This window comes from Sminthopsis crassicaudata, chromosome 5 (genome assembly GCF_048593235.1).
Source record: "Sminthopsis crassicaudata isolate SCR6 chromosome 5, ASM4859323v1, whole genome shotgun sequence".
Taxonomy (NCBI): Eukaryota; Metazoa; Chordata; class Mammalia; order Dasyuromorphia; family Dasyuridae; genus Sminthopsis; species Sminthopsis crassicaudata.
The window spans coordinates 266,598,571-266,886,928 of record NC_133621.1 but is presented as its reverse complement, the minus strand read 5'-3'; the positions used below and the strand labels follow the sequence as shown (position 1 = coordinate 266,886,928).

The 288,358-nt window shown below is 34.4% G+C and overlaps 1 protein-coding gene and 3 long non-coding RNA genes across 9 annotated transcripts; 1 reads left to right on the top strand and 3 right to left on the bottom strand.

Annotated features, from left to right (window-relative positions):
• Window positions 1–68,136: 68,136 nt before the first annotated feature.
• On the bottom strand, window positions 68,137–68,886 carry LOC141544582 (uncharacterized). Its single transcript, XR_012482661.1, has 2 exons — window positions 68,586–68,886; window positions 68,137–68,378 (listed from the first exon to the last, which is right to left on the bottom strand). It is a non-coding gene; the product is annotated as an uncharacterized LOC141544582 (long non-coding RNA).
• Window positions 68,887–68,907: 21 nt separating this feature from the next.
• Window positions 68,908–151,182, top strand: LOC141544583 (uncharacterized). The gene is made up of 6 exons (XR_012482662.1): window positions 68,908–69,006; window positions 75,177–75,271; window positions 137,610–137,843; window positions 142,760–142,850; window positions 147,203–147,304; window positions 151,009–151,182. It is a non-coding gene; the product is annotated as an uncharacterized LOC141544583 (long non-coding RNA).
• Window positions 74,752–207,654, bottom strand: LOC141544580 (ankyrin repeat domain-containing protein 26-like). 6 transcript variants are annotated; one of them, XM_074270951.1, is made up of 31 exons: window positions 207,343–207,653; window positions 201,962–202,076; window positions 201,629–201,799; window positions 200,019–200,125; window positions 174,776–174,913; window positions 173,733–173,848; window positions 173,398–173,437; window positions 167,541–167,610; window positions 163,220–163,280; window positions 162,928–163,127; window positions 161,988–162,135; window positions 150,970–151,125; window positions 149,383–149,459; window positions 141,521–141,732; window positions 135,938–135,971; window positions 134,720–134,819; window positions 132,053–132,266; window positions 120,145–120,760; window positions 117,796–117,912; window positions 115,250–115,366; window positions 112,659–112,799; window positions 110,391–110,473; window positions 108,634–108,727; window positions 96,280–96,522; window positions 94,961–95,031; window positions 94,336–94,474; window positions 85,725–85,982; window positions 84,670–84,770; window positions 82,770–82,908; window positions 75,833–75,875; window positions 74,752–75,107 (listed from the first exon to the last, which is right to left on the bottom strand). In XM_074270951.1, exons 1-31 carry the CDS (start codon window positions 207,567–207,569, stop codon window positions 74,980–74,982), a joined length of 4,476 nt encoding a protein of 1,491 aa, XP_074127052.1. In that variant the 5' UTR covers window positions 207,570–207,653; the 3' UTR covers window positions 74,752–74,979. The 6 variants fall into 6 exon arrangements, with proteins under 6 accessions (XP_074127052.1, XP_074127054.1, XP_074127055.1 ...); XM_074270953.1 differs by lacking the exon at window positions 96,280–96,522 and having other exon boundaries at window positions 207,343–207,654; XM_074270954.1 differs by lacking the exon at window positions 85,725–85,982.
• Window positions 207,655–261,019: 53,365 nt separating this feature from the next.
• LOC141543030 (uncharacterized) lies at window positions 261,020–263,483 on the bottom strand. The gene is made up of 2 exons (XR_012482304.1): window positions 262,783–263,483; window positions 261,020–261,990 (listed from the first exon to the last, which is right to left on the bottom strand). It is a non-coding gene; the product is annotated as an uncharacterized LOC141543030 (long non-coding RNA).
• Window positions 263,484–288,358: the final 24,875 nt, after the last annotated feature.

The following is a 288,358-nucleotide window of genomic DNA, read 5'->3' as shown; positions in this document are numbered from 1 at the left end:
TAAAGAGGGAGATAATAAATAGATTAGAGGAACAGAGGATAATCTACCTCTCAGACTTGTGGAGGAGGAAGGAATTTATGACCAGAGGAGAACTAGAGATCATTATTGATCACAAAATAGAAGATTTTGATTACATCAAACTAAAAAGTTTCTGTACAAATAATACTAATGCAAACAAGATTAGAAGGGAAGTAACAAATTGGGAAAATATTTTTAAAAACAAAGGTTCTGACAAAGGTCTCATTTCCAAAATATATAGAGAACTGACCATAATTTATAAGAAACCGAACCATTCTCCAATTGATAAATGGTCAAAGGATATGAACAGACAATTCTCAGAGGAAGAAATTGAAACTATATCGACTCACATGAAAGAGTGTTCCAAATCACTACTGATCAGAGAAATGCAAATTAAGACCACTCTGAGATACCACTACACACCTGTCAGATTGGCTAAGATGACAGGAACAAATAATGACAAATGTTGGAGGGGATGTGGGGAAAATGGGACACTAATACATTGCTGGTGGAGTTGTGAAAGAATCCAGCCATTCTGGAGAGCAATCTGGAATTATGCCCAAAAAGTTATCAAACTGTGCATACCCTTTGACCCAGCAGCGCTACTACTGGGATTATATCCCAAAGAAATACTAAAGAGCGGAAAGAGACATATATGTGCCAAAATGTTTGTGGCAGCTCTTTTTGTTGTAGCTAGAAACTGGAAGATGAATGGATGTCCATCAGTTGGAGAATGGTTGGGTAAATAGTGGTATATGAAGGTTATGGAATATTATTGCTCGGTAAGAAATGACCAGCAGGAGGAATATAGAGAGGCCTGGAGAGACTTAAATCAACTGATGCTGCGTGAAATGAGCAGAACCAGAAGATCACTGTACACTTCAACAACAATACTGTATGGGGATGTATTCTGATGGAAGTGGAAATCTTCAATATAAAGAAGATCCAACTCACTTCCAGTTGATCAATGATGGACAGGGGTAGCTGCACCCAGAGAAGAAACACTGGGAGGGGAATGAAAATTGTTAGCACTAATATCTGTCTTCCCAGGTTGCATGTACCTTCGGATTCTAATGTTTATTGTGCAACAAGAAAATGATATTCGCACACATGTATTGTACCTAGACTATATTGTAACACATGTAAAATGTATGGTATTGCCTGTCGTCGGGGGGAGGGAATAGAGGGAGGGGGGTTAATTTGGAAAAATGAATACAAGGGATAATATTATAATATATATATATATATATATATATATATATATATAATAAAAAAAAAAAAAAAAAAAAAAAAAAAGAATTGGATTCCGAAGGTATAAGTAACCTGGGTAGAAAGACAGTAGTGCTAACACGTTACATTCAATTCCCTGTGTTCCTTCTCTGGGTGTAGTTGTTTCTGTCCATCATTGATCAACTGGAAGTGAGTTGGATCTTTTTTATGTTAAAGATATCCACTTCCATCAGAATATATCTTCATACAGTATTGTTGGTGAAGTGTATAGTGATCTTCTGGTTCTCCTCATTTCATTCAGCATCAGTTCATGTAAGTCTCTCCAAACCTCTCTGTATTCATCCTGCTGGTCATTTCTTACAGAGCAATAATATTCTATAACCTTCATATGCCATAATTTACCCAACCATTCTCAATTCATGGACATCCATTCATTTTCTAGTTTCTAGCCACTACAAAAAGAGCTGCCACAAACATTTTGGCACATACAGGTCCCTTTCCCCTCTTTAGTATTTCTTTGGGATATAAGCCCAGTAGTAGCACTGCTGGATCAAAGGGTATGCACAGTTCAGTAAAGAAGTTGTAAAACATCCAACACAAATGTGGAAGACGAAGAGTAAACCCCCAGTGGCCGGAGTCTCACAGGACCTGGCCGCACACACACACAGTACTGGGCATGATCCCAGAGCAGTGGTTACCACTTCCGGGTGTCTGTAGAGGAAGCTCACTATCTCCTTACCCTAAAAGCAGATCCCACTTTAAAAAAAATGAGTAAAAAGGCAAAGGGAGCTCTAACTATAGACAGCTTTTATAGTGAAAGAGAACAGATTTCATACCCCAAGGATACCAAAAGCAGATTGTCTCCAGATGAAGTAGCAAAGGGGGATATATGCTAGTCCCCACCACACAAGGCTCTCCTAGAAGAAATTAAGATTGATCTTAAAAGAGAGCTAGAAGAAGAATGAGGAAAGAAAAGCAAGACTCTGCAAGAGAGATTAGAAAAGGCATACAACTCCATAAAAGATAGATTTGATAAAGTGGAAAAAAGGGAAAAAGCAACTCTGAAATGTGAAATGAAAAAGGTAAAGAACTCACCCCCCCCCCAAAAAAAAAAAAGAAAACCAGAATTTGTGAATTGAAAAAAATTGTGAAATGGAAAAATATATATATATTCTGTACAACATGACAACTCATTTAGAAACTCAATTGGACAAATACAAAAAAGAAATTAAAAAAATGAAGAAAAATAATTCATTAAAAATCAAATCTGAACAAATGGAAGTGAATGACTTCATAAGTCATCAAGAATCAGTCAAGCAAAATTAAAAAAAAAATAGAAAAATAGAAAAAAATGCAAAATACCTACTTGAGAAAACAACAGACCTGGAAAATAGATCTAGGAGAGATAAGCTAAGGATTATGACTCTCTGAAAATTATGTTTAAAAAAAGAGTCTAGATACTATGTATAAGGAAGTCATCAAATAGAACTGCTTGGATGTCATAGTATCAGAAGGTAAAACAACCATTGAAAGAATATATCCAACACCTCTTGAAAAAGACCCCAAGGAATATTGTTTCTAAATTTCAGAATTATGAGACCAAGGAAAAAATTTTACAAGCAGCCATAAAAATAAATAAATAAATACATACATACATACATACATATATACATACATACAAAAATAAATAATTCAAATACTGAGGAACCACAATAAGAATTAACTCAGGATCTAACAGCATCCACATTAAAGGATCAAAGGGCCTGGAGATATTCCAAAAGGCAAAGGAACTTGGAATGCAGCCAAGAATAAACTACCCAACTAAACTAGCATTTTCTTCCAGGGAAGAAGATGGGGTATTTAATGAAACAGGTGAATTCTTTTTATTCATAATGAAAAAAACAGCTAAACAAAACAAAACAAAACAAAAAATTGACCTCCAAACATAGGACTCAAGAGAAATGTAAAAAGGAAAAAAAGAACTCTTGAGAATTATATTTTTGTTATGAGTATACATAGAGAGTGCATGTATAATTTGAGTTTACTGTTATAATATAAAAAAGGAACTAGAGGTGGCAAGGGGATTGTACCAGAAAAAGGTTAAATTAGAGGTAAAAATAGGGATATTAAATCTCACAAAGAAGCAAAGGAAACATTGTATTTGTGGGAAAAAGAGAGGGTGATTCACACATTTTGTGAATCTTAACTTTCATCAGATTTGGCTTAAAGAGAAAATATTAGGCATATTTGGTATACAGAGAACCTTCTCTCACTTCATGGAAACCTGGGAAGGGAAAAGTGAAAAGGAAAGGGGATAGGTTAAATAAAAGGGAATACAGAAATAGTAGGAGGAAGGTATATGAAAGGGGGAAAGCTGCCTGAGGCAAGTAGTGCTCATAAGTTAAATACTGAGGAAGGGGGTAAGGAGGAAGGAAAGAGAAAATTATAATTTGGAAATAAGATAGCAGGAAATACGGAATTAGGGTTTTTGTTTGTTTGTTTGTTTGTTTTTAATAATAGTTTTTATTTACCAGATATATGCATGGGTAAATTTTACAACATTGACAATTGCCAAACCTCTTGTTCCAATTTTTCCCCTCCTTCCTCCCTACCCAGATGGCAGGTTGACCAATACATGTTAAATATGATAGAGTATAAATTAAATACAATACATGTATACATGACCAAACAGTTGTTTTGCTGCACAAAAAGAATCGGACTTTGAAATAGTGTACAATTAACCTGTAAAGGAAATCCAAACTGCAGGCAGACAAAATTAGAGGGATTGGAAATTCTATGTACTGCTTCATAATCATCTCCCAGAGTTCCTTTGCTGGGTGCAGCTGGTTCAGTACATTACTTCTCTATTGGAACTGATTTGCTTCATCTCATTGTTGAAAATGGCCACATCCATCAGAATTGATCATCATATAGTATTGTTGTTGAAGCATACGCCGATTTCCCGGTTCTGCTCATTTCACTCAGCATCAGTCCATGTAAGTCTCTCCAGGCCTCTCTGAAATCATCCTGTTGGTCATTTCTTACAGAACAATAATATTCCATAACATTTATATACCACAATTTATTCAGCCAATCACCAATTGATGGGCATCCACGTAGTTTCCAGTTTCTGGCTACACAAAGAGGGCTGCCACAAACATTCTTGCACATACAGGTCCCTTTCACTTCTTTGGGATACACACCCAGTAGCAACACTGCTGGGTCAAAGGGTATGCACAGTTTGATAATTTTTTGAGCATAGTTCCAAATTGCACTCCAGAAAGACTGGATCCACCAACAATGTATCAGTGTCCCTGTTTTCCCACATCCCTTCCAACATTCTGCATTACCTTGACCTGTCATTCTAGCCAATCTGACAGGTGTGTAATGATTTCTCAGAGTTGTCTTAATTAAAGATTAAAAATGATTTGGAGCATCTTTTCATATGACTAGAAATAGTTTCAATGTCTTTATCCGAGAATTGTTTGTTCATATCCTTTAACCATTTATCAATTGAAGATTGGCTTGATTTCTTATATATTAGAGTCAATTCTCTATATTTTAGAAATGAGGACTTTATCTGAACCTTTGACTGTAAAAATGTTTTTTGCAGTTTATTGTTTCCCTTCTAATCTTATCTGCATTAGTTTTGTTTGTACAACACTTTTTCAATTTGATATAATCAACGTTTTCTATTTTGTGATCAATAATGATTTCTAGTTCTTCTTTGGACATAAATTCATTCCTTTTCCACAGCTCTGAGAGGTAAACTATCCTATGTTCCTCTAATTTATTTATAATCTCATTCTTTAGAATTAGTAGTTTTAACCATAATTGTGAATGGGGTGAACTCTCCCATAAAGCAAAAGCAGATAGTAGACTGGATTAAAAGTCAGAATCCTACAATATGTTGTTGACAGGAAACACATTTAAAACAGGGCCATACATATTGAGTAAAGGTAAAAGACTGGAGAATAATCTGTTATGTTTCAGGTGAAATCAAAAAAGCAGGGATAACCATCCAGATCTCAGATCAAGAAAAATCAATAATTGATCTAATTAAAAGAGATAAGGAAGGGCACTATATCTTGCTAAAGGGCAGCATAGATAATGAAGCAATATCAATACTAAACAAATATGCACTAAGTAGAATAGCATCTAAATTCCTAAAAGAGAAGTTACAGCTGTAAGAAGAAATAGACAGCAAAACTATAACAATGAGAGATCTCAACCTTGCACTATCAGAAATAGATATAACAAAGCACAAAATAAATAAGAAGTTAAAGAGGTAAATACAATACTAGTAAAGTTAGGTATTTTAGATCTTTGGAGAAAACTAAATGGAGACAGAAAAGAGAACACTTTCTTTCCAGCAGTTCATGGAACCCATACAAAAATTGACCATACATTAGGACATAAAGACCTCAAAATCAAATGCAGAAAGGCAGAAATGTTAAAGGTTCTCAAAACTTTTTGGTATTGGCTAAGAAATAGACTAGTTGATCAGTGGAATAGGTTAGATTGAAAGGACAAAATAGTCCATAACTTTAATAATTTAGTGTTTGACAAACCCAAAGACCTCTGCTTTTGGGATAAGAACTCACTGTTTGACAAAAACTGCTGGGAAAATTGGAAATTAGTATGGCAGAAACTAGGCATTGCTCCATATTTAATAACATACAGCTAGATAAGGTCAAAATGGATTCATGACCTAAGCATAAAGAATGAGATTATAAATAAATTAGAAGAATATAGTATAGTTTACCTCTCAGATCTGTGGAAGAGGAAGACATTTATGACCAAATAAGAGCTAGAGATCATTATTGATCACAAAATAGAAAATTTTGATTATATCAAATTGAAATATTTTGTACAAGCAAAATAATGCAGACAAGATTAGAAGGGAAGCAATAAACTGGGAAAACATTATTCCAGTCACAAATTCTGATAAAGGCCTCATTTCCAAAATATATAGAGAATGATTCTAATTTATAAGAATTCAAGCCCTTCTCCAGTTCATAAATGGTCAAAGGATATAAATAGACAAAGAAATTGAAACTAATTGTAGCCATATGAAAAGATGCTCCAAGTCATTATCAGAGAAATGCAAATTAAAACAATGTAGAGATACCACTACATACCTGTCAGATTGGCTAAGATGACAGGGAAAGGTGATGGTGAATGTTGGAGAGGATGAGGGAAAACTGGGACACTGATACATTGTTAGTGGAATTGTGAATACATCTAGCCATCCTGGAGAGCAATTTAGAACTATGCTCAAAAAGTTATCAACTGTGCATACCCTTTGATCCAGCAGTGTTACTACTGAGATTATATCCCAAAAAGATCTTAAAAAGGGGAAGGGGACTTGTATCTGCAAGAATATTTGTAACAGCCCTTTTTGTAGTGGCTAGAAACTGAAAATTGAGTGGATGCCCATCAATTGGAGAATGGCTGAATAAATTATGGTATATGAATTTTAAAAAATATCATTATTCTGTTAGAAATGACCAGCAGGATGATTTCAGAAAGGCCTGGAGAGACTTATATGAACTAAAGCTGAGCGAAATGAGAAGTACCAAGAGATCATTATATACTTCAACAACAATATTATATGATAGTCATTTTTTGTTAATCTATTTTATTTCTTTTTTTTTAATAGTTTTTATTTACCAGATGTATGCATAGGTAATTTTACAACACTGACAATTGCCAAAACTTTTGTTCTAATTTTTCCCCTCCCCCCCAACACAGATGGCAGGTTGACCAATACATGTTAAATATGTTAAAGCATAAATTAAATACAATATATGTATACATGTCCAAACAGTTGTTTTGCTTACAAAAAGAATTGGACTTTGAAATAGTGTACAATTAGCCTGTGAAGGAAATCAAAATGCAGGCAGACAAAAATATCAGAATTGGGAATTCTATGTAGTGGTTCATAGTCATCTCCCAGAGTTCTTTCACTGGGTGTAGCTGGTTCAGTTCATTACTGCTCTATTGGATTTGTTCATCTCATTTTTGAAGATGGCCACATCCATCAGAATTGATTATCATATAGTATTGTTGTTGAAGTATATAATGATCTCTTGGTTCTGCTCATTTCACTCAGCATTAGTTCATGTAAGTCTCTCTAGGCCTTTCTGAAATATGATGATCAATTTTGATGGATGTGGCTCTCTTCAACAATGAGATAAACCAAATCAGTTCCAATTATTCAGTAATGAATAGAACCAGTTACTTCCAGTGAAAAGAACTCTGGGAAATGAGAGTGAATCACTACATAGTATTCTTAATTCTTCTATTTTTGTCCACCTCCATTTTTTATTTCTTTCACAAGTTAATTGAACATTATTTCCAAGTCTGATTCTTCTTGTGCAGCAAAATAACTGTATGGATATGTGTATATACAACATATATATTTAACATATTAACATATACTTTAATATATATTCCATGTATTGGTTCACCTGCCATCTGGGCGAGGGGGTTGGGGAAGGAGGGGAAAATTTGGAATAAAAGGTTTTGCAAATATCACTGCTGAAAAATTACCCATGTATTTATCTATAAATAAATAGCTATAATAAAAGAGGAAAAATAGTTGAGATAAAAAGTAAAAAAGGAAAATTATTAGCATAATTTTCTATATCAATAAAAAAATTAACAAAAACCATAACATTTCAATAGATACAGAAAAACATTTGATAAAATGCAACATCCATTCCTATTAAAAGCACTAGCGAGTATAGAAATAAATAGACTTTTCCTCAAAATAGTCAGTAGCAACTATTTAAAACTATCAATAAGCATCATGTGTATAATAGGGATAAACTGGAACCATTCCCAGTAAGATCAGGACTGGAATGAGGTTGCCCACTATCATCATTACTATTCAATATTGCATTAGAAATGCTAGCTTCGGCAATAAGAGATGAAAAAGAGAGTAATGGAATTAGAGTAGGTAATGAGGAAACACAATCATCACTCTTTGCAGATGATATGGTGGTATATTTAGAGAACCCCAAAGAATCTACTAAAAGGTGATAATAAATAAAGGAGATAATCCAAAACTTTAGCAAAGTTGCAGGATACAAAATAAATACACAGAAATCCTCAGAATTTTTATGCATCGCTAACAAAATTCAATAGCAAGAGATACAAAAAGAAATTCTATTTAAAATAACTGTTGATACTATAAAATATTTGGGAATCTATCTGCCAAGTGAAAGTCAGGAACTGTATAAGCAAAATTACAAAACTCTTTCCACACAAATAAAGTCAGATCTAAACAATTGGAAAAATGTTAAGTACTCTTGGATGGTCCGAGCAAATATAATAAAGATGACAATACTACCTAAATGAATCTGTTTATTTAGTGCTTTATCAATCAAAGTCCCAAAAACTATTTTACTGAGCAAGAAAAAATAAGAAAATTCATCTGGAAAGACAAAAGGTCAAGAATTTCAAGGGAACTAATGGAAAAAAAAATAAATGAAATTGTACCAGATTTACAACTACTTATAAAGCAGCTTCATCAAAACTATTTGGTATTGGCTAAGAAATAGAATAGTTGATCAGTGGAATAGTGTTAAGAAACAAGTCAATTGTTCAACAGCCTCCACAGCTGTGACTCATAAAGTCGGAAAGAGTTGCAGGGCAGCCTTTGTTGACACAGGTGTGGTGGATTGGGATTGAGAAAAATTGGAGGCAGAGGGAAGAGGAGAGAGGTGAGACAATGCATTGGCCTCTTAATCAGAGATTTTCCAACCATTCTGGATAGCAGTTTGGAACTATGCTCAAAAAGTAACCAAACTGAAAAAATAGGACCAGGAGATTATTATACATGCTAACAAGAAGATCTTATGATGATCAACTATGATGGATGTGATTCTCTTCAGCAATGATATGATTCAAACCAGTTCCAATTGTTGAGTAATGCAGAGAATCAGCTACACTCAGAGAGAGGAACTGAGTGTACACCACAATATAGCATATTCACTCTTTCTGTTATTGTTTGCTTGCAGTTTTGTTTTCCTTCTCAGGTTTTTTCTTTCTTTCTAGATTCGATTTTTCTTTTGCAACAAGATAACTATATACATATGTATACATATAATGGATTTAACATATATTTTAACATGTTTAACATATATTGGACTACCTGCCATCTAGAGGAGAGGTTGGGGGGAGGGAGAAGAAAAGTTGGAAAAGAAAGTTTTGCAAGGGTCAATGGTGAAAAAATTACCCCTCCATATGTTTTGTAAATAAAAAAGCTATTTATTTATTTAGTTAGTTAGTTTTTATTCATTTTTCCAAATTATCCCCTCCCGTCTTCTACTCCCTCCCCCCGATGGCAGGTAATCCCATACATTTTACATGTGTTACAATATAACCTAGATACAATATATGTGTGTAAATAACATTCTCTTGTTGCACATTAATTATTAGCTTCTGAAGGTATAAGTAACCTGGGTAGATAGAAAGTAGTGCTAACAATTTACATTTGCTTCCCAGTGTTCCTTCTCTGGGTATAGTTATTTCTGTCCATCATTGATCAACTGGAAGTGAGTTGGATCTTCTTCATGTTGAACATTTCCAATTCCATCAGAATACATCCTCATACAGTATTGTTGTTGAAGTGTATAGTAATCTTCTGGTTCTGCTCATTTCACTCAGCAACAGTTGATTTAAGTCTCTCCAAGCCTCTCTGTATTCCTCCTGCTGGTCATTTCTTACAGAGCAATAATATTCCATAACCTTCATATACCACAATTTACCCAACCATTCTCCAATTGATGGACATCCATTCAACTTCCAGTTTCTAGCTACAACAAAAAGAGCTGCCACAAACATTTTGGCACATACAGGTCCCTTTCCACTCTTTAGTATTTCTTTGGGATATAATCCCAATAACAGCAATGCTGGGTCAAAGGGTATGCACAGTTTGACAACTTTTTGAGCATAGTTCCAAATTGCTCTCCAGAATGGCTGGATTCTTTCACAACTCCACCAACAATGTATCAGTGTCCCAGTTTTCCCACATCCCCTCCAACATTCATCATTATTTGTTCCTGTCATTTTAGCCAATCTGACAGGTGTGTAGTGGTATCTCAGAGTTGTCTTAATTTGCATTTCTCTGATCAATAGTGATTTGGAACACTCTTTCATATGAGTGGAAATAGTTTCAATTTCATCATCTGAGAATTGTCTGTTCATATCCCTTGACCATTTATCAATTGGAGAATGGTTTGGTTTCCTATAAATCAGGGTCAGTTCTCTATTTTGGAAATGAGACCTTTGTCAGAACCTTTCCTTTTAAAAATATTTTCCCAATTTGTTACTTCCCTTCTAATCTTGTTTGCATTAGTATTGTTTGTACAGAAACTTTTTAGTTTGATGTAAACAAAATCTTCTATTTTGTGATCAATAATGATCTCTAGTTCTCCTCTAGTCATAAATTCCTTCCTCCTCCACAGGTCTGATAGGTAGACTATTCTCTGTTCCTCTAATCTATTTATGATCTCATTCTTTATGCCTAAATCATGGACCCATTTTGATCTTATCTTGGTATATGGTGTTAAGTGTGGGTCCATATCTAATTTCTGCCATACTAATTTCCAGTTTTCCCAACAGTTTCTTCCGAATAATGAATTTTTGTCCCTAATGTTGGTATCTTTGGGTTTGTCAAAGATTAGATTGCTATAGATGTACCCTTTTTTGTCCTTTGTATCTAATCTATTCCACTGATCTACCGGTCTATTTCTTAGCCGGTACCAAATGGTTTTGGTGACTGCTGCTATATAATATAGCTTTAGATCAGGTACACTTAGACCACCTTCCTCTGACTTTTTTTTTTCATTAGTTCCCTTGCAATTCTTGACCTTTTATTCTTCCATATGAATTTTGTTGTTATTTTTTCTAGGTCAATAAAATAGTTTCTTGGGAGTCTGATTGGTATAGCACTAAATAAATAGATTAGTTTGGGGAGTACTGTCATCTTTATTATATTTGCTCGGCCTTTCCAAGAGCACTGAATGTCTTTCCAATTATTTAAATCCGACTTTATTTTTGTGGCAAGTGTTTTGTAATTTTTCTCATATAATTCCTGACTATTCTTTGGTAGATGGATTCCCAAATACTTAATTTCTCTTTGTATCTCTTGCTGTTGCATTTTGTTGGTGATGTATAAGAATGCTGAGGATTTATGTGGATTTATTTTGTATCCTGCTACTTTGGTAAAATTCTGAATTATTTCTAATAGCTTTTTAGCAGAGTCTTTGGGGTTCTCTAAGTATACCATCATGTCATCTGCAAAGAGTGATAGTTTGATTTCCTCATTTCCTACTCTAATTCCTTGAATCTCTTTCTCGGCTCTTATTGGCGAGGCTAGCGTTTCTAGTACTATATTGAATAGTAATGGTGATAGTGGGCAATCTTGTTTCACTCCTGATCTTACTGGGAAAGGTTGCAGTTTATTTCTATTGCATATTATGCTTACTGACGGTCTTAAATATATGCTCCTGATTATTCTAAGGAATAATCAATTTATTCCTATACTCTCAAGAGTTTTTAGTAGGAATGGATGTTGGATTTTGTCAAATGCTTTTTCTGCATCTATTGAGATGATCATACGGTTCTTATTAATTTGATTATTAATATGGTCAATTATACTAATAATTTTCCTAATATTAAACCAGCCCTGCATTCCTGGAATAAATCCTACTTGATCATAGTGTATTATCCTGGAGATGATTTTCTGAAGTTTTTTTGCTAATATCTTATTTAAGATTTTAGCATCAATATTCATTAAGGAAATTGGTGTATAATTTTCTTTCTCAGTTTTCAATTTACATGGTTTAGGTATCAGTACCATGTCTGTGTCATAAAAGGAGTTTGGTAGGATTCCTTCATTCCCTATTTTTTCAAATAGTTTATATAGCATTGGGACTAATTGTTCTTTAAATGTTTGGTAGAATTCACATGTAAATCCATCTGGTCCTGGGGATTTTTTCCTGGGGAGTTGATTAATAGCTTGTTCTATTTCTTTTTCTGAAATGGGACTATTTAAGCAATTTATATCCTCCTCTGTTAATCTAGGAAGCCTATATTTTTGGAGGAAGTCATCCATTTCACTTAAGTTATCAAATTTATTGGCATAAAGTTGGGCAAAGTAACTCCTTATTATTTCTCTAATTTCCTCTTTATTGGTGGAAAGATCGCCCTTTTCATTTGTAAGACTAACAATTTGATTTTCCTCTTTCTTTTTGCTGATCAGATTTACCAAAGGTTTATCTATTTTATTGGCTTTTTCATAAAACCAACTCTTGGTTTTATTTATTAATTCAATAGTTTTTTTTTTTACTTTCAATATTATTGATTTCTCCTTTTAATTTTTGTATTTCAAGTTTAATTTTTGGTTGGGGGTTTATAATTTGGTCTTTTTCTAGCCTTTTAAGTTGTAAGCCCAATTCGTTAATCTTCTCTTTCTCTATTTTCTTCAAATAAGCCTCTAAAGATATAAAATTTCTGTTTATTACTGCTTTAGCTGCATCCCAAAGATTTTGGTATGATGTCTCATCATTGTCATTATCTTGGGTGAAATTATTATTTGTTTCTATAATTTGCTCTTTCACCCAGTCATTCTTTAAGATGAGATTATTCAGTTTCCAATTACTTTTTGGTCTATTTACCCCTAACTTTTTTCTGAATGTAGCTTTTATTGCATTGTGGTCTGAGAAGAAGGCATTTATTATTTCTGCCTTCCTACATTTAATTTTGAGATCTTTATTTAATATATGGTCAATTTTTGTATAGTATCCATGAACTGCTGAGCAGAAAGTATATTCCTTTCTATTACCATTCAGTTTTCTCCAAAGGTGTATCATACCGAGTTTTTCTAATGTTCTATTTACTTTTTTAATTTCTTTCTTGTTTGTTTTGTGGTTTGATTTGTCTAAATCTGAGAGTGCAAGGTTGAGATCTCCCATTATTATAGTTTTACTGTCTATTTCTTCTTGCAACTCTCTTAACTTTTCCTTTAGAAAGTTAGATGCTATACCACTTGGTGCATATATGTTTAGTATTGATATGGCTTCATTATTTAGGCTACCTTTCAGCAGGATATAGTTTCCTTCCTTATCTTTTTTTAACGAGATCTACTTCTGCTTTTGCTTGATCTGAGATAAGGATAGCTACCCCTGCTTTTTTGACTTTACCTGAAGCATAATAGATTCTGCTCCAACCTTTTCCTTAACTCTATATGTATCTCCCTGCTTTAACTTTGTTTCCTGTAAACAACATATTGTAGGGTTCTGATTTTTGATCCAGTCTGCTATCCGTCTCCGTTTGATGGGAGCGTTCATCCCATTTACATTTACAGTTAAAATTACTAATTCTGTATTTCCTGCCATCATATTATCCCCAGATTATGCTTTTTCCCTTGACCCCCCTTAACCCCTTCCCCAATATTTAATTTATAGACCCCCCTTGTGACACACAGCCTTCACCTTTTTTTTAGTATCCCTCCCCCCTCCCTCCATATCCCTTCCCTTATTCTCTTTTTCCTTTTCCCTTTTCCTCTCCCCCCTTTTAATGAGGTGAGAGAAAATTTTCTGAAAAACAAATATGACAATTATTTACTCTTTGAGCCTCTTCTGATGAGAGTAAGATTTACACAGTGATTCTCCCCCTCACTAAGTTCCCTCAGATATGGTGTATTTTCTATGCCTCTTCCTGGGATGTAGTTTCTCTCTTTTTATCACACCCTCCCTTTTTTTCTGATACTACCCCCTTCCCTTTACTACACCCCCTCCTTTTTTTTTTCTTTTATATCAGTAAAATCGAATTATCCATGCGTACTTTCTATATACCCACAACAGAGATATAGTTCTCAAGGGTTCTGTGTACCTTTTTCTGTTTCTCTTCAGTCTTGTGGATGTAGATCAAATTTTTTTGTTTAAGTCTGGTTTTTTTCTTAGAAACATATGGAATTCCTCTCTTTCATTGAATGACCATTTTCTTCCATGGAAAAAGATGCTAAACTTAGCTGGGTAGTTTATTCTTGGTTGCAATTCTTGATCTTTTGCCTTTCTGAATATCAGGTTCCAGGCCCTTCTGTCTTTTAATGTGGAGGCAGCCAGATCTTGTGTGACCCTTATTGTGGCACCTTAGTATTTAAATTGTTTTTTTCTAGCTGCTTGCAGGATTTTCTCCTTTGTGTGGTAATTCTGCAGCTTAGCCACAATATTCCGTGGTGTTCTTTTTTTAGGGTCTATTTCAGAAGGAGTTTGATGAATTCTTTCAACATCTACTTTCCCCTCTGTTTCTATTATCTCTTGACAGTTCTCTTTGATAATTTCCTGTAAAATAGAATCTAGGCTCTTTTTTTGGTCGTAGTTTTCGGGAAGTCCAATGATCCGCAGATTATCTCTCCTAGATCTATTTTCCAGGTCTATAGATTTTCCCAGTAAGTATTTGACGTGGTTCTCCAACTTCTCATTTTTTTGTTTTGTTTCACTGATTCTTGGGTTCTCTGTGAATCATTCATTTCTATTTGTTCCATCCTGACTTTTAAGGAGTTATTTTCTTCTTTCACAGTTTTTAGTTCTTTTTGTAAATGCCCAATTTCGTTTTTAAATGAATTATTTTGCTCTATTGAATTTTTTTCCATTTCCCTAATTTTTTTTTTGAGAATTATTTTCTTTTTCCAATTCAGAAATCCTAATTTCTTGGGACATTTTTATCTTCTCCAATTCAGAAATCCTACTTTCCTGTGATTTTTTAACCTTTTCTAATTCACTAATTTTGTTTCCCTGCATCTCCTGTGAATTCTTTATTTTTTCCAACTCCAATTTCAGAACGTTGTTATTCTCTATCATAGCTTCCCTTTCCTTTCCCCATTTTTCTTCAAATTCTCTTACCTTTTTAATAGTCTCTTCCAGGAGAGAGTTATGTGATGGGGGGCAGGAATCGTTCCCCTTTAGGTTGTTATCTGCTGACTCTCTGCTGTTAACTTCCTCGGGGTTGGATACCCGTTCTTTCTCTGTGTAGAAAGAATCTATGGTTTTTTTGGGGCTTCTTGCTCGCACTTAAAAAATCTTTTGGGGTCTGTCCATGGGGTAGGAAATTATTTATTTATTTCTTTACCAGCTTCCTTCTAGACTTGATGGATGCAGGGGCCCCTGCACCTGAGCTAAGAGAGAGCTCTGGGAGAGAGTTTCCCACCCCCTCCCTGGAAGTGCCCCAGAGGTGATCAGCACTGCTGTGCCCTGAGAGCGCTGTGTTTTAGTGGCTTCCCTGAGGTTGAGACTGAACAGTAAAGGCGACTCAAAGCCTAGCCTATGCATCCCGGTGGGGCGTGGATGTCTGCAGCAGGTGACGGGAAAAGCCCCTGCACTCAAACTGGGAAGTGTCTGCCAGGAACCGCAGTCCCTAGTTCAAGGGTTCCCCTTCTCTGGGACTTCCATTCCACAGCCTCCAGCCAGCCGAGCCAGGCACTATGAGTTACCGCCCCGCCCACTCTTCAATCTCTTAACTACCCAGAGGTGAAAGCCTGGATTGCCTATGTCGGCCACACCTCCGGTGCCGAGATCTGCTGAGTCGCCCCTGGGATCCAGGAAGATCCAATCTAGTTTTAAATTTTAAAGTGGCTTATATTTCTCCTCTGAACTGCTGTTTTATAAGCAGAGAAGATCTAACAGCCTGTGCCAGATTCTTTTATTTCAGTGGATTCTCTGATCCCAGAGCCCTCCCCAGAGCGACCGGCGCAGTGTGCCACTTCCCCACAGTCTGAGCTGGCCTCTCTTCTTCCTCCCCTGGGAGCTGACCTTTCCTGCTGAAACTCCAGATTCTCTTCAGCTGGTAATTCGTTCTTACAATCCTTGTGCGCATTCTATCAGTCCAACGCTATTTCTGAAGCTGATTAAATCTAGTTGGTTGTGAGGGAAGAAAGGAGGTTACACAGTGGCGTGTATCTTCTCCGCCATCTTGGCTCCGCCCCCAATAAAAAGCTATTTAAAAAAAACAGAAACAACTCTTTAAAAAATAGCATTCAAGAAATGAAAAAAAAAACATATTGAAGAAAACAATTTCCTAAAAAATAAAATGGACACAAAGTGGAAAAAGAAAACAATTCTTTAAAAAATAGTCAGTTAAAATGAAAAACAAAACAAAACAAAACAAAACAAACAACAAAAAAGAAAAAAAGAAAAGAAAAAAAAACCTTCACTAAACTCACAGAAATATTTTAGTCAAAATCTGCAACTTCCAGGTCAAGGAGAAATTATTGCAAACATAGAGGAAGAAACAATTCAGTTATAGTACAGCCATAGTCAGGATAGCCCAAGATTTAGCAGCTTCTACATTAAAGGACCAGAAGGCATGACATAATATTACTGAAAACAATGGAGCCACATAGCTTTGAAACCAAGAACACCTGCCCAGCAAAACTAAGTATAATCTTTCATAAAATGAAATAAAAGATTATCAGACATTTGCTTATGAAAAGACCAAAGCTGAGTGGAAAATCTGATTTTCAAATATGGCACTCTGTAGAAGCATAAAGAGGAAATCAGGAAAGTGATATCAGGAAAGTGATATCATAAGGTCTGTTTGCCTTCCTAGAATTTTCTCATTATTATGACTGTTACCTGAAGTATATATAAACAAAGGACACAAATGTGAGTTGAATATAAAGGAATAATATTTTTTTAAATAATGAAATTAAAAGGTAAGAGAAATGTACTGGGGGAAAGTATAAAGAAGTGGAATGGTGCAAATTATCTGTCATTAAAAAAGGGTTATAATGTTTACAATGAAGGGGCAGAAAGGACGGGGGAACAGTATAAGCTCTCTTCAGAATTGGCCCAAAGAAAGAAAAAAAAAAAAAAACATACTCAATAAGAGTATGTAAAAGAGTGATACTCAATAAGAGTATTAGCAATATATTATCCTGCAGGATATGTCTCATTCTGTTTTTTAATTTAATTTTTCTTGAGGGTTTACTTTCATTGGGTTAGGATATCGATGTTTATTTTTCCAGAACTTGACTGTTATGGAAATAATTTGCTTAACTTCACAAATGGTTTCTTAATTGTGGGAGGAAATAAGGGAAAGAATCTCAAACTCAAAAATTGTAAAAACAAATGTAAGAATTTTTTTAATGTATCTGGGGAAAATAAAACAAAGCAGAAAAAATGATTGATTTATGGAATAAGGAATGTTCTGGGAGAAAAGGAAAGCGAAAAGTGGAATAGTATAGATTATTGGCCATAAAAAGGAGACAAAAATGTTTGAAGGAGAAGTAAATGAACCTTACTCTCATTAAAACTGGTTCAAAAATGGAAATAATGTGCACATTATATAAGGGTATAGAAATAATATATTACTCTGCAGGAAAATAGGAGGGAAATGAGATATGGGAAGAGGAAAGAGTGATAAATGAAGGGAGCATATTGGGGGAAGTTTGATCAATAGCAAAACATTTTTGTGGAGTATTTGGATGAAAGGAGAGAGAATAAAATAAGGGAGAGAATATGGTTAGTGCAGTAATTGTAAACAGAGGTTTGTAACAAATTTCAATGATAATGCCTCAATTCTCTCTCTCTCTCTCTCTCTCTCTCTCTCTCTCTCTCTCTCTCTCTCTCTCTCTCTCTCTCTCTCTTTTTCTTTTTTAGGCTGGGGTTAAGTGACTTGCCCAGGGTCACACAGCTAGGAAGTGTTAAGTGTCTGACACCAGATTTGAACTCGGGTCCTCCTAAATTCAAGGTTGGTGCTCTATCCACTGCACTACCCAACTGCCCCAATATTGCCTCAATTCTCAAACATAGAGGGAACTGAGTCAATTTTTAAACAATAAGAGTTATGCCCCAAATGATAAATGATCAAAAGAGATGATCTATGCCCAAAGAGCTATAAATTCATGCACATCCTTTGACCTAACAATACCGCTACTAGCTTTAAATACCAAAATAAATTTTTTTTAAAGCAAAAGGACCTATAACTACAAAAAATATTTGCAGGAGCTCTCTTGTCAGAGAATAATTGGAAATCAAAAAGAAGCTCACCAATTGGAGAATGGCTGAATAAATTATGGTATGTGATTGTCATGAAATATTATTCTTTGTAAAATGTTGGATTGTAAAGGGCTGAAACTCTGAGCAGATGCACCTGGACAACAGAGCACTTAAAGCTAATTAACATTTGGAGAATACTCTACTAGTATATGCTTGGATAATGGTCCTGCCCACTATACTGTGCTGGCTTGATCTGTTGGTGTATACAGAGAATTGTAAGAGGCATTGGAGGGTAGAGTAAGACAAGTGGGAGTTACTTTTTGGTGGTGGAAAGAGAGAAAGGAGTTGCAGAGATTCCTGTGTCCATTCCTCTCATTTAGACCAAAAATAAAAACTAAGGATTTTTGCTTATCCTGACTCCAAGCTGATTCTAAAGTATCCAGGGTGCTAACTCCGTCCTCACATTGGACTAAGAAAAAACTGAAAAAAGCTTTCCATGAATTCAAGCAAAGTGACGTGAAGTGCATACAAATGAATAGCAACAGGTTGATATGACCAAATGATCCAAATCATTATTGGTCTGAGAAATGCAAATTAAGACAACTCTGAGATACCACTACATACCTCTCAAATTGGCTAAGATGACAGGAAAAAGTAATGACAAATGTTGGAGGGAATGTGGGAAAACTGGGACACCGATACATTGTTGGTGGAATTGTGAACGAATTGAATCATTCTGGAAAGCAGTTTGGAAGTATGCTGAAAAAGTTATCTAACTGAAATAAGTAGAACCAGGAGAGCATTATCCTTGGCAACAAGAAGATTATATGATGATCAACTATGATGGTTGTGGTTCTCTTTAGCAATGAGATGATTCAAACCAGTTCTAATTATTGAGTAATGAAGGGAATCAGCTACACCCAGAGAGAGGAACTGAATGTGCACTACAATATAGCATATTCACTCTTTCTGTTATTGTTTGCTTGCATTTTTGTTTACCTCTTTTTTTCCCTCTTCCTCTCCATCTCTCTGTCTCCCTCCCTCCCTGCCTGCTCTCTTCTTCCCCCTCTCTCTCCCTGTTTTTTCCTTTCACCTTCCCTCTCTGTCCTTCCCTGTCTTTCTCTTTCACCTTCTCTTTTTTAATTTTATTTTTCTTGAAGGCTTTTTGTATGATGGAAGATATATGCTTTGTTTCTCAACGTGACTTTTATAAAAACATATTGCATAACTTCACATGTGATTTCGTAAAGGGAGCTGTAGATAGAAACAAGGGAGAGAATCTGGAACTCAAAACTTTAAAAAACAAAAATTAAAAAATGTTTTAAATGTAACTGGGGAGTAATTATAAATAAATGAAATTTTAAAAAGAGAGATTATAGGAGCTTATCACCAGGATAATACAAAATAGCCAAGTGGTATTTTACCAAAATTACAAAACTGACTCAATATCAGAGAAACTATCAGCATAATTGGCTATATCAACAGCCAAACTAACAGAAATTATGATTATCTCAATAGACACAGAAAAATGCATTTGACAAAATACAACATCCATTCCTATTAAAAACAAAAACAACAATAGAGCATAGAAATAAATCAGGTTTTCCTTAAAATGATAAATACCATCTATCTAAAACCATTGTCAAGTATTATGTACAATGGGAATAAGGTAGAAGCATTCCCAATAAGATTAGAGGTGAAATGAAGTTGCCCCTTTTCACTACTACTATTTAATCTTGTACTAGAAATGTTAGCTTTAGCAATAAGAGAAAAAAAAAGTTGAAGGAATTAAAGTAGGTAATGAGAAAAGAAAACTAGCACTTTTTGCAGATGAAATGGCATATTTAGAGAATCAACTAAAAATACTAGGAAGAATCAACAGCTTTAGCAAAATTGTAGCATATAAAATAAATCCACATAAAAGAGAATGATATGAATGAGATAACATGCCAAAATGTATGAGATGCAGCCAAAATAATATTAAGGGTAAAATTAGCTTGCCTAAATTCTTATATAAGTAAAATATAAGAAGAACAGATCAATGAGTGAGGCATGAAACTAAAAACAAATACGAAATATACAAAAAACAAAACAAAAAATACCTAGTAAGATAATGAATTTGAAAATCCCCAACTGGGTAACAAATTGGAAATCCTCACAATCAAATGTGAATTTCAACATATTTAAAGTAAACAAAAACATATAAGGAGAGTATTCGACTAACAAATAAGTCTAATAGCTGCTTTAATAAAAAATCAATGAAATAAGCCATTAGTTAATTTGATTTTAAATATGGTGAAAACTAAATGTCCACTATCAAAAAACAAGAGTGAAATTACCACCAATGAAGAAATTAAAACAATCATCAGGAAATATTTTGCCTAATCTCTGCCAGTAAATCTCACCATATAAGGAAAATCAATGAATATTTAGGAAAATATAAATTACCCACATTAATAAATCAGGGAATAGGATGCCTAATTAAATAACTGCATCTTAGAAGAAGAAATTTAACAAGCCATTATTGAACTCCTTAAAAAAATAATCCACAATGCCAGGGTTCACTCTGGAATTCTAATAAACATTCAAAGAAAACTTAATTCTAATACTATATAAATTAATTGGGAAAATAGGCAAAGAAACAGTTCTACTATTCGTTTTATGGAACAAGTATGGTACTATTCCTAAATACTAGGAAGACCTAGAGAGAGAAAGAAAATGACTATTTTCCCAAAGGAATATTGATGCAAAAATTTCAACTCAAATGAGAACAAGGAGATTGCAGCAATGTATCACAAGTATCACTGTGGCCAGGTTTAGTTTATACCAGGAATGCAAGATTGGATCAATATTATGGAAAATATCAATAGAATTGTCTATATCAAAAACAAAAGCAACAGAAATCATATGGTTATATCAAAAGATGCTTTAAAAAGTTTTTGATAAAAAACAGCACCCATTCCTATTAAAAGCATTAGAGAGAATAAAAAAGACGACATTCTTTAAAATTATAATCAGTATCTATCTAAAAACACCAACAAACAATACCTGTATTCCCTTCCCCTTAGCTTACTCCTTCACTTTTCCCTTTTTCCCTCCCACTTTTCAATGAAGTGGAAGATGTTTCATCATAAATAGAATATGTCTATTGATACACACTATGTTCATCTCCCTCCTTTCTTTCTCTCAGATATAATAGGTTACCTTTGCCTCTTCATGAGATGTAGTACCACCACTTTATCCTTTTTTATGATATAATTTCCTTTCCACCTCTAGTTTCTAGGACCAATTATACATATGTTCTTTATATATCTTTATGGCAGAAATATAGTTTTCAAGATTTCTTTTTACCTTTTTAGAAATCTCTTAAGTTCTGTAATTGAAGATCAATCTTTTTGTGTAGATATGGTTTTTTCATCAAGAATAGATGGAATTCATTTATTTCGTTAAATGTCCATCTTCTTCCCTGGAAAACGATGCTCATTTTTGCAGGGTAAGTTATTCTTGGCTGCATACCAAGTTCCTTAGCCTTTCAGAATGTCATATTCCAGGCCCTTCGCTCCTTTAATGTGGATGATGCTAGATCCTGGGTTATCCTTATTGTGGCTTCTCCATGTCTGAAATGATTTTTTCTAGCACTTCCAATATTTTATTTTTTTCCTTTGTCTGCTGGGTTCTTGAACTTGGCCACTATATTTCTTGGTGTTTTGATTTTAGGGTCTCTTTCAGTAGGTGATTGGTGAATTTTTTTAATGTCTATTTTACCCTCTGTTTCTAAAACATCTGGGCAAGTTCTCTTTGATAATTTCCTGGAAAATGGTGTCCAGGCTCTTTTTTTCCTCGTATTTTTCAGGGAGTTCAATTATTCTCAAATTGTCTCTCCTAGATCTACTTTCCAGGTCTGTTGTCTTCCCAGTAAAGTACTTTACATTATTTTCCATTGTTTCATTTTTCTGGATTTGCTTGACTGCTTCTTGGTTTCTCCTTGACTCATTCAATTCTACTTGTTCGATTCTGATTTTCAATGATTTTCTTCATTCACTTTCTTTATATCTTTTTGTAATTGTCCAATTGAGGTTTTAAATGAGTTTTTTTCTTCTATGGAATTTTTTTTCCATTTGATCAATTTTATTTTTTAGAGATTTATTTTCTTTTTTCCAACCCATTAATCCTGTTTTCCTTGGAGTTGTTTACCTTTTCCAATTCACTAATTTTGTTTCTCAATGATTTGATTTCTGTATCCACTCTGTCTTTAAATGTGTGGGATGACTTCTCTAGACTCTCTTGCCAAGCTTCCCTTTCCTTTTCCCATTTCTCTTCTAGCTCTCTTGTGAGAGCCTTTTTGATTTCCTCTATGAGAGTTTTGTGTATTGAAGAGCAGATCATATCCCCCTTTTGGGGATTCTTCTGGAGACAGTCTGCTTTTAGTCTCCTCAGGGTTTGAAGTCTGCTTTCTATCCATACCGAAGCTGTCAAGTATCAGAGCCCTTTTAAAATTTTTGTTCATTTTGTCAGAGCAGAATCAAAGAAAACAAATTAATAAGGAAAACAACTGATCTGCTTTTTTTGGGGAGGATGGGGCTGGATGGTGTTACTGGGCTTTCGCTACAGACTGCAGGAGACAGCATCGAAGCACTAACAGGACAGCAATGGCTGTGCTGCATCTGGGCTCTGAGACTCTGAGGCTCTAAGAACAAGTTGAGCCACTCAAGGTGGGGGTGGAGGTGGCCAGGTCCCAAGAGATGCTAGGGGTTTTATTCTTTACCTCCTGTGTTCACACCTTCCCTGTGTATCCTGGCTTGCTGCCAAGACAGAATATCCACACTGGGGTAAAGGTCATTCCACTGAAACAGCAGAGATCGCATCCATCCCCCCTCTGGTCTGAGCAGTGTGAGCTGCCTGCCTCACTCTCACTACTTGCCCTCAGCCTTCGCCCAGTCTGTTTGTCCCCTCCCCTAAGCAAACACAGACCTTTTCTGGTAAATTTCAAGGATGTCTTCTGTTGGCAATTATTTGTGTGTGTTTTTTTTTCCCCATTAAATATTAATTCTGAGGCTTGTCATGCAATAAATTTTGTGAGAAAACATGGAGCTCAAGCATCTGTGTGCCTCCTTTCCACCATCTTGGCCAGAAGTCCAACAAACAATATCTGTAATGGAGATAATCTCAAAGACTTCCCAGTAAAATCAGAGGTGAAGCCAGGATGTCCATTGTCACCACTATTTTTTGACATAGTACTAAAAATGTTATAACAATAAAAGAAAAATAGAAGACATTAGAACAGGCAATAAGGAAACAAAATGATCACTCTTTGAAGATTATGCATAATTGGATACTTAGAGAAACCTAAATCAACTAAAACTATATTGTAGTAGAGGGCTGAAACTCTAAAAAGGTATGCTTGAATCAGAAAACAGAGCACTTAATTACCTATTCGATGTGAGACAATGACTCTATTAGCATATGTTTCCATAAATGGCTTTTCTCACTATTGAGTACTTGCGGTTTGGTATTGAGATAATCATAAGCAAGGATTGGAGGTTTGAGGGACAGAGGTCAGTGTCACTTTGCAGCAGGAGAGGAAGAGAGAGGCTGGTCCAGGAACCTCATGGCAGGTTGTCTGTCTCCTTCACTTCTCCCCCTGAAAGCCAAGGACTTTAATTTATCCTGACTCTGGTTGGCCCCAAGGCCCTCCAAGGAACTAGCCTGTACTTCACACTATATGAAATAACAACTTTAGTAAAGTTGAAGATAAATCCACATTTGCATTTCTTTATATGATCAACAAAGTTCAAAAGCAAGAGGTAGAAAGAAAAATTCGGGAAGTCTCCTGCCAAAACAAATTCATGAACTGTCTGAATACAATTACAAAACACTTTTGACAAAAAAAAAAAATTGGCAGTTTTTATCCATGATCGATTGATATTATTGCTTGCATGGATATTGCACAACAATAATGAACTGGTCTCAGCATTATTGGGAAAAGAAGATCCAATAGGATCTCATTTGAGAAACTACACAGCACTTTTCTAATAATTACACTGCCACAAAAGCTTATAAACACCAATATTTTTCAGGAGTGATATTTGGCCACAGTAGATTTTTAAAAATCCAAAACAGAAACACATGATCTCTTACAAATCAAAATTGTAGAGAAACCCCAAAATCCATGGACATATATATGGTGAATATACATAGGTGATTTTGATGACTTTGATGCAGTAAAGTATGGCAAAGACAAAAATGAATAGAAAAAGAGGAAGGCTAATCTCGTATTGCAAATGAAAGCTTGCACTGGTTCTCAAGTATTGAAAGAAGCAAGGGAACAATTCAATGTGTTTTCCTGGATCCTTTATGACAAAAGTCCTGTGGGCTGAGATTGGATGGAAGGATTAATATCTGAATCAGTGGCAAGAGTATTCATCATGATAAGCTCAAGGATCCATATAAGTATTTTATCATATCATTCCTTTATTTGCATTTATCAATGTGCATATTCTTAAGGGAAATTGAAACATGGAACAGAAAATACATGCTACAATCCTTATTAAGATTATTTCATAAAGAGAATCAACTGAATTATGAAAGTTCAAAACTTCTATGGGATAATCTTAACTAATTCAAAATCAATAAAAAAAAAAAACCTGCAAATCGTAATCACCAATACACAATGGTTAATATGCCCACATGAGCTCTTTTTTCTCTTGCAGAGTCATAAATAGGGATTTTTTTTTCTTTTCATACCTGATGTGTGTTGACATTTTTCACCCCTTTTCAATGATGTTCAGATTCAATTATTGTTGTTCACTAAGTGTTCCATGATTTAAATTGTTTTTATTGCTTTTTTTTCTTTTAAAGTTTTAATTACTGTACTTTTTATAGTCATCCAAGGCATTAACATTTGCTCCATTCTTTAGGAGAAATTGTGCCATTTCACAATTCTTTGCTCTAATTGCAAAAAAAAAAAAAAGTGGTGTAAGTCCTTCCTGCAAAGTCACAATAAAGATATTGTTATATTAAGTAAGCATTTTATATTTAATTTAATTCAACTTATGACATTTTATAAACATCTTGTGAATTTGCTAATGAAGTGGTAAGAAAGCATGGCACAATGAAACATTGGAGAAGACTAGAGCATAAATCTTATTTCTGTTAGTTAATTTCTATGTGATCAGAAAGCAAATTATTTCAGCTCTCTGGACCATAAGTTTCCTTACATGTAAAATGATAGAATGAAACTAGATATCTTTTGGATTCTTTCTAGTTATTAATATGTATTCATAATTTGTAAGAGACCAATTCCTATTATTTGATGAGTATATTTCCTTTCTTGCCATATTATTGTCCAGATGCAGACAAACTTATTTCCTCAAAACTCTATTAAGATAAAGGCTATATCCTGGCTGGCTTTGAAGTTGACTATTTTTACCCATTCTCCTCAGATGCAAACAAACTCAACAGCAACACCACCAACAGCAGCAGCAAATAAAACACTTTAAAAAAATATTGCCCTGGGAGCCAAGATGGCGGAGAAGAAACACACGACTCAGTGAACGTCCTCACTCCCTCACAACCAATTAGATAAATTAAGTCTCAAAATTAGCTCAGGACTGATAGATACCACAAGGACTGGAAGCACGACTTACCAGCTGAAGAGAATCTGGAGTTTCAACAGGAAAGGTCAGTTCTCAGGGGAGGAATAAGAAAGACCAGCACAGACGGTGGGGTAGGGGCACACTGCGCCCATTGCGCTGGGAAGGGCTCTGGGATCAGAGAAGCCACTGAGGTAAAGGAATCTGGCACAGGCTGTTAGCTCTTCTCTGCTAATTATTTAGCAGTTCAGAAGAGAAAGCCAAAATATTTTAAAACTCAGATTAAATTTTCCCCGGACCCTGGGGGTGACTCGGCACCAGGGGGTGTGGCCTCAGCTACCTCCTGAGAATAGTTAAGAGACTGACAAGTGGGTGGATACGGCCCAAGGCAACACACACTGCCTAGCTTAGCTGGAGGGAGTGGAACTCAGCTCCAGGAAGTCCCAGAGAAGCAGAACCTTTGAACTAGGGACTGCGGTTTCTGGCAGACACTTCCAGTTTGAGCGCAGGGGCTTCTTACGTCACCTGCTGCAGACACCCACTCCCCACCCGGACACATAGCCTGGGCTTCCTGCAGTCTTCACTATTCTACGCCCTCGAAGCACAGCAGTGCTAATCACCTCTGAGGCACTCCCAGGGAGAGGGTGGGGAACTCTCTCCCAGAGCTCTCTCTTAGCTCAGGCTCAGGAGCCGCTGCATCCACCCCGTCTGGGAGGAAGCTGGTAAAGAAGTAAATAATTTCCTACCCCAGAGACAGACCCCAAAAGATTTTTTTAAATATGAACAAAAAAGCTAGAAAAACCATAGATTCCTTCTATACAGAGAAAGAGCGGGTGTCCAACCCCGAGGAAGTTGACAGCAGAGAATCAGATAACAACCTAAAGGGGAACGATTCCTGCCCCCCATCACATAACTCTCTCCTAGAAGAAGCTCTTAAGAAATTGAGGGAGATCGAAGAAAAATGGGGAAAAGAAAGGGAAGTTATGATAGAGAATAATAATGTCCTGAAATTGGAGTTGGAAAAAATAAAGAATTCACAGGAGATGCAGGGAAACAAAATTAGTGAATTAGAAAAGGTTAAAAAAACACAGGAAAGTAGGATTTCTGAATTGGAAAAGATAAAAAAGTCTCAAGAAAATAGAATTTCTGAATTGGAAAAAGAAAATAATTCTCAAAAAAAAAAAATTAGGGAAATGGAAAAAAACTCAATAGAGCAAAATAATTCATTTAAAAATGAAATTGGGCATTTACAAAAAGAACTAAAAACTGTGAAAGAAGAAAATAACTCCTTAAAAGTCAGGATGGAACAAATAGAAATGAATGATTCACAGAGAACCCAAGAATCAGTCAAACAAAACAAAAAAAATGAGAAGCTGGAGAACAACGTCAAATACTTACTGGGAAAATCTATAGACCTGGAAAATAGATCTAGGAGAGATAATCTGCGGATTATTGGACTTCCAGAAAACTATGACCAAAAAAAGAGCCTAGATTCTATTTTACAGGAAATTATCAAAGAGAACTGTCCAGAGATAATAGAAACAGAAGGGAAAGTAGATGTGGAAAGAATTCATCGAACTCCTTCTGAAATAGACCCTAAAAAAAGAACACCACGGAATATTGTGGCTAAGCTGCAGAATTACCACACAAAGGAGAAAATCCTGCAAGCAGCTAGAAAAAAACAATTTAAATACCAAGGTGCCACAATAAGGGTCACCCAAGATCTGGCTGCCTCCACATTAAAAGATAGAAGGGCCTGGAACCTGATATTCCGTAAGGCAAAAGATCAAGGACTGCAACCAAGAATGAACTACCCAGCTAAGTTTAGCATCTTTTTCCATGGAAGAAGATGGTCATTCAATGAAACAGAGGAATTCTATATGTTTCTAAGAAAAAAACCAGACTTAAACAAAAAATTTGATCTACATCCACAAGACTGAAGAGAAACAGAAAAAGGTACACAGAACCCTTGAGAACTGTAACTTTGTTGTGGGTATATAAAAAATACTCAAGGATAATTTGATTTTACTGATATAAAAGAAAAAAAGGGGGGTGTGATAAAGGGAAGGAGGTCGGTTCAGAAAAAGGGGAAGGAGTGATAAAAAGAGGGAAACTACATCCCAGGAAGAGACATAGAAAATACACCATATCTGAGGGAACTTAGTGAGGGGGAGAATCATTGTGTGAATCTTACTCTCATCAGAAGAGGCTCAAAGAGTAAATAATTAACATATTTGTTTTTCAGAGAATTTTCTCTCACCTCATTAAAAGGGGGGAGAGGAAAAGGGGAAAGGAAAAGGAGAATAAGTGAAGGGACTTGGAGGGAGGGGGGAGGGATCCTAAAAAAAAAAAAAAAAAAAAAGAGGGAGGGTTGCGCGTCACAAGGGGGGTCTGTAAATTAAATATCGGGGAGGGGGATCAGGGGGGTCAAGGGAAAAAAGTATAATCTGGGGATAATACGATGGCAGGAAATACAGAATTAGTAATTTTAACTGTAAATGTAAATGGGATGAACGATCCCATCAAACGGAGACGGATAGCAGATTGGATCAAAAAGCAGAACCCTACAATATGTTGCCTACAGGAAACACACTTAAAGCAGGGAGATACATACAGAGTAAAGGTAAAAGGTTGGAACAGAGCCTATTATGCTTCAGGTAAAGCCAAAAAAGCAGGGGTAGCTATCCTTATCTCAGATCAAGCAAAAGCAGAAGTAGATCTCGTTAAAAAAGATAAGGAAGGAAACTATATCCTGCTGAAAGGTAGCATAAATAATGAAGCCATATCAATACTAAACATATATGCACCAAGTGGTATAGCATCTAACTTTCTAAAGGAAAAGTTAAGAGAACTGCAAGAAGAAATAGACAGTAAAACTATAATAGTGGGAGATCTCAACCTTGCACTCTCAGATTTAGACAAATCAAACCACAAAACAAACAAGAAAGAAATTAAAAAAGTAAATAGAACATTAGAAAAACTAGGTATGATAGACCTTTGGAGAAAACTGAATGGCAATAGGAAGGAATATACTTTCTTCTCAGCAGTTCATGGATCCTATACAAAAATTGACCATATATTAGGACATAAAGATCTCAAAATTAAATGTAGGAAGGCAGAAATAATAAATGCCTTCTTCTCAGATCACAATGCAATAAAAGCTACATTCAGTAAAAAGTTAGGGGTAAATAGACCAAAAAGTAATTGGAAACTGAATAATCTCATCTTAAAGAATGACTGGGTGAAAGAGCAAATTATAGAAACAATTAACAATTTCACCCAAGATAATGATAATGATGAGACATCATATCAAAATCTTTGGGATGCAGCTAAAGCGGTAATAAGGGGAAATTTTATATCTTTAGAGGCTTATTTGAAGAAAATTGAGAAAGAGAAGATTAACGAATTGGGCTTACAACTTAAAAGGCTAGAAAAAGACCAAATTATAAACCCCCAACCAAAAATTAAACTCGAAATACAAAAATTAAAAGGAGAAATCAATAAAATTGAAAGTAAAAAAACTATTGAATTAATAAATAAAACCAAGAGTTGGTTTTATGAAAAAGCCAATAAAATAGATAAACCTTTGGTAAATTTGATCAAAAAAAAGAAAGAGGAAAATCAAATTGATAGTCTTACAAATGAAAAGGGGGATCTTTCCACCAATGAAGAGGAAATTAGAGAAATAATAAGGAGTTACTTTGCCCAACTTTATGCCAATAAATTTGATAACTTAAGTGAAATGGATGACTTTCTCCAAAAATATAGGCTCCCTAGATTAACAGAGGAGGAGATAAATTGCTTAAATAGTCCCATTTCAGAAAAAGAAATAGAACAAGCTATTAATCAACTCCCCAGGAAAAAATCCCCAGGGCCAGATGGATTCACATGTGAATTCTACCAAACATTTAAAGAACAATTAGCCCCAATGTTATATAAATTATTTGAAAAAATAGGAGATGAAGGAGTCCTACCAAACTCCTTTTATGACACAGACATGGTACTGATACCTAAACCTGGTAGATCGAAAACTGAGAAAGAAAATTATAGACCAATCTCCTTAATGAATATTGATGCTAAAATCTTAAATAAGATATTAGCAAAAAGACTTCAGAAAATCATCTCCAAGATAATACACTATGATCAAGTAGGATTTATTCCAGGAATGCAGGGCTGGTTTAATATTAGGAAAACTATTAATATAATTGACCATATTAATAATCAAATTAATAAGAACCATATGATCATCTCAATAGATGCAGAAAAAGCATTTGACAAAATCCAACATCCATTCCTACTAAAAACTCTTGAGAGTATAGGAATAAATGGATTATTCCTTAGAATAATCAGGAGTATATATTTAAGACCGTCAGTAAGCATAATATGCAATAGAAATAAACTGCAACCTTTCCCTGTAAGATCAGGAGTGAAACAAGGTTGCCCACTATCACCATTACTATTCAATATAGTACTAGAAACGCTAGCCTCGGCAATAAGAGCCGAGAAAGAGATTCAAGGAATTAGAGTAGGAAATGAGGAAATCAAACTATCACTTTTTGCAGATGACATGATGGTATACTTAGAGAACCCCAAAGACTCTGCTAAAAAGCTACTAGAAATAATTCAAAATTTCAGCAAAGTGGCAGGATACAAAATAAATCCACATAAATCCTCGGCATTTTTATATATCACTAACAAAATGCAACAGCAAGAGATACAAAGAGAAATTCCATTCCAAACAAATGTTGAGAGTATAAAATATTTGGGAATCCATCTACCAAAGAAAAGTCAGGAATTATATGAGAAAAATTACAAAACACTTGCCACAAAAATAAAATCAGATTTAAATAATTGGAAAGACATTCAGTGCTCTTGGATAGGCCGAGCGAATATAATAAAGATGACAATACTCCCCAAACTAATCTATTTATTTAGTGCTATACCAATCAGACTCCCAAGAAACTATTTTAATGACCTAGAAAAAATAACAACAAAATTCATATGGAAGAATAAAAGGTCAAGAATTGCAAGGGAACTAATGAAAAAAAACTCAGAGGAAGGTGGTCTAAGTGTACCTGATCTAAAGCTATATTATATAGCAGCAGTCACCAAAACCATTTGGTATTGGCTACAAAATAGACCGGTAGATCAGTGGAACAGATTAGATACAAAGGACAAAAAAGGGTACATCTATAGCAATCTAATCTTTGACAAACCCAAAGATTCCAACATTAGGGATAAAAATTCATTATTCGGAAAAAACTGTTGGGAAAACTGGAAATTAGTATGGCAGAAATTAGATATGGATCCACACTTAACACCATATACCAAGATAAGATCAAAATGGGTCCATGATTTAGGCATAAAGAGGGAGATAATAAATAGATTGGAGGAACAGAGGATAATCTACCTCTCAGACTTGTGGAGGAGGAAGGAATTTATGACCAGAGGAGAACTAGAGATCATTATTGATCACAAAATAGAAGATTTTGATTACATCAAACTAAAAAGTTTCTGTACAAATAATACTAATGCAAACAAGATTAGAAGGGAAATAACAAATTGGGAAAATATTTTTAAAAACAAAGGTTCTGACAAAGGTCTCATTTCCAAAATATATAGAGAACTGACCCAAATTTATAAGAAACCGAACCATTCTCCAATTGATAAATGGTCAAAGGATATGAACAGACAATTCTCAGAGGAAGAAATTGAAACTATATCCACTCACATGAAAGAGTGTTCCAAATCACTACTGATCAGAGAAATGCAAATTAAGACCACTCTGAGATACCACTACACACCTGTCAGATTGGCTAAGATGACAGGAACAAATAATGACAAATGTTGGAGGGGATGTGGGGAAACTGGGACACTAATACATTGCTGGTGGAGTTGTGAAAGAATCCAGCCATTCTGGAGAGCAATCTGGAATTATGCCCAAAAAGTTATCAAACTGTGCATACCCTTTGACCCAGCAGCGCTACTACTGGGATTATATCCCAAAGAAATACTAAAGAGCGGAAAGAGACATATATGTGCCAAAATGTTTGTGGCAGCTCTTTTTGTTGTAGCTAGAAACTGGAGGATGAATGGATGTCCATCAGTTGGAGAATGGTTGGGTAAATTGTGGTATATGAAGGTTATGGAATATTATTGCTCGGTAAGAAATGACCAGCAGGAGGAATATAGAGAGGCCTGGAGAGACTTAAATCAACTGATGCTGAGTGAAATGAGCAGAACCAGAAGATCACTGTACACTTCAACAACAATGCTGTATGAGGATGTATTCTGATGGAAGTGGAAATCTTCAACATAAAGAAGATCCAACTCACTTCCAGTTGATCAATGATGGACAGAGGTAGCTGCACCCAGAGAAGAAACACTGGGAGGGGAATGAAAATTGTTAGCACTAATATCTGTCTGCCCAGGTTGCATGTACCTTCGGAATCTAATGTTTATTGTGCAACAAGAAAGTGATATTCGCACACATGTATTGTACCTAGACTATATTGTAACACATGTAAAATGTATGGGATTGCCTGTCGTCGGGGGGAGGGAATAGAGGGAGGGGGGGTAAATTGGAAAAATGAATACAAGGGATAATATTATAAAATATATATATATATATATAATTAAAAAAAAAAAAAAAAAAAAAAAAAAAATATTGCCCTGAGCAAGTTAAACTTGGAAAAAAATGATTTACCTAGCACTTTCCCTCTTTTACCAACCTTCCTAATATATTCTTTGTTTTTTTCTCTCCCAAGTGGCAATGACTAAGAATTAAGACTTTACTGAAAAAAATCAGGAATCATTCAGACTAGAAAAAGAAATTTTTAGTCATTAGGATAAAGAAAACATATATTTAATTTTTTCCTGTGAAAATTCTGTCTCTGTGTAGTTAAGACTCAGTAGGAACAAATTTCAAAAGGTTTTTCCTAAAAAATCATGACATTTCTTCATGACAAATTGACATTGCTAAGTTCTATATAGAAAAGCATTGTAGATAATATCTGCTAATACTAGTTTATCATTCTGGGGAGCAGACCTAATATATCAAGCAGAGAAGATTCTGGAGAGATGGATGTGATAGAATAGTCAGCTAACTAGTAACAAAGTCAGTGAGACCTAGATTCAGGGCCTTCAGCTGACACACACATGCTGACTGGGTGACCCAGCAGCACTCCAGGACTCTCCCTAACATTGGATTTCTTAACATTTTGTTTGTCATGCACTCCTTTTCAGAATAATATTTTTAAATACCTAAAATACATAGAAAACAAACAAAACCAATTACATTGAAATAAGCATAAACATAATGTAGTTTTTTTTTTTTTTAAGTTAATGAATCTCAGTTGAATCCACACTCTAAGATTAAAACATAGAGCAAGCCCTGAGCTAAATCAATAGAGGGAATTTCCTTCTTAGGAATTCCACTGTGAATGAAATCTCTTCCAGTGTCATGTGTACTCTCCCTGACTTCCTCACCCCTCCATCCTACATTAGAAAATTTCAAAGACTAATGAACTTTGATTACAGGATAATTTTAAATTATTTTCACTAAAGAAATGCTTCCAATTAAAAAATATGTACATTGGACACTATGATTTTTTTAGCTGATAATCGACTTTATTATACAAGATTGTTAGTTTCTACCTTGTTTTTTGCTTCAATATCAGCTTTATATTGAAGCAGTTTTGCTGCCATGTCTATGCCCTGAAAAAAAGGCAACATAGTGAAGAGCATTGTTACTGCCATCCCTAAGATTAGGATTTGCACCATGTTCAAGCAAGATAGTAGCACACTCCTCCTGCTCACACTGTATTGCCTGTCAGTATAATATATCCAAAGAAATAATAACATAATGTAAAGTTGAGTATATTCAAAAATTATTAGTGATATTTAAATAAGTTACTAATTTTTGATTTTCTTAAAGGCAGAAATCTAATTCCTTTTCAATGAACAGCATGGTTAACTAATGCATACCTTCATTAAAGGTGTTTGACTGTCTCTGTCCAACAAATCCAGTTCACATTTTCTCTCTACTAAGAGAGACACAACATCTGGATGTCCATTAGCACAGGCCAGATGAAGAGATGTTCTATAGAAATGAGAGAGCAATGTGATTGTTTGATAATATACTACAGCAATCAATATTGTGCCATTGTTAACTTAATTAAATTAATAATGTATTATTCTTATGCCTAAATTGTAAATCATTTCTAAAGTAAATGGCCACTAATGTCACCCAAATAAATACAAAATATGCATTAACTCTCATAGCTGGACAAAAAATCGCTAGAGCAGGAAAAATATATCTAGCAAATAGATGTAGATTTCACTACAGAATAGCAGGGGAACTTTGCTCAGGTTCTGACCTGGGCTGCTTCACCTCATGAGTTCAAGAGATCTGCTAGCCTCAGCCTCCCTGTAACTGGAATTATAGGTGGACTTCACCATGCCTGGTGGTTAAGTCTATATTTTTTTCCATTAAGATATCCATCCGCAACTACAAAATATTTAGTGAAGCAGCTGCCTCATCAAAATCCCTTACATATTTACACATTGGATCTTTATACTAGCACATGCACACATGTGTGCATTCTCTACCAATACTTACTGAAATGCACCATTGTACAGTTGAAATGGCTCTAGGTTGCCACAGGCTATTCCAGCAGGGTAAACATTTTGGCAGTTCTGCCATGGTGGGAAGGGTTTGTAGTAAGGGCCTGGTTTGTCTGTTGTCTGCAGACCAACCTAACTCAGGTCATAAAGATTGGTCAAAGGAGGATGGATTTTTTATGGATGATATATTTCAAAGTACATCTTTGTTGTTTAGTCATCTCAGTCCTGTTTGACTTTATGTCTCCTCATGTTGAGTTTTCTTGCTAAAGATACTGGAATAGTTTGCCATTTCCTTCTCCCAGCTCATTTTACATATGAGGAAACTGAGGCAAACGAGATTGAGAGTCTTGCCCAGAGCCACACAGCTAGTATCTGATACCAGACTTGAGCTCCACAAAGATAAGTCTTCCTGACTCCAAGCCCAGCATTCTATTCATTGAAAACCTCCTGCTCATAGCTGACCTTCTACACCAAGTTGTAAAGAGGTTGTGTTATGTGTTGGTGGAGGAAATATCCATAACAACAAAATCATGCATTACTGAAGTAATGAATGTTCATATAAATTTTCATATAGATATATTTTAATTTTTTCTTGTTTTTCAGAACTCCCTTTTTGCCTTTTCCTTCTGGCCTTCTCTCAGAGTGTCTAAGGTAATCAGAAGGGAAGAGATTTCTTCCTCCCCCATCCTCCCAGCTGCAATGGTGACATGCTTGGATGTATCTTGATAAGAAGGAAAACTAACATCTATTATGTGTCTACTATGTTCCAGAGACTATGTTCAGCATTTTTCAAATATTTTATCATTTGATCTTTGGGAAGTAGGTATTATTATCATCCTCATGCTTGAGGACACTGAAGAAGCTGATAAACAAATTTGCTCAGGGTCCCATAACTAGAAAGTATATATAAATCCAGGTCTTTCTAGTAATTAGTATTTAGCAATAGTACGAACTAGTTCTTAAATCAGTAATCAAACAAAACAGAAAAAATAACACATAAGACATTTGCATCTCTTAAAAAGTTAACTGCTAATGATTTTCAAGCTTATTTAGAAAAGGGAGAGATGAAGCCTTTTATTATTGAGAATATGAAGGGAACTTTTAAAAAAATTGAAATTTTTAAAAAAAATTATTAATTCAGTTTACACTACAAATTTTAACTTTCTTAATCCAGATGTACTCCTTGTTTTACTCAGAAAAGGGATAAGCAAAATTAAAGGAAGACAAGATAAAATGATATTCCAGGGAAGGAGTTGGCAGAAAGGATAATGGAATTATAAAAAGGTGTTTATATTTGTGAAATTGCTTAAGTAGGAAACTAAGTAATGAGTAGTGAAAGAAAGGAAGTAAAGCAGCAAAAAAATTCTCATAATAGAGGAAAAGAGGGTGAAAAAGAAAGATGCTTGGTAAACAGTCATGCTGAGTGGCACCGTGATGGGAGGGCAATTTGGTTGCTGTGCATTTTCAGGGGAGAATATAACCATGAAATACAGGGGAAAAGGGAAGACTCTGAGTCAGTTTTCAATGAATTCATAAGCAGCTGATGGTTAGAAATTCAATGTTCATCATTTTGAGGATGTCTCCAGATTAAGTATAGTCAAAACTTCAAACTGGTGGATAATTAAATAGTGACATTCTGTTTAGGCTCATTTGGCAGTGGTTCTCTGACCACTATTGAACAAATTTAAAAGTATCTCAACCTTGAAAAAGGGATTAACATTTTCTTTGAATTGTTATACTGTGTGGCTAAAGGATGTTCATTTTTCTTTAGTTTTAGAAAAAAAAAAAACATATTAAGCCAAGAGTTACTTATAATAATTTCCATGAACATTACTGTATTTAAATAAAATTTAATAACCACATCAAAAAAGTATGCATGATAATTATTTTATCTATCTATTAATATATTCTGAAAGTAATTCAACTACAAATCAGTATATCCATTAGAAGAAAATAAGTAAGGATAGTCAGCCAATTATTAAGTCAGTCATTTCAGGGAGCCAATACCTCTGTTGCTTTAGCCTATGGGGATATTCTCACTTATCCACACTTACTTGTGGCTTTGTAAATGTTAAGCCAGGCACACTGATGTACGGCTGTGCATGCACAAGTACCATGCCAGTACCTTTAGGATACTTGGCTTTTAGGATAAGGGAAAATATTAAGAAAAAAAATCAAAATATAGCCTGTCATTTTTAATTTTTCAAGCTAATGAATAAGTGATATTGGAAATGACATGAAAAAATAAGTTTAAATCAGGACAAGACTTTATTGTTTCTAAGAATGCATTTAATTACTTGCATATTTTCACCAATTAAGAAGCAATATAAAATACAATTTGGACAAGTGAATAATGTACTTTGAACCATCAAGTTTCTAGAAAGGACTCCACAAATTTTCAGTATTTAATAAACAACAAAGTCCTTTGAAAAATACATAAGAAATTTAATTTCCCTATGTATGATTTTTGTGATTCGTGGTTAAAGATTCTCTTGCATACATTGTTTCATAAAATCAAGAGTGGTAGCACAGTATGGTGGACAGAAAACTATCCTGGAAGTTTGCAAGACCTACTAGGTGTTATATTTTACATACACTTCCTATATAGGACCTGTGCAGATCAGTTAACCTCTCACTGACCAATACAATTTTCTAAATTCAAAGTTGCAGAAAAGATACTGTCAAGGGAATTCCCTTTTATCAGTAAAACTACTTAAACAGTCCTCATCCCATGAGACACTCTAACATACACTTTTCATTGGAAAGCTATATGAGGTATGCTGAGAGAGTAATAAAGCTGTTTCTATAAACTACACATGAAAAAAGTCTCCTTACATTAGTCATAACTTAAAGCCATTATATTTCTTCAGCATACAGGTTATCACTCCCTCAAACATACTCACTTCATAGTTGCTCAACTTCCACATTTCATATGATCTACTTCATCTTATCTCAGCCAGATAAAGACAGACCTTTGACCACCCACAAATGCAGCACTGCTGTCCTTTCAAATCCTGTTTCTTTTATCTGATCACAATCTATTGTCAGTCCATGTCTTCCTTTGCTTTGCAAACTTGAATTCTGTTTTTCAGCCAGACCATGATTTCTAATCCAAGGCCATCACCCCTGCATTAGCTATACTCTTCTCCTTTCTTTATCTTGACTCCTTGGTGAACCATTCAATGTGGCTGTTCAACTCTCCCTTGTCTTCCTTTAAATCTATTGCTCATGTATTATATTGCCAACAATGTTCTTCTAGGCCTCGATCTTTCTATGAAGATGTCAAATAAGGCTGGAAAAAAAATCATGCACCTGTGCTTACTAGGGCCACTGAAAATTTGTCCCATGAGCTCAATTGGGTTCTCCAAGGCAATCCTTTCATATTATACTTCCCTAAATAATTCATTATGCCATTTACCACAATAGCTCTTCCAAACCTTTTCATCTCAAACCTTTCATAGTACACACACACTCTGCTGCATCTTTTCAGCTAAAAATCTTGGCTTATATTTACTGGGGAAAAACAAAACAAAACAGGTCATTCCCCGAAATCTCCCCCTTTTGCCCTCCTCACCTAATTCATCTGGAAATGCCTCCTATGAATATTTTTCCTTCACCTATCTCATTTGAAGAGGTAGCCCTTTCCTTGCCAATGAATTATTCCTCTTCTCACTTATCTCACTCTTTCACTATATCCTATTTCCCTGCTTGCCTACAAACATGCCCTTGTCTTCTCCCCCAATCCTCAAAGAAATTGCCTTTGATCTATCCATCCCTACTATCATTCCACATCTCTCCTGTCTTTTGTAGCTAAATGCCATGAGAGAGGTGTCTCCATTTCCTCTCCTCTCATTTTCTTTTAACACTCACGCTTTCTTCTAAATTCTTCACATGTTAATGGATCTCTTAATTGCCAAATCTAATCGTCTTTTCTCAATTCTCTTTTTGCCTCTCTGAAGCCTTTCAAACTGTAGCCTTTTTCTCCTTGATATTCCCTTCTCCCTAGGTTTTGTGATATTCCCTCCTCTCTAGTTTTTTAATACTACTCTGTCTCCTGGTTCCCAAACATCCTTTCCTCTGCTTCAGAGGCTGCCTTTTTGATTAGCTCCCTTACCTGACTGACCTCCTAGAATGGAGGGGCAATCCATGCTCCCCCATTCCTTTGTATCTGTTGCTGTGAGCCTTGTGCCTGATATACAGAATAGATCTTAATAAAAGCAGCAGTTTTCTGCCTTGAAATTTTTACTCTTCACATATTGCATCCATCTTGGGGCATTTAAGTGGCACAATGAATAAGAGTTCTGGGTTTGGAGTCAGGAAGACATCTTCCTGAGTTCAAATCTGATGTCAAATACTTACAGTTGCGTGATCCTGGGCAGGTTGTTTAACCCTGATTGCCTCAATGTCCTCATCTGTCAAAATGAGCTGCAAGAAGGAAATGGCAAACCATTCCAGTAGCTTTGCCAAGAAAATCCCTCACATATCCTTATGGACAGTCACAGTCGTTTTGGACCTGTCAACATTTCAGCAGAAAAGATTAGTATTTTTTCCCATGTTACTATGATTAAAAATATGCCAGTTGGACCCTGGCTAAAGGCAAAGGAAGGAGTTTCCAATTCATTAAACATGGACAGGCCGGAGGGAGGAGGTGGCCCAGCTTCTGGGACTTGCTATCCAATCTCTAGAGAAGCAAAGTGCTGAGGAGGTTTGATTTCCAGGGGATTAATTGGGGGGGGGGGTGGCACGGACTCAAGTGGAGGGATGGGGGGCATATCTTAGCTTCCTCGGGTGGGATCTTCTCCTTCTCTCCCCTCCCCCAACCTTTGCTCTTACCGTTTCTCTCTATCCGGATCATTTACATTGTTTTTTTCCGAACAGCAACAGATGCTGCACTGTGGCCACATCCCCTAACAAGGCAGCTTTGTGGATCTTCCGAAGGTCCTTGCTCTGGATCACGTATCCTGGGACGTAGCTGGACGTTTGGACCCCAAAGAAAATCGGCAGCTTGATGGAGGGGCCAGGTGGGAATTGCTCTTTCTGGCCGAAATCAGACATCATCTTCATGCTGGAAGCAGGCTTCAGGGCGGGGAGGGAGAACCCACGGGGGAGTTCTCTCCCGGCCCCTCAGCCTGCTCCGAGGGGGGATTAAAGGGGAATTTGAAGGGGGAATTAAAATGGGAATTAAAGGGGAAAGAAAAGGGAGAAATAACCCGAGGACAGAAGTTTAGAGACCGCTGAGGCCGCAGCAGTTAGAACCGATTTGCCTCTAGAGAGCAACCCTGGCAACCACAAGAGGGGACCTGAACAGCCCGTGCCTTTGTCGGCTCCTGGCTCACGGGGATGCCATAGTCAAGTCACGCACTGGTGAGTGCTCGGGTGCTGGGTCCCTTAACTCTCAGCTCGAGGAATCCAGAGCTCGAGGCGCTCGAGGGTGGGTGAGCTCCTGGTCTCCCATTCGAATCTCGGCACCTGCTCTGTTGCTTACTTTTGTATTAGGCAAAACTCGTCCTCTCTGAGCGTCGGTTTCTTCTGTAAAATCAGATTCTACTCGGTAATCTGCCAAGTCTCTTGCAAGCCTTTAACAATTCTGTGAAGCTAAAGGCGGAGCCAGCCTGAAAAGGACCCTAGAGGCCCGGATGGACAAATGCAGTCTAGGTGTCTCTTCTGATTCTTCCTTCCCTTCTCCCTCCCCTTCCACCTTCCTTCCATTCTACTGCCTTCTAGTGTGTCGGGGAAGGATTTGTACGGGACGATGGACCCCTGGTCTCAACCAGGCAGCTCTGGGTTCAAGCCCATTCTCTACATAATTTTCCTTAATGCTGCTATAATTAATGGGGGGGGGTCAGAAGGGAGGAGAGGGATTTCAGCAGTTCAATAGAAAAAGATGTACCACTTTTACTTGAAAGATGTAAACATACCCAGAGACTTTAGAGGGCATCTAGAGGGTAATAGACCCATTCAACTCTGGGCTGAGATCCTGTCCAGAATATTGTGTTTTTCAAAATGTTACATTCTAGAAGGGGCACTGATGAATCCAAAGACAAGAGAGAGGGATACAGAAGACTAAGGGAAGGTATGACTATTTTAAAATATCCTACAGGAATTCTTTGATTCTCTGTATTAGTTTATATCATAATGTTGCACACTTCTGTTAGGAAAGATTATTAAAGTCAGCTTTGTTTTTAAGTCACATATAATGTGGAGTAGAAAATAACAGCATTTTGTTGCTACTTTCTACTGACTTGGTTCAACCCCCAATCGATAAGAACATTTCTGCAAAGGGAAATAATGCAGGTTATTATCTAACTACTAGTCTTGCCCTTTACCCCTCCTGCTTTTCCCTGCCGCCTCTCATGTTCCATTCAAGATGTGAAATGTATCCTCTGCACCACCAGCTCACCTTGAATTGTTCAGCTCCAGATTCACTGAACCTGAGAATACAGAAATAATGCATAGCCACCCTACTGACCCTCACTACCCCACTATCAACCCCGATGCTGTTGTTATTGCTGCTGCTGCTGCTGCTGCTGCTGCTGCTGCTGCTGCTGCTGCTGCTGCTGCTGCTGGTTGTGGTTCTTCTTGGCCTTTCTTGTCTTCCCCCTTCCTCCTTCCTTATCTCCATTCCTTTGTCCCCTTCTTATTTCCCCTACCCCTTACTTTTTCGTTTTCCTTTTTCTTCCTCTGAAATGGACAGACATGAGATAGACAGTTCTGACCAGATTATTCAATTTAAAGCATCATTTATTAGCCGGCCGGTGACTGGCCCCACTAGAGAGGCTAGTAGAGATCAGCCCCGAACCTTTACTGAGGTACACTTTTAAGCCCGTTTGCCACATCCGGGTACAGCCTTGGGGTTACACAGTTTCTCGTTTACATTACACTTCCCCAATGTAAACGAGAGTGGACGAAAGTGTCAGCATGTTTTGCAATGTTGTGACTTGTTACAGACACCTACTTCTCGGAAAGTCTAGGGTCTCATGAACAGGGGGATAGGTCCTAGTCTGAACATAGCACTTCCCTTAATTTAGTTTAAGCAACATTTTCCTATAACCTCGAGGCCCCTTTACCCAGGGATGAGAGGGCCAGTCTTTTGCCCATTTCACCTCCTTCCTTTCTTCCTTCCTTCCTTCCTTCCTTCCTTCCTTCCTTCCTTCCTTCCTTCCTTCCTTCCTTCCTTCCTTCCTTCCTTCCTATCTTCCTTCCTTCCTTCCTTCCTTCCTTCCTTCCTTCCTTCTTTCCTTCCTTCCTTCCTATCTTCCTTCCTTCCTTCCTTCCTTCCTTCCTTCCTTCCTTCCTTCCTTCCTTCCTATCTTCCTTCCTTCCTTCCTTCCTTCCTTCCTATCTTCCTTCCTTCCTATCTTCCTTCCTTCCTACCTTCCTTCCTTCCTTCCTATCTTCCTTCCTTCCTTCCTATCTTCCTTCCTTCCTTCCTTCCTATCTTCCTTCCTTCCTGTTTTCCTTCCTTCCTTCCTTCCTTCCTTCCTTCCTTCCTTCCTTCCTTCCTTCCTTCCTTCCTTCCTTCCTTTCCTTTGTTCTTTCTTCTACTTCTTCTAGTCCCCCTTTCCCTTCCCCTAATCCTTCTTTTCCTCCCCTGCATTGCTTTTCCCTCTCCTCCTTTCCAACAAATCAAAATGTCAGTTCATCTTGTAAGTCTTTTGGTCTTGATAAGAATTATTTGTGATCCAATTTGTAAATCCAGTGGTCAACATGTTGGTTATACTTGTGACATGTCTCATCAATATCTATTCAAGGGATAGATTCTCTCCATATTTTATGCCTTACTTGATGATATCCTGTAGAACTTCAATAATGTCTCTAAATTGCATATGATGTTCTATAATATTTTCTAACATTTAGCACTGATATGTTTTGAAAAGATCTGGACAATGGTTTGGCTAGTTCAAAGCCCCATTGAGCAAGTAACAGACTCCATCATCCTATATGTATTTTAGTGCGTATGGGTTATAAACAGAAAATTGCTCATGGATTAAAAATTATTTGAAAATATATATATACTTCTTATTGGGGAAAAGACCAATGTATATGAAGAATAAACAAGTAAATCTAATTTGTTAATACTCAAAGAGGCAAATCATTAACATTTAATGACTTACAGATACTTGGCTGTAATCTAATATGAAATTTGTGGAAGGTGAAAAGCATTTTCTTGAATTTTTTATAAATACAGATGAACATAAACTAGATGAAAATGGACAATAATTCCTCTTACACTTATTGGTAATCCTAATAACTCCCACATACCTAATATTTTATGATTCATACAGCACTTTATTTCTCTCTATTTTTGATGAACATTTATAAGAAATAGTTGTACTTAAAATAGTTTAAGTACTGTTATCATTCCTGGCTAGGGACACAGTTGATAAATGAAAAGGACAAGATTTGAACCCAGTTCTATTTATGACAGATTTAACAAAGCCATTCTTTTGAAGTTTCTCCTTGAATTTCCTACTTATGGCACACATTTGCATTGTGTGCCCTTCTCTCCAGCTGTTTCTGAGAAGATTATGAAAGATTATGTAGATTATGCCTTCATTTGATTGAGTCTATATATGTAAAGTCTTCCCATTGTTTCTCAGACAGAGCAAAGTTTGGTTCCAATTAATGCAAATACTGAATCTTGTGAATTGGTCACATACATCAGTTGAATTTGCACTAAGTGATTGGATTGGATTAATACCAATACCAATAAGTTTAACTTCAAATAGTGTGATTATGTGGGCCAATTTTAGAGAAGTCATTATTTGAACTAATTAAGAGTTATCTCTATATCCACAGTACTAGCTGAAGAACCAATAGAGAGGTTCAATACCCTGTCCCTCTAAACAAATGTTCTTTTTTCCATATGGTTTCTGAACATGAGGCCTCTTCAAAAAGATTCATGGGAAAGTAGAGTGAGGAAACTGTGGAAAATTTATCTTTTCCAAAGTCACTAGGTCACTGAGTCAAAACCTTAAGATGGATGAGCCCAGATCATCTTGTACATTTCAGAAGGTCATGAGGCCCTAGAAGGCCACTAAATCTGTGGCTGCTGTGTTTACTGATGGTCAATTGTAGTGGTAGCAGCAGGCTAGAACAAAAGGAAGAATTGACATTTGAGAAAGAGGAGCCACTGGAAAAAGAAACACACACACACACACACACACACAATATTTGATTGATCCTTGTTAATTTGAACAATTTTCAAACTGAATTATGGATGAAGACTTGCATGAAGCCACCTGGAAAATAACTCCACTTACAACTTGGTTACGAATGGAATTACAAGTCGTATTCAAAGTGTTCTTTAAATGCACACTTTAATTCCCCTATGCTCATCATTGTTTTCTATATGGAAAGAAAATACATTGTTCCTATTACCTAAGTCATGGGATAGCATTTTTAATTTCTTTCCATTAGAGAAGACCTAGATTCCCAAAACAAAACTGATGTAAATAGCCATTTTACCTCTGAAGCAGGGTGGCAGTGAGGAGAAGGGGTGGCCGGGAGGAAACAATGAATTTTCCAACCGTTTCCAATTTCATTGCTTTTTTCTGCTGTTTGAATGTCAGGCTTCTCCCAAAATTCAACCTTGGGTAAAGAATGAAGGTAGGTGAAAAACAAAAGTTAATGGAGGTTGAGGTAATTTGTGGCTTTTGCCAAGAGGCATGTAGCTAAACATTGCACTTGATGTGAGAACTTCAGCATACTTTTGAAGCCCTTTGTATTTATAGGACTCAGTGCATTGAGTGCAAGACAGGGAGTGAGAGCAACCTCCAATACTTACTACATATATGATCCTGGACAAGACATTTACCTTCTGCTTGCCTCAGTTTCCTTATCTGTAAAATGGGAAGAATAATAGCAACCACATCCCAAGCATTGCTATGAGGATCAAATCAGATATCATTCACAAAGTGCTTAGCACAAGACCTGACATGTAATAAGCACTATGTAAATGTTAATCATGATGATGATGATGGTGATGATGATGATAATTATTGGAGGGATGCTCCATAGAGAATTCTTGTGAATTTGATGGGAGGCTTACCGTATAGAGTCAAGCACAGGCTCCATTGGCTAGATTTCTGGTTGGTCCTCTAGATTTCCTTTGACTTTCTTTGGTATTTGTTTTCTCTAGCACTGACCTTGAGAATATTTTAAAGTGATAGAGATAATGGGTATTGTACTTCGTTTTCAAAGAGGACCAAAATGACATTACTGTCTTCATGTCAAGTTAGCATGTTCAACTGTAGCTCATCAGACCAATATGACCATGGAATCCTGTGACAAAGGGTTAGACCCAAATAGTCCTTATGAACATTTGGGGTGGTTTCTCTAACTGTGTTCATCTTCTGCTTCTTTTGAGCTAATGCAATCCTATTTTGCTCATAGAGCACACAGTGCTGGATGATGCTATGCAAATATCTCCTTTTTCATGCAATTAAATCTAAAGTTTTTAGGAGAAATCTTGAGTGTGTCTCTGTTTTGCTTTTTCTGACCACCTTGTGAGTGCTTACTCTGTATGAGTTTTCCATAAAATAGTCTTTTTGGCAAGTGTCTGTAAGGCATTCAAAATAATGTGATCTTGGCTCCACAGAGCTACACTCTCTGCAGAAGTTTGGGTGTTTGGTAGTTTACTTTGAGAAAGTAAATATCAGTGTCTGATATTTTGTCCTACTTAATGGGAGCTTCAGCATATTCCTAAGACAATTCACATGCAAGTGATTCCATTTCCTGGCATGGTGCTGGCATATTGTCCAAGTTTCACAGACATAGAGCAACGAGGCAAGTGTAACAGCTCTGTAGCCCTTCAGTTTGCTATTCAGTACTCATCATCACAGCTCATCTCCCAAGCTTTCCCAAACACTGAGCTAGCCCTGGCAAAGAGTGTGTCAACCTCATAATGGCAAGATAAGAGAATTTATCCATAGCATTCAAAGCTTCTCCATTTGCTGGAACGATGTTTCTCCATATGGATGGTGTGATGCTGGCTGATGGAGCAACTATGTTTTCTTCTTGTTAATTGTTAGGCCAGAAGTTATCAGACCCAGAAGAGAATTGATCCACACTTGGCTGCATTTCAGCTTCACAGACTATATTGAGTGCACAATTATCTGTGAACAAAATAAAAACAAATGCTTATGCCAAGGTGATTGCAAGTACAGCAGCAGTTGTGAGCTGGTACCAAGGGAATAGTTTTCATGGAGAGAAGAGGAGAGATGGAAACTATATGGGACAGTGACTCTTACCCAGATGAAAATCAGAGCCTTTCAAGGTCAAAAACTACAAGGATTTATTTAATCTCATGAGAAAAGGCAAGTCCTGCCAAGAACAAGCTGCAAATGCAGTAGTATATGGATCCTAATGCAGAAGCCTCCACCCCTTCTGACCTTTTCTCCCATTGGAAAAGTCTGGGGGAGCCCAGACTTGTATACTAATGTGGAAACCTACCCAGAGCCTAAAACATCTACTCCAGAAATAAAGAAGACTAGCCAGTGACACACTCTTAATGCTAATGAAAAAGAGAGGGTAGGAGGCAACAGTAAGAGAATGTAAATTCATTGAAGATAAGCAAACACCTGCAGTTTTTAGCTGTAGCTCAATTCGTTAATCTTCTTTCTCTATTTTCTTCAAATAAACCTCTAAAGACATAAAATTTCCCGTTATTACTGCTTTATCTGCATCCCACAGATTTTGGTATGATGTCTCATCATTGTCATTATATTGGGGGAAATTATTAATTGTTTCTATAATTTGCTGTTTCACCCAGTCATTCTTTAAGATGAGATTGTTCATTTTCCAATTACTTTTTGGTCTATTTACCCCTAACTTTTTACTGAATGTAGTTTTTATTGCATTGTGATCTGAGAAGAAGGCATTTATTATTTCTGCCTTCCTACATTTAATTTTGAGATTTTTATGTCCTAATATATGGTCTATTTTTGTATAGGATCCATGAACTGCTGAGAAGAAGGTATATTCCTTTCTATTGCCATTCAGTTTTCTCCAAAGGTCTATCGTACCCAGTTTTTCTAATGTTCTATTTACTTTTTTAATTTCTTTCTTGTTTGTTTTGTGGTTTGATTTGTCTAAATCTGAGAGTGCAAGGTTGAGATCTCCCACTATTATAGTTTTACTGTCTATTTCTTCTTGCAATTCTCTTAACTTTTCCTTTAGAAAGTTAGATGCTGGCATTTCTCAAGACTTGAACCAGGGGGGCTGGGCCAAGATGGTGGAGAAGAAACACACGACTCTGTGAACGTCCTCACTCCCTCACAACCAATTAGATAAATTAAGCCTCAGAATAAGCCCAGGACTGATAGATACCACAAGGACTGGAAGCATGACTTACCAGCTGAAGAGAATCTGGAGTTTCAACAGAAAAGGTCAGTTCCCAGGGGAGGAAGAAGAGAGGCCAGCACAGACGGCTGGGTGCTAGCATACTCTGCCGAGCACGCTGGGAAGGGCTCTGGGATCAGAGAAGCCACTGAGATAAAGGAATCTGGCACAGGCTATTAGCTCTTCTCTGCTAATTATTTAGCAGTTCAGAAGAGAAAGCTAAAATACCTTAAAAACTCAGATAGGATTCTGGAGGTGACTCAGCAGATCTCAGCACCAGGGGGTGTGGCCTCAGCTACCACCTGAGAATAGTTAAGAGATTGACAAGTGGGTGGATACGGCCCAAGGCAACACACACTGCCTAGCTTAGCTGGAGGGAGTGGAACTCAGCTCCAGGAAGTCCCAGAGAAGCGGAACCTTTGAACTAGGGACCGAGGTTTCTAGCAGACATTTCCAGTTTGAGCACATGGGCTTTTCATGTCACCTGCTGCAGACATCCACGCCCCACCGGGATGCATAGGCTGGGCTTTGTGCTGCCTTTACTATTCAGTCTCAACCTCAGGGAAGCCGCTAAAACACAGTGCCCTCGGGGCACAGCAGTGCTAATCACCTCTGAGGCACTTCCAATGACAGGGGTGGGGAACTCTCTCCCAGAGCTCTATCTTAGCTCAGGCGCAGGAGCCACTGCATCCATCCGGTCTGGGAGGAAGCTGGTAAAGAAGTAAATAAATAATTTCCTACCCCAGGGACAGACCCCAAAAGATTTTTTAAATATGAGCAAAAAAGCCAAAAAAACCATAGATTCCTTCTATACAGAGAAAGAGCGGGTATCCAACCCCGAGGAAGTTAACAGCAGAGAGACAGCAGATAACAACCTAAAGGGGAAAGATTCCTGCCCCCCATCACATAACTCACTCCTGGAAGACACTTTTAAAAAATTAAGGGAGTTTGAAGAAAAATGGGGAAAGGAAAGGGAAGCTATGATAGAGAATAACAACGTCCTGAAATTGGAGTTGGAAAAAATAAAGAATTCACAGGAGATGCAGGGAAACAAAATTTATGAATTAGAAAAGGTTAAAAAAACACAGGAAAGTAGGATTTCTGAATTGGAAAAGATAAAAAGTCTCAAGAAAATAGAATTTCTGAATTGGAAAAAGAAAATAATTCTCAAAAAAAATTAGGGAAATGGAAAAAATTCAATAGAGCAAAATAATTCATTTAAAAACGAAATTGGGCATTTACAAAAAGAACTAAAAACTGTGAAAGAAGAAAATAACTCCTTAAAAGTCAGGATGGAACAAATAGAAATGAATGATTCACAGAGAACCCAAAAATCAGTCAAACAAAACAAAAAAAATGAGAAGATGGAGAACAATGTCAAATACTTACTGGGAAAATCTATAGACCTGGAAAATAGATCTAGGAGAGATAATCTGCAGATCATTGGACTTCCAGAAAACTATGACCAAAAAAAGAGCCTAGATTCTATTTTACAGTAAATTATCAAAGAGAACTGTCCAGAGATAATAGAAACAGAGGGGAAAGTAGATGTGGAAAGAATTCATCGAACTCCTTCTGAAATAGACCCTAAAAAAAGAACACCACGGAATATTGTGGCTAAGCTGCAGAATTACCACACAAAGGAGAAAATCTTGCAAGGAGCTAGAAAAAAAAAAAAAACAATTTAAATACCAAGGTGCCACAATAAGGGTCACACAAGATCTGGCTGCCTCCACATTAAAAGATAGAAGGGCCTGGAACCTGATATTCCGTAAGGCAAAAGATCAAGGACTGCAACCAAGAATGAACTACCCAGCTAAGTTTAGCATCTTTTTCCATGGAATAAGATGGTCATTCAATGAAACAGAGGACGTCTATGTTTCTAAGAAAAAAACCAGACTTAAACAAAAAATTTGATCTACATCCACAAGACTGAAGAGAAACAGAAAAAGGTACACAGAACCCTTGAGAACTGTAACTCTGTTGTGGGTATATAAAAAGTACTCAAGGATAATTTGATTTTACTGATATAAAAGAAAAAAAAGGGGGGTGTAGTAAAGGGAAGGAGGTCAGTTCAGAAAAAGGGGAAGGAATGATAAAAAAGAGGGAAACTACATCCCAGGAAGAGGCATAGAAAATACACCATATCTGAGGGAACTTAGAAAGGGGGAGAATCATTGTGTGAATCTTACTCTCATCAGGAGAGGCTCAAAGAGTAAATAATTAACATATTTGTTTTTCAGAGAATTTTCTCTCACCTCATTAAAAGGGGGGAAGAGGAAAAGGGAAAAGGAAAAGGAGAATAAGTGAAGGGACTTGGAGGGAGGGGGGAGGGATACTAAAAAAAAAAATAGGAGGGTTGCCCGTCACAAGGGGGGTCTGTAAATTAAATATCAGGGAGGGGGATCAGGGGAGTCAAGGAAAAAGCATAATCTGGATATAATATGATGGCAGGAAATACAGAATTAGTAATTTTAACTGTAAATGTAAATGGGATGAACGATCCCATCAAATGGAGACGGATAGCAGATTGGATCAAAAAGCAGAACCCTACACATATGTTGTCTACAGGAAACACACTTAAAGCAGGGAGATACATACAGAGTAAAGGTAAAAGGTTGGAACAGAGCCTATTATGCTTCAGGTAAAGCCAAAAAAGCAGGGGTAGCTATCCTTATCTCAGATCAAGCAAAAGCAGAAGTAGATCTTATTAAAAAAGATAAGGAAGGAAACTATATCCTGCTGAAAGGTAGCATAAATAATGAAGCCATATCAATACTAAACATATATGCACCAAGTGGTATAGCATCTAACTTTCTAAAGGAAAAGTTAAGAGAGTTGCAAGAAGAAATAGACAGTAAAACTATAATAGTGGGAGATCTCAACCTTGCACTCTCAGATTTAGAGAAATCAAAAGACAAAACAAACAAGAAAGAAATTAAAAAAGTAAATAGAACATTAGAAAAACTAGGTATGATAGACCTTTGGAGAAAACTTAATGGCAATAGAAAGGAATATACTTTCTTCTCAGCAGTTCATGGATTCCTATACAAAAATAGACCATATATTAGGACATAAAAATCTCAAAATTAAATGTAGGAAGGCAGAAATAATAAATGCCTTCTTCTCAGATCACAATGCAATAAAAGCTACATTCAGTAAAAAGTTAGGGGTAAATAGACCAAAAAGTAATTGGAAACTGAATAATCTCATCTTAAAGAATGACTGGGTGAAAGAGCAAATTATAGAAACAATTAACAATTTCACCCAAGATAATGACAATGATGAGATATCATACCAAAATCTTTGGGATGCAGCTAAAGCAGTAATAAGGGGAAATTTTATATCTTTAGAGACTTATTTGAAGAAAATAGAGAAATAGAAGATTAATGAATTGGGCTTACAACTTAAAAGGCTAGAAAAAGACCAAATAATAAACCCCCAACCAAAAATTAAACTTGAAATACAAAAATTAAAAGGAGAAATCAATAATATTGAAAGTAAAAAAACTATCAAATTAATAAATAAAACCAAGAGTTGGTTTTATGAAAAAGCCAATAAAATAGATAAACCTTTGGTAAATTTGATCACAAAAGTGAAAGAGGAAAATCAAATTGTTAGTCTTACAAATGAAAAGGGGGATCTTTCCACCAATGAAGAGGAAATTAGAGAAATAATGAGTTACTTTGCCCACCTTTATGCCAATAAATTTGATAACTTAAGTGAAATGGATGGCTTCCTCCAAAAATATAGGCTCCCTAGATTAACAGAGGAGGAGATAAATTGCTTAAATAGTCCCATTTCATTAAAAGAAATAGAACAAGCTATTAATCAACTCCCCTGGAAAAAATCCACAGGACCAGATGGATTTACATGTGAATTCTACCAAACATTTAAAGAACAATTAGCCCCAATGCTATATAAACTATTTGAAAAAATAGGGAATGAAGGAGTCCTACCAAACTCCTTTTATGACACACACATGGTACTGATACCTAAACCAGGTAGATTGAAAACTGAGAAAGAAAATTATAGACCAATTTCTTTAATGAACATTGATGCTAAAATCTTAAATAAGATATTAGCAAAAAGACTTCAGAAAATCATCTCCAGGATAATACACTATGATCAAGTAGGATTTATTCCAGGAATGCAGGGCTGGTTTAATATTAGGAAAACTATTAATATAATTGACCATATTAATAATCAAATTAATAAGAACCATATGATCATCTCAATAGATGCAGAAAAAGCATTTGACAAAATCCAACATCCATTCCTACTAAAAACTCTTGAGAGTATAGGAATAAATGAACTATTCCTTAGAATAATCAGGAGCATATATTTAAGACCTTCAGTAAGCATAATATGCAATAGAAATAAACTGCAACCTTTCCCAGTAAGATCAGGAGTGAAACAAGGTTGCCCACTATCACCATTACTATTCAATATAGTACTAGAAACGCTAGCCTTGGCAATAAGAGCCGAGAAAGAGATTCAAGGAATTAGAGTAGGAAATGAGGAAATTAAACTATCACTTTTTGCAGATGACATGATGGTATACTTAGAGAACCCCAAAGACTCTGCTAAAAAGATAATAGAAATAATTCAAAATTTCAGCAAAGTGGCAGGATACAAAATAAATCCACATAAATCCTCGGCATTTTTATATATCACTAACAAAATGCAACAGCAAGAGATACAAAGAGAAATTCCATTCCAAACAAATGTTGAGAGTATAAAGTATTTGGGAATCCATCTACCAAAGAAAAGTCAGGAATTATATAAGAAAAATTACAAAACACTTGCCACAAAAATAAAATCAGATTTAAATAATTGGAAAGACTTCAGTGTTCTTGGATAGGCCAAGCGAATATAATAAAGATGACAATACTCCCCAAACTAATCTATTTATTTAGTGCTATACCAATCAGACTCCCAAGAAACTATTTCAATGACCTAGAAAAAAATAACAACAAAATTCATATGGAAGAATAAAAGGTCGAGAATTGCAAGGGAACTAATGAAAAAAAAGTCAGAGGAAGGTGGTCTAAGTGCACCTGATCTAAAGTTATATTATATAGCAGCAGTCACCAAAACCATTTGGTATTGGCTAAGAAATAGACCGGTAGATTAGTGGAACAGATTAGATACAAAGGACAAAAAAGGGTACATCTATAGCAATCTAATCTTTGACAAACCCAAAGATACCAGCATTAGGGATAAAAATTCATTATTTGGAAAAAAAAACTGTTGGGAAAACTGGAAATTAATATGGCAGAAATTAGATATGGATCCACACTTGACACCATATACCAAGATAAGTTCAAAAAGGGTCCATGCTTTAGGCATAAAGAGTGAGATAATAAATAGATTAGAGGAACAGAGGATAGTCTACCTTTCAGACTTGTGGAGGATGAAGAAATTTATGACCAGAGGAGAACTAGAGATCATTAATGATCACAATATAGAAGATTTTCATTACATCAAACTAAAAAGTTTTTGTACAAACAATACTAATGCAAACAAGATTAGAAGGGAAGTACCAAATTGGGAAAATATTTTTAAAAGCAAAGGTTCTGACAAAGGTCTCATTTCCAAAATATATAGAGAACTGACCCTAATTTATAAGAAACCGAACCATTCTCCAATTAATAAATGGTCAAAGGATATGAACAGACCATTCTCAGATGAAGAAATTGAAACTATATCCACTCATATGAAAGTGTTCCAAATCACTACTGATCAGAGAAATGCAAATTAATACAACTCTGAGATACCACTCACTACACACCTTTCAGATTGGCTAAGATGACAGGAACAAATAATGATGAATGTTGGAGGGGATGTGGGAAAACTGGGACACTGATATATTGCTGGTGGAGTTGTTAAAGAATCCAGCCATTCTGGAGAGCAATTTGGATCTATGCCCAAAAAGTTATCAAACTGTGCATACCCTTTGACCCAGCAGTGCTACTACTGGGCTTATATCCCAAAGAAATACTAAAGAGTGGAAAGAGACCTGTGTGCCAAAATGTTTGTCGCAGCTCTTTTTGTTGTAGCTAGAAACTGGAAGATGAATGGATGTCCATCAGTTGGAGAATGGTTGGGTAAATTATGGTATATGAAGGTTATGGAATATTATTGCTCTGTAAGAAATGACCAGCAGGAGGAATACAGAGAGGCCTGGAGAGATTTACATCAACTGATGCTGAGTGAAATGAGCAGAACTAGAAGATCACTGTACACTTCAACAACAACACTGTATGAGGATGTATTCTGATGGAAGTGGAAATCTTCAACATAAAGAAGAGCCAACTCACTTCCAGTTGATCAATGATGGACAGAGGTAGCTACACCTAGAGAAGAAACACTGGGAAGTGAATGAAAATTGTTAGCACTAATATCTGTCTGCCCAGGTTACATGTACCTTCGGAATCTAATGCTTATTGCGCAATGAGAAAATGGTATTTACATACATGTATTGTATCTACGTTATATTGTAACACATGTAAAATGTATGGGACTGCCTGTCATCAGGGGGAGGGAATAGAGGGAGGGGGGCATAATTTGGAAAAATGAATACAAGGGATAATATTATAAAAATATATAATAAATAAAAAATTATACTTTGATATATTTAACATGTTTTGGTCAACCTTCCATCTTTGGTGTGGGGAGGGAAAATATACAACAAAAGGTTTGGCAATTGAAAATGTTGTAAAATTACCCATGCATATATCTGGTAAATAAAAACCATTAAAAAAAAAAAGAAAAAGAAAGGTCTGCTAAAAAAGGAAACACTTGAGCTGAGATTTGAAGGGAGCTAGAATTTCTACAAGATAAAAGAGAGTAAGGAATATATTCTAAGATTCCAGAATGAAATAGAACCTTTGGAAAGGTATAATAATGGGAGATCGAATAATATGTACCATGAATAAAAAGAATGAAAATAAAAACAAAAACAAAAAACAAAACAAAACAAAACAAAACAAACAAAAAAAGAAATCCCTTTTTATGTCACCCAAGAGAAGATCCATTGCTATGCTGTGCAATGGTACAATTTGATGCTGGCTAACACATTTATATCAGGGATGTCATCTAGAACACCAAATACCATCTTTCAAGAGCCAACACATTCTGCCACAAATGTGTTTTAAATGGTTCTCTTACATTTGCTTCCTTCAAGACAGTCATTTCTACCCACACTTCAGTGGAATTCAAAAAAGTTTGAGATAATTTCTGAATCATCATATTTTTTGTTTATAATGCCAGCATTTAAATACAAGAATGGCCTTTCAATCATCCCTCTTAGAACAAATGACCATTCTCACAGAGGTGTGCTAATTTATATGCTCTTGGAAGAGTTGTTTCTGAGGACGGCAATCCACTCTGATTGCTTAACAACTGATGAGAAAATGATTATTACAATGAGAGGCTGGGCAATATCACAGTGAAGATGTTCAGTTACATGATGTGGGTCACTTGACTCCTTGGTCAAAAAGACTTATCAATTTCCCTATCACCTGAATGACAAAAAGGAGAATTAACACAATGTGTAGGAAAACATCCATTACCCTAAATATAGGACTTCTTTTACTGTCTGTCTAGATCTTAGCCTGGGTAACATCTTGGAAAGATTTCTTACAGTACTTGATTTCCGTAAAATGTAAAAGAAAAGGAAAAACAAAAACAAAAACAACCCCCCCAAAACTTTGTTCTGACTAAGTAGTTAATACATGAAATAATTGCTTACAATGTAGTCTAATAGATGATAAAGGTCTCCAGTTTTAATCTATTATGTGCAAATAGAGTCAAAAGAGCCTGCTGCCTTCATTAAGACTCTGGGCAGATGTTGGGTTTTCACACTTTGACTATTGTAACATTATGAGTTTGTGTGTTCTCCTTTGAATCTTTGCCTCAAGCAATAGTCCTACTTTAGAGTTTTGGGGACAATAAAGATCCTTGGTGGGGCCCAGGTTTATTTGTCAATCTTTATTTAGATTCTGTCCACGAGATGCAGGAGGGATTTCCGGAGAATTGTTCAAATTCATTAACTTTTGAGGGTGGCCAGTTCCATTGTAGCAAGCATCATGCCTTACTTATCTCTAAGATCAAGGAAGATCACCTGGAGATGAATCTGTTGTCTCTCCACTTAGTCGAGCTTTAAGTAAATTCATCTTCCAGATACAATGCAAGGGAAAAAAATGCATGATACCTTTGGGGATAATATGGTTTTAAACAATTTCTCCCTAGGCATGAATGCAATGAGTGGAAAGACCTGTAAATGTTATCATTTGAAAGAACAGTTGACATCAAATTATATTTGGTAGAGGTTCTCGAACATTTAAATTGGATAAAAATTAAATTGTACTAGTTAAATAGAGCTAGCCTCACTAATAACTATAACACATTGTGGAATATAACACATTCCTTCTCTAGGAATTCTTACTTTATTTAGAGATGGGTTTCAGTTGGTGAGATCTTACTAATCTGGGGCTAATATTTATAAGTATTTTATAAATTTTGCCTGATGGATTAAGGATAGAACATTTGAGTATAGATTAAAAGCTCTCTCTTAAATCCAGATACCTCCTTCAGAGGCCTCACTTTTTGTTGACAAGATAATATGGTGAGTAGACAAATAAATGGACTTGGACTCAGGAAGTCATAATTTCAAATCATATTTCAATGCTTACTACCTGTGTGATTCTGGACAGATCACTTAACCTTTCTGTGCCTTGGTTTCTTCATCTGTTCACCAAGGAGAGGTAAGACTCAATTAACACCACACTTTGAATTTTCATAAACATTTATTTCAATCTCACCATTGCAAGCACTTTAACATAATTAATTGAATGTATGAATTGGAAGGGACCTCTGTGGCCTTCTAATGGCTTCCTCCCATACCAAAAACGTAAACCCCATTATGATACATTTGATAATTGACTCTCCTGCCTTTGCCCAAACACCATTAATGAAAGAAAATTGACCACCAATTCAATCTAATTTTGCAAAAGTCTCAAGTTAGGAAGAATTTCTTGACATCAAAATTAATTGATTTCATTTCAGCTTAAACTCTTATTCTTGTTTCTGAACTCTTAGGAGTAAACAGATCAAGTTGAAATTCTTCTCCAAATACTTGAATGCAGCTATTCCCCACTGAAACTCATCTTTAGTCATCCTAAACAATTCAAACAATTCAATGAAATGGAATCAAGAAGTTTTTATCATTTTGTTGGATACTTTTTTGGTGGATACTTTCAAGCTTATCAAAATTAGAATAAACTAATACATCAAAAGCCAATAAACAGTCAAAAATGTCTATGATATGATGCACATTCTACTTAATTCTGGGCATCCAACAAATAAAAAGAAAGCCCCTTTCCTCAATGAGCTTACAATCTAAAAGAGGAGACAAGGCAAAAGTCTAGACATGAAAATTAGGAATAAGCAGGGAAAAAATGGGACATGAGGGATGCCACTTTGTGTTCCTGGGAACTGAAATCAGTTAGGCCATCAGATGCAAATATGAGTTATGTGAGAGCCCAGGGCTGCCTTCCCTAAAGAAACGAAGTAGGAAGTGTGGTATTGCATCCTCCGATGCTGCTTTCAGTGGAGAGAGGAGGCTGAAGGCAGAAGCTTGGTGGTGAATTTGGAAGTCATATACTTGTTCTTGTTCTATGGGGTTCAATCCAGGCAGGGCAGCCTATGTAACGATTTTAAAATGTCATCCAGTACTGATTACAAAATGTCAGGTATGAACTGAGTAGGGAAGCATAGAGATGAATGATGCTATTTTTATATTTGTGCTTCCTTACATGAACGTTTTGTTGTGGTGCCATTTTACACAGTTGGCTATTTTGAACCTACTTCAAGTAAATTCTTAGATATTTAAAAACAACGTGCTCTCTTATTATCCTTCTGATCTGACATTTATCACTGGTACATTTCAACTTATCTTTGGTCTAATGTTTTGACCTGTTAAGGATCCCGCCCTTATGAAGTGTGTTAGCTACTCCTCTCAGCTTTGTGTCATATGCAAATTTGATAAGGATGCCATTTCTGCCTTCTCAAGTAGCCAAACACTGATCCACATCCCAATCCAGAATGCAATGAAAATACCACACAACTAATCTGAATGCAGTAAAAATACCACACAACTAATCTCTATGCAGGGCTTTAAGTTTTCAAATACTTGACAGATTTTCTCTCATTTTCTAATCTCAACTTGAGAGGCAGGTCCAAGTGATAACCCTGTTTTACAGGTGAGGCAAAAGAGGAGTAACTGAGGAAGAAGGAGATTAAATGGGTTATCCCACAGCCACTAAGCTCTTGAAGCTAAATGTGAACTTGAGTTTTACTGATTGTAGGTTTATTCTTCTATTCATTATGCCCCCAATTATAAATATTCATTAAATCTTAATGGAAAATACTAACTATATCCCAATCCAACAGATCAATTAATTCAGATACTTGGTTTAATGTTCTTTTTTAAAAAGTAAGTACATTCTGGGATAAGACCTCACTAATTAGTATGGCAGAGACTGGGCACTGACCCACATGAAACACTCCATACCAAGAAAAGGTCTAAACGGGTTCATGATTTAGACATAGTGATATTATAAGCAAATCAGAACAACGAAGGATAGTCGACTCTCCAGACCTGTGGAGATGGAAAGAATTGGTGACCAAAGAAGAATTGTAGTCCATTATGAAATGAAAATAGTCAATTTTGACTACATTAAGTTGAAAAGATTTGTCACAAAGAATATAAGGGAAGCAAGAAAGTGGCAAAGGTGGGGGGATTATATTCAAAGATTCTGATAAAGGCTTCATTTCTAAAATATATGCAGAACTGCCTCACATTTATAAGAATTCAAATAATTCTGCAAATGATAAATGGTTAAAGGATATGAAAAGACAATTTTCTGATGATGATATTGAAACCATTTCTGTTCATATGAAATGGTACTCTATATCAGTATTGTTTAGAAAATTGCAAGTTAAGAGAACTCTGAGCTATCACTACCAATGTGTCAGATTGGTTAAGGGCAGAACAAGATAATAGTGAATGGTGGAAGGGATGTGAGAAAATAAAGACATTCATACATTTTTGGTGGAATTGTGAATTGATTCAGCCATTCTGGAGAAAAATTTGAATCTATGCCCAAAGGATTATCCCACTGTGCATACCATTTGACCCAGAAGTGTCTGTACTGGATCTGTATCTCAAAGAGATCATTAAAAAAGGAAATGGAACTACATGTGTAAAAATCTTTATGACAGCCCTTTTTGTAGTGGCAAGAAACGGGAAATGGAGTGGATGACTATGAGCTGAAGAATGGCTGAAAGGCTGAATAAGTTGTGGTTATATGAATGTTATAGAATATTGGTTTCTATAATAAGTGATCAGCAGAACTTGAACTAATGGTAAGTGAAATGAGTGTACACAGCAACAGCAAGATCTGATGCATGTGGCTTGTGGCTCTTCTCAACAATGAGATGATTCAAACCAGTCGACTGATAATGAAGAAAATCAAAAACACTCAGGGTGAAGACTGTGAGGACTGAGGGCAGACCAAAATTTAGTATTTTTACTCTTTTTCGTTGTTGTTTTCATGCATTTTCTTTTCTTTTTTTCTTTTTCATTTTGATTTTTCTTGTGTAACATGATAATTATGAAAACACACACACACAAACACATGGAAGAATTCTACATCTTTAACATTTATTGGATCGCTTGACATCTAAAGAGGAGTTTGGGTGAAGGGAAAGAGAAAAATGTGTAACACAAGGTTTTGGAAGGATGAATATTGGGAGGTGGAGCCAAGATGGTAGAGAGCAAATGCAACTTTCTGTGACCACCTCTGACTTTCAAACCAACAATAGATTGAACTTCTAAACAGGTCTTGGAATCAAAGAATCTACAAACAATTGGAGTACAACACATTCCCAGAAGAAGATACCTTGGAAGAACTTCAGAACAGGTCTGTTTCAAATGGGCAGGGGGACAGTCTGCCCACCCCAGACTACAGTAAAAGGAGATTGGAGAAAGGAACTGCAGTGGGAAGTCAGAGCTTTGAAGCTTCCACACAACTGGAAATTCTCCTACCAACCTCTTAAGCTACTCTGTCCCAGTTGCAAGCAAGTGGTTTGGTAGATTTGCCAAATTTGGCAAATTTTAAACCAAAGAGCCCTGGAAGAATGCTGGACCTAGCCATCATTACCTAACACTGGAAATCAGCAGAATGGCCCATGGCAAATTAAAGTACCTGCTGCTCTTTTGCATTGAACAGACTTCAAGCCTTAAAAAAAATGACTAAAAAATCACAAAGAACTCTCACCATAGACAGCAATTATGGAGAGAGAGAACAGGCTTCAAATCCTGAGGTTCCTAATGGCAAACCAACTCCAGATGAAACCCCAAATGGAGAAATGAGATGGTCTTCATTTCATAAAAGAGAAACTAGAGATGTAAAGGGGATAAAATTGGGAAACGAGGAAAAAGGCAGGTACAATAAAGAAAATTACATCTTCTGAAGAGGCAAAGAAAACCTATTATAATTGAGGGAAAGAAGGGAGGGGGATGAGCATTGTGTAAATGTTATTCTCATCAGGTTTAGCTCTAAGAGAACCAGGTTTAGCTCTAAGAGAACATATTCGACATATTTGATTTCACAGAGAAACTTGTCTCACCTTGCAGGGAAGTGGAAGGGAAAGGGGGGAAAGAAAGGAAAAGACTAATAGAATGGAAAACAGGAATATTAGGGGAAAAGTGTAAAAAAGAGGCACTCTAAAGGGGGAGGACTTTGAGGGAGGTAGCCATCAAAAGGAAAATACGGGGTATGAGGAAAGAAAAGAGAAAAGCATTATAGGGTAAATAAGGGGGCAGGAAATACAGAATGTTATTTTAACTGTGAATGGGAATGGGATTGAATGAGATGAGGTGAGATCATTCAAGACAGTTGTGAAAATCGAGTAACACTTCATCTACTTCAGAGTTTGAGTAGGCCTGAAGGATTTTGAGCATCGATTCAAGGGCATAATTGAGTCCCCTTCCTGCCATCCTCCCATGACACAATTTCCTCCCTATTTCAGTCAAATATGGGCAACTATATACTTATTGGTCAAGTTCAATTTCATGGGTAGATCTTGTGTTTAGAATGTAAGAGTCTCAGCCAATGAGGATGAGGGTCAGTGGTGGGAGGGGGTGTTTTGCATCAGGGATTAAAAGTGCCATCCTGCCCATAGGAGGCACTTCCTCTCTGCTATTGTCTGCTCCAAGGGTGGGACCTTTCCCGAGAATATACAATACACTTTGCTTTATTCTAGAGATCTCTCCAGCTTTTTTTTTTTTAATTAAATGGTGACCCCTCACCATTTCTGTACCACACAGGGTGAACTTCCCCATAAAATGGAAGTGGATAGCAGACTGGATTACAAGCCAGAATTTTACAATATGCTCACAAGAAACACATTTAAAGCAGAACAATTCATATAGAGTGAAGGTAATGGGCTGCACCAGAATCTATTGTGCTTAGGTGAAGTTAAACAAACAAACCAAAAACAAACAAACAAACAAACAAACAAACAAACAAACAAAAAAAACAGGGGTAGGAATCCTAATATCAGATCAAGCAAAAGCAAAGATAGATCTATTTAAAACAGATAAGGAAGGAAACTATATCTTACTAAAGGGTACCATAGATAATGAAGCTACATCAATACTAAATATATAAGCATCAAGAGGTATAGCATTCAAATTCTAGAGAAAAAGTTAAGGAAGATGCAAGAAGAAATAGATAACAAAACTATACTAGTGGGGGATATCGGGGGATTCTCAACCTTACTCTCTCAGAACTAGATAAACTAAATGACAAAATAAATAAGAAAGACATTAAGGAAGTAAACAAAATGTTAGCAATGTTAGGTATGACAGACCATTGATTGGAGACAATTGAATGGAGTCAGAGAGGAATTGACTTTTTCTTCAGTGATTCATGGATCTTTTGCAAAAACTGACCACGTGTTAGGGCATAAAAACCTCAAAATCAAATGCAGAAGGCAGAAATAGTAAATGCATTTTTTTCAGATCATGAGGCAGTAACAATCACATGCAACAAAAGGCCAAGGCAAAATAGGCCAAAAATTAATTTGAAACTAAATAATGTAAGCCTAAAGAATGAATGGGTGAAAAAACAAATCATAGGCACAATCACTAACTTCATCCAAGAGAATGACAATAATGTGACAACATACCAAAATTCGTGGGATGCAGCCAAAGCAGAAATTTTTTATCTCTAGAGGCTTACTTGCAAAAAATAGAAAAAGAGAAGATGAATAATTTGGGCTAAGAACTAAAAAAAAAACCTCAATTAAATACCAAGTTTGAAATTCAAAAGATACAAGGGTGATTAATAAAACTGAAAATTAGAAAACTATTGAATTAAGAAATAAAATGAGGACTTGGTTTTATGGGGAAAAAAACAAAATAAACCTTTAATTTGATTAGAAAAGGGAAAGAAGAAATCAAATTGTTAGTTTCAAAATGAAAAGCTAAAACTTTCCACGAATGAAGAGGAAATTAGAGCAATAATTAGGAGTTATTTTGCCCAACTATATGCAGATAAATTTGATAATGTAAGTAAAATGGAAAAATACCTGCAAAAGCAAAGATTGCCCAGGATAACAGAAGAGAGAATTATTCAAGTACTCCCATTTTAGAAAAAGAAATAGAACAAGTTATTAATCAACTCCCTTACAAAAAAATCTCCAGAGGCAGATGGATTTACATGTGAATAGTACCAAATCTTCAAAGGGCAATTGATTCCAATACTATATAAACTATTTGAAAAAATGGGGAAAGAAGAATGCCTAGTAAATTCCTTTTATGACACTGATATGGTGCTGATTGTTAAACCAGGCAAGAAAGAAATAAAATTGTAGACCAATTTTCCTAATGAATATTGATGCAAAAATCTTAAATCAAATATTAGCAATGAGATTATAGAAAATCATCCCCAGGATAATACACTAAGATGAAGTAGGATTTAAACTAGGAATATAAGACTGATTCAATATTAGGAAAACCATCAGCATAATCAAGTAAATCAATAACCAAACTAACAAAAATCGTATGATCATGTAGAAAAAGCATTTCATAAAATCCAACACCCATTGCTATTCAAAACACTGGAGAGTATAGGAATGAATGGACTTTTCCCTGAAATGATCAGTAGATATATTTAAAACCATCAGCAAGAATCCTATGTAATGGGGACAAACTAGAACCATTCCCAATAAGATCAGGAGTTAAACAAGGATGCCACTATCACCATTACTATTTAATATTGTATTAGAAATGTTAACTTTGGCAATAAGAGAAGAAAAAGGAATTACAGTAGGTAATGAGGAAACCAAAGTATCACTCTCTGCAGATGATATGATGGCATACTAGAACCCTAGAGAATCAACTAAAAATGACTAGAAATAATTCACAACTTTAGCAAAACTGCAGGATACAGAATAAACCTACATCAATCATCAGCATTTTTATATATTACCAACAAAGCCCAGAAGCAAGAAATTCCATTCAAAATAATTGCTGATAGTATGAAATAAAACTATACAAACACAACTACAAAACACTTTCCACACAAATGAAGTCATACCTAATCTGTTTGAAAAATATCCAGTGCTCATGGGTAGGTTGAGCAAATATAATAAAAATGACAATGCTACTTAAATTAATCTACTTATTAAGTGCCATAGCAATCAAACTCCCCCAAAATTATTTTACATAACTAGTAAAAATAGTAACACAGTTCATCTGGAAAAACAAAAGGTGAAGAATTTCAAGGGAATTAATGAAAACAATGCTAATGAAGGCCTAGCTATACCAGACCTAAAACTATATTACAAAGCAGTGGTTATCAAAACCGTTTGGTACTGGGTAAGAAATAGACTAGTTAGTTGCTCAGTGGAATAGGTTAGGATCACAGGATAAAATAGGTAGTAAGTATAGCAATCTAGTGTTTGACAAACACAAAGACCTCAGCTTTTTGGATAAAAACTCAATATTTCACAAAACTACTGGGAAAATTTAAAACTAGTATGGAAGAAATTAGGTCTTGACCCACACCTGATACTACATATCAAGATAACATCTAGACATAAAGAGTGATATAAGTCAATTGGAGGAACATAGGATAATTTGCTTCTCAGATCTGTGAAGAAGGAAAGAATTTGTGTCCAAAGGAGAACTAAAAGTCATAATTAAACACCAGATAGGCAATTTTGATTATATTACATTAACAAGTTTTCTATAAACAAAATTAATACAGACAAGATCAGAAGGGAGGCAGTAAATTGGGAAATCATTTTCACATTTATGTGTTCTGATTAAGGCCTCATTTTTAAATGAGGCCTTAAAAGTGAAACTGATTTTCAAATCATTTTGTCACAGTGGCAACCCTCGTCATAGTGGCAAGAAACCGGAAACTGAGTGGATACCCAATCAGTTGGTGAATGACTAATTAAGTTATGAATGTTATCAAATATTATTGTTATATAAGAAATGATCAAGAGCATGATTTTAGAAAGTACTGGAGGGACTTACATGAACCGATGCTAAATGAAATTAGCAGAACCAGGAGATTACTGTATACAACACATCAATATTATATCACAATCAATTCTAATAAACGTGACTCTTTCCAACAGTGAGATGATTGACACCAGTTCCAATGATTTTGTGATAAAGAGAACCATTTATACCCAGAGACAAGACCCTAGAACCTGAATGAGCATCACAACTTAACATTCTCACTCTTTTTGTTATTCACTTGCATTTTATTTTCCTACTCATTTGCTTTCTTTTTGATCTGATTTCTTTTGCACAGCAAGAAAGTTGTATCAATATGTTTATACATATTGAATTGAAAATGTTTAACATATTGAACATGTTTAACATATTTAATTGCTTGCCATCTTGGCGAGAAGATAGGGAAAGGAGAAGAAAATCTGAAACACAAGGTCATGCAAGGGTCAGTGTTGTCAAATTATCTGTGCATATGTTTTGAAAATAAAAAGCTTAAAAAAGATGAATATTAAAAACTATTTTGCATATATTTTAACATAAAAAGTATTATCAAAAACAATTGGTTTAGGACAAATTTCTTAAAAGTTTCTTGTTCTGCTCTCATTTTTTTCATCAGAAATAAATGAAACTAATCTGTTTCAATTAATGTCCATTTTCTTCCCTGAAAGATAAAGCTCAATTTAGCTGGATAATTGATTCTTAGCTACAATATAAATTATTATGTCATTTGGAATAGCAGGTTCCAGGCTCTTTGATCCTTTAAAGTGGAAGCTTCTTTCTGGCTGTTTGCAGTATTTTTTCCTTGGTCCAATAATTCCAAAATTTAGCTAAAATGTTCCTTGTAGTTTTCATTTTGGAGTTTCTTTCAGGTGATTGGTGAATTCTTTCAATGGCTATTTTACCTTCTGATACTAGGACATTAGGGCAGTTTTCCTTGATGATTTTCTACAATATGATGTTTAGGATTTTTTTTTTTCATCATAGTTTTTAGGAAATCCAATAATCTTAGATTATCTCTCCTAGATCTATTTTACAGGTAAGATGTTTTTTCAATTAGGAAATTTTCTTTTTTTTTTTTTTTCTTTTTCTATTTTTTGACTGATATTTGATATCTCATTCATTCCCATTTGTTCATTTGTCATTTTTAGTGAATTATTTTCTTCAGTTACTTTTTTAGCTCCTTCTGTATTTGGGTAATTGAATTTTAAAATTTTATTCTACATATTTTTTAAATTTCCATTTTCTCCATTTCCATTTCTCTTTTTTCAAGGAACTGTTTTCTTTTTCTATGCTATAAGATCTATTTTCTAAAGAATGATATGCTTTTTCCATTTCTTTAAATCTATTTTATAAGGAGTTTTCTTCAAATAATTTCTATTTCTTTTCCCAAACCCTCTTGGAAAGTTTTCATTTCCTTTCCTCATTTTTCTTGTTTGAAGATTCTTATTGAATTCTTCCAGGATATCCCTGGGAGATGGGGGCCAATTCACATAAGCCTTTGAGGCTTCATCTGGAGATGCTCTGCTTTTAGTGTCCTCAGGGTTTAAAAATGTATACTCTTTCTCCATAAACTATAGAGTTCTTTTTGCTTTTTTACTCATTTTTTAAAAGGTCAAAGTCTGCTTTTAGGGCAAAGGGGAGATTTTCCAAGCTTCTTCTATAGGCAACAGTCACTGCCTCAGTCAGTGCTGACTAACTTCTGGTGCTGGGTGGGTATGGCCAAGTCTTGATCTGCTGGGGTTTAGGGACTTGGTATTTGACTTTGGAATTTGTGTTGAATGTTTTACAGCTAATCTGCTGATCTACTAGCTTACAATCAGGACAGAGTAGCCAACACTGCCATAGATTCCTCCTGGTAGATTGCTGGAGCACAAAGCTCACACTACTCTAGGTTTTTTGCATTGCCCATATTCAGGTTTCTATGTGACTGCTTGTGCTTGGCCTGCCTTCCTTCATGCCCAATTGAAACAGACCTTCTCTGAAAATTTTCTAAATTATATTTGGCTGGAAATTTGCTTCACTCCAAATATTTGTGGGTTCTGTCACTCCAAAACATGTGCAAAGGCTTAATGTGCTGTTAACTTGAGGGATATGGGAAGATCTCAGAAAAATTCATGTCTTCTCCCACCTTCTTGGCTTAGGGAACATTATTGTTCTATAAGACACAATCAGCAGGATGATTTCAGAGACTTGTTGAGGCCTACAGGAACTGATACTAAGTCAAATGAGTAGAAACAGGAAATTATTGTACATGGCAACAACAATATTATAGGATGATCAATTCTGATGGCTATGACTCTTCTCAACAATGAGATAATTCAGGCCAGTTCCAATGATCTTGTGATAATGAGAGCCATCTGAACCCAGAGAGAGGACTGCTGGAACTGAATGTGGATCATAGCATGGCATTTTCCCTTTTGTTGTTGTTTGCTTGAATTTTATTTTCCTTCTGGTTTTTCTTCCTTTTTGATTGTGTGTGTGTGTGTGTGTGTGTGTGTGTGTGTGTGTGCATGTGTGTGGACAGCAAGATAATTGTATAAATATGTATGACTATATGTGATATACATATCTTGTTACCATGTTTAATATATACTGGATTACTTTCCATCTAAGGAAGAGGGACGGGGGGAAGGGGAGAAAAATTGGAATGCAAGGTTTTGCAAAAAGCAATGTTTAAAAACTATCCTTGCATATATTTTGAATATAAAAAGCTGATATATTTTAATATAAAAGAAAAAAATGTTTTTTATAAGAACACAACAAACAAAAATGTTTTATATATCCTTTCTTGCCTTACTTCCCAACAAAATGAGAACTACATATGAAATTTCTTACTGGACCACACATTAACTCTACCAAAGTTTGGTTCCATTAAGTCAAAAGTTAAAATCTGGTTTAAAATGTCTAAAGTTTTCTAAGATGAGACTGAAGAAAAGTCAGAGCTGATTGCTGGTAGAATAAAGGAAGACTGATAGAAAAGCAGTTGGGAAATATGGAATTAAATTGAGTATTTATGGAATGTGTACAAACAGGAAGAATTGAGGAAAAATGGAAGAACTTAGCAAAAAAGTACTTGCTTTTCTTAAATCCTCTTACAAATAATGGCTGAGATTAAATTTTAGAGCAGTGGAAATAATCAAAGTTGCATTAAAATCATAGGGCAGTCTGAGATAACTTTGGAGGACATTAGCAATGATATGACCTACTGGGATAATGATTTGATCTGATTGAAGTGCAGACAGCCAAGAATAGTGACTGCCTATTCAACAAGAACAAGACTTCAAGGAAATTAAATCTGTTGCAATTTTAGTTTAGAAAGGTTGATCCCACAGATAGTGTGGGGATTGGGTGGCTGATGTGGAGAAGATTTTGGAGGCCCTCAAATTCAAAGCCCAGAGTGCTGACAGTTTGAGCTCTCTGCAATGAAGGAACAATAGGATGAGGCCCTGCTATTTGTCATTTGCAAAAGAGTAAAGTTTTAGTTTGAAGGTAGGGGAATTGTAAGGGTTAAAAAGCCTCTAGAAGCAAAGAATGCAGTTCAAGTCATGTGGGAGGACCTGAGGGATGAGAGGTTCTGAGGCACAGGCCAGTCCTATGTGGAGGAGGGGCATAGCCCCAAGAGACATTGTCTGACTCCAGGTACCACGCCTCCCTCTTTAGTGCTCTCAAAGCCTAGCACGCCTCCTTCCTTCTTCTTGGGCCAATCCCATTATGCCAGGTTCCTAGAAGACCTCCTCCTTTCCCCCATATCATCAGTGGGGTATAAATATGTACTATCTCAGAATAAAATTCTCTTTTGCTTCACCCCTACCTTTTGGTGGTCTGTCTCTGTGGGATCCGGGTTGGGGCCCAAAGACGGGTAAGTGTGGCCTAGCCGTGCCGCCAATGGACGGGCATTAAGAGTAGCTCTACGGGAGCTACCAGGTTAGAGTAATCCATAGGGGTGTAACAGAAATAAATTGGCTCTTCCAGTTGCCTGAGACACTGCAGGGGTACCAGAGTGCTTGGGTATTAATGCTGGGTTATCCTCCTCAATGTCAGGAGTGGAGGGGAGTACCTCAGACCACTTATAGAACAAAGCATGAACTGGAAGAGCACTGACCACAGCTGGTCTCAGATTATAAAAAAAGTGGAAGGAATAGTAGGCCCCCTTAAATTCATAAAACAACAACACAGAAAAAAAGGAGTCTGAGATATACCTTACTCTGTGTGGCAAAACCCAAGTATAACATAGTCAACAGCCAGAATACAGATTATCAAAAATGAGTGAAACTAGAGAAATAATCTGGCCATGGAAAACTACTATGATGTTAGAAAAAAAATCAGGGTACAAACCAAAATAGTTTTCCAGAAAGCTACAAAGAAAAATTTTAAAAATTAAAAAAGTTCTTGGAAGAGGTTTAAAAAGACTTTAAAAATCAATTAAGCTTCAAATAGTGTGAATCCTGCTCTCTTCTCCCCTGCTACTACTTTGTCTTTTGTGTCTCTTCATGTGATTAAATTCATTTCACTTTACCCCCCTTTTATTCTTCTCCCAGAATCCCTTAATGGTGGAATTGTTTTATTTATCTATTTCTAAAAATATTATTGATTTAAACTAACTTATACCCACACACTGTTTCTAACTGCCCTAATAAAAGATACAATTCTCAAAAGTTAAAAAGTATCATTTTCCCATATAGGAATGTAAACCTTTTAATAAAATGAGATAATATTTTCCCCAATTTATCCTTTAATGCTTTTTTGAAAGTTATGTTTATAGGTCAAAATTGTTTAGTTGTGATCTTTTCAAGAGAAATGATTGAAAAGTCCCTTATTTCATTGGAGGTCCATCTTTGAGCTTGAGAGGTAATGCTGAGTCCCAGTGGGGAGTTGAATCTTTGTTGTACTTCAAGGTCCTTTTTTTACATTTTTTTACAATCCTTATTCTTTTCATTGAATGTTTTCTTTGCAGGTCTAAAAGGCAAGTGATTCTTTTTAGTATGAATAGTACTTTCAATTTTAAGTAAAATACATATAAAATCAGTTATTGGATCTGTTTAACACATATATGTATATACAGTTATATAACAATCATATACTTTTCATATTTCTAATCAATCAAAAAAGATACAGAATACAACAGCAATTAATTTCTTAACCATAATTTGAATAAATGATTACCTTTGCCTCTTGACAAGGTTTAAAAAAAATTATTAATCTTTATCTTTTTTTGGCCGCATCTTTTTTTTACACTTGCTGTGGTTATCTGCTTTCAGGGATTTTCAACTCCACATTTGTCAATTCACTAGGAATGAAGATGTCAGGTTTGATCTGAAATTCAAGAAGTGTGAGGTTTAAGACTTGTAAATGATTAGTGCAGGGAACTTATGTTAAAGATGTGTATCAGAGAGTTGCTAAGAGACACAAGAATTGGCTGACTGCTTGGGGTCATAAATCAATTATGTCATAAAGGGGAACTCAAACCCAGTGTATCTTTATTCTCAGACACACTCCCTGCACAGTAACGGTAAAGCCCTTCTCTTCTCACCTCTTTAGATTCTATTAGCATGGAGGCACCTTTTTAGTCCTAATTCTGTGATAAGTATGTCCAATTGAGTTACTTTAATTACCTATTCTTTTTTGTTTGTTTAAGTAAGTTTATTTTAAATACATATTGCTTTAAGGATTGTGTTGGGGGAGAGAAATCACAGTGAAAGGGGAAAAAAAACAAAACAAACAACCATGGGAGAGATAAAAAAAAAAAAAAGTGAACAAAGCATGGATTGGTTTTCTTTGGATCACTGAACTACTGAAAAGAACCTAGTCTTTCATAGTTAATCATCCCATATTCTTGCTGTTATTGTGTACAATGTATTCCTGGTTCTGCTTGTTTCACTCAGCATTAGTTCCTGTTAATCTTTCTAGGCCTTTCTATAATCAGGTTGTTCATCATTTTTATAGGACAATAATATTCATTACCTTCATGTACCACAACTTGTTCAGCCATTCACCAACTGATGAGCATCCAATTCTTTTCCAATTATTTGCTACCACAAGAAGAGCTGCTACAAATATTTGTGCTTCTGGCTCCTGCCCGCTCCTTTATGATTTCCTGGGGATATGATTTCCTTCTCAATAATGACATTTCTGGGTCAAAGAATATGTATTTTATAGCCCATTGTCCATAGTTCCAGATTGTTCTCCTGCATGGTTGAACCATTTCACAACTTCACCGATGATGCTTCAGTGTCCCAGTTTTCCCACATGCCCTCCAACATTTCTCATATATTCCTGTCATCTTAGCCAAACTGAGAGGTGTGAGGTGGTACCTCAGAGTTTTAATTTTCATTTCTCTAATCAATAGTGATTTAGAGCATTTTTTCATAGAACTATAAATGCTTTAATTTTGTCATCTGAAAATTTTCTGTTCATAATCTTTGACCACTTATCAATTGGGGAATGACTTGTATTTTTATAAATGTGACACAATTCTTTTTATAATTTGAGAAATGAGATCTTTATTAGAAATACTGTCTGAAAGATTTGTTTCTGTTTGTTTTGTTTGGGCAAAACATTTTTATTTAATGTAATCAATGTAATGTATCTCATGTTCTCCTAATTTGTATATGGTATCATCCTTTATGCCCAAACCATGTTTCCATTTTGACTTTATTTTGTTTTGAGGTGGGTGATGTTGGTTAAATACCTGTTCTTTTAACATGTCTTCTCCTCTTTCATTTGGATTCCATCTCTTCTTCCTCCTTATGTCTACTTTCAATTCTTCCAATACTACTCTTTGGGCTCACTTTCTTTTCCTACTAAAGATGGAATCTTTCTCCTCCAGCTCAAGTCAAATCAATTTCTTAAAGCTTCCTGAATTTCTTTATTATTACCTTTCAAACTTTTGGCCTCTTTCAAAATTCTTTAGAATTTAGACTTCCAAATTTTCTTCACATTTCATTAGCTTCTCCTCCTTGAGTTCATATCCTTCTCCTGCTCCCCTTTTCCCACAATCTTCTAGAGCAAACTTTAAAACAGCTCCAAAAGGGGAATAATAAAAGTAAAAAAAATTATCAGGAATACTGTAAATGCTGAAACAAGACCATCAAGTTCTCATTATTAAGCGTAACCTCATGCAAAAAAAGAGGTTCTTTTTTTATGACTGAATTTTTAGCATATCTAAGACAAGAAATCAAGGCATTATGCCTCATGCAACAACTCTTGTAGGCACACGTAAGTTTTTTTCCACCTAGGCATCTTCCTGATCCTTCCCTTCATCTTCCTTCGTTCCTCCCTTACTCCATCATTCCAATTTACAGCTAATGCTTTGCAATGTCTAGAAGCTCAAGAAACATTGTGCCCTTTTAATAGACTTGCCACCCCTTCCCAGAGACCTCTAAGACCTCTAATTGGGAACTAGAATACTTCTGTACAAGTCTCAAAGTGACAAGCAGTTTTCTACCACTCTTGTCCACAAGAATTCTAAGAAGAAATCACTCAGCAAAGGCTTTTGTATTTTTTTCTATTGCTGCTCTCCTTGCTGAGAAATTTCCAATACCATTTCCTAGCTATATTGAGGATCCTGGTTCCAGTAACTAATCCCTACCTCGTGTTGATAACTCCTTTGCCTAGTCACTTAGATGAATTTCCACAATTATGAGAGGATACATATTTGCACTGTAGATGTGCCTTAAAAGGCTTTGCAGGAATCTATCTCAGGGTAGCTAATACATGGTGTGGCCATATGGAAGGACATAGCTTGTTCATTCTTCATTCATCTAATAAACATTTCTTAATAATTATATTAAGGTATTATATAGAATAGGTTTTGTAGTAAAAATAAAACATTCAAATTTTACCATTTTCACATACTGGTTTTGTGAGCCCAAGCAAGATTCTTGATCTTTCATAGTTAATAGGCAACTCCCTAAAGCAGAAAAGTTGCTAATCTGCTAAAAACTTCATAAACACACACACATGCATACTTATACATGTGTGCATATATATATATATACATGTGCATTTATATATATATATACATGTGCGTTTATATATATATATATATATATACATGTGCATATATATATATATATATATATATATATATATATATATATAATTTGTATACAGTTATTTGCAGATTTATTTTGGATAGCATATATGCTCATAAAATTACATACCTACCTGTGTTTATGTTTCTATATATGTTTATTTATTTGTACAATTTTTACTTTGTATTTGTAATTTGCTTTGATTGTGTATTTCTACACATGTATGTATATAAGCATCATGTGTGTTTTAATACACACACATTACTTAAGCTAATTCTGTGCATTGAAGATATGTCTTTTGAGGGGCACAAGAATAGTGTTAGCCTTGGGCAGAAAAAAGTATGGACCATGAGGATTAATTACTTAAAATATTATCCTCCTATGAAGCCTACCTATTTATAGATTCTTTTGAGGAATTTTCTTCCACTATTTCATAAAAATGTAAAACACAATTAAAACACAAATATTAATACATGATGTGCATGTATTAATTATGAAAGTATTATTTATGAAATTTTGCTACACTGTTTTTTTTGAGACCTGACTCGCTTTACATGGAAGTATGCTATAGATAAATGTCTTAAGTATCACATTTCTGATGGTAGAAAAAAAGTTTTTTGTAAAGTCTTAGATATCTGTTAGTGATTCGGTTAAATTAACCTTTTCATTAGCAGGTTGCTTCACACTAACAGAGCACAATCTCTCTTGCAGTTATTATAAAAAGAAAGAACAACCTGACATAACATAATTACTCTGAGTTTTTTATGTAAGTAGATTGAGAAAAAACACATTTCTTTTACATTCCTCAACACACTCTTCCCAGTGCAAATGTTTGTAGGTATAATCCTGCCACATTCAGCATGACATGGTATGAGCTGTTTAGTCCATTTTGTAAATCAGGGCATATCTAAGACTGTTCTGTTTAGGATGAGATAGTTGTAGTTCTCCATGGGCAAGAGGTCCCAAAATAATGTCCCTTTTATACAGATTCTACCTTCCCTAGAAGAAAAAGGCTGATGCAAGCCAGTGTGTTTTCTCTTTTCAAGACTTCCTGGGGAGAAAAGCTGAAAACAAAAACAAAAACAAATTAAGAAGTACAATGCATATCTATTATTTCTTCTGACATTCTCCCCTAAAATATAGTCTAAAGACAATGAGATGAGCAGTGAATTTAGCACTTTTTTCTATCCCATTTCACTGAATACATTATTGTATTATTTGATTCATAACCATTCTCCAAAATTTATTTTCTCCAATCCGTCCAATAACATGTTGCTAGATTTCTTTTGAACTAGGTACATTCAAGTAAGTATGAGATTTCATTTGCCTGGAACTGATAATGCTACAAATCACCTCCCCTGATAGGAAATTTCTTTGCAAATTATATTCTTAGTGAGTTAGACTCTTGAAGCACTAAAGGTTAAGTACCCTCTATAAAACCTATTAGCCAATGTGTATCAGAAATTGGTTTTAAGTACATGATTTCTTATTATAACGTTCAATTCTGTATCCAGCTTTTTCAACTGTCTAGGACCAGAAAGACTATTCATTTTGATAAACAAACTAAGAATTTGGAGTTCCCTCTATCCCCTGATAAATTTTAAAATAAGACTTAGATATAGAGCACAATGTATACTGCATACCTATTAATAATTTTATGAGTGACAAATATGATTCTTAAAATTTTATCCCCATTAAAATGTAACTAAACTAAAAATGTCATGCCATATTGTGAAGGATAAAACGGTATTCTGTGACACATTTTCAAAAAGTGGAGGGTCAGAAAAAGTTAACTAAATTCTTACAGAATAAATTATCTACTCCTCCACCTAAGGTGGATAGAGAGAGTCAGGAACGATTTTGCTATGGGGCATTTAAAAAGGCAGAAAAACATTCAATCCCTCAATGCTGAAGAGGTGGCACATTGGCTCCAGTCTCATTTTATATCATAAACATAATTCAAAGAACTTGCCTTATATTATGTGGCAATGGGATCTGTATAGAATAAGACATTGTGGGCTTGTACATTACTACTTGTCCAGTCACTTCTGGGACAGGATCTCAAGCAACATTATATTTCAGGGTTTAGAATCTATTTCTTTTTCTTAAAAATATGAAAAACCATTTAAACTGCACTATGGAATCATTGTAGCAAAACTTCACTACAGTTTTCAATTACATGGCCACATTGAAAATTGAGTCAAGATCAGAGCAGGTTGATATTCCTTCCCTTTTTGTAGCACATAAGTAATTAAGTAGACAGAAAAGCAAAATAGGATAATAGGCAAAATTATCCGTTTAATTTATCTTTTTATAGTAACAAGAAGTGTATTTATAATAGGAATAGGAGGTATTTATTCTGATGAGAAGAATAATTACTTCTTGTCAAATAAATTTAAAGGTAAAAAAAATAATTTTAACCCTACCAACACAAAGTTTCAAAATTAGCTAGCTGGCTGAAAATGAAGAACTGGCAATTCCATTATTGAATATCTCCCCAGACGTAGGAAAATAAAGGGAAAAAAAAAGTAGAGTAAAATAACCAATAGTGCACATTTAAAAATTTAAAATGAGGGCCATATAATATTTATAAAAATAGAATGTGAGTGGTCCAAAGGTTATGAATTGAGACAAATAAGGAGCCTTATTAAAAGAAAATGAATTTAGGGTTATTCAAGGGAGACTCTATAATCTGGATGAGACTTACCTCAGGCGCAGAAAATATATGTGCAGATATCAAGGGGTCAGTGTCCATGGACGATCCTTGCATGAAAATGCCACTTTGTGAACATTTCCTTTTTGAGTCCTTGCAGGGATTGGTCAAAAAAGGCTGTGACCCATGCATCACTATCCCACCAGAGGAGCTATCACTGTGGAAATTGAGAATATCCCATCTCCACACAAGAACCTAAGATCGAGCTCTGAGCAAAGGAAGTGACTCTGAGCAAAGGAAGGATCCACAGTTCTCTGTGATGAAGAGGATCTCAGCTCTTTCCCACCATCTGAGATTCATCCTCTTTCTAGGGCCAGATTTTTATAAGGCTAGATGTCTAGACATTCAAGAACAGCTATAATAGATATTGAATAATTCCACTGATTGACATGTGATAGTTGAGTGACATCATATGTCAGCAGGGTCGCAAGGTGGGTGAAGTAAGAAATATTCTACAAATGGACAGGCTTCTCCTTAGTGTAGGTGTGAGGAAATGGTACAAGTCATGAATTGGATGATCTAAGTGGTCATAAGATGATTACCTGTTGCTATTAAACCAGTGATTAATTCAGAGGTACAAGAATTTTGGGGGGGACTTTGCATTTAATTATTAACTCTGTCACACTGAGCTTGATCACTATGAGAAGGAAAAAGAATGGCGGAAGGATGCTAAATTTCTATAATTAAGCTAGTTAGATTGTGCAGGTCAAAGCTCTTGTGTCTTACATACAGAGCTTTGATATCAAATTGATGAATAGTGATGTTAGTAGAGTTCTCGATGTACTTTATTTTTTCCTTTTTTTAAAGTTCATTAATATTTTTTAAAATTTCTTGAGTAATGCTGAGTTGGTCTGGAAACTGGATCCCAATTCAGATTTGGCCTTCTACTGTATACTACTGGTGAAGCCCAGCGAGATGTAGATGGAAGCTCAGAAATATCTGTGGAAAAAAAGAAGAAGAAAAAGCAATTTATACATGTGTGTGTATGTGCATTTTTTGTATTGGCAGTAATGGTTCATCATATCAAGGAATTTTGGGTGCGAGAATCATGGAAATGGTCATTGGTCCAAGTGAGTCTTAAGAGTTTGCTGAGCATTTTGAAGGTAAGTGACTTGTTCATGGTTTTAAGGACTATATTTCATAGAGAGAACTTCAAGATTTTCTGGAAGTCATCTACCATACAGGATTGTTTGGAATTTCAAATCAGCTAATATATTCAAAATGCAAAGTTTAAGATCCTGAATAAATGTCCATTTCTATTATTGGAGCAACTCATCAGATTGTTCACCTAATATTATCATTTTACCTTCTGAAGTAGCAATCGGTACAGGAACTGCAATTAAAATTATGTTCATAGTAGTCTATTTGCTTGTGTTGTCTATCTGCTCATGCTTATGTTCGAGCTCTATTTCCTATTTATAATATTATTGCCTTCGGGCTCAAAATGAAATGAACTGTGACAATTATTTTATTTGCCTATCAGAAGAAATACAAACCACACTTTGATTTCACTATTACAACAATATCCTCCTCCTCCTCCTCCTCCTCCTCCTCCTTCTTCTTCTTCCCATTGAAATAGCACTTTAGGGGGATTTTAAAGATATATTCACAAATCAGATAGAGCATAAACGGTGACATTTTACTTATGAATCATTTGAACATACCATCATCACTTTTAGCTACAGAGTTTTCCATCGCCTGCTGAATCTGAAATAACATTAAAATAATATTTCAAAAAAATGAAGTAAATGAAGAATAAGGAACTACAGATAATCCAAACAACTCACAAAATTTGTTTTTATAAATTGCAGGTATCCAAAGAAATTATTAATAAATGTACACATTAATTAAGTTTGACTATTGGTCATTCATCAGAAAATATATAGCTATAAAATAGGGCTTAAATTTTTTCCACTCACAAATCCCTTTTTAATAAAGACTCATTTTTTATCTTACTCCAGATATATAGATATGTGAAACATATACAAATCAGATATTTACCCTTAACAAATTATAACTTTGTGACCCCCCACACTCAGAAATGAGGGCCCATATAGAAGGTGGGATCTAATAAAAGATGATACTATTATTAAGAGCATCAAGAGTTTATCACTATTAATTATATACCAAAAAATATGAACTTTGTTAGCATAGTAGTTATGTCTCAGGTTTGATATATATATATATGCCTTCTACTCTAGGCAAATGTTACCCTTGTTATTATTACTATTATTTTTTTTTTTTTTTGCTGAATATAACATTTTTCTTTAAAAAGAAAATCAACAATGAGCCTATACTTTAAAACAATTGTAAATATTAATACTTCACTAAGCTACAGACAGTCCACATATAAAATGTATATCAATTTACATGGAGCAAAACAGAAAATTAAATACTTGGAAAAAATTAAATATAAATATACACATATGTACATCCATAACACATAGAAGGGGTGATGAAGAAAAGCCTAATTCACTTGACATGGCAGAAATATAAAGATTTTGTTTTGAATTTGAAGATATCTCCAATATATATGGAGTAAATTTGACCAAAGAGACTGGGTTGAGCATTTTGATCCTACCCTTTAGATAGGCTTGACTAGGTACTTGTTTTATGTGTCCTCTGACACCACAAGGGGGAATCCCAAAGTTTCTGTTTCCCTTTAAAGGCCGAATTCAAGAGAATGGCTCAGATATATACCAGCCACATCTGAAGCAATAATCAATGTGGCAACATCATAAATATCCAGGAAAAAGGAATTCATTACTTGTGAGATATGACTAATGTCCCAAATACGGTATCAGTGAGCACATTCATGCTCTCTGTAGAGGCCAAGTTTCAAAGTCAGAATAAGTATCTAACTCTAAATTTTCTTCTCTATAAGACCTTCTTTTTATACACACACACACACACACACACACACACACACACACACACACACACACACGGGTATCATATTTACATACATGTATATGAATGTCTACCTATGCAAATATGTTCAGAGTCATTTGTGTACAGAGAGTGAGATTTGAATCCAAGTTTTCCTGCTTTTAAATGTAGCAACGATATATTCTTTCAAGGTGGAGCTAAGATGGCAAAATAAAAGCCAGAATTCAGCCAACTCATTCCCCAAATGCTCCAAATTACTTTAAAGAAGGAATCTAAACAAAGTTTAGAGCATCAGAACATCCCCAAAGACAGAGTAGAATATTTTCCAGCTGAAGACAACTTAGAAGAGCAGCAGAAAACATCTGTGACACCAGAATGGAAATTCTGTGCAGCCCTAAACCCAGCCCCAGCATCCACAAGGTGGGCCTTCTCAATCCACAGCACTACTGGTAGCTTCCAGATATCCCAGGACAAAAACACCAAAGAGGACTTAGACGTTCAGCAGAAAAGGGCTGGGGCTCCAGGGTGTAGGAGGCTAGTCACTGGGCCTGCCCTAGCCCTAGTCCTGGCCCTGACAACATCATCACAAGGTGGAAACAGCAGCAGTGCTGGGAGCTCCTGGACATCTCTGCCTGGGTACAACAGGAAGGACATGTTAGTTCACAGAAGAGTGTCTGTGCTACCAGGGGTGGGAGTAGGGCAAGTCGTCCCAGCATAGGTAGTGCTACTGTGACCCCAGTCGCAAACATGGTAACCACAGCATCAGCAAAATAGGACTCTGTTGCTTGAACGCACTAAATCTTACAGCTACAGTGGAGCAAGGACAGTCCAAAAAGCTCCAAGGCAGAAAAGAGTGTTTGTGGTCAGGTTCCTTGAAGAATCTCTGAAAACAGATGCACCAAATCCCTGAAAGTTGGGTCAGAGCCCCCTCCACTCTGAAAACAGAACCCTACATTATCAAAGAGGTAAAAGCTGAGCAATAAGTAGCCTAGAGAAATGAGCAGAGAACATAAAAGCTTCTGACCACTGAAAGTTATAGTGGTGGTAAGGAAGATCAAAACACACTCAGAAAATAAAAACGTCAAAGCTCCTACATCCAAAGCCTCCGAGAAAAGTAAGAATTAGACTCAGGACATGGAAGAGCTGAAAAGCTTGAAAATTAAGTAAGAGACTTAGAGAAAAAATTAGGACATGAATTGAGAAAAATACCTAAAAAGGAAATACAAACGGCTAAGGAGGAAAAGAATGCCTTTAGCTTTTTAGCTCAATTGGCCAGTAGGGACAGAAGGTACAAAAACTCACAAAGGAAAAGAATTCCATATAAAAGAGAATTGCACAATGGAAGCTTATGACTTTATGATAAGTCAACATATAATAACGCTTAAACAAGAAAAATAAAAAAAAAATATGAAATATCTCATTGGAAAAACAACTAACCTGCAAACTAGATTCAGGAGAGATAATTTAAAAATTATTGGTCTACCTGAAAGTCATGACCAAAAATAGAGTCTGGATATCATCTTTCAAGAAAATTATTAAGGAAAACTGTCCTGATATTCTAGTACCCAAGAGTAAAACTGAAATTTAAAAATCCACTGATTACCTCCTGAAAGGAATTCCAAAATGAAAACTCTCTGGAATATTACAGCTAAATTACAGAATTCCAAAGCCAAGGTAAAAATACTTGCAAGCATCCAGAAAAAAACAATTCAAGGACAGGGGAATCACAGTTAGAATAACACACTATTTAGCAACTTCTACCTTTAAGGATTCTACCTTAAGAATATGATATTCTTGATAGCAATGGAGGGAGGATTATAACCAAAATTCACATTTCCAGAATAAGTAACTTATATTAATGTTTCAGAGCAAACAAACAAACAAAAACAAAATAATGGGGGAAAAAAGAAAATGAAAACAACTTGGAAAATAAATCTGGGTAAGGTGTTTTAAAAATTATTGGTGTACCTGAAAGTCATAATGGGAAAAAAAGAGCCTAGAAAAATTTCAAAAATACTACCAAGGAAAACTGTTAGGATATTCTAAAATGAGAAGGCAAAATAAAAATGGAAAGAAACCTCCTAAAACAGATCCCAAAATGAAAACTCCCAGGAATAATAAAAGAAATTTCAAAACTCCCAAATCAAGGAGAAAATATTGCAAGCATCCAGAAAGAAACAATTTATGTATAGTTGAGCCAAAGTCAGATTAATACAAGATTTAGCAGCATCTATATTAAAGGACTGGGGACTTGTAATATGATAATCTCCAGAGTAAAGCAGTTAGAAGAAAGAATTACCTATTCAGCAAAACTAATAATAAGAGGACTTTCAAGAATTCATGACAAAAAGGCTAGAGCTGAATAGAAGATTTGACTTTCAAATACAGGTTTCAGAAAAAGTCCAAGGGCATATTCAATCAAGTAAAATCATAAGAGACTTTGTAAGGTTATTATCTGGTTATTTTTCTACATGGGAAGTTGATTCAGACAGTTTGAAGGAGTTTCTATAGTTAAAGGGCAGAGATATGAGTTGAATATGAAGGGATAATATTTTGAAAACTAAAACTATAAGGAGAAGAGAGGAATACACTAGGGAAAAAGGGAAAGAGAGAGGTGAATGACATAAATTATCTGCCTGAAAAGAGGAAATTAAAAACCTGATTTTACAATGGAGAGGAAGAGAGGAAGAGAACTATCAGAATTGGTTCAAAGAAAAAATACCATACTCGCTCAGGTATAGAAATCTATATTACAGGAAAGGAGGTAGGGAACGGGGTATGAGAAGGATGGAGAGTGATAGAAAGGAGGACATACTAAGGGAGGGGAGGTTAAAAGGCACAACCTTTTAAGGAGGGACAGGGTGATAAGAGAGAGAACAGAATAAACCGAGTGGGGAATAAAATTAGCAATTGTAATTGTGCAACGAATTTTGAGGCAGGTTTATCTGATGAAAGCTTCACTTCTCAAATGTAAGAGTTATAGCCAAATTAAAGAAAAAATAGGAGCCATATTCCTATCTGATAAATCATAAAGATATGAACAGTTTTCAGATGAACTAATCAAGCTATTTATAGTCATATAAAATTTTTCTAACAGTAGATCGGAGAAATTAGACATAAACAACTCTGAGGTACAGTCTTTTAAATTGGCTAATGGGGCAGAAAAGGAAAATGACAAATATTGGAATGAATGTGTGGGGGGGAAGGAGATATTTATGCATTGTTAATGGAATTGTGAGCTTATTCAAACATTCTGTAAAGCAAACTGGAAGTATGTTCTAAGGTTCCTAAAAATCTTATTTACCTTTTGACCTATACCAATATATGGCATGTCTCCTAAATAGAATTATTTTTAAGAAGGGAAAGGAGGCCTATATATTCAAAAATGTTTTATAGCAGTTCATTTTTCAGGACAAAGAATTAGAAATGAAGGGGATGCTCTTCAATTGGGAATGACAGAATACATCATGCTACATATCACTGTTGAAATAATAATTTTATAAGAACATTATATATATATATATATATATATATATATATATATTTTATAAAATAACCTATTAGTAGGATGTTTTCAGTGAGATAAGTTCTCTGTGAGATTATGCAAAGTGAAATGTCCTGTGTATAAAGTAGTAGCAAGTTCTCATCAATGCAATGATTGTGCAGGACTTATGATGAAAAATGTTATTCACATCCAGAGAAAGAATTGATTGTGTCATAATACAGATTGAAGCATAAATTTTTATTTTCTTTTTTTTTTTTTTGAGAGGGGAGGGAGAAGATCTGTTTTCTATTGTAGCAACATGACTTTGATAGAAGGTTTTTGCATCACTTCACATGTAGTTTCACTGTGGGGGGCGCTAAGGAAGGGTTATAGTAAGGAGAGAGGAAGGGGGAGAATCTGGAACTCCCAATTATATACATAAATGTAAAGATGACTGACCTGTAATTTTAAAAATATTAAATTTGAAATGGGAAAAATGAGGTATATATTACATAAAACCTTAATGTTGTAGATGAAAATATTATAACCAGAAAAATTAAGTATAATAATCAATGAAAACAAAAGGACATTCAAAACACTATTTTAATTTCAGAATTTTATCTCAAGGAAACCTGGACTTAATAGAAAATTTAACATATAAGAACAATATGAAAAATGAATTTGTGTGTCTCTTATACACGTACAATATGTGTATGTATGTGTGTGTGTGTTATTCTTTCTTGGTATATACACATCAGAAAGGGTACAATATCCTTCAAAATCTCTAAAGAAAATAAGATTGGAAGGAATAGGATAAGGTGGGGTACAGTAGTGTGGGTAATTGAACGGCACTGGGGTAAGGTGTGTAGATTAATATGAATGGGATAAAGAGGAAAGTATGGGATTGGGGGAAAAGATAAAAAAACATATCCATGGTGGTTGGGTAGAGGAGGGGACAGCTGGTAAAGCCTAAGTCAAAAAGAAGAATAAGCAGGGATGGGAAAAATAAGCAATAAATACTAATATAATACCAATGTCCTAAGTAAAATTTATTAGGAAAAAATATAGAAGTAATAATCCCCAAATTCCGATAAAGTCAAAGATTTAATCAAGAAACAAATCTACATTGTTTTTCAGTCATAATAATCTTTTAGAAGTATGTGTAAATATGTATATGTGCATGTACTTATATATTTTGTATACATGAATATGTATGTATATAGGTATATATGTACATTATATTCATATATATCAGTAAATATATATATATACATATATATATATATATATATATGATATATGTGTGTATATGTGTACACACACATATATGTATATCTGCAAGCCTCCCTGGAGACATGAGGAAAAGAGTGAAAAGTACCAAGAAAAAAAAAAAAAAAAAAACATAGCAGAGAACAAAAGTAAACCTAGAAGAAATAAAAGAAAAAATGGACTGTTAGGAATATAATGCCTTCTATTATTAAATATGTTTTCTTGAAATTGAAATTTATTCCTGCATATTTTGAATCCTTCACAATGTTTTACTTGGCACATGAAAAGATTCTGCTTTATTTTATTTTACTTGTTTTTATTTTCTTATTTTATGTTTATGTTTTAAGTGACTATATATATATATAATACATATATATATATATATATGTATATATATATATATATGTATGTATAGGAAAGAAAACTATTTTAAGATGCTAAATTATTGAACCCATTGAAAAAGAAAAAATATGTTAAATTGGTTTTCCCAATTCCATTCATCCTAATCCTTTAATTATGGAAACTACAGGATTTTTCTTCCCATCAGCTTTGTGTCATTAGAATAAAAAATGATTACAAAAAAAAAAAAAGGCACTAATATGAGGTTACTTTAAAAACAATTAGATTTTGACTAAAGTGTTCCAGGTTACAAAGAGAGAGTCAAAGAGAAGATTAAGCCATGTTGGCTACACACCTTTTCACCATTGAATTATCATTAATTTAAAGGAATGATACTTGTGGATTAAAACAAAACAAAACAAACAAACAAAAAAAACAACTTTAATACACAGCCTTTAAACTTTAAAGAACACAAAACTTTAAAAATATCGACATTTTTATTTATTATTAGGCAAAAAAAATCTTTTTTTTTGAAAAATAAATCCCAAAAATAAATAAGCATGAAATTTTACATTATAACTTTAGGATAAAGAACAAGAAGGTGGGAAAAAATGACTAACCTTTGAAAAGCAGTCTTCAGTAGAACTTTCTGAAGACTCTGTATTTTCAGGAAAATATATTGATCTTCTTCTAGGAAGTACCAAAGAAGTATCAACAAATTCATTATTCATTGGCTCCAGAAAGGGACCTCTAGTAAATCTGTTGAGTAAAATTTTACTTTTAAAACTTTAGGTTTACTTTTGTTCTCAGCTATGCATTTTTTTTTTTTGTATTTTTCACTCCTCTCCTCATGTCTCCAGGGAGGATTGTAGATATACATATATGTGTGTGTACACACACACACACACACACACACACACACACACACACACACACATACAAACATATATATATATGTTTATATATATGTGTGTATATATATATAGTGATATATATGTATATAATGAACATATATACCTATATACATATACATACATATTCATGTATACAAAATATATATGTATATGCACATATACATATTTACACATACTTCTAAAACATTAATATGACTGAAAAACAATGTAGATTTGTTTCTTGATTAAATCTTTGACTTTGTCGGAATTTGGGAATGATTGCTTCTATATTTTATCCTAACAAATTTTACTTTGGATATTGGCATTATATTAGTATTTTAGTTTTTCATTGATTAGTCTGCCATAAGTAGCCTCTCTTTGGTTCTGTGAACATTTTACAGCACATAAATGGCTATTAATTTTCTTAATGGTTGGGTTTTTTTTTAATACTGTCATAATTGTGATTTTTTTCTTAAAAAGTTTCTTGACTCAGAAAACAATGAAATTATATGTTATACATTTTTTTACATAATTGAATTATTTCTATTAAGGTCTTTTTCTAGCAAATGAATGGTATAAAGAAACTGAGTGAAGAAAAAGTTGTTTGTTTTGTTTTTGTTTTTGTTTTTTGTTTTGTTTTTGTTTGTTTTTATCCAAAATGGCCTGGGGAAACTGAAAACAAAACAAAACAAAATTAAAAACAGAAACACAAAAGATACTTGCAAATGCTGCATTCCTTATTTATCTGATTTTAAAGAAGCCATTAAAATCACTTTATTCTATAAATTCAAATGGAAATTACTAGGTCTTAAAGAAATCAGGTAGGATCCAAATCACTCTGGGCTAAAAAACAAAATGGATAGAGAACATAAAACCAAAGCAATTTAACATTTTCAGCAAGATATATACCAAGGAAGTTTTACCCATCCCCTGTTCTTTAACCCATTATATCTTTTGGCTATACAATACTCTGGTGTAAACCCCTATGAGATCCTACACTTCTCATTTTCATTATCTGATGAAGAGTAGTAATAATATCTCATATATTGCTATGATCCTGTTAATACATTTCCCACAACACTTTAAAATGTTTACTCTTGTCATTTGCTGAAAACATAGTAATGTTTTTCTGATTTAAAATTTTTAACTATCCTGGAAGGACTAATCTGTCTCAAATACTGAAAAGAAACAATAGGATATATAAATGAGACACAATTAAAAATTAGTTATTTTTATTGGATCATTTCATTGGATTGAGGACTAAAAAGGCATCTTAAAACCCCAGTTTTAAACATGCTCATTTTAAAGACAAAGAAACTAAGGCACCAGGAGGTTCAGTGATTTGTCCAAAATCATACAGTTGCAAGCATCAGAGGTAAGATCTGAATCCAGGTCCTCTGACTGTAGCCAGGGATCATCTTTCCATTGTATTCCTTTCAAACTAGTTGACATTAAAAAATAAATACATAAATAAAATATTTATATAAGTATAATCTCCCAGTTAACCCACATTTTCCATTGAGGTCATAGAATATGATCATTAATGTTTTGTTATATTCCAAATGGAAATCTTCAAAAGCAATGTAAATTTATATGCTTTTTTCTTCCTGTCTGTGTTTAGGTGTACCTGTGTTCTTGAGAAAAGAATTTTCTGTATCTCTCTAGCTCTGCCTTCAACTCTTGATTTCCAGTGTTGCTTTTGCAAAATTTAGCTTTCAGTTGTTGAATCTAAACCAAATGGAAAACAAAGAATAAAGTTCACAAAAATGCTTGACTCTATCTTGAAAATTCTAAGACTTTGTTGTCATATTCTATTAGCTTTCATTTTAATTTCAGACAGTGATTCAGAGGGCACTACTAAATTGCAAAACATAGATTCTAACTTTGAAATGAGTCATGATCAAGATCAGCTGAATTGCATTTGAATTGGAAAAAGACAAAAAACAACAAAAACAACTCAATTTCTACTAGATGTTAATTCACTAATTCTTATCCTTGAGTTTTATCTCTTTAGATTATTATAAACATATGAAATACAATTTTGAAAAAAAAATTACCTCCAGATGCTTTTAAAATGTTTTCCTCCAATTAAAATTTTCATTGAAAAACAGACAAAAACTAAAAGAACTCACTTTTTGAATATTGCACCAATTATATAAAAAAAAACAATTTGATAGTATATATGGTTATTTTTGCTTATGAATTCAAAGATGTAAAATAGGTACCTTGAGTGGTAAATAGAACTAGATTTGAGAAAGAGAGTTGTAAAATGAATGATTATATGAAACTTTAAAATAACAATTTGGTTCATTACATGGAAAAACCACTGCTGGACATCCATCATGATACTTAAAAGTAAGCTAAGTGCATTATAGTTGCCTTAACTATGGTCATAAAACTATCTGGGAAACAAAGTATTCTAAATAGATAATTTAACATTTTTTCTGACAAGGGAAGAAAATAATGTATTTTCAGAATTCACATCAGTGGGCAATAATTTCTTTTCTTCTTTCTGTTTTTTTTTTTTTTTTTTTTTTTAAGGTGATACCAAGCTTAAGGAGACTAAAAGGTAGAGGGAAAAATTCTAAAGAAAAAGATTCTGAATTTATAATAGGGGGGAAAATGATAAATCTGCATTTACATGGAAATATTTTAAAATATAAAAGTGATAAATTAAATAACCTTTAATAATGGATTGATTTTTTTTAGTTTTCCTTTAGTCTCTTCCTTCACTTGTTTTTTAACATTTGGTCCATATTGTTCTACTTGACTGTAGTTATGTATTTCTAATTGACACTTAAGACGCAGCATGTCAAATTTCTGTTTCAAGGTTTCCACTGTTTCTTCTTGAAGACATCTATTTATAGATTCCATATGCCTATTTGTGGAAGATACAGTTCTTGAAGCATCGAATTGTTGCTGAAGTTCTTCATCATGTTTCTATAAGGTATCAGTTTAGCAAAGTATAGAAGTAAATATCTTTTGACTTAAATAATCATTTAAAATTAAGATTAAATTAGTCTTAATTGTAAGCTTTAAGAAAGTGTTTCTTTATCCTTATCTTATAGCTATAAAATATTTTCCTAAAGCGATTATTAAAGCAAATTAAGAAATTCAAAACAAAGGTAAGATTGAAAGAAGAAACCACAAAATTACTTTACTAGCTTCTATATAAAGTTGAAATAATCCACATTTATTACTTTATTCTATAGTTTCTTCTGGGTTCTTTCTTTTGTTATAACTCTTTTCTCTCCACCTCTTAATACAGTGAGTAGATACCAAGCCAATTCACATAAGATGGATATCAACAAAACCTTCTTAAATTATGTTAGGCTTAAAGCAAAGATAGATATTAAAAGGATTTGCAAAGAAATATGATTCCTTTTTTATCACTCTAACAAGACTGATTCTAAGGGTCAGAGTTGATTAGAAAAAAGAAAATCAATCTAAACTAATTAGAATGTCAAGGAGAGATGTGCAATTGCAGTACCAGAAAAAATAGTATGTTTCTCATCTGCAAAACTCTGGTATCAGTGCCCAAGGAATATACAACATCAACAGGCGCCTCTTAATATTCCTCAAGTGGCACAACAATCTAAACCAATAAACTAAGCAGGATAGCTACCTGTTTTCCTTCAGCCCCAGGGACTAGAGGACTGAGTGAAATATATGATACAAAAAAAAAATATGACATTACTGAGTTCTAAAGAGGCCAAATTCTATGCATATTAAGACGCCAATTCTGTTCGATAAATATTGATGAAAACTGCAAGACACCAAATGATTGACAGTAAAATAAAATGTTTCTAGTCACTTGTCATTATTTGAAAAAATGATGGGGTAAGTGTAGCAACTCCCAATTTTACCTACGAAATCTAAGATACATGTGAAAAATTCATAAGGACATTCTCTTTGCCAAAAGGTATCTTTATTTATGAGAAGAATTTACAGATACAATGAAGACCTAAAATAGGTAGCAGGAGGGGTTAAACATAAATAGATTCGGGAGAGCAATAGAGTTAGCAAAAAATTAGTATTTGAAAGAAACCATTAAAGAAATATTCTAGGAGCCATCAGTAGACCATTGAATGGCAGGCTAAATCCATAGAGGAATTTAGAAGTCTAACCAGAGTCAGCTATATTAAGGAGAAAGATCATTAAATGGAAGTTGCAAAGGGGGAGGGAGAGCCTATCTCCTAGCTGGCTTACTCCTAAAAAGGACTTAGCAGAAATCTTCATAAGTCTTGAGGGCCATGGAATGTTAAGGTATAAGACCCTTTTCTCCATGGAGTACTTTGGGAATCTAGTCTGGCTCAGCTTCTCTATCCCTCCTGCTGGTGGCAGGCCTTCTGAGAAGTCAGGAGACATGTCTAACCTTGCTGATTACTAGTATCAAGAATCTTTGGAGGAAGGCACAATTACAGACTTCTAAGAAATGTGTCTGGAGGACATCAGCCAGACATTCTATTATCTGTTACCTGCTATCTGAATACTTTTGTACATGATGCCTTGATTATTGTTCCAATTTAGATGTAGCAAGAATCTCACTGAATACTTAGGCATTTGTACCCCAATAGGCAAACTTTAGGTATATTAACCCTGATGTAATCCTGAATAGATTAAACTCTGCTGAGTCCCGCCTATCCCCTCCTTGTTTATGAATCAGGACAGGGGGCTGACACCTGTAGCTCTCCTATGAGCAGATCTGAACAATAAGCACACCTTTCAGAGAGTAAATATAAACTTGGGTTTTCTCAGGGGAGGAGGACAAGTAATACAGAAGAGTTGGGAAGATAAAAGTTATATATTGAGATATTGGGACTGTTAAAGATATTCTGAGAAAACATGATTCCCATCAGGGCTTTATCAAACTGTCTGGGGAGTTTCCATCATAGGTATCTTAATGATACCAATTAAAACAGTCTGGGCCCATCAAACCTGCCTTAACTATCATAAACAAGACAGTCTGAGAATCTAAGAACCTAAGTTGAGCATTTTACGATTTCCTGAGAAGGAAAGAGTTTCAGAAATCACATGGGTAGCATCACTTCTATTTAACACTTGCATAGCACCACTTTGCAAATGTTAGCTCATTTAAGCACTTCTATTTTTCAAAAGCTCTTCAAATCATTCCCCCAATTTTTGGTGATGTAAAATATCAGAGTTGGGGAAATGTTTCAATATTATCAAAATCTAACATCTTAAAAAAAAAACAAAAAAAGAAAAACATCTCTCCATGTATTCATTTATTTGTTATTCTTTCAGCAGGAGGAAAATCTTTCCTTCCCTAAAATAGAAAAGCAATATATGCAGAATACTATACTGGAAAGATTATAAACCATTTACTGGTGGAGTGAAATGAAAATCTTCCAAGTATGTCAGCCCTTTCTCTCAAACAAATTAAAATCCTGTTTTCCTACAATAAGTCAGTAACTCTAAAATCTATTTAAAGTAATGAAGGTTATTACTCTTAGTAGTAATCACCCTGAAATCAAACTGTTTCTTTATTGGTTCTATATTTTTTTAAATCTCTTAAAGCAATGCTCTTTTCAAATTTTGGGGGAGCATTCTGGGAAGATGGCAAAGCAAGATGGTCAATTTCAAGGCCTAATTTACCCCACAAATAAGACAAATCTTTGCCTCAGAGCAAAAATAAACATGAAAAACCAAGCTGACTTGGGGGCAGAACAGAATTCCTCTCTTGATACAACAGGACAAGATCTAAAGGAAGATTTTGGGCCAGGATTAACATATCAGAAGTGCAACCATCTCAAAGCTAAATACTCAGGAACATCCAGTGGGGATCCCTCAGGCTAGCAGCTTGTGTAGCTAATGTCTCTGCTGGAACTATGGTCACTTTCACCTGCCCCACTGTTTTGACCTGCCCAAATGTGGGACTGTATTGACTCCTCTTGTGGAGTGGGGGTTGGATTTCAGGAGTGATCCTCGAATGTTTAGGAATACAAGGCCCAGCTGTGCTGCTGAGATGCAGCCCTGGGCGAGAAGGAACCAACATCTGGTGAGTGCAGAAGAAGGTGGGTAGGGGCACTGCTGACTGTAGGCACTTGCAGGAGGGTGGAGTTCTTGATTTTAGGTTCCTGGTCAGAGTGGAGAGCTGAAGGGAAGCTTGAGGCACTATCCCCCACCCAGTGATTGGAGGTACTTAAATTAATACCTTCTATTTAAATATGTCTTATTTAAAAAAAAAAAAGACAAGAAGAAGTGGCAAAGAAGAAAAAAAAAAAACACCATTGAAATATATTATGTGAATAGGGAAGACCGGAATTCACTTTCAAAAGATGATCCTTTAGCATAAATAGTTTCTGACCCCAAAAATAATGTGAAATGGCTCCCTGCCTAAAGAGAATTTATGGAGGAACTCAAAAAAAGAATTCAAATCTTAAATGACAGGCCTTGAGGAAAAACTATAGAAAAACAAATGAAAACCATCCAAGAAAAACAAGATTACCAAAAAACAGTTAACCAATTAGAAAAGGAGGTACAGTGTCTCAAAGATTAAAATAATTTTGTGAAATTAGAATTGGGCAAGAGGAAGCCCTTGAAGCTATGAGGGACCAAGAAAAAGTGAAACAATATAAAGTATGAGATAATAGAACAAAATGGGAAATATAAGAAAAAGAACAGATCTGGAGAAAAGATTAAAAAGTGAAAGTATAAAAATAATTGGACTGCCAGTAACTTGTGATCAAAAAGAGAAACTTGACACAATATAAATCCCCAGTAAAGAATACTAGAAAATTTTTTTGGAGTGATGCAAACAGGAGGGGAAAGTAGAAATAGAAAAAATCCACTGATCACCACCTAAAGAAATCCTTTGTGGAAAACACATAGGAATATAATTGCCAGATTTCAAAACCCCCAAATCAAAGAGCAAATGTTGCAAGAAGCAAAATATATATATATATATATATATATATATATATATATATATACATTATATATATATATATACATATATATATATATATATATATATATATATATATATATATATTTCAATACACTGCAGGGACAATTAGAATTGTACAAGAATTATCAATAGGTACAATAAAAGACCACAGGTACTAGAAACATATCTACAGAAAACCAAAAATATCACATCCAGCAAATTTGTTTACAATTTTCAATTTAAAAAAATGAAATTGAAGGAACTTGCAAATTTTCAGAACTTTTTTATCAATCACACCTGAACTTAACATAAAATTTAAAATCAAAGAGCCAATATCAAAGAGTAATTTTAAGGAACTTGACATAGACAAAGTGTTTAAACATGAACAATTTGCTTAGGTTTTTTTACATGGACAATGTATACTTTAGGATTAAGATTTCCATCAGCAATAGGGTAGCTCAAAAGAAAGACTGGCAGAGTAAAGCTTAAAAGAGTAACCATATTATACAAATTAGATGCCCAAGGTGGCATTAGGGGGATGAGGGTTCATAGTTATTAAGATCTATTCACCTAGGGAATGGATTCAATTGTCAACACTACATATATACCATGAAGGATATTGTACCTTCTAAAATCCATAAGAAAATAAACAGAGAGGAGTAGGCAGATGGGGAAGCAAAACTCCATGAAGAATACAAAAAAGGAATCCAAAAGGCAACTTACGGAGCAGAATTTAATGAAGGAATCGGCAGTGATGGGAAAGATATGTGTATATGCAGGGTATATTTGTGGGGAGATTTATATGTATATATATATATGTATATATATATATATATATATATATATATATATATATATATATATATATATATATATATGTTTATAGACATATGTATGTAAATATATCATTTCTTAACTATAGCTTGCTTGTTGTCAGGAGAGGGATTAAATGGAGATAAGTGCTTGTGTCTTTTAGTGTGTATTATTTTTATAAAAAGATCTATATATGTACATAAATATACATCTACATCTATATGTATATCTATATCTATCTATATTTCTATATATAATATAGAAATATATATATTCTTATCTGATAAATCATAAAGATTTGAACAGCTTTCAGATGAACTAGTCAAGATATTTGTAGTCATATGAAAAATTTCTCACTGTAGATTGGAAAAATTAAACATGAACAATTCTGAGGAATGATCTTTTAAATTGGCTAATGGTCCAGAAAAGGAAAATGACAAATGCTGGAATCAATGTGGAGGGGAAAGGTGATATTAATGCATTGTTAATGGAATTGTGAGCTGATTCACACATTCTGTAGAGCAAATTGGAACTATCCTCAAAAGATCCTAAAAATCATATTTAACTTTTGCCCTATACCAATACATGGCATGTCTCCTAAATAGAATTTTTTTTAAGTAGGGAAAGAGCCTATATGTTCAAAAAATGTTATAGCAGTTCATTTTTGTGGACAAAGAATTAAAAGTTGAGGGGATGGTCTTCAACTAGCAATGAGAGAATATATCATGTTAGGTGATTATGTTGAATAATACTTTTATAAGAACATCGTGTAATATATATATATATATATATATATATATATATATATATATATATATATATATATATATATATATATATATATATATATATATATATATATATACACACATATATATATACATATATATATATAATATATAATATACACACACATATATAAATGTTTATAAAACAACCTATTAGTAGGGTGTATTCAGTGAGATAAGTTTTCTGTGAGATTGTGCAAAGTGAAATGTCCTGTGTACAAAGCAGTAGCAATGTTCTCATCAATACAATGATTGTGAAGGACTTAGGATGAAAAATGTTATTCACACCAGAGATAGAATTGATTGTGTCATAATACAGATTGAAGCATACGTTTTTATTTTCTTTTTCTTAAGAGGGGAGGGAGGAGATCTGTTTTCTATTGTAGCAACATGACTTTGATGGAAGCATTTTTCATCACTTCACATGTAGCTTCTCTGTGGGGGCGCTAAGGAATGGTTATGATGGGGAGAGAGGAAGGGGAGAATCTGGAACTCCTGATTCTAAATATAAATGTAAAAATGACTGAATAAAGGAAAATATTGAATTTAAAATGGGAAAACTGTGATAATTATTGCATTAAACCCTAATATTGTAGATGAAAATATTGTACCCAGAAATATTAAATATAATATTGAATGAAATAAAAAGGACATTCAATAAACTCTATTATTTTCATGATTTTACCTCAAACAAACCTGAACTGAATAGAAAAATTTACATAGAAGAACCAAAATGAAAAATTAATATCTGTTTTATACAGACACAGATATATGGATATATGTATAGGTAGTATATGTATTTCTCTGTGTGTGTGTGTGTGAGCACATGTGTGTTTATGGGGTTGTTCATGTGTGTGCATGCTACTCCTTTCTTGGCATATATACAAGAAGAAGGGGCTAACACCTTAAAAATCCTTAGAAATTAAGGGGCAAGGAATAGGATAAGGTGGGGTACACACCTGTGTTTAATTAAATGGCATTGTTATTAAATGAAAACAAAAGGACATTCAAAACACTATATTAATTTCAGAATTTTGTCTCAAGCAAACCTGAATTTAATAGAAAATTTAACATATAAGAACAATATGAAAAATGAATTTATCTGTCTCTTATACACATACATTATGTGTATGTATGTGTGTGTTATTCTTTCTTGGTATATACACAAAAGAAAGGGTACAATATCCTTCAAAATCTATAAAGAAAATAAGATGGGAAGTAATAAGATAAGGTGGGGTACAGTAGTGTGTGTAATTGAATGGCAATGGGGTAAGGTGTGCAGATTAATACGAATGGGATAAAGAGGAAAGTATGGGATTAGGGGAAAAGATAAAAATGATATCTATGGTGGTTGGGTAGGGGAGGGGACAGCTGCTAAAGCCTAAGTCAAAAAGAAGAATAAGCAGGGATGGGGAAAAGAAGCCATAAATACTAATATAATAGCAATGTCCGAAGTAAAATTTAATAGGAAAAAATATAGAAGTAATAATCCCCAAATTCCGACAAGTCAAAGATTTAATCAAGAAACAAATCTACATTGTTTTTCAGTCATAATAATGTTTTAGAAGTATGTGTAAATATGTATAGGTGCATGGATATATATATATTTTGTATACATGAATATGTATGTAGGTATATATATATACATGTATGTGTGTACATATATATATATACATATATACATGTATGTGTGTACATATATACATATGTACATGTATGTGTGTGTATATATATGTATATATATGTATATATATATATATACATATATATATACATATATATATATACATATATATATATATATATATATATATATATATATATATATATATATATATACACATATATATGTGTGTACACACACATAGATGTATATCTGCAAGCCTCCCTGGAGATATGAAGAGAGGAGTGAAAAATACAAAAAAAAAAGAAAAATACACAGCAGAGAACAAAAGTAAACCCAAGAGAAATAAAAGAAAAAATGGACTGTTAGGAATATAATGCCTTCTATTATTAAATATGTTTTCTTGAACTAGAAATTTATTCTTACATATTTTGAATCCTTCACAATGTTTTACTTGGCACATGAAAAGATTTTGCTTTGCTTTGTTTTACTTGTTTTTATTTTCTTATTTTATGTTTATGTTTCAAATGAATATATATATATATATATATATATATATATATATGAAAGAAAATTATTTTAAGATGCTAAATTATTGAACCCTTTGAAAAAGAAAAAATGTTAAATTGGTTTTCCCAATTCCATGAAAGAAAATTATTTTAAGATGCTAAATTATTGAACCCTTTGAAAAAGAAAAAATATGTTAAATTGGTTTTCCCAATTCCATTCATCCTAATCCTTTAATTGTGAAAACTACAGGATTTTTCTTCCCATCACCTTTGTGTCATTAGAATAAAAAATAATTTCAAAAAAAAAAAAAGCATAAATATGGAGATTATTTTTAAAACAATCAGATTTTGACTAAAGTGTTCCAGGTTACAAAGAGTCAAAAAGAAGATTACTAAACACCTTTTCACCATTAAATTATCATTAACTTAAAGGACTGATACTTGTGGATTTAAAAAAAAAATACAGCTTTAAAACACAGCCTTTAATCTTTTAAAAACACAAAACTTTAAAACCATTATCGAAATTTTTTTTATTATTTGGCAAAAAAAATCATCTTTTTTGAAAAATAAATCCCCCAAATAAATAAGCATGAAATTTTACATTGTCACTTTAGGATAAAGAACAAGAAGGGGGGGAAAAATCACTAACCATTCGAAAGAAGTCTTCAGTAGAACTTTCTGAAGACTCTGTATTTTCAGTAAAATATATTGATCTTCTTCTAGGAAGTACCACAGAAGTATCAACAAATTCATTATTCATTGGCTCCAGAAAGGGACGTGTAGTAAATCTGTTGAGTAAAATTTTATTCTTTAGTTTTTCATTCATTAGTCTGCAATAAGTAGCCTCTCATTACTTCTGTGAACATTTTACAACACATAAATGGGTAGTAATTTTCTTAATGTTTGGATTTTTTTTTAAATACTGTCATAATTGTGATTTTTCCTTAAAAAGTTTCTTGACTCTGAAAACAATGAGATTATGTTATAAAAGTTTTTTATAATTATATGTTATAAAAGTTTTTTTTACATAATTGAATTATTTCTAGTTGACTAGTCTTCTAGTTGACATTAATATATGTATATGTATTTATATATATTTATATATGTATAATCACCCAGTTAACCCACATTTTCCATTGAGGTCATAGATATGATCCTTAATGCTTTGTTATATTCCAAATGGAAATCTTCAAAAGCAATGTAAATTTATATGATTTTTTCTTCCTGTCTGTGTTTAGGTGTACCTGTATTCTTGAGAAAAGAATTTTCTGTACCTCTCTTGCTCTGCCTCCAACTCTTCATGTACGGTGTTTCTTTTGCGGAATTTAGCTTTCAGTTGTTGAATCTAAACCAAATGGAAAACAAAGAATAAAGTTCACAAATATGTTTGACTCCATCCTGAAAATTATAAGACTTTTGTTGTCATATTCTGTTAGCTTTCATTTTAATTTCAGACAGTGATTAAGAGGGCACTTCTAAATTGCAAAAAAGTAGATTCTAACTTTGAAATGAGTCATGATCAATATCAGCTGAATTGCATTTCAATTGGAGAAAAACAAATAAAAACAACAACAATAAAAAAACAACTCTATTTCAATTGGAGATTAGTTCACTAGTTCTCATCCTTCAGTTTTGTCTTCTTAGATTATTATAAACATATCAAATAAAATTTTGAAAAAAATTACCTCCAGACCCTTTCAAAATGTTTTCTTCCAATTCAAATTTTGGTTGAAAAACACACAAAAACTAAAACGACTCACCTTTTTTTTAAATTGAATATTGTACCAATTATTAAAAAAAACACTTGAGAGTATATATGGTTATTTTTGCTTATGATTTCAAAAATGTTATATAGGCACCTTGAGTGGTAAACAGAATAGATTTGGGAGAGAGAGTTGAAACATGAATGATTATATGAAAACTTTAAAATAAAAGTTTTGTTTATTACATAGAGCAACCATGGCTGGACATCCTTCATAGTTTCCAATATTATGCTATTTATTGTATTAATTAACAAGGGGAAATATAATTTTTCTATTAAAAATCACACTTACGTAGGAGGAAAGAACCAATAGAGGGAAGATGCTATGAGGTAGAGAGTACCTCATATGTAGTTTAGTTCAGGAAAGGATTCAGGTTCACATCACATCAGGGAAAGAGGGAACATAAAGGCAGAAACTTTATGGTGTGGAGATTGACTTGAACATAGTAGAAAAGACAGTCTGAGAAAGATTGGGTTCCTATCATAGGTATCTTAAAGATACTAACAAAGTAATCTAAGCACATTATGGTTGCCTTAACTATGGTCATAAAACTATCTGGGAAACAAAAAAACTTTGACATTTTTCTGACAAGGGAAGAGAATAATCTATTTTCAGAATTCACATCAGAAGGCAATATTTTCTTTTCCTCTTTTTCTTTTCTTTTTTTTTTTTGTTTTGTTTTGTTTTGTTTTTTAAGTTGATACCAAGCTTAAGGAGAGTAAAAGGCAGAGGGGAAAATTCTAAAGAAAAAGATTCTGAATTTAGAATAGGGGGAAATCTGCATTTACATGTTAATATTTTAAAAATATAAAAGTGATAAATTAAATAACCTTTAATAATGGATTTATTTTTTTCACTTGTTCTTCAGTCTCTTTCTTCACTTTTTCTTTAATCTTTGGTCCATATTGTATTTGTTCCATAGGTATTTCTAAATGATGCTCAAGATCCAGCCTGTCATCATTCTGTTTCAAAGTTTCTATTATTTCTTCTTGAAGATATCTATTTATAGATTCTATATGTCTATTTATTGAATTTTGTGCATCCAATTGTTGGTGAAGCTCTTCCTCATATTTCTATAAAGTATAAGTTTAGCAAAATATAGAAGTAAAAATCTTTCAACTTAAATAATAATTTAACATTAAAATTAAATTATTTTAATTGTAAGCTGTAAGAAAATGTTTCATTATTGTTATCTAACAACTATAAAATATATTTCCTAAAATGATTATTAAAGCAAATTAAGAAATTCAAAACAAAAATAGGATTGAAAGAAGAAACCACAAAATTACATTACTAGCTTTTGTATAAAGTTGGAATAATCCACATTTACTACTTTATTCTATAGTTTTTTTCTGAGTTATATGTCTTTTCTCTCCAGCTGTAAGTACAGTGAGTAGATACCAAGCCAATTCACAGAAGGTGGATATCAACAAATCCTTTTTAAGTTATCTTAGGCCTAAAGCTACATTAGATCTTAAAAGGAATCTGCAAAGAAATGTCATTCCTTTTTTATTATTCTAACAAGAAGACTGATTCTAAGGGTTATAGACTTGATTGGAAAAGCAAATAAATTTAGACTAATTAGAATGACACCAACATCAGATGTGCAACTGCAGTACCTGAGAAAATAGTTTCATCTAGAAAACTCTTGTAATAGTGCCCTATTTTATACTACATATAACATTTTTATATTAAATATCATATAGTAGTAATATCTATATCTATATCTATATCTATATCTATATCTATATCTATATCTATATCTATATCTATATCTATATCTATATCTATATCTATATCTATATCTATATCTATATCTATATCTATATCTATATCTATATGGGTTTTAGTGTGGAGCTGCCCTCTTCATTTTCCTCAAGTGGCTCAAGAATGTAAAGCAATAAACTTAGCAGGATAGCTACCTGTTTTGCTTGAGTCCCAGGGATTACAGGACTGACTGAAATATGTATACAAAAAAAGCATGACATTACTGAGTTCTAAAGAGGCCAATCTATGCATGTTAAGAAGCCAGTTCTGTTTGATAAATATTGATGAAAGCTGCAGGATAGTAAATGAATGACAGTAAAATAAAATGTTTTTAGTCACTTGTCATTTTTTAAAACATGATGGGGTGAGTGTAGCAACTCTTAAATTTACATACAAAATCCAAGATACATGTGAAAAATGCATAAGGGCATTCTCTTTGCCAAAAGGTATCTTTATTTATGAGGAGAATTTAAAGATAGAATGAAGTCCTAAAATAGGCACCAAGCGGGGTAAATCTAAATAAATTAGGGAGAGCAATAGAGTTAGTAAAAAAAAAGTTTAGTATTTGGAAGAAACCATTAAAGGAATATTCTAGGAGCCTTCAGTAGACCATTGAATGGCAGGCTAACTCCATAGAGGAATTTAGCAGTCTAACCAGAGTCAGCTATATTAAGGAGAAAGATCAGTAAAAGGAAGTTGCAAAGAGGGAGGGAGAGCCTATCTCCTAGCTGGCTTACTCCTAAAAAGGACTTAGCAGAAATCTTCATAAGTCTTGAGGGCCATGGAATGTTAAGGTATAAGACCCTTTTCTCCATGGAGTACTTTTGGGAATCTAGTCTTGATGAGGAGTAAACTGAGGGTCCAAACCGAGATGGGTCATTTTTTTTCAGGAGGTCTAATAATCTCTTTCTCCTTCCCAAAGTCCCAACAGGCGGTCCGTTAGCAAATGACTTTTGCTACTCAAGGCTGTGTAGAAACAAAGTCTTTATTTATTAGAATAGAAACACCGGAGAGTCGGTGGGCAAAATGGCTGCAAGGTACAAGGCCAGTTTGCAAAGAATAGATTTTTGGGTTCCCTTTTTTATACAAAGCATAATTATTCAAATGTATTGATCTAAGGAGGTTCAGGAGAGTGATGCAGATAAGATAAGGATTCTCTTGTAATCTTTTGAGTAGAGACAGAAGTCTCTTCCCCTGCTGTGACATTTGGTCTGTTTGAGCAGATTAGAATGGGGGGGGCTATAAAACTCCAACCAGTTCAGATAGCCCAAACTGGTTTGACCACATCAAAGTCCAAGTTCCAAATGGAGTTGGAGATCAAACAAAGAATACCAAAGGGGCTACCGCCCTCAACAGTCTGGCTCAGCTTCTCTATCCCTCCTGCTGGTGGATAGAGAGAAGTCAGGAGACATGTCTAACCTTGCTGATTACTAGTATCAGGAATCTTTGGAGGAAGGCATGATTACAGACTTCTAAGAAATGTGTCTGGAGGACATCAGCCAGACATTCTATTATCTGTTACCTGCTATCTGAATACTTTTGTACATGATGCCTTGATTACTGTTCTAATTTAGATGTATCAAGAATCTAACTGAACACTTAGGCATTTGTAACGGAATAGGTAAACTTTAGGTATATTAACCCTGATGTAATCCTGAATAGATTAAACTCTGCTGAGTCCCTCCTATCCCCTCCTTGTTTATGAATCAGGACAGGGGGCTGACACCTGTAGCTCTCCTATGAGCAGATCTGGACAATAAGCACAACTTTCAAAGAGTAAATATAAACTTGGGTTTTCTCAGGGAAGGAGGACAAGTAATACAGAAGAGTTGGGAAGATAAAAGTTATATATTGAGATATTGGGACTCTTAAAGATATTCTGGGAAAACATGATTCCCATCAGGGCTTTATCAAACTGTCTGGCAAGTTTCCATCATAGGTATCTTAAAGATACTAATTAAAGCAGTCTGGGCCCAACCAAGCTGCCTTAACTATCATAAACAAGACAGTCTGAGAATCTAAGGTCCTAAATTGAGCATTTTAACATTTCCTGAGAAGGAAAGAGTTTCAGAATTCACATGTATAGCATTACTACTATATAATACATACATAGCACCAATTTGCAAATGTTAGCTCATTTCACCACTTATATTTTTCAAAAGCTCTTTAGGTCTTTCCTCCATCTTCTGGTGATGTAAAATATCAGAGTTGGGGAAATGTTTCAATATTATCAAAATCTAGCATCTTAAAAAAAAGCAGTATCTCTACATGTATTCATTTATTTGTTATTCTTTCAGCAGGAGGAAAATCTTTCCTTCCCTAAAATAGAAAAGCAATATATGCAGAATACTATATTGGAAAGATTTTAAACCATTTATTGGTGAAATGAAATAAGAATCTTCCAAGTAGGTCAGCCCTTCCGTCTGAAACAAATTAACATAGTGTTTTCATACAATAAGTTGTTAACTCTAAAATCTATGTAAAGTAATGAAGTTTCTTACTCTTAGTAGTAATCACCCTGCAATCAAACTGTTGCTTTATTTGTTCTATATTCTTTTAAAAATCTCTTAAAGCAATGCTCTTTTCAAATTTTTGGGGGGAGCATTCTGGGAAGATGGCAAAGTAGGATGGTAAATTTCAAGGCCTAATTTACCCCACAAATAAGACAAATCTTTGCCTCAGAGCAAACATAGACTTGTGAAAACCCAAGCTGACTTGGGGACAGAACAGAATTCCTCTCTTGATACAACAGGACAAGATCTAAAGGAGGACTTTGGGCCAGGATTAACATATCAGAAGTGCAACCATCTCAAGGCTAAATACTCAGGAACATCCAGTGGGGATCCCTCAGGCTAGCAGCTTGTGTGGCTAATGTCTCAGCTGGAACTATGGTCACTTTCACCTGCCCCACTGTTTTGACCTGCCCAAATGTATTGACTCCTCTTGTGGAGTGGGGGTTGGAGTTCAGGAGTGATCCTCGAATGTTTAGGAATACAAGGCCCAGCTGTGCAGCTGAGATGCAGCCCTGGGCGAGAAGGAACCAACATCTGGTGAGTGCAGAAGCAGGTGTGTAGGGGCACTGCTGACTGTAGGCACTTGCAGGAGGGTGGAGTTCTTGATTTTAGGTTCCTGGTCAGAGTGGAGAGCTGAAGGGAAGCTTGAGGCACTATCCCCCACCCAGTGATTGGAGGTACTTAAATTAATACCTTCTATTAAAATATGTCTTATTAAAAAAAAAGACAAGAAGAAGTGGCAAAGAAGAAAAAAAAACACCATTGAAATACATTATGGGACACAGTGGATAGAGCACCAGCCTTGAATTCAGGAGGACCCAAGTTCAAATCTGGTCTCAGACACTTAACACTTCCTAGCTGTGTGACTCTGGGCAAGTCACTTAACCCCAGCCTCAGGGAAAAAAATATACATATACATATACATATATATATACATATATATATATATATATATATATATATATATATATATATATATATATATATATATATATATATATATAATGGGAACAAGGAAGACTGGAATTCATTTTTTAAATGCCTTCCTGCCTAAACAGAATTTATGGAAGAACTCAAAAAAGAATTCAAAACTCAAATGACAGGCATTGAGGAAAAACTTAAAAAAAATAAAAAATAAAAAACTGAAAAGCATCCAAGAAAAACAAGGAGATTATGAAAAAAAAACAGTTAACTGGTTAACAAAGGAGGTACATTGTCTCAAAGATTAAAGAAATTTTTTTAAAAATTATAATTGGGCAACAGGAAACCAATGAAGCTATGAGGGACTAAGAAACAGTACAACAATATAAAGTATGAGATAATAGAACACAATGAGAAACATCTCATAAGAAACATAACAACAAGATCTCATAACAACAGATCCCAAGAATAGATTAAGAAGTGAAAGTATAAAAATAATTGGACTGCCAGAAAGTTGTGATGAAAAAGAGAACCTTGACACAATATAATGCAGTAAATAATCCTAGAAAATTTTCTTGGAGTGATGAAAACATGAGGGGAAAGTAGAAATAGAAAAAAATCCACTCATCACCACCTCAAAGAAATCCTTTGTGGATAATAAGTAGGAATATAATTGCCAGTTTTTAATACTGCCAAATCAAAAAGCAAATTTTGCAAGAAATGAGAAAAAAATAACAAAAATCTGGATCAAAAATTAGAATTGTACAAAATTTAATCTATGGCTATAATAAAAGACCACAGGTACTGGAAACATATCTACAGAAAACCAAAAATACCACATCCAGCAATTTACAATTTTTTTATTTACAATTTTCAATTTAAAAAGACCCAGAATTTGAAGGAACTTGCAAATTTTCAGAACTTTTTATCAACTTCATTTGAACTTAATAGAAAATTTAACATGAAAGAGCCAATATCAAAGTGTAATTTTAAGGAAGTTGACATAGACAAACTATTTAAACATGAACAATTTGCTTATGTTTTTTTACACAGACAATGTATACTTTATTTTTAAGATTTCCATCAGTAGCTCAAAAGAAAAATTGGCAGAGTAAGGGTAAAAAGAGTAACCATATTATACAAGTGAGATGCAGAAGATGGCATTAGAGGGACAAGGGCTCATAGTTCTGAAAATCTATTCACCTAGGGAATGGATTCAATTGTTAATACTACATATATACCATGAAGGATATAGTACCTCCAAAAACTATAAGTAAATAAGCAGGGAGGAGTAGGTGAATGGGGAAGCAAAACTCCAGGAAAGAAAACAAAAAAGGAATCCCTGGGTGGGGGGAGTTAAATTATAATAAGCCAACTTATGGAGCAGAATTTAATGAAGGAATCAGCAGTGATAGGAAAGATATGTGGGTATGTGGGATATATGTGTGGGGAGATTACATATCTATATATCTATATCTATATCTATATCTATATCTATATCTATATCTATATATGTATATATAGAGAGAAATATAGAAATAAATATATCTTTTTTTAAACTATAGCTTACTTGTTGTCAGGAGAGGGATGAAAGGAAGGTATGTGTTTGTGTCTATTAGTGTGTATGTATTTGTATGATTATATCTACATATGTATAGATATAGATATAGATATAGATATAGATATAGATATAGATATAGATATATACACATATATATAGATAGATAGATATATACATATACATATATATATATATGTATCTCTCTCTCTCTCTCTCTCTCTATATATATATATATATATATATATATATAAATATATATATATATATATATAATTAACCTGTTTGGTGTTTGGTGTAGGGTTGGGACTGAAAAAAGATAAAAAAGATAAACGAGGAAAAGTCAAGTTGTTTCTGTCTGTTAATAATTCTTTTCAGGGACATTTTTCATCTTTAGGATTATAGAAGCAGAGTGTCATAAGCTCTGTGGTTCTGAGAGCCTCTGTAAATACTGCCCCTAAATGTTTCAACACTCTGAAAAAAAGTTCTTTGAAACCATCTATTTCTCTTTGGGATCTCTCTGTTAGATTTTTTTTCTTTCTGTCAAAGTTAACTTTGTGTCTTTATTACTTTCATTCATGAAAAAAAAATGTCTAATATTTTTGCCACCTGTGAATGCTTTCAAATACTTGAAAAAGTCTATTTAATAGAATATAATCACACACACACAAACACAATAGATTCTTTTTATATGAATTCTATTATGTAAAAGAAGACATTTTTCTAATAGAGAAACCTTTATAGAAAATCTTTGGAGACCAGAATTTTCTGGGAGATGTAAAGTCCTTAAGTGATGAAGTCCTGGGCAGCTAGTTGTGGTAACAGAGAAGTTTGAAGCTAAAATTGTAATATTCATTGAATGTTAGGGAAGATCATTGATGGAGGTCTTTGCAAACTTGAATTTACTGTATTCAATCAGGAAGCCAAGTTATGATGTCAAACCCTCAAGGTTAAATTTCCCCTATAAAAGATGCTCTCGTGGTGTAGAGTTTCTTTCCCTAAATTCTTTTCTGTTAGCCTGCCATGCTTCACCTCATGGTATCTTTCTTTTCAAACCTCACTCATGCATGCTTCATGGAATCTTTCTCCTTCTCATAGGATGCTAAATCCCTTCTGGGGACACTGAATTGCTTCCATTTGAATTGCCTTAAGAAGATTCTGGGAATCACCTAGAAGGATAAAATACCCTACACTGAGGTCCTTTCTCAAAATAACCTGCCAAGCATTCTAACTCTCCTGTAGAAAGCAGAACTCCTTTGGGATGGCTACATTGCTTGAATGCCAAATGAATGCTTACAAAAATTTTTATTTCATGGAGAACTCACATAGGAGAAGTGCTCACAAGGTAGACAGAAATATCAATATAAGAACACTCTTAAGGTGTCTCTTAAGGACTTTAAAATTGATTGTATGACATGGGAGAGACTGGCACAGAACTGCACAGCAAGGCATGCCCTCATCAGTGAAGGTGCTATGTTTTATGAACAAAGTTGAATTGCATTAGCCCAGAAAACACGGGAGATGCACAAAGGTAGAGATGCCACCCCAAATATTCACAGGGAATATTTGTATCTAAATTGTGGCAGAGTATTCTAAGTTTGTATTTGTCTGATCAGCCACAGACAGACACACTGTACCTTGACTCTTAACATAGTGATGCAGTCTGGGTACTTTTTGAAAATGAAGGACAATACATACTTACATACTTCCTCTAACAAGGGTATAACCCTTTCCCTAACCACTTTCAGTCTCCTAAACTCTTCTGTGGATTTAGCCTGCCAGCCAATCGATTCTCACCTCATAGTATATTCCCATTGCCCTGGTAAATTAAAATTCTACAGGAACTTGTCTTTTTCATTGTTCATTGTTCAAACCCCTTTCCTTGCTAACTATAATATTCTATCTACTGCACTCCTGATCCCATTTCCTGAATATTTTCCACACTTCTCATATCTATTTTACTTCATTTGGTATCTTGCCACAACAATTTCTGCATTCATACATTCTATTTTACTTTTGCCTGTGGCATATGTGGAGCAGACCATTCTAGTTAGTTTTTAATTTTTGTATCATCACCCACTTTAGTACTTTATGATATACTGTACAGAGACATATCTATGATGATAAACTGGACAGGGACATAACAAGCACATATTAAGTATTTTGTAATATTAGATTTGGGAACGATGACTTGATTAGACATTAATAAGAAGAGATTAAAAGATGAGGAAATAAAATACTTTTACATAGTCCCGTTTTAGAAAAAAAGAAGTTGAATAAACCAACAATGGACTCCCCAAGGAAAAATCTCTAGGTCCAGATGGATTTACAAGTAAATTCTACCAAACATTTCAAGAACAATTAATTCCAATACTCCACAAACTATGTGGGAAAATAGGGAAAGTAAGAGTTCTATCACTTTCTTGCCATGACACAAATATGTTACTGAAATCTAAAGTGAGAAGAACCAAAGCAGAAAAAGAAAATTACAGAAGTTTCCCTAATAAATGTTGAAGCAAAAAGATTAATAGAACTTATCATCAGGATAATACACTATCACCAACTGGGCTTTATACCAGAAAGGCTGAGCTGGTTCTGTACTAGGAAAATTACCAGCATAATTGATCTTATTGATGGTTATCTCAATAGATGTTAAAAAACAAAAACAAACAAAAAAACCTTGAGCAAAGTACACCACCCATCCCTATGTGGAGAGCAGAAAAATAAATGGAGTTTTCTTTAAAATGGTTAAATCAGTTAAAGTATTAGATATAATTCAACAAGGTAGAAGCATTCCCAATAAGATCAGTGGTGAAATGAGGTTGCCCATTTTCATCATTATTATTAATATTGTGTTAGAAATGTTAGCTTTAACAGTAAGAAAAGAAATTGAAGGAATTAGAGTAGTTCACAAGGAAACAAAATCATCAGTCTTTGCAGATAATATGATGGTACATTTAGAGAATCCTAGAAAATCAACTAAAAAACCACTAGGAACAATTAACAATTTTAGCAAAGTTGCAGGGTATAAAATAAACCCCTATAAATCATCAGCACTTTTGTATGTCACCAACAAAGCCCAACAGCAAGAGATAGACAGATTTTATATACAAAATGTTTGGGAGCAAAGTAAGCCAGGACACAATTACAAAATACATTTCATGCAAATAAAACTAGATCTAAACAACCGAAAAATATTAAGTGCTCATGAGTAGGCCAATCTAATATCATAAAAATGACAATTCTGCTTAAAATAATTTACTTAGACAGTCTCATACACACTGCCTAGAAATTATACAGCTAGAAAAATAAAAACATAACTTACCTGGTAGAACAAAACATCAAGAATTTCAAAGAACATAGTGAAAGTGAAAAAAAATGCAAAGAAATGTGGCCTTGCTGTATCAATCACACCTAAAACTATGTTTTAAAGCAGTAATCTTCAAAATCATCTACTACAGGCTAAGCAATAGAGTAGTAGATCAGAGTAAGAGGTTAAATTCACAAGACAAAATAGTCAGTGATTAAGAACACACTATTTGACACAAATTGCTGGCAAAATTGGAAATTAATATGGCAGAACCTAGGTTTTCACCAATATTTAACACTCTATATCAAGGAATCTGAAATGTATTCATGATTTAGATAAAAAGGGTGATAATATAAGCAAATGAGGAGAATAGGGAATAGTCAGCTCTGTGGAGAAAGATGGACAAAGAGAAGTGGAGAACACATTTTGAAACGCAAATTGGATAATTTTGATTATGTTAAGTTTTTTTAAAATCTGCACAACCTTGATAAATGTGGAAATATGTAGAGAAGAATTGTACATGCTTGCATATATTGGAATACTTGCTGTCTAAGTTAGCTAATGAAGAAAGGGAGGGAGAAAAATTTGAACACAAGGTTTTTTATGAGCGAATGTTGGAACCTATCTTTGCATATTTTAATTTTTCTCCAGTTGCATTGTATACAGCTTTTTTTACATTTGTTTTTAATATTTTTGAGTTCAAGGTTCTCTCGATTATCCCCACTTACAATAAAGAAACCACATGTGTATTTATGCAAAACCTTTCCATAAGATTCAGGTTGTGGAAAAAAAAAACATAGATCTCCCACCCTAATGAAAATAAAAATCCTCAAGAAAAATATAGTTACAAAAAGAGAGAGAGATAAAGAGAGTAATAAAGAATGCTTCAATATATAAATAGACTCCATCAGTTCCTTCTCTGAGTATGGATAAGAGTTTGATCATAAGTCCTTCAGGGAAGATGTGGATGATTGTACCACTGAGGAAAATAACATTATCATTAGTTGATCATCCTAGAATATTTACATATAGTATTAATTTGCATACTTTGATTTTGTTCATGGTGAACTTTCCAGGATTGTTTTTTTTTTTATTTGTTTTTTTGTTCGTTTGTTTTGTTTTGTTTTGTTTTGTTTTTTGTTTTTTTTTTTTCCTGAGAGCATCCTGCTCATCATTTTCTAGAGAATATTATTTCATCATAGAAGCTTGCTTCAATTTTTTCCAATTGCTGTTTCTATTTTCTCCCATTTATTTACGTTTAATTTATTTACCTTAGCCTTTACCATGTCCCTCATCAAAAGCATCCTGCTACTGACCATTCCCTCCCCCAACATGCCTTCTCTTTTATCATCCTCCCCCTTTCCCATATCCCATTTTCCCTTCTATTTTCCTGTAGGGTAAAATAGATTTCTATACTCTTATTGATATGTTATTTCCTATTTGAATGAATTCTGATGGAAGTAAGGTTCACTCACTCACCTTTTCTTCCCTCACCTCCCTTTCACTATAAAAGCTTTTACTTGGTTCCTTTTTATGGCAGATAATTGGCAGCATTCCATTTCTCCATTCCCTTTTCTCCCTCTACATTTATCATTTTTTCAAAAAGATAGTATCCCTTAGTTTTCAACTCACATCCATATTTTCTGTCTGTATATGCTCTTTGTAACTGCCATAATAATGAGAATAATCTATAGGACTCCCACCCTGGTATCACAGACCTTTTGTACTGAGCTTGCTTCTAAGTTGGATTTGGCTGGAAAATGTTCTACTTTTTGGGTGGTCTAATCCTTTAAGATTTGTTTACAGTCATTATTCAAAGGAGTTTGGAAAAGTCTGGGGAAGCGATTGGACAAATTCCTGCCTTTATTCTGCCATTAAAAAAAAGAAAATAATGTTTTTTCCACACACAAAGCCAATGTAGCCAAGTTTAGGAGGCAAAAAAAGCTGAGAAACAATTTTTCTATCCAGTGTTTTTGATAAAAGCTTCATTTCTAAAATATATAGAGATGAATTCAAATTTATAAGGATATAAAGCATTCCCCAATTGATAAATGATCAAAGGATATGAACAATTTTCAGTTGAACAAATACAAGCCATTTCTAATCATATAAAAAAATGCTGTATTTCACTACTGATTAGAGAAATACAATTAAGGCAATGCTGATGTATCATTTCATAGTGCTTGGTTAAGATTGATTAAGATGTCAGGAAAAGATGATAAATGATGAAGAGGATGTGGGAAAACTAGAATACTATTGCATTGTTTGTGGGGTTTTGAAATGATCTGACCATTCTTGAGAGTAATTTGTAACGATGCCCAAAGAATGATCAAACTCTAAATTCCCTTTTATTCAGCAGTGTCTCTGCTGGGATCTGTAGCCCAAAGAGATCATAAAAGAGGGGAAAGGATCTGCTTGTGCAAAAAAAAATGGTAGCAGCCCTTTTTCTAATTTTGTAGAAACTAGAAATTGGGTAGATGCCCATCATTTGGGGAATGGGTGAATAAATTATGCTATATGAATATAATGGAGTATTATTCTATAAATAAATAATGAACAGGTTGATTTTAGAAAAGCCTGGAAAGATTTATATGAACAGATGTTGAGTGAAGCAAGAACCCCCCAGGGAAAATTGTACACACTAACAAGAAAATTATATGATGATCAACTGTGATGGACTAGGTTCTTTTTAACAATGAAGAGATTCAAGAAATTGTCAATAGGCTTGTGATGGAAAGTGATATACAAGCACAAAAAGAAAACTGTGGACACTGAATGTAGATGAAACCGTAATATTTTCACCTCTTTTTGGTTGATTTTTATTATTTCTCATATTTTTCCCTTTTGATTTGATTTACTTGCTTAACATGAAGACTATGGAAATATGTTTACAAAGATTGCATGTGTTTCACTTATATTGGATTGCTTGATGTATTAGAGGAGAGGAGGAAGAAAAATGTAGAAGATTATGCAAAGGTGAAAAAGCTATTAAAGGAAAAAAAAGAACAATAGGAAACTCTATTTCCCTCAACTTAGAATTGTTGAAGCAGTGTAATCTACCACTTAAAGAAATTATTTTTCAAATGAGAAAAATTAAATCCCAGAGCTGACTTACGATAAGAAATTCCAAAAACTGTTTGGGAAGTTTTCCAGTTTTGTTCATTTGCTGCTTTATTGCATCTTCAAATGTGGCACTTTTCATTTTAAGCCTATAAAAAAGTTAATATATTGTCAACAATTCAAAGCTTTGAAGAACTTTTTTATAGTTAATTGAATTTAACAGTTTCTTATAAGTTTCAGTGCCTTACTTGCAAAGACTGGAAGTTAGATTTAAAGAGAAAAGTAAAAAAAAAAAATTGGCTTCTAAAATATTTCATTTTATTCCAATGAGAACATCATGCACAGGTAAATAAATGAATACAGGATACTGGGAATAAATATAAAGTAATTGAAGAAAGGAATTAAAAAAAGAACACACAGAAAGTCTTATGGGAGACTTATGGGCTTTTTTTGGGTTGAGCTTTTTGACTGGGTGAGCTAGAGATTTCAAGAGGTGTATGTAAATTCCACATTATGGATTATGCAAAGGCATAGGGATCAAAAACAGATACTATTTCGAATCTGGGACACAGTTATGAGGAAAACTTTTAAGAAATCCTTCTAAGATACTTATATTTGCATATAATTACTCCTATCTCCTATCATACAATGATATTATCTAGACAAGTATATCTTTTTTTTTTTTTTTTTTTTTTTTTTAGGATAACTCTCAAACAAACATGATCATGATCTGAAATCGTGTGATTGGGAGTAGTGATTTCCTTGTTGTAGGTAGATATTGTCCACCTATTCAAACTTGCAAGCTTATGCCTTCCAAAGTGTCCTACCAGCACTGAGAGGTTCAGATTTTGACTCAGAGTCACAGACTCAAGGTTTGAACTCTTCTCACTTGACTTAGTTCGCTTACGATTGTTTCTAGAGATCAAAAAGTCGGCCAATTTTCTTTCTTTTTTTTTTTAAAGAAAATCTGTGTTTTGATAATTCTTCAGAAAGAGTTTAACATAAGTATATGCTATATTAGCAACTGGATATGAAAAAAAAAGCTAATTATATAATTCTGGGGAAAAATCCTCATAAGACACAATTAGTCAAGATGCTTTTTGAAGGGACATTTTGTTGGGGGGGTGTAATAAGGGGTGTAATATTTTGACTGAAATAGGGAAATCTTCATGAAGAAACTGCTTCTCTCAGTGTGTACCTGTGGCAGTTCTTCAATGTATACTTTGAGAGTATTTTGTGGGAAACAAAGTGACTGGCCCATGATACACAGCAAATAAGAAGTCAGATATTCAAACCTAACAAAAATTTCCATGATTTGGAAGCAGGTTGTGGATACATTAGATTACACTGCTTCAAGCCTAGATCTTGATGGGAAAAATAATTATTTTCTAGCAGTAATTTATATGGCTTATCCATTGAAATTCTGCTGATGATTTCCATTATGGTTAAAGTGCAACACTTGAATAAAGTGCCAAGATGAACACCAGTATTTTTTGGAACATGTCATCCAATCTACTTTCCTACATTTCTCATCCCGAAAACTCTCAGGACCAAAGTGTCAGTTACTTTATAAAAGGTACATTTTACTTGAAGTCCAAGATACTTTTGATATTTATATTCCCAGTGCTGAGTACAATTTATTTATTTATTCATCTCAAAATAAATTCTACTTAAGCAGATTATTCCTCTTTTCCATTAGAAAAAAGTAGATTTGCATTATGTTCTATTACAAATATATTTTGTCAATTTATTATTTTGATTTGCTCTGCAACGAGACATAACACTAAATTATAAAAATGCTTTGACTCTTACTTTTGTAAAGAATCTTTCCTCTCCTTAAGATACTGAAGATACTCCTTAAAATTCTGCTTATCCTCCTCTCGAGATTTCTGGAACTATAAAAATCCCAAACAAAATGTTTCAAAATTTTCAACTTTAAAAATTAAATCACAATCTTATCCTTAACTCTGAATTAGTGATGCCTGTACATAAGTATTAAAATTTGACAAAATTTTACTAGTCCATCAAGCAGTAGCCCATTGCATAGACACAAAGTTATGTATTCTTATATTCCAAGTGTGACTATATTTAATCCACTTTTTGGCATATACACCCAATATGTAAAATGCACTAAAATGTAGCACAGGGCACTTCATAAATATAGATCACAGCCATCTAGAATAGAAACCCTAAAGAGTTGTCTGAGGTAAATGACCTTAAGAAAGTTTTTAAGGGTCTTCTAGCTAGACAATTACAGAGAATGAATTTTCTAATTTTCTCAGTTCCAAACCAATACACTACACCAGAGATGTCTTGTGTAAAATGATCAAGGTTATGCTTGTTGATTATAAAGCTACATAGTGAAATTGCTGCTCAAAGGACAAATACATGTTTTAGAGAAAAATAATCTTTGGAAAAGTAACTTTCTGATGTAGATTTTTGACAAATTATATTTATGCAATTATCTAAAATATGTTATTAAATTGAGCTATTTGGCAATTGCTCTTTCACCAGAGGTGCTAACTTAGAAATTTTGTGATGGCTATTTTTTTTTCATGTTGGGAAGAAGATTAGATTAAGTGTCACCTGATCTAAGGTAAAAGCACAGTGATCTTTCTTTCTGCCTCTCTGTCTGCCTCCCTCTCTCCTGCCCTCCATTCCTCCTTCTCCCCCTCCACCTTCTCTTTCTCTCTCTCTCTCTCTCTGTGTCCTTCACTCTTGCTCTCTTAAATAAATGCTTACTTTACTTATAACACAAGTCCTTTGGTGCTTGTTTCCATGATACCTTGTATTGTAATGAAATTTTCCCTATTTTGCATTGCCTTCTCAGTGAAACTGCAAATTCTTCAAAGACAAGAGAGCATGGCTTTCCCATATTCTTGTGAACCTAATCAGATCCAGTCATAGTATAATTCACAGAACTGACATTCATTAATTAAAGAAAAAAGAAACACAAATTTTACCCAGTTCTAATATAGCTTAGTTACTACCCTAATCAGGGAAAGAAGAAAGGGAAGAAAAGGTGCCAGTTTGCTCTGAATGCATTTTACTGAGTTCATTCATATAGACACAGATTGATGGCTTCCCTGTGATTCCTTATCAAGTTCAGTGCACATCTAGCTCCTTGATGTCAGTTCTCAACACAAAGGCTTTTTAAAAAGTTAATATTTGCATCAATATGGTCCAAACAGAATGGGAGGGAAATAAAGGGAATTGAGTGATAGAGGAAAAAATTGATTTGGGAAACAAAATTTATTCCATTCCAATGTTGATTTCTGAAAACCAGAAATATATCTCTAGAATACAAATACGAATGAATAAGTTTTGAAAAAAAAGAAACTAGCAATAAACCAGTTCTTAGTAAAAACCGTTATACTGAAGTTAAGCAAGTAAGGGAACTGGTTCACAACATTCAGAGATGTTACTCAAAATATAAGAGACAATGATTACTTTTATATATAACTGAAAATATTGACTTTTATGTTTCTGGAGCAGAGAAACAAGCATTCCCTAAGTATCTACTATGCATCAGGCACTGTGCTAAGAGCTTTAGAATTCTTTTCTCATTGGATTCTCACAACTATTCTGGGAGGTAGATGCTATGATTATACACATTGTACAGTTAAAGAAGCTAAGAAAGATAAAGTAACTTCCCTATATTGTCTGAGGCCACTTTTGAACCTAGATCTTTCCAACTTTAGATGCAAAGTTCTATTCATATTTCCACCAAGTAGCCTGTGTGTGTGTGTGTGTGTGTGTGTGTGTGTATAGATCCACTTATCTATACACACACACAAACATACATACATAAGAACATAGTTAAAGTATGATATACTTAATACTCAGGAAAAAAAAACACACCATATCATTCCTTCTGTAAGGATATTATGATTAAATATAATTATCCCAATATAAAATGATATTAAGGGGTACAAAAGGTAGGTGTTATAGATCTCGTTCTGTTAGTTTAAATGACAGGCACAATTATCAAAAAATGTATTATACTATTGGTTAAAAAAAGTATTATAGTGAAAACGTTCCATTAATCAATGACAAATTATGGATTTTTTGCATACATACTTTATGCATGTCTTCATCAATCTTTTCCTGTAGTTTTTGCTTCAAGAATAAAAATCTTTGATGTGACTGAATCTCTTCTAAAGACGTGAGTTGGTTTTTTTGGGAATCTGCAATTTTTTCTCGTAGCTTTCTTGTTGTATCCTGATAGAAATATGTATGTAGAATTTCTATTACTGATTTTATATAGCACCATTAGCTTCTATGAAATAAATATGCTTTTACTTGCCTGAATATATTTATGATTATCATAGCATGGTTTTAGGAAAAGTCTTAGGGACTTTTAATGCAATCACCTCATTTTGCAGTTTGAGGAAAGTTAAGACCCAAAGAGGTTAAGTAAGCTGTCATAAAAATAGTCATCAAGAAAAGGATTGGAACTTGGTTCGTAGAACAAAAAATTATTTTCCCTATATCACACATCTTTCATTCAAGCATGGGCCAAATGTTATCCTCTTCCTTGCTCATCACAAACCATTACTTTCATTCTGTCTTCAGAAATAAAACACCTCCAAAGCCATGTAGGAGATAAACTTTTTCATGTGCAATTCACATGGAACGTGGGGGAATGGTAAAGGTAGACTATATAATTTCTTATATCTGATAGAAACATTAGGTTTTTTACTTTCTATTTTTCAGAAAAAGTGCTTTGCACCTGCCCTTATATGAATAGGAACATTTATGAGAAGAAGATGAATTTTCTTTCCTCTCATAGTTTCCCCTGGAGAAAGTTTTTAAGGGTCTTCTAGCTAGTAAATTACAGAGAATGAATTTTCTAATTTTCTCAGTTCCAAACCAATACACTACACCAGAGATTTCTTGTGTAAAATGATCAAGGTTATGCTTGTTGATTATAAAGCTACATAGTGAAATTGCTGCTCAAAGGACAAATACATGTTTTAGAGAAAAATAATCTTTGGAAAAGTAACTTTCTGATGTAGATTTTTGACAAATTATATTTATGCAATTATCTAAAATATGTTATTAAATTGAGCTATTTGGCAATTGCTCTTTCACCAGAGGTGCTAACTTAGAAATTTTGTGATGGCTATTTTTTTTTCATGTTGGGAAAAAGACTAGATTAAGTGTCACCTGATCTAAGGTAAAAGCACAGTGATCTTTCTTTCTGCCTCTCTGTCTGCCTCCCTCTCTCCTGCCCTCCATTCTTCCTTCTCCCCCTCCACCTTCTCTTTCTCTCTCTCTCTCTCTCTGTGTCCTTCACTCTTGCTCTCTTAAATAAATGCTTACTTTACTTATAACACAAGTCCTTTGGTGCTTGTTTCCATGATACCTTGTATTGTAATGAAATTTTCCCTATTTTGCATTGCCTTCTCAGTGAAACTGCAAATTCTTCAAAGACAAGAGAGCATGGCTTTCCCATATTCTTGTTAATCTAATCAGATCCTGTCATAGTATAATTCACAGAACTGACATTCATTAATTAAAGAAAAAAGAAACACAATTTTTACCCAGTTCTAATATAGCTTAGTTACTACCCTAATCAGGGAAAGAAGAAAGGGAAGAGAAGGTGCCAGTTTGCTCTGAATGCATTTTACTGAGTTCATTCATATAGACACAGATTGATTGCTTCCCTGGGATTCCTTATCAAGTTCAGTGCACATCTAGCTCCTTGATGACAGTCTCAACAGAAAAGCTTTTTAAAAAGTTAATATTTGCATCAATATGGTCCAAACAGAATGGGAGGGAAATAAAGGGAATTGAGTGATAGAGGAAAAAATTGATTTGGGAAACAAAATTTATTCCATTCCAATGTTGATTTCTGAAAACCAGAAATATATCTCTAGCATACAAATACGAAAGAATAAGTTTTGAAAAAAATGAAACTAGCAATAAACCAGTTCTTAGTAAAAACCGTTATACTGAAGTTAAGCAAGTAAGGGAACTGGTTCTCAACATTAAGAGATGTTACTCAAAATATAAGAGACAATGATTACTTTTATATATAACTGAAAATATTGACTTTTATGTTTCTGGAGCAGAGAAACAAGCATTCCCTAAGTATCCACTATGCATCAGGCACTGTGCTAAGAGCTTTAGAATTCTTTTCTCATTGGATTCTCACAACTATTCTGCGAGGTAGATGCTATGATTATACACATTGTACAGTTAAAGAAGCTAAGAAAGATAAAGTAACTTCCCTATATTGTCTGAGGCCACTTTTGAACCTAGATCTTTCCAACTTTAGATGCAAAGTTCTATTCATATTTCCACCAAGTAGCCTGTGTGTGTGTGTGTGTGTGTGTGTGAGTGTGTGTGTGTGTATAAATCCACTTATCTATACACACACACAAACATACATACATAAGAACATAGTTAAATTATGATATACTTAATACTCAGGAAAAAAAACACAACATATCATTCCTTCTGTAAGGATATTATGAGTAAATATAATTATCCCAATATAAAATGATATTAAGGGGCACAAAAGGTAGGTGTTATAGATCTCGTTCTGTTAGTTTAAATGACAGGCGCAATTATCAGAAAATGTATTATACTATTGGTTAAAAAAAGTATTATACTGAAAACGTTCCATTAATCAATGAGAAATTATGGATTTGTTGCATACATACTTTATGTTGTTTTTGCATCAAGAATAAATCTCTTTGATGTGACTGAATCTCTTGTGAAATCCTGAGTGGGTTTTTTTCGCAATCTGCAATTTTTTCTCGTAGCTTTCTTGTTGTATCCTGATAGAAATATGTATGTAGAATTTCTATTACTGATTTTATATAGCACCATTAGCTTCTATGAAATAAATATGCTTTTACTTGCCTGAATATATTTATGATTATCATAGCATGGTTTTAGGAAATGTCTTGGGACTTTTAATGCAATCACCTCATTATGCAGTTTGAGGAAAGTTAAGACCCAAAGAGGTTAAGTAAGCTGTCATAAAAATAGTCATCAAGAAAAGGATTGGAACTTGGTTCGTAGAACAAAAAATTATTTTCCCTATATCACACATCTTTCATTCAAGCATGGGCCAAATGCTATCCTCTTCCTTGCTCATCACAAACCATTACTTTCATTCTGTCTTCAGAAATAAAACACCTCCAAAGCCATGTAAGAGATAAGCTTTTTCATGTGCAATTCACATGGAAGGTCGGAGAATGGTAAAGGTAGACTATATAATTTCTTATAACTGATAGAAACATTAGGTTTTTTACTTTCTATTTTTCAGAAAAAGTTCTTTACACCTGCCCTTATATGAATAAGAACATTTATGAGAAGAATGTGAATTTTCTTTCCTCTCATAGTTTCCCCTGGAGAAAGTTTTTAAGGGTCTTCTAGCTAGAAAATTACAGAGAATGAATTTTCTAATTTTCTCAGTTCCAAACCAATACACTACACCAGAGATGTCTTGTGTAAAATGATCAAGGTTATGCTTGTTGATTATCAAGCTACATAGTGAAATTGCTGCTCAAAAGACAAATACATGTGTTAGAGAAAAATAATCTTTGGAAAAGTAACTTTATGATGTAAATTTTTGACAAATTATATTTATGCAATTATCTAAAATATGTTATTAAATTGAGCTATTTGGCAATTGCTCTTTCACCAGAGGTGCTAACTTAGAAATTTTGTGATGGCTATTTTTTTTTTCATGTTGGGAAGAAGATTAGATTAAGTATCACCTGATCTAAGGTAAAAGCACAGTGATCTTTCTTTCTGCCTCTCTGTCTGCCTCCCTCTCTCCTGCCCTCCATTCCTCCTTCTCCCCCTCCACCTTCTCTTTCTCTCTCTCTCTCTCTCTGTGTCCTTCACTCTTGCTCTCTTAAATAAATGCTTACTTTACTTATAACACAAGTCCTTTGGTGCTTGTTTCCATGATACCTTGTATTGTAATGAAATTTTCCCTATTTTGCATTGACTTCTCAGTGAAACTGCAAATTCTTCAAAGACAAGAGAGCATGGCTTTCCCATATACTTGTTAACCTAATCAGATCCTTTCATAGTATAATTCACAGAACTGACATTCATTAATTAAAGAAAAAAGAAACACAAATTTTACCCAGTTCTAATATAGCTTAGTCACTACCCTAATCAGGGAAAGAAGAAAGGGAAGAGAAGGTGCCAGTTTGCTCTGAATGCATTTTACTGAGTTCATTCATATAGACACAGATTGATGGCTTCCCTGGGATTCCTTATCAAGTTCAGTGCACATCTAGCTCCTTGATGTCAGTCTCAACACAAAGGCTTTTTAAAAAGTTAATATTTGCATCAATATGGTCCAAACAGAATGGGAGGGAAATAAAGAGAATTGAGTGATAGAGGAAAAAATTGATTTGGGAAACAAAATTTATTCCATTCCAATGTTGATTTCTGAAAACCAGAAATATTTCTCTAGCATACAAATACGAATGAATAAGTTTTGAAAAAAAAGAAACTAGCAATAAACCAGTTCTTAGTAAAAACCGTTATACTGAAGTTAAGCAAGTAAGGGAACTGGTTCACAACATTCAGAGATGTTACTCAAAATATAAGAGACAATGATTACTTTTATATATAACTGAAAATATTGACTTTTATGTTTCTGGAGCAGAGAAACAAGCATTCCCTAAGTATCCACTATGCATCAGGCACTGTGCTAAGAGCTTTAGAATTCTTTTCTCATTGGATTCTCACAACTATTCTGGGAGGTAGATGCTTTGATTATACACATTGTACAGTTAAAGAAGCTAAGAAAGATAAAGTAACTTCCCTATATTGTCTGAGGCCACTTTTGAACCTAGATCTTTCCAACTTTAGATGCAAAGTTCTATTCATATTTCCACCAAGTAGCCTGTGTGTGTGTGTCTGTGTATAGATCCACTTATCTATACACACACACAAACATACATACATAAGAACATAGTTAAAGTATGATATACTTAATACTCAGGAAAAAACACACAACATATCATTCCTTCTGTAAGGATATTATGAGTAAATATAATTATCCCAATATAAAAATGGTATTAAGGGGTACAAATGGTAGATGTTATAGGTCTCGTTCTGTTAGTTTAAATGACAGGCACAATTATCAGAAAATGTATTATACTATTGGTTAAAAAAAGTATTATACTGAAAATGTTCCATTAAACAATGAGAAATTATGGATTTGTTGCATACATACTTTATGTTGTTTTTGCATCAAGAATAAATCTCTTTGTTGTGACTGAATCTCTTGTGAAGTCGTGAGTTGGTTTTTTTGGGAATCTGCCATTTTTTCTCGTAGCTTTCTTATTGTATCCTGATAGAAATATGTATGTAGAATTTCTATTACTGATTTTATATAGCACCTTTATCTTCTATGAAATTAATATGCTTTTACTTGCCTGAATATATTTATGATTATCATAGCATGGTTTTAGTAAATGTCTTAGGGACTTTTAATGCAATCACCTCATTTTGCAGTTTGAGGAAAGTTAAGACCCAAAGAGGTTAAGTAAGCTGTCATAAAAATAGTCATCAAGAAAAGGATTGGAACTTGGTTCGTAGAACAAAAAATTATTTTCCCTATATCACACATCTTTCATTCAAGCATGGGCCAAATGCTATCCTCTTTTCTTGCTCATCATAAACCATTACTTTCATTCTGTCTTCAGAAATAAAACACCTCCAAAGCCATGTAGGAGATAAACTTTTTCATATGCAATTCACATGGAAGGTGGGGGAATGGTAGAGGTAGACTATATAATTTCTTATATCTGATAGAAACATTAGGTTTTTTCCTTTCTCTTTTTCAAAAAAAAGTTCTTTGCACGTGCCCTTATATGAATAAGAACATTTATGATAAGAAGATGAATTTTCTTTCCTCGCATAGTTTCCCCTGGAGAATTATCATCTGATCACTGTTAGGCTTGTCAGGCATGACAAAATTACTTGAAGGGATTGATCTGATTTGATGAAAGCAGAAACAAAAAAAAAAAAAGGGAGGGGGGAAGAAGGAACGGGACAGAGGGGCTGCTGCCCCTGTTAAGTCTTTAAAGCAGTTCCTTTTTATACAAGGTTATAAATTATACTCCTGATTCCAATCTTCCAGTCAATGGACAGAAAATGGGGAAAATTAGAGAAAATATGGTAGCTCTTTCACTTATAGATATACAGTATGGTGCAAGATTACAAAAAAAGGGAAATAAATTCATTTCATTCTCTAACCTAGTAGAAGACCAACATACAAACATATATAAATATACATATACACACAAAATACAAGAATATATATGTGTGTATTAATATTCATGCATTATAAAAAGCCTGTGTAGTTTCATTATAAAGAAAACTATTGCATTTGTGACAATAGTAAGTGTAACTAAAAAGTAAAATGCATTTAACATTTTTATCTCATTAGATACGATTAATTATCTTGTAAAAAGTCAACTAAATTCTAGTAATATTTCAAAAGGAAATAAGGAAGAGATACAAATGTAAAATTGTCTAAAGATAATTGACAAAAATAACTGAATCAGTACAAAAACATTAAATTCCACTATGAAATGAATCTATATCCAACTACCTGATCATAAAAACTAAATATAAAATATAATTTTTTTCATCTGAAATTGCTGCACAGTGCTATAGTTGGTAGTATTCCACTTATTGCAAACGTGATAAGCATCAGAGAAAATGAGACCTGCTATTAGACAGTAAAAAAGCTAAATTTTCAGTAAATGAAAGGCACTGACTGATGCCATAAACTGCAATTCTGGAAATCATGCAAGAAGTATTAGTAAAAACAGTGAAAAAATACTGACATAAACAATAAATATGTAGTAGGGAATCAAAAGCAAACTTTAAAAAATGGCTCTATTACCACACACCAAAATTAATTCTTAATGCACAATCACAGTCTCTTTGAAGAGAACTGTTGTCCTAAATTCTAAAGAAACATAGTTAGTAATCTTTATGATTTTATTAAAAATATGATCAGCTTTTTAATATTTAAAAAATCAGTTCATATTAGTTTGAATTAAAACTATTCAGATTGATAAACATGTTTCAATGGTTATGAATGGTAATGTCCAACAGTATCTCAGTTTAGATGCCTCATTTGAATTGTTACATTATGCCTAGAATATTTTTTCAGGATTTATCTTGTTTCCGTGAGTCAAATGATTTATTCCATTGCAGCATTACATGGAATGCTAGGCAAATTATTAGAACTACAAGTTGATCAGTATCTACTTAAAAGTGCTTAACTCCATCTACACTCACTAACTGCTATAATGCATTTAAAATTTCATGGGCTAACGCACACAATATTTTTTAATCAAAATTAGTCATCTTATCTAAAAAATGGATATTGGCTTGTTTTTTTTTTTTATCATGAATGCTTTTTCATCGTCCTTTTTTGCATATCAGAAATTTTACATTGAAAGTTACTAATATCAGAAAATCAAATTCCTAATTTATCTTGATCAAAATAACTTTGAAATTCATTTCAAAATATTAAATGTTTGTCAGACAATATTTAAAGACTTACCTTGTTTTTTGAGTTCTCATTTTCAAGTTTACCTAGTTTGTCTCTTAAAGAAATACATCTCTCATCAACTGACTCTTTATTTCTCTCTTCTAGCACAGGATCTTTTTTTGCAGTATCAGCACAAAAAGTCATGGGGCTATCCTTAAACTGCACCTGGACACCCTTTGATATGAAGACCCCTTTGTTTTGGGAATCTTCAAAAGGTTTCTGAAGCAGCTGAATTTTCTTCTGCATTTGGGCTAATCTTTCTTGCAGGGACTCTTCTTTGAAAATTAATTTATTCAAGTTTTTCTGTTGTATAGATTTTTCGTTTTTGAGTTGCTTTAATTTATCTTTGAACTCTTTTAATTGTCTCTGAGTTTGTTCTAAAAGTAATGTCTTCATTCTATGGTCATTATTTACTTGGTAGATCTCATTTTCGAGTTTAGAAAGCTCAATTGTCAGGATGTCAATCTTATCTATTAGGCTGTCCTTTAAAAGAAGCCATTTATCTCGTTTTCGCTGAAGGTTTAGTTTTGATGTCTGACTTTCCTCTTCAAGCACAGCAGAACTTGCACAAGAAGGGTAATGCATTTGTGTCTGTAGTTTTTCTCTGTTTTGTTTTTCACCTTCCAATCTAGAGTTCAGTATTGCATTTGGAAAAAAAATAATTGTAAGTAATTGTGTTATATAGTCTTGAAAAATTACTAAAATGGATAAAATTTTAAAATAATCAAAAGGAAATTTTGCATTGAACTTTGTGAGAGAAACTTTCATTCTAATTTTCAGGATTCCTTTTTATTTAATATTGTTCTATTGTATTGCATTTTTAAATACGTTTTTGTTTCCAAAATACATGCAAAGATAATGCAAAATCTTGTTTCTGAAATTTTTTCTCCCTTCTGTGCCCCCACCCCTTCCCCTAGATGGCAAGTAATACAATATATGTTAAACATGTGCAATTATTCCGTACATATTTCCATATGTATGATGCTGCACAAGAAAAATCAGATCAAACAGGGAAAAATGGGAAGTAAAGAAAACAAGCAAACATCAACAACTAAAAATACAGGTAATATGATGTTGAGACCTACATTCAGTCTCTACACTGTTCTTTTGCATGCAGATGGCTCTCTCTCTCTCTCTCTCTCTCTCTCTCACGTTTCTACTGGAATTGATCTGAAAAACTTCATTTTTGTTGAAAAGAGACAAATCCATCAAGATTCTTTTTGTAATTTTTCAGATATCCACCAGTATTTCAAATCCAATACTAGTCAAAACATCGGCTTACAGTCTGCTTGTACCACTATTTTAAGGTTTGAAGATGTAGACTGCATGCTAAATGGAGGTGTCTGAGCCACTGAGAAGTCAAGAACCCTGCCTATACTATTTATATTGATGAAGACAATTGTCTGGAGTGGTAATCAGAATTTGAAATGAAAACTAAGAAGACCTACTTTGATTAGACTCGTGCTAAGGTGTTCCTATTGTTGACTAATTACTTTCAGTATTTCACAACCCTCCATGATGGAGGTATTGAGACAATGTTTTCACATATTTCAATGATGAATGAGAGAATAAACTAAGTATAATTAAAAATAAGGAGATTAAACTTCAAAAGTGTTAGATTAGAATCACATGGAATGACTATCCTACTGAAAATATAAAGGATCATTTATATTGTGAGGAAGAAATAATTCTCAAATACTCCCATAAGAAAGTCAATGGAGATTATGCATGCTGTTTATAAACTTTTATTGTATAGCATAGAACTCTTAATAAGTCAGTTATTTTCAGTAAACAAGCATTCATTCCTATATACCAAGCACTGGGGATAAAAGTCAAAAGTCAAAAAAAAAGTCAAAAACACTAATCCCTCCCTTCTAGGTGCTTATATTCTAAGTCCTCAAAACATATCAATAACATTCATGAAAGCAAGTTACATATTGAATATTTGAGAGGTAACATCAGAAAAGAAGGCACATCATTACTAAAGGCACTAAAAATTTGACAGGCAGTGAAATTTCAGAAAAACCTGGAAAGACTTATATGAAATGATAAAAGGTTAAGTGATCAGAATTACCACCCTGTACATCAATATTGGGTCATGATCATCTATCAATAACTCAGCTCTTTTCAGCAATACAATGATCTAAGATAATCTCAAAGGATTCATGATGAAAAATGCTATCCATATCAAGAGAAAGAACTGATGAAGCCTGATTGAAGGTCATATTATATGATTTTCACTTTAGATGTTTCATGTTTTTTTTTTGTTTGTTTGTTTTGTTTTTCCATTTAAATTGTTCTTCTCTCACATCATGCCTAATATGAAAATATGTTTTACATGACAACATCTAAAAAAATCAACATCAAATCGGTTAATATTTTACGGGGGGGGGGGGAGGAGGAAAAAGAGAGAAAATTTGGAACTCAATATGTATTAAAAAATAAATATTCAAACAAATGTTTGTGTACCATAGGGGAATGTGGTCTTACAATGAAGAAAAAGAATAGCAGGTGAGCCAGTAGATCTGGATCTCAGAGTTAGGAAGAGGAGTAAAATGTGAGAAAACTGGAAAAGGGCGGAGCTAAGATGGTGGCGAAGACACATGCAACTTTCTAAGCTCCTCTCATAGCGTCCCGACCAATTATTCAATTGAGCCTCAAAAATAGCACTTGACTGGTAAAATTCACTAAGAGTAGAAGTACAACAACTTGCCAGCCAAAGATAATTTGGAAGAACACCAGAAAAGGTTTGTTCTGAGCAGTGGGAACAGACCAGCGCAAACAGGGATAGAACTAGAGGTTGGCATATTGAGCAGACTGGAGGGGGTGGCCTCTGTGGTTAGAAAATTTACAGAAACGACTCTGCCATAGGCTTACTGCTCTGCCTTGATTACAAAGTAGTAGAACAATAGAGACATTAAAGCCAAAGGTAGAGGATACTGTAAAAAATGCCAGAACCTAACAAGATCTGTCTATACCCACCCAAAACTGGAAGTGATTCAGCACCTACCACAGCTCAACTGGGAAGCTACATTCTGCAGCACAGGCTGGGGCAGTCACAAATTTGTATGGCAGAGGGGTGCAGCCCAGGGATAGCCTCTTATCTGCAAAGTGGCAAGTTCGGTGGCCTGGGGCAATAGAACTTCTGAAGCATGACTGTGCATCCCTGGGCAGAGACACTTCCAGTCACTGAGAGGCTATTCACTGGTCAACTGCTAATAGCCACAGCCCCACAGCAGGGCTTTGGCTTGGGATCGTGACACTTTCACTGCTCAGCCTCTAGCCCCTGGGCAGTCACTAATCCATACCATGGGGCTCTTCACTGGGCACTTCCCCTGCTCAGCCCCCAAAATACCTAGGCCTGAGTCACTTCTGGTGGGGAACTTTTTTCAGAGCACTCCCATGCCTTGACACTCCTTGCAGCCCATTTGCAGGACAGCTACTGTCTATATATCGATCCCTGCTCTGCAGAGGAAGCTGGTAACCTCTTTGCCCTGAAGGCAGACCATACAGGCTTTAAAAAAATGAGTAAAAAAAATCACAAGAATGATTGATAACTTCTATACAGAAAGAGAATAGGTTTTCCATCCTGAGGAGACTAATACCAGACAGTCTCCAGACAATACGCCAAAGGGGCATCTAACCTGGTCCCATTACAAAAGGCTCTCCTAGAAGAAACATTTAAAGATCTTAAAAGAGAGATAGAAGAAAAATGGGGAAAGGAAAAGTAGCTATGTAAGAGAGTAACAACTTCCTGAAATGTGAATTGGAAAATAAAGAACTCCCAAGAATTGCAAAGAAACAGAATTTGTGAATTAGAAATGGTAAAGAACTCTCAGGAAAGTAGAATTTGTGAAATGGAAAGAGAAAATAACTCACTAAAAAAAGAAATAAAATTAGTGAAATGGAAAAAATTTCCATAGAGCAAAACAACTCATTTACAATCTCGATTGGACACATACATTAAGAAGTTTAAAAAGCTAATGAAGTAAATAACTCATTAAAAATCATAACTGAACAAATAGAAATGAATAATTCATTGAGATATCAAGAATTATTCAAGTAAAACCAAAAAAAATGAAAAATTATTTGGTAAACATTAAACCTGAAAAATAAATCTGGGAGAGATAATCTGAGTATTATTGGCCTTCTCAAAAATTATGATGAAAAAATAGCCTAGATACTATTTTACAGGAAATCATCAAAGAGAACTGCCCAGATGTAATAGAATCAGAAGGTAAACTAGGCATTGAAAGAATTCATCGAGCACCTTCTGGAAAAGACCTTAAAATAAAAACATCAAGGAATATTGTGGCCAAATTTCAGAACTATCAGACTAAGGAAAATATATTACAAGCAGCCAGGAAAAAAAAACAATTCAGATACTGAGGTGCCACAATCAGGATCACTCATATCTGGCTGCCTCCACATTAAAGGATCTTAGGACCTGCAATCTGATATTCCAAGAGGCAAAAGAACTTGGAATGAAGCCAAAAATAAACGACCCAACTAAGCTGAGCATTTTTTCCATGGAAGAAAATGGACATTTATTGAAACAGATGAATTCCATTTGTTTCTAAGGAAAAACCAGATGACTCAAGAAAAGCAGAAAAAGGTAAAAGGAACTCTCTTGAGAACTGTATTTCTCTCATGGATATACACAAAGACTACATATATAATTTGAATTTACTGATATAACATAAAAAAGGGAATTCTAAATGGAAAGGGGATTGTGTCAGAAAAAGGGAAAAGGGGAGATAAAAAGAGGGAAACTGCATTCCACGAAGAAGCAAAGGAAACCTATCAGGTCTGAGGGAATTTAGAGAGGGGAGGAACATTGTGTGAGTCTTACTCTCATCAGAGTTCGCTCAAAGAGAAAATAATTGACCTATTTATTTTAGAGTAAATCTTCTTTTACCATTTTAAAAACTGGGAGAGGAAAAGGGAAAAAGAAAAGCATAATAAGGGAAGGGTACAAGAAAGGGGAAGGGATTCAAAGGGAGAAGGGAGGGATCCTAAATTGCATGATGAAAATGGGGCCCATAAGTTTTATACTGGGAAAGGGGGTAAAGGAGGGCAAGAAAAAGAAAAGCATAATCTGGGGATAATAAGATGGCAGGAAATACAGAATTAGTAATTTTAACTGTAAATGTGAATAGGATGAACACTCCCATAAAGCAAAGGTGGATAGCAGACTGGATCAAAAGTCAGAATCCTAAAATATCTTGCTTATAGGAAACACATTTAAAGAAGGGAGAAAGTAAGAAAGTAAACGACTGGAGCAGAATCTATTATGTTTCATTTGAAGTAAAAAAAAAAAGCGGGGTAACCATCCTTATCTCAGATCAAGCAAAAGCAAAAATTGATTTAATTAAAAGAGCTAAGGAAGGAAATTATTTCTTGCTAAAGGGTAGCATAGACAATGAAGCAATATCAATAAAAAACATATATCCACCAAGTGGTATAGTATCTACAGTCTTGAAGAAGTGAAGAGAGCTGCAAGAAGAAACAGACAGCAAAACTATAACAGTGGGAGATCTCAAACTTGTACTCTCAGAATTAGATAAATAAAAGCACAAAACAAATAAGAAAGAAATTAAAGAGGTAAATAGGATATTATAAAAGTTAGGTATGACAGATCTTTAAAGAAAACTGAATGGTGACAGAAAAGAGTATACTTGCTTCTTAACAGTTCATGGAACCTATACAAAAATTGACCATATGTTAGGACATAAAGATCTCAAAATTAAATGCCGGAAGGCAGAAATAGTAAATGTTTTTTTTTTGTTTGTTTTTTTTTTTTTTTCAGATCATGATGCAATAAAAACTACATTCAACAAAAAGTTAGGGGTAAATAGACTAAAAATTATTGGAAATTAAGTAATCTCATCTCAAAGAATGATTGGATGAAACAGCAAATTATAGACAAAATTAATAATTTCACTCAAGATAATGACAACAATGAGACATCATAACAAAATTTGTGGGATGCAGCCAGAGTGGTAATAAGGGGAAATTTTATATCCTTAGAGGCGTACTTGAATAAAATAGAGAAAGAGAAGATCAATGAATTGGGCTGCAACTTAAAAAGCTAGAAAAAGACAAAATTAAAAAATTCCAATCAAAAATAAGCTGGAAATTCTAAAATTAATACTCAAAGTGAAAAAAAAAAACTATTGAATTAATAAATAAAACTAAGAGTTGGTTTTAAAAAAAAAAAAAACAATGAAATAGACAAACCTTTGGTAAATCTGATGAGAAAAAGGAAAGAGGAAAATCAAATTATTATTCTTAAAAATGAAAAGGGGGAAGGGGGCGGGACAAGCGAGCAGGCAAATCTGTAGCCTCCATGTAGCCCGAGGGGACCGTTAAGAAGCTAGAGGAGTTTCAAACCACCGTACCGGGCTCTGCGGGCTGAGAGAGGGGTTGCCCCGGCCTCAGCAGGCACGGGCCCAGCTTCTCCCCTATGGAATAGGAAAGGGTCTTGGCACTTCTGAGAGCAGAAGTGGAACGGTTATCCAGCGAGCTGCAGGAGACAACCCAGGAGAAAGTCCAGGCTGCAACATATGGCCTGGCAGTGCTCGAGGAAAATGCTGACTTGAAACAGAAATATGGGGACTTGGAAACAGAACTAGAGTCCCATAGGCTGGAACTGCATCAATTGAAACAGGCATTAGCAGAATGTCACAGCAACCATAAGCGGGTCACATATGATGGAGAGAACAGAGAAGAATGCTTACTGCTAGAAACTGCTTCCAAGGAGGCAAAGCTGATGGAGAGAATTGAAGAGCTGTAGAATGACATTAAACAAATGAGATTTCTTGTGACTAATACATCCGCTGAAAATGATCGCCTTTCTTCCATAATCTAGGAGCTGAGAAAGAACTATGTAGAGCATGGCCTTTGCACAAAGTCCCAATTCAGGAAGTAAGTTTGCAATGAGTAAACAAACAAAAACTCATTCTAAAGAGCCGTTATGGAGCCAGAGCCACCCAAGACACCAACTCAAGACAAGAGACGAACACCACAACATATGTAAGCCAAAGCCTCAAAGAAAAATTCAGCTTTGCCCCCAACTAAGCAATAAAGTAATAATTTTGAAAATTAAAAAAATAGATTAATAAAAAAAAAATGAAAAGGGAGAACTTTCTACCAATGAAGAGGAAATTAGAGAAATAATAAGATTTACCCAACTTTATGCCAATAAAATTGATAACCTAAGTGAAATGGATGACTACATCCAAAAAAATAAGCTTCCCATATTAACAAATGAGAAAGTAAATCCCTTAAATATTCCCATTTCAGAAAAAAAGAAATAGAACGAGCTATTAATAAATTCCCTAAAAAAATCTCAAGGACAAGATGGATTTTCATGTGAATTCTCTCAACCGTTCAAAGAACAATTAGCCTCAATGCTATATAAAATATTTGAAAAAATAGGGAATAAAGGATTCCTACCAAATTCCTTTTATGACAGAGACATGGTACTGACACCCAAACCAAGTAGGTTGAAAAGAAAGAAAGAAAATTATAGACCAATCTCCCTAATGAATATTGATACAAAAATCTTAAATAAGATATTAGCAAAAAGACTATAGAAAATCATCCCCAGGATAATACAAATCAAGTAGGATTTATACCAGGAATGCATGGCTGTTTCACTATTAGGAAAATTATCAGTATAATTGGCCATATTAATAACCAAATTGACAGAAACCATATGATCATTTCAATAGATGCAGAAAAAATTTGATAAAATCCAACATCCATTCCTACTAAAAACACTTGAGAATATAGGAATAAAAGGACTTTTCTTTAAAATAATCAATAGCATCTATTTAAAATCATCAGTAAGCATCATATGTAATGGCGATAAACTGGAAACATTCCCACTAAGATCAGGAGTGAAACAAGGTTGCCCACTATAGCCATTACTATTCAGTATTGTAGTAGAAATGCTAGCTTTGGCAATAAGAGTTGAGAAAAAGATTAAAGGAATTAGAGTAGGTAAGGAGGAAACCAAATTTTAATGCTTTACTGATGATATGACAGTATACCTAGAGAACCCCAAAGTTTCTACTAAAAAGCTATTAGAATATACACACATATAGATACATATATATATGTATATGTATATATATATACACATATAGATACATACATATATATATATATGTATATATATATATATACACATATAGATACATACATATATATATATGTATATATATATATATATATATATATATATATATATATTCTTATATATCACTAACAAAATCCAACAGTTAGAGTTTTATAAGAGAAATTCCATTTAAAGTAACTATGGATAGTACAAATTGCTTAGGAATCTACCTGCCAAGGGAAACTCAGGGGTGGAGGGAAAGAGGGGAAAAGTTGGAACAAAAGGCTTTGCAATTGTCAATGTTGAAAAATTACCAATGCATATATCTTGAAAATAAGAAGGTATAATTTTTTTAAATTTTTAAATTAATTTTATATTTATAACATTTTTGACAGTACATATGCATAGGTAATTTTTTTTTACAACATTATCCCTTGTACTCCCTTCTGTTCCGAATTTTCCCCTACATCCCTCCACACCTTCCCCTAGATGGCAGGCATTCCCATACATATTAAGTATGTTATAGTATATCCTAGGTACAATATATATGTGCAGAATCGAATTTTATTGTTGTTATTTTTGTTGCAAAGGAAGAATTGGATTCTGCAAAGAGTTTACACTCACTTCCCAGTGTTCCTTCTCTGGCTATAACTGATTCTGTCCATCATTGATCAATTGGAATTGGATTAGTTCTTCTCTATGTTACAGATATCCACTTCCATCAGAATACATCCTCATACAGTATCCTTGTTGAAGTGTATAATGATCTCCTAGTTCTGCTCATTTCACTCAGCATCAGTTGATGTAAGTCTCTGCAAGCCTCTCTATATTGATCCTGCTGGTCATTTCTTACAGAGCAATAATATTCCATAACATTCATATACCATAATTTACCCAACCATTCTCCAATTGATGAGCATCCATTCATTTTCCAGTTTCTAGCCACTACAAAAAGGGCTGCCACAAACATTTTGGCACATACATGTCCCTTTCCCTTCTTTAGTATTTCCTTGGGATATAAGCCCAGTAGCAGCACCGCTGGATCAAAGGGTATGCACAGTTTGATAACTTTTGGGGCATAATTCCAGATTGCTCTCCAGAATGGTTGGATTCTTTCACAACTCCACCAACAATGCATCAATGTCCCAGTTTTCCCACTTCCCTTCCAATGTTAATTATTATTTATTCCTGTCATCTTAGCCAATCTGAGAGGTGTGTAGTGGTATCTCAGAGTTGTCTTAATTTGCATTTCTCTCATCAATAGTGATTTGGAACACTCTTTCATATGAGTGGAAATAGTTTCACTTTCATCATCTGAAAATTGTCTGTTCATATCCTTTGACCATTTATCAATTGCAGAATGGCTGGATTTCTTATAAATTAGAGTCAATTCTCCGTATATTTTGGAGATGAGGTCTTTATCAGAACTTTTAACTGTAAAAATGTTTTCCCAATTTGTTACTTCCCTTCTAATCTTGTTTGCATTAGTTCCTAAATCATGGATCCATTTTGATCTTATATTAGTATGTGGTGTTATGTGTGGGTCCATGGCTAGTTTCTGTCATACTAATTTCCAGTTTTCCCAGCAGTTTTTGTCAAGTAATGAATTCTTATCCAAAGTTGGGATCTTTGGGTTTGTCAAACACTAGATAGCTCTTTTTATTCACTATCTTGTCCTGTGAGCCTAACCTATTCCACTGATCAACTAGTCTATTTCTTAGCCAATAACAAATGGTTTTGGTGACTGCTGCTTTATAATATAGTTCTAGATCAGGTACAGCTAGGCCACCTTCATTTTTTTTTCATTAATTCCCTTGAAATTTCCGGCCTTTTGTTCTTCCATATGAATTATGTCGGTACTTTTTCTAGGTCATTAAAATAGTTTCTTGGGAGTCTAATTGGTATTGCACTATTAGTTTAGGGAGTATTGTCAACTTAATTATATTTGCTCAGCCTATCCAAAAACACTTAATGTCTTTCCAATTATTTAAATCTGACTTTATTTTTGTGGCAAGAGTATTGTAATTTTGCTCATACAATTCCTGACTTTCCTTTGGTAGATATATTGCCAAATATTTTATACTATGGACCGTTATTTGGAATGTAATTTCTCTTTGTATCTCTTGCTGTTGGATTGTGTTGGTAATGTATAAAACTGCTGAGGATTTATGTGGATTTATTTTGTATCCTGCAACTTTGCTAAAGTTATGAATTATTTCTAATAGCTTTTTAGCAGTCTTTGGGGTTTTCTAAGTATACCATCATATCATCTGCAAAAAGTGATAGTTTGATTTCCCCATTAAAAAGGTATAATTTTTTAAAAATCTGGAAAAGCAGGAAAGGGCTAGTTATAATGGCCTTTCAGAGGCAAGAAAAGGGATTTTTATTTGATCTTGGAGATGATAGGGTGCCAATACTCCTAGAAGAGGATGAGTAATGACATGGTAACATTTATGCTTGAGGAAAATCACTTTGGCTTCTTTGAAGAATGGATTAGTGTGTGGAAGGTCTTTATTCAGAGAAAGAAAGAGAAAGGCAAGTGCAATAATATAAGCAAGATGCAAAGAATGCCTGCATTGTACTGATGATTGTTATTAGACAGAAATGCACGTTATGAGAGATGCTCAAAAAGCAGAAAATTTGTCATTACCAAAAAGAGAAGATAAGGCTGTTATTAAGGTTGCAGTCCTAGGTGAATCAGAGGGAGGTGCTGTCACTGATTATAGAGACATTCAGAAGAGAAGAGGGCTTAGGGAGAAAAGATAATTCTGTTAAGGCCAAGATGCATATGGCACATCCCATTTGAGATGTCCAAAAAACCTTACTGACGTATGGAAGGGGCTCAAGAGAAAGACTACCACTGAGTATATATCACTGTGGAAACCATTCCTCCACAAGGGTATTAAAGGAACTCATGAGGAGCTGATGAGATAACCAAGAGAAACAGTACCATTTCCAAGGGTGTAAGCTCCTTGACAGCTCAGGCCAGGTCATATTTTTCTCTTATCTGCCCTAAAGTTTCACAAAGTATTCTGCATATAACAGGGCACTAGGACATTTGCAGAGGAATTTGAATATGCAGATATTTATAGCATATCAGAAACAGAAACTACCTTCCTAACTTTATTATACATTACTCCCCTTCTTGCAGTCTACAATCCAGTCAAAGTGTCCTTCTTTTACTTCTACACAGGACAACACAAAACTCTTCTTTCCCAAAGCCACATCTTTGTGAAGCGTGTCTTCTCAGCCTGGAGTGCACTGTTGCTTTTCTAACCTCCCCCTCCATTAGAATTTCTTGTTTCTTTTGAAATTCTTTTGAAATTCTGTTTCCCTACCTTCTTCTACATGAAGTTGCTGCTACTCCTTTCCTTTGAAAACCAGGCCCTGCTTCCTGCTCCAGATTTCTGTGACTTTATTGTGTTTACATTTGTATTTACATCCTATATTCTTGTATGGATTGTAAAATTCCCCGTGGCACTTTATTTTTGTCTTTGAGCCTCAGTGCCCACAACAGTGCTTGGTGCACACAAGATACTTGTTAAATATATGTTGATTAGGGGCAATCTGTGCTTCAAAAATAACATGATGAAATAAGGGTGGAAACCTATTGGAAAGTATTCCAAACAGGAAGATGGATTATACCACATTAAGTTAAAGGGATTCATTGTAGGGCTCATTACATTATTTTAAAGAATTTTCATTTTTCATTTCTTAACCTCAAATTTTCTGTCACAATGTTTCATTGTAAGTGTAATGCTTTCAAACCTTGATTTAAACTTATGCCATCCATACCTGCTTCTATAGAGTTTTCTATCACATTCTGCTTTTCGATTCTTTAACTGGTATTTAGTTTCCATTCTCTCTGACAATTCTTCCCGTAGTCCAATAATCATCTTTTCTAAAAGCTTAACTTTTCTTCTAACTTGGGTCCATTTTGAATTTTTAAATTCTACTGCTGGTTCATATATAGGAAGTACTTTCTTTTTTTCCCAAATGTAATCTGAATCTGTATAGAGAAAAACACAAGTAAAGAAACATATTAGGATTTTAAAATCTGTGGGGCAGTAGGAGAATATTTAGAATGCAGATTCTTTGGCACTGATAAAACAGTCTCCACATATGTATCCTAAGATTATATCAAAATATCATTTTGTCAATAAATTTAAACTGAATTTAAAGTAACCTCCTTTGGGTTATTGTAGACAGCTAAACAGAATCTCTTAGGTTACACATTATTTTATTTAAAAAAAAACACTATTTGAAACCTCAGGATTCCTCTTTATATAAGAAAATATGTGGGAAAATTAAACTTCCTGATGTATACTGTGAATGGCAACAATAAGATGAATAAAATACATTATATAATTAAATTGTAATTTATGATTATGAATTAAAATATGCTAAATTACTTTTAAAATATCATAAATGTGTTTTACCTCAAATAGTTACATGTAAACACTGCTTGTCCTTTAGAAGTTTATAATATAAATCATTCATATACAGTAAAATCCTTCCCTCATTTATTCCTTAGCCAGAGTTCTGGTAACTTTAACCAACATTTAACTGAAATACCAGAAGAAAATTTTTTAAAAATTTAGACCAAATCCAGAATTAGAAAAATGGGTCATATCAAGTTCCAGATTTAACAGACTTGTTTATTGGGTTTTCCATGGCAACATTCAATTCTTCATATGATTCACTGTTCAACAGAACTAAAACAGCAAGAATGTAGGGGAGAACAATGTTGTTCTGGGCTCTGCTTGTAATGTGTACCGAAGTTGACATTGACAGTAGGGGAAATCTAATATGCAATATTTTTTGTCATTTTAAAAATTAATTTTATAATTATAACTTTTTTACAGTACATATGCATAGGTAATTTTTTACAACATTATCCCTTGTACTCCCTTCTGTTCCAAATTTTTCCCCTCCTTCCCTCCACCCCCTCCTCTAGATGGCAGGCATTCCAATACATATTAAATATGTTATAGTATATCCTAGGTACAACATATATATCTATCTATCTATCTATCTATCTATATATATATATATAGATAGATAGATAGATAGATAGATAGATAGATAGATATGTTCAGAACAGAATTTTGTTGTTGTTGTTGCAAAGGAAGAATTGGATTCGGAAGGTAAAATAATCTGGGGAGAAAAAGAAAAAAAAATGCTAATAGTTTACAATCATTTCCCAGTGTTCCTTTTCTGTGTGTAGCTGATTCTGTCCATCACTGATCAATTGGAATTGGATTAGCTATTTTCGCTGTTGAAGATATCCACTTCCATGAGATGCAAGATTTAAAGCAAAAGAAGAAACCATCACAGACAAGCTAGAGAACTTGGTGCGATTCACAGTTAATAGGTAGATAAGGCAGAATTTGTACTTAAATATTCATGATAACATGTCTAGTGCAATATCCTGTATGACATGCTGATAGAAGAATTATAAAAACTAGGCAGAAAATCTGTAACATTCTTATGACTTTTGGTCACAGAGAAAGATTCTACTATTTTACCCATTGTTTCCATGAACGAGATCACTTTAATCACCTAATGTCAATTTCTTCAATGCTTTTCTATTATCAACAAGGTAAAATTCATATACTGTATGCTGGCATTCAGTATGTATAATAAACATTAAATAATATAGCACATATAGGTTTCAAAATAATTTCTCTGAAATTATCCTGTGAAGTTAGTCTTTTACAGATTAAGAAAATGAAGCTCCAATATTAAGTGATTTGTTTATACACACAAAACTAATCGTCCTACATTCCTAATACCTATCTTTTCATATTTACTTCTTTTTGCTATATACTGTCTTGTAAAACTGGATTTTCAGTGTTATTTTCGTTTCTCCTTGCTCACAGTTTCCATGTTTGAGATTTTCATTCCAGTTCTCCTGGACTCCCACGACCTAATGAATTCATATTCATTTTTAAAACCTTCAGAAAGTTGTTTTTATTCTTGCTAGCTGACATTCTTTCCCACTTTATACCTCACATATAATTATGACTATACTTTTTATTTACTTGTTAGTATATATTATTTGTTTATTTTTCCCATTAGAGTTATTTATGTAAGCTCTTTCTGCCTAGTACATTGCACACTCTCTGAGGACAAGGATTTTGTTTTTCTAAAATTTGTGTATTTGGCACACAGTAGGTACATAATTCTTTTGGCACTGAAACACATAATAACTCCTCTATGAGAACTTCTGTAGCTGAAAAATCATCACCCTGAAGCCAAAATGATCCTTTTTAGCTTGGCAAACTCTGCCAGACATTACACATTAGACGCCAATGCCAGAGCCTCCCAGAGAACACAAAGTTACCTCTACTCTACTATGGGTCAGTGGAATAGAACTCGTGTTATCTTCTTGGATATAAGTGCAGACTTAGTTTCTGTTTAACACCGGTATTCCATTAGAAAATTTAAAACAATTCTTACCCTTGGTATAAATTGAGGGAGGTAAATTAGAATTCACTGTATCTGTTTCAAGTGATTCAGTGATGTCATCAAGAGTATCTGCAGACATCTCTCCTTTATCCTATAGAAGACATAAAGTTAAGGTAATAAGTTTATGTAAAATTATTGTAAAACAAACTTGAAAACGATAGCAATGGCTAACATTTCTATAGTTTTTCTATATGTCTATAGCTTTTCACAGCAGCTATCCTCACAAAAATTTCTTGAGAAAAGCACTACCCATAATTATTTTACAAATGAGTAAACAGGCTATAATAGAGGTCAGGTGATTTGTCCATAATTATATAGTTACTGAAGAGCCCAGGAACAGATTCAAATTCAGGTGATCTTGATTATTCACTAAGCCACATCTCTACCTAGAAGCTGATTTAGCAATCTCATGAGGAGTTACACAAATTAGTCACGATATCTGCAACATGCTATAATTGCATTTGCTATTGCTAGTCTCTCCTAATTCCCAGGCTGTCAGAGAAATCTCTGGTAAACATTAATATCAAGCTTAGCTCTTCCTGAAGCCTTCAGAAATCCTCTGTCTGCTATCTCACATGGATGCAGTGGAGGTACAACAGAGCACCCGGGAGTTTATTCAGGCAAGCTTAAGAACTTTACTCACATGGTTTACATCCTACTCTAAGACTTCCTGCACTCTCTTAGCTCCTTCTGCTTGGCAGAGCTCCAGTTGAAAAGGGTTGGGTTCCTCCCCCATTGAGCCTATATCAGATCCCTGAGGTCATAGGCACAGCCAGTCAGAGATGGAGAAACTTCCCATTCCTGATGCAATTTTAGAGTGTTCAGGGTTCCCGCAGAGGCGGGACATGCCACCCAGGAAGGTAGTCCCTATGTAGCCATAGCCATTCATGTCAGGGCATCTCCAGGCCATAGGCCTGGGTTATATCCTAACTGTGCTTGCCTGGCCTCTCTTATGGACCCTTCCAGATATCTCTTACAGATAGCAAATAATCTTCATTTTATCTATGGGGGAAATGAAAGAAAAGCCAGAAATATAATTAGTTTTCTGGCATTCACAATGGACACGTTCACTTAAAGATTGTTTCCAAACATATCCTTTTTATGATTAAATATTCCTGTGCTTCAAAATGCAGAAGAGGGATCCTATTTGTTCATTGAAAATAGTATCATTTTCTAAATTAAGATCTATTTTAGCAGTTTTTACAATACCTTATTATTTTCATTGAATGTTCTCTTGGCATGCCTAAAAGACAAATAATTTACTTTACTATAAATATAAATAAAAGTGTGTCATTGTAATTATTTGATTTTCAATACATTTTTATTTCAAAATCATATGATTTTTCATGTTTCTATTTAATCTTATAGCCATAATTTTTAATAAATGCCTATTTTTGCCTCTTGAAAAGTATTTTTGATGTGCTTTGTAAATTTTTTTTAAAAAATGTTTATATTTTAATTGCTCAAAATCTACTTTTTCACCCTTCTATCGGAACCCTTTACAACTGGGAATAACAAATAATCCATTACAAATATTCATAGTAAAACGACAAATTTTTGCATTGTCTGTGTCCCCCCAAAAAGAAATCTGTCTCCTTCTATACTTTGAATCCCTTAGCTATCTAGGTGAGTAGCACGTTTCATCATTTGTCATCTGAAATTATGGTGGCTCATTATGGTGGCAAGAGTGATGAGTTCCTAATTATTTCAAAATTGTCTTTACCATATTGTTGTCATTATAATATTATTCCATCATATTTCTATACCTCTATTGTTCCTTCTGTCAAAAAGTTTTTAAAAGAAATAAAAAAATTCTGAATTAACATCTGAATGTTTTATTAAAATTTATTATTAAATTTATTAAATTAATTTATTTAAATTGATTTAAAAATTAATAAGTAGTTGAGAATACTCTCAAAATAAAGGTGAGTCAGAAAATCTTAACTTGCAATAGAATACTAATGAATTATTTAGTCAATTGTTTGTCCCAAACTGCTTGTCATCAAGATTCTAAAAGGACAAGAATATGAGCAGAAAACTATGACTGTCAGTATAAAATGATTCTTCCAAAAATACTATGCCTAGTACCTTGTACTCTATTCTAAGTTTTATAAAATATTAAGCATGGTAATCAATATAATCATATGTTGGTCATTCAAATTATATGTACCTTGGCTTCTTTTTATTATATTGAAATATAGAGGTCAGATATTAATCTCATTCACCGTTTTGTTTTTCCCAGAGCCTAGCATAAGGCTCTTCACATTTTATGTAACTAATGCTTTTTAAACAAGTTATACCAGGATATTAGTGGACACCTTGTGGAATAAAGCATGTGGAAACTACTCAGAAAACCATGATATTCCCCTCTAGAGAAAGTACTCCTGCTGATAACACTATCCACAAATTCTCTTTAATACTCGAGTATGAAGCTTAAATGTGATTATATAAAATTATAAACTTTAAAGACACAAATGCTGTGAAAAAATGACTGGCTCTTTCTAGATGTTTAAAAAATAACAAGATATGTCCTACAAATTAGAGGGAGAAAACTAAGTTCGAAAGAAGTAAATTATGGTTAAAGTGTAGATGAAGAAAATGGCTTCTCTCTCTTTCCAGTGATTTTAATCAACTGTTGCATTAACAATAATGTAAGTTGAATAGAGTATATACCCAGCCATATCCCCCATCATTGTCCCTATATCTACTGTTAAGTCCAGATAGGGAAGGCTATTGTAATAAAAGCAATAAAAGCAGAATACTCATGCACAAGAAACATAATATATTCATTGGATGAATAATGACAGTTCATGTTTCTATAGCACAAGAAATTTCCTTACAACAATCCCTATTTTACAAATGTGTGTGTGATATGTCCTAGAGTCTACCGCTAACATTGGCCTTGTGGTGCAGTGGAAAGTGAATTGAATCTGGAGTTCAAACCCCAACTCTTCCTCTTTTTCACTGGTATGACTGAGACTAAACCGCTTAGGAGCCTGGACTACATGACCCCTGCACTGCCTTCCAGTTCTCAATCCATGCTAGAACATTAGGAGACTGAAGACTTGAGCCTTAATCTTCTCACTACAAGACTGGGATTATTACTAATGCTTGGGTATGTATGGTGAAGATATACTTTTCATAGACCCATGTCAATTCTGCTGTGCCCTGTCACCACAATGAGTCAATTAAAGTGTATTATCACTGGGGCAGGTTCATAATAACTGAGAAAAGGAGAATTTCAACCACCAAACAGTGGCAAGTAATGTAGCATGAGCATATTTAAGGGAAGTCTGGGCCCTCTAGCTTTGCCAGGAATAATTAGCTTTCCTGTCATTCCTTCAGTGCATGTCCCATACCAAAAGAATACTTAGAAAGAACATTCAACTGGCAGAACAAAGGACATCAGGACAACAGTCTTCTACAATGAGAAAAAGCACACATTGCTAATATTTTTCTATGAGTTTGTCCAGTACTAGTTTACCTTAATGCATAAGGATTTATTTGTCTTATTTAAGGTGCTCTCATCACGACTATGGAGTAGGATACCAGATGAAGAATTGCAGGGAAAAAACAAAAAAAAAAAAACAAAAACAAGAAGCAAAAACCAACCATAAGTTGATCTTTAAATAATTCTTTATTGAAAACTTCTAAGAAAACAGTGGGAGACATATTTTTTTCTATTTTAAAATATGTGACATTTTACTTCCAGACTAAGTTTCCTTAACTAAGATGCTGATCTTATCATTCCCTAGAACAGAAACTTTTAATGGTCCCCTTCTTTAGTAGTGCATTAAATTGCACTGTGTACCTGTGAAGCTTCTTCATCTTCAGGCGTACAGTCTTAATCCAACAAAGTTTCTCACACTCCTCAAAATACAAGGCCCATTCTAGTCAGATATGTGCTTCTCTAGTCTAGGAATATGTGCTTCTTACCCAACCTTTTCTTCACCTACAATGGTTCCCATTTCCTGCCTATATTTGGGCTAAGAAAACTTCAGCCGCATAAAAGCAGATCCTTGCGATTACACAATTTGTGTGCAAAATATCAGGGAGTTATCAAAGCAGGCTTGATATGTGCCAACAATACCAAAAGAAAGTCTTAATGTGATTGTAGGTGGAATTCTAAGTATTCATAGAATCCAGGAGAAGGGAAGTGATTCTTTCCATATACTATGCCCTGATCAGAACCTGTTTGAGGAAGATATTCATTCCTGGGTGATATACTTTAGAAAAGACAATTAGCACTGAGAATATTTCCAGAGGAGAAATCAGGATGGTGAAAAAAATGGCAACTGATGATGTTTGCTGCAGATGTTTACCATAAGTAAGAGAAGAGGAAGAACTGGCATGATGAGAAGTAGTATTTGTGATCAAATGTACAATAAAACATAATGTTTAATTGACCCTCTAAAAGCTAGGACTAGGCACAGATAAACAAATTTGGGATCAACACATGAAAAACAAAGAACACAAAAAGCAACCAACTTCCAAACAACTAAGACTTATTTAAAAAAGGAATGGGCTGCCTAAAGAATTAATGCATTCCTCTGTGTGTGTGTGTGTATGTGTGTGTGTGTGTGTGTGTGTGTGTGTTTGTGTGTGAAAGAGAGACACAGAGACAGAGAGATAGAGAGATTGTGCATTCTAGTTAAAACAGTGAGCAACTAACAATCACAATGGTAGGAAGATTATTCTTTGATTCAACTCGAATGGACTTCACAAACTTACCTATTCCTCTGTACATGTAACTTTTAGTAACTTCATTTTCCCACTCTGATAAGGTATCAAAGAAGGAATTTAGTGTGGAAAAGCACATTTTGTAATCATTTTTGACATCAATTTATTCCAGCATCTTATTCACAAATTTCACAGAACTTAAATAGAATGTTCACTTGCAACTTACCCTCTTTTGCTTCCCTTTCCAGCAAACTTCTCCAAAGAATACTAATTTCTCTGGTACTTTACCATTATTTCTCTCTCCAACTGCTAAACATATACCCCAATGAGTTAGTTTTACTCACTGTCAAGAAAAGTTTTAAAAACCAAAATATTCACAGCAACAACTTTTTGTAGTAGCAGATAACTGGAAATAAAGTACCTGAGGCATCCTTGACTGAAGAATGGCAAAAAAAAAAAATTTAGGCTTTCTTGATGTAATAGAACATCATTTCTATGGTGAGAAATAACAATTACATAAGAGGAAGAGAATATTTAGATGAATTAATGCAAAATGAAGTAAGGACAACCAGGACAACAATATAAATTATAACTGCGATAATATAATTATTAAGGACAATAAAATAACCACAACTGAATACTGTGAAATTATAATGTCCAGGTTTGAGATGAGAGGGTGCCACTTCCTATTTATATGTCAAGTGGAGCATTATCAATGTGGAACACTGCATGCAATACTGAGGTAGGGATGAAGAATGTTTCAGTAGATGGCTGAGGAGTGAGATCTTGGGAAAAGAGGCTTATATAAAAGTAAAAGATGACAATTTTTAGAAAAGGAAACTTTCTCTCAATTGTCCATGGCTTTACTGTTTCTCACTAATATGTCTAATATGGTTATGTCCCACTAATCAAAGAACAGTAAATATGTTTCTGTCTGCATGCAACTGAAGTCACAATATGTAAGTACTGCCATTGAGGTAGGGAATGATGCCTTTTTCAGTGACTCTTAAAGAGAATTATAAATTTTTGTCTTCCTGAATTTATGTTTATTTAATTAATTAATTTATTAATTTATTTATTTTTAGTCTTGAAATTAATTGAGCTAGTTAAAGTTATTTTTAAATCTATTAAATTAGTTTTCAAGTTAATACAAGTAAATCTGGGCTTTTAAAAAAACATTCTCTACTTTCTAACTGTCAATCCAGAGCACTTCCACATTCCAACTCTCATCAGTTGGAATTTTAGAGGTGGTCTAGTAAATACAGTCCCAACATGAATTGTGAACCCTCTTTACCATATTCCTGTGTCTCATCTATCACCTTATGGTCCCCTAAGACTTTTCTAGATGGGGCAGCAGGTAGAAGTTATCTACCTTTTGCTCTTCCTCAGCCTGTCCAGAAGGCATATGAGCACTAGAAGGACTTATACAACAAGGACTATGTGAGTACTTCTCTTTACATTTCTGTCAATTCCCTTTTTTTATTCTGCCATCCTGAAAGGACAATACCTTTTCTCTCCTCAGGCTTATCTTACATGGTAGTGGGTGGGTGACTGGATCTTTTTAATGATTTGCATGTCTGCAATTAAAAGTGTGAACCCTTTCTTAAGAATCTAGGTTCTCTGCCTTGGTATCCCCAATGCTTGGCCCATGATAACATTTAAAAATTAATTCATTCTTGAATATTTCTTCTGATGGGAAACTTCCTAATGAGTAAGAGAACACATTTAATTTTTGGAGTAGCTGTAAGATTATTTTCATGTCTCATTGGTACTTATTATTTATACCTCTTCAAAGTTTCCAAACTGAATTGCTTTGCTCCTTGCCACCTGCATATTACATTCTATGCTATTTTTTGGATCTCATCAAAGCCTACCTACCTTCTTTCAATAAACACTAATGTAACAAAAACAATAATAATAATAATAACAATATAGTATAAATATACTTACAGCCATAGAATAATATGCATTCATGTGACCTTAATTTCTTTCTTGGCAAAAAACAAGTGGATGCAGAGTGAATCTGAATCTAGATTTGTAGAGCAAACTGAATATACCATAAATGATAATATTTAATAATAATTCTCCAGTTAAATATGTTGACAAACTTACCCCTTTAAAACATGGTGCACAGGTGTTACATTTTCCTTAGAAGAGATGCTCATTTTTGGTCTTTCTTCCCCAGGAATTTTATTTTCCTCATCTTTACCATTTTGATAGCTCTCCATAGAAAACTGTTTATTAATTTTGCCAGTTGTTGTTCTTTCACTTAACTTATCACCATCTGTTCTCTCCAATATTTCCATTTTCTTTTCCCCTTCCATCTAAAAGGAAAGCTTAGTATCATTCTTACTTTATTGTTGTGTGTCTTTGTGTGTAAATGCATATATGTGTGTGTGCACGTGTGTGTGCATGTGTAAATATGCACACTTTTATACATATATACTTATATGCTTACTTACGTACAAGTACTAGTACAAAGAGCTACCTGAAGAGAAAATTTCCCCTACCAATGTTATCAAAATCTAGAAGACAAGTATTGTCTACATATGTCAGAGATGGGGCTTGAACTAGTTCCCTATCAAATATGCCACATTACCTTTAATTTTTCAATTTTATTTTGAAATACATATAATCCTCTATATTATCTTCACTTTTTATTTTGGATATATAATGGTCATGGTTTTATAAATTTTGTTGGAAAGTAGAAACATGGACTCCTATTTCAAAATGACAGCTCAATTACAATCTCATTTTGTTTTCTCATTCTACTTTCAAGATCTCTCAGCTCTCTCCTTTCAAAAGGAGACAGGATTGAAATACAATATCTGATTTATGCTTGCCCTTTTCCACCATGTTCTCATGTTCTCACAATGAAAATATAGATCAAGTTTATTTCCAAACCCATGATGGCTGTTTCCCACTCAATTTCTCATTTCTTATTTCTTACTATCAAGTTCAAAAAGTAAACCAATAAAACAAAGCAAAAAAAAAAACAAAAAAAAACTTGATTAACAGCATAGGAAATCGATTAAAGTGAGATTTAGATATTGTGACTGCTATATTAAGGAAAATTGATGCTATTCCCTGTGTATTTCCAGAAGCACCATCTTTCAGAAAAGAAAAAAAAATAGGAAAAAATAATATTAGTGTAATGCTATCATTTTGTAGATTTGTACATTAAGTAATCCAATTGACCATTTTGCAAAGTCATTTATATTTCCTGAGCTTCTATTGCCTTGTCCACAATTATTTGTCCACACCCTTTTATAGGAATAGTAATGAAGATCACATGAGATTGCTTTGTAATTTGAGAGTCATTCAAATACTATTCTCATTATTTTTGGACAGGACCTATGAATTCATCAGTATGAGTAACTACAAGTGAGGAAATTCCCTCCATAAATTCAGATCACCCTCTGCTCCAAGTCTCAGTTGCCTGGTAAGGTCGATGGATTTGCCCAGGCTAACATAACTACAAGAAGCACTTAAATCTAACTCTAACTGAATGTGTTTGGGTTTGTATACACTGTGTTATATGTTCAGCTATTATTGTGAAAATATAATGAAAAGACGGACATGTGAAGGTATAGATAAGCCAAGAGACCTTGGCCAGGCAATCTAACATCCCTGAGCCTAACCTTTCCTCATTGATAAGACAATGGTGTTTGATTCAATGACTGCCAATGCTCCTTCTCAAAAATAAAATTCAATGAATTAACAGTGCTAGTACAATAGCATCTAAAGCCAGCCAATTATGCAAATATCTATAGTGAATAAAAATATATTTTGAAAAACTAAATACAAAAAGAGGAGCATTGAACTTGAAAGTAGAAGATCAAAGTTTAAAACTCAATCCTATAATTTATAACTAGTGGGATAAATAGAGAAATAGTATATTAATGCCCTATGAAAACTGATTTTAGATGATTAGCATAATTGTGTTTCATTTTCTTTTGAAATGCAAAAATGTAATGACTTTAGTAAAATCAATAAAGATGAAGTATCAGATTACCATAAAAGTATTATTTGTATCAGGTACCTTTGTTAGAAATTTCCCAAATTTAGCTTATGTTTTCAGTATTTTAAGAAAATAAAAAATGCCCATAGAAAGGAAAAGTCTTTAAAATATCCAATATTACAAGGATTTGCAAAAAAGAGAATCTGAGTTCATTATGTTCCTTTTAGGTCTGTATCCTAATTGTCTTTAGGCTTGTCCTTGTTCTTTTGGTTACCTAGTCTAATATTCCAATTTGTATGTCTGATTTAGACAGTTTCTTGTTTACATGGCAAATACTTTGAAAATTGATGGAGCAATTTAGATAATCAAAATAAAAAGTATAAAAAAGACTTTCTGGATATTTTCCTTAATGCAGTTTTCAATACATGTTGTACAAATACCAAGCATTTGAAGTGAAAAATCAGTTTCACAGGATGAATGTAGAGTGACAGAAGGTGAATCTACCTGTTTTTGTGGTGATATTTTTTCTTTCTCCAAAGTCAGGGATTTTGTTTGCATTATTTCCAACTCAATTGTCAATCTTTGTGTATGTTGGTTTAATTCTGCATCCAGGTAGTTTTTAGACATTTTGTCCCTATATGGAAGGAAGTGTTTCAAACATCTTGGCTCATCTATAGAGTTACTGTCATTGTGATGACTATTCTTGAATAAGGTTTCTTTATGTTTGGTTTTTCTCCTTACATTTTCTTGCAGTCATTTCAGGCTTTTTTCCTGGATGATTAATTTTATATCACCAGAGTGAGTAAAATGCCTTCCTGGAGCACTTGATTGCAGGAAACCTCCTGAATGTGGTCCCAAATTCCCGATACTTCTTGGCAGACTTACAACCATTTCTGTATCAAATGATGTATCTTCCTTCATTTTATTTATAGATATTTTGGAAGCGGCTCTTTTTCTATTTTTCGCAACATAAGCAATATCCTCTTCATTTACTTTGCAAGTATGTTCCATTTCTGGCTCATTGTCATTCTTACATTGTAGGGTGCTATTTTGTGAGCACTGAAGAATATTTTCTTGGAAATTCATCTCTAAATTGCATGAAAGAGCATATGGCCGATCTTGTTCCGTTTGCCCTGAAAATGTCTGAAGAACTTTTACCCTTAGAGGGCCTTTACGTTTTACCTTTTCCACAAAATCAATTAAGTTATTGTTTTTGAATTCCTTTTCCTCCTCAATCCATGTTTTTTGACAACTTTCTTTTGAAGTCGTTTCACTATCAGATTTCCTATTGGATTCTGGTCCTTCAGACCTTATTTCCTTCTTCAAAAATGGAGCACAAAGAGACTGAACTTGTTTTTTAGGTACTGTTTCTTCTGGTATGCAGGTTGTTTCTAAAGTAACTTTATCCTTGGATAATGAAATAAGACAAAGATCAATTTAAAAATAGACAAACCATAGTTAAACTTAATCGTTAGTCCCAAATCGTTGTGTTTCAAATTTCAAAAATATTTAAATTTACCCTAAAAATGAAATTGGAAAGTAAATTTTATCCAAGATATTATCCAAGATATTATATCCAAGGTATTAGGTAAATTATTATGTTTGTGCCATACTATAATTCCTATCAAAATAAAGGAAAATTTCCTATTTCATATCAATCTTTTTTCCTGCTCTAAAAGGACAATTTTTTTTTCCAAAAAAGGTATTTTATTTTTCATTGGTAATTTTACATGATCAAAATTATAATACAGATATGTTTCAAATCTAAAAAACAAGTAAAATATAAAGTTGGGATGGGACAAAAAATTAAACTCATTACTCTTTTAATTCATAAGATTCTTTACTACTTTTATATGTTTCTCTAGTGCTCACTTTTACATTTCTTTAAATCAAAGATCAAAATAAGTGTAAAAATAGCAACTCTAAATTACGACTTAAGTTGGAGAGAAAAATAAATGTGATTTAAAACAACTGTATTTTCTTTTTTTTAAAATTTTTTATTATATATATTTTATAATATTATCCCTTGTATTTATTTTTCCAAATTATCCCCCCTTCCCTCTACTCCCTCCCCCTGATGACAGGCAATCCCATACATTTTTACATATGTTACAATATAACCTAGATACAATAAATTCCATTTTCTTGTTGCACAATAAGCATTAGATTCCGAAGGTACATGTAACCTGGGCAGACAGACATTAGTGCTAACAATTTACATTCACTTCCCAGTATTCCTTCTCTGGGTGTAGTTATTTCTGTCCATCATTGATAACTGGAAGTAAGTTGGATCTTCTTTATGTTGAAGATTTCCACTTCCTTCAGAATACATCCTCATACAATATTGTTGTTGAAGTGTATAGTGATCTTCTGGTTCTGCTCATTTCACTCAGCATTAGTTCATGTAAGTCTCTCGAAGCCTCTCTGTATTCCTGCTGCTGGTCATTTCTTACAGAGCAATAATATTCCATAATCTTCATATACCACAATTTACCCAACCATTCTCCAACTGATGGACCTCCATTCATCTTCCAGTTTCTAGCTACAACAAAAAGAGCTGCCACAAACATTTTGGCACATACATGTCCCTTTCAGCTCTTTAGTATTTCTTTGGGATATAAGCCCAGTAGTAGTACTGCTGGGTCAAAGGGTATGCACAGTAAAATAACTGTATTTTCAAAAAATAGACCTGCATAGATTGTCCCTTTCTGAGTTTGGTTCCAGTCCAAAGTCTCTATACAAATCAGAGAATAGGAATGGGCAAGAGAAGGCCGATGATTTTTGTATATAATTCAGAAAAAGAAATAAGAAATTATTCCGATATATATCTTAAGCACATCAACAGAATTATTGGGTACCAATAGAGTAGGAAGTGATGACTTTAAAATAGTTAAGGAAGACCTGATTCCCTGATCCAGTACAATTTTTCAAATGTTCAGATGAGTTGGGATTATAGTTCCATAATTACATGGAACAAACCACAATTATGATGCATACCTATAGGTATTTTGGAATAAATTATATTTTAAAAATTGTTTACATGACAGAGTCATATTCTATCATTTAATTTTTTTATGGTTGTTCAGTTATCTCTGACTTTTTATGACTCTATTTGAGGTTTTCCTGGCAAAGAGACGTGAATATTTTGCATTTTGTCTTCCAGCTCACTTTACTCATAAGGAAACTAGGGCAAAAAAAGGTTTAAGTAACTTCTTCGCGGTTATATAATTAACAATTATTTGAAATCATATTTGAACTCATGAAGATGAATCTTCATGACTCCAGGCCTGCAACTCTATCCACTATGCCTCTTAGCTGTTTATACCAAAATAACCTACTTTAAATTACCTTGAATATCATTTCCCCAAAATTGGACATTTTAAGCCATGATTTAAATGAGATGGCAACACTTTATTTGCCTGATTTTCACTATATTCTAAATATACAGATCTATCAAGAAAATGAATGCATTACATGTGGACAGGAATCTCATCCACAATAACCCTAACAAGTTGACAGTGAACTTCTAACTACAGACATTCATTATTAGGGTCCATAAAGCCTTCTAAAGCAGTTGTGTTCTTTATTGCTCTTTTCATGATAGAATTCTCTTTATTCTCTTTAATGAAGACAGAGGAAAGAATAGAATCTTTTCATGTCAAAGTAAGGGCTCAATTCAATTCACTGACTTGTTGATGAGTAGGGTACTATTTGGGAAATATTCAGATTGAAGTTCTATAATCAGTTAATGAGGATAAGTTATATGGTATATAATTTTTGATTGTTAAGATATCACATTGGAATGGTCATTTCCATTCTTGTTTCTTGGGCAGAGATATTCACCCAAATGATCAAAATGTGTCGGCCAGAAAGAAATAGGACTGAAGGCCCAGGTTGTGAACTGGAAACTAGTTGTGGAAAGATGCTGTGGGAAGGTAAGGCTGTATGACCTGATTTGTGTTTCCAGCCTCTCTTGTCCCTTGATTGTGCAGGTTGTGCCAACTAAGTGAACATGATAAAAAGACTCGCGATCAGATTCTATCTTACAGAAAGCATCTGAAACATGGGCTTTAGGACTCTTTTAATTTCTGTTAAGGAAGACATTACAGGGAGACTAGAGCATGAGGTATCATGAGACCATCTCGATTGAGATCAAGCTATGCCGTTAGAATTAGCACCATAAGCCCCTCCAGCTAATTAGCACATTGAACTGAAGAATCTCACCTGAAATCTTTGAGTAATTACAGTTTACCAGGGAGTTGCTGTGGGCTTAGGAAAGCTGAATGGTATTGACTCCTGGGAAATACTGGCCCCAGTTATATTTCCCATATTTCCCATAAAAGGATGTAAGGGGGGATAATGAAGAATTGATGTGTTCATTGAAAGAAGTTATACTAGACCCTCCTAAGTTTCCTCTTCAATAAAATTGTCATCACTGCAGAGAATAGAAGACTAGGTTCCAGGAATGTTAAAACCCAGCGTGCCTGGATTTCAACAAGTATTTGAAAACATTTCTCACAAGATCTTTGTTGACTAGGACAAAAATGTGAATTGTAATAAAGAAACATTTAGCCTTTTTCATTGGGCAGATCTAAAGAATACTCATCCCCCTGGAAAGCAACAGATAGCTTCATCCTCAATATTTACTCTGTTCAACATTTTACATTGATAATCAGGATGAAGTGATAGATCAAATACTTATTAGTTGATTGTAAATGGCATGGGATTAGTAAAGGCTACAGATGAAATAAATCACAGAACTGATATTACAATGGATCTTTACAGATTAAAACAAAATCTTTACAATTACAAGAAGAAACATTTCAAAGGGGATAAATTTAAGATACTGGAATAAGACTTTTAAACATCAGCTGCATATGTACACACTGGGGTAAAACAATTTTCCATAGAAATTCTCAGAGAAAGACATAGAATTATTCGCTAATGGGCCATAAGTTTAATGATGAGGTTATCAATAGGGCTAATGTGATCTTTGCAGCAAAAGTAAGAGAATATTCTTCATGAGACATAACAGGCCTTGATTCTGTCTTCATAATTCCACATTATTATGCTTAGATAGGATAAGGGAAAGTGTAGTCCAGAGGAAGTACAAGAGATCTCAGAAGTCAGCCATGCCATATCACAGGAAGGTCTGCTCAACAAGTGGGGCTGTCTAGTTTATCGAAAATATGATTTAAATGATTCCAGGATAAAAATCACCAAAATATTAGCAATTAGAATGCAGGTCTTGATTACTTCAACTCGATTCTTAAAGTCAGAACCATTAGCCCTTGTTGCACAATATAGAAAGGCAAATTATTGATCAATAGAAGAAAACATCCCACACTATTAGAGCTGTTCAAATATACAGTGGGCTGCTTTATTTGGGTAGTAATTTTTCAGTCACAGAAAGCGATCAACTACTTTTGGGGGATACTATAGACAGGATTGGTTATTTAGGACTAAGATAAAGTACAATAACTTCGATTATTAATACTAAGATATTATTATTATAGCATTTTAATGCCATGCATTAACATTTTTGAGCAATAATAGAATTTAGTATAGTTTTCTAAAATGACATACATTTCTAGATATTGACATTCTGGATTCTTTCCTTGCCATCAGTGACAATAAATTTTAGCTTGTGTATAAGAAAGAAATCAGGACTAAGATGCTCTTTCACACGCATCCAGATCTATGATAATTCTGTTACCACAATTATTTTGTTGAATAAGGCAAAAACAATGAAATAATCAAATCATTTAAATTAGCTTCTTTGTCATTTAAGAAATGTACAAAATGCACTATTTTGGGACTGTTCCTTCACACTGTTATTACATAGCTAGGATTGGAGTTTTCATATTAGTCCCTGTAATTCCAAAGAAAATCTTTTCAATAAGACATAAATACATTTAAAATTACACTAACTTTTGAAAATATGCTTCTAGAAAAATTAATATGAAAGGCACTTTTACTAAAATAAAATATCAAAAATATCACTTTTCCATACCTGTTTCTGGTCACTATTACTGAAATCTTCCTGTCCTCCATTGGATAGTCCTTTAAGTTTCAATTCTCCTTTAACATCTAAAGTAATATTTAATTGAAATTTTATTTTATTTAGAATTACTTTTCTTCTATGAATGAAATTCTCCCACCCCCTCCCCATTAACAGTAATGCTAGTTATGACAGATATAATTTTGTCTATTTCAATCTATATTGAGATAAGACATAAAATATAAAAAAATTCAATCTTATTAATTACGAATGGATCTGATTATTTTGCAATTTCAATCTACTGCAGGATTTGAAGTTTCTTGTGAGATGCTGTTTCCCATGAGCAAAGCATAGGAAGCTGTAAAGATTGATTTACATATTTACTTTAGCAAAAATTGTTGCCATTGAAATATAAACTGGAAGAAATTTATGTGTGTATGATCAATTTATTAGTTAGGCTAGAAGTAAAAAACAAATAGAATCAATGGATTTTCTCAATAACCAAAGGACATGAGGCTGGCCTTACTAACCTTAACTGAGTTTACAAGAACTTAACTGAGTAAGTAGGAGAGAACAAAAAATGGAGTCAGGAAGGTGAAGAAAAAAATGAGATAAGTTAGAGAATGGACAACATGACCAACTGGAAACTGTGAAGGAGGGATTAGCAAGAAAGCTTTCCTTCCCATTAGGGACTAAGAAATGTTCATTTTTTGAGATTGCAGAATTGCTTTGGGTTATGAAGATCACAGACCATATGCATCCTTCAAAAGTCATAGATTTACATACACAAAAAAAGAAATATAATTAACTGGATTTCTAAAGTTAATTCATGATAGCACTTTTTGACATAAGTTCAGAGACAAAACCTCAAGACATAATCAGAAAGAGGACAAAATCAAAAAGACAGAACCAAAATGATATTTAACAAAACTGAGAGAAACAAATATAAATGGTAACTGTAAAATCACTGGCAGGACTATCTCATGCAAAAATGGAAATAAAGTAAATGACACCTAATTCTTCCAGTAAGTCTAGAAGCTACTCTGATTATTTAGGAAACATAAAACAAGACACATTCCAGGAGTTAATTTGAAATTCATTTTAAGAATTAGTTAACCTAGAAACAGTTTGAATATGACAAAATGGAGAGTGATTCAGTAGTGAAAAGATGAACTTAACAAAAGTTTCAGAAAATTGTATGTGTCAAGGATGCTAGTGATAATAAGTTACAATGACAGAAAAAAAGGAAACAATCATTTATATATAGATTTTATATGGGAATATTCATACCTCAAGATTTTAAACTTTGAAAAAAAAGAGGTAGGAATTAATAATTAAATACAAAGACCATTAAGGCACAATAAAGATACAAATCTAATCTAGTCTCTTTCAGCTTTTGTGGAAATTGCTACACTGATTAAAGGAGAAAATCAGAACATCTTGTAGATTCTGGTCTACTGAGAAGATTAAACACTGACAATCAATTTTGTTATTGCATGATTTTACTATTTATGTTGCTTACTTATTCTAAGAGGATTGGCATGTAACAAATTAAGCAAATAATCTATTTTTAGTAAATCCAGAATATTAAGCCTCTACCTTTCTTTCTTTGTTTGACTTCCACATTTTGTTCAGCAGATTTACATGGCTTCTTAAGGACACCTTTATCAACTCTTCTTTGTTTGACTTCCACATTTTGTTCAACGGATTTACATGGCTTCTTAAGGACACCTTTATCAACTCTTTTGACGCTTCCTAGATTAACATAGGAAGAAATAAATTGCTTAAATAGTCCCATTTCAGAAAAAGAAATAGAACAAGCTATTAATCAACTCCCCAGGAAAAAATCCCCAGGACCAGATGGATTTACATGTGATTTCTACCAAACATTTAAAGAACAATTAGCCCCAATGCTATATAAACTATTTGAAAAAATAGGGAATGAAGGAGTCCTACCAAACTCCTTTTATGACACAGACATGGTACTGATACCAAACCAGGTCGATCGAAAACTGAGAAAGAAAATTATAGACCAATTTCCTTAATGAATATTGATGCTAAAATCTTAAATAAGATATTAGCAAAAAGACTTCAGAAAATCATCCCCAGGATAATACACTATGATCAGGTAGGATTCATACCAGGAATGCAGGGCTGGTTTAATATTAGGAAAACTATGAGTATAATTGACCATATTAATAATCAACTTAATAAGAGCCATATGATCATCTCAATAGATGCAGAAAAAGCATTTGACAAAATCCAACATCCATTCCTACTAAAAACTCTTGAGAGTATAGGAATAAATGGATTATTCCTTAGAATAATCAGGAGCATATATTTAAGACCGTCAGTAAACATAATATGCAATAGAAATAAACTGCAACCTGTCCAAGTAAGATCAGGAGTGAAACAAGGTTGCCCAAAATCACCGTTACTATTCAATATAGTACTAGAAACACTAGCCTCGGCAATAAGAGCCGAGAAAGATTCAAGAAATTAGAGTAGGAAATGAGGAAATCAAACTATCACTCTTTGCAGATGACATGATGGTATACTTAGAGAACCCCAAAGACTCTGCTAAAAAGCTATTAGAAATAATTCAGAATTTTAGCAAAGTGGCAAGATACAAAATAAATCCACATAAATCCTCAGCATTCTTATATATCACCAACAAAATGCAACAGCAAGAGATACAAAGAGAAATTCCATTCCAAACAAATGTTGAGAGTATAAAGTATTTGGGAATCCATCTACCAAAGAATAGTCAGGAATTATATGAGAAAAATTAAAAAACACTTGCCACAAAAATAAAGTCAGATTTAAATAATTGGAAAGACATTCAGTGCTCTTGGAAAGGCCGAGCGAATATAATAAAGATGACAATACTCCCCAAACTAATCTATTTATTTAGTGCTATACCGATCAGACTCCCAAGAAACTATTTTAATAACCTAGAAAAAATAATTACAAAATTCATATGGAAGAATAAAAGGTCGAGAATTGCAAGGGAACTAATGAAAAAAAAAAGTCAGAGGAAGGTGGTCTAAGTGTACCTGATCTAAAGCTATACTATATAGCAGCAGTCACCAAAACCATTTGGTACTGGCTAAGAAATAGAACGGTAGATCAGTGGAACAGATTAGATACAAAGGACAAAAAAGGGTACATCTACAGCAATCTAATCTTTGACAAACCCAAAGATACCAACCTTAGGGACAAAAATTCATTATTCGGAAGAAACTGTTGGGAAAACTGGAAATTAGTATGGCAGAAATTAGATATGGACCCACACTTAACACCATATACCAAGATAAGATCAAAATGGGTCCATGATTTAGGCATAAAGAATGAGATCATAAATAGATTAGAGGAACAGAGGATAGTCTACCTCTCAGACTTGTGGAGGAGGAAGGAATTTATGACCAAAGGAGAATTAGAGATCATTATTGATCACAAAATAGAAGATTTTGATTACATCAAACTAAAAAGTTTCTGTACAAACAATACTAATGCAAACAAGATTAGAAGGGAAGTGTTAGGATTACTAAGTGAGAACTGAGGTTTTCTGGACAATTACAAGGTGAGAACTCAGGTTGACTTGATAGAGGGGGCAAGCTCATTGGCTGGGGTGGTTCTTCCCAGAAGCCCTTGCATTATCCCACGCCCATTCTCTGGGAGAATAAAAGAGAGGACTCCCAGAGACAAGAAGAAGACTCTGAATTGCATCAGGCTTGACGGGGCTCTCTGCAGGAAGGGAAGTCACTTCTTTGGACAAGAGTTAACAGCAACTGCCTGGAGACAACGGTTCATTACAGGAAGAAGAATCTGTCTGAGAGATTTGAGTAGACACAGCAGTTCTCTTCCCAGAGAGTAATCCGGCAGCTTCTAGAGACGACAGCTCGTTACAATTGGCGTCCACACGTGGGGCAAGGACATTTGCTTATCCTGACAAGAGGAGCTAGACCAGACCTTCGCAATTTAGCGCCCGAACAGGGACAGACACGGTCCTGATTCCAGTGGAAAAGCTTCTGATCTAGATCTCAGTCTCTCTGACCCAGAACCGTGAGTAACGAGGAAACTTTGTTAAAGATTAAGTGAGCGTGCTAATAGATAAATAAGGAACTTAACTTGTTAAGGGCTAAACCAGGAATCTCTTATAGCTGAAATGGGGCACATGTTAGCTAAATTCAATCCCTGGACCTCAGCCGACTCATCCCCAGCCCCAGAAGTAACCTCAGCTCCACCCCCATTCAGGAGTGGTACTATAGAGAGTATAATCAAGATAATTGAGGAGCAGAGTTTACTTGTAACCTGGGTACAGATTGCTAAACTCTTGGCTGCATTAAGATGCACATCCCCTTGGTTCTTAGAGGAAGAAAAGATAGATGTAGATAAATGGAAGCTAGTGGGATATGAAATGAAAGAATTTCAAGCAAAAAATGGGCCTCGTTCAATTTCTGCAGAAGTATTTTATATCTACAACATAGTTCAATTAGCCTTAAACTATCAAGCAAGTTGTAGGAGAAGGAAAAGTTCTAAAAATGAACAGAGGAGGAAGTGTGAGGAAAAAAAGGAAAGATCAAGATCTTTCCCTAGAGCAAGAGGATTTAAATGAGGAATTATGGTATGATTCTCTTGAAGAAGCTTCAACCCTGCCTAGAGAACAGATTATTGACAGGCCCACATCAACCCCACCTTCAGAGATGGAGGAAGAAAGAGGGGAAGAGGCAGAAACACAAACAGAATTGCCTGTGAAGAAGCCTAAGCCTATGACAAGATTAGAAAAAGCATTGGTTAAAGCTAAGAGAGAAGGACAGGATATAAGTGATTTTATACATGCATATCCTGTGATTGAAAATACTGACTCTGTAGGTAAAAAAAGGAGAAGATATGCACCTTTAGATTTGAATACAATTAAGGATTTGAAAAAAGGTTGTACACTTTATGGGGCTACATCAGCTTATGTCAAAATGTTACTAGATGGTTTGTCTTATGAAGTCCTAACCCCGAATGATTGGAAATCCATAGCAAGGACATGTCTGGAACCTGGAGAAAATTTATTATGGCTTGCGGAATTTCATGAATTATGTAAAATTCAAGTCAGATGCAATTTGGAAATAGGAGTTAACACACAATTCACTTTTGAGCACTTAGCTGGTGAAGGTCAATATGGAGAGAATTCGGAACAGATTAATTATACCATGACAATATATGAACAAATTGCTAAGGCTGCAATAAAAGCTTGGGGTGTCCTCCCTGGACAGAAAGATCGTGGAGAGGCTTTCACTAAAATACAGCAAGGTCCCAATGAACCTTTTGCAGATTTTGTGGGACGTTTGCAAACTGCTGTCAAAAGAACTATTGGAGAAAATTCAGCTACAGAAATAATGACCAGACATCTGGCTAAGGAAAATGCCAATGAGATTTGCAAAAGAATTATATGGGGATTAGACAAAGATGCTCCTTTAGAGGAGATCATAAGACGCTGTGCTACAGTGGGAACAAATGCTTTTTACACCCGGACAATGATGAATGTGGAAAGACAGGGTCCCTCCTGGCAAGGGCCTTCTAGAGAAACTCGGCGATGTTTTCAATGTGGAAAAATTGGGCATCTAAGAGCTCAGTGTAGATATGGAGATACAGTGAGAAGACAGGGTGAGAGAAGACCTAAAACTCCATGTCCAAAATGTCACAAGGGCCTCCACTGGGCCTCCGAATGTAGATTGACACAGGGAAATGACAGGTGGGGCCCAGCTTCAGCCCCCCAAGTGGGGCATGATGGCAGCCAAGGTTACATCTAGAGAATTTTAAGACACGATCAATCAGCCAAAAGGCAATCAGATGGAAGAAAGGGATTGAAATTAGGAAAAATAGAGTTGTGTGCAGTAGAGACTACCGAGATACTCCCTGGAGAAGTGAAATCTGTTCCTGTTGAGCCTATGGATCCTTTGCCTCCAGGCACAGTAGGCTTGACCATTTCACCTTCTGAGAGTGCCTACAAAACAGTGTCCATCCATACACTGATGTGGGAGACTGGAGAATGTGTATCTAATATCCCAGTCACTAGCACAGGCAGACAACGTGTGATTTATCAACCAGGAGAAGTAGTAGCATCAGGCTTATTGTTACGGACCCCTAATAAGCAACCTAGTGATAGTCGCCTAGATTTTGACTCCAATGAACAAAATCCAGGAATATATTGGACAGCAGCTGTGACAGCTGACCGACCTATGCTTACTATTTATATAAACGGAATACCATTTGAAGGATTGGTAGACACGGGTGCAGATCGTACAGTTATTAGAGGTGCCACTTGGCCCGGTCACTGGCCAAATATTAAAGCAGACACCTATATGTCTGGGGTGGGAGGATCAATAGCAGCAGAAGTTAGTGCTAGGCCTTTGAGATGGGTATTTGAAGGAGAAACAGGAGCTTTTACTCCTTTTGTGGTTGAAAAAATCCCCATCAATCTGTGGGGAAGAGACATTTTACAGCAGATAGGATTACAAATAAGCACTTCGGCTTTTTAGGCAGGGCTGCTGTTGAAGGCCTACCTGCACTTTCACCAGTTCCTATTCAGTGGAAGACTGATTCACCAGTGTGGGTAGAACAGTGGCCCTTAAGAAGTGATAAAATTCAGGCCTTATTAGACATAGTGCAAGAACAACTTGACCAAGGACACTTGCGGCCTTCTCTAAGTCCTTGGAATTCCCCAGTATTTGTGGTGAAAAAGAAATCTGGAAAATGGAGGATGATAACTGATCTAAGAAGAGTAAATGAACAGATGGAAACTATGGGAACTCTTCAGCCTGGACTTCCATCTCCTACTCAGTTGCCAAGAGAATGGCCTCTATGGGTTATAGACATTAAGGATTGTTTCTATTCTATTCCTCTAGATAAGGAGGATATGAAAAGATTTGCTTTTTCAGTGCCTAGTGTTAATTTGGCTGAGCCTTATAAAAGATATGAATGGACAGTTTTGCCACAGGGAATGAAAAACAGCCCTACTATGTGCCAAATGTATGTTGCAGCTGCTCTTGCTCCAGTAAGAAAAGCCTTTCCAAAAGTAATATTGTTACATTATATGGATGATATTTTGGGATGTGCACCTGAGGAACAAATGTTAGAGGCATGTCTACAAAGGACCATGGAAACATTAAAGTACTACAAACTGCATATAGCTACAGAAAAAATTCAAAGACATGCTCCTTTTCAATATTTAGGATATGAAGTATATCCTAAGACACTCACAGTACAAAAGCTTTCTTTAAGAACAGAGAAGTTGAACACCTTAAATGACTTTCAAAAATTAATAGGAGATATTCAATGGATGCGTCCAGTGTTAGGCTTAACTACCAATCAACTACAACCTCTCTATGACATTTTAAGGGGAGACAGTGCTTTAAATTCACCACGCCAGCTTACAAAAGAAGCACAAAAGGCTTTGAGAGAAGTTGAACTGGCTTTATCCAATGTGGTTGAAAGAGTCACTCAAAAACCCTTGGAAATATCAGTTTTTGCTACAAAAGAGGCACCCACAGCAGTCCTTCATCAAGGAGACAGAGTGATTGAGTGGGTGAACCTCCCAGCACAACCAGAACAAAGCCTTACACCTTACCCAGTGCTTGTGGCTAGGATTTTATTAAAGGCTATTAAGAGAGTAACACAATTATCTGGGATAAGTCCTGAAAAAATATACACATTCTATACTAACGCACAGATTAATGTATGCTGTGAGAACATCCCAGAATGGCAAATTTTATTGGCCACCGCTCCAAATTTTGCACATGGATCTCCATTAAAGATTACCCGGCTACTACATAATTGGCGATGGAATTTTGAAGAAAAGGTTTCTAAGGTTCCTCTTAAAGGACCAACAATCTTTACAGATGCCTCCAAAGAAAATATTTGTGCCATATACTCTCATGATTTAACCATAAAGAGAGTAATCAGGACTCCTTTTCAATCCACTCAACAGAATGAATTATTTGCTATCATGCTAGCTCTCACTTATTACCCAGGAGACGTAAATATAATTACTGATTCAGCCTATTCAGTAGGTGTAGTACAAAGAATTGCCACAGCCCAAATAAAATTTGCAGCCTCCAATATTTATCAGCTCTTTAAGGAACTTCAAGAGCAAGTGAGAAAACATCCAGGCAAGATTTATATTTTGCATGTCCACTCACATAGTGGACTCCCAGGTCCTATTTTTGATGGAAATTCAAAGGCAGATAGCCTTCTAACCATGTTAGCCAGTAGTCCTTTATTTCAGGAAGCACAAGAATCTCATTCTAAATATCATCAGGCTGCTCGAGCTTTACATTTACAATTTGGAATCACAAGAGAGGAAGCTAGGAGCATAGTAAAAAGCTGTACAGCTTGTCTTCCTTTCCACGCTCCTACACTCCCTCCAGGGAAGAATCCTCGTGGTTTGAGACCCAATGAAATCTGGCAAATGGATGTGACCCATTATAAATCTTTTGGTCGTCTATCTTTTATTCATGTCGTGGTAGACACCTTTTCAGGATTCACATTTGCAATGCCAGCAGCAAAAGAGACAGCCCGAGTGGTCACTGAATTCCTTATACAGGCTTTTGCAATTATGGGTGTGCCACAAGCAATAAAAACAGACAATGGACCTGCATATACGTCCAAACATTTTACACACTTTTGTGCACAGTATAAGATTTTACATACCACGGGCATACCCTTTAATCCTCAAGGGCAGGCAATAGTAGAGAGAAGAAACAGAGATATTAAGACACTCCTCCAAAAACAAAAGAAAGGGGGAGCCACAGGTAGCCCTAGGGAACTTCTAAATTTAGTTCTCTATACCATTAATTTTCTAATTTTTGACAAAGATGCACTGGCTCCAGCAGACAGGTTTTATAACCCACCAGAAGGGCAGTGTCCAGTGAGAGCATCTCCACTGTCCTTAGATAATCGCCAGGTGATGTGGAGAGATCCAGAAAGTGGTGAATGGAAGGGACCAGATAGGTTAACTGCCTGGGGGAGAGGGTTTGCTTGTATTTCTTCAGCAGGAGAAGGAATCAGATGGGTGCCAACGAGTCATATTCGCCTTGTCCATCAGAGAGAGACAGAAAAAGAGAAAGGCCTCAAAATAAAGGAGAAGATCTAAGAAACATCTGACACTGAAAGAGCATGGATAATAAGAAGACTGTTAAAGAACTTTAAAAACCAGCAGTAATCATTGGACTTCCTCACACAAGATGAGACTAATGGACAATGGACTTATGGACATTTATAAATTTTCAATTTATTATTATGTTATATACTTCTAGCATGTGTTACGTTACTATGTTACTATGTGCTTATGTAATTTATGTAATTATCTGTAATACTTCCCATATTGATGGATTTATGTTTCAAGGTCATGACTGTCCTATGTTCTAAATCAAAAGAAAGGGGGAGATGTTAGGATTACTAAGTGAGAACTGAGGTTTTCTGGACAATTACAAGGTGAGAACTCAGGTTGACTTGATAGAGGGGGCAAGCTCATTGGCTGGGGTGGTTCTTCCCAGAAGCCCTTGCATTATCCCACGCCCATTCTCTGGGAGAATAAAAGAGAGGACTCCCAGAGACAAGAAGAAGACTCTGAATTGCATCAGGCTTGACGGGGCTCTCTGCAGGAAGGGAAGTCACTTCTTTGGACAAGAGTTAACAGCAACTGCCTGGAGACAACGGTTCATTACAGGAAGAAGAATCTGTCTGAGAGATTTGAGTAGACACAGCAGTTCTCTTCCCAGAGAGTAATCCGGCAGCTTCTAGAGACGACAGCTCGTTACAGGGAAGTAACAAATTGGGAAAATAAATTTAAAAGGAAAGGTTCTGACAAAGGTCTCATTTCCAAAATATATAGAGAACTGACCCTGATTTATAGGAAACCAAACCATTCTCCAATTGATAAATGGTCAAGGGATATGAACAGACAATTCTCAGAGGAAGAAATTGAAACTATATCCACTCATATGAAAGAGTGTTCCAAATCACTACTCATCAAAGAAATGCAAATTAAGACAACTCTGAGATACCACTACACACCTGTCAGATTGGCTAAGATGACAGGAACAAATAATGATGAATGTTGGAGGGGATGTGGGAAAACTGGGACACTGATACATTGTTTTTGGAGTTGTGAAAGAATCCAGCCATTCTGGAGAGCAATTTGGAACTATGCTCAAAAAGTTGTCAAACTGTGCATACCCTTTGACCCAGCATTGCTGTTATTGGGATTATATCCCAAAGAAATACTAAAGAGTGGAAAGGGACCTGTATGTGCCAAAATGATTGTGGCAGCTCTTTTTGTTGTTGCTAGAAACTGGAAGTTGAATGGATGTCCATCAATTGGAGAATGGTTGGGTAAATTGTGGTATATGAAGGTTATGGAATATTATTGCTCTGTAAGAAATGACCAGCAGGAGGAATGCAGAGAGGCTTGGAGAGACTTAAATCAACTGTTGCTAAGTGAAATGAGCAGAACCAGAAGATCACTATACACTTCAACAACAATACTGTATGAGGATGTATTTTGATGGAAGTGGAAATCTTCAACATAAAGAAGAGCCAACTCACTTCCAGTTGATCAATGATGGACAGAAATAACTATACCCAGAGAAGGAACACTGGGAAGTGAATGTAAATTGTTAGCACTACTGTCTATGTACCCAGGTTAATTATACCTTCAGAAGCTAATAATTAATGTGCAACAAGAAAATGGTATTTACACACATATATTTTATCTAGGTTATATTGTAACACATGTAAAATGTATGGGATTACTTGCCATCGGGGGGGAGGGAGTGGAGGGAAGGAGGGGATAAGTTGGAAAAATGAATAAAAAAAAAAAAAAAACGCTGAACTGATAAAAACCACAAGGAGTAGAAGCACAACTTATCAGCTGAAGAGAATCAGGAATTTCACCAGAAAAGGTCGGTTCCAAGTGGAGGAAGAAAAAAGGCCAGCACAGACAGGGTTGGACTTGGTCCTAGCATACTGTGCTGATCAGGCTGGGGAGAACTCAGGAATCAGAGAAGCCACTGAGATAGAGGAATCTGACACAGGCTGTTAATTCTTCTCTGCTTATAAAACAGCAGTTCAGAAGAGAAATCGAGCCACTTTAAAACATAAAGCCAGATTCTAGAACCACCCCAATCCAGAAGTGACCTAAAAGATCTAGGCACTGCTGTGCAGCAGCCTTCTGCAGCCTGGGGCTTTTCCTTGGGGTAGTTAAGATCCTGAAAAGCTGGGACACACCCTGAGGCAGCCTCTAATCCACATAGTGCTGGGCTCAGCCTGAGGCAGTGGAATTCTAGTGGCAGAGGAATTCCCAGAGAAGTGGAACCTTTGAAATAGGGACCCCGGTTTCCGGACAGACACTTCCGGTCTGAGCACAGGGGCTTTTCATGTTAGCTGCTGATATCCATACCCCAAGGGAGCCTTAAACCTCAGGACAGTCAGTAGGCCACACTGCAGGGTCCTTCACTGAGCAATCCTCACAAGGCAGTAGTGCTAATCACCTCTGAGGCATTTCTGGGGGGGGGAGGGGAACTGTCTCCCAGAGCTCTCTCTTAGGCAAGTCACAGGGTTATTGCATTCTACCTCCCATCTGGGAGGAAGCTGGTAAATAAATAAATAAACTTCTTACCCCAAGGGCAGACCCCAACAGATTTTTAACAATGAGTACAAGCTGAAGAGAAGGAATGACACCTTCTACACAGAGAAAGAGCAGAAATATTCTAATATTCTACAACTTAAGTAGTACATTGTATAGTGGATAGAGGACCAGTTTGAACTTAGGCAGCTGTTCTATATATATATATATATATATATATATATATATATATATATATATATATATATATATATATATACTACTGTTCTATGCTATTGAACAGTAGTCAATGCACATTACTAAAAATTTATTTCTTATGGATTTCCTAAATTGATGAAATCAGGAGATCTGTCAAAACCATGATTCACTTTTTCTTACAGCACAATTGTCTGATGTACCATAAGCTTGTAGCTGATTTGGAATGTTTATTCCAGTCTATCTTGCACATAGAAAATCAATGAAAAAATGGACTCAAGTTTAGAGAGCAAAAGAGTAACCTTTATCAGGTATTTACAAGTTCCCTTCAGACACTAACCTTAAACTCTAACCCTTTCGGCATCAATTTAAACCGAATCCCTAATTGGGTTTCTTAAAAAAATTTGAAACTTCCTTTTCTCAGTGAGTCTTTGTCCTTATTTTCTAATTCAGTCATTTCTACCAGTAGCTGCTATTCCAGATTAATTCCAAAAGCTTTCCTTTTCTCTTGTCAGCTCCTCAAAGAGTCTTCACTAGATCGTACTCTTTCCTAAGATTATCTTGTCTCAAGTTCTGGCCCATAACATCTTTAAGAATCCGAACAAATTTCTATTGCTGATATTTTGGTTGTGTGACCATTAGAAAGATCCTGAACTTCTTTGTCTCCAGGCTACCCTCAGACTCTGTGCTATAGATCAGTAGCCAATAGGCATCACTAGAAATTTATTCCTTGTGGATTTCCTAAATTGATGAAATCAGGAGCCCTGTCAAAATAGTAACATACCTTTTCTCCCAGCACCTTTCTCTGATGTAATGTGAGCCTGTAGATCTTTGGGAATATTTGGAGTTTCACCAGCTGATTGTTTACCAGTAAAGTTGTTAACCAATACATCCTTTTTCTTTACTTCCTCCTCTGAATCTGTTGAATCGTCCTACAATTAATGACAATGAAATATAAAATGTCCTCCAAAATTTTTCTTTAGTCTATGGTCTGAATTTATCTATCAAAACAGAACAACTGAATTTTAAAACATAATTAAGGAATAAATGAACTAGATAATCTCTAAGGTTCAATCTACATCGAAATTGTGTACTTATTAGAAAGGTGAAGAGTTTCTTAAACAAAATATTCTGCATTTTTATTTTAAGGGAAATAGCATCGAAGTTTCTTCAAATATCAATTATCACTGGCACAGGAAATTCTGTAGAAATGTTCAGTGTTTGCTCTTCTTAATTTCATTCTAATCATATTTCACAACAAACACAGATTCTGATGATTACTCAAACTCTCTTTTTCCTTCATGTTTTCAAAACTGTCATCTTGACTTTCTTCTTCATCCTTTGCATCTACATATTTTGATTCTTCTTTGTTTTATAGCATCCTAACCATCTTTTATCCCTTTCTCTTTCTTCCTCTTCATCACTTTTTTCTTCCTCTGCTACTTTTTCTTTATAATCTTTTAACTGCCATTCATCTTGCCTGCTTTCTCATTGTTCTTCTTTCTGAGAGTTGTATTGTATTGTATTGTCATGTATTGTCTGGACTCATCAATGTTTTATCTTCAATATATAAAATTCCCTGAATTTTCTTGTGATGTGACTTTTGAGGATTTGCATTTCCAGAATCCTTCCCATTTCCATGAAGTGGCTGTGAGCATCGGATAAAAGGATAGAGGGCAAACACACATGATAAGAATGTTAAGAACCAGAGCAAATATAATTACATTAAGAAGGTCCAGAAGAGTAGACTTCATAAGGGAAGATTTTGAAAAGTAAGCAGGAGGGGTATGGACAGGATGAGAGCAGCCCTGGGCTTGGGATGAAGATTTAGGAAAAGAATCTGTTTTCTCTTCTTCATCACTCGATTCATTGTTCCCAAGGAAAGGTGTAACTTCTGTATAGTTGATGCTAGTCTGTTCTTCTCCTACATAAAAACAAATAAAAGAGTACATGAAGAAATCTATCATTTCAAGGCAAGCAATACTAATATGAGTGGAAATTTTTCAAGAAGCTTACTGATATTTCTTATTTGCTGAGTAGCATTCAAAATTTTACTCAAGTTCAATTTTGGTTGTTTCTGCCAAAAAAAAAATGATGAGAACAATGACTATCAATACTAACATTTAATAGTTCACATTTCTTTGAGACCTGTTATTGTGATAAATTTAATCTGATCGTTATATAGAAATAAACTCTTCTGGACTATTTTGTTCACCAAAAAAATTGATCCACTAACATTGTATATATTACAAAATTGAAAATACATTTTAGAAATTTATTCTTAATATAAATCATTGCTGATAAGGAATTTTATTTTAGTATTGTGTTTTAGATTGTTTATATGTTTTGGAACAGTAAAAATTAGTCTGAGTTACTTCTTTCCTGAAAATTAAAAGAGAACTAGGGAAATGTTGATGTCAGACTCCCTTTTGCTAGGCCTGCCTATTGGGTTAACTCATTCTGCTTGACACATTCAGCAGGAAAAAATCAAAGGTTTCTGACAGTAAGAGGCCACTAAATTGAAAAATACAGGCTATAAGAACTTTAGTCACAGGATCCTGAATGCCTTCATTACATCAATTGCATTGTTTGAATTTTTTTGCCCTCAATGTATGCAGTTGAAAGAAGTGCATACTCTAAAAATTTTCTGGGTCCAGAAAAAGCTGTGAAGATGCCCGTTAATGATGGATATTTTATTATTTGCTGTTCATTGCTTTTACATCAATGTCAAAAATCAAGCATTATAGACACCTGATTTAAAAAAAAATCCACTTAAAACAAATGTCTTTTACTTTGTAGGTGCATGTCAAACACTTAACAAAATGTTAAGGAAGTGATCCACCTGTCAGACAATTAGTACAAAGATTAGGAGCTAAACTGGGTGAGAAATGGTATGATCAGCCATCTCCAGTGGAAGTTACAAACTTTGGTAACACTCCTCTTTCCCATATGTTCAATGAATAGTTTGAGCTTGAAGGTTACACAAAAACTGAAGATTGGCTGTACCTGATATATATATATATATATATATATATATCTAAATCTAATATAATACATCAAAATGATGAAATGACTGAATAAAAACAGCATTGACTTCCTGAAAAATGTTCCAATTTCCCAACAGTCAGAGACGTGTAAAAATCAGCACAAGTTTATTATTTCAACTAGAAGGTTCAACATTACAAATAGGGAGGATTCTGGAAGGATAGGTTGGTAAATTTTATTTTTATTTTCTTTAGATTTTCCCATAAATAGAACAAACTTGTGCCTTGGGGTGAACAGAGACTAGTGAAAATCTAGAAAGCTTGGGACAGAACAGGGATCCTCCTGATACAACCCAAAAAGATCTGAAAAGACCTCAGCCTGGGAATTAACCTGTCTCAAGTGCCAATACCTCTGGGCTAACTCTACAAAAGCATCAAATGGAGACATGTCAGCTACCTGGGTGTGGCTGAAGCCTCAGAAGAAATCACAGAGACTTTCACCTTCAAGACTGTCAACTTAAGGTTGAGTCTGGGAAGACCGAATAACACTTGCCTGAATGGGAATGCCAGGCCCAGCTCTGCTGCTGACCCAGGTGAGAAGGAACCAGCACTAGCTAAGTGCAGAAGCAGTAGGACAGATATGCTGCTAGCTGTGGGCACTTGCAGGAGGGTGGAGCTCTTGGTTTGGCATTCCTAATCAAAGTGGAGAACTCAAAGGAAGCTTGAGGCACCATCCCTCCACCCAAAGATTAGAGATGCTTACACTAATACCTCTTAAAATTTTTTTTGAACTGGCAAAGATGAAACCCTGCTACTGAAACATAGAATAAAAACAGGAAAGATCTGGATTCATCTTCAAAGGTGGACACTTAAGTCACAAAAGTTTACCCCAAAGAATAACATGAAATAGCTCCTTGCCCAGAATTTATAGAACTCAAAACAGAATTTAAAAATCAAATGAGAAACATGATGAAAAATAAATAACCATCCAAGAAAAACAAGATTATGAATAAAAAAGTTATCAACCAGAAAAGAGGTACAGAGTCTCAAAGATGAAAATAATTCTTTGAAAATAAGAACTGGGCAAGCCAATTAAGCTATGAGAGACCAAGATATAACAAAACAGATTATAAAGAATGAGAAAATAGAACAGAATGTTGAACATACCTTAAGAAAAAATGATAGCTCTTGAGATCAGATAAAGAAAAAAAATTTTTGCAAGAAACATGAAAAAAAATTCAAGTATGCTGATGCTATAGTTAGAATTGCACAAGATTTATCAGTTGTTACAGTAAAAAAAAACACAACTCCTGGAATCATATCTATCTACCCAAAATCAAAAGACCTGAGCAACCTAAGGACAGCAAAATTATCTGTAATTTTTGAATGAGAAAAAAATGGATATTTAATTAAATTGTAGATTTTCAGGACTTTCCATCAACCAAACCTGAATTAAAAAAAAATAGCCAATATCAAAGATCACCATTAAAATACTCAACTTGGACAAATTGTTGAAATGATCAATAAATTATTTTTCTTTATTATGGCAAATGGCATACTATATGTTTAATATTCACAAGAATAAAAGAGCTCAAAAGAAAGATTGCAGAGTTAAGGTAAAAATAGTAATCCTGTTATACAAAAGTAGTGCAGAAGAAGAATGGATTCAATATATATATATGATATAATCCCTACAAAATCTAATCCAAAAGAAATAATGGGGAGGGATAGGTGCATAGGGAAACAAAGGGTTAAGGAATTAGAAAAGGGAAGGACCCTTGGGCAAGTTAGCCAGCAAAATTTATTTAAAGAGTCAGCAGGGATAGGAAAGATATGTGACTGTGTGTATGTATGTATGTATATATCTACCTATGTATACAAGATACATATGTATCTTTTCTTAATTGTAGTTTACATGAGAGTAATGGGGGAGGAAGATTAAAAAGGGAAAAAAAGAAAAAAGTAAATTAGGTATGCAGTAGAGAACCAAGGAACAATTTACAAGGAAGTAAAGAAAAAATGGACATCATGAATATAATTTCCTCTACAAATATATATATATATATATATATATATATATATATATATATATATATATATATATATATACTTTCTTGATCTAGTAATTTATGTTTTAGATTTTGAATCCTCCCCGATGATCTGCTGGGTACATGACTATGTTCTCTTTTGTTTTGCTGTATTTTGTTTTTTTTTTTATTTCTTTTCTGTTTTCTTTTTTTCTTAATTTGATTTTTCAAATAAAATGTATTTTAAAAATAAAATGCCACAGAAAAATAAAAGAAAAGTACAAATAATGGGAAATACATACTACCAATATGTAACACCAATATACTACTAATAGAACTGCACATTGGTCAAGATGGTTTAGAGAACAACATAATAGAGTCATAAAATTGATCATATATTCTGACTCCATTGTTATGGAATTCTAATACTGAGAACACAGGAAGGAAAAATAGGATCTAGGTATACAAAAATATTCATAGCTGTTCTAGCCATATTTAACAAGAAAAAAAATGGAAGCAATTTATACAACCAACATTTGGAGAACAGCAATATTATGGAATAGCTCATAGACTGGGAACTAGAAGGGATCTAAAGTATCATTTAGAATACAAAACAAAACAAAAAAACAAACTATCATATATATTTAAGAGTGGCAGTCACGGTACATGAAGCCTGATCCTCTGTTCCAAATCTAATACACTTTTCAGTGCACAGATAAATACAAAGGTACAAGGGAATACTTATCAGAACTACTTATCAGAATGTTTGGTACTTCCCCCCATTCTGTCATTGTTCTTGATCCCAATTTATTAGAATGTCTGGTGCTCCCCCGACCCTGTCAGAACCAGATTGATTAGTCCATTCACGCTCTCAGTGCTCTGACTCTGCCCCTGCTTTAGTGTACCCTGATAGCTGGGAGCCATGGACATATACATACTTCATGGGAAACACACATTAGCTGCTGACTGCTTTGAGACATCAGCCCTGGGAGAAACATGCCCCCAGCACAATTTATTTTCAAATAAAATATTAAAAACTCTCCAATCTCTATCTTGCCTCAGGTTCTCTGGCATTACACATCTCGTTTTTCAGAAAGCACACACATACACCAACAAAACAAAAATTAAAAGAAAGCTTGACACAAGACTAAAACTTATTTGCTTTTACCTTATTTGAGGTAAAATCTCAATCTATTAAAGTTCATTTGGGTCTTTAATGTGTTAAACACTAAAGAGATTATATTTACTATATAGTTTTTAACAAATCAAAGCACCCTCCAAACTGAAATTTAAAAGTAGGAAAAAAATTCAATAAAGAAATCTTACCTCCTTTTCAGAACTAATTTTGTCATCCACACTTGGCCAGCAATCATCAGCTCCTGGTTTTTCAGGGAGTCTTTTAAAAAGAAACCAAAAATTAGTAGTTTTATTCCCAGAAGACAATCAACAAGGAAGGCCTCTTAGGTGTTTGTTACAAGGTGCTTTACCACCAAATGACACATTACAAAGAATGACTTAATATTTCAATCATTCCTATTCCAAGACTCATTTTTGCCAAGAAGATATCAGTGTAGAGGCTATCAGTGGATATTTCCTCCAGGATAATCTCTTCCTATTTTTACACTTCTCTAAAGTTGACAAATGAACATAAAGGGTCATTATACATCACAGAATCAAAACCCTACAATCTATTTGTAATAGGTCCCTGTTTACTGTGCCTTTGTTATTAGCTTCTGACAAACATTTTCACCGAGTTATTTTTTCTTAAAGTTACCCTCCCCAAGTTTCAACCCTACATATGAGTTGTATCTGTTGCTGTTCAATAATTTCAGTGGTGTCTTGACTCTTTGTGACCCCATTTGGCATTTTATTGGCAAAGGTACCAAAGAGGTTTGTCCTTTCTTTTCCCAGCATTGTTTCATAGATGAGGAAACTGAGGCAAACAGGATTAATTGCCTTGCCCTGGAGTCACAAACTAATAAGTATCTGATCCAGATTAGAACTCATAAAGATGAGTCTTGTGAATTCCAAGGCCAGGACTCTACTTACTGCTTTCCCTTTTTGCCCTTTAGATACATGAATTGCTCATACATTCCAGGCTCAGAAATGTATTTAATATAAGGGCAACCATTCCTAGGTATAATATAATCATTGATGAACCTGGTGTAATCTATGATAGAATATCAACCATTTGTATAATAAATTAAGACATATGCTTTTTGGTTTGGAATGTCCATTTCCTACCCACCACTAATCCAAGTGCACCATTTTCTTTAGGACCTAATCGAAGACATCTCCTTACAGAAGATTTCTATGAACCATTGAATCCGAAAAATCAATTCAGTAAAAAATTTACCTGGTTCTTTATATGCACATGCAATAAAATTATTAGTCTATCTTCCTTGCTAGAAATATTTGGTACATTTGCTGTGGTAATCTGCTTTCAGGGAATTTCAACTCTACATTTATCAATTTATTTGGGGAGGAGGGGCAGGAGAGTTGGGTTCAGAATTCAAGAGACTGGGGTATATATGACTTGTGATGGCTTGATGCAGGGAACTTCCAGAGAGGAAATAATGCAGATTGGCAACTGTTGTTTGTCAGAGAGTTGCTGGGAACACTTGCTGAGGGAAATTGAACCCAGTTTTTCTTTACTCCCAGATTCGCTCCCTTGCCCAGCAAACCCAAGGTCTTTCTCTTTTCAGTTCCTTAGGATCTGTTACTATCAAGACAGTTTTCTTTTTATAATTCTAATCCTTTATAGACACCCCCAATTTCCTTTTTCTTCTCCTTAACCTTGCCAACTGACTTTCCATATTTGATTTTGTTTTTGTTTTTTTTTAAAACATCCTCCTTTTCAGCTGAAATCCATCTCCAACCCCTCCTCATAGCCTTCACGTTATCCTCTTATGTCCTCCTCTGTCTTTTCAAATCCTTCTCCTTGGGCACACTTTCTTTACTTCCTTTAGATAGAATCTTCAGCTCGAGTCACTTCAATTTTTCAAGGTCTCCTGAATTTCTTTATTATTATCTTTCAATTTTATCTTTTTTTCTAAATTCTCAAGACTAAAAAATTATATTTACATTTCCTTCTCCTTAAATTTAGATCTAAAAGAATTCATTCTGTCCCCATTCATAGGAATAATGTAAATAATGCAACAAGTCTGTCAACCATAATCCCATACCATAGAAGATCTGTTTCCTGGGACTGTTTTATCAGCATATCTAAGACTAACTCAATCATCTCATTAAGGATCCTGCAACTACAAATAGACACAATCTACATAAGAGTTTGTTTTTACTAAGTCCCTCTCTGTCCTCTCCCAACTTCTCCCTAATTGCCTCCTTACTCTCTAGATCAACATGCTACTTCCCTCACCCACTTTCTTCTAACTTTAAAAAGCTAAATTACTGGAAGCATCTTGCTCATTCATACATGATTTAACCCATGAGTTTCTCATATTTATAAATGCCATCCTTTGTGGTTGTGATAAATCTCTCTGGTGAATTGATTACACTACAAATTGCTCTTTCAACTGATGCCTGGGTACTTCATATATCTGATATTTCTTTTTTATACAAGTAGAAAAAAAAGTATCAAATATTCAGCTTTTCTGCATGACAGTATTCTTCCCACTGACCTTCTGACACAATCACTCCCTTTTTTGCCTCTTGTATTTTCTCTTTTTGATTTATTTTTTTCAAAAACTTCTATGAATAATCCATTCTACTTGATCATCTAGAACTAGAAAGGCTTTTCTCCTTAAACTTCTTCTCTATTAAGACTTCTATATAAATCTTGTAACTGGAATCAACAAAGAGAATAGAATCTGTGGGTCACTGAAAAATAACATTCTATACTGTGGGAAAATGAGGTCCCTAACAACTAATGCTTTGCCACATCAGCTTCTAGGAATTTCAGAGATTTTTTAAAGACTATCCACTTCTCAAAATGCAATGCCAGATTCCCCACGTCTCTAATTGGGAACAATTGCCAAAGGTTCAACTATTGTTGTCCATGAGGGGTCCCAGCAGAAACCATTCACCAGAATGGCCCCTCTTCTTTTTTATTACTTCTCTCCTTGCTGAGAAATTTCCAATTCCATTTATTGTCTTGACTTAGGACCTTGGTCCCAGTGACATTCCCTCCCCATGTTGATAACTCCTTTCCCTGAGCACTTGGATAAATTACCACAAGTATAAGATGATACCTATTTGCACTGCAGATGTGCCTAAAAAAGCTTATGAGAAATGCATCTCAGGTGATTAATACATAGTACAGCCATATAAAAGAACATAGCTGGTTCATTCTTCATCCAAATAGAATTATTTTTAATAGCTATATTGGGATATTGTGGCTAGGAATTAGATATGGGATAAAAATGTAATGGATTCAAGTTCTTCATCACATACTAATTTTGTAAACCCAAGCCAGTACCTTAATTCTTCAGTGTTCCCAAACAAAATTCTTAATACAGTTGCCAATCCAATAGATAAATCAGCACACACAAAAGTGGTGGGAGTCTGGTGTTCAGTCCCAGCACAGCCTAGACCAGCAGAGTCCAGCCCCTGTCAGCACAATTGATCAACTAGAGCTTCATTGGGGCGGGACACAACTAACAGCTCCAGGGTTGAAAAGAGTGCCTGGGGTCAGATTCCTATCAAGATTTTTGAAAACAGCTGCACAAAATTGTTGAAGTATGGGAGGATGCATCCTCCATCCTGGAGACAAAGCTCTACTTTAACAAACTGTCAAAAGCCTAGCAATAGATTAGGAAGATGAGCAGAAAATAAGAGTTTCTGACATCTGAAAGTTATAATGGTGACAAGGAGGATCAAAACACACCAGAAGATGATAAAGTCAAAGCTCCTACATCCAAAGCTCAAAGAAAAGTAGCAATTGGATTCAGGCCATGGAAGAGCTCAAAAGGGACTTTGAAAATCAAGGAAGAGAGATAGAGGAAAAATTAGGGCAAGAATTGAGAGAGTGCAAAAGGAAATACAAAAATCTAATGAGGAAAAGAATGCATTAAAAAGCAAAACTGGTCAACTAGAGGGAGGAGGTAAAATCTCACTGAAGACAACAATTCCTTAAAAAAACAGAATTGAGCAAATGGAAGCACATGGACTTTATGAGGCATCAAGATGCCATGAAACAAAACCAAAAAAAAGTGAAATAACTTATTGGACAAACAACTGACCTGGAAAATAGATTCAGGAGAGAGGATTTGTAAAGTATTAGTCTAAGCTGAAAGTCATGATCAAAAAAAGATCCTGGAATCATATTTCAAGAAATTATCAAGGAAAACTGTCCTGATATTCTAGAAGCTGAAGGTAAAATAAAAATTGAAAGAATCAACTGATGACCTCCTGAAAAAAGATTCCAAAATAAAACTCCCATGAATATTACAGCCAAATTCTAGAACTCCCAGGTCAAGGAGAAAATAAATATTGCAAGCATCCTGAAAGAAACAATTCAAGATTAGTGAAGCCACACTCAGAACACACATTTTAGCAGCTTCTACTTTAAAAGCACTGGAGGGCTTATAATGATATGCTGGAGACCAATAAAGCTAGGATAGCAACCAAGAATCACCTACCCAGCAAAACTGAGTATAATCCTTCAGAGGAAGAAGCCATTCAAGCAAGATTTTCACACTTTTGTGATAAGACCAGAGCTGAAAGGAAAATGTGATTTTCAAATACAGAACTCTGCAGAAGCATAAGGAGATAATCAGGAAAGTGAAATCATAAAGGACTTGAGGTTCATCTGTTTATATTCCTACATGGGAGGAATAATACTTGTAACTCATTAGAACATTTTCTTTTTTATGGAAGTTAAAAGGAGTATATCTAAATAGAAGGCCCAGGTATGAGTTGAATCTGGAGGGATAATATCTTTTTAAAAATTAATGAACTTAAGAGATGAAAGGGGAATGTACTGACTAAAGTGGAATGGTGAAAAGTATCTGCCATTTAAAAAAAAAGAGGAAAAACTTTTATAATAAAGTACATGAGGGGAAGGAGAAGGTGAGTGAGTGCACCTTTCTCTAATCAGATTGTCTCAAATAGAAGTAACATACATACTCAATAGGGGTATAAAATCTATCTTACCCTGCAAGAAAACAGCAGCAGAATGAGATGTGGGCAGAGGCAGGAGAGAGATAAAAACGAGGGCATTTTAGGGGAGAAATGGTCAGTAGCAAAACACTTTTGAAAAGGAAGAGGATGAAAAGAGAGAGAGAATAAATGGGTGAAAATACAATTAGCAATAGTAATTGTAAAAAACAAATTCCAAGCAAGAATCTCTGATAGAATATTATGTTTTCTGAAAAATGATGAGTAGGATACTCTCAGGAAAAAAAAAAGAATTGAAAAGTTTTCTATGAAGAAAGTGAAATGTACTACATACAAAGAAATAGCTCTGTTCTGGAATAAATAGATGTAAATGACTTTGTTATTCTCAGAAGTAGAATATTCCCCATGCACTCTAAAGAACTTATGAAGAAAAATCCCATCCATAACGAGAGAAGGAACTGATGGTGTCTGAATATGGATCAAGGCATTCTCTATTACTCTATATCTTTATTTTTTTCTTAATTTTTATTGAGGGTTTTTATTTTCATTAGGGTGGAAGATCTATGCTTTCTTTCATAACTTGACTTTTATGGAAAAGTTTTGCATAATTTTACATGTGGTTACTTAATTGTGTGTGGGCGTAAAGGAGAGAATTAGAACTCAAAAAATCTTAAAAACAAATATAAAAAAGTTTTGAATGTAACTGGGGAAAATATTTAAGAAATTAAAGGAAAAAATAAAAAAACAAGCAGGCACGTGTGCATGCACACATGTATATATATATATATATATATATATATATATATATATATATATATATATATATATATATAGTGTACATACATACATGTGTATGTTTATTAGTGTGTTTTGCAAATTTTTTAGTACTATATATTTATACACGTAACATATATACATATTACCTATTAGATGTGTAGTAAACCTCATTTTTTGAAAGATAATGAAGATAAAATATGGGAATTGGTTAAATTGAAGATACACCTTTTGGGGACATGAGAGTCTGCTTTGCTTTGGATTGAAAAACCTGTTGAAGATGGATCATGAGGATTAACTAAAAGAAATGTTAACTTGCTGTAAAACCTACCTTTGTATAGAGGCTTCTGAAGAATTTTCTTCTGATATAACTAAAATACAACAAAAACTTAAATATTAAAACATGAAATTAATATGAAAAGCATAATTTTAGAGCATTTCTACAAAATTTTTTGAGCAATGACAATATGATTTAAACAGAACACAAACACTGTTTTTGTCATTTCAGGGTAGTAGGTGGGTAGGTAGGTAATTTAGGTAACCAAAAATAAATCAGTGCTATGCTTTTAAAATATAAAATGGAAATAGAAAAAATAGAGAACATATGAATTTTAAAATTGTTCTACATTATTTTTAATATTATTTATTTGGATCAATAAATTCTACCTTTTTTATCCATGGAAGGGGTACCCAAAACAAATCCGGTATTGGAAGCCTTCTCTAAATTGCTGGCTTGGAGAGGAGGGAGTATATATTGTTCAATTTGTTTGTGATAAATATGTCTAAAATAAAAGATAAAATATAATAAGTCTATAGAAATCAAGATAAAATTATATATGACAAGTGTATGTATATTTCAAATCAGATCACCAAATTTTTATTGTTTTAACAAAGTCTGAAGAACAAAATTAATCATTCACACTAGATGCAATAAACATCTTCAGAATCAGTATTATAGTCATTAATTAATCAGTATTAGGTCATTACATCTAATGTCTCTATTTTATCAATTAAATAACTCCATTCTATAAAGATTACTCTTGTCTAAGGTCACACAGAGGGTGAGAGGCATGATCTCTCCCCAGATCTCCTGACTCCAAATTGAGGATCCATTTATGATCCTTTTTAGTTAGCACTCATGTGAAGGCATCCAAGACATAACGTGATTTTACCTAAAACTAACTTTAGGTCTCGTACAATTAAGAGAGGTAAGCAAGAAATTAAAATAGAAACAAACACAAACAAACAAAAAACCCTACAGTTTCTATAAATGTGCATTATTATTAAATGATATAACTTTTGTGAAGATGTATATAAAACATTGGACATCCTTAAAAAACTACAAAAATGGCAGCTATTTTCATTATTACCTCTGAAAATTCTAATCTGATACTGTGACTCTACCTTGTATCCTTTCTCTTACTTATTCCCTCCTGAACTTTGATAACTTAAATTTGCCATTTGATCAATTTCTTCTTAGTACCCTTAAATATGAAACAGGTAGAGGTCTGTCTGCTAGAGGCTGCCCGTTTTCCTGGGGCTATGCTGAAGCATGCGGCAGTTCTCAAGAACTGGAGTTCGCCAGGGTATTTTCCAGACAATTATTATAATATGCAACTATGAAAGCCAGATTCACTCTCAATTTTATGGAGGAAAAATTCTTTTAGATGCAGTTATATAAAGACAATTAGAATTATGTTAGCTCTTACTGAGGATAATTATAGATCCTAGCATATGTCTCAGCTGTCCGTCCCAATTGATCTTTGATAGTGAGATCAGCATTATGTTGAAGAAGAACACTGACCATTTCTGTGAATTCCGAACTGAGGGCAAGCATAAGGGTTGTTCTAAAATAACAAAGAAACAATTTGCCTTTAAAAATTCAATAATACCATTTAACCATTTTTGGATATGCTTCAATAGAAAGATTTCATATTCTTCAGTAATAATACACATGTGGAACATAAACAGGAGTACTTTGATTGTTCAAGCACAACATTATGAGTAGCACTGAAAACTAGAAAAAAAGAGCTTTTTTGGTCCCCTTTCAATTTTAGTAGAGATTGTCAAATTTAAGGGTACATAATAGAAAAAAAGCTATGTCAACATTTCTAGTGTGAAACACTTAAGGATTTTCAGGCGGTTTATTGGCCTTAGAAGTAAAGTGGAGGCTCTTTGAAAATGATTAGAAATAATCTCCAAAGTTCCAACACATTGTAGAGATGTCTATTGGTTGTGTAAAGTGAAACCATCACAAGCTATTTTGTGTCTTAACAAACTTTCTGAAAGTCTCTGAACATGACCACTACATAAAATTCCCAATCCCTCTATTTTTGTCTGCCTGCATTTTGGATTTCCTTCACAGGCTAATTGTACTCTATTTCAAAGTCCGATTTTTTTTTTTTGTACAGCAAAACAACTGTTTAGACATGTATACATATATTGAGTTTAATTTATACTCTAATATATTTAACATATATTGGTCAACCTGCCATCTTGAGCGGGGGCAGAAGGAGGGGAAAAATGAGAACAAAAGGTTTGGCAATTGTCATGTTGTAAAATAACCCATGTATATATCTTATAAATAAAAAACTATTTAAAAAAACTATCAGATGGTAAATAACATTTTCCTATGATTTTCAGATTTGGAAAATTAAAGAAGAGAGAATTGTGTATTGAATTTGCAAAGGCATTAATTGTATTTTTAGAAGTTTAAAGGGCATGTTTTATTGATTTTCTCCTTTATAATATGGAATAAGGTTTAATTATTGTTAGTCTAAAGGTTAAATGCTTCATTGCCAATAAATAAAATATTTTTTAAAAAAGATATTTATTTTGAACCATTTAGTTTTTTATCCCATAGAAATGTTAACTCTCTTTAAACCTATATTCTCTGATTCTAACTCTCTAATATCACACCTAATAGAGCACCAAAGGGAATTAAGAAGTCTATTTGTGTGGGAATTAAAGAATGATTTGAGATATTGAAATAATGGAATCATAAACTGGTTATCAGTAGTTAATGTTATCATATATCTATAAAGATATATGATAACATTTTTCAACAAGTTAACATTCAGTCAAGATAATCAAGATAGCAGAGTAAACAGTAAATCACTTTTAACTCTCCCATATTCACCTCCACAAAACATGATACAATACAAATCCTATAACAGTAGAAACATCAGTCTGTGAGACCAAGAATAAAGGAAGATTGGCAGGAAAGGTCTCACTTGAATCAAAGGGAAGTGCAGTCCAGAACAGGAAGCATCCCAGCAAACCAGGAGTGAGCCCCACCTCAGCAAACCAGCAGTAGATCTTTAGAGTACCAGCTCACTGATCCAACATCTGGGTTCACCATATACTTTGGCACAGTCAGGGTAACAGGCAAATTACAGCTATGAGAACTGCCACATGCTTCAGCATAGCCCCAGGCAAATTGGCAACCTCCAGAAGCCAGACCTCCATGTGCTTCAATGTAGCCCTGGGCAAGCAGGTAGACCCAAACCTATAGGTACCTAAGCAAACAGGCAGCCACCAGTGGTCCCTGGAAAAATGCAGAAACACTTCAACAGCCTCAGCAGATGGCAGATGCAAACACTAGGACACTGGCTCAGTACCCAGATCCCTAAAGCCTCCAACAGTATCCAGCCACCCTACCCCATCCTACAGAAAAAGGGGAAGTGGTTTCAAGCACAGAAAGGACTCCTAGGTGAGCTCAGAAGGTAACTCAGGAAAAGTAGAAGAAAAAAATCAGGAAAAAAAAAATTAACTTTTCTTTGGGGTTTTGCCTATGCATGTTTTGACTTTGCTATCCTTTTCTGAGTTTATATCTTGATCTTTTCCCCACAATAACTTTCTATGCTCAGATTCTTTTTGTGATCTTTTTTGCTCATCTTTTGGCACTGCTGCAATTCTCATAGCATACTTGGTACTGGCTGAGGCTATAAGTGGTGGTGTCTGGTGTGTACTCAGGTCCCTGAAGGGCTTCTGCATCCTCAGTCCCATACACCAAAAGATGTGGTGATCCAGTCACTGGCAGCTGCCTGTTGTTTAGGCACTTGAAGATCTGGGATCTACTTTACCTGGGGGCTGCCCTGAAAGGAGGAGTGGCCTCTGGAGACTGCCTGTTTATCTGGGGCTACACTGTAACACTTCTCAAAGCTACAGTCTCTCTGTTCCCCTGACCATACTGAGGTATTTGGGGGGTCCTAGTGTTGCCATTTGCCCATACCACCATACAGGTGCTCAGGTTCTACCTATGGCTGCTGAGCTAGGGCTTGCTACTGCCTTATTTGCTGCCTTGGACTGTCCTCTCTTTTTCTCTCACATATTTCCTGCTGATCTGCCAAGTTTCTTGGACTCACAGATTGCTTCTTCCCATCTTTTTGATGATTATACTGTACCCAGATTGGTTTCGGAGGCAAATATGGGAGAGTTACAATGATTTCCTGCTTATTCCTCTAGCTGGACTCCCAGAGTCATTCAAGATTATTAAACGTAGTCTTTTCAGATCCCAATGCAGTAAGATTAAATTCAACAAAGGGCAGTAGAAACAGAGATTAAAAATTTATTGAAAACTAAATAATCAAATCCTAAATTATAAGTGGGTCAAAGAACAAATCCTCCGAATCAATGCTAGATCAAGCTTCTGAATGGAATCTGGAGCAACAGAACCCACAAACATTCAGAGTGTAATAATTTTCCAATTTAAGATATCTTGGAAGGTCTTCAGCAAAGATCTGGCTCAATTGGGCAGGGGGTAAATGACCCAGTGTTGGCTACTCTTTTCTTGTTCAAAAGGCCAGTTTATCAGCAAACCATATGTGAAACCTTCAACACAACTACAATAAATAAATAAATAAACAGACAAACAAAGAAATGACAAATGGGACTTAGCCAGGCTCACTCAGCCCAATGATTTTTTTTTTCAGCCCAATATTTAAATCTGCAGTATCACTGGCCCCAGCAGAATCAGTGAGAGGCCCTTGTTCCCTTGCAAAAAAGAAGATTGGGACAATCCTCTCTGTTCTGTACTTTTAAAAAGGAGCAAAAAGTAACAAGATGTCTGACCATAGAAAGCTACTATAGAAATAGGGAAAATCAGAATACATAACCAGGAGAGGCAACATGCCTTCAGGTAAAGCTCAAAGGGGTATGTGAACTGATCTCAAGAACTCAATATCAAAAAGCTTTTTATCAAGAGTTGGAAATGAATCTTAAAGGAAAAATGGAAGAAAAATAGGGAAAATAAGTGAGAGCTATGCAGGAGAAAAGCTATGTAAGAGAAAAGTTGGGAAAAGGCAACAGGCTGGAAAAGAAAGCACAGAAAATGACTGAAGAAAACAAATCCTTAAAAAATGAAATTGGAAAAATGGAAAAATATATGGAATAAAACAATTTCTTAAAAAATCAAATTGGCAAAATGGAAAACGAAAATAATTCTTAAAAACAAACAAACCAAAAAACTGTTGAAATGGGAAAAAAATCCACTGGACAAAAATCCCTTTTCAAAGTACAACTGGTCAAATATAAAAGGAATGCTAACTGAAGAAAATAAGTCAATAAAAATTAGAATTGGACAAACAGAAGTGAATGACTCATTGAGATATCAGGAATCAGTCAAATAAAAGCAAAAATAAAAAGAATAAAATAAAGAAAAATAGAAGAAAAATTAAAATGCCTCATTTGAAAAAAGTTCCAGCAAAGTCAATCTAAAAATTATTGGACTACCTGAAAGACATGATAAAAAAAAAAAAAGAGTCTGGATAACCTTTCAAAAAAATCATTGAGGAAAACTGCTCTTATATCCTAGAACCAGAGGGTAAAATGACTCATTGAAAGAATCGATGGATCACTTCCTGAAAGAGACCCCCAATATAAAAACTGAAAGGAATATTGTAGCTAATTTCTAGAATTAAACTAATTTCTAAAGTTATCAGATCAAAGAGAAAATATTATAACCAGTCAGAATTAAACAATTCAATTATACTGAAGCCATAGTCAGGTTAATACAAGATTTAGCAGCCAATCACTTCTTGGAAGAGATCCCAAAATGAAAACTCATAGGAATATTAAAGTAAAATTCTGCAACTCTCAAATCAAGGAGAAAATATTGCAAACCTGCAGGAAGAAACAATTCGGTTAGAGTGTAGCCACAGTCAGGATAATCCAAGATTTAGCAGCTTCTACATTAAAAGGCTAGAGTGTTTGGAATGTTATTCTAGAGAGCAATGGAGCTGGGTAGGATTGCAACCACAAATCACCAATCCAGCAAAAGTGAGTATAATCCTTCAGGGGAAAAGGTCATCATACAATGAAATAGAGGATTATCAAACATTTGTAATGAAAAGACCAGAGCTGAATAGAAAATTTGATTTTCAAATACAGGCTTTTTGCAAACATAAGGAGGTGAGGACTTCCGGCCAAGAAGGCAGCACAGAGGCAGACAGCTGCTTGAGCTCTGCGTTTTCTCTCAGAACTTACTTCATGACAAGCCTAAGAATTAATTATTGACTGGAAAAGAAACTCACAAGTAATCACCAACAGAAGACATCCTTGAAATTCGCCAGAAAAGGTCTGTGATTGCTCTGGGGAAGGGACAAACAAGCTAGGTGCAGACTGAGGGCAAGCAGTGAGAGCCAGCCAGGCAGCTCACACAGCTCAGACCAGAGGGAGGATGGGTACGATCTCTCCCGTTTCTGAGAAAAAGACTTTTACCCCAGTGTGAATGTTCCATCTTGGCAGCAAGCCAGGAGCAGCAGAGAAGTTGTAAACACCGGAGGTAAAGAATAAAACCCCCATAAACCTAGCTTCTCTAAACCCGGCCACCCCCAAACCCCACCCAGAGTGACTCAGCACCTTCTTAGAGCCTCAGAGCCCAGATGCAGCACAGCCATCACTGTCCATCTAGTGCCTCGCTGCTGACTCCCGCAGTCTGTAACTACTATTAGGCTTCAGGTGAAGCCAATAAAGCAAGGGTAGCCATCCTCATCTCAGAGCAAGCAAAAACAAAAATTGATCTAATTAAAAGAGATAAGGAAGGGCATTATATCCTGCTAAAGAGTAGTATAGATAATGAAGCAGTATCAGTATTAAACATATGCTCACCAAATGGTGCAACATCTAAATTCTTAAAAGAGAAATTAAGAGAGCTGCAAGGAGAAATAGACAACTATAATAGTGGGAGATTTCAACCTTGCACTCTCAGAATTAGATAAATCAAACAACAAAATGAATAAGAAAGAAGTCAAAGAGGTAAATAGAATACTAGAAAAGTTTGATATGATAGATCTTTGGCAAAAGCTAAATGGAGACAGAAAGGAGTACACTTTCTTCTCAGCAGTTCATGGAACCTATATAAAAATTGATCATATACTAGGACATAAAAACCTCAAAATCAAATGAGTAAGAAATAGTAAATGCATCCTCTTCAGACCACAATGCAATTAAAATTACATTTAATAAAAAGCCAGGGGAAAATAGACCAAAAAATAATTGGAAACTAAATAATCTTATACTAAAGACCGATTGGGTAAAACAGCAGATCATAGACATAATTAATAACTTCACCCAAGAAAATGACAATAATGAGACATCATAACAAAATGTGTGGGATACAGCCAAAGCAGTAAAAAGGTGAAGTTTTATATCTCTAGAGGCCTACTTGCATAAAATAGAAAAATAGAAGGTCAATGAATTGAGTTTACAACTAAAAATGCTAGAAAAGGAACAAATTTAAAAACCCCAGACAAACACGAAACTTGAAATTCTAAAAATAGAAAGTGAGATTAATGAAATTGAAAGTAAAAAAAAAAAAAAAAAAACAAAAAACAAAAAAAAACACTATTGAATTAATTAATATAAGAGTTGTTTCTATGAAAAAAACCAACAAAATAGACAAACACTTAGTGAATATGATTTAAAAAAGGAAAGAGGAAAAGCAAATTGTAAGTCTTAAAAATGAAAAGGGAGGGGAAGCAGAGCCAAGATGCCAGAGAAGATACACGTGATTTTGTGACCTCCCTTCTTCCCTCAATACCAGTTAGTTAAATCAGCCTCAAAAATAACGCTGGACTGATAGAAACCACAAGGACTGGAAGCACGACTTACCAGCTGAAGAGAATCTGGAGTTTCAATAGAAAAGGTCAGTTCCCAGGGGAGGAAGAAAAAAGGCCAGCACAGACAGGGTGAGGTACTAGCTCACTGCACCGATTTGGGCTCAGGAGAACTCAGGGATCAGAGAAGCCACTGAGATAGAAGAATCTGGCACAGCCTGTTAGCTCTTCTCTGCTTATAAAACAGCAGCTCAGAAGAGAAATCAAGGCACTTTAAAATATAAAGCCAGATACTAGAACCACCCCAATCCAGAAGTGACTCAACAGATCTCAGCACTGCAGGTGTGGCTAACTTGGCTTGGGCTGTCCGGGGCTTCACCTGGGAGTAGTTAAGAGCTTTAAAAGCAGGGACACACCACAAGGCAACATCTAATTCACATAGTGCCTGGCTCACCTGGAGGCTGTGGAAGTCAGCCACTGAAGTCCCAGAGAAGAGGAACCTTTGAAATAGGTACTGGAGTTTCTGGGCAGACAACTTCCAGTTTGAGCGCAGGGGCTTTTTCACATCAGCTGCTGACATCCACACCCCAGGGGACGCATTGGCTGGGCTTTGTGTCACCTTTACTGTTCAGTCTTAAACCTCAGGGAAGTCTCTGGGACACACAGCAGGGGGTCCTTCACTGGGAAACCCTCATAGTGCAGAAACAGCAGTACTAATCTCCTGAGGCGCTTCCAGGGAGGGGGAGGGAAACTCTGTCCCAGAGCTCTCAGGAGCCTGGCATCCATCCAGTCTGGGAGGAAGCTGGTAAAGAAATAAATAAATAAATTCTTACCCAAAGGACAGACCCCAAAAGATTTTTTAGATATGAGTAAAAAGCAAAAAAGAAGTATTGATTCCTTCTACACAGAGAAAGAGTGGGTATCCAACCCCAAGGAAGTTAAGAGAAGAGAGTCTGCAGATAACAGCCTAAAGGGGAATGATACCTGCCCCCATCACATAACTCTCTCCTAAAAGAGAAAATTAAAATTTTAAGAGAGTTTGAAGAAAAATGGGGAAAGGAAAGAGAAGTTATGATAAAGAATAACAACGTTCTGAAATTTGAGTTGGAAAAAATAAAGGATTCACAGGAGATTCAGGGAAACAAAATTTGTGAATTAGAAAAGGTTAAAAAATCACAGGAAGGTAGGATTTCTGAATTGGAAAAGATAAAAAATTCTCAAGAAAGGATTTCTGAATTGGAAAAGATAAAAAAGTCTCAAGAAAATAGGATTTCTGAATTGGAAAAAGAAAATAATTCTATAAAAAAATTATGGAAATGGAAAAAAAAATTCAATAGAGCAAAATAATTCATTTAAAAACTAAATTTGGCATCTACGAAAAGAACTAAAAACTGTGAATGAAGAAAATAACTCCTTAAAAATCAGGATGGAACAAATAGACATGAATGATTCATTGAGAACCCAAGAATCAGTCAAACAAAACAAAACAAAACAAAAAAAATTAAAAGCTGGAGAATAACATCAAATACTTACTGGGAAAATCTATAGAAATGGAAAATACATCTAGGAGAGATAATCTGAGGATCATTGGACTTCCCAAAAACTATGACCAAAAAGAGAGCCTAGATTCTATTTTACAAGAAAGCATCAAAGAGAACTGTCCAGAGATAATAGAAACAGAAGGGAAAATAGGCATGGAAAGAATTCATCAAACACCTTCTGAAAAAGACCCTTAAAAAAAATTCCACAGAATATTGTGGCTAAGCCGCAGAATTACCACACAAAGGAAAGACTATTGCAAGCATCTAGAAAAAAATCAATTCATATATCAAGGGGCCACAATAAGGGTCACTCAAGATCTGGCTGCCTCCACATTAAAAGATCGAAGGGCCTGGAACCTGATATTCAGAAAGTCAAAAGATCAAGGATTGCAACCAAGAATAAACTACCCAGCTAAGTTTAGCATTTTCTTCCATGGAAGAAGATGGTCATTCAAGCAAATAGAGGAATTCCATATGTTTCTAAGAAAAAAAAACAGACAAACAAAAAATTTGATCTACATCCACAAGACTGAAGAGAAACAGGAAAAGGTACACAGAACCCTTGAGAACTGTATCTCTGTTGTGGATATATAGAAAGTCCACATAGATAATTTGATTTTACTGATGTTAAAAAAAGGGGGGAGTAGTAACGGGAAGGGGGTAGTATAAGAAAAAGGGGAAGGAGTGATAAAAAGTAGGAAACTACATCCCAGGAAGAGGCATAGAAAATATACCATATCTGAGGGAATTTAGAGAGGGGGAGGAACATTGCATGAATATTACTCTCATCAGAAGAGTCTCAAAGAGTAAATAATTGACATATTTGTTTTTCAGAGAATTCTCTCTCACCTCATTAAAAGGGGGGAGAGGAAAATGGAAAAGGAAAAGGGGAATAAGGGAAAGGACTTGGAAGGAGGGGAAGGGATACAAAAAAAAAGGGAGGGCTGCGTGGCACAAGTGGGGTCTACAAATTAAATATAAGGGAAGGGGTTCAGGGGGGTCAAGGGAAAAAGCATAATCTGGAGATAATATGATGGCAGGAAATACAGAATTAGTCATTTTAACTATAAATGTGAATGGGATGAACGCTCCCATCAAACTGAGATGGATAGCAGACTGGATCAAAAGTCAGAACCCTACAATATGTTGTTTACAGGAAACACACTTAAAGTAGGCAGATACATGCAGAGTAAAGGTAAAAAGTTGGAGCAGAATCTATTATGCTTCAGGTAAAGCCAAAAAAGCAGGGGTAGCCATCCTTATCTCAGATCAAGCAAAAGCAGAAATTGATCTAATTAAAAGCGATAAGGATGGAAACTATATCCTGCTAAAAGGTAGCTTAAACATTGAAGCCATATCAATACTAAACATATATGCACAAAGTGGTATAGCATCTAAATTTCTAAAGGAAAAGTTAAGAGAATTGCAAGAATAAATGGACAGTAAAACTATAATAATGGGACATCTAAACCTCGCACTCCCAGATTTAGACAAATCACTCACAGATGTAGACAAATCAAACCACAAAACAAATAAGAAAGATATTTAAAAAGTAAATAGAACATTAGAAAAACTAGGTATGATAGACCTTTGGAGAAAACTGAATGGCGATAGAAAGGAATATACTTTCTTCTCAGCAGTTCATGGATCCTATACAAAAATTGACCATATATTCGGACATAAAGATCTCAAAATTAAATGTAGGAAGGCAGAAATAATAAATGCCTTCTTCTCAGATTACAATGCAATAAAAGCTACATTCAGTAAGAAGTTAGGGGTAAAAAGACCAAAAAGTAATTGGAAATTGAATAATTTCATCTTATAGAATGACTGGGTAAAACAGCAAATTATAGAAACAATTAATAATTTCACATAAGATAATGACAATGATGAGACATCATACCAAAATCTGTGGGATGCAGCTAAAGCGGTAATAAGGGGGAATTTTATATCTTTAGAGGCTTATTTGAAAGAGAAAGAGAAAGATTTGAAAGAGAAGATTAACAAATTGGGCCTGAAACTTAAAAACCTAGAAAAAGACCAAATTAAACCCCCCCAACCAAAAATCAAACTTGAAATACAAAAATTAAAAGGAGAAATCAATAATATTGAAAGTAAAAAAAAAAAACAAACAAACTATTGACTTAATAAATAAAACCAAGAGTTGGTTTTATGAAAAAGCCAATAAAATAGATAAAACTTTGGTAAATCTGATCAGAAAAAGGAAAGAGGAAAATCAAACTGTTAGTCTTACAAATGAAAAGGGGGATCTTTCCACCAATGAAGAGGAAATTAGAGAAATAATAAGGAATTACTTTGCCCAACTTTATGCCAATAAATTTGATAACTTAAGTGAAAAGGATGACTTCCTCCTAAAATATATGCTTCCTAGATTAACAGAGGAGGAGGTAAATTGCTTAAATAGTCCCATTTCAGAAAAAAGAAATAGAACAAGCTATTAATCAACTCCCCAGGAAAAAATCCCCAGACCAGATGGATTTACATGTGAGTTCTACCAAACATTTAAAGAACAATTAGCCCCAATGATTTATAAACTATTTGAAAAAATAGGGGATGAAGGAGTCCTACCAAACTCCTTTTATGACACAGACATGGTACTGATACCTAAACCAGATCGATCGAAAACTGAGAAAGAAAACTACAGAACAATATACATTGATGCTAAAATCTTAAAGAAGATATTAGCAAAAAGACTTCAGAAAATCATCCCCAGGATAATACACTATGATCAAGTAGGATTTATAAGAGGAATGCAGGGCTGGCTTAATATTAGGAAAACTATTAGTATAATTTACCATATTAATAATCAAATTAATAAAAACCACATGATCATCTCAATAGATGCAGAAAAATCATTTGATAAAATCCAACATCCATTCCTACTAAAAATGCTTGAGAGTATAGGAATAAATGGACTATTCCTTAGAATAATCAGGAGCATATATTTAAGACCGTCAGTAAACACAATATGCAATGGAGTCAAACTGGAACCATTCCCAGTAAGATCAGGAGTGAAACAAGGTTGCCCACTATCACCATTACTATTCAATATAATACTAGAAATGCTAGCCTCGGCAATAAGAGCCGAGAAAGAGATTCAAGGAATTAGAGTAGGAAATGAGGAAATCAAACTATCACTCTTTGCAGATGACATGATGGTATACTTAGAGAACCCCAAAGACTCTGCTAAAAAGCTACTAGAAATAATTCAAAATTTCAGCAAAGTGGGAGGATACAAAATAAATCCACATAAATCCTCAGCATTTTTATATATCACCAACAAAATGCAACAGCAAGAGATACAAAGAGGAATTCCATTCCAAACAAATGTTAAGAGTATAAAATATTTGGGAATATATCTACCAAAGAAAAGTCAGGAATTATATGAGCAAAATTACGAAACACTTGCCACAAAAATAAAGTCATATTTAAATAATTGGAAAGATATTCAGTGCTCTTGGATAGGAAGATGACAATACTCCCCAAACTAATCTATTTATTTAGTGCTATACCAATCAGACTCCCAAGAAACTATTTTAATGACCTAGAAAAAATAACAACAAAATTCATATGGGAGAATAAAAAGTCGAGAATTGCAATTGAACTAATGAAAAAAAAGTCAGATGAAGGTGGTCAAAGTGTAAGTGATCTAAAGCTACATTATATAACAGCAGTTACCAGAACCATTTGGTATTGGCTAAGAAATAGACCGGTAGATCAGTGGAACAGATTAGATACAAAGGACAAAAAAGGGTACATCTATAGCAATCTAGTCTTTGACAAACCCAAAGATACCAACATTAGGGATAAAAATTCATTATTTGGAAAAAACTGTTGGGAAAACTGGAAATTAGTATGGCAGAAATTAGATATGGATCCACACTTAACACCAAATACCAAGATAATATCAAAATGGGTCCATGACTTAGACATAAATAATGAGATCATACATAGATTAGAGGAACAGAGGATAGTCTACCTCTCAGACTTGTGGAGGAGGAAGGAATTGATGACCAGAGGAGAACTAGAGATCATTATTGATCACAAAATTGAAGATTTTGTTTACATCAAACTAAAAAGTTTCTGTACAAACAATACTAATGCAAACACGATTAGAAGGGAAGTAACAAATTGGGAAAATATTTTTAAAGTTAAAGGTTCTGATAAAGGTCTCATTTCCAATATATATAGAGAACTGACTCTAATTTATAAGAAATAAAGCCATTCTCCAATTGATAAATGGTCAAAGATATGAACAGACAATTCTCAGATGATGAAATTGAAATTATATCCACTCATATGAAAGAGGGTTCCAAATCACTACTGATCAGAAAAATGCAAATTAAGACAACTCTCAGTTACCACTACACACCTGTCCGATTGGCTAAGATGACAGGAACAAATAATGATGAATGTTGGAGGGGATGTGGGAAAAATGGGACACTGATGCATTGTTGGTGGAGTTATGAAAGAATCCAACCATTCTGGAGTACAATCTGGAATTATGCCCAAAAAATTATCAAACTTTGCATACCCTTTGATCCAGCATTGCTGCTATTGGGCTTATATCCCAAAGAAATACTGAGGAAGGGAAAGGAACCTTTATGTGCCAAAATGTTTGTGGCAGCTCCTTTCATAGTGGCTAGAAACTGGAAGATAAATGGATGTCCATCAATTGGAGAATGGTTGGGTAAATTATAGTATATGAAGGTTATGGAATATTATTGCTCTGTAAAAAAAAAATGACCAGCAGGAGGAATACAGAGAGGCTTGGAGAGACTTACATGAATGATGCTGAGTGAAATGAATAGAACCCGAAGATCGCTGTATGTTGTATGAAGATGTATTCTGATGGAAGTGGATATCTTCAACATAAAGAAGATCCAACTCACTTCCAGTTGATCAATGATGGACAGAAACAACTACACCCAGAGAAGGAACACTGGGAATTGAATGTAAACTGTTAGCACTACTGTCTATCTACCCAGGTTACTTATACCTTCAGAATCTAATACTTAATATGCAACAAGAAAATGGTATTTACACACATATGTTGTATCTAGGTTATACTGTAACATATGTAAAATATTTGAGACTGCCTGTCATCAAGGGGAGGGAGTAGACAGAGGGAGGGGATAATTTGGAAAAATGAATACAAGGGATAATGTTTAAAAAAATACTTATGCATATATACTGTCAAAAAACTATAAATAAATAAAATTTAAAAAAAATGAAAAGGGAGAACTCACCACTAATGAAGAGGAAATTAGAACAATAGGTAGGAGCTACTTTGCTCAACTTTATGCCAATAAATTCGATAACATAAATGAAATGGAAGAATACCTTCACAAATATAGCTTGCCCAGATTAAGAGAGGAAGAAGTAAATAGTCTAAATAGTCCCATTTCAGAAAAAGAAACAGAACAAGCTATTAACCAACTCCCTAAGTAAAAGTTCCCAGGACCACATGGATTTACATGTGAATTCTACCAAGCAATTAAAGAACAACGAACTCCAATGCTATATAAACTATTTGAAAAAATAAGGATTGAAGGAGTCCTACCAAATTCCTTTTATGACACAGACAAGGTAATGATACCTGAACCAAGTAGGCTGAAAACAGAGAAAGAAAATTATAGGCCAATCTCCCTAATGAATATTGATGATAAAATCTTAAATAAAATATTAGCAAAAAGACTACAGAAAATCGTCCCCAGGATAATACACTATGACCAAGTGGGATTTATACCAGGAATATAAGGTTGGTTCAATATTAGGAAAATTATTAGCATAATTGACCATATCAATAACCAAAATAACAAAAATATGATCATCTCAATAGATGCAGAAAAAGCATTTGATAAAATCCAACATCCATTCCTCCTAAAAATACTGGAGAGTTTAGGAATAAATGGACCATTCCTTAAACTAGTAAGGAACATATATTTAAAACCGTCAGTAAACATTATATGTAATGGCGATAAGCTGGAACCTTTCCCAGTAAGATCAGGAGTGAAACAAGGTTGCCCACTATCACCATTACTATTCAATATAGAACTAGAAACTCTAGCTTCAGCAATAAGAGCCGAGAAAGACCTTCAAGGATTTAGAGTAGGTATTGAGGAAATCAAACTATCACTCTTTACAGATGACATGATGGTATACTTAGAGAACCCCAAAGATTCTGCTAAAAATCTATTAGAAATAATTCAGAACTTTAGCAAAATTGCAGGATACAAAATAAATCCACATAACTCCTCAGCATTTTTATACATTACCAATGCAATCCAACAACAATAGATACAAAGAGAAATTCCATTCAAAATAACGGTCGATAGTATAAAATATTTGGGAATATATCTACCAAAGGAAAGTCAGGAATTATATGAGCAAAATTACAAAACACTTGCCACAAAAATAAAATCAGATTTAAATAATTGGAAAGACATTAAGTGCTCTTGGATAGACCAAGCGAATATAATCAAGATGACAATACTCCCTACACTAATCTATTTATTTAGTGCTATACTAATCAGACTCCCAAGAAACTATTTTAATCACCTAGAAAAAATAACAACAAAATTCATATGGAAGAACAAAAGGTCGAGAACTTCAAGGGAAGTAATGAAAAAAAAAAATCAAATGATGGCCTAGTTGTACCTGATCTAAAACTAATATTATAAAGCAGCACTCACCAAAATCATTTGGTATTGGCTAAGAAATAAACTAGTTGATCAGTGAATTAGGTTAGGTTCACGGGGCAAGATAGTGAATAAAAATAGCAATCTCGTGTTTGACAAACCCAAAGATCCCAACTTTTGGGACAAGAATTCATTATTTGACAAAAACTGTTGGGAAAACTGGAAATTAGTATGGCAGAAACAAGTCATGAACCCACATTTAAAGGCCACATACTAAGATAAGATTAAAATGGGTCCATGATTTAGGCATAAAGAATGAGATCATAAATAAATTAGAGGAACATAGGATAGTTTACCTCTCAGACTCGTGGAGGAGGAAGGAATTTGTGAGCAAAGGAGAACTAGTGATCATTATTGATCACAAAATAGAAAATTTTGATTACATCAAATTAAAAAGCTTTTGTACAAACAAAAGCTTATGCAAACAAGATTAGAAGCAAAGTAACATATTGGGAAAACATTTTTACAGTTAAAGTACTGATAAAGGCCTCATCTCCAAAATATACAGAGAATTGACTCTTAATTTATAAGAAATCAAGCCATTCTCCAATTGATAAATGGTCAAAGGATATGAACAGACAATTTTCAGATGATGAAATTGAAACTATTCCCACTCATATGAAAGTGTTCCAAATCACTATTGATCAGAGAAATGCAAATTAAGACAACTCTCAGATACCACTACACACCTGTCCGATTGGCTAAGATGACAGGAATAAATAATGATGAGTGTTGAAGGGGATGTGGGAAAACTGGGTCACTGATGCATTGTTGGTGGAGTTGTGAAAGAATCCAACCATTCTGGAGTACAATCTGGAATTATGCCCAAAAAGTTATCAAACTGTGCAGACCCTTTGATCCAGCATTGCTGCTATTGGGCTTATATCCCAAAGAAATACTGAGGAGGGGAATGGAACCTTTATGTGCCAAAATGTTTGTGGCAGCCCTTTTTGTAGTAGCTAGAAATGGGGAAATGAATGGATGCCTATCAATTGGAGAATAGTGGGGTAAATTATGGTATATGAATGTTATAGACTATTATTGTTCTGTAAGAAATGACCAACAGGATCAATATAGAGAGGCTTGAAGAGAATTACATCAACTGATGCTGTGCAAAATGAGCAGAACTAGGAGATCATTACACAGTTCAACAAGGATACTGTATGAGGATGTATTCTAATGGAAGTGGATATCTTCAACATAGACAAGAGATAATATCATTCCAATTGATCAATGATGGACAGAATCAGCTACACCCAGGAAAGGAACACTGGGAAATGAGTGTAAACTGTTAGCATTTTTTGTTTTTCTCTCCGTTATTTTTACCTTCCCAATCCAATTCTTCCTTTGCAACAACAACAACAACAACAAAAATTGGTTCTGCACATATATATTTTTTACCTAGGATATACTATAACATATTAAATATGGATGGGAATGCCTGCCATCTAGGGGAGGGGGTGGAGGGAAGGAGGAGAAAAATTTGGAACAGAAGGGAGTACAAGGGATAATGTTGTAAAAAGTTACCTATGCATATGTACTGTCTAAAAATGTTTTAATTATAAAATTAATTTTTTAAAATGAGAAAAAATAAACATAAGGAGGTAACAAGGAAAATGATATCATAAGGCCTATCTGCTTACATTCCTAGAACGTTCTCATTATTAAGAAGGTAAGAGGAGTATATGTAAACAAAGGACACAAGTTTAAGTTGAATACAAAGGGATAAAATTTAAAAAAAATAATGAAATTGGGGCAGCCAGGTGGCACAGTGGATAGAGCATCAGCCCTGAAGTCAGGAGAACCTGATTTCAAATGTGGTCTCAGACACTTAACACTTCCTAGCTGTGTGACCCTGTGTAATGTTCTGTTGTCTCCAGAGACTGCTGATTGCTATCTGGGAGGAGATCTGCTGTCTCAACTCAATCTCTCAGCTGCCAACTCTGACCTAGAGTAGAGACTCTTCTTTCCTCCAGAGAGCCACCCCAGATCTAGCCCAGACAAGACTCTCAATCTCTTGAGTGATGCCTTCTTTTATCCTCCAAGAGAATGGGCATGGGATAATGCAAGGGCTTCTGGGAAAAATACTTCAACCAATGAACTTGCTCCTCCTAAGCATGCAAGCTCCTCCCCAGGAGTTCAAAGGGGTAAAACTCCCCCCAAAGGCCAGAACTAGAGAATTGTTAAATACCGATTTAGCACCTACTAAGAACCTAATATCTCATTATCTCATTAGCACTTAGTAAGAACCTAACCACCCTGGGCAAGTCACTTAATCCAGATTGCCTCAAAAAATAATAATAATAATAATGAAGTTGGGGCTAGGTGGCACTGTGCATAGAGCACCAGCCCTGAAGTCAGGAGGACCTGAATTCAAATCTGGTCTCAGACACTTAACACTTCCTGGCTGTGTGACCCTGGCAAGTCAACACTTAATCCCAATTGCCTCAACAGCAAAAAAAAAAAAAAAAAAAAAAAAAAAAAAAGTAAAGAAAGGAAAAAAAAAAAAAAAAAAGAAATTTAGTGGTGAGAGGGATCTACTGGGTAAAAGGGAAAAGAAGTAGAATTGTGAAAATTATCTATCAAAAAAAAAAGAGTCAAGAAAAAAAACTTATAGTGAAGGTTGTAGAGGACTGGAACTCTGGAGAAGTATACTTGAAATAAGCTGTCAACTCAGAGGAAAAGATGAGATGATGGTTCTCCAGTTCACATATATACATAGTATGGTGATGTAATGATTCTCTAAGTTGACACACAATTAGTATCCTGTAATGATCTAATTACAATAAGGCATTATAAGGGCTAAGGAGGACTGAAAGACAGACAGTCTTTGACCAGCCTACTGATGGCTTTCATGCCTTTTGCACTAAGGTCAAGACTGGGCTAGAATAAAGAAATCTAGTCTCTATTCTTGACCATTCTAGTGGTGTCTATCCTGCTGAGACCAAGACCCTTCTGGAGGACCTCCAGAAAGCTAGCCTGCACATTACAAATGGGAAGAAGGAGACGAGACTATGAGAATGTGAATCTTAACTCTTTTAATAATAATAATATGTATTGAATAATATATAGTCAATAAGATATGTAGAAACATATCTTATTCTGCAGGGAAATAGGAGGGAAATGGGGGTGAAGTGAAAAGAAAAAGGCATATTGGGGGAGGTCCCAGAACCAAAACACTTTTGAGGAGAGAGAGGGTGAAAGGAGGGAGAAAATAAATTGGGAGGGAGGAGGGGGAATTATAGTTAGCAATAGTAATTGCAAAAAGAATTTCAAAGCAAGTTTCTCTGATAAGTCATCATTTCTCAAACATGAAGAGAAATGAATTAAATTTATAAAAGTTAAATCATTCACCAATTGATAAATGATCAAAATATATGATCTGCAACTGAAGAGCTACAAATTCATGCATATCCTTCGACCTAACACTACCACTACTTGGCATGAATACCAAAAAAGTTTAGGAAAAAAAAGAAAGGAAAAATGTCCTTTACATATAAAATATATTCACAGCAACTCTCAGGGCAAAAAAGCTTGGGAAATTAGGAGATGCCTATCAATTGGGTAATGGATCAATAAACTGAAGTGTGTGTTTACTTTGGAATATTATCGTTCTTTGGGAAATGTTGAGTAGAATGTTTTCAGAAAAAAAGAAAACAACAAAACAAAACTCAGAAAATCCTCCACAAACACAAGCAAAGTGAAATGGATTGGATACAAAGTAATAGCAGTGTTTTGCAATGACCAGATGTAAATGGCTTTGCTATTCTCCATAGTATAATCATCCACAACTACTCTGAAGGACTTATGAAGAAAGTACCCATCCTTACCCACAGAAGGAACTGATTGTGTCTGAACTCAGATTAAAACATTCTCTATTTCTCTGTTTTTTTTTTATTTAATTTTTCTTGAGTGTTTTTCCTTTCATTAGATTTGGACATCTATGTTTATTTTTCTAGAACTTGACTTTTATGGAAATGGTTTGCCTAGCTTCACAAGTGGTTTCTTAATTGTGGGAGGAAATAAGGGGAAAGTATCTAGAACTCAAAAATTGTAAAAACAAATGTAAAAAACCTTTTTGAACATAGTTGGTAAACATAATAATAAAATAAGACAGACAAAATAAAAATGATGAAATTATGAGGTGATAGATGAATGCACTAGGAGAAAAGGAAAGAGAACAGTGGAATGGTGTAAATTATCTGCCATAAAAAGAGAGGCAAGAAAAAGGTTCTATACTAGTGTGGAAAAGGAGATGAGAGGGGAAGTAAATGAACCTCATTCTCATTAGAACTGGTTCAAAAAGAAAATAATGTACAATATACAGGTATAGAAATATCTTCTTTTAAAGGAAAATAGGACAGTAATGGAATATTGGAAGAAGAAGGAGTGATAAATGAAGAGAGCATATTGGGGTAGGGTTTGGTCAATAATAAAACATTTTTTGTGGAGTGTTAGTGTGAAAGGAGAGAGAATAGAACAAGGGGGAATATGATTACAATGGTAATTATAAACAGAATTTTGGAGCAAGTTTCACTGATAACGCCTTATTTCTCAAACATAGAGGAAACTGAGTAATTTTTTTTTAAAAAATAATGAGTTATGGCCCAAATGATAAATGATCAGAAGATATGATCTATGCCCAAAGAGCTAGAAATTCAGGTATATCCTTTGACCTAATAATACCACTACTAACTTTAAATATGAAAAGAGATTTTTTAAAGTAAACACAACTATAAGTACAAAAATATTTGTAAAAGTTCTCTTCTCAGGGCAAAAAAAAAAATGGAAATCGAGGAGAAGCCCACCAATTGGGAAATGGCTGAATAATATGGCATATGATTGCCATGGGATATTATTCTTTGTTAAATGTTAAGCTCAGAAAAAAAATACTGGAAAGTCATCCATGAATTCAAGCAAAGTGACATATACTGTGTACTAATTAATAGCAATGGTTTGAGATGACCAACTTTGAATGACTTTGCTACTCTAAGCAATAAAATATTTTATGACTATTCTGAAGGACTGATTTAAGAAACTGTGTCTGAATACAGAATGAACCATACTTTCTCTTCCCTCTCCTTTTCAATCTTTTTCTCCTTCTTCCTCTCCATCTCTCTGCCTCCTTCCCTTCCTCTTCGCCTTCTTCATGCCTCCATCCTTCCCTGTCTTGTCTCTCTCCTTCCCTCTATTCCTTCCTTTCTCTCTCTCCTTCCCTCTGTCCCTACCTATACTTCAAGCTTTTTTCTTCTTCTTTTTTTTATGATGGGACATCTATGTTTTCTTTCTCAATGTGACTTCTATGGAAATGTTTTGCATAACTTCACTTGTGGTTTCTTAATCGGAGCTGTGGACAGGCACAAGAGAAAGAATATGGAACTCAAAACTTTTAAAAACAAATGTTAAAATACATTTTAAATTTAACTGGGAAATAAGAAGAAACAAATAAAATTTTAGAAGAGATTATAGGAATTTATCACAAGAATAATACAAAATGACCAAATGATATTTATACCAGGAATACAAAGATGTCTTAATATCAGAAAATTTATCAGCATTGATTGACTATATTAATAAGCAAACTAACAGAAATCATATGATTATCTCAATAGACAAAATAAAACACCCATTCCTATTACAAACAACAACAGCAACAAGAGAGCATAGGAATAAATTGAGTTTTTCATAAAATGATAAATATCACCTATCTAAAGCCATCATCAAGCATTATATTCAATGGAGATAAGATAGAAACATTCCCAATAAAATTAGGGTTAAAACAAGGTTGCCCCTTATAACCACTGCTATTTAATATTGTACTAGAAATGTTAGCTTTATCAGCAAAAGAAAAAAAAAAAAGAAATTGAAGAATTTAAAGTAGGTAATGAGAAAACAAAACTATCCCTCTTTGCAGTGATATGGAATATTTAGAGAAACAACTAAAATACTAGAATGAATTAACAACTTTAGCAAAGTTGTAGGACATAAAAGAGAATGACAATAATGAGATAACATACCAAAATGTATGAGATGCAGCCAAAATAGTAGTTAGGGTAAAATCTGCTTCTCTAAATTCTTATTTCAGTGAAATAGACAAAGAATAGATCAATGAACTGTGTATGAAACTCAAAACAAATACAAAACAAAACAAAACAAAACAAAAAAAAACACCTAATAAGAGAATAAATTTTTAAAATCCTCAACTGAGTACCAAATTAGAATTCCTCACAACCAAATATGAGATTCAAAATATTTAAAGTAAACAAAAAAATTAAGAAAAGTATTAGACTAGTAAATAAATCTACTAGCTGTTTTAATGAAAAATCAATGAAATAAGCCATTGGTTAATGTGTTTTTAAAAAATGGTGAAAACCATGTGTCCACTGTCAAAAAGAAAATGAATGAAATTATCACCAATGAAGAAATAAAAACAATCATTAGGTTAAAAATTGTCCAATTCTATGCCAATAAATCTCACCATATAAGGAAAAATCAATGAATATTTAGGAAAATATCAATTACCTAGATTAATAATAGATCAGGAAAATGGGATGCTTGCTTAAATAACGATACCTTAAAAAAAAGTAATTGAGAAAGTCATTAAGGAAAAAAAAAGTCCCTGTGCCAAATGGGTTCACTTGGGAATTCTAATCATCATTCAAAGAAAAATTAATTCTAATACTATATAAATTATTTGGGAAAATAGGCAAAGAAAGAGTTCTACTATTCCTTTTCTGGCACCAATTTGACACCATACCTAAATCAGAAAGACCTAGACAGAGAAAGGAAATTATAGACTAATTTCCCAAAGGAATATCAATGGAAAAAAATTCTTACTCAACAGCAATGATTTTGCAGCAATGTATCACAAGGATTATAAACTATGGCCAGATCGACTTTAGACCAGAAATGCAAGACTGGATTAATATCAGGTAAACTGTCAATAGAGTTATCTATATCAATAACAAAAGCAATAGAAACCATATGATTATCTCAAAAGATGCTTTAAAAAGCTTTTGATAAAATACAGCACCTATTCCTATAACAAGCACTAGAGAGTAAAAAGAAAAGCAACATTTTATATTCCTTAAAATGATAAGCAGTATTTACCTAACAATATCAGCAAGCATTATATGTAATGGAGATAATCTAGAAGACTTCCCAGTAAAATCAGGAGTGAAGCAAGGATGTCAATTGTCATGATTATTTTTTGACATAATACTAAAAATGTTAGCTATAGTAACAAAAGTAGAAAAAGAAATAGAATAAATTAAAATAGGCAATGAGAAACAAAATGATCACTCTTTCAGATGATATATAATGGTATACTGAAAGTATCCTAAATCAACTAAATATTGAACTATAATAATTAACAACTTTAGTAAAGTTGTAGTCCAACACACATAAATCATTTCCATTTCTTTATATGACCAACAGGGCCCATAATCAAGAGGCAGGAAGAAAAACTCCATGCAAAATAGATATAAACAAAATAAATTTCTTGGGAGTCTACTGCCAAAACAAACCCAGGAACTGTCTGAATACAATTATAAAATTCTTTTGACAAAAATAAGATATAAACAATAATATAAAAAATGATCATTTTACCTACATTAATTTATTTACTCAGTGTCATGGAACAAACTATCAAAAATCATTAGATAGAGCTAGAAAATCATAAAACAAAAACAAAATTCATTTCCTTGAAGAAAACATCAAGAATATCAAGGGCATTAATGAAAAGAAAATATAAAAGAAGATAGTCTAGCAATACCAGATCTCAAACTACATTATCAAGCAGTAATCATCAAAATTTTCTGGTACTGTCCATAAAAGAGTAGCGGAAAAGTGGAACAGAGAATAGTCAATGATCATAGCAACCTAGTGTTTGATAAACCCAAAGACCCTACCCCTTGGGTTAAGAATTACTCACTATTTGACAAAAATTGCTGCAAAAACTAGAAAACAATAGGACCCAAACTAGGTATAGACCAACATTTCACATTGTATACTAAGATAAGGTCAAAGCATGACTTAAACAAGAAGCATGATATCATAAGCAAAAGCTTTTATAAAAACAAAAATTTTTATACAACCAAAATTAGAATGAAAGCTGGGAAATAACTTATGTAACAAGTATTTATGATATAGGCCTCATTTCCCAAATATATAAAGGACTATGTCAAATTTATAAGAATACAAACCACTCCCCAGTTAATAAATGAGCAAGAATTTTTCAGATGAAGAAACCCAATTTCTCTAAAAGTTTAGAAAGAAGTCAAACAAGTCTGAAGTATCTCACAACCATTATATTAACTAATACTATAAGAAAGGAAAAAGTTATAAGTTGAAGAATATGTAAGAAAATTGGGACACTAGTGCATTGTTGGTAGAGTTGTGAACTGATCCAACTATGCTGGAGAGCGATTTGAACTATCTGCAACAGGCAAGTAAACCTCGAAGAACAGATATATTAGGTCTGTATTCTCATGAGATTATAAAAAAGGGAAAAGGACCTCCATAACAAAAATATTTATAGTAGTCCTTTTTGTGTTCACCAAATATTGAACATTGAAGGAATGCCCAGCAATTAGAGAAAAGTGAAACAAATTCTCTCTTTAATGGTTTTTCATTTCTTTGTGAAGCAACACTAATCTTCATCTATATTCCTCCTCATTATTTTTAACAAATTGTGTTGTATTCTAAGCTCGAGTTAATATAATGGCTCTCTTGTTGGGAGAGATGTCATTTCCCAACTGATGCAATTTCTGGGCTATTTTGCCTTTTTTATTGGAACAATGGTTTAGTATTTGCTTGATTTTCTCATTGGGAAGAGTTGATAGCATTTTTAATTACAGCAGATTACATTTCTCTATTTCTTCTTTATGCTTTCTTCTCATTTGTATTTGTACTTTTAATTCCAGCCAGTCTATGATCTGAATGACCATAATCAACTAATTCTGAAATCATTCCAACAATAGTAACCAATCATTTTTATCTATTAGGATAACATCAGTTTTGTGATTGGGATTGGTCTGTCATTGGGTTTTGTTTTGGATTTTTTTGGTGATATCCAAAAATTTTCTTTCATGCAATGTTAAAAGAACACAAGATTTGATAACACATTCCACTAAAGGGATATTTTGGCTTTTGCCAATGCTATGTAGGATGCTTTGCACAAAGTCCAAAAAGAATAGATTGTATATGACAGAAATATTTCCAAATGCTCCTATTTGGGGATGACATTTTCCTAATTGCAGCAAGCTTTTTGATGTGGAAAAGACCCACATATATGGTGACATAGAATCCATATTAAAAAACTACATGAAAAGTAAGAATTTTCCAGATTCCATGTAGTTTAATGGGCAGCCCCATTTAATTTAGTTGGTTTACCTATATCTTTGTACATGTGTTTATACATATAGACATATACACGCAAAAAGTCTGCATGGGCATTGAAAAACAACAATGAACTGGTTTCAAAATTATTGAGAAAACAAAATCCAGTAGGATCTCATTTGAGAAACCATACAGCATTTCTCTAATGCTCACACTGCCACAAAAGCTCATTTTATAAACATCAGTATTCTTTCAGGAATGATATTTGGCCACAGTAAATTTTACAAAATACTTAACAGAAACACATGATTTCAGAAGAATCAAAATTTAGATAATCCCCAAAATCCATGGACATATGTATGGAGAGTACAAGTAGGTGATTTTGATGAGTCTGATGTAGTAAGTGATGTCACAAACATACATGAATAGAAAAAGAGGTGGCCTAATCTTGAATTGAAAACAAAAGCTTGCACTGGTCCTCAAATATTAAAAGAACAAAGGGAAGAATTCAGGGAGTTTCCTAGGTTCTTAATGACAAAAGTCCTGTAGGATGAGATTGGATGGAAGGATTAAAATTTGAATCCGTGGCATGAGTATTCACAATGTATAAGATAAAGGGTCCATCAAAATATGTCATCATATCATTCTATTTATTTATTTGCATTTAACAATGTGCATATTCTTAAGAGAAAATTGAAACAAGAAGTAGCAGGAAAATACAAGGTATAATCCTCATGGGTGACATTAAACTTACTTCATAAAGAGAATCAACTGAATTATGAGAGTTCAAAACTTCTATGGAATAATCTTAACTAATTTAAACTGAATAAAGAAAACTGCAAATAATAATCACCAATAAATGATAGTTAGTATGCCCACATGAACTGTTTTTTCTCTTGCAGAGTCATAAATAGGGATTTTTTTCCCTTTTCATAGATGATGCTCCATGCTATAATCCCCATGCAAATGATTTTAAGATTATTTCATAAAGAGAATCAGCTGAATTATGAGAGTTCAAAAGTTCTATGGAATAATCGTAGCTGATTTAAAATCAATAAAGAAAACTGCAAATAGTAAACAATGATTAGTATGCCCAAATAAACTTTTTTTTCCTTCTTGCATTCATAAATATAAGGATATTTTCTTTTCATAACTGATGTTGACATTTTTCAATGCTTTGCAATGATATTCAATTTCAATTATTGTTGTTCACTAAGTGTTCCATTATTTAAGTTGTTTTTATTCCTCAAAAAACATTGGGGTTTCATGTCTTTTAAGCTTTAATTATCATACCTCTGAAAGATATCCAAGGCATTCACATTTGCTCCATTCTTTAACAGAAAATCTGCCATATCACACTTATTTGCTCTAACTGCAAAAAAAAGTGGTGTAAGGCCTTCCTGCAAAGTTAGAATAAAGATATTGTTATATTAAGTAAGCATTCTATATTTATTTCAGTTCAATTTATGACATTTTGCAAATATTTTGTGAATTTGCTAATGACATGTTCAGAAAATATGGTACAATGGAACACTCGAGTGAGAAGACTAGAGCATTAATCTTGCTTCTGTTAGTTAATCCCTATGTGACCATAAAGCAAATTATTTCATCTGTCTGGGCTGTAAGTTTCCTTATATGTAAAATGATAGAGTAAAAGTAGATATCAAATCACAAAACAGAAATTCAAATTTTCTAAGGGAATCTTTCATATTATTTCATGAGTATCTTCTCTCTTTTTTCATTTCATAAGCAATTATTGTCCAAATGGAGCCAAACTTATTTCATCGGAACTCTACTAAGGTAAAGTTATATGCTGGCTGAGATTAACGTTGAAAACTACTTGTTTTTACCCATTCTCCTGAGGTGTACAACAGACTCAACAACAAGAAATTTAAAAAATTAAAAACCAGTCTTGTTTTGAGAGGGCTAAACCTGAAACAAAGTCATTCACCTAGCATTTTCCCTTTCTTATCAACCCTCCTAATATATTTATTGTTTTTTTTTTCTCTTTCAAGTGACAATGACTAAGAATTAGGTCTTAGCAAATCAGGAATCATTCAGCAGTTCTAAAAAAGAAAATGTGTAGTCATTAGGATAAAGAAAGCATGTACTTAAGAATTTTTCCTGTAAAAACTCTGTCTGTGTAGCTATATCTAGTAGGAACAAACTTCAAAAGGTTTTTCCTAAAAGCCTTATGGCATTTCCTCATGACAAAGTCACATTGTAAAGGTCTATATGTAGAAAACAATACAGGTAATATCTGCTAGAACTAATGCATTCTGAGAAGCAGACCTAATAGACCATGCGAAGAAGATTCTGGAGAGACAGATTTGATGGAACAGCTAGCTGGCATCAAAGTTAGTAAGACCTAGATTTAGGGCCTGCAGCTGACACATGTACTGAGTGGGAGACCATGTAGTACCTCCAGGACTCTCCCTAACACTGGGTTTCTTAACTTTTTCTTTGTCATGAACCACTTTTCAGAATCATGTTTTTAAATGTCCAAAATAGATACAAAACAACAAAACCAATTACATTGAAATAACTATAAACTTATTGTAGCATTTTCAAAGTTAATGGATCCCAGTTGAAAAATCCATATTCTAAAGATTAAATCATAAAGCAATCCATGGTCTAAATCAGTAGAGGGAATTTCCTTCTTAGGAGTTCCACTGTGAATGAAATCTCTCCAGTGTAATATGTGCTCCCTGACTTCCTCACCCCTCCATCCTACATTAGAAATTCTGAAGACTAATGAACTTCAGAATTATGACAGAATGATTTTAAATTATTTTCATTAAAGAAATACTTCCATAAATAAATGAATTATAAAATGTGTACATTGGATACTATGATTTTTTAGATGATAATCTACTTTATTTTACAAGATTGTTAGTTTCCACCTTGTTTTTTGCTTCAATATCAGCTTTATAGCGAAGCAGTTTTGCTGCGATGTCTATGTTCTGAAAATACGCAACATAATGAAGAGCATTGTTGTTGTTGTCTCCAATATTAGGGTCTGCACCATGTTCAAGCAAGATAGTTGCACACTCCTCCTGCTGACATTGGATTGCCTGTCAATAGTATACAAAGAAATAATACTGTAAGATAAAATTTAGTATATTCAAGCAACATTGGTGATATTTAAATGAGCTATGTACTAATAGTTCATTTTCTTAATCAAAAACAGAAATCCAAATTCATTTCATTGAACAGCATGGTTAACTAATGCATACCTTCATTAAGGGTGTTCGACGATCTTGATCCAACAAATCCAGTTCACATTTTCTTTCTACTAATAGGGACACAACATCTAAATGTCCAGTAACACAGGCCAAATGAAGACATGTTCTACAGAAATGAAAGAGCAATGTGATTCTTTGATATTATACTGCAGCAATAAATATTGCAATATTGTTAGGATAATTTTTAATATACCATGCATTATTATTTTTATGCCTAAACTGTAAATCATTTCCAAAATAAATGGCCACTTATCTCACATAAATAAATACAAAATGTGGGTTAACTCTCATTGCTGGATGTGATACACAAAATTGCTAGAGCAGGAGAAATATCTAGCAGATCGATGTAGATTTCACTACAGATTATCAAGGGAACTTTGCTCAGGTTCTGATCTGGGTTGCTTCACCTCTCCTGAGGTAACTTGCTGGCCCATTGTACTTTGCAATTAACCATTCTAATACCAAATAGAGCAGAGATCCTATAGGCATGGCCCACTGCAACCCAGAACTCATGAATTCCAGAGATCTGCCAGCCTTGGCCTCCCTGTAACTGGGATTATAAGTGAGCTTCACTGTGCCTGGTGGTTAAGTCTAATAACTTTTATCACAAAGATATTTGTCCACAATTACAAAATATTTAATGAAGCAGCTGCTTCATAAAAATCCCTTATACATTTACATATTGTATCTTTGTACAAGCACATGTGCATGTGTGTGCACTGTCTACAAACACGCACTGAAATGCAGCTCTAGGTGGCCATAGGCTATTCCAGCAGGGTAAACATTTTAGCAGTTCGGCCATGGAGGATAGGATTTGAAGTAAGGGTCTGGTATGTCTGCTGTCCATGGCCCAATCGAACTAAGGTCATAAAGATATTACCAGGTTGCTCAAAGGAGGATGAATGTTTTCATTGATGGTGTATTTGTTAAATACATGTCAGTCTCTGTCTAGTCATTTTAATCCTGTTCCACTTTTGTCTCCTCATGTTGAGTTTTCTTGGTAAAGATACTGGAGTAGTTTGCCATTTCATTCTCCAACTCATTTGACAGATGATGAAACTGAGACAAACAAGACTGAGAGATTTGCCCAGAGCCACACAGCTAGTATCTGACACCAGATTTGAACTCCACAAAGATGAGTCTGACCCCAAGCCCAGCATTCTATCCATTGAAAACCACCTGCTCCTAGCTAATTATCTACACCAAGTTGTAAAGAGGTTGTGTTATGTATTGGTGGAGGAAATATTCATAACAATAAATTCATGTATTACTGATGTAATGAATATTCATATAAATATTCATATTGGTATATTTTATTTTTTTCTTGTTTTTTCAGAACTCTCCTTTTGCCTTTTCCTTCTGGCCTTCTTCCAGTGTCTGAGTTAGAGGGGAAGAGAATTTTTCCTCCCCCTTCTTGGATGTACCTTAATAAAGAGGAAAGCTAGCATCTCTTATGTGTCTACTATGACTCAGAGACTGTGCTCCGCATTTTACCAATATTACCTCATTTGAGCTTTGGGAAGTAGGTATTATCATCCTCATACTTGAGGAAATTGAAGAAACTGAGAAATAAATTTGCTCAGGGTCCAACAACAAGAAAGTACATAAGGTTCAATATAATTCAGGTCTTTCTGGGTCATTAGGGGGAATACAAATTAGTGATTAAATTAGTAAACAAAACAGAAAAACAACCCATAAGACTTTTATGTCTCTTACAAAAGTTAACTGCTAATGTTTTTAAAAATTCAATTAGAAAAAGAGGAGATGAAATGAAGCCTTTGATTATTGAGATTATGAAGGGAACTTTATAGAAACTGAAATTTGTTCATTCAGTTCATGCTACTAATTCTTTCTTAATCCAGGCATACTCCTTGTTTATCAGCTATGATATAAACATAGGCTTTTTTTATTCAGGAAAGAAGACAAGATAAAAGAATGATATTTCTGGGAAGGAACTGGCAGAAAGGAAAAAGGAATTTTTTAAAAGGTGTTTGTCTATATTTGTGAAATTACTTAAGCAGGAAACTGAGTTATGAGTAGTGAAAGGAAGGAAGCAAAGCGGCATAAAATTCTCAAAATACAGGAAAAGAGGGTGAAAAAGAAAGTAAACCATCATGCTGAGTGAAAGCAGGATGGGAGGGCAACTTGGTTTCTGTGCATTTTAGGGGAGAATATATCCATAAAAGTAGAGGGGAGACGGGAAGAATCTGAGACCATTTTCAATGAATTCACAAGTTCCATATTCACTTACAAATTCCATATTCACCTTTTTGAGTATGTCTCTACATCAAGTATACTCTAACTTAAAACTGGTGGTGGAAAATTAAATAGTGACATTCTGTTTAGACTCAATAACCAAGAGTTCTCTGATCATATTTAAAAGTATCTCAACCTTGAAAAAGGGACTAACATTTTCTTTGAACTGACATACTGCTTAGGTATAGGATTTTCATTTTTCTTTAGTTTTAGAAAAAAAAATATTTTAAAGCAAGAGTTACTTCCAATCATTTGCATTTATGTTTATTTTTGTATTTTAACAAATATATATTATATGTGTTTATATTAAATACAATACCCCATATTTTCAAGAAATTAGGATTGTTGGGTTGTAGGGGGAATACTTGTGGAAATTATTTAAAGAAAAATAAAGTGAAGACATGACAAGCCTTTGAATATATGTCATAGATATAAAAACTTTGAGCAAGTTCTAGGTTGAGTTCTATTTTCTATGACAACTAGAGTCTCTTCTGCTCTATACAGCATGCAGCCAATTGGCCCATTGTAACCGGTAGTTTGGTTGAGAGAGTAAGCATGGAGTGAGCAGATACTGTCCACTGTAGCACAAAACACACCCACTTCCTGACTCCAGTCATTTTTACCATGAAATTCTCTTCTCTTGCCTTCATCTCTTGCCCTAGCCTGGCTAAAATACTAACTTCTAAAAGAAGCTTTTCCCAACCCCCCTTAAAACTGATGTCATTGATCATTCCTAGTTTATCCTGTATGGAGAATCATGTTTGTACTTTTATGTTTTCATGTTATCTGCTTTATTGAAACGTGAGTGCTCTGACAGCAGGGTTTGTCTTTGACAATTGTGTGTATTCCAAAATCTTAGCAAAGTGTAAGTTACGTAGTAAACATTTAATAAATTTTTGTCCACTGTCCTTTCCCCACTCATAGCACTCCATCTTCTGACACTAAGTAACTTTACTTGCTGTCCCCATGACTGGAATGCTCCACACTTCCACCTCCTGATTTCAGCAAAATTCTTGCCTTCTATCAGGAGGCTTTAGTTATTTCCTTTAAAATTAATGCTGTCCCTCTGTGAGAATACTCCCATTTCTGCTTGTATGTATCTAGTTTATACATAGTGATTTGCACCCATGTGTTATCTTCAACAACATACAGGTTAGACATACTCCTTAGACATACTCACTTCACTCAACTTCATTTCCTATGATCTACTTCACCTATCCCAGCAGACCATCTACAAATTCAGCACTGCCATGCTTTCAAATCCCGTTTCTCTCATCTGATCACAATCTGTTGTCATTCTGTCTATTCCTTTGCTTTGCAAAATTAAATTCTGTTTTTCATCCAGACCATGATTTCTAATCCAAGGCCATCACTACCGAACTAGCTACATTCTTCTCCTTTCTTCATCTTGACTCTTTGGAGAACTATGCAATATGGCTGTTCAACCCTCCACTGACTTCCCTTACGGCTGTTCAACTCTCCATTGCCTTCCTTTAAATCTATTGCTCATGTATCATATTGCCAACACTGTCCTTCTAAGCCTCAGGCTTCCTGTGTATATGTTTTCAAATAAGGCTGGAGAAAATCATGCAACTGTGCTTACTAGGGCCACTATAAATTTATGTTACGTGACCTCAATTGAGCTCTCACTGATCCAAGGCAATCCTTTGATATTATACTTCCCTAAACAATTCATTATGCCACATACCATGGCAGGTCTTTTGAAATTTTTTCAATTCTTCTCAAACCTCCCATGGTACACTCTTCTGCACTTTTTGAGCTAAAAATCTTGGCTCATATTTACTGAGCAAAATTTGAGGCCATTCCCTGAAATCTCTTTTACCCTTCTCATCTATTTCATCTATAAATACCTCCTACCAATATTTTCCCTTCACCTCACATGAAGTAGCAGCCCTTTTCCTTGCCAATGAAAATGTTTCTACAAATACAAGAGATAGCATTCTATCTTACCTATCATGCGTCTACTCACTTATCTTCAATCTTTCACTACATTCTGGCTATTTCCCTGCTTGCCTCCAAACTTACCCATGTCTTCTCCCCCAATCACCAAAGAAACTTTACTTGATCAATCCATCCCCACTATCATACCACGCCTCTATATTTTGTAGCTAAACGCCATGAGAGGAATCTCTACAAGAGGTATCTCCAATTCCTCTCCTGTCATTTTCTGTTGATACTCATGTTCTTTCTTCTAATGGATCTCTTAGTTGCCAAATCTAATTGTCTTTTCTCCATTCTCCTTCTTTTTGACCCTCCTTTAAAACTACATCCTTTCTCTTGCTATTCCCTTCTCTCTAGGTTTTGTAACACTAGTCTCTCCTGGTTCCTCTGTTTCTCAGGCTGCCTTGCTCATTAAATCCCTTACCTGACTGAGCTCCTACAATGTAGGAACAATCCCTGTTCCCCAATCCTTTGTATCTGTTGCTATTAACCCTGTGCCTGATATATAGAGTAGATCTTAAAAGCAGTTTTCTGCCTTTAAATTTTTACTCTTCACATATCTTGTCCAAATTGGGGCAGCTAAGTGGCACAATAATGTGTTCTGGGTTTTGAATCAGGAAGACATCTACCCGAGTTCAAATTTGATGTCAGATACTTACAGTTGTGTGATCCTAAGCAGGTTACTGAACTCTGGTTGCCGCAATTTCCTTATCTGTCAAAATGAGCTTTAGAAGGAAATGGTAAAACATTCCAGTAACTTTACCAAGAAAATCCCTCAAATATCCTCATGGATACTGTGACACAGTCCTTTTAAAGCATGTCAATATTTCAGCAGAGTATTAGCTCTCACGTTGTACTGATTTAAGAATATGCCAGTTGTACCCGGGTTAAAAGCCAAAGGAAGGAGTTTCCAGTTCACTGAAAATGGACAGGCAGGAGGGAGGAGGCATCACCAGTTTTTGTGACTCGTTATCCAATCTCTAGGAGTCAAAGCCTGACTTTAACCCTGTCTCAGGTACTCAGGTGTTTTGATTTCGAGGAGGTTAATTGGGGCAGGGGACAAACATTCAGGGGGAGGGATGGGGGTAGGATGTCTGAGGTTCCGTCGGTGGGGGCTTTCGCTTCTCTCCCCCTCTCCCAAGCTTTGCTCTTACCGCTTCTTTTTATCCTGATCGTTTACACTGTTTTTTCCTAACAGCAGCCGATACTGCACTTTTGCCACTTTGCCTGCCAAGGCAGCTTTGTGAATCTTCCGGAGGTCCTTGCTCTGGATCATGTATCCTGGGATGTAGAGGGATTTTTGGAACCCAAAGAACATCGGCAGCTTGATGGAGGGACCAGGTGGAAACTGCTTTTTCTTGCCGAAATGAAAAAGCTTCATTTTGGAAGCAGGCTTCAGGGCCGGGAGGGAGTTCTCCCTCCCGGCCCCTCAGCCTGATACGAGGAGGAATTAAAGGAGAACTTGAAGGGTGAGTTAAAGGGAAAGATAAAGCAGAAATTAAAGAGAAAAAAAAAAGGGGGAATTAAAGGGAAAAATAAAGGGAGAATTAAAGGGAAAAAATAAAGGGAGAATTAAAGGGAAAAATAAAGGGAGAATTAAAGGGAAAAATAAAGGAGGAATTAAAGGGAAAAATAAAGAGAATTAAAGGGAAAAATAAAGGAGGAATTAAAGGGAAAAATAAAGGGTGAGTTAAAGGGAAAAATAAAGGGCGAATTAAAGGGAAAAATAAGAAATTAAAGGGAAAAATAAAGTGGGAATTAAAGGGGAAAAATAAAGGGGGAATTAAAAGGTAAAAATAAAGGGGGGATTAAAGAACTAAAAGGGGAAATGTCAATAACCCAAGCCAGAGGTTTAGAAACCTGTGAGCCCGCAACAGCAAGAAACAATTCAGCCCTAGAGCCGACTGCAACTCTGGCAATGGCAGGAGGGGAACTGAACTGCGCGTGCTTTTATCAGGTCCGCAGCTCACGCGGATGCGATACAGGATCAAAACACAGCACTGGTGAGTGCGTGAGTGCGGATCCGTTAGCTCTCACCTTGGAGAGTCGAGATCGAGATCGCGAGGGTGGATGAGCTTTAGGTCTCGCGGTCGAATCTCGGGAGCTGCTCTGTTGCTTACTTTCGTAATCATGGGCAAAGCACTTCCTCTTGGAGTTTCGGTTTATATTTTAAAATGAAATCCTAATGCTAGATGAGATCCAGATTGGGTTTTTAAAGGTGTTACTTTCTAGGAGGTTCATTGATGAATTCAGAGACAAGAGATACGGATATGATAGAAAAGAGTAAGAAAACATGGCTATTTTCAAATATTCTACGGGGATACTTTCATTCTCTGTATTACTTTATATCCCAGTGTTGCACGCTTCCACTAGGAGAGATCATCAAAGTCTGCTTTGTTTTTAAGTCACATTATTGTGGAGTAGAAGGTATCAGTATTTTGTTGCTACTTTCTACTGACTTGGGTTCAATGTCCAATCTGTAAGGACATTTCTGCAACTTTCCCGATCCTGCTTTTTTTCCCTGCTACCTTTCTCTATTCCATTCATGATGTGAAATGTATTCTTTGCATCACCAACTCACATTGATTTCTTTCAGCTCCAAATTCACTGAACCTAAGAATACAGAAACAATGTATACCCACTCCGATGACCCTCACTCCCAACACGCTCCCCCAACTGTTCCTGTTGCCAATTTTGGTTCTCCTTGGTCTTCTTTGTTTCCCCCTCCCTTCCTCCCTCCTCATCAGTATTCTCTTGTCCCCTATTTCTTTCCCTTACCCCTTTTTCATTTTCCTTTTTTTTTCTTTTCTTCTTTTCCTTCTCCTAGTTCCCCTTCCCCTTCCCCTAATACTCTAATAATTTTCCCTTGCTTTTCCAACAAATCCAAATGTCAGTTCACCTTGTAGGTCTTTTGGTTTCAGTAGGGATTGTCTGTGATCCAGTTTGTAAATCTGGTGGTCAACATGTTGGTTATACTTGTGACATCGCAAGATCTAATCAAGAGATACATTCTCTCCATTGTTTGTTCCTTACCTGATGATATCCTGTAGAACTTCTATAACATTCTCTAACATTTAGCACCACAATATATTTTGAAGAGATTTGGACAATGGTTTGGCTAATTCAAAGCCCCACTGAGCAAGTAATAACTCCATCATCATATATGTATTATACTGTGTATATATTGTGGACAGCAAATTGGTCATCATTGATACAATTATTTGAAAAAGCATGTACTTCTTGGAGAGAAGGCCAATGTATATATGAAGAATAAACAAGTAAATCTAGTTTGTCAATACTCAAATACAGAGACAAATCATTAAAATTTAATGACCTATAGGTATTTGGCTGAAACCCAGTATGAAATCTGTGGCAGTTCAAACACATTTTCATGAACTTTTAATGAATACAGATGAAAATAGACTAGATAAAAAATGGACAAATCATTCCTCTTACAATTATTGGTGATATGAATAGCTCCCAAATACCTAATATCTTTGTGGTTTATATACTTTTATCTCTGTTTTTGCTGCAAATTTACAACAAACAGTTGTACTTAAAATACTTTAAGTATTATCATTCCTGGCTAGGGAACACAGCTAATAAATGAAAAGGACTAGATTTGAACTCTGTTGTATAGATGGCAGATTTATTAAAGCCATTCTTTTGAAGTTTCTCCCTGGTTTTCCTACCTATGGGACACATTTGTATTATATGCCCTTTTCTCCAGTTGTTTTTGAGAAAATATAGATTATGTCTCCATCTGATTGAATCTATTTTTGTTAAGTCTTCCCATTGTTTCTGGAGGCAGAGCTTAGTTTGATTCCAATTTTTTCAAATACTGAAGCTTATGAATTGTTCACATGCATCAATTGGATTTGCTAGACTACATGGTTGAATATGGCTAGAACCAATGGCCATATTTGACCTACATATAACTTCAAATAGTGTAAAAATGCGGACCAACTTCAGAGAAGTCATTATTTGTACTATTTAAGAGTTATCTGTATACCAATAGTACTGGCTGAAGAATCCTCTGTCCCCCTCCTTAAATGTTCTTTTTCCTTTGTGTTGTCCAATCATAAGGACTCCTCAAAAGATTCATGGGAAAGTAGAGTAAGGGAATTGTGAAAGATTTATCTTTTCCAAAGTCATTAGGTGGGACTGAGTCCAAACCTCAAAATGGATGAGCCCAGGTGATCTTGTAAATTTCAGAAGGTCATGAGACTCTGGAAGGCCACTAGATCTTTGGCTCTAGTGTTTACTGGAGTGGACAGTTGTGGTGGTAGCAGCAGGCTGGAAGAAAAAGAAGAATTAGCATTTAAGAAAAAGGAGACACTGGAAAAAAAGATCTGCATTGGAAATACACACACACACATACACACACAGCGTTTGCTTGAACCTTGTTAATGAAAAATGTGAACTCATTAATTTGAACAATTGTTGAACTGAGTTATGTGTGAAGACTTACTTTAAGCCTCCTGAAAGATAGTTACAATTTACAACTTGGCTTACAATTGAATTTACAAGTCCTATTTAAATTGTTCTTTTAATGCACACTCGAGTTCCCTTATGCTCATCCTTGTTTTCTAGGGGGGAAGAAAATAAATTATCCTATTATCTAAGGCATGGAATAGCAGTTTTAATTTCTTTCCATAGAGGAAAATTTAGATTCTCCAAAGTAACACTTGTGTAAACACTAGCTATTTTCCCTTTGAAGCAGGGTAACAGTGAGGAGAAGGGAGAGGGGGAAGCCAATGCATGTTCTAAAGCTTCCAATTTTATTGCTTTTTCCTGCTATTTCAATGTCAGACTTTTCCCAAAATTGAATCTTGGGAAAAGGGTGAAGGCAGGTGAAAGGGAAAAAAAATTAGTGAAGGTTCAGATTCTTTGTGGCTTTTGCCAAGGGGCATGTAGCTAACCATTTCAATTGATGTGGGGATGTTAGCACAATTTTGGAACCTTTGCATTTGTAGGGCTCAGTGGATTGAGTCCAAGACAGGGAGTGAGAAAGATCATAATTGTTTACTATGTATATGACAATAGACAAGACGCTTACCTTCAGTTTGCCTCAGTTTCCTCAACTGTAAAATGTGGAGAATAATAGCAACTACCTCCCAGCATTGCTGTAAGGATCAAATGAGCTAATATTCACAAAGTGCTTAGCACAGAACCTGGCATGTAGCACTATGTTAGTCATGATGATGATGATGATGATGATGATAATTATTAGAGAAGATGTTCCTTAGAGGATTCTTGTGAAGTTGTGGGAGGCTTTCTATATACCGTCGAGTGCAGACTTCATTAGCTAGATTTCTGGTAGGTCCTCTCGATTTCCTTTGACTTTTTTGGGTATTTCCTCTAGCACTAACCTTAAGGATATTGTAAGGTGCCAGAAGTAATGGATATTATCCTTTATTTTATAAAAGATCATAATTGTTTACTATGTATATGACAACAGACAAGACGCTTACCTTCAGTTTGCCTCAGTTTCCTCAACTGTAAAATGTGGAGAATAATAGCAACTACCTCCCAGCATTGCTGTGAGGATCAAATGAGCTAATATTCACAAAGTGCTTAGCAAGAACCTGGCATGTAGCACTATGTTAGTCATGATGATGATGATGATGATGATGATGATAATTATTAGAGAAGATGTTCCTTAGAGGATTCTTGTGAAGTTGTGGGAGGATTTCTATATACCGTCGAGTGCAGACTTCATTAGCTAGATTTCTGGTAGGTCCTCTCGATTTCCTTTGACTTTTTTGGGTATTTCCTCTAGCACTAATCTTAAGAATATTGTAAGGTGCCAGAAGTAATGGATATTATCCTTTATTTTCAAAAAGAACATAATTGTTTACTATGTATATGACAACAGGCAAGACGCTTACCTTCAGTTTGCCTCAGTTTCCTCAACTGTAAAATGTGGAGAATAATAGCAACTACCTCCCAGCATTGCTGTGAGGATCAAATGAGCTAATATTCACAAAGTGCTTAGCACAGAATCTGGCATGTAGCACTATGTTAGTCATGATGATGATGATGATGATGATGATGATAATTATTAGAGAAGATGTTCCTTAGAGGATTCTTGTGAAGTTGTGGGAGGCTTTCTATATACCGTCGAGTGCAGACTTCATTAGCTAGATTTCTGTTAGGTCCTCTAGATTTCCTTTGACTTTTTTGGGTATTTCCTCTAGCACTAACCTTAAGAATATTGTAAGGTGCCAGAAGTAATGGATATCATCCTTTATTTTCAAAGAAGACTAAAATGACATTACTGTCTTCACATCAGCTTAGCATATCCAACTGTGGCTGATGAGACCAATACAACCTTGGAATCCTGTGCCACAGGCCAGACACAAATAATCCTCATGAACATTTGAGGTGGCTTCTTTGGGGCTAATTCAATCCTGTTTTGCTCATAGAGCACATTTTTCTGATGTGAGTACACCATGCTAAGTGGTACTATGCCAGTGTCTCCCATGACGTGCAATTAATTCTAAAGGTCTTGAGAGTATCTCTGTATTGCTTTTTCTGGCCACCTTGTGAGTGCTTATCCTGTTCCCCAATAAAAAAAATATTTTGGCAAGTGTCCATAAGGCATTCAAAACAATGTGGTCAGCTCAAAAGAGTTGTACTCTCTCTAGTAGTTTGGATGATTGGCAGGTTAGTTCAAGAAAGGCCCTCAGTGTCTAATATTTTATGCTATTTGATAGGAGCCTCAAATTCTTCTTAAGACTATTCTAATGGAAGTAATTCCATTTTTTGGCATGGTGCTGATATACTGTTCAACTTTCACAGACATACAGCAACAAGGCAAGCACAACAGCTCTGTAGCCCTTTGGTTTGATTGTCAGTCTAATATGTCTTATCTGCCAAACTTTCCCTCAGAGCCTCTCAAACAGTGAGCTAGCTCTGGCAAAGAATGTTCCAATTCCATAATCAATGGCAAGATAAGAGAATTTATCCACAGCATTCAAAGCTTCTCTATTTGCTGGAACAATGTTTCCACATATGGATGATGTGGTGCTGGCTGATGGAGCAACTATGCATTAGAGAATCGATCCATACTTGGTTGCATCTCAGTTTCACAGACTATACTGAGTGCACAATTATCTGCAACAAAATAGAAACAAATGTTTATACCAAAATGGTTGTAATTACAGTAGCAGTTGTGAGCTATTGCTGAGGGAAATAGTTTTCATGGGGAGAGGAGGAGAGATGGAAACTATGAAGGAAGTGGCCCTACCCAAATCAAAATCAGAGACTCTCCAGGTAAAAAGCAAAAAGATATTATGATCTCATAAGAAATGGGAAATCCCAACAGATTTTTCAATCAACACCTTTACTGCCTGCTGTGCTAGACCTTATGCTGAGTGAATAGAGAGTATCATTGACTGATTGGGCTTCTGTGGAGCCAGGAGAAATTAGCAAAGTTCATTTTCTCTTAGGCAGAATAGTAACAAGTTTAGGGAAACTAGTTTTATACTCAGTACCACTATTAATATTTCTCATGGATTTGAATTCTTGTTCCTATTGCCATCTCTCCAGACAGAGAATGGTTTGTAGTCTGGAGATGTTTAACAGAATGACTCTCTTGCTTTGATTTTGTAAAGCTATTGTCCAGTGCTTTATCCACTGAGAGCAAAAGGATGAATGGGCTTCAAGAAAAAGTTGTATTCTTCTCTGTTTTGGCCACTTTAAAGTTAATTTTCAAGGAGAAGAATGTCTTAGAAATAAAATCTGGGGAAAAATTAATACAAAGAAAGAAGTGATAATAGCAAGTCTAGAAAGGAACAAAAAATCTGAAGACTTATCAATTGGTACAAGATAAAGTGAACAGAACCAGGAAAGCAATTTATACAACAGCAAAATGTTTTGTTTTGTTTTTTTAATCTTCATTTTATTTTGTTTTTCTGTTAACAAGCATTAATTTTCTTTCCCTCCCAGGACTTTCACCTTTTGAAAGAAAAACAAAAGCAGAAACAAAACCAGGGTATTAAACATGAATACTCAAACCAAACTCATCCCCACATTGTCCCTGCCCATAAATGTATCTATTTTTTTTTGTGGTGATAAAAATTTGCAATAAAGGAAAACTGAAGCCCATGATTTTAATCTTAAGCATGTTCAATTTGTTATCAAAACTAATATTGCCAATGAAGAATGATCAATGGCTTCTCAGTAGCCAAAGAAATTGATCAAACATTCAGAGTAGTTATTTATGCAAATGATTACATAGGGTGCAATGATGCAAATTAAATTAAAACTGTGATTGTTTTAAAGCAGGGTTGTATGGTGGACTTAAATGTTATTAAACCATGCTGACTTGCAAGATCCCAATCTAAGGATTTATAGCAATGGGGAAAATTGAGTTGAACCACATCCTTTGGAAAGTCCCATACCAGATACCATTTGACAACAGAGACACCCAAATTATTAGGCAAATTATCTCCTCATCAGATTGATTCATCTACCACTTGTTTTCCTTATTTCCCTCCCTCCCAATGTACAACGCAACTTTCATCAAAGCAGATTATGATTATGCTTTATTTATATATCATTGTTCAGCTGTCATCCAATTGATGAATACATTGATATCTTTGACCTCCTGTTTCCCCCGCACCTCCCCCCCCCCGCCAAAAAAAAGCGTTTCTTATTTTTATTTTTATATTCGAGGGTCATTTTTCTCATTTTCCATCTCTTTCACATATAGGCTTAATGTGTCACTAAGTGAAAGGTATTCATGATTTAAGTATATACATACACAAAGTATACTTTGGGGCATAAGTCTGAAATTGCTCTGCATAATTTCTATACTAGCTCACAATTCAGCCAACAATACATTAATATAAGTAATTCTACATTTTCTCCTCCAGAATTTTTTTCTTTTTTATCTTTTCCCATTTAGTAGTTATAAGCTATGACATCAGACATATTCCAGTTTTTCATTTCTCTAATTACTAATGACACAGGACATTTTCTATATGGCTATAACTTGTTTTTTTTTTCTCCATGGAAATTTATGTCATATATTTTTCTTTTTAAAAACAAATATGATACTTTAATGTTTATTGAGCATTTTATGTTCTTATGATTATGCACATGCATTCATTTTATTTTATTATTTTTATGAACTGCTGCCAAAGCAGTGCCTACAGGAAAAAAAATATTTCTTTTTAATTTTTTAAATTAAGACTTCTTTTATTTATAAAACATATGCATGAGTAATTTTTCAACAGGGAGCCTTGCAAAGCCTTCTGTACCAAATCATCCCCTCCTTCCACCCATCCCCTCCCCTAGATAGCATGTATTCTAAAACATGTTAATACGTTAAAATATAAGTTAAATTCAATATATTTATACAGTTATCTTGTTGAACAAGAAAAATCAGAACAAAAAGGAAAAAAATACTAGGAAAGTAATCAAAATGCAAGCAAACAACAACTGAAAGAGTGAGAATGCTATATGCATTCATTTTACATAAATTTCTATGTGCATTTTGTTGGGAGAAAAAAAAACAGAAAAAAACGAGAAAATCATGAGAAAAAAACAGAAGACAGAAACAAGGTGAAAATAGTATATGTTAGTCCACATTTAGTCTCTATAGTTCTTTCTTTAGATGTGGATGCCATTTTCTATCTAAACTATACTGAGATTACTTTGGATCTGTGAATTCCTGAGAAGAACCAAGTCTATTATAGTTAATCATAGAATAATTTTATTGCTGTGTGCAGTGATTTTCTGGTTTTCTTTGATTTACTCAGCATTAGTTCATGTAAATCTTTCCAGATTTTTAATAAACAAGCCTGGGCAGCATTTTTTAAAGAACAATAATATGCAATCACTTCTATATAGCAAAAGTTATTCAGCCATTAGTTAATAGATAGATATCTACTCTTTTTTTCCCCCAATTATTTATTACCACAAAAAGAGCTATTATAAACATCTTAAGCATCTAGGTAATTTGTATTCTTTTGTGATTTTTTTTTGAGACACAAACCCAGTAATGGCTCTGTTCAATCAAAGATTATGCACAATTTGAATGTCTTTTGGACATAGTTCCAAATTGCTCTCCAGAATGGTAATATCAAATCACAACTCCACCATCAATGCATTAGTGTACCTATTTACCCATATCCCTTCTAATCTTTATCATCATATTTTTCTGTAATCTTAGCCAATCAGATAGGAATAAGATGGTACCTCAGGATGGTTTTAATTTGCATTTCTCCAATCAATAGATATTTAGAACATTTTCCATAAGTCTATATTTGGATTTAAATTCTTCATATACCAATTGTCTGCGCATATATTTTGACTATTGTTCAATAGGTGAATAGCTTGCATACTTATGATTTGAGTCAATTCTCTATATATTTTATAAATGAGGCCTTGAACAGAAAAACTGGATGTAAAAATTATTTCCCAGCTTTCTACTTCTCTTATAACCTTGGCTGCACAGCTTCTATTAAAAAGTTTTTTTAATTTAATGTCAAAAATGATCCACTTTACATTTTATAATGTTCTTTGCATCTTATTTGGTCATGAAATTTCCCTTTTCCAAATGAATTAATGGTAAATTATCTCTTGCTCTCCTGATTTGCTTTTAACTATCAAGCCTTATGCTTAACTCATGCACCCATTTTGATCAACATAGGATCAAGAAGTGCGATGTTGAGTTTTTGGCATACTATATTCCAGTTTTTTTTTTCAGCAATTTGGACAAAGAGTAAGTTCTTATTCCAGAAGCTAGAGTCTTACAGGGGTGGAGCTAAGATGACAGAGAGGACACACATTTCTTTCTGACCTTCTCTCACAACCCTCAGACTAATTCACAAATCCAGCTTCTGAATTACTTCTGGATAGCAGAATCCACAAATATTGGGAGTGCAACAAATTACCAGCAGAAGATAATTTCAAAGATAACCAGAAAAGGTCAGTTTCAATCCCACACAGAGGTAAGTGGGCCAATTGCAAGCAGGTGGAACACAGACACCAGGGCAGACAGCACAGATGGGGGTGGTGCAGACTCTGTGCTGTAGAAAATCTACAGGAAGGGATCTACAGCAGTGTTAGCCACTCTGCCCTGGTTGCAAGCTAGTAGATCAGCAGAAAAGTTAGAAAACATCCAACACAAACACAAAAAGGTAAATAGTAAATCTTAAAACTCCAGAATCTCATGGGACCTGGCCATGCCCACCCAGCACTGGGAGTGAGTCAGCACAGTCTCAGTGCAGCTGCAGCTGTTGCTGCTTGTAGAGAAAGCTTGGAAAACCTCCCCTGCCCTAAAAACAAACATTATTTTTAAAAATGAGTTTAAAAAGCAGAGAACTCTCGCTATAGACAGTTTTATGGTGAAAGACAAGAACAGATTTCAAATCTTGAGAAGACTAAAAGCAGATCATCTCCAGATGAAGCCTGATATAAATTGGTCGCCATCACACAAGCCTCTCCTAAAAGAAAAGAAAAAGTATCTTTAAAAAGAGCTGGAAGCAAAATAGGAAGGGAAATGAAAACTTGGCAAGAGGATTTGGAAAAAGCTTATAATTCATTAAAAAATAGATTTAATAAAATAGACAAACTCCCAGAAAAACAGAATTTGTGAAATGGAAAAAAAATCCCATAAACAAAACAACTCATTTAAAAATTCAATTGAAAAAATACAAAAAGTAGGGGGGAAAAGTAAACGAAGAAAATAATTCATTAAAAATAAATTCAGAACTGAGCAAATGGAAATGAATGACTGAATGGACTATCAAGAATCAGTCAAGTAAAACAAAAACAAAAAAAATGTAAAAAACCTTGGGAAAACGATTGATCTGGAAAATAGGTCTAAGGATTATTGGGCTTCTGGAAAACCATGATTTAAAAAAAAAAGAGCCTAGACACTTTTTCAGGAAATCATCAAAGAGAATTGCCCAGATGTCATAGTTATCAAAAGGTAAAGTAACCATTGAAAGAATTCACCAAATACCTCCTGAGACTCCAAAATTAAAATTCCAAGGAATACTGTAGCTAAATTTCAGAACAATCAGACCAAGGGAAAATATATTACAAGCAGCCAGAAAGAAACAATTCAAATGCCAAGGAGCCACAATAAGGATTACTTAGGATCTAGCAGCTTCCACCTTAAAAGAGTGAAGGACTTGGAATATCATATTCTGAAGGGGAAAGTAACTTGGAATGCAGCCAAGAATAAATTACCCTACCAAACTGAGCATTTTCTTTCAGGGAAGAAGATGAACATTAAATGAAACAGTTGAATTCCATTTATTTCTCATGAAAAGACCAGAGCTGAACAGCAAATCTGACTTCCAAATATAGAACTCAAGAGAAACATAAAAAGGTAAAAAGAAAAGAACTCTTGAGAACTGTATTTCTGTTATGGATAGACATAGTGTTGTATAATTTGATTTTACTGTTATAAAAATAGAGGTGGAAAGGTTTTTGTACTACAAAAACACGGAAATGAGGGGAATCATACCTTCATAAGTGGCAAAGAAGCTTGAGTTTTCCCGTTTAATCAAATAGCACCTTCCTATAGCCATAGACTATTGTGTCTTGTATACCCAACCTATTCTATTGCTCTACCAGTCTATTTCTCAAGCAGTATCAAATACTTTTGATGACTGCTCCTTTTATAATAGAGTTTTAGGTTTGGTATTGGTAGACTACCATCCTTTGAATTTTTTCCCATTAATTCTCTTAATATCCTTGAATTTTCTGTTTCCAGATTCATTTTGTCATGCCTTATAAAATAATTTTTAGGCAGTTTGATTTGTATGGCCATAAAGTGAATTAATTTAGACATAATTGTCATTTTTATTATGTTAACTTGGCCTAACAAAGAGCAACTTTCTTTGTGTGAAAAGTGTTTGGAAATTGTGTTCTTATAGACACCCAGGAAATTTATTTTCTCTAAAGTCATTTTAAATGGAATTTATCTATCTCTTGTTACTCAGCATTTTTGCCAACATGTAGAAATAGTGATGATTTATTTCAGCTTATTTTGTATCCTACAACTTTGCTAAAGTTATTTCAAGTCATTTTTGGTGGATTATCTAAGTAGACCATCATTTCAAGTGCAAAAAGTGATGAGTTTCTTTCTTCATTGCCTATTCTAATTCCTTCTAGTTCTGTTTTCTTATTGCTAGAGGCTATATTTCTAGTACAAAATTGAATGTAATAAATGGGATCTTTGTTTCATCACTGATGCAATCGGGAATGCATGCACCTTTTTACATTAGAAACAATACTTGCTAATAGTTTAAGAAAGAAGATGCTTATAATTTTAAGAAAAAATTCCATTTATTCATATAGCCTGAAGTGATTTTAATATTAATGGATGCTGTATTTTGTCAAAAGTTTTTTTTCTGCATCTATTGAAATTATATGATTTATGTTACCTTTCTTACTGATATGGTCAATTATGGCAATAATTTTCTTTATATTAAACCAGCTCTGCAGTCTAGGCATAATTCATATTTGGTCACAGTGTATTGTCCTGTTAATAAATTGTTGTAATGTTTTTGGTGACATTTTGGTGACAAATTATATGTATATATAGATCTATATATATATATATATTATATATATATAGATATATATAATATCTATATATACATATATATTATATATATACACATATATTACATATATACATATATATATGTTATATATGTATATATGTATATATATATGTGTATATATATATATATATGTATATATATATACATATATATTTGTTTTGGCTTGTCTTGTGTCTTGGTTTAGGTATCAGCACCATATTTTTGTATAAAAGGAAGTTGGAGTTGTTTTATGAATGATTGGTGTAATTGATTTGTAAATGCATCTGGGCCTCAGGAATTTTTTTTTCCTTAGGGAATTAACTGATGGCTTGTTCAATACCTCTTTTAAAAACAGGAATATTTAATGCTGCTTCTTTTGTTAATGTGGGCACTTAATATTTTTGTTAATATTCAACCATTTCAATTTGTCAGATTTATTAGACAAAATAGATCCTAATTAGTGCTTTAATTTCTTCTTCAATGGTAAGTTAAAACTTTTCATTTTTCATGGTAGTAATTTTTTTTTCTTTTTCTCATTAAATTAACCAAAATTTATGTATTTGGTTGACTTTTTCATAAAACCAATTATTAATTTTATTAACTAGTTTAATAATTAGTTCAATTGTTTTATTCCTTTCAATTTTATTCATCTCTTCTTTGATTTTCAGTACTTCTAATTTGGTATTTGATTTTTTTTAAATTATTCTTTTCTCAGCTCTTCTACTTGCATGATTCTCTTTCTCAATTTTGTTCATGCAAACATTTATAAATATAAAATTTCCCCTAAGAACTATTTGACTATCTCACAATATTATGTAATTGTCTCATTGTCATTCTCTTGAATGAAATTTTTGTTTCATTCATTCATTCTTTAGGATTAGTTAATTTGTAATTATTTTTAGTCTATCTTTCCCTGGACCTTTACTGAATTTAATTTTTATTGCATTTTATCAGAAGAGGATGTATTTACTATTTCTACCTTTTTGCATTTCTTTATGAGATTTTTTGGTGCTATAGAACATCTTATCAAGACTTTTTTCCCCTTTATTAGGTCTGTTTTAGCTTTTTGCTAAAACTGGATGCAGATGGCATTTTCTGTCCAGAGACTATTGGAATTGCTTTGGATCACTGAACCTCTGAGAAGAACCAAGTCTTTCATAGTTGATAATTGTGAATTCTTGCTGTTACTTTATAAAACTTATTTCTGGTTCTTCTGGTTTGGCTCAGCATCAGTTCATGTAAATTTTTTCAGGCCTTACGAAAATCACCTTATTCCTCATTTTTTACGCAACAATAATATCCCATTATCTTCATATGCCACAATTTGTTCAGCCATTCCCCAACTAGTGGGTAGATACTCATCTTTCATTTCTTTGCTATTACAAAAAGATATATCACAAACTTTTAAAAAATATAAATGCGGGTCATTTTCCTTCTTTTATGATTTTCTTAGGATACAGACCCAATAATGGCACTGTTGGGTAAAATATATGCAAGTTTAATAGTCCTTTAGTTCCAGATTGCTCTCCAGAATGATTAGATCATTTCAACATTCCACCACCAACAGTTTTTCCACATCCCATCCAACATATATCATTATCTTTTCCTGTCATCTCAAGTCAATCTGAGAGGTTTGAGATGGCATTTCAGAGTTGTTTTAATGTGCATTTCTCTAATCAATAATCATTTAGAGCATTTTAATATGAATTTAGATGAATTTAATTTCTTTTTTTTTACATTTTGTTTTTTTAATTAAAGCTTTTTTTATTTTTTATTATTATTGTAGCTTTTTATTGACAAAACATATGCATGGGTAATTTTTCAACAGTGACCCTTGCAAAAACTTCTATTCCAACTTTTTCCCTCCTTTCTACCCCCTCCCCTAAATGGCAGGTAATCCTATACATGTTAAAGATGTTAAAGTATATGTTAAATTCAATGTATACATATGTATACATATTTATACAGTTATTTTGTTGCACAAGAAAAATCGGATTTAGAAAGAAGGTAAAAATAACCTGTGTTTTTTCGCTGGGTGTAGCTGGTTCTGTTCATTGCTGATCAACTGGAACTGATCTGGATCATCTCATTGCCGAAGATAGCCACTTCCATCAGAACTGATCCTCGTATCGTTGAAATGTATAATGATCTCCTTGTTTTGCTCATTTCACTTAGCATCAGTTCCTGTCTCTCCAAGAGATGGCTTTAATTTCATCATCTCTTCATATCCTTTGACCATTCATAAATTGAAGAATGACTTCTATTCTTATAAATTTGACACAGTTCTTTATATCATTTAGAAATAAGTCTTTTATCAGAAACACTGGCTGTGAGATTTCCCCAACTTTGTAATTTTCTTTTAATCTTGTTTCTGTTGGTTTTGTTTGTGCTGAAACAATATAATGTAATGTAATCAAAATGGTCTATTTTGCATTTCATAAGGTTCTCTAGTTCTCTTTTAAATTCCTCCTTTCTTCAAAGATTTCATAGGCAAACTATCCCTTGAGCTTCTAATGTGTCTATGGTATCGATCTTTATGCCCAAATCATGTACCCATTTTCACTTCTAAGCCACCATTCTTTGTCTTTTTTTCATTAATTCACTTGATATTCTTCCCCTTTTGTTTAGGTGATTTTTAAAAAAAAAATTCTAGCTCTACAGAATAAATTTGGCAGTTTTATTGGTATAACACTTAACAGAAAGATCAATTTTAGGTAGAATTTTCATTTTTCTCATAATAGCTTGGCCTAACTATGAACAATTGATATTTTCCCAATTGTTTAGACTTTACTTCATTTGTGTATGAAGTGTTATGTAATTGTGTTCATATAGTTCCTGGGTTTGTCTTGACAGAAAGACACCCAAATATTTTATTTGGTCTACAGTTATTTTAAATCAAATTTCTATTTATTGCTACTGGACTTTGTCAGTGATATTTAGAAATAATGATTTGTATGGGTTCATTTTATATCCTGCAACTTTGCTAAACTATTAACTTTTCAAGTAGGTATTAGGCAATTTTCTAATATTCTCTAAGTATATGATCATTTCATCTTCAAAGAGTGATAGTTTTATCCCCTCATTGCTTATAGGAATTATCCTTTCATTTATTTTTCTTTTCTTAGTTAAAGTCAATATTTTTAGTACAATGCCAAATAAAAGTGATGATAATAGGCATCCTTATTTTGTCCCTGATCTTATTGGGAATATGTCCAGCTTCACTCCATTACAAACGAAACATCCTGTGGGTTTTAGATACTGCATATTATTTTAAGAAAAAAATTATTCCACGCTCTCATGTTTTTAATAGAAATAGGTGTTGTCCTTTATCAGAAGATTTGTTGGCATCTGTTGAGATTATCATATGATTTCTCTTAGTTTTGTTATTGATATTTTTGATTATGGCAATAGTTTTGTTGATTATGGCAATAGTTTTCCTGATACTGAACCATCCCTGCATTCCTGCTATAAATCCCACTTGGTCCTAATGGTTATCCTGCTGATATGTTGCTGTAAACTCATTAATTTATTTAAAATGTTTTATTCATTAGGGAGATTGGTCTGCAATTGTCTCTCTCTGTTTTGGCTCTTCCTGATTTAGATTATCAGTTCCATATTTGTATCATAGAAGGAATTTAGCAGGAATCCTTCTTTGCCTGTTTTTTCCAAACAGTTTATTTAGTATTAAAATTGTTCTTTAAATGTTTGGTAGAATTCATCTGTAAATCCATATGAACCTGAAGATTTTTTTTTCTTAGGGAGTTCATTGATAGCTTGTTCAATTTCTTTTTTTCTAAAAGGAGACTATAATAATAATTAATTTCCTCTTCTATTAATCTGGAAAATTTATATTTTTTGTAAATATTCATCCATGTCAGTTAAATTGTCAGGTTTTCTGGCATAAAGGTGAGCAAAATAGCTCCTTTATTTTTGGTCTGTTCACCCTTTTCATTTGTGATTAAAAAAAAAAAAACCCTATCACTATTTTTCTGATCAATTTAACCAAATGTTTTATTCATTTTATTATTTTTTCCATAAAACCAGCTCTTACAATAGTTTTCTTAATTTCAATTAAGCTCTTTGCATTCCAGAATATCTAATTTGGTATTTAATTGGGACTTTTAAATGTTGTGCCTTTTTTAGTTGCATGCCCAATTACACTGAAATTTACTCATTGCCATGACAGGACACAGCAGGATTGGCATTGCTCTATGAAAAGTAGTTTTTACCATATATGTCCAAGCATTAGTAATAATCCCAGTCTTAGAGTGAGAAGATTTTAAGGTTCAAGTCTCCAGTCTCCTACTGTTATAGTGCAGATTGAGAACTGGAAGGCACTGCAGGGACCCAGGCCTAAGCCTCTAATATGTCTGTAAGAGATGTGTTAATTTTCATAAAGTTGCTAAATCACCTTCTAGGTAGGGATGTGGCTTAGTGAATAGTCAAGACCACCTGAATTTGAATCTGTTCTTGGGCTCTTGGCTAACTATCCAAATGATCTAGACAAATCACCTAACCTCTTTTATAGCTTGTTTACTCATTTGCAAAATAATTATGAGTAGTGCTTTTCTCACAAAATTTTTGTGAGCAGGTTGTGAGATAATGTATGACAGATAACTGCTATGAAAACGTAACATGCTACATAAATATTAGCCATTGTTATTTTATGATAATTTTACATAAACTTACTACTTTACTTTTATGTATTTTGTAGGACAAAGGAAAGATAGCAGTAGATACTCTTGATGGCCTCACTCAGTCACCTGAGACACACAGAGAGGATTGTAATTTACCTTCCTCAAATTATACTAAGGGTAGGAATAATTTTAAATTTTCTAATGGAATACCAGTGTTAAACAGAAATGGAATCTGTATTAATATGCAAGAAAACAACACAAGTTCTATTCCATTGACCCATAGTATAATAGAGGTGACTTTGTGTTCTCTTGGAGGCTCTGGCATTGGTGTCTAATATCTGACAGGCTTTACCAAGCTAAAAAGGATGATTTTGGCTTCAGGGTGATGATTTTTCAGCTACAGAAGTTCTCAAAGATGAGTTACTACTTGTTTCAATGAAAAAAGAATTACATACCTATTGTGTGCCAAATACACAAACTTTAGATTAGAGAAAGTCCTTGTTCTCAGAGAGTCCTTGTTCTCTGCTAGGGAGATAGAGCCTACACAGATAACTTAACACAGATAATAGGAAAAAATAGATACTTAATAGTTTAATATTTATTTATTTAACAGTATTAACAATTTTAAGTATTTATTGTTTAACAGTTTATATTTACTTGGGATTGTATTATTTAAGTCATATTGAGGTATAAAATGGAAAAGAAAATAAATTATCAAGATTTTAAAAAAATTTATGAAGGTAGCATTTATGCTGTGTTTTAAAGGATGGACATGAATTCATTAGGTCACGGAAGTCCAAGAGGACTGGAATGAAAATGTCAAAGATGGAAATTGTGAGCAAAGAGGCAGGAAAATGACGGTGAAAAATCAAGTTTTACTGGACATAATATAGCAAAAATAAGTAAATATTAAAAGATAAGTTATTAAAATTGTAGGAGGACTAGCTTTGTATGTATAACCAAATCACTTAATCTTGAGTTCATTTTCTTAATCTGTAAAAGACTTACTTCACAGGATAATTTTGGGGAAATTATATTGTAAACCTAAATGTTCTACATTACTTAATGTGTATTATACATATTGAATTCAAGCATAAGGTGTATGAATTTTACTTTGTTTATAATAGAAAAGCACTGAAGAGACTGACATGATTAGGTGATTAAAGCGATCTCTTTCATGGAAAGAATAAGTAAAATAGTAGAATCTTTCTCTAAGTGACCAAAAATATTAACAATCTCAACAAATTTCTGCCTACTTTTTATAATTCTTCTATCAATCAGCATGGCATATATGATAGTGAACTAGACATGATGTCATAAATACTTAAGTGCAAATTCTGCCTTATCTACCCACTAACTGTGATTCTCAAAGAGTCGTCTAATTTCTCTGTGCCTGCTTGTGGCTTCTTTTGCTTTAAATCTTGCATCTTAGATATTCTTTACTGTCATATTCACTACCAAATATAATCAGTTCCTTTAACAACCCTGTTCTCCCTACATCCTTGCTGCTTCAATTCTGTTGAATATTGAAACATATAGAGAATTGAAAGTTGCCAAGGAAAACCCAATAACCAAATCTGTTAAATTTGTAACTTGATCAGGTATACTTTTCTAGTTCTGAGTTAGGTCTAAATTTAGCTATTGTTCCTTCTGCAGAATAATGTACCTGGGTTTTGTAACAGTTATTTTCCTAATGCACAGATGTTTTTTTTTTTTTTTTTTTTTTTTTTTTTGTTGTTGTTGTTTTCTTACTTTGTTGTGACATTTCTGTTATCTTTTGGTTTAAAGTACCAGAAATCTGGCTAATGATTAAATGAGGAAGGATATTGCTGTGTATGAATAATTTATAGTATAAATCTCTAAAAGACAAGCATTATTTCCATGTAACTATTTGAGGTTAAACACATTTATGATACTTTTAAAGTAATTTACCATATTTGTAATTTATAGATATAAATTATAAATTAAATATATAACATATTAATCTTATTGTTCCCATTCACAGTATACATGTTTACTTTTCACTTATTTTTCTTATATTAAAAGGACTTCTAAGGTTTCAAATAGTGGTATTTAATAGCTTTTTTTAAAATAAAGTAATGTGTAACATAGAGATTCTCTTTAGTGGTCTACACTAACCCAAAATAGGTTTTTTAAAATCTATTGAGAAAATGACCTTTTGGTATAATCTTAGAGTCTATTTTATCAGAGCCAAAGGATCTGAATTCTAAATATACTGCTACTGCTGCACAGATTTAAACTCCTAATGTGTTTCTTTACCTTTGGGAAAATAAAGTATTTCTGACATATAAACTATCAGTACAATTTAACCATTCACAATGAACATGATTCAAAAGAGAATTTAAGCATTTGGTAAAGATAGTTATTGGACTACAGGACAAATTCTCAGAAAGGAGGAAAACCAGTTAAAGAATCAAAAAGCAGAATGTGATTGAGAACTCTATGAAGGCAGAAATAATTTCTAATTAGTGCCCATTCTTATTTCATCTTATTTTTGAAGCACAGATAGTCTTTAATTGACATATTTATCAAGTGCCTTGTATGAGATTATCATTGTTGTTGGGTACTGAAGCTCTAAAAGAGTGTTATCAGGAAGTTTATATTCTGAATGAGAATACAGGATGTAAATACAAAAGTAAATACAATAATGTCATGGAAATGTTGAGCACTAAATGAGGCATGGTTTTCAGGGGAAAACAGTAGCAGCAACTTCATAAGATACTGAAGCAGAATTTCAAAGAAACAAGAAATTCTAATGGAGGGGAGGTTAGGAAAGCAGCAGTGCAGTCCAGGCTGAGAAGACAACCAACACTAGGAGGTGGCTTTAGGAAATAGATTTCTCTGTTGTCCTGTGTAGAAGCAAAAGTAGGACAACTTGATTAGATTGTAGACTGCAAGGAGGTGAATAATGTATAATAAGGTCAGAAAGGTAGTTTCTGTTGCTGATATGCCGTAAATATCAGCTTTCTTCCAAATCCTCAGTAAATGTCCTAGTCCCCTGCTATACACAAAATACTTTGTGAAACTTTAGGGCAGATAAGAGAAGAATGTGACATGGCCTGAGCTGTTATAGAGCTTACACCCTTGGAAATGATACTGTTTTTCTTGGTGATCTCATCGGCTGCTCATGACTTACATTAATACCCTTGTGGAGGAAAGATTTCCACAGTGATATATACTCAGCCCTAGAGAGACACTAGAGCTCCTTCCATATGTCACAAATGTTTTGGTTATTCATTTTTTTTTTAATTATTATAGAATTTATCTATTTACAAGATATATGCAAGGTAATTTTTCAGTATTGACAATTGCAAAACCTTTTGTTCCAACTTTTCCTCTCCTTCACCCCACCCCTTCCCCCAGATGGCATCTTGACCAATATATGTTAAATATGTTAAAGTATAAGTTAAATACAATGTGTGCATACATGTCCAAGCAGTTATTTTGCTTTATAAAAAGAATTGGACTTTGAAATAGTGTACAATTAGCCTGTGAAGGAAATAAAAAATGCAGGCAGACAAAAATAGAAGGACTGGGAATTCTATGTAATGGTTCATAGTCATTTCCCAGAGTTCTTTCATTGGGTGTAGCTGGTTCAATTCATTACTGCTCTATTGGAACTGATTTGGTTCATCTCATTGTTGAAGAGGGCCATCTACATCAGAATTGATCATCATATAGTATTGTTGTTGAAATATATAATGATCTCCTGGTCCTGCTCATTTCACTCAGCATCAGTTCATTTAAGTCTCTCCAGGCCTCTCTGAAATCATCCTATTGGTCATTTCCATAATATTCATATACCACAATTTATTCACTCATTCTCCAATTCATGGGCATCCACTTAATTTCCAGTTTCTGGCCTCTACAAAGAGGGCTGCCACAAACATTCTTGCTCATACAGGTCCCTTTCTCTTCTTTAAAATCTCTTTGGTATCCCAAAGCTCAGTAATAACATTGCCAAATCAAAGGGTATGTACAGTTTGATAACTTTTTGAGCATAGTTCCAAATTGCTCTCCAGAGTGGCTGGATGTGTTCACAAATACCAACAATGTGTCAGTGTCCCAGTTTTCCCACATCCTCTCCAACATTGTGTATTATCTTTCCCTATCATTCTAACCAATCTGACAGGTGTGTAGTGGTATCTCAGAGTTGTCTTAATTTGCATTTCTCTGATTAATAATGACTTGGAGCATCTTTTCATATGAGTAGAAATAATTTCAATTTCCTCATCTGAGAATTGTCCATTTATCAATTGGAGAATGGTTTGATTTCTTATAAATTAAGAGTAAATTCCCTATATACTTTTGAAATGAGGCCTTTATTAGAAACTTTGACTGCAAAAATGTTTTCCCAGTTTATTGCTTCCCTTTGAATCTTATCTGCATTAGTTTTGTTTGTACAAATTTTTTTCTATTTGATATAATTAAAATTTTCTATTTTGTGATCAATAATGATCTCTAGTTCTTCTTTGGTCATAAATTCCTTCCTCTTCCACAGGTCTGAGAGGTAAACTATCCAATGATCTTTTAATTTATTTATAGTCTCATTCTTTATTCCTAGGTCATGAAACCATTTTGACCTTATCTTGGTGTATGGTGTTAAGTGTGGGTCAATGCCTAGTTTCTGCCATACTAATTTCCAATTTTCCCAGCAATTTTTGTCAAACAGTGAGTTCTTATCCCAAAAGCTGAAGTCTTTGAGTCTGTCAAATACTATTATAAGAAAATGACTACTTGATCAGCAAAATAGGTTAGGTTCAAAGGACATTGTCTTGTCCTTTGAACCTAACCTATTTTGCTGATCAAGTAGTCTATTTCTTAACCATCACCAAATGGTTTTGGTAACCACTGCTTTAAAATATAATTTTAGATCTCGTACATGTAGCTTGGACACCTTCATCTGATTTATTTTTGATATAATTGCATTGAAGTTCATGAACTTTTGTTTTTCCATATGGACTTAATTTTTTTCTAGGTCATTAAAATAGTTTTTTGGGAGTCTGATTGGGATAGTGCTAAATAAATGGATTAGTCTAGGTAGTAATGTCATCTTCATTATATTTGCTTGCCCTATCCAAGGGCATTTAATTGTTAATTATTTAAATTAAAAATTTAAGTATTTTTCCAATTGGTTAGATCCGACATTGTTTGTTTGGAATATGTTTTGTAGTTTTGCTCATATAGTTTCTGATTTTCCCTTGGCAGATAAGATTTCTAAATATTTAATACTTTCGATAGTTACTTTAAATGGAATTTGTTATTCTAAAGTATTGGATTTTGTTAGTGATATATAAGAATGCTGATGATGGTTTATTTTTTATCCTGCAACTTTGATAAAGGTGTGGATTATTTCTAATACCTTTAGATATTCTACTAGAATCTAGGGTTCTCTAAGTATACCATCATATCATCTGCAAAGAGTAATTTGGTTTCCTCATTACCTATTCTAATTGCTTTAATCTCTTTCTAGACTCATTACCAAAGCTAGCATTTCTAATACAATATTGAATAGTAATGGTGATAGTGCACAACCTTGTTTCCATCCTGATCTTATTGAGAATGGTTCCAGTTTATCTCCATTAAATATGATGCTTACTGATGGTTTTCAACAGATACTACTGATTATTTTAAATAAAAGTCCATTTCTTCCTATACTCTTAAGTGTTTTTTAATAGGAATGGATGTTGGATTTTATCGAATGCTTTTTCTGCATCTATTGAGATGATCATATAGTTTTTGTTAATGTGGTTATTAATATGGTCAATTAATACTTTTTCTAATATTCAACCAGCACTGTATGCCTGGTATAAATCCTACTTGATCATGGTGTATTATTCTGGGGATGATTTTCTGTACTCTTTTTACTGATATCTTATTCAAGATTTTAGCTTCAATATTCATTAGGGAGATTTGTCTATAATTTTCATTCTCTGTTTTCAACCTACCTTTTTTAGGCATCAGTACCATGTCTGTGTCATAAATGGAATTTGGTAGGACTCCTTCATTCCCTATTTTTTTTCAAATAGTTTATATAGCACTGAGGCTAATTTTTCTTTAAATGTTTGGTAGAATTCACAAGTAAATCCATCTGGTCCTGGGAATTTTTTCTTAGGGAGTTGATTAATAGCTTGTTCTATTTCTTTTTCTGAAATGGGGCTATTTAAGCAATTACTTCCTCCTCTGTTAATCTGGGAAGCCTATATTTTTGGAAGTAGTCATCCATTTCACTTAGGTTATCAAATTTATTGGCATAATGTTGGGCAAAGTAACTCATTATTACTCCAAGTTTCTCTACATTAGTGGAAAGTTCTTTTTCGTTTTTAAGAATAACAATTTGATTTTTCTCTTTCCTTTTTCTAATCAGATTTATCAATGGTTTATCTATTTCATTGGATTTTTCATAAAACCAACTCTTCATTTTATTTATTAGTTCAATAGTTTTTTATTTATTTTTTTACTTTCAATATTATCAATTTTTCCTTTTAATTTTAGAATTTCAAATTTGGTATTTAATTGTGGGTTTTTAAATTTGGTCTTTTTCTAGCTTTTTAAATTGCAAGCCCAATTCATTGATATTCTCTTTCTCTATTTTATTCAAGTAATCCTCTAAAGGTATAAAATTTCCTCTTATTACCACTTGGGTGCATTCCACAATTTTTTTTTGCATGATATCTCATTGTTGTCATCAATTGTGTCTATAGTTTGCTGTCTCGCCCAATCATTCTTTAAGATGAGATTATTTAGTATCCATTTACGTTTTGGTCTATTTACACCTAACTTTTTGTTGAATGTGGTTTTTATTGCTTTGTGATCTGAAAAGAAAGCATTTATTATTTCTGCCTTCCTGCATTTAATTTTGAGGTCTTTATGTCCTAATATATAGTCAATTTTTTATAGGTTCCATGAATTGCTGAGAAGAAAGTATACTCCTTTCTGTCACTGTTTAGTTTTCTCCAAACATCTATCATACCGAATTTTTCTAATATTCTATTTACCTCTTTCTTTGTTTTGTAGTTTGACTTATCTGATTCTGAGAGTGCAAGGTTGAGTTCTCCCACTATTATAGTTTTGCTATCTATTTCTTCTTCCAACTCTCTTAACTTCTCCTTTAGGGAGTTAGATGCTATACCACTTGGTGCATATATATTTAGTATTGATATGGCTTCATTGTCTATGTTATCCTTTAGCAAGATATACTTCCCTTCCTTATCTCTTTTAATTAGATCAATGTTTGCATTTACTTGATATAAGGATGGCTACTGCTGCTTTTTTTTTTTTTACTTAACCTGAAGCATAATAGATTCTGCTCCAGCCTTTTATCTTTACTCTGTATAAATCTTCTTGCTTTAAATGTGTTTCCTGTAAACAACATATTTTAGGGTTTTGATTTTTGATCCAGTCTGCAATCCGCCTCTGCTTAATGGGAGAGTTCATCCCATTCACATTTATGGCTAAAATGACTAATTCTGTATTTCCTGCTATCTTATTATCCCCAGAGTATACGTATACTTTTATTTTAGCCCCCCACCCTTATGCCCTTTCCCAGTATTAAACTTATCAGCCCCACTTGCATCACACAGATCTCCCTCTTTAGGATCCCTTCCTCCCCACTTTGAATCCTTTCCCCTGTCTTGTACCCTTCCCTTATTACTCATTTCCTTTTCCCTTTCCCTCTCCCACTTTTTAATGAGGTTAGTGAAGAATCTTTATAAAACAAATATGTCAATTATTTTCTCTTTGAACCAACTCTGATGAGAGTAAGATTCATACAATGTTCCTCCCCCTCTCTAAGTTCGCTCAGATATAACCCATCATATATATATATATATCCCCTTTTCCCTTTTTCTGACACTATCCCTTTTCCATTTCTACTTCCCTTTTTTATGTTATATCAGTAAATTTACATTATATATGTAGTCTTGATGTATATCCAAAAACAGAAATAGAGTTCTCAAGAGTTCCTTTTACCTTTTTCTGCTTCTCTTGAGTCCTTTGGTTGGAGATCAAATTTTTTGTTTAGATCTGCTTTTTCCTTAGAAACAATTGGAATTCATCTGTTTCATTAAATGTCCATCTTCTTCCTGAAGACTGCTATTAGTCTCTTCAGGATTGATAATCTGCTCTCCTTCTGTATAGAAGCTATTGATTGTCCTTTTGATTTTTTTTTACTCATTTTTCTTTAAAGCCTGTAGGGTCTGCATTCAGGGCAAAGAGGTTACCAGCTTCCTCTGCAGAGCAGGGATAGCTGTATGGACAATAGCTGTCCTGCCAACAAGCTGCAAAGTGCGGAGAAGTGCAGGAGTGCTCTGGGATAAAGTTCTCCACCAGAAGTGACTCAGGCCTGCAAGGCCAAGCTGCAGAAGTGCCCAATGAAGAAGCCCACTGTGAGGATTAGCAACTGCCCTGCGCCTAGAGTTTGAGCAAAAGTGTCACTAGCCCAAACCAAAACCCGCTGTAGGACTGTGGGTATTAGCAGTTGACCAGTAAATAGCCCCACACAGGCCAGAAGTGTCTCTGGCCAGGGAAGCAGAGTTGCTCTGTGGAACTTCTATTGCCCCAGGCTGAGCCCGGCACTGTGCAGATTAAAGGCTACCCCAGGCTGCAGGAAAGCCTGCTGTGCAGATTTGTGACTGCCCTGGTTTATGCTGCAGAATGCAGCTGCACAGTTGTGCAGTGGTCTGTGTTGAGTCACTTCTGGTTTTGGGTGGGTATTGGTCCTGGCATTTTTTAAGAGTATCTTCTACTTTTGGCTTTAATTTCTCTGGTGGTCTACTGCTTTGCAAAGAAGACAGAGCAGAGCTGTCAGCCTACAGCAGAGTCATCTCTGTAAATTTTCTAACCACAGAAGTCACCCCCACATGGTGTGCTCAATATGCCAGTCTCTAGTTCAATTCATGTTTGCGCTGATCTGTTCCTACTGCTCAGGGTAAACCTTTTCTGGCAATTCTTCAGATTATCTTTGGCTGGTAAATTGTCTTGTCGTACTTCTAATCTTCCTGGATTTTACCAGTCATGCGATATTTTTGAGGCTGAATTTAATAATTGGTCATGAGGGTATGAGAGAGCTTAGAAAGTCACGTGTGTCTTCTCCACCATCTTGGTTCCGCACCCATGCCACATACATCTTGACCTTAACAGAATTTTTTTTTTCTTCCTAAGGCCTCCCCTCTTCAGAATGTCCCTATTATCAGTGACAGCATCTTCCTCTGATTCACCCAGGACTGTAATCTTAACTGTACCTTAACATCCTTAACTTTTTTTTTTTTTATAATTACAAATTTTCTGCCTATGTAGAATCTCTCATAACTGTCCTTTCTCTCCAATAACCATCATCAATAAAATGCAGGCATTCATTGCTTCTTGCTTTTATTACAGCACTTGCCTTCCTCTTTCATTCTCTGAATGAAGACCTTCCACACACTAATCCATTCTTCCAATCTGCCAAAGTGATTTTCCTCAAGCATAAACCTTACCATATCATTTCTCTTCCTCCCTATCACCAGTTTTTTCACACTTTACTCCTCTTTCTAATTCTCCAATTCAGCTATACTGGCCTACCTGCTATTCTTTTTCTTTGATTTAAGAGTATTTTCCCCTATAGTACATAAAGACTTCTTTGGACATTCATTTTTTAAACATTTTGACTTCCAAATTTCTTCTCTTCTTCTTCCTCTTCCCCTTCCTCTCTGTAAAACAATACCAATTTTATATTGATTATTTAGATGCTGTCATGAAAAATGTATTTTCATGTTAGTCATGGTGTGAGAGAACAAACAATTTAAACGCAAAAAAATCCATGAAAAATCTAAAGTGAAAATCGTATACCTTGACCTGCATCGAGGCTTCATCAGTTCTTTCTCTGGATGTGGGTAACATTTTTCATCATGAGTCCTTTGAGATTATCTTAGATCATTGTAGTGCTTAAAAGAGATAAATTACTGATAGATGATCATCACTCAATAGTGATGTTATAGGGTGCTAATTCTGCTTATTTAACTTTCCAGATTTTTTTCTGAAATTTGACTGCTTGTCAATTTTCAGTCCCTTTAGTAACTAAGTGACCTTTCTTATATTATAATCCAGATATTCAATATGTAACTTGCTTTCATGAATTTTATTTATATGTTTTACCCATTTAGAATATAATTCCTTGAAAGAAGGGATTTGTGTTTTTGACTTTGTTAATATCCCCAATGTTTTACACAGTACTTGGTACATAGGGAGCATTTAATGAATGCTTGTTTATTAATAATGGCTAACTTATTGGGGAGCTCTATAATATACAATAATAATTTGTACACATCATGCATAATCTCTCTTGACTTTCCTATGGAAGTATTTGAGAATGTCCTACTGAAAATATAAAGGATAGGGAGAAATCAATCATTCCATATGGTTCTAATGCAACATTATTAAAGGAGTATTTACTAATTATAATTATTTTATTTTCTCATTCATCATTGAAATTTATGAAAACATTGCCTCAATACCTCAATCATGGAGGGTTGTGAAATATTGAATATAATAAGTGAAAAATAGAAACAATATAACACATCTCTAATGAAACTTAGTCACCTTAGTTTTCATTTCAAATTCTGATTACCACTCCAGAGAATTGTCTTTTTCAGTATGAATAGTATAGGCAGGATTCTTGATTCCTCAGACACCTCCATTTAGCATGCCGTCTGCATCTTCAAACTTTAAAATACTGGTAAAAGCAGACTGTAAGCAGATGCTTTGACTAGTATTGGACTTGAAATACTGATATCAAAGACTCTTGATGGATTTGGCTCTTTTCAACAACATGAAGTTATTCAGACTAATTCCAGTTTTCTTGTGATGGAGAGAGCCATCTGCATCCCAAAAGAGCACTGTGGGGAATGAATGTAAATCTCAACATATTATTACTTTTTTTTTTTTTTTTGTTATTGTTGTTTGCTTGTATGTCTTTCTCTTTTTTCTTACAAAGCATGATATCTATGGAAATATGTACAGAACAATTGTACAAATTTAACATCAAAGTACTTAAAATAGATTGGATTACTGTCTAGGGGAATGGGTGGGGGAAGAGAAGGGAGAAAAAAATGTCAAAAACAAGGTTTTGCATGGATAAGTGTTACACTATCTTTGCATGTATTGTGAAAATAAAAATGTATTTAAAAATGCAGTACAATAGGAAAAATATTAAATAAAAAAGATTTCTTAAAATTAAAATGAAAGTATCTTTCACAAAGTTCCCTGCAAAATTTCCTCTTGACTACTTTTTAATAATTTTTCAAGACTATATAAAATAATTATTTGCAATTATTTTTTTCCAAGTGCAATACTAAACTATAGATTGGAAAATAAAAACAAATCAGAGAAAAACTACAGACAGAAATGTATTACCCTTCTTGTGAAAGTTCTGCTCCACTTGATCAGGATCATCAGACATCAAAACTAAACCTTCAGCACGAATGAAATGGCTTCTTTGAAAGGACCAACCAATAGATAAGATTGACATCCTGTGAATTCAGCTTTCTAAAGCTGAAGATGAGATCTACCAACTACTTGATTCCCTTAACATTACCACAGGAAAAACACAGAGAGAATTTAAAGCAACCCAACAATGAATTAAATGAACTCAAAAATGAAAATCATATAGAAAAGATAAAAATTAAATGGATCATTTCTCATAAAAGAGTCCATGCAAGAAGGATTAACCCAAATGCAGAGGGAAATGGAGCTGTTTCCAAAACCATTTAAAGATGCCCAAAACAAAGCCCATCTTCAAAGGAGTGATATTGAATGGTGTCAAGATACATTTTAAGGACAGTTCCATTATCCTTTATGCTGGGGGAAATAAAAAAAGATTGTAAATATAAAGTCGATTGATAAAAGATAAGTATTGATTTAAGAGAGCAACTACATAAATTTGAGAATGAGAAGGCAAAAAGAAAGATGTCTATAAACAATACTGTCTGATAAATATTTAACATTTTGAAATGCAATTTAAAGCTATTTTGATCAAAATAAATTAGGAATTTGAATTTTCAACAGGTTTCTGTTATTAGTTACTTTCAATGTAAAAATTCTGACATTCAAAAAAGAATGAGGAAGCATTCATGAAGAAAATCAACGCCATTATACGTTTTTTTAGACAAGATGACCCATTTTGATTAAAAATATTGTGTAGGTAGCCCATGAAAATTTAAATGCATAGTATTTTGGTTAATGAATGTAGATGGAGTTAAGAATTTGTAAATAAATATTGTTCAATGTGTAGTTCTAATAATTTGCCTAGTATTACATGAAATGCTTTAGTGGAATAAATCATTAGAAATGCTGAAACAAGATAAATCCTGAAACAATATGCTAGGCATAATATAACAATTCAAATTACTCATCCAAACTGAGATGATGTAGGACATTATAGTTACCCTTTTCATAACTACTGAAACATGTTTATCAATCTGACTAGTTTTAATTCAATCAAATGTAAACTGATTTTGGAAATATTAAACAATTGATCATATTTTAATGAAATCATAAAGGTTATTAACTACTTTTATTTAAATTTTAGGACAATAATTCTCTTCAAAGAGATGGTGATTATGCATTAAGAATGAGTTTTGGTTGTGTGGTAGTAAGGCCATTTTTTTTTTAAATGTGCTTTTGATTCCTTACTACATACTATTTATGCCAGTATTTTTTTTTCTGTTCTTACTACTAATACTTACATAATGTACAGAATTGCAGTTTCTGGCATCAGTGTCTTTTATTTAATGAAATTTGTTAGTTTTTTTTTTTTTTTTTTTTTTTTTTTTTTTTTTTTTTTTTTACTGTCTAATAGCAGGTCTCGTTTTCTGTGTTGCTTTTCACTTTTACAGTGAGCGGAAGAAGACCAACTATTGCAATATGTAGCAATTTCAGGTGAAAAAATTAGATTTTTATATTTAGTCTTTATGATCAGGTGTGTGAATCTATTAGTTTCTTAGTGGAATTTACTGTTTTTGTAGTAATTCGGTAAATTTTGCCAATTGTCTTTAGACAATGTTACATTGCCTTTTAACTTGTTTAATCCTTTTGAAAGATTACTAGACTTTAGTTGATTTTTACAAGTTAATGTTATCTTAGATAAAATTTTAAATGCTTTTTTTTTACTTTTTAACTAACTTACTATTAATCAAAAATGCAATAACTTTCTTTACATTTTAGTGAACATACCCAGAATTTTATATAAGAATATTAATACATATGCACATATATGATTATATTTGTGTAGATGGTGGTCTTCCTACTCAGAGAATGAAATGAAATTATTTCCCTTTTTTAGTGACCTTGCCCCATACTATATATCCATAACTGGAAGAGCTACCATATTTTCTATAATTTTCCTTATTTTCTGTCCATTAATTGGAACACTGTAACCAGTAGTATAATTTAATCCCCTTTCATAATAAGGATCTACTCTGAAGACTTAACAAGGACAGCAACCCCTCTATTCACACACACACACACCCCTTTTTTTTTTTCTCTCAAAAATTCAGATCAATCCCTTCAAGTAATTTTACGAGGCCTGACAAGCCTACCAGTTCATATTATCATGCTCCAGGGGAAACTATGAGAGGAAATAAAATTCATCTTTTTCTTATATATCCTTATTCATATAAGGGCAAATGATGCAAAGAACTTTTTTCTGAAAAATAGAAGGTTAAAAACCCTCATGTTTCTATCAGATATAAGAAACTATATATTCTATCCTCCACTATTCCCCCATTTTCTATGTGAATTGTACATAAAAAGCTTTATCTCTTAAATGATTTTCTTGCTATTATAATTCTGAAGATGGGATGAGGAAATCAAACTGAAATTAATGGTTTAATGGAAGAGGTGTAGTATAGGGAAAAGAACTTTGCATTAACTTTGGCCCTAAGAACTAAGTTCCAATCCTTTTCTCGATGACTTCTTTTATGATTTAACTTATTTTCTTTGAGTCTTACTTTCTTCAACTGCAAAGTGAGGTAGTTGCATTAAACAGTTCCTAAGACTTTTTCCAGTTCTAAATTCATGATAATCATAAATATGTTCATGTCATGCTAGTAAGCTATATATGAAATCATTTATATCAATTAACTATGAAAATATATTTATTTCATATAAGCCAATTCTGATATATGAAATTAGTAGTAAAATTTTTACACACATATTTCTATCAGGATACAATAGGAAAGCTTCAACAAGAACTTGCAGATTCGCAAAAAGAACAATCCATGACTTTACAAGAGGTTCTGTCACCTTATCAAACAGTTTTGTAAATGACCCAAAAACTATAGGAGAAAGAATTTCAAACTAAAAATAAAGTATGTATGCAAAAATATCACTAATTTCTCATTAATGAAAAGTTTTCACAATAATACTTTTTTTCACCTATGTTTTCTGATAATTGTGACTGTCATTTAAACTGACAGAACAAGACCTCTACCATCTACCATTTGTACCCATTAGGTTAGATCAGCTAGTACTTAATGTAGTCCTCTTCTTCCCAACATGAAAAAAATACCCATTGCAAAATTTCTAAGTTAGCACCTCTGTTGAAGACGCAATTGCCAATTAGATAAATTTAATAACATATATTTTAGATAATTGCATAAATATAATTCGTCAAAAATCTACATCGCAAAGTTACTTTTCCAAAGATTACTTTTCTTTGAAACATGTATTTGTACTTTAGAGGGAAGTTTTATTATGTAGCTTTATAATCAACAAGCATTTTACGCAAGATATCTCTGGTATAGTGTGTTGTTTTGGAATTAAGAAAATTAAGTTCAATCATTCTTTATAATTTACTTGCTAGAAGACCCCAAGAAACTTTCTTAAAGCTATTTACTTCAGACAACTCTTTAGGGTTTCTTCCACCAATGAAGAGGAAATTAGAGAAATAATAAGGAGTTACTTTGCCCAACTTTATGCCAATAAATTTGATAACTTAAGTGAAATGGATGACTTCCTCCAAAAATATAGGCTCCCTAGATTAACAGAGGAGGAGATAAATTGCTTAAATAGTCCCATTTCAGAAAAAGAAATAGAACAAGCTATTAATCAACTCCCCAGGAAAAAATCCCCAGGGCCAGATGGATTCACATGTGAATTCTACCAAACATTTAAAGAACAATTAGCCCCAATGTTATATAAATTATTTGAAAAAATAGGGGATGAAGGAGTCCTACCAAATTCCTTTTATGACACAGACATGGTACTGATACCTAAACCTGGTAGATCGAAAACTGAGAAAGAAAATTATAGACCAATCTCCTTAATGAATATTGATGCTAAAATCTTAAATAAGATATTAGCAAAAAGACTTCAGAAAATCATCTCCAAGATAATACACTATGATCAAGTAGGATTTATTCCAGGAATGCAGGGCTGGTTTAATATTAGGAAAACTATTAATATAATTGACCATATTAATAATCAAATTAATAAGAACCATATGATCATCTCAATAGATGCAGAAAAAGCATTTGACAAAATCCAACATCCATTCCTACTAAAAACTCTTGAGAGTATAGGAATAAATGGATTATTCCTCAGAATAATCAGGAGTATATATTTAAGACCGTCAGTAAGCATAATATGCAATAGAAATAAACTGCAACCTTTCCCAGTAAGATCAGGAGTGAAACAAGGTTGCCCACTATCACCATTACTATTCAATATAGTACTAGAAACGCTAGCCTCGGCAATAAGAGCCGAGAAAGAGATTCAAGGAATTAGAGTAGGAAATGAGGAAATTAAACTATCACTTTTTGCAGATGACATGATGGTATACTTAGAGAACCCCAAAGACTCTGCTAAAAAGCTACTAGAAATAATTCAAAATTTCAGCAAAGTGGCAGGATACAAAATAAATCCACATAAATCCTCGGCATTTTTATATATCACTAACAAAATGCAACAGCAAGAGATACAAAGAGAAATTCCATTCCAAACAAATGTTGAGAGTATAAAATATTTGGGAATCCATCTACCAAAGAAAAGTCAGGAATTATATGAGAAAAATTACAAAACACTTGCCACAAAAATAAAATCAGATTTAAATAATTGGAAAGACATTCAGTGCTCTTGGATAGGGCCGAGCGAATATAATAAAGATGACAATACTCCCCAAACTAATCTATTTATTTAGTGCTATACCAATCAGACTCCCAAGAAACTATTTTAATGACCTAGAAAAAATAACAACAAAATTCATATGGAAGAATAAAAGGTCAAGAATTGCAAGGGAACTAATGAAAAAAAACTCAGAGGAAGGTGGTCTAAGTGTACCTGATCTAAAGCTATATTATATAGCAGCAGTCACCAAAACCATTTGGTATTGGCTACGAAATAGACCGGTAGATCAGTGGAACAGATTAGATACAAAGGACAAAAAAGGGTACATCTATAGCAATCTAATCTTTGACAAACCCAAAGATTCCAACATTAGGGATAAAAATTCATTATTCGGAAAAAACTGTTGGGAAAACTGGAAATTAGTATGGCAGAAATTAGATATGGATCCACACTTAACACCATATACCAAGATAAGATCAAAATGGGTCCATGATTTAGGCATAAAGAGGGAGATAATAAATAGATTAGAGGAACAGAGGATAATCTACCTCTCAGACTTGTGGAGGAGGAAGGAATTTATGACCAGAGGAGAACTAGAGATCATTATTGATCACAAAATAGAAGATTTTGATTACATCAAACTAAAAAGTTTCTGTACAAATAATACTAATGCAAACAAGATTAGAAGGGAAGTAACAAATTGGGAAAATATTTTTAAAAACAAAGGTTCTGACAAAGGTCTCATTTCCAAAATATATAGAGAACTGACCATAATTTATAAGAAACCAAACCATTCTCCAATTGATAAATGGTCAAAGGATATGAACAGACAATTCTCAGAGGAAGAAATTGAAACTATATCCACTCACATGAAAGAGTGTTCCAAATCACTACTGATCAGAGAAATGCAAATTAAGACCACTCTGAGATACCACTACACACCTGTCAGATTGGCTAAGATGACAGGAACAAATAATGACAAATGTTGGAGGGGATGTGGGGAAATTGGGACACTAATACATTGCTGGTGGAGTTGTGAAAGAATCCAGCCATTCTGGAGAGCAATCTGGAATTATGCCCAAAAAGTTATCAAACTGTGCATACCCTTTGACCCAGCAGCGCTACTACTGGGATTATATCCCAAAGAAATACTAAAGAGCGGAAAGAGACATATATGTGCCAAAATGTTTGTGGCAGCTCTTTTTGTTGTAGCTAGAAACTGGAAGATGAATGGATGTCCATCAGTTGGAGAATGGTTGGGTAAATTGTGGTATATGAAAGTTATGGAATATTATTGCTCAGTAAGAAATGACCAGCAGGAGGAATACAGAGAGGGTTGGAGAGACTTAAATCAACTGATGCTGAGTGAAATGAGCAGAACCAGAAGATCACTGTATACTTCAACAACGATACTGTATGAGGATGTATTCTGATGGAAGTGGAAATCTTCAACATAAAGAAGATCCAACTCACTTCCAGTTGATCAATGATGGACAGAGGTAGATACACCCAGAGAAGAAACACTGGGAGGGGGAATGTAAATTGTTAGCACTAATATCTGTCTGCCCAGGTTGCATGTACCTTCGAATTCTAATGTTTATTGTGCAACAAGAAAATGATATTCACACACATGTATTGTACTTAGACTATATTGTAACACATGTAAAATGTATGGTATTGCCTGTCGTCGGGGGGAGGGAATAAGGGAGGGGGGGTAATTTGGAAAAATGAATACAAGGGATAATATTATAAAATATATATATATATATAATAAAAAAAATTAAAAAAAAACAAAAAAAAAACAAAAAAAAAAAACTCTTTAGGGTTTCTATTCTAGATGATTTGATCTACACTAATGAAGTGTCTTGTACTACATTTTAGTGCATTTTACTTATGTAATGTTGGGTCTATATGCCTATCTAAAATAATAAAAGTGGATTGAATATAGTCACATTTAGAGTATAATTATTCCTAACTTTGTCTATGCAATGGGCTACTACTTGATGGATTAGTACATATTTTGTGAAATTTTAATATGCATGTACACGCCTCACTAATTCAGAGTTAAGGAAAATATTGTGATTTAATTTTTTAAGATGAAAAATTTGAAACATTTTGTTTAGAATTTTTGTAGCTGCCAAAATGTCAAGAAAAGAATAAGCAGAAATTGCAATATGTTAAGGAGAAGGAAAATTATATACAAAAGTTAGAGTTAAAGCATTTTTATAATTTAGTGTTATGACTAGTTGTAGAGCAAATCAAAATGATAAATTATCAAAATGTATTTAATAGAACATGATGCAAATCTACTTTTTCCAATGGAAAAGAGGAATGATCTACTAAATAATAATAAATAATAAATATTTAATAAACACTAATAAATACTAAATAATAATAACTTACTTAAGTATAACTTATTTTGAGATGAATAAATACATTGTACTCATCACTAGGAATGTAAATATCAAAAGTGTTTTGGGCTTCAAGCAGAACTTACCTCCTTTAAAGTGACTCATACTTTGATCCTAAGACTTCCAGAGATGAAAAATAAATTGGATGAAATGTTCCAAAAACTATTGGTGTTCATGTTGGCACTTTATTCAAGACTTGCACTTTGACCATAATGAAATCATTGGCATAATTTCAAAGGATAAGAGAGGGAAGGACTGATATACTTAGATTTTCATTTCATTCCACCAGTAAATGGGTTAAATAATTCCAGTACAGTATTCCCCAAATGGGAAGGAAAGATTTTCCTCATGCTGAAAGAATAACAAATAAGTGAATACTGTTGTTTTTTTAAAAGATACTAGAATTTGACATTACTGAAACATTCTGATAGCTTACATCACTAAAGTTAGGGGAAAGACTTAAAGACCTTTTGAAAAATATAAATGCTTAAATGAGAAAACACTTGCAAATTTGTGCTATGTTGTTAACTAGTAGTAGTACTATACATGTGAATTCTGAAACTCCTTGTCAGGAAATGTTAAAATGCTCTTTTTACCAGTTAAGACAACTTTGATGGGCCCAGACTGCCTTACTTAGTACCTACGATGGAAGTCTCCCAGTTTGGTAAAACCCTGATGGGAATTATGTTTTCCCAGAATATCTTTAAGATAGGCTCAATATTTCAATATATAACTTTTTATCTTCCCAACTCTTCTGTGCCATTTCTCTTCCTCTCCTAAGAAACACCAAATTTATATTTACTCTCTAAAAGGTATGCTTATTGTCCAGATCCGCTCATAGGAGAACTACTGGTGCCAGCCCTGTGTCCTGATTCAAAGACAAGGAGTGAAAAAGTGGGACTCAGCAGAGTTTAATCTATTCAGAATTACACCAGGGTTAATATACCTAAATTTTCCTAATCAGTTACAAATGCCTAAGTATTCGGTTAGATTATTAGTACATCTATATTCGAACAATATTCAAAACATCATACACAAAAGTATTCAGATAGTAGGTGAGATAATAGAATGTCTGGCAGATGTCCTCCACATTAGCAGTCTGTAATCAATCATGCCTTCCTCCAAAGATCCTTGGGACTAGTAATCATCAAGGTTAGTCATGTCCCCCAACTTCTCAGAAGTCCTGCCATTTGTAAAAGGGATGGAGAAGCTGAGTCAGATGTGATTGGCAAAGTTCTCCAAGGGCAAAAGGGCCATGTACCTTTTCCAGGGATCCCTTTACATTCCGTGGTCCTCACAATTATAATTTTTGCTAAGTCCTTTTTAGGACTAAGCCAGCTGTGAGGTATGCTCTCACTCCCCCATCACATCTTCCTTTTAATGATGTCTTTCTCTTGACTCTGGTTAGACTGCTAAACTCCTCTATGGATTTAGCCTGCCATTCAATGTCAATGTCCTACTGATAGCTTCTGGCATATTTCTGTAATGGTTCCTTCCAAATACCTTTCTTTGCTAACTCTACTGCTCTCCTGAATCTATTTCTTTTTACCCCTTCTGGTACCTATTTTACATCTTCATTCTGTCTGTAAATTCTTCTCATTAATAAAGGTATGTGTAGAGGACCACAGATAGCGGGAAACTCTGGGAAAGGTTTACTTGAAGCAAGGATACTCACAGGAGGGTGTTTACTCAGTGTGACTGATGAGACAATGGATCTCTGGTTCAATATATTTATGTGATGTATTGATATAATTAGTCTAGTTAGCATATACTTAAGTGTGATATGGTGAGGTAATGGTTCTATATTTGGCACATGCCCAGTGTGTTGCAGTGATGTAATTGTACTAAGGTATTTAAGGCCTGAGAGGACTTGAAATAGACTCAAGACTCCATCCTTGACCATTTTCATGGTATCTCTCCTATCTTCATCACTTCTCTTCTCCACCTAAGAACACGACCTATCCAGAGATCCTCCAGAAAGCTAGTTCACTCATTGCAGGTATGTTTTGGCAAAGAGAATGTCTTTATGAATTTTCATATGTATCTTAGATTTTGTATTTAAAAGTAGGAGTGGCTACTCTCACCTCATCATTTCTTTAAACAATGACAAGTGACTAGAAACGTTTTATTTTACTGTCATTAATTTGCTGTCCTGCAGTTTTCATCAATATTTATCAAATAGAATTGACATCTTAACATGTATTGAATTTGGGCTCTTTAGAACTCAATAATGTCAATGTTTATGTGTCACATATTTCAGTCAGTCCTCCAATCCCTGGGGTTGAAGGAAAACAGGTAGCTATCCTGCTAAGCTTATTGGTTTGTTGAGCCTCATGGGGAGCATGAGAAGGGCACTTTCATGTAGTATATTCCCTGGGTACGATTACCAGAATTTTGTAGATGAGAAACACATTATTTTCTCTGGTTCTGCAATTGCACATATCACCTTGGTGACATTGTAATTAATCTAAATTTATTTGTTTTTTCAGTCAAGGCTATTACCTTAGAATCTTCTTAGAATGATAAAAAGGAATCACATTTCTTTGCAAATTCCTTTTAAGATCTATTGTTGCTTTAGGCCTAACATAATTTAAGAAGGATTTGTTGATATTCAGTGAATTTGCTTGGTATCTAATCACTGTAGTAAGAACTGGACAGAAAAGATGTATAAGAAAGAAAGAATAAAGTGGTAAATGTGGATTATTCAAGCTTTATAAAAGCTAGTAATGTAATTTTTGTGCTTTCTTCTTTCAAACTTACCTTTGTTTTAAATGTCTTAATGTGCTTCAATAATCATTTTAGGAAAAATTTTATAGCTGTAAGATAAGGATAATGATGTGTTTTCTTGAAACTTACAATTAAAAACAATTTAATCTTAATTTTAAGTTAGTATTTAACTTGAAAGATTTTTAATTCTATACTTTGCTAAACTGATACTTTATAGAAATATGCTGAAGGGCTTAAGCAAAAACTGGATGCAATATCTTCAAGAAATAGCCATGAATGAAGTTTTCAAGAAGAAGGTATGAAAAACTTGAAACAGAAATATGTCAGACCAGATTTTAAGCATCATTTAGAAATACCTAAATACAGTCAAGTAGAACAATATGACCACATATTAAAGATCAAGGGAAGGAAGGAAGAGACTGAAGAATTAAAAAGTCAATCCATTCTTAAAGGTTAATTTATCATTTTTATATTTTTAAAATATTTCCATGTAAATATAGCTTAATGATTTTTCCCTCTTGTGTAAATCCAGAATCTTTTTTTCTTAGAATTTTCCCCCTCTACCTTATAGTCTCCATAAGCTTGATATCATTATTAAAAAAAAGAAGAATAGTATATATTGCCTACTGATGTGAATTCTGAAAATAGATTATTCTCTTCCCTTGTCAGGAAATGTTAAATTACACATCCTGGATACTTTGTTTCCCATCTAGTTTTATAACCATAATTAAGGCAACAACAATGTGCTCAGATTACTCTAATTTAAGATAGCAATAGGAGCACAATCTCTCCTAGATTGTCTTTGCTACTATGTTCAAGGCATTCTCCATACATCAGTATCTCCTTGCTCCTGCCTTTATTTTCCCTTTTCCCCTGAGATGGTGTGAACCTGAATCCTTTCCTGAACTAAACCACAAGTGAGGTACTCTCTACCTCATAGCCATCTTTCCTTTATTGGTTCCTTCCTCCTGCTTAATTGTGATTGCTAATAAGAAACTAATCTTTCCCTTTGTTAATTAATGTAATAAATAGCATAACCTTGGAAACTATGATAAATATCTAGTCATGATTATTCCATGTAATGAAACAAATTTTTATTTTCATATAATAAATTTTACAACTCTTTTCTCTCCCAAATCTAATTCTATTTATCACTCCAGGTGCCTATTTTACACCTTTGAAATCATAAGCAAAAATAACCATATATAGTATCAAGTTTTTTTTTTAATAATTGGTATAATATTAAAAATAGAGGGAGTTGTTTTAACTTTTGTTTGTTTTTCAACCAAAATTTTAATTGGAAGAAAACATTTTGAAAGCTTTTGGAGGTATTTTTTTTCAAAAGTATATTTTATGTTTTTATAATAATCTAAGGAGACCAAGTTCAAGGACAAGAACTAGTGAATCCAATAGAAATGGAGCTTTTTTTTCCAGTTCAGATGTAATTCAACTGATCTTGTTCATGACTCCTTTCAAAGTGAGAATCTATTTTTAGGAATTTAGAATTGCTCTTTGAATCAATGACTGAAATTAAAATGAAGGCTAACCGAATATGGCAACAAAAGTTTTATAATTTTCAGGATAGAGTCAAGGATTTTTATTAACTTTGTTCTTGGTTTCCCATTTGGTTTAGATTCAAGAACTGAATTCTGTGAAAGAAAAATCTTATATATCAAGAGCTTAAGGCAGAACTAGAGAGATACAAAAAATAATTTTCTCAAAAATACAGGTACACCTAAATACAGACTGGAAGAAAAAAGTATATAAATTTAGATTGCTTTTGAAGATTTCCATTTGGAATATAACAGAGCTTTAATAATCACATTTATGACCTTAATGGGAAATGTGGTTTAATTGTGAAGTAATATATACATATACATATATATATATATATACATGCATATATGTGCATATATACATGTATATATATATATATATATATATATATGTATGTATAAAATGTCAACTAAGTACAGTCAGAGGACCTGGATTCAAATCTTTTCTCTGATGCTTGCAATTGTATGACCTTGGACAAATCACTGAATCTCCTGGTGCCTTTGTTTATATATGTTTAAAATCAGGATGTTTGATTATGGGGCTTTTAAGATGCCTTTTTAGTCCTCAATCCAATGAAAATGATCCAATGAAATTATTAATTTTTAATTGTGTTTCATTTATATGCCTTATTATTTCTTTTCACTATTTGAGGCAGCTCTTCCAGGAAGAAGTTAGAAAATTGTAAATTAGAAAAACATTATGATTTCACCAAATGACAAGAATAAAAATTTTATAGTATTTTGGGAAATGTATTAACAGGATCATAGCAATAAATGAGACATTGTAACTACTCTTGTCCCAATAGTGAGAGAACATCTTGGTGATATTGGTGGTTTTATGGACTGTATCCATTTGAGAGCCTGAGGACTTGTTTTTTTTTAAACCCTGAGTGATTTGGATGCTACCTGATACCCTCAAAACCTAGTAATTTCACACAAATTTATAGAAAAGTGTTTTTAGTGGTGTCTTTGAAATTAGATTACTATAGAAATCTAGGATTTGCAAGTATCTTTTGTGGGGGGTTTTTTGGTTTGTTTTGTTTAGGCTTGGTTTGGTTTTGGTTTGTTTTTTGAGTTTCCCCAGGACTTTCTGGAAAACAAAAACAAAACCAAAAACAAACAAATTTTTCTTCACTTAATTTCTTTATACTATTTGTTAGGAAAAGACCTTAATGGAAATAATTATGTAAAAAAAATGTATATCATATACTTTTATTGTTTTAAGAGTGAAGAAACTATTCAGGGACAAATCATAGTTATGATAGTATTAACAAAAAAAAAATCACTAACCAATAACAAAAATTGTTAGCCATTTATGTGCTTTGAAATGTTCACAGAACTAATGAGAGAGTACCTATTGCAGACTAATGAATGAAAAACTGAAACAGTAAAATTTCAATTAGATTTCCTACAAATCCCTTTCTGGAGCCAATGAATAACAAATTTCTTGATACTTCTATGGTGGTTCTTAGAAGAAATTCAATATATTTTATTGGAAAAACAGTCTTCAGAAAATTATAGGGAAGCCTGCTTTTCAAGGGTTTGTCATTTTGATTTTTTTCTTTCTCTTTATATTAAAGAAATAATGTGAAATACTCAATTTAGTGAAATTTCATGCTTATTTATTTTTGTGATTTATTTTTTAAAAAGATGATTTTTCTATTCATAATGCTTTAAATTTTTGTTTTTTGTTAAAGTTTAAAGGCTATGGTTTAAAGTTTTTTTTTAATCCACAAGTATTAGTCATTTTACTTCATGATAATTTAAAAGTGAAAAGGTATGTAGTAAACATTTCTTAATGTTCTTTTTGACTTTGTAACTTGTAACAAGTTAGTCAAAAATTTGATTGTATTTAAAGTATCCTCCATATTAATGCTTTCTTTTCTTTTCTTTTCTTTTTTTCTTTTTTTTGGGTGGGGGCATAATCATTGTTTATTCCAATGATACAAAGCTGATGGGAACAAAACTCCTGTAGTTTACACAATTAAAAAATGAGGAAGAATGGACTTGGGAAAACCAGTTTGATATTTTTTTCAATGGTTCCATAATTTAGTATCTTCAAATCATTTTCTTTATACATATTTATTGACTTATGATAGCTTATTGAATGTAATTTTGTTTTCATTTAATACCAGTGCCATTTAATTAAACACACTTGTGTATGTACCTAACTTTATCATATTCCTTGTGTCTTTATTTCTTCATGGATTTTTAAAATGCTATCCCCTTCTTGTTGGTATTTGCCAAAAAAGGATTACTGCAAGGGCACAAACACACACACACACACACACACACACACACACACATACACACAGAGAGAAATGCATATACATATATGTGTATTGTAAGAAAAATATTAATTTTTCATTTTGGCTCTTATATGTTAAATTTCCTATTGAATTCAGGTTTGTTTGAGATAAAATCCTGAAAATATTAGTTTGGATGATACAAAGGAACTAGGGAAGGAAGCAGAGAAATAAAATGATTGTGAGACTCAGTGATGAAAAATGAGTAAGAAAAAACAAGGCAAAGAGTGAAGAGTGAGGATCACAGGAAATCCTAGAGTGCTGTCTCAAAGGCCTGGAAGGGCAGAAGAGTTAAATATATTTAAATAGTCTAAGGTATAGGAATTGTATTTAATAGTATTGTGTGTGTGTGTGTGTGTGTGTGTGTGTGTGTGTGTGTGTGCAAAAGAGTGAAAGTGAGCAGTAAAGATGAGAGAGGAATAATATTAGTGAAATAAAGACTATATTCTTTCAAAAAAGGAATAATTCAAATAAGTTGTTGAATGTAACAATTATTATATGGAATATAAATGATTGAAATCTAGTTTAAAGATAAAGAAGTTATCAAATGGATTAAAAATACTACTCATCAAGATTTTGCTCACAGGAAGTATACCTAAAACAAAAAGTTATTAAAAAATTAATATATAAACCTCTTTGGAACCACTTCCAAATAGTGAAATAACCAAAGGATTTGAGTTTTTTTAGAAACTAAAGGAAGATTTGAATCAGGTCTTCCCATGTCTGCATTCTCAATAACTTAATCATTCTCTCTCTCATAATCTGACTTAATACCTTACAATTGTTAAGTCCAATAAAATTACTTTTTTTGGATGTGTTGAATACAGAGGCCTGCATAAAAATGTCAGTGGCATAAATACGTAGCAAATATAATACATGCATACAAGTCAAGAAGAAAAAACACAGGGTTTATGCCATACTTTGTAACGTTTGGGATATGAACCAAGCCTACCTATTAACTTGTCCTTTAAAATTCAGAGATTTATTTTGAAAAAAATATCTGCTTCATAACAAATTGTTCAGGAACAACATAGCTTGCCAGCTTATAGCATAGTCCCAGACACTTTGTAAAGACAATTCATCAAAAATTTTTGTCACAGGAAACATAAGTGGACTTCCTGGGAAGCAGGAAGAAAGGAATGACAGGCAATTGACTAAAACTCCAGAGCTAAAAAAACAACTACAATCTGCTTACAAGACTACCTGAGGCAGATAAGAGCTTAGAAAGTATTGTCCCAAGTCAAGACTGTGTGGCACAATCCAATAACCTTGCCTAGGACTGCACAGCACCTCCCATAGATTGGGGATAGAACAATTAGGGCAAGTCATCTTCCTAGAATTTCAACTGTTACCATCATTAGGTATAAAAACAATTCATAAGGCCTAGAAATACTGATAATAATAATAGAGATTGGAGTATGGTAGGCTTCCAAACATGGTATTAGAAATTCAATAGTGTAAGATGATAGGTGAATTTTGGGGGCATTGCATCTCCATGTTTGGCTGCAAAACTGGAAGAGGATGCCCCTTTGAAAAAAAAATACTCACAAAGAGTGAAGACTGCACACAGTTCACCCATATGTGGGCACTATAAGCTGAGATGGGACACCCTCTTTCTCTCTTTTTACCCTGTGGCTCTGACAAATGGCTAGAGTGTTTCTCCTCTGTTTTATTTGGCCTTATCTGTTTTCATGGCAGAAGTGATTGAATCCCCAAAGGAGTTAGGATTTTAAACCATAAGAAATATGGGATATTAAAGCCAGCCAGCTAGCCCAACAGAAAAGTCAGAAAAGTCCAAAAAACCACATGCCTCGTGCTCAAATCAAATGTGGAGTTTATATTTGGACTTGGAATTGTGCCTTGTAAGAAATTATGTAAATGATGAACCTAATCTTCTTCCCTTTACAATGGTCTGAGGGGGTATAAAAGAAAGACGAGTCTACCCACATGTTCTGGAGTAAATGTGTATATTTTTTGTTATAATTTTGAAGTAAATATTTCTTTGTAAAAATTGATCCAAATAATTATAACCAAATCAAATGAAGTACAGGAAACTTGTCTATACAATGGAGGGAATACCATCTGTGGGGATCAAAGCAATTTTCAAAGAATCTGGAAACCCCCTACAAATCTTCTTTTATTCATTTTATAACTATAATTAATTTTTTACAGTACATAGGCATGGGTAATTAATATTTTTTACACGATTATCCCTTCTATACACTTTTCTAAATTTTCCCCTCCCTCCCTCTACTCCCTTCCCTAGATGACGGGCTATCCCATACTTATTAAATGTGTTACAATATATCCTTAATACAATATATGTGTGCAAAACCAAATTTCTTGTTGCTCAGTAAGAATTGGATTCTGAAGGTATAAGTAACCTGTGTAGAAATAAAATAGTGCAAACGTTTTACATTCAATTCCCACTGTTCCTTCTCTGGGTGTAGCAGTTTCTGTCCATCATTGATCAACTGGAAGTGAGTTGGATCTACTTTATCTTGAAGATATCCACTTCCAACAGAATACATCTTCATACAGTATTGTTGTTGAAGTGTATAGTGATCTTCTGATTCTGCTCATTTCACTCAGCATCATTCATGTAAGTCTGTTCAAACCTCTCTGTATTCATCCTGCTGGCCATTTCTTACAGAGGAATAATATTCTATAACATTTAACATTCAACATTCATATTGTACCCAGAGAGATACATACAGAGTAAAGGTAAAAGGTTGGAGCAGAATCTATTATGCTTCAGGTAAAGCCAAAAAAGCAGGCTTTGCCCTCCTTATCTCAGCAAGCAAAAGCAGAAGCTAATCTAATTAGATCTAATATCTCTAAAAGAGATCTAATATCTCTAAAAGAGATAAGGAAGGAAACTATATCCTGCTAAAAGGTAGCATAAACAATGAAGACATACCAATACTAAACATATATGCACCAAGTAGTATAGCATCTAACTTTCTAAAGGAAAAGTTAAGAGAGTTGCAAGAAGAAATAGCCAGTAAAACTATAATAGTGGGAGATCTCAAACTGGCACTCTAAGATTTAGACAAATCAAACCACAAAACAAATAAGAAAGAAATTAAAAAAGTGAATAGAACATGAGAAAAACTAGATATGATAGACCTTTGGAGAAAACTGAATGGTGATAGAAAGGAATATACTTTCTTCTCAGCAATTCATGGAACCTATACAAAAATTGACCATATGTTAGGACATAAAGATCTCAAAATTAAATACAGGAAGGCAGAAATAGTAAATGCCTTCTTCTCAGATCACAATGCAATAAAAACTACATTCAGTAAAAAGTTAGGGGTAAATAGAACAAAAAGTAATTGGAAAATAAACAATCTCATCTTAAAGAATGACTGGGTGAAACAGCAAATTATAGAAACAATTAATAATTTTACCCAAGATAATGACAACGATGAGACATCATACCAAAATTTGTGGGATGCAGCTAAAGTGGTAATTCAGGGAAATTTTATATATCTAGAGGCTTATTTGAACAAAATAGAGAAAGAGAAGATTAATGAATTGGGCCTGCAACTTAAAAAACTGGAGAAAGACCAAATTAAAACCCCCAAACAAAAATCAAACTTGAAATACAAAAATTAAAAGGAGAAATCAATAATATTGAAAGTAAAAAAAATTATTGAATTAATAAATAAAACCAAGAGTTGGTTTTATGAAAAAGCCAATAAAATAAATAAACCTTTGGTAAATCTAATCAGAAAAAGGAAAGAGGAAAATCAAATTGTTAGTCTTACAAATGAAAAGGGGGATCTTTCCACCAATGAAGAGGAAATTAGAGAAATAATAAGGAATTACTTTGCCTAACTTTATGCCAATAAATTTGATAACTTAAGTGAAATGGATGACTTCCTCTAAAAATATAGGCTTCCTAGATTAACGGAGGAGGAGATAAATTACTTAAATAGTCCCATTTCAGAAAAAGAAATAGAACAAGCTATTAATCAACTACCCAGTTAAAAATCCCCAGGGCCAGATGGATTTACATGTGATTTCTACCAAACATTTAAAGAGCAATTAGCCCCAATGTTATATAAACTATTTGAAAAAATAGGGGATGAAGGAGTCCTACCAAACTCCTTTTATGACACAGACATGGTACTGATACCTAAACCAGGTAAATTGAAAACTGAGAAAGAAAACTATAGACTAATTTCCTTAATGAATATTGATGCTAAAATCTTAAATAAGATATTAGCAAAAAGAATTCAGAAAATCATCCCCAGGATAATACACTATGATCAAGTAGGATTTATACCAGGAATGCAGGGCTGGCTTAATATTAGGAAAACTATTAGTATAATTGACCATATTAATAATCAAATTAATAAAAACCACATGATCATTTCAGTGGATGCAGAAAAAGCATTTGACAAAATCCAACATCCATTCCTACGAAAAATGCTTGAGAGTATAGGAATAAATGGACTATTCCTTAGAATAATCGGGAGCATATATTTACGACCATCTGTAAGCATAATATGCAATGGAGTTAAACTGGAACCTTTCCCAGTAAGATCAGGATTGAAACAAGGTTGCCCACTATCACCATTACTATTCAATATAGTACTAGAAATGCTAGCCTCGGCAATAAGAGCCGAGAAAGAGATTCAAGGAATTAGAGTAGGAAATGAGGAAATCAAACTATCACTCTTTGCAGATGACATGATGGTATACTTAGAGAACCCCAAAGACTCTGCTAAAAAGCTATTAGAAATAATTCAGAATTTTACCAAAGTGGCAGGATACAAAATAAATCCACATAAATCCTCAGCAATATTATATATCACCAACAAAATGCAACAGCAAGAGATACAAAGAGGAATTCCATTCCAAACAAATGTTAAGAGTATAAAATATTTGGGAATATATCTACCAAAGAAAAGTCAGGAATTATGTGAGCAAAATTACGAAACACTTGCCACAAAAATAAAGTCAGATTTAAATAATTGGAAAGACATTCAATGCTCTTGGATAGGCCAATCAAATATAATAAAGATGACAATACTCCCCAAACTAATCTATTTATTTGATGCTATACCAACCAGACTCCCAAGAAACTATTTTAATGACCTAGAAAAAATAACAACAAAATTCATATGGAAGAATAAAAGGTCGAGAATTGCAAGGGAACTAATGAAAAAAGTCAGATGAAGGTGGTCTAGGTGTACCTGATCTAAAGGTATATTATATAACAGCAGTCACCAAAACCATTTGGTATTAGCTAAAAAATAGACCAGTCGATCAGTGGAACAGATTAGATACAAAGGACAAAAAAGGGTACATCTATAGCAATCTAGTCCTTGACAAACCCAAAGATACCAACATTAGGGATAAAAATTTGAAAAAAAAAACTGTTGGGCAAACTGGAAATTAGTATGGCAGAAATTAGATATGGATCCACACTTAACACCATATACCAAGATAAGATCAAAATGGGTCCATGATTTAGGCATAAAGAGTGAGATAATAAATAGATTAGAGGAATAGAGGATAGTCTACCTCTCAGACCTGTGGAGGAGGAAGGAATTTATGACCAGAGGAGAACTAGAGATCATTATTGATCACAAAATAGAAGATTTTGATTACATCACCTAAAAAGTTTCTGTACAAACAATACTAATGCAAACAAGGTTAGAAGGGAAGTAACAAATTGGGAAACTATTTTTACAGTTAAAGGTTCTGATAAAGGTCTCATTTCCAAAATATATAGAGAACTGACCCTAATTTATAAGAAATCAAACCATTATCCAACTGATTAATGGTCAAAGGATATGAACAGACAATTCTCAGATGAAGAAATTGAAATTATATCCACTCATATGGAAGAGTGTTCCAAATCACTACTGATCAGAGAAATGCAAATTAAGACAACTCTGAGATACCACTACACTCCTGTCAGATTGGCTAAGATGACAGGAACAAATAATGATGAATATTGGAGGGGATGTGGGAAAACTGGGACACTAATACATTGTTGGTGGAGTTTTGAAAGAATCTAACCATTCTGGAGAGCAATTTGGAATTATGCCCAAAAATTTATCAAAATGTGCATACCCTTTGACCCAGCAGTGCTGCTATTGGGCTTATATCCCAAAGAAATACTAAAGAGGGGAAAGGCACCTGTATGTGCCAAAATGTTTGTGGCAGCTCTTTTTCGTAGTGGCTAGAAACTGATAAATGAATGGATGTCCGTCAGTTGGAGAATGGTTGGGTAAATTATGGTATATGAATGTTATAGAATATTATTGCTCTGTAAGAAATGACCAGCAGGATGAATACAGAGAGGTTTGGACAGACTTACATGAATGATGCTGAGTGAAATGAATAGAACCCGAAGATCGCTGTACACTTCAATGCTGTATGAAGATGTATTCTGATGGAATTTGATATCTTCAACATAAAGAAGATCCAACTCACTTCCAGTTGATCAATGATGGACAGAAACAACTACAGCCAGAGAAGGAACACTGGGAAGTGAATGTAAATTGTTAGCACTACTGTCTATCTACCCAGGTTACTTATACCTTCGGAATCTAATACTTAACACGCAATAAGAAAATTGGATTTACACACATATATTGTATCTAGGTTATACTGTAACACATGTAAAATGTATGGGATTGCCTGTCATCTAGGGGAGGGAGTAGAAGGAGGGAGGCGATAATTTGGAAAAATGAGTACAAGGGATAATGTTATAAAAAAATATTACTCATGCATATATACTGTCAAAAATTTATAACTATAAAAAAAGAAAAAAGGGAGATTGGTCTATAGTTTTCTTTCTCTGTTTTCAACCTACCTTGTTTAGGTATCAGTATTATTTCTGTGTCATAAAGGGAGTTTGGTAGGACTCCTTCATCCCCTATTTTTTCAAATAGTTTATATACCATTGGGGCTAATTGTTCTTTAAATGTTTAGTAGAATTCACATGTAAATCCATCTGGTCCTGGGGATTTTTAACTGGGGAGTTGATTAATAGCTTGTTCTATTTCTTTTTCTGAAATGGGACTATTTAAGCAATTTATTTCCTCCTCTGTTAATCTAGCAAGCCTGTATTTTTGGAGTAGTCATCCATTTCACTTCAGTTATCAAATTTATTGGCATAAAGTTGGGCAAAGTAACTCATTATTTTTCAAATTCCCTCTTCATTTGTGGAAAGATCCTCCTTTTCATTTTTATGATGAACAATTTGATTTTCCTCTTTCCTTTTTCTGATCAGATTTACCAAAGTTTTATCTATTTTATTGGCTTTTTCCTAAAACCAACTCTTAGATGTCGAATTGAGTTTTGAAATGAATTATTTTGCTTTGTGGAATTTTTTTTCTCTTTAACTATTTTTTTTTAGTGAGTTATTTTCTTTTTCCAATTCACAAATCCTACAAATTTTTATCTTTTCCAATTCAGAAATCCTACTTTCCCGTGATTTTTTAACCTTTTCCAATTCACAAATTTTATTCCCATGCACTTCCTGTGATTTCTTTATCTTTTCCAACTCAAATTTCAGGATATTGTTGCTCTCTATCATAGCTTTTCTTTCCTTTCCCCAGTCTCCTAATTCTCTTAATGTTTTAATAGTCTCTTCTAGGAGAGAGTTAAGTGATGGGGGGCAGGTATTGTTCCCCTTTAGGGTATTATCTGGAGACTGTCTGCTGTTAGCTTTCTTGGGGTTGGATACCCGCTCTTACTCTGTATAGAAGGTGTCAATCATTCTCTTCAATTTCTTACTCATTGTTAAAACTCTGTGGGGTCTTCCCTTTGGGTAGGAAATTTACTAGCTTCCTTGTAGAACAGAAATAGCGTGGATTACAGCAATTTTGTGCCCAGGCTAAGAGAGAGCTCTGGGGGAGATTTTCCCCCTGCCCTCCCCCTCTGGAAATGACTCTGAGGTGGTTAACATGGCTGTGCTTTGAGGAGTGCCCAGTGAAGAGCCCTGCTGTATGGCCTAGCGGCTGCCCTGAGGCTAGAGACTGAACAGTGAAATAGTCACAACCCCAGGCCAAAGCCTGGGAAGGGTCTGTGGATATTAGCAGCTGACCAGCAACACAGACCGGAAGTTTCTGCTGGGGAAGCAGTGTCATTGCTGCAGGAGTTTCACTGCTGTGATAGTTCTGCCCCCTCAGGCTGAGCCCCGAACTGTGTAGATTAGAGGCTGCCCCGCTGTGCAAGTTCTCAACTGCCTCAAGGAGAAGCATATGGCGCACAGCTTTGCCAGATCAGTGTTGGTCACTTCTGGTATGGGGTTTGGACCTTTTTTTGTTTGTTTGTTTGTTTTTTTAAGTTGCTTTCATTTCTCTTCTGATCTGCTATTTTACAAGCACAGTAGAGCTATTAGCCTAGGCTAGAGACTTCTGTCTCAGTATCTATTCTAACCCCATAAGTTTTCCCAGCCCGTTTGGCACAATGTGCTAGCCTTTAGTCTAACACTCTCTGTGCTGGTCCTTTTTTTTTTTTTTTTTCCTCTCCTCTGGACCAACCTTTTCTGACAAAACTCCAGATTCTCTTCGGCTGGTAAGTTGTGCTTTTAATCTTTGTGATTTTTTTATCCAGCATTATTTTGGAGGCTGAGTTAGCTAATTGGTATTGAGTGTAGTAGGGAGCTTAGAAATTCACGTGTATATTCTCTGCCATCTTGGCTCCGATCTTCTTACAAATCTTCTTAAGAGTAATAGAAAACTCTAGGGGAGGGCTAAAATGAAAGACATTTTGTTTGCAAGCAGTGGACATCAGGATAACTAGTGTTACAAGTCTATAAAATCAGCCTACTTAAGATCAGGAAGTAGATTCACTAAGTATCCTAAGAGAAAGAGGAGTAATAGTAACACCTGCGTGCTAGGGAACATAGCCACAAGAGTGCTAGAGAACAGAATAACAAGAGTCTGCATTAATTTTGTGACCTTTCATTGTGTACCTTGCACACAATTCCTCATTTGTGTAAGCAAAAATTCTGTGCAAAAACAAGTCTTGTTCAAATCTGGCCCTTGTGGTCTGTGGTCTGTGATCTGTGGCTTTTGGTCAGCACTCTCTTGGGAATGGATGTTGAGGCCTCAGGTGTATGTTCTGCTTGGCTGACTACACATCCGGGATATACCCTGTAGACACATCAGGACAGGCATTGATCACATACCAAATCGAGATAGCTCCCACCGTCTCAGGAGTTGGGCTCCTGGATACAATAAGCTATACACATACTTGTTGCTGGGGCACGTTGGCAAGGGCAGATGAAAGGGGTATAAGAACAGGACAGCAGAGGGAAAGAGAGGAGAGGAAGGAGAGGTAAGATAATGTAACCACTCAATAAAGCTTCTCTAAATGCATAAATGGTGTCTGTCTACTCTGTAATATCCGGAAACATCCAAAGTTTGTAGATGCGACAATAACTGTGGGTAAGTGCTCAGACCACTGGTGTCAGCAGTTCTGCACTAGCTGAGGACCCCAACACATTTGGTTAGAAGTTGGTAAACAAAGTGTCTACTTTGAATGTAATTATGTATTTGATATATCCCAAGTGATTCTTAAGGTACTGAAAATCTTAGCTCCAGAAAATAATGGAGCAAATAATGGAGCACAAAGATGCTAAGACCCAGGATCACAGAGATTTTAGAAATTGTTACTAAATCTCTAATGAGATCACAGATTTTGAAAGACTGTCCTGAAGGATAAAGAATCCTTAGGGCCAATGGCAAAGCAATCAATCTAATCTTACCTTGTTTATTCATTCTCATATCCAGTCATAATGAACTTTGTTTTTTCTCCCCAAGTGTTCTATTGCATCCCCTGAACTTACCCTCTCTGCTGATGAACAGCAGAGTTTTTTTTTCCGCTGAAAAAAACAAACAAAGAAACAAAAAAAAAAAAAAAAAAAAAAAACAGGTTATTCACTAAAAGTTTCCTTTTCTCCTATTTTTATCTCACATAACTCAGATATCTTCCACTATCTCCTTTTCTATTTGGGTCAAAAGGCAAGTCCATCTCCTTAACAAGAGCTATCACTTTACAATGATCTACTTGATCTACTTTTCTTCTTCAAAAGATTTCATCCTCTATCATGTATCATTTCCACTATTTCCAAATCTATATTCCCTTTTTGCAAACATCGCTATGTTACCCCATCTTTTAAAAGCCCTCATTGATCAGATTACTTCTAAAGCTGTCACCTTTTTAAAGCCCTTTCTCAAGTCATGGAAAAAGCCATCTATGCTCATCAGCTCTGCTTCTTCTCTTCTCAATGTCAGGTTAAGCCCCTCTAACCTGACTTCAAATTATTCAATTTATTTATTATTCAATGTAACTGCTCCTCCAAAGTTACTAGGAATCTCAAAATTACCAAATTAACTGACTTCTTAGACATTACCTATAATCCTCCCAATTATTTTGTCTACAATTACTTTAAATGAAATTTATCTCTTGATGCTGTAATTGTCAGTAATATATAGAAATGCTGATGGTTTGTGCAGGTTTATTTTATACACTGCAACTTTGTAAAACTGTTATTTCAAGGAAGTTTTTGGATAATTTTCTAGTATTCTAGTATATCATGTCATCTGCAAGGATTTGTAGTCTCCTTATTGCCTATTCTAATTCCTTTCATTTTTCTTTTCTTACTGCTAAAGCCAATATTTCTAGTGCAATACTGAATCATAATGGTGATAAGAGGCATTCTTGTTTCCCCACTGATCTTATTGGGAATGTGTCCAGGTTCTCTCCATTGCAAATGATGCTGTCTGTTGGTTTTAGATAGATAATGCTTATATTTTCAAAAAAATTCCCTTTATCCCGATTCTCTGTTTTTAGTAGGAATAGGTACTGTATTTTGTCAAAAGCTTTTAATGTATCTACTGAAATTATCATATGATTTCTGTTGCTTTTGTTATTGATATGATGGAATATAGCTATAGTTTTCCTGATATTGAATCAGGCCTGCATTCCTGGTATAAATCCCACTTACTCATAATGTATTATCCTGCTGTGAGGATTGAAAATCCTATCCAAAAATGACTTCTCAGAGACCTCTCAAAGTAAAAAGCAGAAGTTATTTAACAAATTCTCATGAGAATGAGCAATTCCACCGTGAGTAGGGAAAGAAAGCAAGCTCAAGGTAGAAGGGCTAAAGGACTAAGGGAACATATACAGTTTTTATAGGATTAATTGCAAAAGGATTACATCATGGGTTTGGGGAACATTAAGAGATAGGTGCCCCCCTCCTTCCCCACCAGTTAATTGAATGTCATCATATATCTCAAAAACTAAACAATTAGTAGCCTAAATAAACATCGATAGCCTGGACAGACATAAATGTCATAAAAAAATCTAAGCAATTAGTAGCCTAAACATTGAATTTAACATTGCTGTAAGTTCTTCACAATATCCTTACTTCATACTTGCTCCCCACAGCTCCCCACTCCTAATATGTAAGTGATTTTTATCACATGCTCTATTAAGAACTTACACATTGCTCAAAGTCAGTTAACAAGCTCATACATTGTTTATCAAGTTCACTATCAGATTTATCCCCTTCTAACACTCTCCAGCCTCTTTTCTGGAGAATCATCATTTTAACAGCACCCTCTGGATGCAATAATTTTGAAAGAGATCGGTGGACTATTTTGGTTATTAGTGTAATCATACAGGGTAAACATAATGGTAACAAAATAATATCACTGATAGCAATTAGTCCATACCATAAAAGTTGTTTTCACCAGCTACCATCAAATCAAGACCACCAGCTATTAGAACTTTGGATACAGCGAATTACTGATCCATCATAACAAGTTATACTAGTTTGATTCCATCTATTCACATACCTACTGTAGTCTATGATAGCTCCCTTCTCTGACCTGCAAGTAAATGTCCATGTACACTTACTTTCTCCCATCCATGGCCCTGTACCAGTCTGATGTAGGCAATATCTCCCTAAACTGTACTAGTCAGGGTCCAGTGATGCTTTTACTACACAGCTCTCGAGGTACCAATACAAAGGGTGTACCCACATAAAAGCATATATGCATATACAAGGCACAGTCTCCAACCCTTTGGGTTTGGTTCATACCCAATTCTCCTTACTAGTATATAATACCCCTAATTCCTAACAATACAGTTCAATAAATTGTAATATCTAGTACAAACAAGAAAAGTTCCAAGACAGTTCCCCAAATGAGACAAGTCAAAAAGATTTTACATGCACAATTAATCAGTCTTTGCTCAGCTGCACTTTTAATGTTCCTGGATCAGTCTCTACTGCTCACTTCTTTAGCAAATCCATGGGACCTTTGACTCGAATGTGATGTGCCCAACCTATCTTTTTGGTGCGTGTTGCTGTATCTGAAGTCAACAGGATCTGGAACGGTCCTTTCCAGCTCAGGGTCAGCTTGTCCTCCTTCCATGTCTGAACCAGGACGCTGGTCTCCAAGCTGGAACTTATGCACTGTGAATCCTAAGGGAGGAGTCTGAACAATAAGCCCTTTTAGGTGTAAAGTTTTTAGATGTTGCAATAAAGACATGACATATTTTCCTAAAAACAAATCCTTGGTCTCAAACATTGCATCCAAGGAGGAATTTTGAATCCCTTTTAGATAAGGGTGACCATACAATAACTCATAAGGTGATAATCCCACATCCCTTCGGGGTTTTGTTCTAATTCTTAATAAGGCAAGGGGAAGGTACCTGGTCCAGGGCAATTGTGTCTCTAACTCCAATTTAGTCAGTTGCTGTTTAATTTCCTTATCCATCCTTTCCACTTTACCTGATGAGGGCAGATGCCATGGGGTATATAAGTCCCATGATTGGGCCACAGATTGGAGGATCTTAGTCATGAAATGTGTGCCTTGGTCTGAATCTACCTGCTCCACCATCCTATACCCCGGAATGATATGCTCAAGGAGTACTTTTACAAACTGCTGAGGCAGTTGCCCATGTAAGGGGAAAGGCCTCCACCCATGAGGTCAGATGGTCCACTACGACCAGCAGATATCTGAGACACCCCACTGATGGCAGCTTGGTAAAGTCCACCTGTATGCTTTTGGAAAGGCCTGATACTAGGGGGCCTTCCTCCTTTTTGGACTTGTCATTGGGCCGCCCTATTCATACTCTGACAAACAGGACACCCACTGACCAATTGCCTGCTATTATGTACAAACCAGTGCCACAAACTTAGCACTATATCACACAGGCCTTGGAAACCCCAATGACTGCCCTGATGTAAATGTTCGGAGTACATGTCTCATACCTGCTGTGATCGGTACCTCTCTGCCGTCAGGGAGGAGCCAGTGCCCTCTTTATCCTCCTGAGCGCCAAGGCTTTGGGTTTCCTGCTTCCCTTCTGCGATAAAGGAAGGTGGAAGCATTGGAGGCAGAAATGCCAGAATTAGCACCATCATCTCCTCTGTACTTACAGATTCCTCTTCTCCAGGCCGTTTTGCCTCCTCATCTGCAAAGCAGTTTCTCCTTATCTCAAATGAATGTCCTCCTTGGTGCCCCTGCACATGAATCACTGCAATGTTCTTAGGCAATATAAGATTAGTCAAAATTTCAGTGACCAATGCCCTGTGTGCCAATCCCTTTCCTTTACTGTTTCCATTCTTTCCCTCAAGTAATTTCAGGATCTAATTTCTTTTTTCCCTTCATTCATACAATGACCTAAATATTTTACCTCACATTTCACAAATTACAATGTTTCTTAAGAAATTCTCAGATCCTGTGCTCTTAAATAACTTAACAAACTGATAGTAACTTGGACAAGGCCACTCTTTTTCTTCCCTGCCACAAGAAGATCATCTACATATTGTAAGACTTTTAACAATAAGAAATTAATTCCAGAATGATCACACAATTCTTACATACTCAAGTGGATGTTCCATAAATTGAATATTATATCAATCATTTTGCTTTTTTTAAATACCAAATACACAGAAAAATCATAAACTACATATTGTCCATAACAAAAACATTTTCAAAAGGACAAAGGCAAAAGCTACTATCCTTGGAGTCCCTCTAAATAATTGACATCAATATAGTGAATTAAAACTCTATTTTCACAGAAAAGAATCTGAAAAGTTTTTAAAAACATCAATTAAACTCTTTTTTAAAATAGCCCTTTCAGATTATATATCACATTTTTGATCGTATTCATTAAACACAAAGCCATTATGTATTTTACAAACAAATATTCACTCAATTAACATGTTGTATGAGTAACCAGATCAGTTTGCTTTCTTCAGCCAAAAATGGCTGCAGCTTTCCACTGCTGTTCTCCTCCTGCAAAAATACATCCCGTCTCACAGTCATCTCTCCATGACTCCCTTTCCAACAAGTTCCTTCTTTTCCCCACTGATTTCTTCTTGAAATCATTTGCTCCAACTAATCAATCTTCTTAAATCACCTTCCTTCTCCTGTCCCATCTCTGTCTCTCTCCTCCCAATGCTTACTTACTTAAACCTTCTTCGACATACTTTAAACACTTCCAAACTAATAACTCTTCTGACTAGATGCTTCATTTAAACTATTAATTACTTTTGTAAATCAATCTCTTTTGTCCCTTTTCTTTAATCACCTTTTTTTTTTAATTTAAACTTCAAGATTCATAACCCATAATGATAACAAATTACCCAATGTTTCAGAAGCAAACCAAATAGTTTTTCTTTTCTTTCTTTTTTTTTTCTTCTGCCTTCTTCTGCTTCAAGGCCACTAGTAAGAAGCTTCCCAGGTAGTATTAAGCAGATAAGATTGTATTGCCATTACTCCTCTTTAGCGGACTTTGAAAATCTGCTTTTCAGAGAAAACTCTCCCACCAGTTTAAAATAGCCAAGTTCCATTTACTTACAAATTAGTACATCAGATTAAAAAGATTTAAAATCATGAACAAATTTTCAAATAATCAATTTCCAAACTTCTTAACATTATTCTTACAACTTAACAGGGCTTTTAAATCAGCCAAACAGACTAGGGGCTTTTCCCAGGATCCCTGCCCCTGGAGAGAATGTTTCACCTTGAACATTCTTCCCTCCCAGAATCCAAACGGAGTTTCTCTAAACTTCCAAGCCCATTTAGTGCATCTCTCTGCCTTCCCAGAGAATGCCTAGATATTGCATGATTTAAGACCAATGCATTCTGAGCCACTCTGAAAGAATTACTACTCTGACTGAATCCCAACTCCCGGCAATTCAGCCTGCTATTTTATTTCTCTAAGCCTGCAACACAGAGGCTGAACACTTTATCTTTTATGAACTTGCTAACTTTTAACACGGGATAAAAACAATATAAAGCACAAACATACATACACAGACACAAGTAGAGCTCTTATTTTCATCTTTTACATTTCTTTTAATACCTAGCTACCGTCCTGACAAATTCTTTTGACTGCTTCTATCCCATTTTCCCAACTTGGTCTCAAACCACATTGTCAGCAAAGACCAATTGTCTTGCTTCAGTGGTCACTCCAGAGAGAATCATCTTAGGAAATCCTTCCCTTGGGGTCAGAGAAACAGTCCGAACAAAGCAATTTTGAGGAGGGCTAATCCCTCGGGTCTCCCTTGACCCAGCCAATAGACCCCCAGATTTCTAAGCTCACCTGGAGAAACACGTGTTTGCTTAGACCACCGCCGGCTCCTCAGGACTCTATTTCTCCTTTTTATCTTCAATTCTGCTTTTCACTGAGTATCTCCGCCTCCGGTCTTTTGTCAGAGAGGGAGGGAGGCTACACACTCAGAGCCAGAGAACACGGGAAAAAAACTATCCATGGGCACGCCTATCTCCGTTTGGGATGTGCAGCCATCTCCCCCAAAGACTCATCCCGGACTGAGCCCCCAAACTGTGACGGATAGAAAATCCTATCCAAAAATGACTTCTCAGAGACCTCTCAAAGTAAAAAGCAGAAAAGTTGTTTATTTAACAAATTCTCATGAGAATGAGCAATTCCACTGTGAGGAGGGAAAGAAAGCAAGCTCAAGGTAGAAGGGCTAAAGGACTAAGGGAACATATACAGTTTTTATAGGATTAATTGCAAAAGGATTACATCATGGGTTTGGGGAACATCAAGAGATAGGTGCCCCCCTCCTTCCCCACCAGTTAATTGAATGTCATCATATATCTCAAAAACTAAACAATTAGTAGCCTAAATAAACATCGATAGCCTGGACAGACAATAAATGTCATTAAAAAATCTAAGCAATTAGTAGCCTAAACATTGAACATACCTATGCAGGTCACAGAGACCTAGAGAAGATAGAATACAGAAAAGGAATTTAACATTGCTGTAAGTTCTTCACCATTTCCTTACTTCATACTTGCTCCCCACACTGCTGAAGTTTTGCTATAATCTCTTTGCTAATATTTTATTTAAGATATTATATTCACTAGGGAGATCAATGTGTAATTTTCTGTTTTGACTCATCCTAGTTTAGTTATTATTTCCATATTTGTGTCACTGAAGGAATTTGACAGAACTTCTTAGCCTTTTTTCCCAAAAAGTTTACACAGTATTGGAATTAATTGTTCTTTAAATATTTGGTAGAATTTACTTGGGAATCCATCTAACTGTGGAGGTTTTTTTAATTTTTTTTTAGGGAGATCATTGATGCCTTGTTCAATTTCTTTATCTAAAATAGGACTATTTAAGTTACTTAATTTCTCTACTGTTAAATTGAGCAATGTATACTGTTGTTGTAATATTCATCTATTTCTGTTAAGATATCCAGAGTTGCTGGCATACATTTGGGTAAAATAGTTCCTAATTATTCCTTTAATATATTTTTCATTGGTGGTAAGTTTATTCTTTTCATTTTTGATGCTGATAATTTGATTTTCTTCTTTCCTTTTTTCTAATCAAATTCACCAAAGGTTCACCCATTTTGTTCATTTGTTTTCTTAAAACCAACTTAGTTTCATTAATTCAATAGTTTTCTTTAAATTTTATTATTCCTTCTTTTGAATTTCAGAATTTCTTATTTGGTATTTAAAGGGACGTTTTTAATTTGTTCTTTTGCTAGCTTTTTTTTTAGTTACATGCCCAATCCATTGATCCCTTTCTCTATTTTATTCATGTTAACTGTGTGTATATACACACACACACACATATATGTGTATATATATATACATATATATATATACATATATATATGTATATATATATACACACATATATATGTATATATACATACATATATACATACACACATATACATATACATACATATATATGCATATATGTGTGTGTTATAATGTAGGTATATATATAACATTTCCCCTAAGAACTGCTTTGGCTGCATCCCATAGGTTTTGGTACATTTTCTCATTGTCATTCTCTTGGAATAAATTATGGATTCTGTCTGTGAATTGTTGTTTGACACACTATTTAGAATTAGATTATTTACTTTCCAATTGGATTTTAGTCTATCTTTTCCTGACCTTTTATTGAATATAATTTTTATTGCCTCATGGTCTGAAAAGGAAGCATTTATCATTTCTGCCTTTCTGCATTTGATTGTGAGCTTTTTTTCCCCCCATGGTCAATTTTTGTGTAGGTGCTATATATTGCCAAGAAAAAGATCTATTCCTTTATGTCCCTATTCAGTTTTCTCCAGAGGTCTATCATATCTAGGTTTTCTAAGATTCTTCCCTCATTAACTTCCCTGATTTGTTTTATTTTGTGATTAGCTTTGTCTGATTCAGTGAGGGGAAGGTTAAGGTACCCCAGTAGAATCGTTTTTTAGTTTATTTTTGTAACTGGCTTAATATCTTCTCTAAGAAATTGAATGTTCTAGAATTTTATGCATATAGATTTAAAATTATTCCTACTTCATTGTTTATGGTATTGTTTAACAAGATGTACTTTCCTTCTTCATCTCTTTTAAATAAATTCCTATTTATTTTTGCTTTATCTGAAATCAGGATGATTACTGCAGTTTTATTACTCCAGTTGAAGCATAATAAATTTTGCTCCATTTTACTCTGTAGCTCTGTGTCAAATGTGTTTCTTGTAAACAACACATTGTAGGATTCTGTTTTTTAATCTACTCAGCTATTCACTTACATTTTATGGCAGAGTTCATCCCATTCACAGTTAGAGTTATGATTATCAGCTCGGTATTTCCTCCATCCTATTTTTCCTTGTATATACTTTTGTTCTCTTTTTCCATCTGTACTAGTGTTTTATGAATCCACCCCACCCCCTACCTGCCCTCCCTTCTATCAAGTCCCTCTTTTCCCTTTCGCCTTTCTCCTCCTATTTCTTTAGGGGTAATATCGATTTCTATATTCAACTCAATGACTAAGTTATTCCCTCTTTGAACCAAAACTGATTAAATACACTCTTAGAATATGCTAACCCCCCCCTGTTTCCTTTGAATGTTTATAGGTCTTTTGTGCATCTTCATGTAATCTGTCACATTTTACCTAGTCCTCTTCTCCCAGTAATCCTTTTCCTACCCCTTAATGTATTCTTTCTTTTAATATCATCACATCAGAGTCCATTCAAAAGTACACCTTCTGTTCCCTCACCTCTAACTGCTTCAATAATATATGTAGCACTCAAGAGTTACAAATATCACTTTCCTATGTAGGGATAAAATTTAAATGTATTTTTCCCTGTTTACCTTTCTAGGTTTCTTTTGAGTCCTATGTTTGAATTTTAAATACTGTTAATTCTGCTTTTTTCAATAAAAATTATTTCACTAGAAAGTCTATTCTTTGAAGAACTTTCACCTACCCTCAAAGATAATACTCAGACTCACTGAGTAATTAATTCTTCCTTGTAGCCCCAGGTTCTTTGTCTTCTGGAATATGGTATTTCAGGCCTCAGATCTTTTACTGTATATACTGCTAAATCCTGGATGATCCTGATTGTAGCTCTTTCCTACTTGAATTACATTTGTCTGGCATCTTGCAGTATTTTTCCTTGGGATTATACTTCTGGCATCCTTGGGGTTTTCCTTGTGGGATCTCTTTCCATATTGATGGATTCTTTAATAACTATTCTCCCCATTTCTAGAATATCAGGACAGTTTTCTTTGATAATGCTGTCCATGAATGCTCTGTTCAATCATGGCCTTCTAGTCTCTTTGCAGATATTTTACATTTTCTTTCATTTTTTCATTCCTTTTAGTTTGATTGATTCCTGAAATCGTTACCTTCCATTTGCCCCATTCTAATTTTTACTTTGTGATTTTCTTCACCTTTTGCGTCCCTTTTTTTCCCGTTTGGTTAGTTCTACTTTCCAGTATTTTTTTTTCTTTTTTCTTTTTTCTTTTCCTTTTTTTTATCCTTTGGACAATTATATTTTTAAAGGAATTCCCTTTTACAAACTGTTGAACTCCCTTTGTATCTCTCATTCTTTATCATTCTTTATTTTGCCTCTCTATCTTTTTGATGAGCAAGAACAAGAAGTCTCTTTGGCCTTGAGCCCAATTCATACCTCATTTCCTCTATGGCTATTTTGTCCCTTGTTTCAGTTGTTGCTTTGCTCTTCCCTATCATCATAGTAGCTTTCTATGGTCAAGATTCTTTTATGTTTCTTGTTTATTTTCTTTCCTTTTTTTGCATTTCCACACTCTCTTTCTCTTCTCTCTCTCTCTCTCTCTCTCTCTCTCTCTCTCTCTCTCTCTCTCTCTCTCTCTCTCTCTCTCTCTCTCTCCTCTCTCTCTCTCTCTCTCTCTCTCTCTCTCTCTCTCTCTCTCTCTCTCTCTCTCTCTCTCTCTTCTCTCTCTCTCTCTCTCTCTCTCTCTCTCTCTCTCTCTCTCTCTCTCTCTCTCTCTCTCTCTCTCTCTCTCTCTCTTTCTCTCGTTTTTTTTTAAACTTATATGGTTGAGCTCTTCTCCTAAAGGAGGCACTGTTTCAAGCTTCCTGTGCATCTCCAAACCTTGGGTTTGAGCACAAGAACACTCTGTCTTTGCAGGAGGTAGCTTTTCTTTCTCTCTTTAAGAAAAGCATGATTTCCCATAATTTCTCTTCTTAGCTGGGACTGAGGGTTACTCCACTGGTATCCTTAACCAGGACTGAGTGTCTCAGTTGCTGATCTGTTGAAATTAATACTCCCTCACTGTGTTTTCCAGACTCTGTCTAAGCTGGACTGAACATCCTTTTCACTCCAGTGAAACTGACCTTTCTTTAGTTTTTCTAATCTATCCTGACTGGAGAGTAGTTTCATTTGATTAGACTCTGTTCAGAGACTTGGTTTCATGTGGCTTCTGGACCAGATTCCCAGCTTCACTCTGCCATTGTGGCTCAGGATTATGTTTCATCTAAAATTTGTTTATTTGGTTTATAATAGGTACTTTTTTTAAATTAATATTTTTTTATTTTATATATATATATATATATATATATATATATATATATATATATATATATATATATATATTTATAATATTATCCCTTGTATTCAATTTTTCCAAATTATCCCCCCTCCCTCTATTCCCTCCCCCCGATGACATGCAATCCCATACATTTTACATGTGTTACAATATAGTCTAGATACAATACATGTGTGTGAATATCATTTTCTTGTTGCACAATAAACATTAGATTCCGAAGGTACATGCAACCTGGGCAGACAGATATTAGTGCTATCAATTTACATTCACTTCCCAGTGTTTCTTCTCTGGGTGTAGCTACCTCTGTCCATCATTGATCAACTGGAAGTGAGTTGGCTTTTCTTTATGTTGAAGATTTCCACTTCCATCAGAATACATCCTCATACAGTATTGTTGTTGAAGTGTATAGTGATCTTCTGGTTCTGCTCATTTCACTCAGCATCAGTTGATGTAAATCTCTCCAGGCCTCTCTGTCTTCCTCCTGCTGGTCATTTCTTACAGACCAATAATATTCCATAACCTTCATATACCATAATTTACCCAACCATTCTCCAAAAGATGGACATCCATTCATCTTCCAGTTTCTAGCTACAACAAAAAGAGCTGCCCCAAACATTTTGGCACATATATGTCTCTTTCCGCTCTTTAGTATTTCTTTGGGATATAAGCCCAGTAGTAGCGCTGCTGGGTCAAAGGGTATGCACAGTTTGATAACTTTTTGGGCATAATTCCAGATTGCTCTCCAGAATGGCTGGATTCTTTCGCAATTCCACCAGCAATGTATTAGTGTCCCAGTTTCCCCACATCCCCTCCAACATTCATCGTTATTTGTTCCTGTCATCTTAGCCAATCTGACAGGTGTGTAGTGGTATCTCAGAGTTGTCTCAATTTGCATTTCTCTGATCAGTAGTGATTTGGAACACTCTTTCATGTGAGTGGATATAGTTTCAATTTCTTCCTCTGAGAATTGTCTGTTCATATCCTTTGACCATTTATCAATTGGAGAATGGTTCGGTTTCTTATAAATTAGGGTCAGTTCTCTATATATTTTGGAAATGAGACCTTTGTCAGAACCTTTGTTTTTAAAAATATTTTCCCAATTTGTTACTTCCCTTCTAATCTTGTTTGCATTAGTATTGTTTGTACAGAAACTTTTTAGTTTGATGTAATCAAAATCTTCTATTTTGTGATCAATAATGATCTCTAATTCTCCTCTGGTCATAAATTCCTTCCTCCTCCACAGGTCTGAGAGGTAGACTATTCCCTGTTCCTCTAATCTATTTATGATCTCATTCTTTATGCCTAAATCATGGACCCATTTTGATCTTATCTCGGTATATGGTGTTAAGTGTGGATCCATATCTAATTTCTGCCATATTAATTTCCAGTTTTCCCAACAGTTTTTTCCGAATAATGAATTTTTATCCCTAATGTTGGTATCTTTGGGTTTGTCAAAGATTGGATTGCTATAGATGTACCCTTTTTTGTCCTTTGTTATCTAATCTGTTCCACTCATCTACCAGTCTATTTCTTAGCCAATACCAAATGGTTTTGGTGACTGCTGCTATATAATAGAGCTTTAGATCAGGTACACTTAGACCACCTTCCTCTGAGTTTTTTTTTTTTCATTAGTTCCCTTGCAATTCTCGACCTTTTATTCTTCCATATGAATTTTGTTGTTATTTTTTCTAGGCCACTGAAATAGTTTCTTGGGAGTCTGATTGGTATAGCACTAAATAAATAGATTAGTTTGGGGAGTATTGTCATCTTTATTATATTCGCTCGGCCTATCCAAGAGCACTGAATGTCTTTCCAATTATTTAAATCTGATTTTATTTTTGTGGCAAGTGTTTTGTAACTTTGCTCATATAATTCCTGACTTTCCTTTGGTAGATATATTCCCAAATATTTTATACTATCGACCGTTATTTTGAATGGAATTTCTCTTTGTATCTCTTGCTGTTGCATTTTGTTAGTGATATATAAAAATGCCGAGGATTTATGTGGATTTATTTTGTATCCTGCCACATTGCTGAAATTTTGAATTATTTCTAGTAGCTTTTTAGAGAGTCTTTGGGGTTCTCTAAGTATACCATCATGTCATCTGCAAAAAGTGATAGTTTGATTTCCTCATTTACTACTCTAATTCCTTGAATCTCTTTCTCGGCTCTTATTGCTGAGGATAGCGTTTCTAGTACTATATTGAATAGTAATGGTGATAGTGGGCAACTTTGTTTCACTCCTGATCTTACTGGGAAAGGTTGCAGTTTATTTCTATTGCATATTATGCTTACTGAAGGTCCTAAATATATGCTCCTGATTATTCTAAGGAATAGTCCATTTATTCCTATACTCTCAAGAGTTTTTAGTAGGAATGGATGTTGGATTTTGTCAAATGCTTTTTCTGCATCTATTGAGATGATCATATGGTTCTTATTAATTTGATTATTAATATGGTCAATTATATTAATAGTTTTCCTAATATTAAACCTGCCCTGCATTCCTGGAATAAATCCTACTTGATCATAGTGTATTATCCTGGAGATGATTTTCTGAAGTCTTTTTGCTAATATCTTATTTAAGATTTTAGCATCAATATTCATTAAGGAGATTGGTCTATAATTTTCTTTCTCAGTTTTCAATCTACCTGGTTTAGGTATCAGTACCATGTCTGTGTCATAAAAGGAGTTTGGTAGGACTCCTTCATCCCCTATTTTTTCAAATAGTTTATATAGCATTGGAGTTAGTTGTTCTTTAAATGTTTGGTAGAATTCACATGTGAATCCATCTGGCCCTGGGGATTTTTTCCTGGGGAGTTGATTAATAGCTTGTTCTATTTCTTTTTCTGAAATGGGACTATTTAAGCAATTTATCTCCTCCTCTATTAACCTAGGGAGCCTATATTTTTGGAGGAAGTCATCCATTTCACTTAAGTTATCAAATTTATTGGAATGAAGTTGGACAAAGTAACTCATTATTTCTCTAATTTCCTCTTCATTGGTGGAAAGATCCCCCTTTTCATTTGTAAGACTATCAATTCGATTTTCCTCTTTCTTTTTTTTTGATCAAATTTACCAAAGGTTTATCTATTTTATTGGCTTTTTCATAAAACCAACTCTTGGTTTTATTTATTAATTCAATAGTTTTTTTTTTTACTTTCAATATTATTGATTTCTCCTTTTAATTTTTGTATTTCAAGTTTAATTTTTGGTTGGGGGTTTATAATTTGGTCTTTTCTAGCCTTTTAAGTTGTAAGCCCAATTCGTTAATCTTCTCTTTCTCTATTTTGTTCAAATAAGCCTCTAAAGATATAAAATTTCCCCTTATTACTGCTTTAGCTGCATCCCAAAGATTTTGGTATGATGTCTCATCATTGTGATTATCTTGGGTGAAATTGTTAATTGTTTCTATAATTTGCTGTTTCACCCAGTCATTCTTTAAGATGAGATTATTCAGTTTCCAATTACTTTTTGGTCTATTTACCCCTAACTTTTTACTGAATGTAGCTTTTATTGCATTGTGGTCTGAGAAGAAGGCATTTACTATTTCTGCCTTCCTACATTTAATTTTGAGATCTTTGTGTCCTAATATATGGTCTATTTTTGTATAGGATCCATGAACTGCTGAGAAGAAAGTATATTCCTTTCTATTGCCATTCAGTTTTCTCCAAAGGTCTATCATACCTAGTTTTTCTAATGTTCTATTTACTTTTTCAATTTCTTTCTTGTTTGTTTTGTGGTTTGATTTGTCTAAATCTGAGAGTGCAAGGTTGAGATCTCCCACTATTATAGTTTTACTGTCTATTTCTTCTTGCAACTCTCTTAACTTTTCCTTTAGAAAGTTAGATGCTATACCACTTGGTGCATATATGTTTAGTATTGATATGGCTTCATTATTTATGCTACCTTTCAGCAGGATATAGTTTCCTTCCTTATCTTTTTTAACGAGATCTACTTCTGCTTTTGCTTGATCTGAGATAAGGATAGCTACCCCTGCTTTTTTCGCTTTACCTGAAGCATAATAGGCTCTGTTCCAACCTTTTACCTTTACTCTGTATGTATCTCCCTGCTTTAAGTGTGTTTCCTTTTAGACAACATAGTGTAGGGTTCTGATTTTTGATCCAATCTGCTATCCGTCTCCATTTGATGGGATCGTTCATCCCATTTACATTTACAGTTAAAATTACTAATTCTGTATTTCCTGCCATCATATTTTCCCCAGATTATGCTTTTTCCCTTGACCCCCCTGATCCCCCTCCCCGATATTTAATTTACAGACCCCCCTTGTGACGTGCAACCCTCCCATTTTTTTTAGTATCCCTCCCCCCTCCCTCCAAGTCCCTTCACTTATTCTCCTTTGTCTTTTACCTTTTCCTATCCCCCCTTTTAATAGGTGAGAGAAAATTCTCTGAAAAACAAATATGTTAATTATTTACTCTTTGAACCTCTCCTGATGAGAGTAAGATTCACACAATGATTCTCCCCCTCACTAAGTTCCCTCAGATAAGGTGTATTTTCTATGCCTCTTCCTGGGATGTAGTTTCCCTCTTTTTATCATCCCTTCCCCTTTTTCTGAAACAACCTCCTTCCCTTTACTACACCCCCCCTTTTTTTCTTTTATATCAGTAAAATCAAATTATCCTTGAGTACTTTTTATATACCTACAACAGAGTTACAGTTCTCAAGGGTTCTGTGTACCTTTTTCTGTTTCTCTTCAGTCTTGTGGATGTAGATCAAATTTTTTGTTTGAGTCTGGTTTTTTTCTTAGAAACATATAGAATTCCTCTATTTCACTGAATGACCATCTTCTTCCATGGAAAAAGATGCTAAACTTAGCTGGGTAGTTCATTCTTGGTTGCAGTCCTTGATCTTTTGCCTTACGGAATATCAGGTTCCAGGCCCTTCTATCTTTTAATGTGGAGGCAGCCAGATCTTGAGTGACCCTTATTGTGGCACCTTGGTATTTAAATTGTTTTTGTCTTGCAGGATTTTCTCCTTTGTGTGGTAATTCTGCAGCTTAGCCACAATATTCCTTGGTGTTCTTTTTTTAGGGTCTATAATAGGTACTTTTTAATGCATTGAAACAAATAGTATATCATCCTTGAGAAATTCTATGACTGAAAATCATCAGCCTGAATCAAACATAAGCTTGGTGAAATTTGCCGGAGATTAGACTCAATTATCAAGGCCTCCAAAAACCCAAAATCACTTCTCTTCTACTATGGGTCAATGGAATAGAACTTAAGTGATAAATTCTTTGATATAAACACATCTTTGGGTTCTGTTTAATGCTGGCATTGTGTTAGAAAAAATTTTTTAAAAAAATATTCTTACATTAAATCAACATAATATAATATTCTTATAGTTTGAGGAAGCCACATCATAATCCTAAGTACCTGTGTCAGATGATTGAGTTCCTCCAGAGCATCTGCACTCATCTGTACTTTTTTCTATAAGATACAAAAATATTGTAGAATAATAAACTTAATGTAAAATGTAAAATTACTGTAAAATGACAAAGTTAAAAATAACAACAATGCTTAACATTTAGCACTTTAAACTTTTTACAACACTTTCTATATATTATCTCATGGCACCATATCCTTTTCCATGGTTTTAGTAAATCACATAAAATACAGAATATAAAAGTAATAAATCTTATCTATCATTGGTAATAAGCACTTATTTTTGCATCTTGAAAAGTTTTTTTTTAATTAAACTTTTATCTTTTTTTTAATTTTTCTTATCAGCATTTTGTACAGTTGCTGTGGTCATCTACTTTCAGGAGTTTCAGCTCCAGATTTATACATTCACATGGGGTGAAAAGGGAAGGTGGGAGCCATAATTAAAGTAGGATGAAGTATATAAATTGTGATTGTCTGTTACAGAGAACTTCCAGAGAGGAAATAATGCAAGATAGGCAAGTAGTACATGTCACAGAGTTGCTTGACAGACATTCAAGAATTTGTTGACTTCTTGGAGGTCACAAATCAATTATGTGACAATGGGGAAACTTGAACCATGTCCTACTGCTTCTCTTCAAATCTTTCTCCTTGGACTCATGTTATTTTCCTCTTTTTGATGGATAGTCTTTCTCCTTCAGCTCAATCATGTAACATCAGTTTTTTAAGGGTTCCTGAATTTCTTTCCTATTAACGTTCAAACTTTTGACCTTTTTTTCAAAATTCATCAGAATTTAGGTTTCCAATTTATCTTCACAAGTCATTTTCTTCTCCTTTAATTCAGATCCTTCTCCTGCTCTTCTTTTCTTATACTATCATAAAAGAGCTCATCCTGTCTCCATTATCAGGAATAATGTAAATGCTGAAACAAGTCCATCCAGTTCCTATTAACAAGCATAATCTTATACAAAAAGATGTCAATTTCCTATAGGAGCCTTTCCTTCCCTATTCTCTCAGACTTTAAAAATCCATGTCCCTGAAAGCACCCTGTTTAATCATATTTAATTTAACCCATGTGCTCTTTCACTTTAATGACATCCTTTGGGGATGGGGTAAATGTCTCATGTGAATTTGTCACATTAGAAATCACTCTCATCTGGTATTTGGCTCCTTCATTTATTTGATTCTCCATCATGTTTTGGACAAAAATAGGAAGAAATGTTCCCAATATTAATCTTCTTTGTATCATGTGATTCTTCTCACCAGCCTTCTCACACACTAACTCCTTGTGTGTTAGGATTCTTACAAGGTGCTAAGTCACTGGAATGGATATAATTATCTCTTTTAGCATGGCATTTAACAATTCTCTAGTTCAGAGTTCACACCTTTCACACTTTAAAGAGAGCATACTTTTAAGGAGCTCTCACAAGCCCAGGGAGTACCTACAATCCCATTCTCTGGGAGGATATAATGAGCCAGGATTCAGGGAAAAGGAGTCAAGATTTCATTCCCACTTAGACATTCGTGCTGGCTGGTGACATTCTGACAAGAGCTCATCGGGAACCAAAGAGAGAGGAAGGCCTATAGAAAGCTAGCTAAGCCCCAAGTGAAGGAGACAAGGCTTGAAGGAGAAAATGAAGGATCTGGAGATAAGATTTGGAAAGAGACAGTAAAGGACTTTAACTCCTGCCTGCATTTTGGGATTATTGAACTGAACTGAAGCCAAGGCTGCCTCCAGAAGCTCCCCAAGAAATCTGCCCCAAGAAAACGATCTACAATTTAGAGAAAAGGGAACATTACACTTTGGTGCCCGAATGTGGGACAGACATGATCCTGATTCCAGTGGAAAAGCCTTCAAGTCAGATTTCGGTGGAAAAATCTCTCTGGCCCAGAAATAAGAGTGAGTAACAAGGAAACTGTGTAAAGGAGCTAAAGTAGAATTTCAGTGAAATGGGGCAAATTTTTATAAAACAGACTTCTGTTTCTGTTTAAGGAAAATGTTTAGAGAGCATTGTCAAGGTTATGAAAAGCCAATTTTAATTATTTATATATATTATAATTATTATAATTTTATAATTTTGGATTATAATGTTGGAGATCACTGAACTTTTAAAAACTATGCAGGTCATATGTCCTTGTTTTTCTATGGGAAAAGAATGGGATCTTGACGAGTGGGAATTAGTACGAGAGGAACTAGGTGAACACTACAATTCCAAACTAAATTTAATTTCCAAAGATACACTTTTTGTATGTGCAGTTTAATCCAAGTGGCTTTTAAAAGTGTTAAACTAAAGAAAAGGAAGAAAAAAAAAAACAGGAGGGGGAGGGCCCAACTAAACTAGGTGAAAAGGATGAATCAGGTAACAATGGAGTTAAGTACAATTCTGAGCAACAGGAGCATTTCCCATCTCCTCCTACCTCAATTAACCCTTCATGGGTGGAGGAAGGAGGAGGAGGGGAAGAGGCAGTGATACAAACAGAATGGCCTGTGAAGCAGCCTATGGCAAGATTAGAAAAAGCATTGGTTAAGGCTAAGAGAAAAGTACAAAATGTAAGTGATTTTATAGATGCATACCCTGTGATTAAAGAGCTTGACTCTTCAGGTCAAAAAAGGAGAAGATATACTCCTTTGATTTGGATAAAATTAAGGATTTGAAAAAAGGTTGCACTCTTTATGGGGCTACATCATCTTATGTTAAGATGTTACTAGATAGTTTGGCTTATGAAATCCTAACCCCAAATGATTGGAAACCCATAGCAAGGACATGTTTAGAACCTGGACAAAACTTGTTGTGGCTTTTGGAGTATCATGAATTATGCAGGATTCAAGTCAGACATAATAGGGAAACAGGAGTTAATACACAATTCACTTTTGACCATCTAGCTGGTGAAGGCCAGGATGGAGAAATTCAAAACATATTAATTACCAGTTTATGAGCAGATCGCCATGGCTGAAACAAAAGCTTAGGGTTCCCTCCCCAGACAAAAAAGATAGAAGGGAAGCCTTCAAAAAAATAGAGCAAAGTCCCAATGAAACTTATGCGGATTTTGTGGGACATCTGCAAACTGCTGTCACAAGAACTATTGGAGAGGATGCAACTATGAAAATAATGACTAGACATTTGGCTATGGAAAATGCCAATGAGGTTTACAAGAGAATTACATGTGGACTACACAAAGATCCTCCTTTAGAGGAGATCAGAAGATGCTGTACTACAGTGAGCACCAATGCTTATTATACTCAGACAATGATGAACATGGAAAGACAGGGTCCCTCTTGACAAAGGACTTCTAGACAAACCCATCGATGTTTTCAATGGGGAAAAGTTGGACATCTAAGAGCTCAATGTAGCTATAGAGACAGAGTGAGAAAACTGGCTGAGAGAAGACCTAAAACTCCCATGTCAAAAATGCCACAAGAACTCCCACTGGGCCTCAGAATGTGGATTGACCCAGGGAAATAAATGAGAGAAGGACCTCAATCAAAAGACAGGTGGGGCATGATGGCAGCTGAGGTGATACCTCAGTCTTTAGAAGATCAGGACTCTGATGTGATCAACCAACAGAAAAGTAATCACATGGAAGAAAGGGATTACCTGATCAGTCAGCCACAATGCAATCAGATAGCAGAAATGGATTGCAATTGAGGAGAATACAGGTTTTTTAAACCAACAGGGCAATGGCTGTGCTGCATCTGGTCTCTGAGACTCTGAGGCTCTAAGAATCTGCTGAAACAATCTGGGGGTGGGGAGTGGGGAGGGTGGCCAGGTCCCCAGAGACCCTAGCTTTTCTGGATTATACTCTTTACCTCCTGTGTTTATAGCTTCTCTGCTGATCCTGGCTTGCTGCCAAGACCAAATATCCACAGTGTGGTAAAGGTCTTGCCACAGAAAAGGCAGCGATCACATCCCTCCCCCCTCCAGTCTGTTCAGTGTGAGCTGCCTGCCACACTTTTGCTGCCTGCCCTCAGTCTGTGCCTATCTAGCCTTCCCCACGCCCAAGCAAAAACAGATCTTTTTTGGTGAATTTCAAGGATGTTTTCTCTTGGTAATTATTTGTGGCTTTTTTTTTCCAATCAAGCACTAATTCCAAGGGTTGTCATGAAATAAATTCTGAGAGCAAAGACAGAGATTAAATACATGTGTGTCCTCTCCAACACCTTGACCGGAAGTTCCAGAAGGAACCTTCTTAAAATATTACATATCTGCCAGTGATTTGTTTATAATAACCATTTTATTAGCAGAGTGCTTCACAATGACAAAGCATGATCTCTCCAGCAGATATCATAAACGGAAGGAACTGACATAGCATAATTAATCTTGGAATTTCATGTAGGTAGATTGAGAAAGAACACATTTGTTTCACCTTTTTCAACATAGTCCTCACAGATGTAATGTTTGGAAATATAGTACATGCATTAAGAAGGACCATTTGGTAAATCAGAAGATCCAGAGACTGATTTGTTTAGTATGACATATTCCTATCTCATTTCCTTAGGCATGTGGTCACACAATAATGTATCTTGTATATATACATAAAATCACAAGAAGAAAAAAGTTGATGAGCTGCAAACTAGTATATTTTCTGTTTCCAAGACTTCATTGGGGGGTAGGGGAGGGCGGAGCCAAGATGGCAGAGAAGGCACATGCAACTTTCTAAGCTCTTCCTCTCATGCCTTCATGATCAATTATTAAATTCAGCCTCAAAAATAGTGCTTGACTGGTAAAATTCATGAAGATTAGAAGTACAACAATTTACCATCCAAAGGTAATCTGGAAGATCGCCAGAACAGATTTGTCCTGAGTGGCTAGAACAGATCATCACAAACAGGGAGATAGGAGAGGCTACTGTCCAAAGTGGACCAGGGACGGAGGTAGCTTCTGTGGCTAGAAAAGTTATAGAGACAACTCTGCTACAGGCTGCCTGCTCTACCTTGATTGCAAAGCAGTAAACCAAAAGAGAAATTAAAGCCCAAGATAGAAGATACTCTAAAAACACCAGAACCTAACAAGACCTGCCTATACCCACCAAAATCTGGAAGTGACTTAGCACACACCACAGCACAGCTTTGCAGCTTCATTCTGCAGCATGGGGCAGTCACAAATCTGCACGGAAGAGGGGCGTAGTCCGGGGCACTCTCTAATCTGCACCGTGGGGGGGCTCAGCCTGAGGCAATAGAACTTCTGCATCATGACTGTGCTTCCTTGGGCAAAGCTACTTCCATTGCTGGTGCAGGACTATTTGCTAGGCAACTGCTAATACCCACAGCCCCAAAGCAGGCTTTGGTTTGGGGCAGTGACACTTTCACTGCTCAGCCTCTAGACCCAGGGCAGTCGCTAATCCGAACAGTGGGGTTCTTCATTGAACACTTCTGAAAAAGACCCTAAAATAAAAACTCCAAGGAATATTGTGGCCACATTTCAGAACTATCAAACTAAGGAAAAATATTATAAGCAGCCAGGAAAAAAAAACAATTCAAATACCGAGGTGCTACAATAAGTGTCACTCAAGATCTGGCTGCCTGATATTCCAAAAGGCAAAAGAACTTGGAATGTAGCCAAGAATAATAAACTACCCAGCTAAGCTGAGATTTTTCTCCCATGGAAAAGAACATGGAATTTAATGAAACAGATGAATTCCATTTGTTTCTAAGAAAAAAAAAAAAAAAAAAAACAGACCTAAGCAAAAAAATTTGATCTCCAAACATCGGACACAAGAGAAGCATAAAAACATAAAAGGAACTCATGAAAACTGTTCTTCTGTGGTGGATATACAAAAAGACCACATGTATAATTAGATTTTACTGATATAACATAAAAAAGGGAAGTAGAAATGTAAAGTGGATAGTGTACTACATCCCACAAAGAGGCAAAGAAACCTATCATATCTGAGGGAATTTTAGAGGGAGGAGGAACATAAAAAACAAACATAAAAACATAAAAAAAATGTTCCTCCTCCTCTCTAAATTACCTTTTTATTTGCCAGATATATGCATGAGTAATTTTACAGCATTGACAATTGCCAAACTTTTTGTTCCAATGTTTCCCCTCCTTTTCCCCACTCCCTACCCAAGACGGCAGGTTGACCAATATGTTAAAGTATAAATTAAATACAATATATGTATACATATCCAAACAGTTATTTTGCTGTATAAAAAGAATCGGACTTTGAAATAGTGTATAATTAGCTTGTAAAGGCAAACAAAAATAAAGGATTGGGAATTCTATTTAGTTGTTCATAGTCATCTCCAGGAGCTCTTTCACCGGGTGTAGCTGGTTCAATTCCATTACTGTGTTATTGGAACTGATTTGGTTCATCTCATTGTTTAAGATGACTGCATCCATCAGAATTGATTATCATATAGTATTGTTCTTGAAGTATATAATGGTCTCTTGTTCCTGCTCATTTCACTAAGCCTCAGTTCATGTAAGTCTCTCCAGGCTGTTCTGAAATCATCCTGTTAGTTATTTCTTATAAAACAATACTATTCTATAATATTTATATACCACAATTTATTCAGCCATTCTCCAATAGATGGGCATTCACTCAGTTTCCAGTTTCTGGCCTTTAGATTTGAATAAAATTAAAGATTTGAAAAAAGGTTGTACCCGTTATGGGTCTACATCAGCTTATATTCAAATGTTATTAGATGGTTTGTCTTATGAAGTCCTAACCCAGAATGATTGGGAATCCATAGCAAGAACATGTCTAGAACCTGGACAAAACTTATTGTGGCTTGCAGAGTTTCATGAATTATGTAAGATCCAAGTCAGACACAATTTGGAAACAGGAGTTGACACACAATTCACTTTTGAGCACTGCTTGGGGGAGAGGGTTTGCCTGTATTTCTTCCGATGGAGAAGGAATCAGATGGGTGCCCATGAGTCTTATTCGTCTTGTCTATCAGAGAGAGATAGAAAAAGAGAAAGACCTCAAAACAAAGGAGAAAAGCTAAGAAACATCTGACACTGAAAGAGCATGGCTGATAAGAAGACTGTTAAAGAACTTTAAAAACTTGCAGGAATTTTTGGATTTCTGGCACATGAACTAATGGACAATGGACTTATGGAAATGTATAAATTCTCAATTTATGATTATTTGATCACGCTATTTGTTACATCACTTCTAGCATGTGTTATGTTACTATGTGTTTATGTAATTTATGTAATTATGTGTAAAACCTCCCATATTGATGAATTTATGTTTCAAGTTCATGACCACCCTATGTTCCAAATCAAAAGAAAGGGGGAGATGTTAGGTTCTTACTAAGTGCTAAGTTGGTTCTTAACAATTCTCTAGCTCAGAATTCACACCTTTAGTTCAAACCTTTAAGGGAGTTTTCACTTTTGAAAGGAATGCTTTAAAGAAGCAAGTTCATTGGTCGAAGTAGTTGCCACAAGCCCCTGCAGTTCCCACAAGCCCATTCTCTGGGAGGATTAAAAAGAGGCAACATTGAGTCTGAACAACAGTCTGGATTGAGTCAAAGAAAAGATGTCCCGTGCATTCACAAGTCCAGCAATCCCACACTTTTGGAGGGGAAGGCTCCAGAAGCCTCGCAAGAAACCTGCTCACAGAGGAAAAGATTATAAAAAAAAGAAACCTCCTCCCAGAGAAGGATTATAATCTACAGGCATCAGAACTTTACATTTTGTTGCCCACAACATGGGACAAAGACTTTTGCTTATCCTTACTAGGACTGATTCTGAGCCTTTCAGAGGAGGTAGCCTGGACTTGACAGACTGTTACAAACATTCTTGCACATACAAGTCTCTTTCCTTTCTTTAAAAGCTCTTTGGGATATAAGCCCAGTAGTAACATTACTGGATCAAAGATTACTGGATTCATAACTTTTTGAGCACATTGGGGAGGAAGTAAATTGCTTAAATAGTCCTACTTCATAAAAAGAAATAGAACAAGCTATTAATCAACTCCCTAAGAAAAAATCCCCAAGACCAGATGGAGTTATATAAGAATTCTACTAACTATTTAAAGAAAAATTAACTCCAATGTTATATAAACTATTTGAAAAAATAGGGATTGAAGGAGTCCTACTAAATTCCTTTTATGACACAGACATGGTTCTGATACTTAAACCAGGTAGGTTGAAAACAGAAAGAAAATTATAGACCAATCCCCCTAATGAATATTGATGGTAAAATCTTAAATAAAATATTAGCAAAAAGACTACAGAAAATCATCCCCAATATAATACATCATGATCAAGTAGGAATTATACCAGGAATATAGTTCAATATTAGAAAAACTATTAGTATAATTGGCTACATCAATGACCAAATTAACAAAAACCATATGATCATCTCAATAGATGCAGAAAAAGCATTTGATAAAATCCAACATCCATTCCCAATAAAAACACTTAAGAGTATAGGAATAAATGTTTTTTTTTCCTTAAATTAATCAGTAGCATCTATTGAAAATGATCAGTAAGCATCATATGTAATGGGGATAAACTGGAACCATCCCAATAAGATCAGGAGTGAAACAAGGTTGTCCACTATCACCATTACTATTCAATATTGTATTAGAAATGCCAGCTTTGGCAATAACAGCTGGGAAAGAGATTAAAGGAATAAGAGTAGGTAATGAGGAAACCAAAATTATCAGTCTTTGCTGACGAATGATGGTACACTTAGAGAACCCCAGAGATTCTACTAAAAGGCTATTAGAAATAATCCACACCTTTCGCAAAGTTGCAGGATACAAAATAAACCCACATAAATCATTAGCATTCTTATATATCACTAACAAAATTCAACAGTTAGGGTTACAAAGAGAAATTCCATTTAAAGAAACTACTGATAGTATAAAATATTTAGGAATCTATCTGCTAAGGGAAAATCAGAAACTATATGAGCAAAACTACAAAACACTTCCCAGACAAATAAAGTCAGATCTAAGAATTGGAAAAAAATATTAAATGCCCTTGGATAGGGCGAGCAAATACAAGAAAGATGATAATATTACCTAATCTATTTATTTAGCACTATTACCAATCAGACTGAAAAAAAAACTGTTTCATGAAATAGAAAATATAACAAGAAAGTTTATATGGAAAAACAAAAGGTCAAAAATTTCAAAGGAATTAATGAAAAAAAAAAAATAAATGAAGTTGGCCTATCTACTTGTACCAAATCTAAAATTATATTATAAAGCAATGGTTACCAAAAATATTTGGTATTGGCAAAGAATAGTTGATCAGTTGAATAGGTTAGGTTCAAAGGATAAAACAGCCAACAACTTTAATAATGTAGCATTTGCCAAACACAAAGACCCCAGCTTTTGGGATAAGAAATCACTATTTGACAAAAATTGCTGGGAAAATTGGAAATTAGTATGGCAGAAAATAGCACACAATTACCACCATACACCAAGATAAGGTTGAAATGGGTTCATGACCTAGGCATAAAGAATGAGACTATAAATACATTAGAGGATCATGGGATGGTTTACTTCTCAGACATGTGGAAAAGGAAGGAATTTATGATCAAAGAAGAACTAGAGATCATTATTGATCACAAAATAGAAAAGGTTGATTATATCAAATTGAAAAGTTTTTGGAGGAACAAAACTAATGCAGTCAAGATTAGAAGGGAAGGAATAAACTGGGAAAACATTTTTATCATCAAAGGTTCTGATAAAGACCTCATTTCCAAAATATAGAAAGAATTGACTCTAATTTATAAGAAATCAAAAGATATGAACAGACAATTCTCAGGTGAAGAAATTGAAACTATTTCTAGCTACATGAAAAGATGGTCCAAGTCATTGTTAATCCGAGAAATGCAAATTAAGACAACTCTAAGATACCACTACACACCTGTCAGATTGGCTAGAATGTTGGAGGGGATGTGGGAAAACTGGGACATTGATACATTATTGGTGGAATTGTGAATACATCCAGCCATTCTGGAGAGCAATTTGGAATTATGCTGAAAAAGTTATTAAACGGTGCATACTCTTTGATACAGTAATATTACTACTGGGCTTATATCCCAAAGAGATTTTAAAGAAGGGAAAAGGACATGCATGTGTAAGAATGTTTGTGGCAGCCCTCTTTGTATTGGCCAGAAACTGGAAACTAAGTAGATGTCTATCAATTGGAGAATGGCTGAATAAATTGTGGTATATGAATGTTATGGAATATTACTGTTCTGTAAGAAATGACCAACATAATGAATACAGAGAGCATGGGAGAGACTTACATGAACTGATGCTGAGTGAAATGAGCAGAACCAGGAGATCATTATACACTTCAACAACAATACTGTATGAGGATGTATTCTGATGGAAGTAGAGATTCTTGACAAAGAGATCTAATTCAGTTCCAATTGATCAATGAGGAACAGAATCAACTACACCCAGAGAAGAGACACTGGGAAATGAGTGTAAATTGTTTACATTTTTGTTTTTCTTCCCAGGTTATTTTTACCTTCTGAATCCAATTTTTCCTGTGCAACAAGAAATTCGGTTCTGCACATATGTATTGTGTCTAGGATATACTATAACATATCTAACATATATAAAACTGTCTGCCATCTAGGGGAAGGGGTGGAGGGAAGGAAGGAAAAAATCGGAACAGAAGTGAGTGCAAGGGATAATATTGTGAAAAAAATGACATGCATATGTACTGTCAAAAAAAACTGATAATGATAAAATAAGATAAAAAAGATTAAAAGAAAAAGAAAAGATTAAACTTACCCCCACTTATCTCTGCTACTTCAGTTATGGGTACTCTAGTTAGTCTGAGGTGAAGTTTACTTTGCCTTCCCTCTCCCCTGCCTTTTTAAAGGTGGAGTGGGGGAAAGGGCAACCATGTGGGATCCCCCCTTTCTTCTCCATTAAATGTGTTCTATCAGCTTTCTGCAGAGGCTTGGCTTTGGCAAATGATTTCAAGAGATAGGCCCACTTTTATCTATAATTTGGTAGGCCTATTTCTAAAAATGTAAAAGATATTTTAAAGAATCTTTCAGATTCTTTTATGTGGAATTGGGTATTCTGAATAAGTTTAATTAATTGTATCCTGATGTTATTCCCATCCTTTAAAGGGCTTTTGAAAATAATAGATTTTCCCTGTCCTGTTGAAAATGTTTCTGTTAAATATGAAAGATAACTTGTGAACTTACTGAAACAAATTTATTACTGTTATCAATATGAGGTTATGGTACTTGTAAAAGTTTAATAGTTTTAAGAATCTCTTGGATTCTTTTATGTGGTATTAGAACTGTATAGCATATTCTAAGTTTTAATTGATTGTATGGGGTCATCCTGAGGTCATTTAAAGAGCCTCTGAAAATATTTTTTTTGTCCTTTTGAAAAAGTTTCGGTTATGGACAATATGCAATTTGGGATATTTATCTATGTATTGGGTATTTTTAAAAGCAAACTGATCTGTATGTATAATGTTCACTTGTGGAAACACCTTAGAAATGAAAAAAGTGAACTTATTGAGACAAATTCTTACTGTTATAAATATAAGGTTATGGTAAATCCCTGTTTAGGATTTCTCTGAAACTTTAGTTAATGGGATTTGTTATTGGAAGTAAAATTCCTTGGGCTTATAGTTAATGTTATTTGGGAGTTTTAAAGCTCCACCCTGTAACAGTTAGTGGGACAATTAACTTTAATAAATTAAAGCTATTTTATCCTGTTTTGCTGAGAGTTAAGTTTTAACTGCTTTTGGTTATAGTTATATCCCTGCATTCTCTTCCTGTAACTAATTTCTAAAATCAGAGTAATGGTCAATAAGAAACTGTTAATTCAATTCAATTATGTCATACCTTGCTATTTCCAACCTGGCTATATGTCATACCTTGCTGTTTTCCACCTGGTTATATGAATTCATTATATCCTAAATACTTGGCAAATGAGTATTTACATTTAACCTGGTCATCTTATCCATTATTGAATATTTATATCTGTGGATATTCAGGTTTTTTTAAAGGTTTCTAAATAATGAGAGGACAGTGAGCACAGTGAGACCTAACTGCTATTTATTTATGAGGTGTATAGTTGACAGCCATTTGCCTGTCCTGTGAAGAAAACCTATTAAGCTGCTGACCAAATCATACTGGTCTCTTCACATTTTGTATCAGTCTTTTCTAGCCTTTATTTGTTAGATTTGTGTTTTTTGTTCCAGATTTCGGTCAAATTACAGGTATTGATTTGTTTCTGGAACCGAGATCAGCTTTGATTGCCAGCATTCCAAGCCATACTACATGTATCCTCTGCATGGACTGACAATCTCCTGCCAGGGCCCATCCTGAAGCAGGTTTTTTTTTCCTTTACCAAAAATAGTTTATTGCACAAAATTAGGAATTCCTATATACACTTAAACCTTTTTTAATTAATATGCTGTATGAGATAATCATTCATTGTACATGGTGTCACATTTTCCTCAAATTATTCCACCAAAAAAGAGCCCCAACCTCATGAACAAATGTGTATGCATGAATAATTTTTTTGCTTGCATATGAATCTTATTTTGATTAGCTAATGAATATCTGATTAGATAACTGAAAACCATTCATAATACTACAGCCTCCCTGTATTACTATCTTTGGGTCCCTATTGTGGGACCATAGTTGAGGTGAGACCATGGTATATAACACAGTGCTTCTGATAACTCCACTCACAAACCTGCCTTGGATAAGGAATGCAAGAAACCCTTGGGTCTATACCCATTTTTCTGCCAAATGAGTTCTGGTTAAAGTGAGGCTCCAGGGCATCTCTTTTTTAAAAACCAGATGGTTTCTTTCCATGATATCTATGCAAGACATTTTTTTTAGCACTCAAAGTGTCCACACATACCCACGCCAGCTCTATAGGTCTACCATTTGAATCGCTAATTCTTATTCAAGGAAACTTCACCTGTACAGCAAATGGGTACTGTCAGTGAAACAACATGGCAAGCTTCACGAAGCACTGGCCAACCATACCGCTCAACATACACCTTAGGCCACCTCTCTTGGAGACCTTTTTAATTTGGACCTAATCTGTACCAACTATAGTAATAGCCACTTTTGCATCCTACAACATGATAAAAATCAGCTGTCACATTCTCCAGAGGGAAGAAAAGTT

Excerpts from the sequence above, each read along its gene's own strand:
- LOC141544580 (XM_074270951.1), bottom strand. The coding sequence starts at position 207,569 with ATGAAGCTTTTTCATTTCGGCAAGAAAAAGCAGTTTCCACCTGGTCCC. Across the intron at positions 174,914-200,018 it reads GCCTTGGATATCTTTCAGAG|AACAACCCTTATGCTTGCCC; the intron begins GTATGATAATTA and ends TTGTTATTTTAG. Across the intron at positions 110,474-112,658 it reads TTGATGAAGACATGCATAAA|TTCCAGAAATCTCGAGAGGA; the intron begins GTATGTATGCAA and ends GGATTTTTATAG.